The 251,728-nt window shown below is 54.4% G+C and overlaps 13 protein-coding genes and 1 long non-coding RNA gene across 46 annotated transcripts; 8 read left to right on the top strand and 6 right to left on the bottom strand.

Annotated features, from left to right (window-relative positions):
• Positions 1 to 7,999: 7,999 nt before the first annotated feature.
• On the bottom strand, positions 8,000 to 13,336 carry RESP18 (regulated endocrine specific protein 18). Its single transcript, XM_073807220.1, has 6 exons — positions 13,231 to 13,336; positions 11,467 to 11,571; positions 10,217 to 10,349; positions 9,947 to 9,986; positions 9,736 to 9,825; positions 8,000 to 8,173 (listed from the first exon to the last, which is right to left on the bottom strand). Exons 1-6 carry the CDS (start codon positions 13,334 to 13,336, stop codon positions 8,123 to 8,125), a joined length of 525 nt encoding a protein of 174 aa, XP_073663321.1. The 3' UTR covers positions 8,000 to 8,122.
• A 23,924-nt stretch (positions 13,337 to 37,260) lies between these two features.
• Positions 37,261 to 55,482, bottom strand: DNPEP (aspartyl aminopeptidase). 5 transcript variants are annotated; one of them, XM_073807219.1, is made up of 15 exons: positions 55,399 to 55,482; positions 46,237 to 46,330; positions 46,062 to 46,150; positions 45,853 to 45,966; positions 45,543 to 45,668; positions 45,195 to 45,325; positions 44,825 to 44,900; positions 44,606 to 44,713; positions 43,785 to 43,862; positions 42,716 to 42,799; positions 41,531 to 41,691; positions 41,096 to 41,135; positions 40,869 to 40,970; positions 37,771 to 37,938; positions 37,261 to 37,400 (listed from the first exon to the last, which is right to left on the bottom strand). In XM_073807219.1, the coding sequence occupies exons 1-15, from the start codon at positions 55,465 to 55,467 to the stop codon at positions 37,350 to 37,352; spliced, it is 1,491 nt and encodes a 496-aa protein (XP_073663320.1). In that variant the 5' UTR covers positions 55,468 to 55,482; the 3' UTR covers positions 37,261 to 37,349. The 5 variants fall into 5 exon arrangements, with proteins under 5 accessions (XP_073663320.1, XP_073663319.1, XP_033715588.1 ...); XM_073807218.1 differs by lacking the exon at positions 55,399 to 55,482 and adding an exon at positions 47,161 to 47,179; XM_033859697.2 differs by lacking the exon at positions 55,399 to 55,482 and adding an exon at positions 46,932 to 47,004.
• Positions 55,483 to 69,721: 14,239 nt separating this feature from the next.
• On the top strand, positions 69,722 to 77,406 carry DES (desmin). The gene is made up of 9 exons (XM_019938877.3): positions 69,722 to 70,394; positions 71,628 to 71,688; positions 71,810 to 71,905; positions 72,021 to 72,182; positions 72,339 to 72,464; positions 72,870 to 73,090; positions 74,728 to 74,771; positions 76,311 to 76,393; positions 76,607 to 77,406. The coding sequence occupies exons 1-9, from the start codon at positions 69,817 to 69,819 to the stop codon at positions 76,646 to 76,648; spliced, it is 1,413 nt and encodes a 470-aa protein (XP_019794436.1). The 5' UTR covers positions 69,722 to 69,816; the 3' UTR covers positions 76,649 to 77,406.
• An 8,136-nt stretch (positions 77,407 to 85,542) lies between these two features.
• SPEG (striated muscle enriched protein kinase) lies at positions 85,543 to 142,027 on the top strand. Of its 12 annotated transcripts, none has more exons than XM_073807213.1 (43): positions 92,655 to 92,724; positions 93,681 to 93,723; positions 94,650 to 94,679; positions 95,278 to 95,367; positions 95,450 to 95,609; positions 98,889 to 100,189; positions 102,061 to 102,204; positions 102,546 to 102,728; positions 111,681 to 111,856; positions 112,091 to 112,179; positions 113,102 to 113,277; positions 115,743 to 116,003; positions 117,128 to 117,286; positions 117,382 to 117,571; positions 117,678 to 117,901; positions 120,292 to 120,411; positions 120,659 to 120,763; positions 121,293 to 121,499; positions 121,883 to 122,006; positions 122,121 to 122,296; positions 124,830 to 124,942; positions 125,291 to 125,459; positions 125,706 to 125,802; positions 125,905 to 126,105; positions 127,144 to 127,201; positions 127,792 to 127,869; positions 127,977 to 128,155; positions 128,680 to 128,706; positions 129,341 to 129,493; positions 129,679 to 129,721; positions 130,978 to 131,046; positions 131,288 to 133,229; positions 133,530 to 133,664; positions 136,327 to 136,443; positions 136,560 to 136,727; positions 136,821 to 136,943; positions 137,115 to 137,282; positions 137,412 to 138,027; positions 138,519 to 138,758; positions 138,846 to 139,069; positions 139,906 to 139,981; positions 140,226 to 140,375; positions 140,963 to 142,027. In XM_073807213.1, exons 1-43 carry the CDS (start codon positions 92,692 to 92,694, stop codon positions 141,153 to 141,155), a joined length of 9,330 nt encoding a protein of 3,109 aa, XP_073663314.1. In that variant the 5' UTR covers positions 92,655 to 92,691; the 3' UTR covers positions 141,156 to 142,027. The 12 variants fall into 12 exon arrangements, with proteins under 12 accessions (XP_073663317.1, XP_073663316.1, XP_033715586.1 ...); XM_033859689.2 differs by having other exon boundaries at positions 95,450 to 95,786; positions 133,533 to 133,664; XM_033859688.2 differs by having other exon boundaries at positions 95,450 to 95,786.
• A 2,442-nt stretch (positions 142,028 to 144,469) lies between these two features.
• Positions 144,470 to 146,404, top strand: SPEGNB (SPEG neighbor). The gene is made up of 4 exons (XM_033860382.2): positions 144,470 to 144,597; positions 144,943 to 145,250; positions 145,838 to 145,979; positions 146,177 to 146,404. The coding sequence occupies exons 1-4, from the start codon at positions 144,470 to 144,472 to the stop codon at positions 146,313 to 146,315; spliced, it is 717 nt and encodes a 238-aa protein (XP_033716273.1). The 3' UTR covers positions 146,316 to 146,404.
• Positions 146,405 to 146,952: 548 nt separating this feature from the next.
• Positions 146,953 to 154,254, top strand: GMPPA (GDP-mannose pyrophosphorylase A). 7 transcript variants are annotated; one of them, XM_033859680.2, is made up of 13 exons: positions 146,955 to 147,062; positions 147,957 to 148,017; positions 148,123 to 148,220; positions 149,337 to 149,440; positions 149,709 to 149,895; positions 150,248 to 150,307; positions 151,359 to 151,489; positions 152,599 to 152,733; positions 152,847 to 152,944; positions 153,024 to 153,157; positions 153,320 to 153,412; positions 153,514 to 153,682; positions 153,955 to 154,254. In XM_033859680.2, exons 2-13 carry the CDS (start codon positions 147,978 to 147,980, stop codon positions 154,053 to 154,055), a joined length of 1,350 nt encoding a protein of 449 aa, XP_033715571.1. In that variant the 5' UTR covers positions 146,955 to 147,062; positions 147,957 to 147,977; the 3' UTR covers positions 154,056 to 154,254. The 7 variants fall into 7 exon arrangements, 6 of the variants coding, with proteins under 6 accessions (XP_033715576.1, XP_033715571.1, XP_033715578.1 ...); XM_033859683.2 differs by having other exon boundaries at positions 146,961 to 147,062; positions 153,111 to 153,157; XM_033859685.2 differs by lacking the exon at positions 153,514 to 153,682 and having other exon boundaries at positions 146,953 to 147,062.
• On the bottom strand, positions 150,296 to 169,903 carry LOC117312940 (uncharacterized). 2 transcript variants are annotated; one of them, XR_004527364.2, is made up of 4 exons: positions 169,561 to 169,903; positions 167,916 to 168,044; positions 166,067 to 166,290; positions 150,296 to 151,366 (listed from the first exon to the last, which is right to left on the bottom strand). It is a non-coding gene; the product is annotated as an uncharacterized lncRNA (long non-coding RNA). The 2 variants fall into 2 exon arrangements; XR_004527365.2 differs by lacking the exon at positions 169,561 to 169,903 and adding an exon at positions 168,308 to 168,425.
• ASIC4 (acid sensing ion channel subunit family member 4) lies at positions 154,396 to 184,195 on the top strand. The gene is given in 11 exon segments (XM_073807212.1): positions 154,396 to 161,813; positions 161,816 to 162,121; positions 162,124 to 162,747; positions 178,300 to 178,444; positions 178,531 to 178,658; positions 178,849 to 179,011; positions 181,482 to 181,635; positions 182,862 to 182,953; positions 183,030 to 183,109; positions 183,441 to 183,545; positions 183,741 to 184,195. Coding segments are annotated over 11 exon segments (1,950 nt in total). The 5' UTR covers positions 154,396 to 161,762; the 3' UTR covers positions 183,843 to 184,195.
• A 774-nt stretch (positions 184,196 to 184,969) lies between these two features.
• Positions 184,970 to 189,647, bottom strand: CHPF (chondroitin polymerizing factor). Of its 2 annotated transcripts, none has more exons than XM_033859677.2 (4): positions 189,334 to 189,647; positions 187,706 to 188,279; positions 187,010 to 187,189; positions 184,970 to 186,676 (listed from the first exon to the last, which is right to left on the bottom strand). In XM_033859677.2, exons 1-4 carry the CDS (start codon positions 189,645 to 189,647, stop codon positions 185,417 to 185,419), a joined length of 2,328 nt encoding a protein of 775 aa, XP_033715568.1. In that variant the 3' UTR covers positions 184,970 to 185,416. The 2 variants fall into 2 exon arrangements, with proteins under 2 accessions (XP_033715568.1, XP_073663311.1); XM_073807210.1 differs by lacking the exon at positions 189,334 to 189,647 and adding an exon at positions 188,453 to 188,858.
• A 168-nt stretch (positions 189,648 to 189,815) lies between these two features.
• On the bottom strand, positions 189,816 to 215,681 carry OBSL1 (obscurin like cytoskeletal adaptor 1). 5 transcript variants are annotated; one of them, XR_012332970.1, is made up of 22 exons: positions 214,670 to 215,681; positions 212,857 to 213,126; positions 212,521 to 212,772; positions 212,053 to 212,355; positions 211,584 to 211,880; positions 210,044 to 210,316; positions 208,714 to 208,986; positions 207,800 to 208,072; positions 204,719 to 204,991; positions 203,495 to 203,770; positions 203,134 to 203,421; positions 202,670 to 202,945; positions 201,875 to 202,144; positions 201,463 to 201,735; positions 200,180 to 200,446; positions 199,286 to 199,398; positions 198,590 to 198,746; positions 198,251 to 198,412; positions 197,841 to 197,945; positions 197,270 to 197,539; positions 193,870 to 194,642; positions 189,816 to 189,954 (listed from the first exon to the last, which is right to left on the bottom strand). XR_012332970.1 is itself a non-coding variant. In XM_073807208.1 (21 exons), exons 1-21 carry the CDS (start codon positions 215,679 to 215,681, stop codon positions 194,569 to 194,571), a joined length of 5,757 nt encoding a protein of 1,918 aa, XP_073663309.1. In that variant the 3' UTR covers positions 193,806 to 194,568. The 5 variants fall into 5 exon arrangements, 4 of the variants coding, with proteins under 4 accessions (XP_073663309.1, XP_033715567.2, XP_073663310.1 ...); XM_073807208.1 differs by lacking the exon at positions 189,816 to 189,954 and having other exon boundaries at positions 193,806 to 194,642; XM_033859676.2 differs by lacking the exons at positions 189,816 to 189,954; positions 193,870 to 194,642 and adding an exon at positions 196,254 to 196,538.
• Positions 189,942 to 196,120, top strand: TMEM198 (transmembrane protein 198). Of its 2 annotated transcripts, none has more exons than XR_012332971.1 (6): positions 189,942 to 190,474; positions 190,786 to 190,990; positions 193,199 to 193,774; positions 193,977 to 194,073; positions 194,828 to 195,030; positions 195,385 to 195,522. XR_012332971.1 is itself a non-coding variant. In XM_033859678.2 (6 exons), the coding sequence occupies exons 3-6, from the start codon at positions 190,825 to 190,827 to the stop codon at positions 195,520 to 195,522; spliced, it is 1,083 nt and encodes a 360-aa protein (XP_033715569.1). In that variant the 5' UTR covers positions 189,942 to 190,136; positions 190,255 to 190,474; positions 190,786 to 190,824; the 3' UTR covers positions 195,523 to 196,120. The 2 variants fall into 2 exon arrangements, 1 of the variants encoding a protein (XP_033715569.1); XM_033859678.2 differs by lacking the exon at positions 193,977 to 194,073 and having other exon boundaries at positions 189,942 to 190,136; positions 190,255 to 190,474; positions 195,385 to 196,120.
• A 1,028-nt stretch (positions 215,682 to 216,709) lies between the features above and the next one.
• INHA (inhibin subunit alpha) lies at positions 216,710 to 219,402 on the top strand. Its single transcript, XM_004319454.4, has 2 exons — positions 216,710 to 217,007; positions 218,373 to 219,402. The coding sequence occupies exons 1-2, from the start codon at positions 216,746 to 216,748 to the stop codon at positions 219,203 to 219,205; spliced, it is 1,095 nt and encodes a 364-aa protein (XP_004319502.1). The 5' UTR covers positions 216,710 to 216,745; the 3' UTR covers positions 219,206 to 219,402.
• Positions 219,403 to 224,070: 4,668 nt separating this feature from the next.
• Positions 224,071 to 225,638, bottom strand: LOC117312935 (heterogeneous nuclear ribonucleoprotein A3). 2 transcript variants are annotated; one of them, XM_033859673.2, is made up of 2 exons: positions 225,582 to 225,638; positions 224,071 to 225,515 (listed from the first exon to the last, which is right to left on the bottom strand). In XM_033859673.2, exons 1-2 carry the CDS (start codon positions 225,585 to 225,587, stop codon positions 224,451 to 224,453), a joined length of 1,071 nt encoding a protein of 356 aa, XP_033715564.1. In that variant the 5' UTR covers positions 225,588 to 225,638; the 3' UTR covers positions 224,071 to 224,450. The 2 variants fall into 2 exon arrangements, with proteins under 2 accessions (XP_033715564.1, XP_033715563.1); XM_033859672.2 differs by having other exon boundaries at positions 224,071 to 225,635.
• Positions 225,639 to 234,602: 8,964 nt separating this feature from the next.
• STK11IP (serine/threonine kinase 11 interacting protein) lies at positions 234,603 to 248,680 on the top strand. Of its 4 annotated transcripts, none has more exons than XM_033859670.2 (24): positions 234,605 to 234,909; positions 236,992 to 237,197; positions 237,410 to 237,484; positions 237,763 to 237,858; positions 238,257 to 238,364; positions 238,490 to 238,561; positions 239,581 to 239,707; positions 239,938 to 240,041; positions 240,171 to 240,266; positions 240,519 to 240,560; positions 240,757 to 240,903; positions 241,081 to 241,165; positions 241,706 to 242,002; positions 242,175 to 242,380; positions 242,688 to 242,804; positions 242,903 to 243,080; positions 244,439 to 244,663; positions 244,758 to 244,861; positions 245,901 to 245,998; positions 246,091 to 246,269; positions 246,467 to 246,548; positions 246,753 to 246,823; positions 247,300 to 247,547; positions 248,276 to 248,680. In XM_033859670.2, the coding sequence occupies exons 1-24, from the start codon at positions 234,858 to 234,860 to the stop codon at positions 248,423 to 248,425; spliced, it is 3,165 nt and encodes a 1,054-aa protein (XP_033715561.1). In that variant the 5' UTR covers positions 234,605 to 234,857; the 3' UTR covers positions 248,426 to 248,680. The 4 variants fall into 4 exon arrangements, 3 of the variants coding, with proteins under 3 accessions (XP_033715561.1, XP_033715562.1, XP_033715560.1); XM_033859669.2 differs by having other exon boundaries at positions 234,606 to 234,918; XM_033859671.2 differs by lacking the exon at positions 242,688 to 242,804 and having other exon boundaries at positions 234,605 to 234,918.
• The last annotated feature ends 3,048 nt before the right edge of the window (positions 248,681 to 251,728 follow it).

Raw genomic sequence — 251,728 nt, 5'->3', positions numbered from 1 at the left:
GGGGTATAACTTTGGGCAAGTTGCTTGACCTCTCTGTGCCCAAGTTTCCCGATCTGTAAAATGGAGGTGCCAACAGTGCCTCCCTCACAAGGTGGTTGTGAAGATATACAGGAATTAAACTCACGTGGCTCACTTAGAACAACCACTGCACTGGCATATACTAAGCATTGGATATATATTGGCTTTTGTTATTAGCCTTGGCTCGCCTTTCTTTCGCCCTCTTCCACCTCGAGCCTATCAAAATCCTATGGTTTCTGCCTGCAAAATGTCTCCCATCAGCCCACTTCTCTCTATATGATGGAGTCCATATGACTTCTCTCTTTCATGATGACTACTGCAGTAATCATCTAACGAGTCTTTTGCTTCCATTCTTGTCACCCAATAAGCTTGGGAGTGAGCTTTCTAAAGGTCAAAATTGATCACTTTACTCTCTTGCTGTTCATAAAAATTTTCCAAAATACAAAAATTAAAAAAGATGGTGGTGCATGGTACTCATACACTCATCACCTAGGCTGAACAGTTATTGATTATTTTGCCATCTTTGCTTCTTTTTAGCACTTAAAAGTAAACAATAGACATTATAGTTCCCTTCCAAAAGTTTCAATGTGCATTTCCAAGAAATAAGGGTATTTTCCCATATAACCTAAATGCCATTATGACGCCTAATGAAATTTACGATAATTCCCGAATATCATTTAATGCTCAGTTCAAATGTCTCAAATTGTTTCCAAAAAATGCCTTTTTTCAGCTGTTTTGTTCAAAGTAGCAGTCAATCAAAGACCACCATTGCATTTGGTTATGTTTCTTAATTCTCTTTAAATTAACATAAACAGTGCGTCCCCCCCCCCCCCATTTTTTGACATTTTCTTGTGGAAGATACCAGGTCAGGTTTTCTTTACAACTCCCTACCTTCAGGATTTGTGACTGTTTCCTCGTGATATGTTTCCCTGTATTTTCCCTGTATATGTCCTGTATATCCCCTGTATTTCCTGAAAAATAGAACTTAAGTCTTGACTGGATCAGGTAAAAATTTTTTTAAAACAAAAAATTTACAGGTGATGCTGTATGACTCCAATTGCATCATTTCAGGAAGTGTATAATGTCTGGCTGTCCCACTGTTAGTGATGCTATAATTGATCACTGGTTTAAGGTAGAGACAGCGAGATCTCTGTCATGAAGTAGTTCCCCAGCAACTTTTCACCTAGTGGTGTTGCCATTCATTGATGATCTTTGACTAAAATGTGATTTTCTAGTTCTATCGCTCCTTTAACATTTGTTAGCTGATATTATTTCATAAAGAAGAGCATTCTCTCATCAACTGCACTTAGTTATATCCTGAGATACAATTCCAACTGGAAAGGTAGCATACATTCTTAGTTTCTTCTCTTTAACTATTAATTTGCAGAGTAATGAGTTGGTGTAATAGTTACCGCCAAGAGTGGCAAGTAAGTTTTGTGTTTTTTTAAATACATTTACTTATTTATTTATTTTGGCTGCATTGGGTCTTCGTTGCTGTGCGCGGGTTTTCTCTAGTTGCGGCGAGTGGGGGGGCTACTCTTTGTTGTGGTGCGCGGGCTTCTCACTGAGGTGGCTTCTCTTGTTGTGGAGTATGGACTCTAGGCAGCGGGCTTCAGTAGTTGTGGCTTGTGGGCTCTAGAGTGCAGGCTCAGTAGTTGTGGCACACGGGCTTAGTTGCTCCGCGGCATGTGGGATCTTCCCGGACCAGGGCTCGAACCCATGTCCCCTTCACTGGCAGGTGGATTCTTAACAACTGAAATATTTGTTATGACTTTTTATCTTTGAGCATTACTATGGAAGTATGGATTTTTATATATTCGATATGTGTCAGTCAATCACAGTAATATTCAAATTGTCCTAAAGTAAGTAATTAAGTGAATGCTCCTTTAAACTCATTCTTTTTTCCTTTTGAAACGTCCCATTAATCACTGAAAGCTCCCTTGCTTTCTATCATTCCAACATGTACCAGGTTAATTTTTTTTATTCCTTGCCCTAGACATGGAAGCAGTCATTCCTCCAAAGAGACTTGGTAGCTTTTAGTAAGAACTGACTTTAGAGACCACAGTCTGGGCTCTAGGGGTGATAATGGCTACTGAGGTGATTGATGTTGCTTCTAGGTCCTTTCAGTGCACAGAGCTAGGATATTAAGATACCGTCACAAATACACACACACACTGATATTTCCAATTAAAATTTAGCTGTGATTTTTACTGAACTCTTAATTTTATACTTGTATCTCTTTATTACACTGAAAAATTTGGTTTCCTATAACATTAACATAATCATTTATCGGTTTAATCCTACCATAGGCATACAATAATTTACAAATGGTAATATAGATATTACTCTACTAATAAAACAGTGAATACACTTAAGACTTTGGGTAGTTTATTTTGTCCTTATAATCCCTAGGGATATACCATCAAAATATGGTGTTCTAAAGTCATTTGAAATAATTCTTTTGTTTGTGTAGTCATTTTTACTAATCTGATATATAATTTGGTTAGTTTGTTCATTTTCAATATTAGAATTTGCTTTTATTTTTATATACTTTTATTTTAGAATATGTAAAATATTTACGCTGTTTAAAAATCAAACATATAATAAGATATACTCAGGAAAGTCTTCTCCTCACCTCCACAATTGCCCCTGCCATCTTTCTCACTTCACCCCATTTATTTCCTTTTTAAAAAATTTGTAAATTTTGAAATATAAAAAACAGAAAAATGCATAGGAGAAAAATGAACAGCTCAATAAATTATCGCAAAATGAACACCCATGTAACCCAGGTCAAGGAATTGAACATTTCCAGCACCCTAGAAGACTCATTGTGTCCCCCAACCATTTCCTCTGATGTGCTCAAGAAAACATGATTCTATAGTTAAACCAGCTATTTTCTTGTTGTCAGAATGAGAGTGTTTATCTTTTGAGTTTCCTACAACCCAGACAGAAGTGGAACTCCTTCTGTTTGAAGGATAATTTTGCTAGTTATAGAATTCTAGGATGACAGTTATTTTCTTTCAGTACATTTAAGAAGTCATTTCTCTTTCTTCTGGCTTCTATTGTTGCTGTCTTGGACTTAATTATTAGACTAAATGGTGCTCCTTTGAAAATAATCCCTTCCTCCACCACATTCACAGCTGCTTTTAAGAATTTTTCCTTTGTCTTTGTTTTCCTGCAGTTTTGTCATATTTTCTGTCTTAGTTTTAGTTTTTTAATATTTTGCTTAAGATTTGTTGGTAATCTTGAATCAGTGGATCGATATCTTTCAACAGTTTTGGAAAATTTTCAGCCACAATCTTTTAAAATATTGCTTATGTCCTATTCTCTCTCTTCTCTTTCTGGGATTTCAATTAAAATGAATAGTGGACCTCCTCACTGAATCCTCTTGATTTCTTACCCTTTTTTCTGCATTTTCCACCATTTGCCTCTTTGTATTTTTTGGAGGGAAGGGCTAAGTTTCTTGTGACATATCTTCTGGTACACCAGTTCTCTTTCAGCTGGCTCTAATCTGTTATTAAACCTATTCAATTAGTTTAAAATTTTGGTTCTTACATTTTTAAGTTTTAGAATTTCTGTTTGATTCTTTTTCTTTTCAAAGAACCAGTTTTGAGTTTTATTGATTTCTCTGTATTATTTTCCTGTTTTCAATTTTATTGATTTCTCTCTAATTTTAATTATTTGTTTTCTTCTGCTTGGTTCAAACTTAAATTGCTCTTCTTTCTCTAGTTTCCTAAAGTGTGAACTTAGTTTATTGATTTTAGATCATTCTTATTTTCTAATGTATGCATTCATTGTATAAATTTCCTTCTAAGCACTGTTTTCACTTCATGCCACAAATTGTGATAAATTATATTTTATTTTTGTTTATTTCAAAATACGTTAAAATTTCTCTTGAGATTTCTTCTTTGGCCCATGGATTGTTTAGAAAGGTGTTGTTTTCTAGATATGTGGAGATTTTCCAGCTATCTTTTTGTTATTGATTTCTAGTTTAATTCCATTGTGGTCTAAGAATGTATTCTGTATGATTTCTAGTCTTTTAAATTTGTTAAGGTGTGTTTTATGGTGGTCTATCTTGATGAATGTTCCATGTGAGCTTGAGAAGAATGTGCACTGTGCTGTTGTTGGGTGGTATATTCTAAATGTCAATTAGATCAAATAGAATGATTGTTCTGCTCAGGTCATCTGTATCTTTACTGAACTTCTGCTTGCTTGATTTATCAATTTCTGACAGAGGAGTGTTGAAGTCTCCAATTATACAAGTGAATTTTTCTGTTTTTCCTTTCAGTTCTATCATTTTTTGCCTCATGTATTTTGACTTGTGTGATTCTTTTAAAAAATCTTCCATATTACTTTCTGTGGTTTCTAGATCCTTGTCAAAAGTTACACTTTGGCTTTGATATGCTTGAACATAGTAAAGCACAGTTGTTTTGCTTTGCAATCATTGGGTCACTATGGGTCTGTTTCTGTTATCTATTGTGCAGACTATAGTATCTGAAAAATTTTTTGTAGAAATAATTTAAGGTCTTAGAGGATTTTCATTTACTTCTGCAGGTGCCTAAAAGCACTAGCAATCTGATATAACCTTAATACAATTACAAGGACATGCTGCGATCTGAGCAAGGGTAGATTGACTTCCATTTTCCCCTTATTTCTAGAGTTAGCTTCTTGGTCCCAGACCAAAACAGAGAGCAGTTTACTCGAATTCTTCCTTTCACAGGCCTGGACACTGACATCTACTACTCTAGCTGCATAGGCTGTCTAAATCAGCTTTTTGTCTGCTTCTTAAAATGGAGAATTTCCCCAGTCCAAAGCAACTGTGAGCATTGGGTTTACCACCTCTGGATTCTGCTCCTTTCCTGGATCTTGACCTGAGTCAGTTACTCCTCACTCTTTCGCTAGCTCTTTGACGCTTTTTTTTTTTTTTTTTTTTTTTTTTTGCGGTACGCGGGCCTCTCACTGTTGTGGCCTCTCCCGTTGCGGAGCACAGGCTCCGGACGCGCAGGCTCAGCGGCCATGGCTCACGGGCCCAGCTGCTCCGCGGCATGTGGGATCCTCCCGGACCGGGGCACGAACCCGTGTCCACTGCATCGGCAGGCAGACTCTCAACCACTGCGCCACCAGGGAAGCCCTCCTTGACGCTTTTAAGAAGATTTTGGATACTTTTCCATCCAGCTTTTGAGGTATATTAGACACCATTTATTGTCCCATTTTGCATCCTCTTGGGTTACCTTTTAATTCTAGCCATTACTGCAGCCACCAGCTAGATGCAGGTGTAATCTGATACCACCTGCCTTACCTGCACTGCAGACCTTTTGTTTTTGGCCTGGGTCCTCTCTGCTACCACAGCATTAGATATCCTTGGGACTCTGCTCAGACATTCTCATGCATGAAAAACCTGGATATATGAGGAAATTAACATCTTGTAGTGCAACCCTTTATCCAGTGGGGGATGGGCCCATAGGATAAATACTTTCCTTTTCTCTGTCTCAGAGGACAGTTCTGAGGTGCATTGTACATGATGCCTAAGAGAGTCCCCACAAGAACTTACCTCAGTTGCATATAACTCCTTAATGCACCCTTCAATAGCTTTCCAAGCCCTCTGTTTCACCCTTCCCATTCTCTCACTCCTCATCTTGAAATTTAATCCCAATCTACATGACCCCCATGCAAGCCCTTACTTCAGGCTTTGATTTTGGGAGGAATCAGACTAAGACACGCTGTCTTCAGCAGGGAGAGATAGTATGAATTACGTAGTGCACAATTACCAGAAACAGAAGTTGAGAAAAAAAAAATTAGATCTAGGAGATATTGCAGCATACTTAATATATTGATGAAAATAATCAGGCATGCAGGGGAAAAGAAATGATGTAGGAGAGAATTGCTGTTGTGATGTCCTTGAATAGGCTTTTGACTTTAACCTTTAAGAGTACATCCAGGGACTTCCCTGGTGGCACAGTGGTTAAGAATCCACCTGCCAATTCAGGGGACACGGGTTCGATCCATGGTCCGGGAAGATCCCACATGTAGTGGAGCAACTAAGCCCGTGTGCCACAACTACTGAGCCTGTGCTCTAGAGCCCACGAGCCACAACCACTGAGCCCACATGCCACAACTACAGAAGCCTGCATGCCTAGAGCCCATGCTGCACAACAAGAGAAGCCACTGCAATGAGAAGCCTGCACACCACAATGAAGAGTAGCCCCCGGTCACCGCAACTAGAGAAAGCCCGCACACAGCAACGAAGACCCAATGCAGCCAAAAAAAAAAAAAAAAAAAAAGAGTACATCCGTTTTCCTTCCCCAACCAACGCTCCAGATGTCCCTGCTCCATGCGCAGCATCATGATTCACTAAGGCAAAACATCTCTAACAAAAACAAAACTCACCTGTATTTGTTCCCTAGGGCTGCTGTAACAAAGTACCACAAACTGGGGAACTTAAACAATAGAAATGTATTGTCTCACAGTTCTGGAGGCTAGAAGTCTAAAATCAGTGTGTTATAAGGGTTTGTTCCTTCTTGGGCTAGAAGGAGCTGTTCCAGGCCTCTCTCTTTGGCTTGTTGGTGGCCGTCTTCTCCTTGTATCTCTTCACGTCATCTCCCCTCTATGCATGTCTGTCTCCAAATTTCCCCTTTTTATAAGGATACTAGTCATACTGGATTAGGGCCCACCCGAATGACCTCATCTTAAATTGACTAATTATATCTGTTAACACTCCTATTTCCAAATAAGGTCATGTTCTGAGGTCCAGGAGATTAGGACTTCAACTTATGAATTTTGGGGGGGGACAGGATTCAACCCCTAACACTTGCCAAGGCCTATTAATTCATCCTTCAAGATATCCCTCTTATATGTCCTCTTTCACTCAAGTTCAGGTCCTCGTGTGGCACACTGCACTATTTCGACAGTCTTTCTAGAATGTTGCCACTTTTCTCCTACTCCCTAACGCATCCTCTACAGGAATGTGAGATTGTTCTTCCTAAGCTCAGCTTTCATTGTGTCACTCCCTCGCTCAACAGACCTTCAATGGCTTCCCATTTTCTATCAAATAATACGATCCAAATCATATACTCTGCCCCTCTATGATAAGAACTAAACTTACCTTCGTTTTAAAAATGCTCATCTTCTTCTCTCTATTTTCTGTCTTGGAAAGAAAGAGGGAATGAATGAGGGGGAAATGTGGGTGAGTAGCAGGGGTTGCCCAATTTAATGAGAACTAGGTACAAATGAATATGACTGGTCTAGTGTTGGGTTTGGGTCCATTCCTGAACACAACGAATAGAGGGGGAGAGGGCAAAAACAGCAGCATGACCAAGAATCGGGGTCATCAAGAACTAGTCACTTAATTTCTCTGGGTTGCTTAAATGGATGAGATGTGTGGCCAAGTCCCAGTTCTTTAGAGAAACTAAATTTTGATATCTGCCCACGTGCTTACACCTCTGATGTATGAGAGTGTGAGTATGAGAGTACCGTGGGAAGTAGAAAGCTTTGCAAATAGGACATTCTGGTATCTGGCTGAGCTGAGCACGAGTGATCAGATGACTCCCTCCCTTGTAAGGTTTTACGCTACCAGGAGCAAACTGGCAAGAGTCAGCAAAACATTTAATGTGTGTACACTTTGACTACAGCACTTCTATGTTGATTCTTGAGCGCACAAAGAGTGAGAGAGCCCTGGCAGGGGCTGTAATAGTGGAGGTGGGAGACCCTCATACAACAGCAGGGTCCAGGCCTGTCTGACATGGAAGGATGGGCAACTAGACCACACAGCATAGCTGGATGTGTGTAAAGAAGGCTGCCATTCCAGCTGTGGTCCCATCCTCGCTTTCCTCACTTCAGGAATGGTCACTGGAAAGAAAACAAGACAGAAGCAGCCTCCGGCAGCAGTGAGGGGCTGTGCTCTCCTCACTGCAACCCTTGTTCTGGTCCCACCTCTCTCACTTTGAAGGCTGTGGCCAGGTCCAAACCCGATCCATCCTGCCTCAGGGCAAGTCACAGAGAGTTTGCATCAAAGTCACTTTAATGATCCAGATTTCGGTCATCCTGGAACTTCCCCTCCAGAGGGCAATGGGGAGGGCACTGGGGCAAAGCAGCTTTGCACTAGGTCTCAATCAGCGACAAGGTGGTGGCCCACAGTGGGGGGCGACTCAAAGAAGCCCTAAAACCAGAAATAAAGGATTGGAACCGGTATGTGGAGAGGTGGCCCTTCCCTCACCTACTCTCCCGCAAATGCTTCAATAACACCCTGATTTGAGTCAGCTCACAGTGACTCAACCCGTCGACTGAGTGCCTGTCCCCTTTGCTCCCACACAGAATTCATAGAGTTCTCATCCGCTGATTTGCCCTTGGGCTCAGGCTGGAGAAGAACGGCAGCACCTTGTTTGCTTTCATGAAGGCGTGGCAGCAACCGGTCTCTCACAGGTGGGTCTGTCACTTAGCTCTGAGTGTGTGGACCCAGTGACCAATCTAAGCTTAGGAAGCTCAGCTGCCATCTTATGGGAGTAGGAACTGGTTTCCTAGGAGAGTGTGAGAGGCTAGAAGCCCCCAGAGGTGCAGGCTGCCCCTGGATGGAGCACATGGCTAGCTGGAGGTGCCGGCTCCGCTGCCACCACCCCAGTGCAAGCCGCTTCAGTCTCCCCTGGACCAGGATGATCGGCTCTTCACAGGACTGTCTGTTTTCACTCTCGCTTTTCTCACAATCCATCCCTGACACCGTTAGAGTGAGCTTTTAAAATCATATCACGTTATTACATCCCCATCCTTAAAATTTCCTAGTTAACTTGCCACTACCCTTGGAATAAAATCCAAACTTTCACCATGACCTGTGAGCCCCTGTGTGGTCGACCCCGAGCCTACATCTCCAACCTAATCTTCTACCGCTGACTTTCCCTCAGTCTTGCTATGGTATCCTTCTGTCAGGGCATTTGTCATTGCGGTGCTCTCTTCCTGGGAGGCCCTTCCTTCATATCTTCCACTGGCTGCCGCCTTCTTGTAATTTAGGTCTTAGTTCAGAAAAGGACTTTTGTCAATATGGAGGAGTCTGATGTTTGGGGCAGCACAACCCACACCGCAGTCCCTGAGAGGAAGGGCAGGGACTGTGTATGGGGAAAGGGCTGGGAATCAGAAGACCTGGGTCCAGTCTTAGCTCTGCCATGAACTTGCTATGCAGCCTTGAGTAAGTTGCTTGACCAGCCTGGGCCCCAATGTCTCATCTATAGATAGATGGGAGTGCTAAATGGGTGTTTTCCATCTGGATTCCGAAGAGTTCAAGCATCCTAGGTAGATAACTCCGAGCCTTGCCCAGTTGACTTACCCAGGCCCCAGAGTAGAGCAAGGCGGGGAAGAGGTGCATGTGAGGGCCTCTGGGCTACGTCTCCCATTCATCCAAAGGAGCTTTGCTATCACTTGCTATATACAAGGGAGTACATGGAGGAAAGGAGAACTTTTTACTTAACATTGAAAACTCTGCAGTTTTCTACGCCTTTGGAAATTCAGTGCCTGTGAATGATCCTATAGATCATTTCACCCTTAGAGACTCCCAGCACCTGCATCACGCCCCCCAGCCTTTCATATGGATGCCCACAAGTAGTCTGAGAGAGACAGGAAAATGCAGCTTCTGTGTTCACACACCAATACCCATTTCCCTCCTTCACACCTGCCTCCCTCATTTAAACATGTCCTTGGTGATTCCAACTTCCCTAGAAAAAATGAGCCCCTCACCTTGACAGGGTTGGTCACCTCTCGTTTCAGGGCCTTCGAAACCACTTTGGAGGTAAAGCACTGATCCCTGTTCACCTTGACCACTGGGGCCTGTGAGGAGGGAAGCCAGGAGTCAAGAAGGAGGCAGAAAAGGGTGACAGGGCCCCAGAGGGAAAGAGATGGGACCCAAAGTCAGGGCTTTAAAAGTCTTGAGAAGACACATGAGTCTCACCTTGGGGAATAGGAGTCGAAGTTTCTCCCCTTGCTTGCTCCTACAAGAGATGGGGATGAGAAATGGGACCTAGGCTTGCTAGCACCTCCCTCGTCTCCCTTTGCAGGTGTCACTAGTGGTTCATGGAACTGTTTCCTGCAGATCCCAGACAGGACTTCTGAGTCATTCTCAGAGTGCTCCTGGCGGCTCTTACCTGCAGTTTTAATACCCGTTCCCTCCCTGTTCTCTCTGTGCACCAGACATCATGGACTGACCATAGGCTTCACACACCTCACCCCGGTGGTTTTGGTGGGAAAGGCTTCTTGCCCCATCCTCACACATGGATCCTGGGGGTGGAGTTTGCCAATGTGCCCCATCTTCTGTGTCATCACATCCTGGGTCATGTCATCCTTCCAGAACAAACCTGCAGGTTGAAAGGAGGTGGTGAATTAATACCTGGGATGCTCTGACTGGCCCACTCCAGAGACCAGAGTGAGGTCAACACTCCCCTTCTCCCTCAAGTAGCCAAAGGATCACAGTTTGTGGAGAGAATGAAATGAGATGGCATATAAAATTTGCTTAGTACAGTGCCTGGCATATAATAAACATTCAGTTAGGATTAGGACTATACTCTTTTTGCTGACTCATTTGATGCTATTGTGAAAATTAAATGAGATTAGGGATGTACAGAGTGCTGAGAAAACTCTAAGGCAGTGATTCCCAAACTTTAGAGTACATCAGAATCTCCTGCAAGGCTTGCTAAAACACAGATGGCTGTTCCTCCCTCCTAGAGCTTCTGATTCAGGAGGTCTGGGGTGAAGGTCATGAATTAGCATTTCCAGCAAGTCTCCTGGTGATGCTGATGCTACTGGTCTGGGGATACACTTTGAGAACCACTACTCTAAGGCATTTTACACATATTAGACATCAGTAGTGGTAGTAGTAACATGAACTCAAGCCAGATTTCCTATCTGACTCTTCTCCCATTCATGAAACTCTGCTCTAAGGAAGGGTCAGCCATCTGTCTTTAAGGGAGTCCCCACTCCCTTTCCTTCCTCTCTTCTTTTTGTCATACAATTCGCTCTGCTTCCTACTCAGAGGCTTAGGGGTGTGTGTGTGTGTGTGTGTGTGTGTGTGTGTGTGTGTGTGTGTGTCTGTGTGTGTGTGTGTGTGTGTGTGTGTGTGTGTGTGTGTGTGTGTGTGTGTGTGTGTGTATTCTCCTGGCTGAGAACTTAAGGATTCCTGGCCCTGGAAAAACTCAGATCGTGCCTGGAGTTGGGGCTAGTCCCAACGAGTTAGATGCTGACCTCTTCCAGGGGCTTCTTCTAGAAGCCTCTGCTGGGCCCTTCCAGGGTGTTCAAGGGCAAACAGCCTGCCCTTCTACCTCCATCCCCATTTTGGTCTCTCCATGAGGTAAGCATGACAGGAAAGTGTCAAGTACAGACATTTGGGGCTGAAAGCCTGTTCTCAGGTCAAAAAGCCCCTCACTATACCCCTGTATCTGACCAAGCCTCAGCCTCTCTTCTCCAGCTCTTACTCACCTTGGGGCATAATCTGCTGGAGTACAACTTGTAACTGCTGGAAGACTGGGGTGGTAAATCCTTGGAGGGTCCAGAGGTGCCCCACTCCCACTTGGCCCTGACCATCTAAGGGCAAAATAGTGGTGTGAGAAAGGAGCTTGACCAGAAGCCTTCCAAATCCCAGCTGAAGGAAAGCAGCTTCCTTCCACTATCACCCCTGGGTTCAGTGGTCTCTGTCCCCCTCACCAGACCCCCATCTCCTTTCAAGTCCTCCTTTTCATTTTTCCTTCCCCCGTCACCACCTGCCCTGTTCCTCAGCCCCTGCACCTCATTCACCTTTGGTACCAACTTCCAGGTAAGAGCCAAGCTCCACAGGCAGCCTGTGGAGGGTGAGGTAAGAAGAGACTCAGAAAGCTACACACATAGAATGGATAATCAGGTGAACAGGTAGGGCATGGGGAGCAGGTGAACTGCATTCAGGGAAGGCTTTGAAGCCTGGAGGGGATTGGAGAGGACGCCTGGAATCCTTCGAGGAAGAAAATATTGGTATGTATAGGGTTTGAGTGTCTGGATCCTTGTCCTGAAAGCCACAGTTTGCCCGACTGTGCAAAGGGGAAGGACGGGGATGGAGATAATTCCTAATGCTATACACACTTGCCTCATTCCAGGTAAATGGGGTAGGGTTGGAGTCTGGGATGTTTGTTTGTTTGTTTGTTTGTTTGTTTTCCTATAGTGGAACTACCATGAGTCATCATGAAAAGGGAATTCTCTTCCCCAGTCAAATGGATCCTAATATCATTTTCCTGGCTTTAGGAAGGAGCAGAACCTAATATTGAGAAGGAAAATAGCTTCTGGAAGGAGAGAGCTTCTCTGAGGCAGCGCTTCCAGAACTGATAGAAAAGTGGTGACCCAGACACCCTCAGCCAGACCCACAGGGCACCTGGCGCTGTCCGTGGTGCTGAGCGGTGGCCAAAGCCTGGCATGGAGGCGGCTCTGGGCAGTAAAGAGAGCGAGTCGTCCCCACAAGTCTTGCCGGTCCTCTCCCGCCCCACGCGTCCCGCTCCCCGCCCCCAGGTCTCCTCCTACAGTTTTTCGCGAGTCCTCTGCATTGGCCTCTAAACCCAAGAATCGGGCGAGGAGAGTTGGCATCAGGCTAGGAGTCTGCGCCGTCTGCCCCAAGCGCAGGGCGCTGGAATCCTCGAGTCTGCGCAGTCGGTCTCTGGCTGCTCACACGTGTCAGCGATGGTCTACCCGGTTGGCGCAGAGTGAAGGGGAAGGAAGAGGATGGATCCTTTCCCCCTCCATCCTTTTTTACCCCATCCTAGCCTTCCCGTTCTTACCGGAAATTGGATCGCAAACACCAGGCTCTAGGGGCTTATAAAGAAGGCTTGGGTCATCCCTGGCCTAGCCTTCTCTCCGGAGCCCGATACCCGCGGCCCCTGCTCCTACTGTGCAGAGATCCTGGTCCCCTGACTATCCCTCAGCCATGGGCATCTCTTCCCTGGCCCCTCAGCGCGGGCCGCCCAGGCCGGTTCTACTTCCCGCTGGCCCCGTGTGTTTCAGTCCTTCTCCCGAATCCCCAATCTTCCCGAGTCCGCTTCTCTTAAGTCCGCACCCCATACACCGAGCCCCACGCCAGGCCTGCGCCTCTTTCTGCGCATTTTTCTCTTCTCACCCCCCAAACAGATTCCTTTCCTCCTAAGTTCCTAACCTTGAGGCCCCCGGACCCACTTCTCTCAGAATCGCTCTCTGGCCCTGCCCGCACGCCCCAGGTGTCCTCCTGACCGTGATCACTAACGTCGCGGCCGCTCCCTGGGCGGCTCTTCAGCAGCAGGAAGCAGAGGAGCCGCCAGAGCCCCCGGAAGCCCCCAGGCCACAGCGGGCGCCGCATCCTCCCGGGCTTGGTGCGCTGGCTCCCCACCAAATCGCAGATGAGGTAGAGACAGCTGCTGGAGGGACTGAGCGGGGCTGTCCCTTCCCACCCGCTGGCGAGACTGGATCTGCACAAAGCTCCCTTGGCAGCGGGACCAATGGCCGGCGGGCCCTGCCCCCTGCGGACGCCTACCCAACCCTTACTTCCCTACCTCCCCACAGGCCACCCCACCTTACTCCCAGGAGCCCACTCCTTTTTTACATAAACCAGGTCCCGAGGACTACCGCCTCTACTCCCAATCCCAAGGCTGGAAAAACGGATTGCATGTAAAATGTGGGTGCGAATTGTACCTGCCTCATAGGTTTGTTGCGAGGATTAAATATGAACAGCGACTGGATAGTCGGCACTCAATGAATCTAGTCTATTTTTATTATCCTGCTGCTTACTTCACCCTTACCCGCCTTAAAACCTTCAGCAGTCACGGGTTTGACCTGCTGAGTACATGCACATCCATGACTCCTCCACATCCACTGCCATCGCCCAGGTTCAAATCACTGTATTCTTTCTTTCTTTTTTTTTTTTTTTTGCGGTACGCGGGCCTCTCACTGTTGTGGCTTCTCCCTTTGCGGAGCACAGGCTCCAGACGCGCAGGCTCAGCGGCCATGGCTCACGGGTCCAGCCACTCCGCGGCATGTGGGATCTTCCCGGACGGTGTCCTCCCGTGTCCCCTGCATCGGCAGGCGGACTCTCAACCACTGCACCACCAGGGAAGCCCTACCAAGGCCTTTTAATTTTGGGAGTCCTGAACCCCAAACTTGGTGTCCCAAACACTGTGGAAGCTACAAAAAAAATCCCTGTTCAGATATTTGACTTTTCCACTAGGTTCCTTAAAATCTCGCCCTGCACTTGTGCCATTTAGAAGGTATCTAAGGATGTGAGGGGAATTAGCATGTGGATTTTGGGTTCCCTTCTCTGTAGCTCACTCATTTCCCAGAGTTCTTGCTCAATTTCTACCTGCTCTGGCATTCCTGTACTCCAACCACTACTTCCTTGGCCATTCAGACTTCCACTCTCTGCCTTTCATGCCTGTTTCCCCATGTGCTACAGGAAACTGTGAAGTGTCATTAGGGGAAAAGCCTGTTAAATGTGGAACTCATTGGTTGCGGGGGGAGGTTTTCCCTTTTTTCAAGGATTATATTCCCTCTAGTTTTTCTTGCTTGGCTGGTCTCCATATTTTCATACAATCACTTTTATATTTTGTCTAGAGTAGATACGTTCAATGTTAATGGGAGGGTCTGACACAAGCTATTTTATCATGCCAGGAACTGGTTGTCAATGATTTGTGTTGTACATAATATTCAAAAATTGTTTACAGAAATAATTTAGGCCTAGGAGCAAATGAGTGTGAGCCTGCTTTGAGAAGTACAATGCTACAAGAAAAAGGGACGTATTGGTCTTTGGGTGGCTTGAACACAGGTGGGTGTGCTTCTTTCTCCCTTTTAAGATTTCAGACTACCAGAGAAATAGCTATCAAAATGATCAATTATATGTGCATCGATACTGCACCTCTTTTCCCTATTCATTGGAGGGGACCCTAATGTTGAGAGTAATATCCTCAGAAGACCAAGCAGTTTATCAGGCCTATTGGACTTGGAGTTCAAGGGGAGGAATTTCCTTTCCCAAGGGAAAAAAGACCACCATAAAGTGTGGCAGGTGGTGGGGGGAGGGGAAGTGGATGAGGAAAACTGACACTTCAGCTGTGGTCCTACCCTGTCCTGCATTCATGTTATGAATGATGTCTGGAAAGAGAAAGGGATCAGAAACCAGGCTTCCAGCTGCATTACATCCCCACCCCAAATGTCCTCTCTGTTCTGATCCTATATATTTTACTGCAGAGGCTCTGCCTGGAGCCCACCTGTCCTACCACCGGACAAGCCCACAGAAAGGGTTTTGACAAAAACCCGCTTAATAAATTCAGAAGCAGGTTGTCCTAGAACTGCTCTTGTAGATGGCATTGCGGGGGGTGGAGGATAGGAATGTTTCAACCAGCTGCAAATTTTGCTCAGAGAAGAAAACAGTTCAAAGAAGCCCTAAAATGGTAGGAAACAAGGGATTTTGAATTTGTGTATATATGTGCTAGATTATTCCCCCTCTAAAATGTAAACTCCCCCTCCCCCAATAAGTAACAGGCTCTAATAACAGCCTTGATCTGGGCAAGTCCTGAGGCACAGTGACTTAGCAACTCCCCACAGCTGGCCTCACCTTGGCTCCTGTGTTTGATCTTCTCTCCAGCCCCTGATTTTCCCTTAGATTTAGAGCCAGTCAAGGACCTTAACCTGGAGAAGAATGGCAGATTCTTGTCTGCAGACTTTACACCATGGTAACCAGTTCTTATCGTGGGGCTCTGTCACTCAGTGCTGATGTGTCACCCTAGCAACTGATCTGAGCAAAGGAAGCACAGTTGCCATGGTGAGAGGAGTCAGAAGCTGTTCCCTCGGTGAGTATGCAGGTCTGGATTCTCCTTGAACCTCAAGCTCCTCTGGGTAGAGTTCTTGGCCAGCTGGAGGAGCTCAGCCTTCTGCAGTTGCTCAGCCGAAGCCACCACAGTGTCCCTTGAACCAAAACAATACTTCCTAACAGATCTCTCTGTTCCACTCTTGCCCTCTATCAGTACATTCTCTGACAGTGCTAAGGTGGTCTTTGAAATTTTTAAATCATCATTCTATTCATTTCTTTAAAATCCCTGGTGATTTTCTTCTGCCCTTTGTGTAAGAACTAGTACTCTATACTATTACCTGCAAGGTCCCATATGGTCAGTTCTGGGCCTACTTCTCCAACCGCATTTCCTACCACTAGCTGTTCTGTTTATTTTTCTTATATGTGCTATTTAAAACTACAAAATACAATAGCCAAGATAAAAACTCACTGGATAGGCTCACTAACAGAATAAGAATGACAGAGGAAAGTGTTAGTTAAGTTGAAGATGGATCAATATAAATGATCCAATCAGCACAACAGAGAGATAACATTGGGGAAGAAAATTAGCAGAGCCTCAGGGACCTGTGGGACAATACCCAAAGTTCAACATTCATGTCATTGGAGTCCCTGAAGGAGAGGAGAAAAAGGGTAGTACATAAAAAATTATTTGAAGAAATCATGGCTGAAAACTTCCCACATTTGTCAAAAGCCATACACCTACAGATTCAACAAGTTCAGTGAACTCCAAACGGGATAAACCTGAAGAAATCCATGTCCTGATACATCATAATCAAACTTCTAAAAACTAAAAGCAAAGAAAAAAATCTTGAAAACAGTCTGAGAGAAAAACAGCACATCACTTAAAGGAGAACAATAATCCAAATGACTGTGTATATTTCATTATAAATGATGGGAGCCGGAAGTGTAATAACATTTTTTAAGTGGTGAAGAAAGGAACTGTCAACCCAGGATTCTATATCCAGTAAAATGCACTTCAGGAATGAAAGTGAAATAAAGAGGAAGAAAAACTAATTAATTGTCAGCAGACCTGCTCTTCAAGAATTGCTAAAGGAAGTCCTTTGGATAGAAGGGAAATTATATCTGAAGGAAACCTGAAACATAAGGAATAAGGGAGAGCAATAGAAATGGGAAATATCTGGGTAAATATTATAGACTATTCTTTCCCTCTTGAATCATTTAAAATATGTATGATGGGGCTTTCCTGGTGGCGCAGTGGTTGAGAGTCCGCCTGCCGATGCAGGGGACACGGGTTCGTGCCCCGGTCCGGGAAGATCCCACATGCTGCGGAGCGGCTGGGCCCGTGAGCCATGGCCGCTGAGCCTGCATGTCTGGAGCCTGTGCTCTGCAATGGGAGAGGCCACAACAGTGAGAGGCCAGCATACCACAAAATAAATAAATAAAATATGTATGATGGTTGAAAGCAAAAATTATAACATTGTCTGATAGAGGTTTCAATGTATGTAGGTGTAATTGATTCTAATTGACCACTACAACAGAAATGGGGGAGAGTAATGGGACCTGTATGCTGGTGAGATTTCTACATTCCACTTGAGATGGTAAAACAGTGATTATAAGTAGACTGTGAAAAGTTAAGCATGTATACTCTGATCCTTAGAGCAACCACTTAAAAAACCATAGGGGGCTTCCCTGGTGGCGCAGTGGTTGAGAGTCTGCCTGCCGATGCAGGGGACACGGGTTTGTGCCCCAGTCCGGGAAGATCCCACATGCTGTGGAGCGGCTGGGCCAGTGAGCCATGGGCGCTGAGCCTGCGCGTCCAGAGCCTGTGCTCCGCAATGGGAGAGGCCACGACAGTGAGAGGCCGGCGTACCGGAAAAAAAAAAATTATAAAAAAAACCCCATAGGAATATAGTAAAAAACACAATTGATACACTAAACTAGAATACTAAAAACTGTTTCAATAATCCAAAATAAGGAAGAAAAGGGGAAGCACATAATTATGGAGGTTGAGAAGTCCCGTGATCCGCCATCTGCAAGTAGAGAACCAGGCAAGCTGGTGGTATAATTCAGTCTGGGTCCGAAGCCCCAAGAACCAGAAGCACTGATATCCAACCAAACTCAGAAGATGGATATCTCAGCTCAAGCAGAGATAGCAAATTTTTAATGTCTTTTTTTTTTTTTTTGCTGCACAACGTGAGGCATGCGGAACTTCACCAACCAGGGATTGAACCTGCACCCCCTGCAGTGGAAGCACAGAGTCTTAACCAGTGGACCACCAGGGAAGTCCACAGAGACAGCGAATTTGTCCTTCGTCCACCTTTTTATTCTGTTCAGGTCCTCAATGGATTGGATGATGTCTACCTGCATTGGTGATCTTCTTTACTCAATCTACTGATTTCAAAGGCTAACTTTTTCCAGAGACACCTTCACAGGCACACTCAAGAATAACGTTTTCCTAGCTATCTGGGCATCCCTTCGTGCAGTCAAATTAACGCAGAAAATTAACCATCACAGTGAGCAGCTGGGAGTGAATCCTGCTGGGGAGCCCTGAGGGTCTGTGTAGAACTTAGATTGACCCTCACCAAGGGAAGGATATGCTGAAACTTTTACCCACTAAACTAAGTCCTTAATTGGTTGAGGGCAGCCTCTGAGGGTGTTAAATCCCAGATATTTCAAGGCTGTCTTGAGCATAGGTAGGCAAGTTCCCTGGGTCTTGCAGAAAATCCACTGGATGAGAAGAGTCCCATGGCTTGAGGTGGGAAGCTGTCAGCACATGCAGATATTGTCCACCTGCAGCTGCATGTGGGTGCAGAGACAGGCCAGGGGACATGAAGCAGGGCTTCTATGGAGTCAGCTGCGCAGGTGTTCAATAAATATCTATTGCATGAATACATTGTATCTACGACTTACAATACTTCCCTGACTGGTCTTCAATTGCCTTGAGGCAGGAACCATGCATTGCAGTGGCCAGGCACAGTTAATATATGATGGGAAAAAGTAGGGTGGGTGGTAGGGGTCAACCTAGTTAATAAGAGCTAGATATAGACAAACATGCTGAGTGTTATGTTTAGTTATGTCCTTAGATGCAAGGATACAGGGGAGAGGACATGCATTGGCAGCAATGATTAAGCCTGTATTACCAGAGGAGTGTCTCTTAATTTCTCTGGGCCGTATAAGTGGGTGGGGGCTATGGTCTGAATGTTTAGTCCCCCCCAGATACATATGTTGAAATCCTAACCCACAAGGTGACAGTATTTGGAAGTGGGGCCTTTGGGAGGTGATTAGGTCATGAGGGTAAGGACCTCATGAATGGAACTAGTGCCCTTATAAAAGAGATCCTAGAGAGATCGCTTGCCTTTCCACCATGTGAGGTTATAGCAAGATGGAGCCATCTATGAACCGAGAAGCAGGCCCTGACCAGTCACCTAATCTGCCAGTGCCTTGACCTTGGTCTTTGCAGCCTCTAGAACTGTGAGAAATAAATTTCCATTGTTTATAAGCCACCAGTTTATGGTATTTTGTTATAGCAGCCTGAACAGACGAAGACGGTGGGCTTGATACTTTCCCATGTGCTCCCATTTGTGAAGATCAAATGAGCTGGGTGTTAAAGTGCTTTGAGAAATATAGAGCCCGAGGTGTGGGACAGCTGGAGTTTGGTTGAGCAATGGTGGTTAATGTCCCCGCTCCCAGGGGCAAACTGACCGTAAGTACAAACCTGTTAAATGTGCATTATTCTCTGTGTGGTTTCTTGGCGTCTGGTGGGAAGACTTTCCTTCCACAAATGGAAGGAGGAACAAAAAGACACAGCTGAAGGCTAGGGTGGGCAGTGTTCCAGCAGCAATTCCACCTTGCCTTTTACCCGCCTTAAAAATGGTCTGTGGGAGGAGGGAGGGATCTGAAACCAGGCCTTTGGTGCAACCAGGGGGTATGCTCTCCGTACCCCATGCCCCAAGCTTCCCTGTGTTCGGATCCCACTTCACTCACCTCAGAGACTCTGGTCGGGTCTAAATCCCACCCATCCTGCCTCCAGACAAGTCTGTAGAAAGAGTTTGCTTGAAAATCAGCTTTAATAATCCAGATTTGGGTCAGCCTGAAATTGCTTCTTGAAAGCACCAGGGAAGGTGTGGGGATGGGAGTCTTCCCTTGAGGCCTTAATCAGCTGCAAGCTTGTGACTCTGAGTAGGGAACAGCTCAAAGACATCCTAAAATGGGAAGAAAGGAGGAATTTTCAATGAATACCCTGAGGCAGGTGTTGCCACTCCCTCCCTCGCCCACCTCACCCTCCAACTGAATTCAGAACAAGTCTCAACAGCAGCCTTGATCTGAATAAACCCTGAGACTAGCGACTCAGGAACTGTCAGACCACAGGCCGTTCCCTGGTCCCCATCTCTAGTTCCGGGGGTTTTTCCATTAGACACGGGGCTGGCCTGTCCCCTGAGCCTGGAGGAGAATGGCAGCTCCTTGTTTACATACTTGACGGAACCATGGCAAACAGCCCCCATCACAGGGTCAGCCACAGTACCAATGACGAGGTCTAGCAGCCAGTCCAAGCTGAAGAAGCCCCACTGGCATGGTGACAGGGATGGAGACCAGTGTCTTTGAAAAGGGTGAAGGGCTGGAGCACCTCTGAAGTACAGGCTGCCTCCGGATGGAGCGCAGCTAGGAGCTTCCAGGCAATGTTGCCATGATCTTAATCCAAGCTACCAACAGATCTCCCCTGGATAACTCAATAGTCCCAAACAGGTCTACTTGTTTCTACTCTTGTCTGTTTCATAATCTATTTTCTTTTTTTAATATATTTATTTATTTATTTTTGGCTGCGTTGGGTGTTCGTTGCTGCACGTGGTCTTTCTCTAGTTGCGGCGAGCGGAGGCTACTCTTCGTTGCGGTGCGCGGGCTTCTCATTGTAGTGGCTTCTCTTGTTGCGGAGCATGGGTTCTAGAGTGCAGGCTCAGTAGTTGTGGCGCACGGGCTTCGTTGCTCTGCGGCATGTGGGATCTTCCTGGACCAGGGCTCGAACCCGTGTCCCCTGCATTGGCAGGTGGATTCTTAACCACTGTGCCACCAGGGAAGCCCTCATAATCTATTTTCCATCAACATCAGTGTGTCTTAGAAAATGCTTATATTTTCCTATTCCTTTCCTTTAAAAAAAATCCCATGTTGGGGAAATCCCTGGAGGTCCAGTTGTTAAGCTGCTCAGCGTGGCCAAAAAAAAAAAAAAAAAAAAAAAAAAAATCCCATGATGATTTCCCAGCACTTCGAATAAAACCCAAATGCTGTCTGTAGATTATAAGCCTTGAGTAGTCTTGGGCCTTGTCCCAAGCTCATCATGCTGTCTGTTGCCCTAAGAGCCCTGCCATCACACCTAAGGGCGATTGCAGTTGCCATTCTCCCTGCCTGTGGGACTCTTCCTCCAGATCTCCCCCTAGCTGTTTCCTTGTGTGATTTAGGTCAAAGTTCAAATAGTCACCTCCTCAGACTGTCCTTAGTGTGAAGAGGTCTGAGTTGTGAAGCAGCCCAACCTCTACTGGGGTCCTTGCGAGGAAGGGTAGGGGCAGTGGAAGGGACCTGGGCTAGCCCTGCTCCACTCAGTTTCTCAGCTGTAAAGATAGATGGGTACCTACTTCGTGGGAGGTTTCCTATCTGAGCTCCAAAGAACTCAAAGGTCCCAAGGAGATGCCTGAAAACCTTGCTCAGGGGATTTCCTCAACACTACAGAGGAGAGAAAGGGGGAGGCTGAATGCGAGGGGCTCTGGGGACTCTCCCATTTAAGAACTAAGGACAAAAGCATAATGTATGTACACATAATGTATACGGATGGATGGGCGAGGGGAAGATTAGGGTCACGTCATACTCAAGATTTTCTTAGAAAGACAGAGCCTGTATATATATCTAGAGAGAGAGAGAGAGAGAGATACACAGCTATCTATCTATACATATATATATTTTTTTAAGTTAGAAAATCTCTGAAGTAGATTTCTGCAAGCACTTCAAGCTCTGTGCCTATGCTTGATCTTACAGAACCCCATGCCGCTGGAGGCCCGCAGCCCCTGCATCCCACCGTCGCTGAAATCTGTGTTAAGGTGTCTGTGAGAGACAGAGAAGGTGGGGGCGCCCTCTAGTGGGAAAAGGAAGAATCCCCCTTAGAATCCAGCCGCCCCTGGCAGGCATTTTTTCATACCAATACATTGCCTTTAATCCTCACAGCAACCCCGAGGGTTGCCATTACTACCATACCCATTTCACAGCTGTGGAAGAAGGGACTTGAAGACCTTAGATAATGGGTCCAAGGTCACAGCTGGGCAGCTGCAGAACCAGGATTGGGCTGGCTCTGTCTGTACTGAAAGCCCTGTTCTTTCCCATCCTCCAGGCCCTCTCTTCCAGATGCCTCTCCGCCAGGTTCAGTGGAGTCCTACCATTCCTTATCAGCCAACATCTAACCCCTCCTTCACCCTGCCTCCCTCCTTAAACAGGCTCTTGGTGGGCTCAACCATCCCAGACAAGGCCAGGCCCTCACCTGCAGCAAGGCCTTGCAGGGGTTGGTCATCTCTTGGTTTAAGACCTCTGAAACCACTTCAGTGTTGCTCCCAGTTTACCTTGGTCACTGGGCTCAGAGGGGAGGCAGGCAGGAATCAAGGGTGAAGAGACAATGGCGAAAGCACTCAAAGGGAAAGAGAGGAGGCCCAAATGGAGGATTTCAAAATCCCTGAGGGAATCTCACCGTAGGGAACAACGGCAAATAGGAGCTGTGCTTCCCAGTCTCCTGCCTTTGCAGACATCACTAATGGATCCTGGGGTTGCTTCTGGCTGAAATCAGACAGCCCCTCTCTTCATTCTATTCACCGGACTTCTGACAGCTCCTACCTGCAGCCCTAACACTTATTCCCTTCCTAGCTGCTCTGTCTACCAGATATGTGTAGTGCACAGGCCTCACACATCTTAGCCTGGTGGTTTTGGTGAGAAAGGCTGCCTGCCCATCCCTTGAGCAGGTCTCTGGGGCATGGAGGCTGGGCATGTGCTCCATCTTCTGAGTCTTCACATCTTGAATGACATCATGGTGGAAGGATGGAATGAGTTGACACTTGGGACAGTTTGATGGGCCCATCCCAGAAGCCAGAGTGTGATTAGAATTTCCACTTTCCCCAAAGGGCATAGGGACCACAGGGCACTGGAGGGATCCAGAGGACAGGAGTTTGTCTTCTGCCAACCTCAGCATTTGAGTCCTGTTCTTGGAAACTTAATTAAACTTGACAAGCTTCCGTTTTCTCATCCGTGAAATGACTAACCTCATAGGGTTGTTGAGAGAATGACAGGAGATAATGCATGTAGGTTTCTTAGCACAGTGCTTGGCATGTAATAAGTGATCAAATGGGAATTTAATAATGATGCTGTTGTGAGAATCAAATGAGGCTGAGGATGGAAAGAATGCCTTGAAAGCACTAAGGCATTACTTTCACATTAGACACTATGGTTATTAGGAGTAGTAATTCAGACTCAAAGCAGATCTCTCTACTGAACCCTGCAACCCTGAAACTCTCAGGAAGGGTCGGACACTTTTCCTTAAGAAATCATCGCCCACTCTCCACCCACATCTTTCATGTCTTCTATTTGCCATACACTTGGAGCTGCCCAATCCCCCGATTCAGAGTCCAGGATATACGGAGGTGGGTGGAGAGGTTCTGGCTGGGGACCCCATGATTCCTGGTTCAGGAGCACTTGGACAGCACCAGGGGGTTGGGCTTGTCCCAAGGAGATGGATGCTGGCCTCTTCCAGGGACTTCTAGTCACCTCTACTGTGCTCCTCTAAAGAATCCAGGTAAGAGCAGCTCCCCTATGAAGGCTGGGAGGCCACCACCCCTGTCTCGCCCAGGGTCTTGGCAGGTGAGGCTCCAGAGATGGTTATGATGAGAGGTCGGGAGAAGGAGATTTTCATTTCAGTTTGGGAGTCCCTCCCTACCCCTATAGCTGACAGGTCCAGCCTCCCTCCTTCAGCTCTTCCAGTCTCTTCTTGAGGCACCAGCTGCTGGGGCACACCTTGCCAGTATTGGAAGGTCCGGTTGATGATCTCTTGGAGGGGCCTGGTCGGCCACACCTCCAGCTGGCTCTGTCCCACTATGGGCACAAGAACAGCATCAGCATGGATCTTGGCCAAAAGCCTTCCAAAGGTCCCGGTTGCACAGGAGCTGCACCCTCTCCGTCATCACTCCCAGATCATCCCCCCTCCCCATCATCTTTTCTCTCCTAGCCCTTCACGTTCACCCTTTGCCTCTTCATCCTCTGGGTCTCACTCACCCTTGGCACAGACTTTCAGGGAAGAGCAGAGTCTTTGGGCAATAGGCTGCCTGTGGACCTGTGGACAGACAGGTGAGCAGAGCCTCAAAGGACTACAAAAACTGAATGGACAAACAGGTGGACAGACTAGGCATAGGGGAAGAAATTCAGCTGCTTCCTGGGAGGAGAGCTGGAAAGAGTTCTGGAATCCTTGGAAGGATAAAGCATGGAACCTGGTTTCAGGCAGGTAGGATGGGCGAGTCCAGGTTCTTTTCCTGAAAGCCACAGTATATCCAGCTACACAATGTGGGGCATGAGCTTTCGACTACACAGACCCTCTTCAATCCAGGTAGATGGGGTGGGGTGAAGGAGAATCCAATATGTTTTTTATCCTGAATCTCTCTCCTCCTCCAGTTCACAAGCAGATTCTAACATTGATGCAAAAAGTGAAGACCCAATAAAAAGACAAATAACCCAATTTTAAAATGGGGAAATAAAGTATCCATCAACAGATGAATAGATAAAGAAGATGTGGCACATGTATACAATGGAATATTACTCAGCCATAAAAAGAAATGAAATTGAGTTATTTGTAGTGAGGTGGATGGACCTAGAGTCTGTCATACAGAGTGAAGTAAGTCAGAAAGAGAAAAATACCGTATGCTAACACACATATATGGAATCTAAAAAACAAACAAACAAACAAAATGGTCATGAAGAACCTAGGGGCAGGACGGGAATAAAGACGCAGACCTACTAGAGAATGGACTTGAGGACACAGGGAGGGGGAAGGGTAAGCTGGGACGAAGTGAGAGAGTGGCATGGACATATATACACTACCAAATGTAAAATAGATAGCTAGTGGGAAGCAGCCACATGGCACAGGGAGATCAGCTCGGTGCTTTGTGACCACCTAGAGGGGTGGGATAGCGAGGGTGGGAGGGAGGGAGACGCAAGAGGGAGGAGATATGGAGATATATGTATATGCATAGCTGATTCACTTTGTTATAAATCAGAAACTAACACACCATTGTAAAGCAATTATACTCCAATAAAGATGAAAAAAAGGGGAAATAATCTGAATGAACATATCTTCAAAGAAAATATTCAAATGGCTAATATGCACATGAAAAGATGTTAATACCATTAACCATCAGGAAAATGCAAATCAAATCCGTGATGAGATACCACTTCATACCCAGTAGGGTGGCAAGAAGCAAAAAGATAGATAATAACAAGTGCCAGTGAGGAACATTTACACACTGCTGGTGGGAATGTAAAAGGGTGCAGCTGCTGTGGAAAACAGTCTGGTACTTCATCAAAAGGTTAAACACAGAGTTACCATATAACCCAGCAATTCCACTCCTAAGTATACACACAAGAGAAATGAAAACCTATGTCCACACAAAAACCTCTACATGAATGTTGACAGGAGCATTATTCATAATAGCCAAACAGTGGAAACAACCCAAATGTCCATCAACGGATGAATGGGTAAATAAAATGTGGTATAGCCACATGACGGAATATTATTCATTAATAAAAAGAAATGAACTTCTGACACATGCCACAACATGGATGAACCTTGAAAACATGCTGAGTGAAAAAAGCCAATCACAACAGACTGCATATTGTGTGATTCCGTTTATATGAACTATACGGAACAAGCAAATCCAAAGAGATAGAGAGTAAATTGGTAGTTGCCTAGGGGATGGGGTGTTAGAGGAAGGAATGGGTAGTAACCACTAAAGGTTACGGGTTTCTTTGGGAGGTATGATGAAAATGTTACAAAATTGATTGTAGGGATGGTTGCACAAGCCCATGAATATACTAAACACTATTTTAAATGGGTGAATTATATCTCAATAAAGTTGTATTAACAAGTCACCAATAAATCGTTTAACAAAAACATCTTTACCCAAACTTATTTTATTGGCTTACTCTTTTAAGTTGATTCATGTTTTTCACCTAAGTAAAATGATTTTAAAAAGAAACTTTGCCACTGTAAATGGAAAACCAGTATCTCTTGACATAGATTGAAGGTGATTATCAAAAACAAAGACAATTAAAAGAGAGAGAGCGAGCGCGCGCAAGCAGCATTGTAAGGTGGGGCTTGGGGAGAGGAGCTGGGCCTTTGAGGCAGAGGTCCCAGGACTTACAGGTAAAGGAGGCGACCCTGGGCACAGTCCCTGCTTTCACCGGTACTGAAACCCTGGGCCAGGCACGGCAGGGTCTTGGTCTGGAGGTGGCTCCCGAAGGGAAGGCCAGGTGGTGACGTCAGGTCCCTAAAGGACCTGACGCCCCTCGGGCCCATCCAGCACTCTTCGAACCCCCAGGCCGCAGGAAGTCCTCTGCCTTGGTCTCCAAGCTCAAGGACCGGCGGAGGATCGGCGGAGGGGGAGGGGCGCGAGCGCAGGGAAGGCTAGGAGTCTTCCCGCATCCTCTGCAGCGCCCTCCCGCAGCCGCGCCTCGGGGCTCAGGTCGCGTCGCCCCAACCCGCCTCCCGGGGCTGGAGGGGGAGCCCTGGCCCCTGGCTGGGCCCAGTTCTCATCCCGGGATCGGGACTGGATGCCCGTTTCTCCAGTGGCCTGGTGGCCTGGATCTACGTCCCTTGGCCGACTCAGGGGTCCCCTCCATTCCTCCTGTCGAACCCTCAGTCTCCCCTCGAGCTTGCATTTCTTTGATCCCACTCCATCATCCGCTTTTTAACCCTCTTCCCCAAGAGGCCCTCTTCCTCTCCCCACCGCACAATTTCCCGAGCTTCCGATCTTTGGGCACCTCCCCCGCTCCCCGCAACCCCGCCTCCTGGGTCGCCCCCGCCTTTTCCCAGCGTTTTTCCAGGCGTTGGGGACTAATGGCGTCCCAGCCCCGCCGGCGGCTGTCCTCCGCCACCCCCGCGCGCCCGACACACAGTCTCGCCCCACCGCAGTGGCAGGTGGTACCAAGGCCCCAACCCTGGCTCTTCCCTCTGGGCGTTGGAGTCCTGCTTTTAAGTGTGGGCCCATCCTGAATATAGTTGACCCCCTCTCTAGACTCGCCACTGGACAACACCGCCCCCCATCCTCACCTCCCGCACTCCATACCCCTCTTTATCTCCAAGGATTAAAGGGCGGGGTGATATCATCCGTAATTGCACATCGGTAAACAGCACCTGGGAGTAGTTCTTGAGAAGCAAGGTCCGGTACTTGGTTACAGGTTAAGACAATGTGCTGGGCGGGGGGTGTGGGGCTTAGAGTGCGTAAGATTGCCCAGGGTCAAATCCAAGCACTTGCAGGCAGCTCTTTCACTTCTCCGTGCCCCAGTTCCTCAGCTCTAAAATGAGGATGACAATAGGACCTAGCTCCCAGTGATCTTAGAAGGATTAATTAGTTTAAAACCCGTAAAGCATTTAGAAATAGGACCGGTCTGACATTGTAAGCACTCAACTGACACTGGCCACTACTGTTCCTTGACTCGCCTTTCTGTCACTGTCTCCCCCTAGGAATTGATACGGTTTCTCTCTACAATAATGTTCCTCTGTCAGTCATATTTTTTTTCTAGACCCCATGCCACTGCCCTTGTTCAAACCACCATCATCTTTTACCTGGTACTGAGATTGCATCTCATCTGGTTGCTTAGAGTAACTGACAACTTGAGGTGTGTCCCGGGAGTCTAGCATAGTGTCTGGTATACTGTAGGTGCTCAATGAATGCTTGTTGTTCCACTCTTGCCTCCTTTCTTTTTTTTTTTTTTTTTTTTGCGGTACTCGGGCCTCTCACCGCTGCGGCCTCTCCCGCCGCGGAGCACAGGCTCCGGACGCGCCGGCCCAGCGGCCACGACCCACGGGCCCAGCCGCTCCGCGGCACGCGGGATCCTACCGCACCGGGGCACGAACCCGCGTCCCCCGCATCGGCAGGCAGACTCCCAGCCACTGCGCCACCAGGGAAGCCCTTGCCTCCTTTCTTAATAAACTTTCTAAAATACGACTTGAGACACATCACTCCCGTGTTTAATATTCCTCCGCTGCTTTCCTCTACACTTTCCAGTAAACACTAAACCCTGCAAGGCCCAGCAGGATCTAGGCTTACCTTCCTCTCCAGACATTTCCTTTCTCCTCTTCCTCTCTGTGTTCCAGCCACAACAGCCTCCTTTCCATTCTTTGACCACCTGAGCTCTTCTCACAGGTGACCTCTCCATCCTCCATCCTCTTTGTTTCAATATAAAGTCCACCTTCCCAGAGAAGCCTTTGAATTTTTCTTCTCCCTGTGATTCATTTCATGTCCTTTGACACTAATCACTATTTATAATGACTAATTCCTTTGTTTCCTTGTTGTTTTATTTATTTTTTCTTCTGTCTCTCCACTGGAGTGTGAGTCCCAAGAGGACAAAGGACATGTCTGTTTCATTGGCCACCATCAGTGTCTAGGTCTAGACCTGAATGCGCAATAATATTTGTTGAATAAATGAAAGAGACTTTGGGTCCAGAGAGCTGTATGAAACTTCTCTGCCTTGGTGTTCTCATCTGTTCAATGGGTACCTCATGAGGGTGACGGTGACCATGAATTGAAATGACCCTGTGAAAACAGTCTCATTTTATACGAATACATTGTAAGTCGAATTCTGCTTCACTTCAGCTTCAGCCTCCCTGGGATTCTCAGACCTCAGCCCAAGCCCCACGAGTGGGTGGATGGCCTTGAAACCCAGATGGGCAGGCCTGGTTTGGTAGAGAATCAGGAGCAGAACTCATGAGTCCTGCTTCATAGCTCATCAGGGAAAAGGGGTGAGAGACCCCAGCTTTTCCAGGGGAACAGAGGCTGCCTACCCTGGTGGGGAGAGGGGGCACTCTGAGTCAACCACACCAAAGCAGGACCAAAGCGGGCCTCAGCCTTGGAGGCTCCCAGGAGCTTCCTGTCTGTGGGTCAGTTTGACTGGGAGGCAGTGAGAGAGGCCTGGGCCACTGATACTGTGCCTCTTCTTGGATATCCTGGGGGGAGATACTATCATTGTGTTGAGGTCTGCAAGACCCAGACAACAGCCCTTTGTCAGGGAACAGGGTCTTCCCTCGAGGACATGATCACCCCTGGTGGAATCCCCTGGAAAAAGAAGCAGCTCCTCGGAGATGGATCAGAACTACGTGGGTATCTGGATGTTGAAGAAACCAAAGGCACGTTAAGAGGGGCTTCTCAGGGCACGTGTGTGTTTATATGTGTAAATGTGTACCATATGCACGGGTGTTTACATGTTTTTATGTATATAGAGGCTTGTGTGTATGTGGGAGGAGATATTTGTGTATGACTATATGTGTATATGCCTGTATGTGTGTGCATATGTGTATGTGCAGTGTATTTGCATTCATTATTTATTGCTCTATTGATGCATAACAAATGACCTCAAAGTAGCTTGCAACAATAAACATCTATCTCACACAGTTTCTGTGAACTGGGAATCTGAGAAAGGATTCACTGGGTATTTCTGGCTCAGGGTCTCTCATGAAATTACAGTCAGGATGTCAGGGCTGTACTCATCTGAAGACCTGACCAGGGCTGGAAGATCCACTTCCAATGTGACTCACTCACCCTCCTCTTGGCAAGAGGCCTCATTTCCTTGCCAAGACAGCCTCACCATATGGCTGCTTGAGTGTCCTCACAACACAGCAGTTGGCTTCCTCCAGAAGGAGTGACTCAAGAGAGAGGGAACAGGCAGAAGCCACCCTGTTTTTATAACCTAGCCTCAGAAGTCAGATACTATCATTTCTGTCCCATTCTATTGGCCACACAGACCAATCCTGATACGCTGTGGGAGAAGACTACACAATGGCACGAATAACAGGAATGAAGGATCATTGGAAGATGGGTACCGCATGCAGTATATGCATGTGGGATTGTGTGTGGGGTTGTAAGTGTTTGTGCATGTATATATGTGTGTGTTTGTGTGTATATGTGGGTTTGTATGTATGTAAGTTTTGTGTGTATATGGATGGATGACTATGTTTGGATATGTTTCATGGTATGTATATTTATTTGTGTATGTGTGTGCCTATGAGTATACGTTGTGCATGGGTGTGCATGTGGTTGTGTATGTGAAGTTGTGTATGTGTATGTCTGTGTGTATATGTGTGTACCTGTGTACGTGTTATGTTCATGTGTGTGAGGTATGTGTGTGTGTAGGTACATGAATGTGTGCATGTACATTTTTGTGTATGAATGTGTGCTGGTGCCCACATGCAAGAGTAGAAATGTCCCCTCCGTGGAGGAAAGCAGGAGCCAGGAGTAGGGACACTCAGGGGAGGAGTGCCTTTTATTACTGAGACAGTACATGGACCATAGGGATCTAGAGCCCGGAGAACAAGCTTTTGCTCACATCCAGAGTGTGCAGATTCACGGTCCTCTCTGCATTTGGCTCCCCTCTGTCAAGGCTTTCTTTTTGGTTCATTTTTGTTTGAACATTTCAGTCTTGCCTGAGCTGTGCCCTAAGGGAGCAAAGGAAGAGCTGTCTCTATTCCCTGGAAGCTGAGTTCAGTGGAGAGCAGCGCCTTCTGGGGGAAACCAAGGGAGAAGGGCCAGGGCAAGGAGGTTTCCCTGAAGAGACCAATTGACTGTCTCATCTGTTCTATGCCCAGGGCTGATCCTGAGCTTCTGGGGTTGATTAGGCAAGAAGGGGGCATTTCATTACTTCTAATAATGGAATCATATTAGAAGCAACTCCTCTCTTCTTTTAATTTAAAATGTTTCTGGTGCTAACTTTTGTGTTTAGAGGACTTTGTGCTATTTTCTTTTCCCCTCTTTAAAAAAGTATTTTTACCTTATGATTGTGAAAAGTAATACAGATAAAGTGGATAAAGTATAAAGGTGCAGCTCAACAGATTAGAGCGTGAGTGACCATGTCATAACCTCCAGGTAACAGAACACTGTCAATACCCCAGAAACATCTCCTTGTCCCTTCCAGATTATAACCCTCCCTCTTCCGTCCTTACTCCCCAAGTTAATAATTGGTAGGGTTCCAATTTCATTTTTCCATATGGACATCCAATTTTCAAAGCACAATTTATTGAAAAGACCCATCTGAATTGCCACTTTTTATCACAAATCACGTATCAGATATTCAGTTGTCTCTACTGGTTTTATTGGTCAGTCTACTCTTGAACCAACAATATGCTGTCTTAATGACTACAGCTTTGCAAGAAGCTTTGATAACTGGTAAGGCAGCCATCTTCTTCAAAGATGTCTTAGCTATTTCCATATAGTATATTATATATATTGTAGAATCAGCTTGTCAACTCACACAGAAGAAGAAAAGCAAGGAGGAGGAGGAGAACCCATGACATTTTTATTAGGGTTGCAGTGAATCTGTATATCAATTTGGAGGATAACTTATATTTTTACAATATTGAGTTCCACATCCACAAATGGTTTGTACCTTATTTAATTTTCTCTTTAGAGATCCTGCATATTTTTTATATTTATGTGTAGATACTTGATTTGTATGCTCTGTAGAAGTAATCCTTTGAAAATCTCATTTTATAGCCATTTACGGCTGGTATATAGAAATAGAATTGATTTTGTACATTGAGTTTTCAGCCAGCTATCTTGATAAACTCTCTTATTGATTCAAATAATAGATCTTTTGGATTTTTCTATATAACACATCATATCGAAAGGAAGTTTACGCCTCCCTTTCCAGCCCTTCTATCTTTTATTCCTTTTCTCACTTTATTACCTTGTTAAGGACCTACAGTACAGTGTTGAATAGAAATAGAATAGCAGCCATCCTTGCCTTATCTCAAAAGAATTCTAACTTAATTTAGCTTTCCCCAGAAGCAGACCCTAGACGAGAATCTGAGGGCAAGGAGTTTATTTGGGAGGTGAAGGAGAACACTGGTAGGGGTGAAACGAGGAAGAGAGGGTGGCCGATAAATGGGGTGTGTTACCAAGCTTGACACTGGAGCTTAATCTTGTTGGAGAGACTCTGCAAGCCAGTGTAAACTACACACATCAGAGTTATCTCACCCGAGACATGTGAGAGCTGGGGTGTTCACACACAAAATCTTGCCAGTCACCGGTTAGAGCTGCTCTGGGGTAGAGAGCATCAGTTCCCAGCATTTCCAACTGCTGTGTGAGTGGAAAACTAGTCAGGCAGCAAGAGAAAGCCTGTGGGCAAAGAAGTGCTGATATTGGCAGTTGGAAGTGGGACCAAGTACACCGAAGAGGGAAAAGTGAGAGACACAGGTGGGTTACCCGCAGTGTCTTCTATAAAAACCTTCAATATTTTATTTTACTCTGTTGTATTTTATTTTATTTTTTAATGTCCTGTCCTAGGGTTCCAAATGTCCTCTGTTTAATTCAACAGTTTATTATTACAAGTAATAGTTGCAGTCCCCATAGGATATCACCAGCTGCCTAGTTCCAAATCTCTCATGCAGTTCAACAGAAGAAAGAAGGAAATAAAAATACTCATTACTGGGATTTCCCTGGTGGTCCAGTGGGTAAGACTCTGTGCTCCCAATGCAGGGGACCTGGGTTCGATCCCTGGTTGGGGAACTAGATCGCACATGCATGCCACAACTAATAGTATGCGTGCTGCAACTAAAAAAAAAAAAAAAAAAAGGATCCCGTGTGCCACAAGAAGATCCCACATGCCTCCACCAAGACCTGGCACAACCTGAATAAACAAATGTTTTTTAAAAAATCTCATTATTCATGCTTACAGCGTAATTAGGAGACAGAAAATACTACAGACTTTGGTGGTAAAGTGCTACCACCTGGTCTCTGCTGTTCTGAAATCCCATTATATCCACATCAACACTAGGGAGCTCCGTGCCGAAGCAGCCTTCCCTCCCCTCCCGTCAACCCTGCCTGCAAAGGACAGCTCACCACTGCCTTCCTCAGCCGGGGAGAGGCTTGGTAATTATGATACAACAGCATGTGCTCTTTATCACCAACACACTTAGCACTAACAAATATATACAACTGCAGGTACTTCGAAAAAAATCCACCATATCGGCAAACTACTAGTTAACTTAAGAGAAAAAAAGGAGAAAGAACAAACACAAGAAAGAGAAGGAAGGGCTTCCCTGGTGGCGCAGTGGTTGAGAGTCCACCTGCCGATGCAGGGGACACGGGTTCGTGCCCCGGTCCAGGAAGATCCCACATGCCGCGGAGCGGCTGGGCCCGTGAGCCATGGCCGCTGAGCCTGCGCGTCCGGAGCCTGTGCTCCACAACGGGAGAGGAGGCCACAGCAGGGAGAGGCCCGCATACCGTAAAAAAAAAAAAAAAAAAAAAAGAGAAGGAAGAGGAGGAGGAGGAAGAAAAAGAGAAAGAAAAAAGGGAGAAAAAATAGAGAGTGGGGAGAGAGAGAGAAGAGAGAAATTATAGGGAGAAATTATTAACCAGCGGGGGACAATGAATAATAACAGACTGCTTTAGAGAACTGTGCAAATAAATGTGAACACTGAGATAACATGACTAATTTCTAAAAACATAAAATTTACAAAAATTGATGCCATTAGAGGTAGAAAGCTTAAGTACACCAATTCCCACACAACAAAAAGAGAAAGTTATGAAAGAACTTTTCCACAAAGCAGCATCAAGTCCATATGGTTTTGCAGAGGAAATCTACAAATTTTCAAAAGTCAGATAATCCTAATGCAATTTAAATTGTTCAAAGCATACATAAATAAATTAATAAAACCAGGAATACTTACAAATTATTTTTATGAAGCAAGAGTCACATTAATACCTAAACCTGATAACACACCAACAAACCCTGCAAATCAATCTTATTTATGAATATACACGCAAAAATCCCAAATAAAGTGAAATAAAATGTTGTCAAACACAATTAATGACCCATTAAAAAATAATATGAAGTGACCAAATGGGACTCGTTCTGGGAATAGAAGTATGGCTTGATATTACAAAAAATCATCAGCATAATTCTCTATGTTAATAGTTCTAAGAAGAAACAATCAGATGATTATGTACCAGACACAAAAAGCACATGCTGCATGATTCCATTTATATAAAATTCCAAAAAATGCAAACTAATCTATGGTGACAGAAAGCAGATCACTGGTTGCCTGGAGCCCAGGGGTGGAGAGATTGATTGATTGCACAGGGAGTACAAGGAAACTTTTGGGGGGTGATGGAAATGTTCTATACCTTGATTGTAGACATGGTTTCTCAGGTGTACATATCTGTGAAAATTCATAGAATTGTATACTTTTAAATGGGCGCAGTTTCTTGTATGTAAATTATGCCTCAATAAAGTTGAAAAATATTTTAAAAATCAATAGCCTTTACTAGCTACACACTGGGGGACAACATCTGTGACGCACATACCTAACAAAGGACTTGGATTCTGAATATATATGTACAAACATTCAGAATATAAGTTCTGAGTGTGTATATTCAATATATGAATCAGTAAGAATAGGATAAACAATTCAATGTAAATTGGCAAAATATTTGAATAGCAACTTCACAGGAGGACATCCAAATGGCCAATAAGCTCATGAAAAAGTGCTCAATATTACTTATCACAAAAATGCAAATTAAAATCCAATCAATAGTCTCACCTCACACTGGTCAGAATGGCCATCATCAAAAAATCTACAAACAGTAAATGCTGAGAGGGTGTGGAGAAAAGGGAACCCTCTTGCACTGTTGGTGGGAATGTAAATTGATACAGCCACTATGGAGAACAGTATGGAGTTTCCTTAAAAAACTAAAAATATAACTACCATATGACCCAGCAATCCCACTACTGGGTATATATCCTGAGAAAACCATAACTCAAAAAGACACATGTACCACAATGTTCATTGCAGCACTATTTACAATAGCAGGACATGGAAGCAACCTAAGTGTCCATCGACAGATGAATGGATAAAGAAGATGTGGCACATATATACAATGGAATATTACTCGGCCATGAAAAGAAACAAAATTAAGTTATTTGTAGTGAGATGGATGGACCTAGAGTCTGTCATACAGAGTGAAGTAAGTCAGACAGAGAAAAACAAATACTGTATGCTAACACATATATATGGAATATTAAAAAAAAATGGTTCTGAAGAACCTAGGGGCAGGACAGGAATAAAGACGCAGACGTAGAGAATGGACTTGAGGACACGGGGAGGGGGAAGGGTAAGCTGGGAAGGAGTGAAAGAGTAGCACTGACATATATACACTACCAGATGTAAAATAGATAGTGGGAAGCAGCTGCATAGCACAGGGAGATCAGCTCGGTGCTTTGTGACTATCTAGAGGGGTGGGATAGGGAGGGTGGGAGGGAGGTGCAAGAGGGAGGGGACATGGGGATATATGTTTACATATAACTGATTCACTTTGTTATACAGCAGAAACTAACACAAAATTGTAAAGCAATTATACTCCAATAAAGATGTTAAAAAAAAACCCATTGAGTTACCACTACACACCCAACAGAATGGTTAAAATTAAAGAGACCGACAATACCAAGTGTGGGTGAGGGTGTAGAGCAACTGGAACTCTCATACGTTTCTGGTGGGTGTGTAAAATGGCATAGCTACTTTGCAAAATTGTTTGGCAGTTTCTCATAAAAACAAGCATGCGTCTACTCTATAACCCACCAATTCTATTCCTAGGTATATATCCAAGAGTAATGAGTATTTGTCCACAAATATATAAGAATGTGCATAAGAGCTTTCTTCATCATAGCCAAACAGTGGAAGCAACCCAAACACCATCAGTAAGAGAATGGATAAGGAAACCATGGTATATAAAGGAATAATATTCAGCAATGAAATGAAAAAAAAAAAACTATTTCCACATGCAAGCACATAGATAAATCTCAAAAACACTATGTTGATCAAAAGAAGCCAGACAAGTTGGAAAAAAAAAAAAAAGGAATCCGAGAATCTGGACCAAAAAAGAGTATATATGGTTCCATATGTAAAATTTGTGGAATGCAAAAACAGACAAATCTATAGCAATGTTTTGTCAACCTTCTGCATCCTTTTGTTTTAGGTGTGTCTCTTGTAAACAGCTATAGTTTTTTTTATCGAGTCTGACAATCTTTGTATTTTAACTAAAATAGTCCACTTATTTTTTAAGTAACAACTTTGAGATATAATTAGTCCACTTATTAATGTTATAACTAGAGATATTTGGGTTTCAGTCTACCACCTTAAGTGATTTCAATTGCTTCACCTCTTCTTTTTTTTCTCATTTCTCTTTCTTTTAGATTGAATTTTTAAAATTTGTTCCCACATTTTTACTATAAGAATGTTCAAACAGGGCTTCCCTGGTGGCACAGTGGTTGAGAGTCTGCCTGCCGATGCAGGGGACAGGGGTTCGTGACCCGGTCCGGGAGGATCCCACATGCCGCGGAGCGGCTGGGCCCGTGGGCCATGGCCACTGAGCCTGCGCGTCCAGAGCCTGTGCTTCGCAATGGGAGAGGCCACAGCAGTGAGGGGCCCACGTACCGTAAAAAAAAAAAATTGTGCTAACTGGTGTCTTTCCAAATTTTTGGATACCAACATGAAAATTAATTTTTATATAAATATGACCATTTAAGTTTTTAAAAACAATATGATGCATAAAACAATAATATTGCTTGTGGGATTTAAAATATATATGATTAAACTGCATGACCACAATAGCACAAAACTCAGGAGAGATAACCTGGTTAAAGTGTGCTAAGTTTCTTGTAATGTCCAGGAAGAGAGTGAAGGAATCAATTAATACTATCCATTGACTTTTCCTATTTTGATTTTTTTCAGTGATAATTGTTTCTTGGTAATTGTTAACATAAGTAACACCAGTGGCTGCTAAGTGAAGTGGATGATGCAGGGCGATGCTGAAGCCCGGACTGTGTCCTTCTTTGAGCAGCGCCTGGGAAAGATGGGGAGGGACTGGGGGAGGGAAACAGCCTGGGCTGCCCAGGGAGACTCTGGGGGCATCTAATGTTGAGTACCCAGACCTCAGAGGGCTGAGCTGGGCTCCTGAACTACTCTGGGATGGGAAGGACTGGGGATGGCAGAAGTGACCTTCCCATAGTGAACCTACCACCATCTCCACCCGCTCAGGCATGAGCTTAAAAAAGAGAAAAGAGATTTGAAATCAGGCCGCCATCAGCTCCCAGGATTTGCAGGCTCCTCTACCTGTACCCCAGCTGCCCAGTCTGTTCTGGTTCCAGAGGTTTAAGCCGGCTGAACGCCCACGCCTCCAATCTCCAAAGAAGCACAACAGAATGAGTTTGGGTGAAAAATCCACTTTAATAATCCAGCTTCAGCTCAGCTGAGAACTTCCCGTCTCAAGTGCAAGAGAAGTCTTTCCAAGAGGCCTCAATCCACTAGGAGGTTACGGCTCAGAGAAGGGAAAAGCTCAAAGAAGCCCTAAAATAGAAGGTAACATGGAATTTGAGATTAGTGGAGACCAGGTGGGGGTGCCCCACTGCTCACCGTCCACCAACATGGCCCCAGCTAGAGAGGAAGGCATAGCTGCCTCACGCACACTTGACAACTGCCTCAGGCTTCCCATCCCTGATCCCCTCTCTGGCATTTCATTATCCTCTGGGGGCTGATCAGGGCCCCTGTGCCTTGAGAAGAATGGGGACCCTTCTTTTCCTACATGGTAGCACCAAGACAACCAGCCCCATGACGTAGGCCAGCCACTCAGTGACGGTGATGTTGCCCCAGCAACCAATCCAGGCACTAGATGGGGAAGGAGCCCAGTTGCTACGGTGACGGGTGGGGTGGGAGTCACCTTGAAGAGAGTGAGGGTCTGGAGCACTCCTGTGGTACAGGCTGTCTCCCGGATGGAGTGCATGGCCAGTTGGGGGCTGCCTAAATCCAGCACCCGCAGCCCCAGTCGAGAAGCCAAGATAGGTCCAATGGTGGTTCCGCAGGGAGAGTCATTCCGGACCATGAGATCCTGGGGAGGGGAGGAGAGGTTCATAAGCAACATGAAGTGTGTGTTTATTAAGGCCCAGGAGGAAGTCACCTTAGAACTGCAGGGCTGCAAGGGGTCTGGTACATCGTCCACTTCGACCGCCTCGGAGGGTGAATGTGACCAGCACAAAATCACAAAGCCAACACTAAACGGCAGGCCCAAAGGACAGTAGATTCTGAATTGGTCCCATTCTCTGCGTCTGCATTACCACCACCCTAGTCCAGCTACCATCACATTGCCTCCCATGTAATCCATTCCCCACATGGTGGGCAGAGGGATTTGAAAAATATGTGTATCCTGTATGTCACCTTGTTCCTTAACATGCACCCCTCCCTACCCACACACAAAGAAAAATCACTCAACAATCTTAGTGGTTTTAAAAATATGGCTATTGGCATTTTTAAACTATTTTATTTGTATTCTGGTAAAAAAGTAAATAAGAAAATCATAATATGATGTTAGACATCAAGATTTTCCACATAAGGGAAAAGAGAACTACAAAACCAAATAGAGTAATAACTATTCTTTCTTAAAAAATGAGAATCACAGTATTAACTCACCTTTTTAAAAATACATATATTTTTTCCTAGCCATGTCCATAGAAATGGCTCCAAAGCATTTCCCCGCCCCCAATAACAATGAACACTCATGGTGCCAGACTTTGGTCTCTAACATCAGTGTCCATCAAAAGCTACCAAGTCTGGGGAGAGAAATGAACAAGATGAGCCTGCGATTTCTTATTGTGCCAGAAAGCAAGACAACTTTCCAGAGTCATGACAAAGGCCACAGGAGTTATGCTGAAAGGGCTCCCACTGGTCAAAGTCATGATAATTGGAGCATGAAATAACATGATTACAGTGGACCAGGTTCACACTGAACCAACGAAACTGAACCACTGAAAATCTATGATTCTACATAATGATCATCAAAAAAGGAAAAGAAAAGAAAAACTCCTCGTGTTTGCCAGCATTTGAGGCAGGCATTAAAACACCTCACCTTGAAAAGTGGTTATTTAAGGGAAAGAATAACATTTGTCCTGTCTTTCCAGGAGGAACCATACTTTACAATAACCAAATGGCCCTCCTGATGGGGGAAAGTTCTACTTCACAGAAGAATGACAGCTAATAAACGTAAAAGGAGTAAAAGAATGGGGGGGGGGGGAATTTTTCAGTAAACTCTAATGAAATTATGGATTTAGGCAAAGATTATCAATTGGTGTTAAAACCAGACACCTTTCTGGTTGATGGGGAACTCATCACTTGCACAGGTTTACTATCCAATCAAAAGAGGAAAACCTCCAGATGGTGGAGGGATTTGGGGGGCACGCCCCCAAATCCAGTGATCAATCTTATTATCGCTAAGAGTGAATCACCAGATAATATGTGGATGACACAACAGGAAGAACACACCAGTCACGATGTCTTCTGGACAAAAATGTTTAACTTGAATCCACTGACCCTTTAGATATGAATTCTAGATTATAGGAGATACAGGGGCTAGAGGCACAAGCTCAATGATGCCAAGAGGAAGCAAATCCAGGAAGGAAATTATAAGGGAAGACCAGCCTGGTTTCTTCAACAAGTCAATGTTACTTAAAGAAAAAGAGAAAAAGAAAAAGGAGGCGGTGCAGCTGTGCTAGATTAGCAACCAGATATAACTTGTGGTCCTGAACTGGAAACTAAAGTGGGACAAACAACTGTAAAGAAAGTTTTGGGGAAAACTGGGGAGAATTGAAAATGATCTGTACATTAAATGAGATATATATTTACTGAAACAAAAATTCACTGAAATGGAAACGTGGAGAATACTGAGTGAAAAAATAAAGCAAAAGATATATCTAAAATGATTTCATTTTTTTAAAAAACGTGTGTTAAGTATATACATAGAAAAAAATCTGGAAGAATATACACAAATCTCTGGGGATTGTTTTATTTTCTCATTTCCACTTATATTTTCTAAAGTATACATGTCCTGCTTCTGCTGTAAGCCATTAAAGAAAAATCCCCTAACATCTTCCTACTGCCTTAGAAGAAAATCCAAACACCCTTCCACAGCCTAGAAGGCCCTGCATGACTGGCCTGGGCAGGCTTCTCCCCCGTCTCCCTGCTGCTCTCACCCTGGCTCCACCACTCTGGCTCTGGCTCCCCCTCGTAGACCAAGCTCACTCCTGCGCCCCTGGGAGCTTCTGCCCTTGTTCCCTCTGGCAGGGATGCTATTCACTTCTAGCTGCCTTGTTCTCAATACTTAGGTCTCAGCTCAAGTGTCACCTCCTCAGAGAGGCCTTCCTGAGAATGGAACGACTCAGCTCTACAAGGGGGGCGTGGCCCTGTGCAGCAGAGAGAGCCCCAGGCTGGGGATCATTGCAGGGTCCTAGTCCTGATGCACCAGGACCCGCCTGCTATGTTTGTCACTGGAGCACCTGAGCCCCAGTCCCTGATGTATGTATTATCCTAACACGTGTATTATATATTGCTTATCTCCCTATCTCATTCTCTTCGACTAGATGTGCCACTGACGATGAGTTCCAGGTTTCTCGGCCCTGAACTTCTCTAATGGAAGCCGCCAGGGTGTGTAAGAGAGACACAGAGGAACTGGGGGTGCTGGGTAGGGAAGAGGCAGAACTAACCCACTATGTGCCATGAGCACACTGTACCTTGAATTCCATTTTACAGGTGTGAAAACTGGAAATCAAGGCGTATTAGGAGATGAGCCCAAGGCCACAGACCAGCACCATGGTAGAACCAGCACTGATCCCAGCTCTGCCTATATCCAAACCCCAATGCTCCTCACTCTACTGGGACACCCACCCCCCACTAAAGACTATCTACAAGGCTTCCCTCATTGGGGAGCCATCTGCTTGTGCCCCCCCCGACTCCCTCCATCACCCCTTCCCAGGTAGGGCCCACCCTCACCTGCAGGGGCACCCCGACACTGCTGGCCACCTCTCGGATCAGGGCCTCTGAAACCGCATTTGAGGCGTAGCGTTGCTTGCTGTTCACCTTGATCACAGGGCCCTGGGGAGAGCAAAACCAGGAGTCAAGAGTGAGGCAGAGATGGGTGAGAGGCCCAGAGGGAACAAGATTAGGGCCCGGAACCAGCCAGGCCTCCAAGTCCCCAAGGAGAAGCAGGAGCCCCTCACCTTGTGGAATAAGGGCCGGTGGTTCTCCTCATGCTTGTCCCTGTAAGAGACAGAGAAGGGACGGGGATGGCAAACAGGAGCTGGGCCTGTCAACACCCACCACTCTCCCATAGCAGACATCACTAATGGATCACAGCATTCTTTCCCACCCAGCCCGGCAGGACCTGAGAATCACGCTAAACACAGTGCTCCAGGCAGCCTCCAGCTACAGATGGAGATAGATTTGCAGATAGAACCCATTTGGATTGGTTAGGCACCCATGACTTTGACCCAGCTGAGCCTTGGAGCAGTCAAAATGAAGTCCCCTCTGAACGTCCTAGCAGAACGAGGAGGAAGGGGAAGGGGAGAGGCCCAGGCCCAGGGCTGAGCCTGAAGGCAGGTCACGCTCGGGTCTCCGGCTGTGTGAGGACTGCGTGCCTGGCACGGGAGACTCACAGGTAGTTGGGGTGCACAGCGTGGGCCATGTCTGCGCTGATCATGTAGGACTTGGGGATGGCTTCCTCAAAGGCCGTCAGGCGCTGGGGCGAGGCCGAGATCCGCCGCAGCACCAGCTCCGTCAGCAGTGACTGTGCACCCTGTGCGCTCTCCGACCCCACCTGGCGAGAGCAGAGGCCTGGCTCTAGGGGTCCGGGCTCGGGGGCTGGAGCTGGAGGCCAGGCAGAGGGGCCCACTACCCAGACTGGCCCAGGACCCCACTGAGTCAGTGGGTGGGGAATGTGGGCTGTTATCAGCACCTTCCCAACCCTGTGCCACCAAAAAGCTGATGGTGAGCTGGGGCCAAACTGATCCTTGGCCATCTCCGGGGCAGAACCAGCACTTCCAGTCTACTTCCCTTCTTGGTTCCCTTCCTTCTGCCCTGACCCTCACATCTGGGGCTTAGCACAGGTGCCCCACCTAACTGGTCAATCTTCTTTCATGCATGTGACAGAGGCTGCTAACTGTCCACGATCCCTTCTATAACAGAACACCCGAGCTGTAGCTGAGCATTGGACCGCCCAGCTAGAGATGACATTCCCAGCTTCCCTTGCAGCTAAACATGGCTATGCCAAGTTCCAGGGAAAGCAGGCAGTGATGAATGCCACCTGTGGGTCATGCCCTTAAAAGGATGGGTGGACACTGTCCCTTTGCCCTTTCCTTCCTTCCTAACTCAGTACAGACACGGTAGCAGAAGCTGGACAGCCACCCTGGACCCTGAGATGGACACCATGTGTTTGGGGTGGCAGAGACCTGTCCTGAACTGCTAACTCTGACCTGTGTGGTTACCTGGAGAGAACTGTGTGGCTGTGTGGGCTCTTCCATGGCGTCTAAGCCTGCACCCTAACCCAAGCACACAAGGAGAGGACCCAGCCTGGGCTAAGTCCTGGGGCCACCAGGGTGAAAGGGCAGAGTCCCTGTCCTTGAATAGCTCACCACACGGCACACAGAGAGACGTGAGAGGTGTGGTCACGCTAAGAGCAGATACGTGCTGATCCAGAGGGGACACTGAGCGCTGAGGAAGCACAGGCAGCATCCCACCTGTCTTTGCAGCCTCCAGTACAGCCCTGGCTCGCCGCGGCTGCTGGACACGGCTGGCTACAGAAGACTCTCCAGAGGAGACCCTCCCCAGACCCCCTCACGTACCTCTTCATTGTCGTACAGGGCAATCATGCGCACATGAGGATCCGCGGCCAGGGAGGCAGGGGCTGCGCAGGAATCGATCAAGGCCTAGTTTGGGGAGAGAACCAGAGCATCATCCTCCCCGCTCCTCCTTCCATAACTCAGCCCACCAGCACCTCGGGGGTTCACACTCGCCTGCCGGCTTCCCACCGTCATGGCTGGAGTGAAGCGGGCTCAGCCTGTCACTGGCCTGCATCTCGCAGGGCGCTGCGTGGTGAGAAGACATGCAGGGCCCTTTACAATGGGATGGAGAAACCCCTCTCTGAGTGTTCTCCCCCACACAAAGGCAGGAGGATGTGTAAGACGGAGGGGAAGGGCTGAGAATCCTGGCAAGTCAGAAGGACCACACAGATCGCGTAAACTAATCGGCCTCAGTGAAGACACTGAGGTCCAAAGAGGAGACTGTGACTCCGTGAAGGTGACACGACTGGCTGGCTGGCTGCACAAGTGGACATGGGTCCCACGTCTGGCTCTGGTCTCAATTCCAGCCCAAAGTGTGTCTCCAGGAACAGGATGGGGCACAAAGGAGAGTATGAAAAGGACAGAGGGAGGAACAGGGATGAGACGTGAGAAAGAGAGGGCCGTAACCAGGGTAGCAAGATGGTAGGGAATATCAAGGTGACCAGGAGGAAGAGAGACCACACCACTGAGACTGTAAGGCTCAAAGACGGCTGGATGGGCTTAAGCCAGGGCTTGGCGGGGAAGGCGAGCAGGGGGCAGAGACAGAAGGATGACATTGCCATATGGGATTCAAGAGCCTTTCCTATGAAGCAAAGATTAGCTTAAAGGAGAAGCAACAGGAGTAGGGTTAGGACAAGACACTGTGATGCCCTAAACAACCTCTCAGCCTTCCCCCTACCTCAGCCCCTGGCCCCAGGCCAGTGCAAGGATGGGGCCAAGAGGAGCGATGCTGACGCTGCAGCGTTTAGGCCCCTCCCCGTGGTCCACCCTGCACCAGGGGCCTTCCTATGACCCACAGGGCTTGAGGCGGTCCCCCCGCCCCAGTGCTCCTGGGGGTGCCCCGGCTCCTCACCTGCAGGGCACAGAAGCAGCTGTGCAGATTATCCAGCCGAGGGGCAAAGATGAACTCCTCATAGGCACCACCCAGGACCTAGAAAGACAGGACAGCCATCCTGACCTTCATCCCCTCTGCCGGACTCACCCTCTTCTCCCAGCCCCAAAGGGCCTGTGCTCGAGCGAGTCTCCTTGGTTCCTTGTGCAACCCCTCCCAGCCCCTGGCCTAGAGCAAGCATTAGGAGCCCGCTGTGCAGAGCTGAGCAGAGAATAGAGAAGCGCCGGGCTGGAGCTGAGGGATGGGAGGGTGGAGGCCCGCAGTTCGTGACCAGTTCCTGTGGGACAGGAAAAGGGAGGGACTGAACAAGAAAAGAAGAAGGAAAACCAAGGAAATAAACAGAGGAGACCAGCTGAGAAACAGAAGCAGCGCATGTTCAAACAAGGCCGAGCGTCCAAAGACACAGCAATCTCCTACTGTCGGCAACTGGGAGAGACACAAGGACCGGCTCCAGGAAGAGGAGGGCCACATCCAGGCCTCTTGTCCTCAGAGGTCTGGAACCAGCACAGGTCAAAGTGGACAGGGACCCCTGTAGCAGAAACTCCTGGGGAATCTGTGGAAAGCTGATGCCCAAACCTCACTCCACACAGTCAAGTAGGTAAGTCTGAAGTGGGAAACCTGCCCTTTTTGAGACCCACTGCCCTGGAAGCAGAGCGGGGTGGTGTCTACTGGGAAAACAGGGGTGAGAGTAATTGGGGGACTGGCAGAGGTGACAAGCGCTTGAGGGGACATGCTGGGATCCCAGAGGTCCCCACCCACGAGTTCCTGCAGCTGCTCCTCACCGCAGGCTGAGTGTCCGCAAGACACAGCTCCATCTCCAAGATGTCCTCGGGGCTCAGCCCCAGATGGGCACAGAGGAGGGACATGAGCACTGAGTGGTGCCGGTCATCCTGCAGGGCAGAAGGATGCTGGGAGGAGGGTCTGCTCCCCCCTCTCTCCCCTTCTCAGAGGCCAGTCTCTTCCCCCCTGCTCACCCCTTCCCATGGGCAGGAGGCTCTTACTACAGCACTGAGAGGGCCTGGCTCAGGAGTCCCCTTCTCCAGCTCTTCCTGGACGGCTGTAGCGAGAATGGGAACCCTGTGGGGAGACACGGAGGGGGCGTGTGTGGGGAGGACCGGAGGACACAGCAGGGCGGAACACTCCTGGGCTCAGGCATCCCCTGATGGGGAACTGCCCTGGTCCTTCAATTCCCAGCTCGCTCCCCACATGGCAGGGCTGTGAGGGCCCTTGGACATCAGCTGGGTCCCAAGAGTAGAGCCTGACAGTGGCCACCGTTAGGTAATGGTCTCCCAGGTCCCAGCAGGGCCCCTTCCATCACCTGGTGCCACACCCTACCCCTCCCAGTCACCACAGCCTCCACTCCAGTCTCACAAGTGCATCTCCACGTTGGGGCCAAAGTTCTCATTGACATTTCGCTGCAGATGGATGGCCAGGTGCGGGATGCGAAGAATGGGCCGGTCCACGTGCACCAGCCGCTGCTCCAGCCGGCCTGAGGTAGGGCACTGTGGCCAAACAGGCGGGTCAGCCCAGGGTGCCCTCCCCCAACTGCGGCTGGTTAAATCCCCCACTTCACCCAGACTAACCAAGGTGGTCCTCTGACCTGGACTGCCCCTACCCCCCTTTCCCGGGGTACTCTCCACAGGTTCCCTGAAGGAAAGTGACAGTTAATCTTCAGGCAGCTGAAGCTGAGAGCCTCCCAGATCCAACCCCAGTTCCCACCTTGACAATGACACGTCCAGCCAAGGTCAGGTCACGGTCAAACCAGGTGCTCCAGATTCCACCACCATAGGTCTCCACACCAACCTGCTGGAAGCCCGCCTGGCTGCGGCGAGACCGCCGTTTCACCTGGGTGGGACGATGGGGAATAAGAATTCAGCGAAGGCCACCCGACACGATTTGGAGATGAGACAGACAACTGACAAGCTAAGTGACAGAGAAGGGCTCCAAGTGTGGAGGAAGGGGGTGACAAGTCTTCCTCCCTGCTCACCCCCTGATGCCTCCCCTCCCCAGCACAGCCCCAGTTCCTTACCCGGAGGCAGGGGCTGTCCGTGTGGGCCCCAATGAGGCTGAAACCGTTGCCAGGAACATACTGGCCACCCACAGCAAATGCGATGATGGTAGAGGAGTTCCTGGTCAGGAAGTACTGGGGTGGCGGTTTTGAGTTGGATTAGCCAGCCAGCTGGCGCAGGACTTCGAGCCCCAGCCTAGGTTCCTGCTTCTCCCACCCCACCCTGGTACCTTGCTCTCAGGCTTGATATCCCAGCTCTCCGTCTCCTTGAGTTCATGGAAGCCAGCCTGGAGGAGGCGGTTGCGGCACTCGGCCACAGCTGTAGGGAAAGAACCCTCTCACAGCGATGGAAGCCGGTAGGAGGCACACCGGCCCCCACCTGCCTCGGCTGCCCTGGTCACTCACCGTGGAAAGGAGAGGGGCTCCGGTTCACGAACTTGATAAGTTCCCGGGCCGCTGCTTGCACCGCCTCCTTGCGGGCCCTGCCGCTCATGGCCACCTAGCGGAGGGGGCGCTCAGATTCCTACGAGGTCTAGGACCCCTGATCTATCTAAGCTTCGGGAACTCTCCCAGCCAATCCCCACGAAGTGACCGCTCCAAGGCTCAGACCTCTGCTTCCGACCCTTTCCTCACCGAGGGACGCAGATGCCGGGCCTCCAGCCAACCAACCAACCCCCAAAGTACCACAACCCGCGCTGCGCTCCCCGCCCAGCTCGTCCCGGACGGCGCGCCCCCGAATCCGAGCTTCAGCCCAGCCCCCCCAAGTCCCGCCCCAAGTGCCCGACCAGCTGGAAACCCCGGTCAGTTCCCAAACTCCGAGCTCGCAATCGGGCCCCTAACTCTGGGCCGGCCTGTACCAAGCGCGCGATCCCATCCCGGAACCAAAGCCCTGTTCTCTAGGGAACACCCCACCTCGGTGTCTCGCAGGCCACCCTTTAACAACCCCAGGAAGGTAAGGTCACCCGGGGCCGGACTTTCGGTTTCGTTTAGGGTCGGGCGGAACCCCCACGTCAGCAAGCGCGCTTCTGAGCTTGGGCCCGAGCGTGCGCCTGGCCGGGTCTGCGATCGAAGTTCGTGCGGGGCGAGCGGTGGCCACCTACCTGCATGGCCTTACGCGTGGGCCTGAGTCCGCTCGCACGGCCCGCCCCCACTCCCGCCGCCCTCCCCGTCCCGCCCCGCCCCCGCCGCCCGCCCCGCCCGCCCCGCCCTCTCCACGGTGGTAGCGGGCGCCCTCTGCCGACCGGGAGGTGCTAGGACAGCCGGGAACCGCCAGCCCCCGCCCCTCCCCCGGGTCAGGGAGTCCAGGTAAAAACGTCCCTGCTAGCTCACCTGGGCCGAAGGGTGCTGTACAAAGTGCTCTCTCTCTCCACAGGCACCCTGGTGATAATAAAAGCAACGTGGTTAATGTTCATGGAGGGTTCACAATAAGCTTTATGATAAAGCTTAATGTGCTAGCTTAATCTTCACCACTGCCCTATCAACTTTATATCTTTACTGTCCCCATTTTATACGTGACCAAACCGAAATACAGAGACGAGTAACCTGTCCAAGGTGGTAAGTGGCAGAGGTGGGGTTTGGACTCAATTAATTTGATTCCCGGGGCCTGGAATAACCCACTTTCAGACCTTCACTGGGCTTTTTTCTTGGTAAACGTTAAGTTACATGGGAGGTCCCTAAGCAACAGAGAAATTAATGACTTGTCCAAGATCACATAGCTGTTTTGATACATCTGGAATTTGACTCTGACATCTGTACTCTTTGTCCTTCTTAAAACGACAGAAAAAGACAAACTCCATATGTTCTTGGAGGCAATTCCCATATTCCTGTGTCAAGAGTGGTAAGTAGCAATTTTAAAAACCCAGGCAGGGACTTCCCTGGTGGCGCAGTGGTTAAGAATCCACCTGCCAAAAAAAAAAAGAATCCACCTGCCAATACAGGGGACATGGGGTTGAGCCCTGGTCTGGGAAGATCCCACATGCTGCAGAGCAACTAAGCCCCTGTGCCCAACTACTAAGCCCGCATGCTACAACTGCTGAAGCCCACACGCAGCAATGAAGGCCCCACACAGCCAAAAATAAATTAATGAATAAATAAATTTAAAATAAATAAATAAAACCCCAGACACACACCAGTCAGAAAGGCCATCATCAAAAGATCTACAAACAATAAATGCTGGAGAGGGTGTGGAGAAAAGGGAACCCTCTTGCACTGTTGGTGGGAATGTAAACTGGTACAGCCGCTATGGAAAACAGCATGGAGGTTCCTTAAAAAAAACTAAAAATGGAGCTACCATATGATCCAGCAATCCCACTCGTGGGCATATATCCGGAGAAAACCATAATGCAAAAAGATACATGCACCCCATTGTTCATCGCAGCACTATTTACAATAGCCAGGACATGGAAGCAACCTAAATGTCCATCGATGGAGGAATGGATAAAGAAGATGTGGTATGGGCTTCCCTGGTGGTGCAGTGGTTGAGAGTCCGTCTGCCGATGCAGGGGACATGGGTTCGTGCCCTGGTCTGGGAAGATCCCACATGCCACGGAGAGGCTGGGCCCGTGAGCCATGGGCGCTGAGCCTGCGCGTCCGGAGCCTGTGCTCCGCAACGGGAGAGGCCACAACAGTGAGAGGCCCGTGTACCGCAAAAAAAAAAAAAATCTTTAACATTCTGATCACAAAAAAGAGTACATGTTCACAGCATTGCAAATCAACTATATTTCAATTTTAAAAAAGTGAAAATAAAACTTAATTCAAATAAAAGTGCATTGTCTGATAGTTAAAAAAAGAGTATATGTTAATGTGAGCAATTCAGATATCAACAAAATGCAAAACTTAGAAAGTGAAACTAAATGTTTGAAAAATGGAACAGCCAGTCTTAAGAAAAACAAAACCAGGAATTCCCTGACGGTCTAGTGGTTAGGACTCCACGCTTTCACTGCCAAGGGGGCAGGTTCAAGCGTGCCAAAACAAAAACAAAACAAACAAAAAAACCCAAAATCCTCTTAAGAGACCAGAAATCTACAGCAGACATTAGTAGGGAAATATAGAAGTGTCCCTGTTCAAATCAGAAGCAAGGTACTGATGAGCTATTATCACTGGTAGTCAGTGTGGACCTGCAGTCAGAGCCAGTGTCACAAAAGAAACAATTATATATAGAAAAGCACAGTCTGTCACTATTTGTAGATTATTTGATTAGCAAGAAAATAAACAGACAAGCTGTTAGAACTGGAAGAAGGGGTGGCCTGATTGGAAAAATCATCGGCTTTCCTGTACAGTAATCAACCAGAAAATATAATAGTAAAAAGGTCTTATTTACAAGAACAAGAAATACTATTAAATTCCTAGGAATGAGCACATGCATGACCCAATCTCACTGTAACCAGGGAAATGCAAGTGAAAAATGAGATACCATTTTTGATTTGTCAGATTAGCAAAAATGAAAAAGATTGGTAATATCAAATGTCAGAGAAGGCTTGGAGTAATGGAGTACGCTTTTCTACCCAATTTCTGTGGTGTGAACGTTACCCGTGGCTGATTCTAAGCTACCAACGTGAACTGAATGTGGAGTTGGGAAGGAATGTGGAAAAGTACACCATTGTGTAGATTTCCACCAAACAGATGTAATAGACACAAATAACCTTAGGAACATAGACTTATAGTAAAATAATTAGGAAAGTGATGATTTTTGAGTATTTATTATCTCTGTTTGTAATATAATTTATTTAATTGTAAGTTTAAATAATTTCATTTTTATTGATTGCTGTGTTCACACTAGGACTACAAAATTCCTGGAAATTTGACAATCAGTTCTTGTGAGCCGGTCCAAGTCGGTTCTACCACACAACTTCACCCACACTCCACACCTTTGTTCCTCAAGTTGTGATTTGTTGACCTGGGAATTTTTCAGAGATTCAGAATCTGAAGGTTTACCCCAGACCTACCGAATCAGAATCTGCATGTTAACAAGATCCCTAGATGATCTGAATTCACATTAAAGTTTGAGACACAGTGTTTCAGAGTACCGTATGGCAGTAAAAAACAATGTGAGGTCAATCTTTACGTATTATCATAGGAAAAAGGGCCAAATGTATTGAGTGAAAAAGAAAGTAATTTCCAGAATAATATTTATAGGACAAGACTATTTTGGTAAAACTCTCACAGTGAGCTAAATTCCTAGATTTTATATAAATATGTATGTAAATTCATGGAAACGGGTTTGGAAGGAGAGTGGTCATCTCTGGATAAGGAAATGGTATTGGGTATGAAGTGAAGAGTCAAGGGGGGACCTCGGGTATCCAAAAAAAAGTCTCTGAGAATCATTCTTGCCCTCAGCCTCCAGAGAAAACCTTCCCTACCAGCCCTTAGTTGGTGTTTACAATGCTACCATTATTCATTTATCTTCTTGGTTTAACAACTATTAAAGTGCAAATGTCTGTGAGTTAACATAGCAGTAGGTTACACATTTCAGTGTGAGTTGATTTGATATGTGGGTCCTTTCTGATCCATCAGTTTATGAGAGAAGGTTCCTAAGTAGTAATTTGTCACATAATGCATTTGGGATACAGAAGACCAAAGCAAAGCTGTAAGGAAGAGAAGGCATGTGGAGTGTGTGGTGTGTGTGTGTGTGTGTGTGTCCTGCCCTGTCTGCTAAAATGGATGCAGTGAGGACCTGAATCAGATGATCTTGATTTCCTGATGCCAAGATAGCCCTGGGTATCTCATTGCTGGTAGATATCTTGGTTGTTTCAATAAGTAAATAATTTGCTTCTGGGTAGAATGATAGGCTCTTGCATAACACGGTACAATTTGTTCTCTTACGTTGTTGTTGGAAGGGCACTTTAGTTTCCAACACGTGTCTTCTGCTCAAGTCCTATTTTCCAAGTAAGACTCAGCTGAGTGAGAACTGCAAATCCCAGGATGCCTTGAGATAAGTAGCTCAGGCAATATTATAATTTTCAACCAATCGTTTTCTAGGAGGGAGGTTTGAAAAGCATTTTATATAGTTACAAAGAATGAAGTGCCTCTACAGGTACCATTTCCAAGATATATTACTAAGTGAGAAGACAAGGTGGTGCAGAATAGCTGTTATGGCATGCTGTCATTCGTGAGTATAAATACACAGATACACACATATTCTTATGTGTTTAATGTATGTCAGGAGCCACAAAAAAATGGTAACTGACTCTGGAAAGGAGAACTGGGGTAGCTGAGGGCTGGGGAGGTGGGTAGAAGAAACACTTTCTTTATCCTATAAAAAGGGTTCCTAGGAATCCTTTTGCACTTTTTGAATTTTTATCCTATGTGTGTACATAGAAAAACTTTAAAAAACTAAACTAAAAAGTAACAGGTGGAAAGATGATCTTTAAATACTTTCTGTGACCATAATTTTTGTTTTCTTCTGTACCCTGAGTTGGTCAGCATTTGTTGGTTAGCATTTAACCCTAAAGCCTTCAGTTTAAAAATACCTACTCGGAGGTTCCCAGGAACTGAGATCCCACAAGCGTGCGGCATGGCCAAAAATAAAAAATACAAAACCCCACTTAAAGCTGTATTATCATTATCGGGACTTCCCTGGTAGTCCAGTGGTTAAGACTCCGTGCTCCCAATGCAGGGGGCCTGGGTTTGATCCCTGGTCAGGGAACTAGATCCCACATGCCACAACTGAGATCCAGCGCAGACAAATAAAGAAATTTTTTTTAAAAGTTACATTGTTTATTTAAAAAAATCCATATTATCCTCTGATATAGAAATTGTGTCGTTTGTGTTGGATGGAATGTTTCTTTTGATATTGATATTTTAAACAAAAAGTAAACTGCGAACGAGGTAGGGAAACCCTCAGAAAAGGGTACCCAACTCTATTACTTCCTCACCTACACAAGAACTGCAAAGTAGTGATCCTACCTCTTCCCCGTTCCTCACTCTTCTCATCTCCACTCCCCTCCGACCCATCATAACTCACGTGTTCCATCTGTAATCACTCGTTTGCACACACGTCCGTGTTCCTTGCTTGCTCTAGGTCTGCTTACTTGTCTGGCGAAAACCCAAACGCTGACAGCAACCAGTTCCCCATGCCTCATGTCTGCACCTGGCCCATAGTAGATATACAATGAATATTTATTGAATGGATGAAATTTCTTAAAGTGATTGTTATTTGTGAGAAATGGCCCTCGTAGAATACTCCCCAGCAATAAAAAGGAACAAACTATTGATAACCGCAGCAACTTGGATGGATCTCATAGGCATTATGCTAAGTGAAGAAAATGACAAAATTATAGACATGGAGAGAGGAGTGGTTGCCAAAGGCCAGGGAAGGTGGGGGAAGGGATGGGTGTGACTCTAAAAGAGCGGCGCAGGGAACATCTTTATAGTGGTGGAATGGTTCTGTATCTTGATTTTTTTAAAAACTCTTTTTAGATCAGACTATTTTTTACAAATATTTATTTATTTATTTGGTTGCACTGGGTCTCAGTTGAGGCAGGCGGGCTCCTTAGTTGTGGCATGTGAACTCTTAGTTGCGGCATGCACACGGGATCTAGTTCCCTGAGCAGGGATCGAACCCAGGCCCTGTGCTTTGGGAGTGCGGAATCTTAACCACTGCGCCACCGGGGAAGTCCCTGTATCTTGATTATAATAGTGGTTGCGTGACTACACATGTGATAAAGTTAGGGATGCCTGTTAAAATACAGGACACCCAAGTAAGTTTGAATTTCAGATAAACAAAGGATAATTTCTTACTATAAGTGTGTCCCAAATATTGCATGGGATATACTTACACTAAAAATAAAATTTAACTGAGTGTTCTTTATTTTATTTTTATTTATTTATTTTTGCGGTACACGGGCCTCTCACTGTTGTGGCCTCTCCCGTTGCGGAGCACAGGTTCCGGACACGCAGGCTCAGTGGCCATGGCTCATGGGCCTAGCCGCTCCATGGCATGTGGGATCTTCCCAGACCGGGACACAAACCCGCGTCCCCTGCATCAGCAGGCAGACTCTCAACCACTGTGCCACCAGGGAAGCCCTGTCCTTTATTTTTATTTGCTAAGTCTGACAATCCTGGATAACATGGCATAGAACTGTTCACACACATTTCACCAATGTCACTGGCCTGGTTGTGATACTGTACTGTAGTTGTGTAAGATGTAACCATTGGGGGAGACCAGGTGAAGGGTACACAGGACCTCTCTGTACTATTTTTGCAACCTCCTGTGAATGTATAATTATTTCAAGATAAAAAGTTTTTTTTTTTAAAGGCCCTCAAAAGAAAACCAACTGTTCCTGTGATAAAAACAAAGAGATATAGGGAAGTGCTGGTTATTAACCTTGGGAGTTTTATGCAGCATTGTAAAACCAGCATGTCACATAGGTCTTAAGAGGTTTCCCTCTCAAATGTCAATGACCTTGTGTAGTTATTGACAGTATAACAAAGTGGTTAAGCACGCGGGCTCAGGAGCAGACACCCCTGGGTTTAAGTTCTAGCTCCTTCATTGACTGGCCATTTGCAGTGCTGTGATGGAGCCAGCTCACACTCTCACCCCTTCCAACTCCACATTCAGTGACTTCAGGCTGGTGGCTTGAGACCGGCCTGGGAGTATTTACACCACCGCAACTGGCACATCCTACAAATCAGGGCTTTGTTCTTTTCCTCCAGAGAGCTGACTGTTAAACATTTACCGTCATAACACAGATATTGAGCCTCAGTTTCCTCATCTGTAAAATGGGGGAAGATAACAGTAATAACCTTATAATGCTAGGAGAATTAAATGACATAATGCATGTGAAATGCTTATCATTGTTTGTCAAATAATAAATGATCAGTAAATGTTAGCTATGATTACACACTACTATATAGAAAATAGGTAAACAACAAGGACCTAGTGTATAGCACAGGGAACTATATTCAATATTTTGTAATAACCTATAATGGAAAAGAATCTGAGAAAGAATATATATATATATATATCTGAATCCCTTTGCTGTACACCTGAAAATTAACACAACATAGTAAATTAACTATACTTCAATTAAAAAAAAAAAGGTTAAGAAAAAGCTGTTATCATCTCTCAATCTTATCTCTCATACTAAACTGTGAGCAACTTGAGGGCAGGTTTATGCCTTACTTTGATACCTTTAGTGATTGGCGCAGGGCCCGAAACACACTGAGTGCTAAACATATGTTTAGGAAATTAATGAATAAACCACAAATAGTAGTGACTTGAGGGGCTACACCTCCAGAAAAGGCACATTTCATCAGAGGCGTTTTAGGGCACACTCCTTGATCTTTAATCTTGGAGGTTTCAGGCCCTGTAGCAGGCAGCTGGGGAGTTCTGGGGAGCACTCACACCCACAAGGCTAGTGGCTGCCCTTGCAGGCGTGGCCCTGACCCCCTAATGTGCCCCTGCAAAGCCGGATCATGCCCCCAGGTGGCAGGGAAAGACCCTCACCTCAACTTCTAGGAGCCAAGATGGGGCATTTCTGTCTCCAAACCTCCCTGACTAGAGGTCATTTAATCCTCGCTGGATTTGGCCTGTTTATTTTGGTGAACAGGGCTGTTTACTTTCAGTTCGTATTTCTAGGGGTGCCTGCTCATTTTTCTTCCCTATTATGTACTCTTTGCAAGCACTTGGGTTTGAGTAAATATGTCTACAAAGATCCAGGGACTGGCTTATTCTTTGTTTGGTATTTTAATGGCCTTTAAACAGTGTCTGCTCAGGTAAGCATTTTATAGACGAATCGAAAAGTTAGAGAATTCTGTTCTCAGTGGCTACTGACTCCTTCCCAGCTGACAGCTGGCCACCAGCAGCCTCTGAGTCACGGCTTTTCATTAGTAATAAAGTATCAAAAGCCGACACCCATCTCTGGACGGAGAAACCGACCGACCCTGGGCAGCCAGATACGGGACCTGGGGACTGTGGTAGGTATTTCCACTCCAGGGCAGTGTTTAGGAGAAGAAGCCCTAGAGTGCTTTTTACAGTGAAGATTCACAAGCCCCACGCTTGAAAATTCTTCTTCGGAAGATTTGCACGAAGGCCCAGGGGATGCGCATTTTTAACCGGCTGCAAATAATTCTATCTTTAGACCATTCTGAGAAACACTAGTCTAGATTCCCCAAACCACGAGTGCCAATGGGGGGGCTGCCCTTGAGCTCAGTGCCCTGTTGTGGGGTGACACGGAGAGAAGCTAGGGAACTAGATTGGGCTGTTTGGAGCATTTCCCTTTTTTTTTTTTTTTTTGGTCTCGCTGTGTAGCTTTCAGGACCTTAGTTCCCCAACCTCTCAGCAGTGAGAGTGCGGAGTCCTAACCACTGGATAGCCAGGGAATTCCCTGTCTGGAGTATTTCCATCACCGCTTAGCACACTGTTCTGCCAAAGTTAACCAAGAGGATGATGAGTATGTTCTGGTGAGCCCCTTGCTCAGGGTCTAATTTCTCAGCAACTTGAGGACAGGGACGAAGTCTTGTTCACCTTTTTATCCCCCGAGTCCCCGAGACAGTGCATGGCTCACAGCTTGGCGCTCTACACTGTCTGGGACATTCCCACAGGAGAATACGGGCCTAGAATGCAGCCCTGGTTATCTCAGGGTAGCCTGGGAGCCAGTTGTTGGGAACGGACGCGGCGGAGAGGTTGAGCGCCATGGTCACCCGCTGGCCGCCTCCTCCCGAGCTGAGGCCGGGTCTGTCAGAGGCTGAATGGACACCACCATCTCCTCCCCCTGCCTTGGCCCCTTTGCTCTGAACTGCAGGGTCCTGGTCTATCCCACAGGGCCCATTATGATATCATCAATGCAATTTGAAACAGTAAGGTCCTCACAGCACCCAAGGGTCAGTCTAGCCTACTGTGGCCAAGGGTCTAAATGATGACCCTTGACCTGGGGAAGGCTGTCCTGTATTCCAGGAGGCTACAGCGGTCTATTTCCCCGCTCAGACTGTGAGCTCCAGTAGGCACAGCCCTCGTTGGCTTTGTTCATGCTGAGTCCTTCGTGTCCAGCACAGTGCCTGACATGTAGCAAGTGCTCAAAGATTCTTTTGGGTGCACGAGTACATGAATGAGAGGCTTGGCTGGCTCCAGCCATCCATTCATTTATTCATTTGACAAATATGTTTTGTGCACCTGTTGCAGGTCAGGCTCTTGTCGATCTGAATAAAACTCCTTTTCTGTCCCGAGGAGCTCCCAGCCTGGTGGTGGGATGCCAGAGACACATCTTTTGTGTAATGCTCCCTGACAAGGGCTCTATCCGAGGTCTAACGGAGATGGGGTTGCAGGGAGGAGCGCACGGTGGCAACGACAGGCTCTTAAGCCAGAGAAATGGTACGTGGTCTGGCAGGATTTCCCCGGCCTGGGTAGGTGAGCCCCATCGGCCCCAGGGCTCTGCCTGTGCGGACAACCAGGCTGCTTGTTTCTGCTACTACTGCAGCAGGGTGCATCTATAGAAGCAATCTATAGCACACCATTTACAGCCATAACGAAAACACAAAAATCAATCCCCAGCACTCACTCCCATCAACAAACCTGCTTGCAGAGCCTCGTGAGTGTGGCGCACAGCTTTAAGGTGCCACGGGAGATACAGGGATGAAAAAGTGAGGACTCTGACCCAGGGGACTTTGAATCTCCCTGGGGAGACAGGACACATGGAAATGAGACGATCAGTCACAGAGAGCGAAAGAGGGTGTGCCAAGTAGTGAATGCAGGTTCTGGAACTGCACTGCCCAATACGCCAGCCGCCAGCCACCTGAGCAGCTTGAAATGTGGTTAGTCCGAATTGAGAGGTGCTGTACGTATAAAATAATGTATACATCAGATTATGACAAAATATTCATATATCTCAATTTTTGACCATTGCTTACATGTTGAAATAATAATATTTTGGATACATTGGGTTAACTATATTATTGATCTCACCTGTTTCTTTTACCGTTTTAAAAGGTGGCTACTAGAACATTTGAAATGACATATGTGGCTCCCGGTTACATTTCTGTTGGACAGCACTGGTCTAGGAGTTGAGGGGACCCAGCGAGGGCCCAATAGCCTGTGCTACTACAGTTGGGAAGAATTCTGAGGAAATGGAACAATTAGGAGAAAGCAACAGAATACTGAGGAAGGGTGTGGAAAGACATTTGAGAAGTTTGATCATGAAGGGGAGGGGAGATGGCAGCTCAAGGAGGCAACAGAGTCCCAGGAACCATGTACACATCACCGACCCAGCCCTTCCTCCCGTTCCTGACATCTTCCAAAAACATGGTGGTACCTCCAGTCACCCTCCCATGCAATGACTCTGGAGGAAGGCTCCTTCCTCTCAGTCCTGGACAATGGGGAGTTGGCCTGTGAGCTGGGGTTAGATGCTAAGTATTGGCTGATTCGATCCCGGGGAAAGGGAAGTGGTGGGGGAAGGGAAAGGAGCTCAGGGACCCCCATGCTGGTGGAGCTAGGAGTTCGGTCAGTGTTTGAAATGGGGAGGACTTCTCAGAGGAGCAGAGTGGGAGGGGGAAGTCAGCCCTGAAAGCCGGCCAGACAAATCATCCACTGTGGACACGTCTCATCAGGAGACATCAGGCAGCCTGGATCTGACGTTCCTGCCTCTGCCCTCCCACTCAGCCACACGGAGACGCCGTAAACACTCAGATACAAGGATTAACTCTGCATGTGGCGTCTGGGACACTGTGAACAACTCTCGGCAGCTGTGTTTTTGTCTGTGTTAAAATTGATCTTTCTAACCCCCAGCACCTAGGATGTGGGGCCTGGTACACAGTCAGTGTTCAATAAATATCGATGGATGGAGGAAGGAAGGAAGGAAGGAAGAGAGGGAGGGAGGGTGAACAAAATACAAATCTGTCACAGCCCAGAAGTAGATACTTGGAAGGGGCTACACTTGTTCTATGCTAGAGTTTTGGATGTGGGCAGCAAGAGGGGTCTCTCACAGGCCAGATCCCATAGTGTCCAGGTCAGAGGAGAACCGATGCCCAGCACACAGCTTTCCACCACCCAACCTCCCAGCCGCAGGGCCCTGGGCCCACAAGCTTTGAGAGACAGTGTATGTCCAGGCTGTAGCCTTCCTGGGTTAAAGCTCTGCTCCTACTCTCGTATCCTATTAAGTACTTTTTAAAAGCCTCTTACGGCCTCTGTAAAAGGAAAGATAATGTGAAGAATTCCAGGAGGGTTGGGTGAGCCTGTACCGGGCTGGGGATGGCTGAGTTAGTTCCTGGACCAGCAAAGGAAGGACTCCCGGAGCACACCAGAAGCCTGCAGTTTTCCGATATGGCCACTGGAGGGCACTTCAACCATGTAATACCAGCTCTCCTCCACCTCTCTCGTCCTTGGAGAGTCCAGATTTCAACAAAAGTTTAAAAATCATCACAGTAATGATAGCTGTCCTGGTTGAATATCCAATAAGGGGCTAAACGCCTTAAACATATATCATCTCATTTAATATCCACTACAATTGTGAATTATTTTAGCTATTTAGGAAAAACTGAGGCTTAAAGGAGCCGAAGAATTTACTAAAAACCCCCTAGCTAAATACAATTTGGGAGTGAGAACCTGAACCCAAGCCCTTGGGCACCGACCATAAACAATGAATACACAAGAAGCTGAAAAGGAGACTGGATAGAAGCAGAGAGTCTGCTACACAAATATCGTTACTGAACAATTTACACATATATGAAATTGGAAGACCGCTTACAGATAATTTGTACGTTTCATACAGTAAGGCTTCTTTTCCCCCCTGAAATGATGTAATTAAATAAATGAAGTGTTTCACAATTCATGGTGTCTTAACTTGGAGGAAATAAAGTCATTGTAATACAAGGCAGGAAAAGATATTTTCGTTTAACACTTAAATAGCACTTACCATGTACCCAGAACTGTTCTCAGCACTTTATGTAAAGTAACTCAATCCTCGTAGCCACCCTCTGAGGGATGCATTATTATGATCCCCATTTACAGATGAGCAAATGGAGACTTGGAGAGGGAAGCAACCTGCTCAAGGTCACATGGCTGGTGTGAGGCAGACCTGGGATTAGGGGCCCAGGCAATCTGTGGAATTTGGGAAACCGGGCTTAAGCTGGCCCTTGAGAGGGGAGAGGGTAAGAGTTTCATAGGAAGAAGTGCACTGTGGAGATGAGGGTATTCCAGGCAGAGGGAATTAGCATGGGCAAAGGCTCTGAGGAGGTGGGAAAAGACGAGGTGAGGAATCAGGGTCGTGTCAGGCCTGGGCTATGGAATCCACATGGCAGAGACTTGCGCAGCCAGAGCTCCCTGGGGCCTCCTAGGGGTGGGGAAAAGAAGAGGGGAACAGCAGGAGTGCCCGGGATGGGGCTAGGTGGGGCGGTGCTCCAGTGCAGGGAAGAGCTGAGGCCACCCTGCCTCCACCCCGCCCCTCTCCAGGGACCGGCAGTTTGGGAAGTGCAGTGTGTGCTCAGGAAACAGTCAGATTGCATTACAGGGAAGATTAAAGGAGCTAAATTGGGCCTGGGGCTGGGGGAGGTGTGCGAGAAGGGAGCAGCAAAGGGCCAGCAGCCGGACGACCAGGAGAGGCTGCCGGGAGCTAGGGGTGGGGGCGGGGATCCCACATCGGGCAGGAAGCCCTCCTGACCCCAGTAAGGCTGGAATGTGGGGTCACCAAGCAAGGGCATCCTCACTTAGAGGGAGCTGGGGGACGGATGGGGGCAGAGACCCAGCAAACCCGGCTGGGGGTTGGGGGGCAGGGACCCTGGGGGAGGTGGAGACAGACCTGGAGGGGGAGGGGGAGGGGAAGAGGAGTGACCTGGAGAGGAGGGGAAGCTGTGGGCAGAGACTCAGCCGGAGCCCCGTCCGGAGAGGGTGTCTGGCACTCCAGACCCGTCCAGGCTGGGGAGTGGGGACACAGGCTGCCAGTCGGGTGTTGATGGGGAGCCCGTTGCACTACACTGAGAAGCCGCTGGAAGTGGCCTGGGGCCCTGGAGCACCCTCCTGCTGTCCCAGCTCCCCCTTCCCAATCCCCTCCCCCAGCCTGAGTGGCAGCGCCGGCTGTGGCCCCTCCCAGCCCCCAGGGCAGGTGGTCAGTGGTCTATTCTGGTACCCAGGATGGCTGGGGAGCCTGGGGAAAGGCAGAGGGAGAGCCTGGCCCATCTTTTTGAGGCTGGATGGGGAGGGGGCAATGGGGGGGCTCTCTGGGACAGTTGGGGGGTAGAGTTCTGAGCACTGTGGGTGGGGAAACAAAAACTCCAGTGCTCTCCGTTTTCAACAAATTGTATCTCTCAGGACCTTTAATATTGGGAAGAGGAGTGTATCTGGGATGTCTTTAGGCTCTGGGGCCTGGGAGCTGGGCAGTGGGAATCCCCAGCAGCTGACAGTAGACCCCAGAGTTTCTTTAGAACCTTGAGGCCACAGGACCAAGCCCAGCCCCCAGTCCCAGTCTTCCAGGCAGCCTCTCCAGGACAGAATTGTGGGTACTGTTGCCTAAGGCCTCCTCCCAGGCCTGTTGGGGGCAGTCTGGGGCCAGGGTGCCCTGGAGGGAGCGTCTCCAGCCTGAGGGGGAGCCCCAGTGCCTGACTGGCCTGAGGGTGGCACAGGGCAGAGTGGCCCCTATATTCCCCAGACAGGAAATCTTCAGTGCCCCCCAGCTCCTGTGGGATGAAGGCCAGAGTCCTCTGCTGCTGGTCCCTAACTCCCTAAAACCTGCCCTTTCCAAGCCCAGCCCCCTCTCTGGAGGGCAGTGGAGTTGGGGAGAGGAGCTGGGCAGAATGTCAGGAGGGATTTGTCCACTACTGGACAAAGGACTTTTCAGTGGAGATTCCCAGGTAAGGCCAAGTTAAAAGGGGAAGGACCTAGAGCTGAGCCTGCCAAGTCAGTCTATGGCAAGGACTTAGCGACCACACAGAGAAATGAGCTGGGTTTCTAGCAGCCATGGACTAAGGCTCACAACCTGTTTTTACTTGCTGTGCCACCTTAGGGAACTTACCTAACCTCTCTGAGCCTAGTATCCATAACTGTAAAATGAGGTGAATAGTTACTTCCCACTGTTGTGAAGATCAGAGATGCAGTGATTTTATATGGCAGGTGTCCAGAAGACCATGCCTAGTATACGGTAAGTGGTAGCTACGTTATTATCAGAGGCAGCATAGCCTGTGATAGAGAGATTTGGAGTCAGGCAGTCTTGGCTGTGAATCTTGGCCCTCTACCTGCTGTTCTAAAGCAAGGACTCAAGCTAGTTCCTGGACCTCTATGAAACAGTTTCCTTATCAGTCCAAAGGGGATAAAATATTTTAGTAATGGCTGGCACCTACTGAACACTCACTGTGTGCCAGGCACTGTGCTAAGTGCTTTACGGACAATTTCTCATTTAATCTTCCTCAAATCCTATGCTGCTTTATCATTTTACAGATGAGGAAACCGAGGCTCAGAGGGGTGAAGCAACTCACCGAAGAGTGGTAGATCCTTGAACGCGGGCAGCGGCCCAGCAGCTGCTCCCCAAATTCCTCCCCTTGTCCCTACGTCCACAGAGTCAAATGGAACTTAGGCCATTGACTGTCTATCTGGACAGGTGTGAGAGGGTAGATGAGTGGGGCTATAAAAACACTGAGAGACCAAGAATGGGTGTCTTCTGGAACCCAAGACTCAACTTTCATTGTGTATTCGGATGATTCAGAGAATGAGCATTTGAGCCAGCAGTAAGAACAGCTCAGGGTGCTGTAATGGGCTGTGGTCTGGAGTGGCAGAGAAGACCCCGGGGTCTGAGTGGACTCCAAGCTGACTGTGACTCAGTTGGCTGGAGGAAGAGGCGGCTGAGCCTATAAGGCTATAGATAGCAACTGTGCATAGCGGCCCTGTGAGGTCATTGCCAGCCTGCTCAGCCCCTGTTAAAGCACTCTACAGCCTCAGAGGATGTAGAAAACCTGGAAAGCACCCAAGACAGCAGGGATATGACCAAACTGGAGGGGCTGAAACCAAAAAAAGCCTATGAAGAAAGATGAAAGGAATGGGGATAAAGCAGGGAGAAGAGAGGGCTGAGTGATGGCACTAAGAACCTGGCAGAGAATTCCAGGGAAGAAAGGAAGCTGCTTTTCTCTATCTGGGCTAAGGTCTAAGAAAGAAAGAAGGGGCTTACATTTCAGCAGAGGGATTAGAGTTAAGCCTTGAGTGACTCTCTAGGGTGTGAGTCTGTGGGTAGGTAGAGAAGCCCGTGAAATCCCCTTCCACGGAGGATGGAGCAGGGCTCAGTGCCACCCTACACCTTCTCAGCTGCTCTCAGCTCACCCTGACACCTTCCCACTCCAATTCTCACACCCCTGCCCCTCTTCCACCCAGATATACCCTAGTCTGGTCAAAGAGAGTTTTCTCTTGTTCTTCTCGGGGGTTTCAGCTGAGGGGAGGGTGCGTGTTTGTGCTGGGGAGAGAGGGCTCCCCTGCCTCCTTAGGAAATGGCTCAGGACGGGGGGATTTGGAGAAGTTCAAGGGTATCCTCCACAGATAGCTGGGGATCGTGGGGAGGTGGCTGGATGTGGTGGGGGGAGAGATGTGCGGGGACAACTGAGACTCCAAGAGCCCAGGAGGGGGTGGGGGGCTGCATCCATTTTGTTGGGCAGGACCAAACGCTCACACAGTCAGGATGGGAACCAGGGGAGAGGGAGGAGGAGAGGCCGGGCAGTCAGGGGCAACCTGGGGGGAGGGAGAACGTGTGTCCATTTCTGCTGGCAGGTGTAGCCACGTCTCATCAACACATGGTGGGACTGGGTCTGTTCTGGGGATCCGCCAGTGTCTGGGTTTGGCTTGATGATGAGTCTATCTGAGCAAAAAGGCTTCAGAGAAGGCAGCCCAGGGAGGCAACTTTTCAGAAGAAAGGGTCTCTCTCACTCCTCTTTTGGGGGTCAGAATGGTGGGGGGCGATGTCCAGGATATTTCATTTTAAGCAAGGAGAAACTGAAACCCAGAGAGGGGATGCAGCCAGTCCAAGGTCACTCAGCTTATCCAGGGCTGCCCAGGACTCCGGCCTCCTGACTCCCGGCCATCTGCTGCTCCCAATGCACCAGGATGCCTTCCTGGGGACCTTCCCTTCGTGCTAGCAAAGCCCCCTCCTCTGCCGTCTCCATCCTCCCCGCCTCAAACCTCTTACTGATTCAAATAACACCTGAAATTTACAGGATGCTCCGAGTCCAAAGAGCACTTTCATCTCCACCGTCTCATTAGCTCCTCCCCTTGAGGCTCAGCTTCCCCCCACCTCCTTCTCCCCAGTCTGCAAGGCATCCTATTTGGTAGAATTTGGGAGCTGGGAGGAGGTGAGATTAGCCTCAGACTTCTCCTACTTTGGCAGAAAACCTGCAGCGCTCCATGTCTGTAAAAGGAGTGTGGGGCTGGAGAGTGTTGGAACCGGGCTGCAGAGCCTCCCCAGAGAAGGAGCTAGGTCAGGGGGGTGGGGTGCCGTGAAGGAAGGGGCCCAGGAGAGGGTCTGGGGTCAGGAGGTGGAGAAAATTGGGAGAGGGAGGCTAGGAGGCCTTAAGCCAATGAGATGTGGATGGTGGCAGATGAGAGGGGGTGGATTGCTGGCTGAGCGTGCGGCAGGGGGGTCAGTGCAGCGCGGGGGAGATGAGATTCAGGGAGAATCCTGACGCCACCCTTCCAGCTGGGCCCCCCAACTCAACCTCCCCCTGGTGATATCAGGAAGGAACAATTGCCTCTGGACATTCCTTCCCTTTTACAGTCACTCCAGGCTCCTCAGCCGCCTGTGGAGCTGAGAGGAAGATGGGGGTGGGGCGGGCAGCATGGAAGGGGACCGTCAGGGGGAGGGGCTCTGGGAGCACTGAGGCAGGGAGGGTTCAGCCAGGGACCCCTCCATGTCCCACCCCCTGAGCCCAAAGACTCAGGATGTCAGAAGCTGTGAGGGCTCCAGAGATGACCCAGCCTGATCCCTTTCCACATCTAAGCATGACAGGGCCAGAGAGGAAACAGGAATTGCCCAGGTAGTTCAGATGGTTAGTTGGTGAACTTCCAGGAGAAGCACCCACATCTTAGCCTCTGGCTGACCACCCCACCTCCACACCCCCTTGCCTGGGCCTCCTACCTCCCCACAAAGTGCTAAAGTTGAGGCAAGAGCCAGGTCTCAGAGTTCATACTTGCTACACTGTCCCCAAGGCTCTCACGCAATGGCTGTCTCCTGGCCCAGCCCATCTTGGGATGGAAGCATGAGGATGCTGGGAAACAGAAAGAGGAGGAGGATGGGCCCTGGACAAAGGGACAAAGGCAACCCTGGAGGTGGGGGTCGGTCAGTGGAAGGAGGGTGCACCGTGGGGGGGCATCAGCACCCGTCTCACATCTGGGATCCTGGAGTAGACCGGGGTGGATGAGATACTCCCTGACCAGGGCCAGGTGGAAAAGTTACTTCTGGTTCTCTCCTTTTTGACCTCTTTCAGTTTTTTCCTCGATCCAAATGCCCTATGCTGGCCAAGTCAGTGTCCCCATCCCAGCGATCTACCCATAACAGCCACCTGCCCCCTATCCATGCCATCTATGGGGTCTGGGAGGTCCTTTGGGTAGCCAGAGCCCTTGTCTTCTAGGGAGCCCTCTGTGAGGTTCAGAGATCTGCCCAGGCCTCCACAGCCCTCTAGTCACTGAGCTTAGGGGAAGGCAAGGGAGAGCTTGGCAGTGTCACCCGGCAGAAAAGAGGCTGTGTGGCTGAAGTGAGGTGAACCCAAAGGAGAGGTGAGTGAGCTGAGGTTGGCAAGATGGGCAGGGCCAGTTCTGTGGGGCCTTGGAGGCTATGATGAGTTTGGGTTTTGCTGGTTCATTAGTTCAGGGAAGGGAGAGAAATTGGGAATGGTGAAACAGGCAAAGTCTCCAAAAGGCGTGAGCACTGCCCCCAAATATTTGAAGACTGGATCTCTGAAAGCGGTTTCTTCTTGCTCTGTTTGGCTCCCAGGGCAGAATAATAGGCATAGCAGAGACATCTCCTGGGTTCAAATATAAGGAAATGTTTTCTAACAGCCAAGCTGTCCGCTATCCCATAACAGAGGCTTGTTAGGTACCCAATACTCTTTGTGGAATGGAATGGGCTGCCTGGAGTTCCCAGGCAGTAGAGGGGTTCAAACTAGAGCAGTGCTTGCTGGAGTCACAGTAGAAACTAGTTAAGCCTTAACTGAGAAGTGGGGGTGTGGGATTGGTCAACCTCATGACCTATGAAGTTACCTCCAACCTTAAGTTTCCAAGATTCTCCAAGGTCAGAGTAATCTGGGAAGATTTCAAGCAAACAACAAGACTGCCTTCCTTCTATAATTGATTTAACAAAATATATTGGTAACACCCATTGTACAAGGGACCGTACCATGTACACACATTTATAAATTGTCCCCTTTTCCCGGCAAACCCTGAATGAAATGGTTTGTCTTGGTGGACCTTCCCATTCCCAATATTATTTAGCTCAGGTGAGAGGTGTGACCATAAAATAATGTGAGTGCTACTTTTTTTTTTTTTAGACACCTTACCAAAATTTATATGTTCAAAAGTTTGTCCCAAGGATGTTCATATCAGCATTGTTTATAATAACAAAAGACTGGAAAAAATATAAATGTCTCTGAATAAAAAATTGGCCAATTGGCCATATAAATTATGGTAAATCCATTCAGTGAAATACAAATGAGGAGGGACTTCCCTGGCGGTCCAGTGGTTAAGACTTCGCACTTCCACTGCAGGGGCCATGGGTTCCATCCCCGGTCAGGGAACTAAGATCCTGCATGCTATGCGGCATGGCCAAAAAAAAAAAAAAAAAAGGAAAATAAATACAAATGAGGATATTAAGAATGACTCAATACCTCCCAATAAGGATAAAAGTAGGACAAGACAGCTCTCTTGGTGAATTCTACCAAACATTTCAGAATTAACACCAACCCTTCTCAAACTCTTCTAAACATTTGAAAAGGAAGGAATATTTCTTAACTCATTCTATGAGGTCAGCATTAGCCTGATACCAAAGCCAGACAAAGACATACAAGAAAATAAACTACAAATCTATATTCCTTATAAATATTGATGTTAAAATTCTCAACAAAATATTAGCAAACCAAATTCAACAGCATATTAAAAGGATTATACACATGATGACATGGGATTTTTTTCCTGGAATGCAGGGATGGTTCAACATATGGCAACCAATCAGTATAATATACCACATTAATGGAATAAAGGGAAAACCCCTCATGATGAACTTCATTTACAATAGCAACAAAAAGAATAAAATACTTATAAATAAACATAACCAAGGAGACATAAGATTTGTACATTGAAAGCTACAAAATATTACTGAAATAAAGAAGACACAAAAAAATTGAAAGGCATCCAGTATTCACTGATTGGAAGACTTAATATTGTTAAGCTGTTAATAATACGCAAAGTGATCTGCAGATTCAATGCAATCCCTATCAAAACCCCACCAATGTTTTTTGAAGAAATAGAAAAATTCCTTCTATCTAAAACTCATATGGAATCTCAAGGGACCCTACATAGCCAAAACGTCTTGAAAAAGAACAAAGTTGGAGGATTCACACTTCCTGATTCCAAAACTTACTACAAAGCTAGAGTAATCAAAACAGTGTGGTACTGGTGTGAGGACAGATATATAGGTCAATGGAATAGAATAGAGAGCCCAGAAAAAAATCTTCACATATATGGCTAAATTGTTTTCAACAAGGGGAAAAGGACAGCCTTTTCCACAAATGGTGTTGGGAAAACTAGATATTCACATGCAAAAGAATGAAGTTGGACCCTTACCTTATACTATATATGAAAATTAATTCATAATGGATCAAAGACATAAAACTGTAAAGCTCTTAGAAGAAAACACAGGGGATGACATTCTTCACATTGGATTTGGCAGTGATTTCTTGGATATGGCACCAAAAGCACAGGCAATAAAGAACTGGAGTTCATCAAAATTTAAAACTTTTGTGCATCAAAGGATACTATCAAGAGAGTGAAAAGGCAACCCACAGAATAGGACCTCTTGAATTATGTGCCAAGTACATTACCCATCCAGATAAATTATCATTATTTTTAGGAAGTCCAGTTCTAAGCAGTCCTCAGGGGAGTCTAAACTCTTACTCCAGTGGTGCTCCCTGCCTGGTTCAGAACATGGTTTGGAATATGCTCCTCTTTCACCTGCCTTCCAAGCCTCAGAGTGTTGTTTCGCTGCCCTCCATGCTAGCAGATCCTCAGGGGTGGAACCGAATTTTGGAAGCAGCTCCAAGTGGTTCAGAGCCAAGTCTGGTAAATGTTGATTTTGACTAGAGAATAGATGGTGTAATTTATTTATTTGTTTTCTGCCTCATTTCACTAAGGAAGCAAGGCCTTGGGCTGGTCCGAAGGGCAATTTCCTTTTGTGGTCTGGAGACTATTCACAGAGAGGAGTCCCAAATATGTTCTGTCCTCCCTAGTGTTGTGGAAATGGTTGCACGGTCTCCTATAGTCTATTAGCCAGGATTGTTTTGGTTACAAGTGACAGTAGCCAATACCAAGTGTCTCAAGGAAAAATAAAGGAAAAGTTTATTGGCCCCAAAGCCAGGAAGGACACTGGGGAAGCTCACAATATTGAGGGCAGAACTGCAGAACCAGGGCCCCAGGGGATGGAATTTAGGACTTCTAGCCCTGCATTCTCCTCCTCTCTAGGTGTCTCTGTTTCTCCTGGCATGCTGACCTCTCTTTCTTCCTATGTCAGAAGGAACTCCCCGGTGGGCAGGAAACATGGTTACCACAGGTTCCAGTTTAGTAATTCCAGTTCCATCTATAAATTCCAGGGTAGGTCTCTGATTGGCCCCGCTCAGGTCCAGGCCTGCCCCTTGAGCCAATCACTGCAGTCAGAGGGATGCAGTTATAAGACTGACCGGGAGCTGAGTCACCTGTCCACTCATGGGGGGTGTGTGTGTGTGTGTATGTGTGTGTGTGTGTGTGTGTGTGTGTGTGTGTGTGTGTCTGTGTAGCAAAATAAGGGGATGGGAAAGAAAGCTTGCAGTCTACTTTGAACTAAAACAAGGACAGTGCTGCCTGGGATGTGCTAAGGATTCATATGATCTCCAAAATTCTCCAGGAGCCTACAGTCTAGTTTGGGAGACGAGACACAAAAATAACCAGAACACAGCAGCTTGCACCGACTCGAAGGCTGGATAAGAATACCTGGAACTCCCCACCCACCTCATAAGCTCGTCTCTAGGATAAAAATTAGAAACTGAATGTGAAAGGGCTTTGCAAATACAGCAGCAACAAAGCCCTTTGCAGTTCACCTGGCACATCCACACCCACTCTGGGGTCAGACTGCCTCAGCCTCCTGAGCTATAAAACGGGACTGGTACTACTTCCTACCTCATGGGGTTGTCAGAGAATTGGGGATCATGGGTGGGGAGTGCTTAGCAGAGTGGCACACAATGGGTGCTCAGAATACATAAGGTGTTATTATCTGCATATGGTCACCTGAGCCTCTTCAAAGCCCTAGACAGTAGACACAGCCAGGCTGACCATTCCCACTTTATAGTTGAGGACACAGAGAAGTGAAGGACCTGCCTGCTTGTAATTACATCTGCTGGTAATGGCAGAGCTAGGGTAAGACCAGTCCTCTATTTTCAAGCTTTGCCTTCTAAAAGGGTCAGGCCTGAAAGAGGCCTGTAGAGTGCCAGGTGGAGGTACAGAGAGACAGCCAGCATTCATGGAGAAATAGGGATGTCCTTAGGGGTCAGCCAGTGCCTTGTACTAAGGAGGAGGCCTGTGAAGCGATGGACAAGCCCTCTGCAGGGCTCCCTTCCTGCTGGGGGCTTGGAGCGTTATGGGGGCGGGAAGTGATTGGGGCTCATCACCCCAAGCCTTGCTCCGCCATCTGACACCCTTGTCTCCTCAAGTACTTGGCCCTCACCCCGCAGAGCTCGTCTCCTGCGCACTTGTTTCCCGGACTGATATATTCTCCTCTATAAATACCAGCTCTGGTATTTGGGACTGGCAGGCAGCTGTTGCTGCCAGGGAGATGGCTGGGTCGACATGAGGCTCCTGACAAAACACAAACCCCTGGTGTGTGTGGGCGTGGGCGTGGGTGGTGTGAGGAGGGGGATGAATCAGGGAGGGGGTGGGGGAGGGCTCAAGGCGGGCAGAAGGCAGGCGAAGCTGGTGGTGCGGGGTTGAGAGTGTACAGTTATGTTATAATTGTTATAATTGGAAACTGAGAGCCTACCAGGCCCTTTCTGGAAGTCACCCTGTTGTTTATAAACTTGAGGCCCTGCCCTCACCCGGAGTGGGGAGGAAAAGGGCCTTCACTAGTTCAGAGGGAAACTGAGGCTGGGAGCTGGAACCCAGGGGCTAGTGGACACACCTGAGCAGGCGGGCTCTGGCGGGGATGGCTGAGTGCCCCGGGCTGGTCCCCCCCATCCTCCCTGCCTGTCTAGAGACACTCATCCTCTAGGCCTGGCTAGTGGGCTCGGGGTCTTTGCCTGAGCCCTCCTGAATGTTCGCCACTTTCAGAGACTCTTTAGAAAAAAAGGTGATTTGGAGACTTTCTTGGAAATAGGCCTTGTCCCTTCAGGAAATGACCCGAAGTATCTGCTTGCAGCAAAAAGGAGCCCCTCAAACTACATGGAAGCCTCTCCCCTGCTCTCTCCCCTGCCCGCAGGCAGGCGGGCCTACCTGGGGGCTCCAGACATGCTTGAGCCCTGGGTGAGGCGATTGGCAGGCCTGCCCATCTTCTGCCCCCCTAGGTCCACCAGCCTCTCCCACGCCCCTCAGGGGGCCCCCACCCGCCGGCTGAGGGGCGAAGGCTTCTTGCGGGGGAGCTGGCCTCCCTGCCCCCACGCCAGAGGCCGCCCTTTCCTGGCAGGACAGCGGGATCTTGCAGCTGTCAGGGGAGGGGCGGCGGGGGCTGATGTCAGGACGCATACAAATAGTGCCGACGGCCTGGGGCCCTGTCTCCCCTCGCCGCAGCCACTCGCCGGCCGGCCGCCCACCGCTTCCTCCTCCGCGCAGCGCCGCCCAGCCTCGCCCTCGCCGCCACCATGAGCCAGGCCTACTCGTCCAGCCAGCGCGTGTCCTCCTACCGCCGCACCTTCGGCGGGGCCCCGGGCTTCCCGCTCGGCTCCCCGCTGAGCTCGCCGGTGTTCCCGCGTGCGGGCTTCGGCACCAAGGGCTCCTCGAGCTCGGTGACATCCCGCGTGTACCAGGTGTCGCGCACGTCGGGCGGGGCCGGGGGCCTGGGGTCGCTGCGGGCCAGCCGGCTGGGGGCAACCCGCGCACCCTCCTCCTACGGCGCGGGCGAGCTGCTGGACTTCTCGCTGGCCGACGCCGTGAACCAGGAGTTCCTGACCACGCGCACCAACGAGAAGGTGGAGCTTCAGGAGCTCAACGATCGCTTCGCCAACTACATAGAGAAGGTGCGCTTCCTGGAGCAGCAGAACGCGGCGCTCGCTGCCGAGGTGAACCGGCTCAAGGGCCGGGAGCCGACGCGGGTGGCCGAGATCTACGAGGAGGAGCTGCGCGAGCTGCGGCGCCAGGTGGAGGTGCTCACCAACCAGCGCGCCCGCGTCGACGTCGAGCGGGACAACCTGCTGGACGACCTGCAGCGGCTCAAGGCCAAGTGAGGACCCAGCGCTCCCAGAACCCCCCTCTCCATGGGCTGGGCGCGGGAGGCTAGGCCTGGGGCTGGGTCCAGCTGTCAGCACCCTGTCGTATGTACCCAGGGAGAGGGTCGTCTACCTGTGTCTCCCCAGGAGGGGAGAGGGACGCCAGGTCTCTCCCCTGTGCCCGCAGTCTGCAAACGAGGAATTTTCTTGGGGACATCATGGGGTGGAAACGGGAGACCTTGGGAGACCAGGTGCTTCTTAAAAAAGCATCTTAAGTTGCTGGGGGTTGGGCAGGCACATGAATGGAGAAAGGAGGCCCATGTGCAGTCAGAGGGAGAGGGAAGGTTGGTAGGAGACAAGGAAATCTGGGGCCAGCAGTAGCTGTCAGCTCATCTGTGATGAGGCCCTGCGGATGGGGGTAGAGAGGGCATCTTGGCCCCTGGGCCCGGCTGAAGCTTTACAGGGGGGAGCGATAAGCTAGAGGAAAGCGGAGAGTGGGTGGGGGCCGCAGCCCTCAGAAAGCTTGGAGGACCAGATGGTGGGCTCCACCAGGCTCCCAGTATGTACAGGCAGCAAATGTAGTGAGCCGAGTCACTGGCCCACTACCCAGGTCACAAATGTTAAATGAACACCTGCGTGGGCCAGGCTGGGGCTGGGGCCTGGGAACGCAGAGGTGGATAAAATAGACATGGTTCTTGGACCTCCCTGGTGGCGCAGAGGTTGGGAGTCTGCCTGCCAATGCAGGGGACAGGGGTTCGAGCCCTGGTCCGGGAAGATCCCACATGCCGCGGAGCAACTGGGCCTGTGCACCACAACTACTGAGCCTGCGCTCTAGAGCCCGCGAGCCACAACTACTAAAACCCGCAACAAGAGAAGCAGCCACCGCAATGAGAGGCCCGTGCACAACCAAGAGTAGCCCCTGCAACTAGAGAAAGCCCGTGTGCAGCAACAAAGACCCAATGCAGCCAAAAATAAATAAATATTAAAAACAAACAAACAAAAAATAGACATGGTTCTTAACCCCAGGGAGGTCACAATCTGGTGGGGACAGACTTCCAGGGTGTGGCTCCAGGGCAGAGATTGGGCCACTTCCTGTTCCCTCCCTGTGTGGGCGGGGCCTCCTGTCTCTATCCAGCAGCCAGGCCTCCTTTCTCTGTCCTGAGCCCACTCCCTGGACAGCCCCCAGTCAGTCTTCTCCACTGCCAGTTTTATGCCCACCAACTGTCTGTCCTGCCTGTCTCTGCCAGGATGCAAGAGGAAATTCAGCTGAAAGAAGAAGCGGAGAACAATTTGGCTGCCTTCCGAGCGGTGAGCCCTCTTTGGTCCCCCAGCAGCCGTACCCCTTCTGTCCCCTCTGTGTCTCCCTTGGTCTCCCTCTGCCCTGACCGGGTGATCAGTGACCCTCTCCCTCTCACTTGACCTTCACCAGGATGTGGATGCAGCCACTCTAGCTCGAATTGACCTGGAGCGCAGGATTGAATCTCTCAACGAGGAAATTGCGTTCCTTAAGAAAGTGCACGAAGAGGTATGCCCTTGTGAAAGAAGCTGGAAGGGGGGTGGTGGTGCTGGGCTCTGGGAATGGGGGTGTGAGGATACGTGCGGGGCCTGGTCGGGGACTGAAGCCCAGCTGTACCCTGCAGGAGATCCGTGAGCTGCAAGCCCAGCTTCAGGAACAGCAGGTCCAGGTGGAGGTGGACATGTCCAAGCCAGACCTCACGGCTGCCCTCAGGGACATCCGGGCTCAGTATGAGACCATCGCGGCTAAGAACATCTCGGAAGCCGAGGAGTGGTACAAGTCAAAGGTGGGACTCTGGCCCCTCTGGCCCCCTCAATCCCAGTTTGGAGGTACTTCCTATGGCTCCATCTTTGGGGAGGAGGGTGATCCTGGGGTCTCCATGCTCCCTTGCCCACCCCTACCTGTGTCCTGGTCATCTCAGGGACCCTCTCTTTGCCCTTAGGTGTCTGACCTGACCCAGGCAGCCAACAAGAACAATGATGCGCTGCGCCAGGCCAAACAGGAGATGATGGAGTATCGCCACCAGATCCAGTCCTACACTTGCGAGATCGACGCCCTCAAGGGCACTGTGAGTCCCTGCCCACCTTGCCTGGTCTAGCCCTTCCTGTCTGCAGCTCACACTCTGTGACCTCGGGCCCATCATAGAGTCTCTGTCTGCTCAAATCTACCACAGGGATAAAAAAGATAGGATTCCCATTGGGGCTCTCAGGAATCATGGGACTCCTGCATGGAGGCGAGGAGGCCAAACAGTCATGCTCCCTTGTATCAGTTCTGTTCTCTGAGTTTCCACATGAGACTTCATTTGAGTTCATAGTTCCCTGGCTCAGAAGAGTTTGACAAGCCCTAGACTTGGCCATCTGGGGTTGCCTCCCAGCCCTGAGGCTGTGCCTCTCTCCATCCTGGGCCCCGAGTGTGCCCCCGCTACCCCGCCCCACTGCAGCCTGTCCTTGACCCGGGCGCCCCTCCCCTGCAGAACGACTCGCTGATGAGGCAGATGCGGGAGCTGGAGGAACGCTTTGCTAGTGAGGCCGGCGGCTACCAGGACAACATCGCACGCCTGGAGGAGGAGATCCGACACCTCAAGGATGAGATGGCCCGCCACCTGCGCGAGTACCAGGACCTGCTCAATGTCAAGATGGCCTTGGACGTGGAGATTGCCACCTACCGGAAGCTGCTGGAGGGCGAGGAGAGCCGGTGAGGGGCTGGCCGTGGGCTACTGGGGGGTGCTGGGGGCCCATTCCTGCCCTGAAGCGGGGCTCGGGATCACCTTCACAAGATCTGGAAACAATATTATACAAGTCCACCACTCTGCTAATTGCAGAGAATTAACCAAGGCCACCTGGGTAAAAAGTGATTTAATTAATAGCTTTTATAAAAAGAGAAGTATAAGTATTCCCACATCCATCTTCAGAATTAAGAACCAGCAGCATAAAACCATATTCAGCAACTAGTAATAAACCATTACTGCCAATCAAGAGAGAGATGGAAGCACAGCGGGGAATGATGAGGAAGGAAAGGGAGGGGGCAGATAGAGACAAATAGAGACAGAGGGGCTTGGACACGATAGGCTAAGAGAGAAGGTGCGGAGACTCGTGCTCAGAGGGTGCACACACACGCACATGCACGTGTATACGCACACATATGCTCATAGGAAAAGAAACAATGATACGCTCAGAGCAAATCACCTCTAGACACAGAAAACAACATACAACCAGAAAGGGACACGAGGGAACCTTCTTGATTGATGGAAACGTTCTATATCTTGATTTCGACTGGTGGTTACATGTTTGTAGACACTGATCAAAACTCACTGGATTGCACACTAAAGATCTATGCATTTCACTATGTAGACTTTTTTAATATAAATTTATTTTATTTATTTATTTTATTTATTTTTGGCTGCGTTGGTTCTTCATTGCTGCGTGTGGGCTTTCTGTAGTTGTGGCGAGCGGGGGTTACTCTTCATTGTGGTGCGTGGGCTTCTCATTGCGGTGGCTTCTCTTGTTGTGGAACACAGGCTGTAGGCGCAGGGGCTTCAGTAGTTGTGGCATGTGGGCTCAGTAGTTGTGGCACGCAGGCTCAGTAGTTGTGGTGCACGGGCTTAGTTGCTCCATGGTATGTGGGATCTTCCCAGACCAGGGCTCGAACCCACGTCCCTTGCATTGGCAGGCGGATTCTTAACCACTGCACCACCAAGGAAGCCCTTTCACTATGTAAACTTATCATCAATTAATAACAGGTCAATTACTCAACAAAATGATGCCCATTGATACTCACAAAAATGATAAAATCTGAAGTTTAAAAAGATTGGCAGACATATTTAGATACAGATTTATACAAAGAAAGATTTCAGATATTGTAGAATAACATCTGCATATAATGACCCCTTAAGTGGCATTGCATTTTCCCAGCACTAGGCATAAATGGGGGTGGCAGCTCCTGGAACTTGCCCTCAGATGAATGGGCCAGAGGTTCCCAGCCTGCCTGGAGGGTGGGCACACACGGTGGGTGTCACCCACAGCTGCCGTTGATACACCCTGCAGTGCCGAGGGCAAGAAGCAAATCCTGGTGCAGTGGAGGGTGCAGTGGGGTCGGGGGTTCTGGTGTCACACCAGCAGGTCAGAGATGGAATGGGTGATCCTTCCAGAAGGGACAGTTCCTGGGACAGCTGGAGTTGGCCTTTGACCCCATGCCCCAAGCAGTGTTGAAGTCAGTGGGACTGGGACAGCTGAGGATGGTGTTTACAGAGGACCAGGGCAAGCTTTGAGGGGTGGTCACAGAGAGAGATGGAGGGTCCTAACCCTTTGGGGGCTTGGTCTCTCCCCTTTCAGGATCAACCTCCCTATCCAGACCTTCTCTGCCCTCAACTTCCGAGGTGAGTGCATGTTGGCAAGTGGAGGCTGGGGTGGCAGGGGATAGGAGTCCAGCGTGGGCACTGCCCAAGGCCAGCCAGGAGGGGAGGATAGAACCGTAGGGACAGGGCTAGGGTCTGGGGAAGAGAAAGGGGGCTGCTACAGGAGGATGGGGGAGTTTAGGTAGAGGCGCCTTCTAACAGAGGGAGCTTTTAATTTTATTTTATTTCATGGTATTGTATTGCATGACCATGTCCCCTGCACCTTCTGGGAGTATTGAATGGCCACTAGTTTCTGTTTCCTAATATGCCCAAACTCCAAGGTACCAGGGGTGTCCTTGGGGACCAAGCATCAGGAGCATCTAGAACCATATATCCTGGGCTACAAGGCACCCACCACTCACTGTCTGTTTGGCAAGTTGCCAAGCACTCCCCCCACCCCCGCCCCCACCCCCAGCTGCTTGTTGAACACCTCCAGTTTGCTGGAGCAAGACGTTGGGTGCATGCTTTAAAAAATGAAGCCAAACCTTAGCAAAGCCAAACAATTAAAAGAACGAACTCCTAGGGCATTCTGCCATTCTGATGTTAGTAATATGCAGATCGAGTGGTTTCCAAACCCCAGAGAGCAGAAAAACATGCTATAATAATACGTTAGGAAGCAAGCTGGAGTCCTTGGCAGCTTCGCCTTTCCTAGATCAAACCTTTTATGTATTCGATGTTCATTTTCATCAGGAAAAAATACACGCTGTGCTTCACCGAGTCACAATGTTCATCACATGCTGGTTGCCTGCTAAGGAGAGTCACCAACACCAAACTCATAATACCAAGGACCTAGATTTGACCCTTCCCATAAAACTCAGAACATCTCTTTTCAGTTAGTAGTTTATCCAGACACCAAGTGTGAGCCTTGCATTTCAAATCGCTTAATGCTTTTACAAGCCAATAATTCTGGGCCATTATAGGGAAAGTACCATCGTTACCATTTAACAGTGGGGAAACTGAGGCACAGAGGGACAAGTGACTGGCCAAGGGCACCGTGAATCAGTGACTGACTCCTCTCCATCTCTCTTTCATTAAGACATCAAACTGCTCATCTGGAGTCTTAAGGGGGCTGGGTACCATGAGGTCCTCCAAAAGAGTATCTTGGTTCTGGGCTTTGGGGTCCCGTCAGGGTACAAATTCATGCAGGGCTCTCCTGCAGCCAGGGGTGTAGAGGGAGCGAGGAGGTGTGTGTGTTGGGGGGTGGGGGGGTGGGAATGCTGGGCGGCCTGGGCCTCGGGGATCCCCTGCCGCCCTGAACCCACTGCACCCGCAGCATATCTGTTGGCTCCTGACCTTATCCCAGCCCTGGGACAGGTCCCTGGGTCTGCAGAGCCACCTGTTGGGTGCTGGGCTTAAGGACAGGTGAGGATATTTTGCTGAAAAAGTAACAGACCCATCTTGAGGGGTTGGGTGTCTTCCGGGCTCTGCCCGGTGGGACCAGGGAAGGACTCCCAGCCACAGGAAGAGCCCAGGTATGGCCTTCCACTGGTCAGGCTGAGTATGTGGATGGATCTGTTATAGAAACAAGCCCCGAGCAAAGGGGTTCTGAGGTCCATACCAAGAAGACAGTGATGATCAAGACCATTGAGACCCGGGACGGGGAGGTAAGTGGTCTGCCTGGTCCCCTTACCCTTGGAGGGGGGCCTCTGGGGTGTGTCCGGGGGGCTGTCAGCCAGGTGCTTTCCACCAGCTGTGCTGGTTCAGGCTCCTGCCTGGGGGCAGAGGGGATCCTGCTGTGCTGGGGTGGAGGTGGCCCGGGGCCATGGCTCCGTTCTCTGGCCAGCACTGGGTTAGACTGGGTTTCTCTTCCTCTCCAGGTCGTCAGTGAGGCCACACAGCAGCAACACGAGGTGCTCTAAAGCCAGAGACCCCTCTGCCATCAGAGACCGTCCTCACCCCTGTCCTCACTGCCTCCTAAAGCCAACCTCCTTCTATCCCAGGGCACCACACCCAGACACAGTGCTCCCCTCACAGCCTCTGACCCCTGCTCACCGACCAGCCCTCCCCCACAGGGGACGTGGTCGAACCCTCCCAGGCACAGGGAGCCCCCCGCTGTATGAGGTGTGGATGTTGGAAGTGAGTGAGCCTGGCCCTCAGCTGCCCTCGTAGTGTGCTGGGCAGAGCCGGGATGGAGACAAGGCACAGCAGTGACCCTGCCCCTCCCACACCTGTGACCTCAGGCTCTAGCCCCTGGCTTTGGAGAGGACTCCAGCGCAGGGTGTAGGGACCCCGCAGGGTCAGGCTCAAGCCCCATGGACCTCCCCCACGCCCCCTCCCCAGCCTGAGTCAGAAAGGGCCGCATCCTCAGCAAGCCGGGCAGGTGACTAGGGACACAGCCCTCTGCGGAGGCTGTGGGGCTTGAGACTGACCCCGTGGTCCATTACTTTCCCAGGGTGGACTTAGAAAGCAGGGGCTGCAAGAGGGAACCCCCGAAGGTGCCAGATGTGGGAGCAGGAGATTCAGAAGGAGAGAGGGTGGGCGAGATGCTAGAGAGAAGAGAGGAGAGAGGCAGAGAGCGGTCTCAGGCAGGTGGCCGGGGTGCCCACTTCCCTGTGCCTCCCCCTCCCCTGCTGCAGAGGCTCTGGACAGAAACAATAAAAAGAAAAGCACAAGCCTAGCATGGCCTCTGCTGTCTTGGCTGCCAGGTCTCCTCTGGGGAACCCCAGGGCCCCGTCGCACCACCTCATGAGATGGACTGTGTGCTGCCTTCCTGCCCAGCTAGACTGTCCCCCGGGGCCTGTCACCCCTTCTGTCCCCAGAGCCTTCCAGCCTTGCTGTATGTGTGTAGCATATGGGGGAGGGGGCTGGGCAGGGGGCTTTGGTTGGGGAATCACAGATACCTCTCCTTAGGCCCCAGTTCCAGGACTGACCCCACAGACTGGCTCTGAAGTAGGGCTCCCCCGGTCCCTTTCCTAAAGAAACTTACACTTTCTTCCCACTAAACCTGCATCTTTTAAGCTCAAAGCCAGATTCAGGAAAAATAACAATGTTAAGAAAAATAGAAAGCTCTATCTTGTTCTTGGAGAAGAAGACTCGATACTCTAAAGATGTGATGTCAAGTCATCCTATGTTAATTTATAATTTCAATGCAATACAATCTCAATTAAAATACCAAGGGGAAATATGGGGAGAATTTGGGAAGATGGGAGGGGAAGGTAGGACATATTAAAAAAAAAGGAAATCATGGAGTGAAACGTTAACACAGGTACGTTAAAGGTTTCTGTGGGGAAACCTTAATTATTCAATATAGGGCGTGGGGGCATTTGGGTAGCCCTGGGCGAGAGCAGGAGTGAAAGCTGTCTGTCTTTTCACTGCTTCCAAAAAATAACTTCCAGGTGGACAGAGATTTAGGAAGCTTGATGGATCCACGTAGGTCTCAGCCTTGCAGCCACTCCTCAGATTTAAGGGGTTACACTTTAGAGGTGGGAAGAGGGTAGAGATCACAAACGTGATAAATTCGGACAGTCTGTAGGTGAAATAACTCTAATGGGGTTTTCCTCTTAAAGTCCCTGGTGTGCCATTCCTAACTGGCTTTTTCCAGAAGCTTCCAAAGCCTTTCTGGTGGGACTTTCTCCCCCTCCTTGGATGTGGCCTTGGCTCACAAGTTGCCAGGCTCCCCCTCTAGCTTGTGTGGTCCCTCCCTCCAGGAAGGACCCCTTCTTTGACGTATGCTATCCTTCACCTTGCCCTGGGAGCATCTGGGGCTATACCCCATGTCCACACCCTCTGTCACTGGTGATTAAGGTCCCTTTCTTTCCCCCCCAATTCTCCAACGGAGTGAGCCCTGCAGGCCCCAGAATGCCCCCAATCAACTGGTGGTGGAACCCCAAATGAAATTAGAAGTAGCATTTTCTGTGTCTGCACAGTGGGATCAAGGAGGAGGGACCGGTGAGGGGCTTCTTAACCTCGAGCTTGTTGGGGGTGCTGGAATCAGAGCTAGTCTCTCTGTGAGAGAAACACCTGGGTGAGGTGGGCCCGAGTGGGTAAGTGGTGGTGTGTGTGTATCTGTGAGTAATCTCCGGAGCCTCTCACTTCTTTCTTCTTTCCCCTGAATGAGTTCCATGCGCTCACCTACCCCACAAAGGATAAAGGGACACAGAGGCCAGAGAAGGTCTTAGAGTCATCCCTGCCTTCCCATAAAAGGCTTAGGTGCAGGGACTTCGCTGGTGGCGCAGTGGATAAGAATCCGCCTGCCAATGCAGGGGACAACTAAACCCGTGAGCCACAACTACTGAAGCCCGTGTGCCTAGAGCCTGTGCTCTGCAACAAGAGAAGCCACCGCAAGGAGAAGCCTGCGCACCACAAAGAAGAGTAGCCCCGGCTCGCCACATCTAGAGAAAGCCCACGTGCAGCAACAAAGACCCAACGCAGCCAAACATAAATAAAATTAAATCTTAAAAAAAAAAAAAAAAAGCTTATGTGCAGACTGGTCACTAAGAAGGAGAGAGTGTAGGACTTTTAGACTCTCAGATCCAGACCTCAGAGTCCCCCAAGCAATGACCTCTACAATGTGGAAATCCCCTCCCCAGCCTTGTCCCACACCTTGATGAGCAGTCCTCAGGCTCTGCTTGAATGTCTCTGGGTCCGAGAACACAGTGCCTCCTCGGTAGCCCCTTCTAGCTGGGACAGCTCTGAAGGTCAGAAAGTCCTTCCTTCTCGGCACACATCTGCCCCTGTGACGGCTATCCACCTGTCCTCAGAGAAGAGGGGAGGCTCAGGCGAAAGCATTCTCTGAGCAGAGCCTTCCTGGGACTGGAGAGTCTGGAGATTCTAAGCCCTCTGCTTTGTCTTTCTCCTTAGGAGCTGAGCAGTGACCCAGGAATCTAGGGCAGAGGAGACTGATGTGGGGCTCCCAGAGAATGGACAAAAATAAACCAAAAAGGATCTGGGTCTCATGTGGTCATACACATACACCCAGACCTTCAGTGTGCCCTCACCCCGTGCCCACACATGCACTCCATCACGGCCGTGACAAAACCTCTCCCTGCTCCTTGGGACACTGGCATCTCCTCCTTCAAGACTCTGCAACCACCAGGTGTTCATTCACCCTTGGCATTGCTGGGTTTTACTTCCTTCAGCCATGAGTCGTGGGGGAAGGGGAAGGGAGTTAGAAGATCAAAGTAGTGGTGCTCCAGTGGGAGCATATGAGGTGGGGTTGAGCCCTCGGTCCTGTCTTCTGCTCCTCTGTACCCTACCCACAGCACCTCTGGACCTTCTGCCCTCCTGAGCCTAACTAGAAGACAGTGGGGTGTGTGATTAACCAGAAATCATGCAGTTGGAAGTATTTTATTTTCACTTTTTTTTTTTTTTTTTTTGAGGTATGCAGGGTTCTCACTGTTGTGGCCTCTCCCGTCGCGGAGCACAGGCTCCGGACGCACAGGCTCAGCGGCCATGGCTCATGGGCCTAGCTGCTCCGCGGCATGCGGGATCTTCCCGGACCGGGGCACGAACCTGTGTCCCCTGCATCGGCAGGCGGACTCTCAACCACTGCGCCACCAGGGAAGCCCTATTTTTACTTTTGAATACAAGCAACAAAAGGTTTAATGCGGCATGATGTTTGTTTAATTGTAGAGTACAACCGTATAAATAGAGAGTAACAGATGAGGTCTTAATATGTGTTTGATTCAGTACTTTTTGAGCATATAGACTGTTTTCTAAAGTACTGTGGAGGAAAATTAAGCTAAATAAAATACACCCTGCCCTCTAGCAGCTCAGAGTGAAACAGGTAATACAGTTCTTATGGAACAGAACCAGTTGTTACACGTGTTGTTAAAAAAATGTGAAACTCCATGAGAAAAGCAAATAAAAATGCAATACCAGCATGATTATTTTTAAATCTGTAATCAGAATATTGCAAACTCTTCTTAGAAAATCTAGGAAATACAAAATTTATTAAAAGAAAACCAAAATCACTCTACTCAGAGATTAAAAAAAAAAAAAAAAAGACCGAATACTGAGAAATGAGAGGGCTCAGGGAGCGCTAACCAGCTTCGCACTGGACCGGTGGGACCAGTTCCAGACCAGCTCAGGCCCCACTTGAGGAGGTGGAGTGGGAAGGATTGTGGAGGCAAATAGGTCCCTAAGCCAAGAACTGAGGTGTCAGTGGGTACTTCCCTACCCTGTCTGTCCACTCTGGCTACCCTGCCACCCCTCTCCCTGGAGACAAATCATTCCACCCATTCACCGCCTCCCTCATTCCTCCTCTGGCCACAAGCCTGACCAGGGCACACATGCAAATATATCATAGACCTTTAATTCGACACCTAAAATGTCAGCTACCCAAGGGCAAGATTTTCATTCATTTTATTCACTTCTACATTCCTGGTGCCTGGAAAAGGGCTTGGTCCATAGAAGGTGCCCATCAAATATTTAAATACTTGTTGAGTGACTACCCACTGGGCCCTTTTATTTACTTTTCTCTAAATTAAGTATTTATCAGAAAGGCTGATGGTCCCCACTTCATTCACTGATTCAACAAACAGCGTGCTTTTACCATGTGCCAAGCACATGGTGCATCATTGTGACTTGGAGGAAACTCCCCATGGCCCAGAGAGGTGGGGTGAGCTGTCAAGGTCACACAGCGTATCATTGGCAGAGGAGTACTGGGGCCCCTGCTCCTTGGCCTCCAGAGCGCGGATTTCTTTCCATGACACCACAGGCTTGTGATTGCAAGGCAGGGCAGACTGGCAGTACACACCAGCTTGGTGCCAGGCCACAGGGCACTGTGGGGCCATTCTGAGGGACATACGAGCGCCTTGCAGCCAGCTGCTCTGGGTGAGAGCCCTGGTTAGGGCCTGAGGGCTTCCAGTGTCACAGCTAGTGCAGGCTCCTCCAGGAGAGGGCGTCCGCGACTTGCAAGGGCCTGTACCCTCCCTACCCACACACTCCTGCCCACACCTCAGTGAATGCCGCCATTATGGACATTCAAACAGAAGATGCACAAGCCATGTTCCAGGCTCTGTGCCAGGCCCTTTTAAATAGTTAATATTCATTTTAATATTTAATATACTAATTTAAAGCCATCACAACAACCTACGTCAGATCATGTAATTCCTTGGCTCACAAAATCCTCTGAGATGACTTCTGTTTTCACTAGGAATAAAAAAGCCATGGCCAGGCTTCCCTGGTGGCACAGTGGTTAAGACTCCACCTGCCAATGCAGGGGACACGGGTTCGAGCCCTGGTCCGGGAAGATCCCACATGCCGCGGAGCAACTAAGCCCATGAGCCACAACTACTGAGCCTGTGCTCTAGAGCCCGCAAGCCACAACTACTGAGCCTGCGTGCCACAACTACTGAAGCCCGCATGCCAAGAGAAGCCACCTTAATGAGAGGCCTGCGCACCGTAAGGAAGAGTAGCCCCTGCTCGTTGCAACTAAAAAGAAAGCCCGCGTGCAGCAACGAAGACCCAATGCAGACATAAATAAATAAATAAATTTATTTTTTTAAAAAAAGAAAAAGCCATGGCCTACAAGATTCTAGGTTATCTGACCTCTGCTGCTTGTCCGACCTCTTGTCCCTCCAGTCTCCCCGCTCACTCCCTCCAGCCCCGCTGGCCTCCTGGCTCTTCCAGAGCCCACAGGGCCTATCCCACCTCTGTCTGAAGCAGTCTTGCCCAGACTTCTACCCCGTTTGCCTCCCTACCCCTTCAAGATTGGCTCAACTGCTCCTAGCCAGGCCAATTCCCATCATCACCCTGTTTGAAAGTGCAAGTCCCCCACTACACTCCCATCTCCCTTATCCTGCTCCATTTTCCCACAATACTCATATTCTTCTAATGATCTCTATCATTTCTTTATTTCTTTATAGTTGTCTCCTTCCTCGAATATAAGCAACATGGGGGCAGGAACCCTCGTCTGTTTTGTTTGCTGCTATTTCCCTAGTGGCTAGCACAGTGCCAGGCACACAGTAGGAACTCAAAAATGTTTGTTGAATGAATGAGTAAACCCTGAGTTGGGCTACCCCCAATTTATAGATGAGGAAGCTGAGGCTTAGAGATGTTAGGTGACTTGATCAAGACCATACAGTTCATTTATTCAACCAACCAGCCAACCAGCCAACATTTATTTGCAGACCACCTACTGTTTTCCATGCAAATTTTTGAGGCACTGTGGCAGGAAGTTTTGGATTATTGGTTTTTAAAAACAGTCTTGAATCCTTTGGTCTTGGTGTTCCATCTGCTTACAATGTCTTCCCCCACATTTTTACTTTTTAGAATTCAATTTACATTTAAGAATTCAATTCAGCATCAGTGGTTGCCTGGGTTGGCGGAGGGGGCGAGGTTGATTACAAAGGGGATGCTCCAGCCAATCTTTAGGGTGATGAGACTGTCCTGTACGGTCCTGGGGTAGCAGATGCACAGTTGTCTGCACATGTCAGAACCAGGAGACCTGCACATCACAAAGAGTAAAAGCTTTAATGTATGTAAACTAAAACCAAAGATTTTATTCCTCCAGGCTCTTGGTCCCTGTAGGCATAATTCAGTATTTAAATTGTTTCTTCTCTGCCCTCTCCGTGCACACACAGACACAAGCACACTTTGACTTGGGCCTCCCAGAATGACGGGGTGGGGGGCGTGGGGGGTGAATAAGTACCTTTCTCCATCTAATGACTCCCGGCTCCTCCTTTGACTGCCCCCTACCTTTCCCAGGCTTCATCCCTCAGGGCTCAAGGTCAGGCCTGGGTCTCTCACCTAAACATCTTTTTAAACTTTTTATTTTGTGATAATTGTATATTCACATGCAGTTATGTGAACTAGAAACAATACAAAGGGACTTCCCTGGTGGCCCAGTGATTAAGGCTCCGTGCTCCCAATGCAGGGGGCCCAGGTTCGATCCCTGGTCAGGGAACTAGATCCCACATGACGCAACAAAGAGATCGTATGCTACAACTAAAAGATCCCACATGCTGCAACGAAGATCCCGCAAGCTGCAACTAAGGCCCAACGCAGCCAAATAAAAAAATAAATAAATATTTTTTAAAAACCCCAATACAGAGAGATCCTGTATATCATTCACCTGTTTCCCCCAATGGTAACATCTATAGTACAATATCACAGCCAGGAAATTGCCATAGATATAGCCCACCTTCTTCAAGTTTTACCAGTTTGCGCACTCAGTGTGTGTGTGTGTGTGTGTGTGTGTGAACACGTGCATTTAGTTCTGTGCAATTTTATTGCATGTGTAGATTCATATGACTACCACCAGTCAAGATACAGACTGTCTCATCACAAAAGTCTCACTTAGACTTTTAAAAGCAGTAATGTCCTATCTTTTTTTTTTTTTTTTTCGTGGTACGCGGGCCTCTCACTGTTGTGGCCTCTCCCGTTGTGGAGCACAGGCTCCGGACGCGCAGGCTCAGTGGCCATGGCTCATGGGCCCAGCCACTCCGCGGCATGTGGGATCTTCCCAGACCGGGGGCATGAACCCGTGTCCCCTGCATTGGCAGGCAGACTCTCACCCACTGCGCCACCAGGGAAGCCCTTTTTTTTTTTGTAATGTCCTATCTTGATGTTTCTCAAGGTACAACTCTTAGATGCATCAGAGTCACTGGGCTACTGATGTACCAATTCCTGAGCCCTCCCAGCGCCCCATATTGAATCTGCACCTCTGGGAGTGGAGCCTGGAAATCTGTATTTTTAACAGAGGCCATATTTTGAGAACCATGGGTCTAACTGACTTCCACATCTCCCATCTCAAATCCACCCTCCACAACTGTGGCTGCTAGAGGGATCCTTGTAAAACACAGCTCTGACCACATTAGCCTACTGTTTAACGCCCTGCAGTGGCCCCCATCAGCCATCAGGATAGAGACCTTAGCAAGCAAAGGTCCTCTTATCAGGCCCCACCTCTCACCTCCACTCACCTCACCCCACTGCAGTTCAATCCCTCCAAACTCCTCTGATTCTTTTTTTGGCTTCGCCGTGGGGCTTGCGGGATCTTAGTCCCCCAACTAGGGTTCGAACTCCGCGCCCTCGGAAATGAAACCGCCGAGTCCTAACCACTGGACCGCCAGGGAAGTCCCCAAAGTCCTCTGATCCTTGGCACACGTCATCTACTTTCATCATGCTCTGATTTTGGTCACGCGGTTCCCTCTGCCTGGAACATCCTCCCCACTCTTCTCTGCCTGCTGCAACTCTATACAACTACCCATTTTTTACAAATGAGGACTTGGAGCTTGAGAGAGGTTTGATGTCACCCAGTAAGTAAGGGCAGGGAGCCAGTCCACCTGACTCCCTGCTCCAGGTCTTACTGTTCACCACGGCTGTCCTGGAGGCTGGGGGAGGCCACTGGTCCCTCTTCCCCTGGGTCTGCTCACCTTCACTTGGGCCTGCCTGCCCATCTGCCTCTCAGAAGTCTCACCCAGGACCTCCTCTCCCTCTCCCCCAGCCGCGTGGGGCTGGGAATCAGGGGCCTGAGAGGAGGGAGGAAGGGAAATGGGAATGAGCCCAAGGGTAACCCGACTCCATGAGTGGGTGGCTGGAGGGGGTGGGGCACACCACGGGAGGGGGCTTGGAACACGTCCTCGGGCACCCCGTTAAGCCAAGGCGGGCGATGGGGGCTCCTAGAGGGGGAGAAGGAGCAGAGTGGAGTCCAAATCCCCTCCTCTGCTGCCCCCTCCCTCCACAGCTCCCTCGGCAACCCGAGCCGGGGGGCCTAAAAATAGCCCCCGAGGCGCAACCGCGGCCGCCCTGGTGACCTTCTGGGTAGCACAGGCCGAAGGCGGGCGGGCAGCAGGAAGGCAGGGCGCCGGTTCCCCAGGACTCATCTCCCAGGGCAACATCCCCCGGGTGGCCCAGTGGCCGTCCGGTTCCAGCGTCCCCCCAGCCCAACTCGCAGAGACCATGCAGAAAGCCCGGGGCACGCGAGGCGAGGACGCGGGCACGAGGGCACCCCCCAGCCCCGGGGTGCCCCCGAAGAGGGCCAAAGTGGGGGCCGGCGGAGGGGCGGGGGCCGGGGCACCAGTCTTCCTGCGGCCCCTGAAGGACGCGGCGGTGTCTGCGGGCAGCGACGTGCAGCTCCGGGTGGTGGTGAGCGGGACGCCCCAGCCCAGCCTCAGCTGGTTCCGGGATGGGCAGCTCCTGCCCGCGCCGGCCCCCGAGCCCAGCTGCCTGTGGCTGCGGAGCTGCGGGGCGCGGGATGCCGGAGTGTACAGCTGCAGGGCGCAGAACCAGCGGGGCCAGGCCTCCTGCGAGGCTGTTCTCACAGTGCTGCAGGTCGGAGGTAATGGGGAGGTGGGGGCCAAGCCTGGCAGGGAGGGCCGCCCACAGGTAGAGAAGGGGTACCTGGGCCACACCGGGGAGGTACCTGTTCATCCAGCCTTCTTCTCGCATTTCTGGCTTCTCAGCTGTGCTGACCCAGGAGTGCCCATCAAGAGAAACGTGCAGGGAAAGGGGTGTCAAGGTAGAGAGGCTCCCCACAGAAGGTCAGAGGTTAAGGGTCAGCATTTGGTAAGCAAAGCCTGAGCCCTACCCAGGCGTTTCTGGGAATTCCATAGTGGGAACCCTCCTAGTTTCCCTGTAGAGGGAGGCTTCCTGGGAAAATGGTTTTCATCGGCTCTGATAATTTAGACTGGAGACTCCTAATCAGCCTCTTACAGGTGCGCGCATGTCTGAAGGATGAGGCCAGCTCCCCTGGTGTGCTGCGATGTTGAGGGGATGGGTTAGAACCCCTCACAGTCCACTGCTAGGGCAGGCTGGGGTGGTCAGCACCAGGCCGGTTGGAGGAGGCCAGTGGGTGGACAAGTACGAACAGGGTGCAGAGCATCAGGGAGTAGAGCTAGGGCTGGGGGCTCCTAGGCATGTATGGAGGTGAGTGCTTGAAAATCCACACGCAAGCACGCCCGTGTGCATGTGCGTGTGCACGTACGGGCTGTGCGGGGGTCTGGTGGTACCAGCAGTTGAGAGGTTTGTGGAGTTGGTATAGAAAGTGCATGGGCCATGTGTGTCTGAAGTTCAGAGGGCATGGAAGGGGGATGCTTAGGCCAGTGTTGGGGCCCCAGCCTGTGTGTGTGAAGGGGTGGATTATGCCCGCATTCCGGGCCAGAAGGAGAGGGGTACAAGACTTGGCCTGGTGCTCAGGGTCCTGCTGGGACAGATGTGGGTGCAGGCCAGAGCGGAATCTCCTTGGGTCAGTGTTTGGGCTTCCTTTTTGACTTCCTCAGCCCCAAGCCAGTTCTTCTCTAGGCTGAAGACATAGCCTCAGCAGACTGAGTCTTAAGAAATAGAATGCTGGGCTTCCCTGGTGGCGCAGTTGTTGAGAGTCCGCCTGCCGATGCAGGGGACATGGGTTCGTGCCCCGGTCCAGGAAGATCCCACGTACCGCAAAGCGGCTGGGCCCGTGAGCCATGGCCACTGAGCCTGTGCGTCCAGAGCCTGTGCTCCGCAACGGGAGAGGCCACAACAGTGAGAGGCCCATGTGCCGCAAAAAAAAAAGAAAGAAAGAAAGAAACAGAATTCTGAGGAAGTAGGCTGCAGCTGGAGGAGATGGCAAAGAGCTTGGGGTCACTGAGTCTGTCCTGGATATTTTCAAGAGGGAATTCTCATTCCAGCTGGGTAGTGTCATATAGGGTACATCCTTGGGGGCTTAGGGGGAGGCATACCATGCCACCCGGGTTACAGTGGGACTTGGGGGCTCTAGCATCCTGAAGGAACTCAGAAGCTGGAGGGAAAAGAAGGCCGCAGGGTGCAGCTGTGTCAGGAGCTGGAGCAGGGGTTCAGCCTCCCTCTGTCAGCATCTCCACTGTCTCTCTGGCCCCGCCCTGCCCACCTTCCTCTTCAATGACACAGAGGGCCAAAGCTGGTTCCTCTTGGCTGCCTTCGCACCTGGCCAGGTAAAGGCTTTCCTTGCACCCTTCTGGGGTCAGGGGCTGGGGCCCATCCTGGCAGAGCTCTGAGCTGGGGAAGGATTGGACTCCTTAGGGGTCTTTGCTCTGATGCCCTCGGCGGCAAAGGGGACTGAAAATAGAACATAAATAAAGGCACAATAGATAGATTGATGAGAATACAACTTGGAGGAAAGAGATATTGGGCAGAGAGAGGAAGCGCTGAGAAGGAGCTTGGTGTCATAATGTTTGTTTAGAGTCAGAAAGGACCACAGAGAACCGCAGGTGCAAAGGCTGCCTTTTACAGGTGAGGACACTGTGGTCCAGAGCAGAGGGAGAGGCCATCACTAGCTAACTAGCTGAAAGACGAACAGCTAGTTATGTCCATCCCAGAACTCAGAACCCAGTCCTTTTGGCTTGGGCTCTGGGGGCATGTTACCTCTTAAGTTCTGGAGGGAGGAGAGAGAAAAGGGAAGGGGAGCTGTCCATTGTATGGAGGGTAGCCCAGCCCTGGCCTTTCTGAAGATGAGAGGCTCCTAGCCTGTTCTTGTCCCCCAAAGTGGGGAGAGTGACATCATGCTAGATCTCCCCAAACCCTCTGTAATCCGGGTGGCGTGGTCGGCAGAGCTGAGCCCTCGCTGGGCATACCTAGCCAGAGGCCGGGACGACGGTCTCCAGGCTGCTGTGGCAGAACTGCATGTTTGAAAGGCTGGGGTGAGGGAAAGACCCTGGGTGCTGGGGGACTGGATTGGGGGCCTTTTGCCAGTCATGTTAAAGCAAGAAGAGGGTTGGGCTGCAGCAAGTCACATTTGAGAACTTTTTCATGCTGGTAAAATCTTTGCCCCAAGAGCAGGTTTATAATTATGATTAATTGGTAATAATTCTTAGTAGTATTGATAATTTGTAATAATACGAATAGCTACTATGCTGCTGTGTGGTAGGCAATATGCTATTGTATCCTTTGATATATCATTTAAGTCCCACAGCAACCCTAGGGAAACTGAGGCCCAGAGGGATTAAATGAAGCATCTTGGTTGTACTGATAGGAGGTGGCAAGGCAGGGATGGAAGCCTGGGTCTGTCCCACTGCAAAGAACCACATGCTTAACTACTATGCCCCTCCAACATGATTGGCAAGGGAGGGGCTTTGCTTTGGTGATGTTGGGGGACTGACTGGGTGAGTCTGTCTTCCTCTTCTTCCTATTGCCCGCCCTCCACCAGTCCCTGCCTAGTGACAGGTCCTGGTCAAGGTCAGTTGGGCAGGCAGCTCAGCATTGCTCAGACTTACTCATGGAAAACTTTCTTGGTTGGGATCAACAGCAGGAGGACTTCAGGGTTCTCGAGGAAGTCCAGCCAAGACCTGGCTACAGAGGGAAGAAGGCTGTATCCTGGCTGGGATTGCTGTCTGGCTCGGCAAGACAGGGTGAAGCTAAGGTTCCTGGCGCTCCTGAAGCCTGAGATGTTAGCTCAGGGATAGAGGGATGTTGGCACGGCTGGGGGAGGCTGGGGCCTTGAGGAGACAAGAGGGCTGCAGGCAGGAGAGTCTGGAGGATGGGAAACAGGAGGGTGGGATTTGGGGTGCAGAAATGAGGAAAGACCAGAAATAGTGAAGACGGCAGAGATGCAGGATACTTGCAGAATATGTCACATGTGTAAAGCACCCTATCTCATTTTGGTATTTAAACTTCTAAGCTTCAGGTTACTGTTATGACCATTATATGTAGAAGAAAACTGGGGTTCAAAGAGGGAATTTACCCCAGGTCACATGGCTAGTGAGCTGGCAGGACCAGATCTGAAAGCTGGGTCTCTGGGTCTAGGTCCACAGTGCCTGTCCTCAGAAAGAGAAGTGTGGGAAGACTGAGGCAGGGATCTGTCATCCTGACCATCCTTCTGTCAATATCCCCAAAGCCATCTTCTGCCTCAGTCTCCAAGATAGGCAGGCATGCTTCTCTCTCAAAACATCAGGCTCCCACTTGCATGGGCTAAGGAGCCATGTGCCAATCAAGTAACCAGAGCAAGAGCCGCCATTAAAGCTTGGGGCATGTGTGACCGGAGCAGGAGGCCTGCACTGAAGGATGGGGGGTGAGGAGGAGAGAGCACAGCCAAGGGAGGGCCCAAGCTGACGATGCTCACCGTGTTTGGCAGTTGGAAGTCTCATAGCCAGGGCCTGGGAGACCCTGGTGCCAATCAGAAGGGCCAGAGGTCAACAGATGGTAGTGAACCACGCAGGGGACTTGAAGGCATGGAGAGGAGAGATTAGAGAGAAGGAGAGAAGGCCAATTAGCAAAGGAAAGGTGGTGAATACACCAGGAACTGCATGCGGGTAGATTGTGCAGTGTCATCTTTTTCACCTACAGTGTGGAATGTCCGGATGAAAAGCCAGGAGGAAACTAGTATGGAGTTGGGAACGGGTATTTACAGTGGCCCCCTTCATTCATGCCAAGCCCTAATTAGGGAGAGAGGAGGGGCCAGACAGAGAGCCGTGAGGAGTCCTGGGAGGGAAGAAAGGGAAGAACAGAGAGCGCATGAAGTTAGCCAAAGCCCGTGCAGGAGAACTTTCCTGAAGCTAAGGCAGGCCCTCCCAGGAAGATGCCGAGTGGAAAGCAAGATCGTCACTTCTCCAGTTTCTGGAAAAGGGTCTGCGTCAGAACAGAGGAGGAAGGCTGGAGAATGAGCTGCTCCGGGAAGATTTACAGTCCCCATCCCCCCATCCCCATCCTGTCCACCGGCAGCTCTGTCGTCCCTTCCCATGTGTATTGAGTGCCCACCGTGTGCCAGTCACTGTGCTAGGTGCTTGAGATTTATAAGTGGGGGGGCGGGAGGGGGAAGACCAAAATTCTTGTCCTCCTAGAGATGACATTCTAGGGAGGGGACACAGCTTATATGCAATAAACAATAAATATGTGAAAATGATATAGTATGTCAGAAATACAGAGCTGGGTAAGCAGGAGGAAGGAAGGGAGAAGACCGAAGCAAGGCAGGAGAGAGAGGGGAGTGGGGGTCTGGCTCAGAGGAGGGTCTGTGTGAGAGATGAGGCACGGCATGACGACGGGTTTTCTCTGGTTAAGGAGAAATGCTGGCGGGGCAGAAGTTGGAAGTCTGGTTTGGGGAAATGGCGGGGGAGCCCAGCTGCCCAGCCTTGGAGGGAAATGGGACAATTCTGGGGCCAGCTGGGGCCCCGACAGCATGCCCCAGGCTGGCCTATGTCGGTGAGCAGTGCAGGCCCAGAGCAAGAACCCAGAATCTCATGGGCCTCTCCTCGGCCCAGCTGTCCCGTCACTCACGCCTGCTGCCCATTGGTTATTTTTGCTATGGAATGTGCCAGCCCCTCGGATTCTCCTGGGCAACAGGGGCTCAAGTTACTCCCTCTCCTCACTCAGCTCCCCCATCTGTGAGTGGGTGTGTTTGGGGGTGGGCAGGGAAAGCGCCTGTGTGAGTCCAGGGTCCTCTGGTTGCAACTGATGTGGACATGCACATGTACCCTCTCATTGCACGTCCTGTGCGTGTGTCTGTAGGCGCAACCTCTGCTTCTGGGGGTCTGGGAAACAGGACCACCTGTAGGCACTGAGATTGTACAAGACATGACCTAAAACTTTAAAGGGCCACAAACTCAAATAACTTCAGGAGCCAAGTAGAAACTGAAAAGGAGCGAGCTGCAGTTGTCAGCAGCTGAATTTGAGCGTGTTTGCCGTGCAAAATATTGGGCAGGCTGAACAAAACTCATCAGTTGGCTCTGTATTTATTTTGGACCCATGCTTTAAAGAAAAAAATTTAGGCGTCCCACTGACCAATCAGCACATGAGGCTTTATGGGACAGTGGTCAGTAACTCAGTCACAGTGCCTGGGTTAGAATCCTGGTCTCCCAGTTACCGGCTCTGTGACCTTGGGCAAGTAACTTCTCTGTGCCTCCGTGCACAGATTAAATGAGTTTATTTATATCAAGTGCCTAGGACATTGCTCAGTACATACTAAGCATGCTGTCAGCATTAATGATGATGACTTAGTAGTCACATCTCAGAAACCAGATTGGCATTACTTGTGCAGGCTGGGGTGGGAATTTGGATCTGGGGACCCATGGAGGCACAGAACCTGTGTGGCTTTGGCTAAGTGATAGGACTTCTCTGAGCCTTAGTCACTTACCAGTTAAATGGAGTCAGTTACATGTTCATAAGGGTTTCAAGCTCACCGTCTTGTTGTCAATAAGGTAACGTTTATAAAGGCGGGTAGTTTTGTGTAGGCGACATATGCATGGTACCAAATAAGAGGAGGACAAAGAAAATTTGGTGAGTGTGCTCACCTGTGAATGAGAAGGTGGGTTATATGTGTGAATAATAGGAGCATCTCTGGGCACCTTAGCTCGTGTGTGTGTGTGTGTGTGTGTGTGTGTGTGTGCGCGCGCGCGCGCGCCAAGATGCACAAAGTACCTATCATCACGGAACTCGAGGGCCCTCTCTGGCTTTCCTAAGCAGCCTGGGGGGGTTCGCATTCTGGGTACATGTCACTACGAGGATCCTTGCCCTGTGTATGATCTGAGCGCCCCCGCCCGGCGCCACTGCCCTGCGGCGTGTTGGGTACTGCCTAGAAAGGCGGACGCGTGCGCATGTTTGTGGAGTGAGCCAGTGGAGATGCGGCTGACCTTCCGGAGCAGCCCCGCAGGAGGCGGGTGGGGGTGGTGTGGACGCCGCGTTGGACGGCCAATGAGAGAGTGGCCCGAACTCTCCTAGGGGCCACTGCACCCCTTTCTGTGCCTCAGTTTCCCCAAGTGCCGATGCGGGGCGGGGGGGCCGCGAGTCAGGTGATCGTCGCCCCACGGGACGCAGGGGAGCAGGCGAGGGAAGGGGCGTCCGGTGGGGGGGGTGCGGGCTGGCGGGGGAAGGGCCGGCTCCGGCCGCCGCCGCCGCCGCCGCTGCCGCCTTCCCCCCGTCTGGGCTCCCGCGGCCCCGAGGCTCCTTCCGCCACCGGCGCCGGCCCCCGCCCGCTCCCTGCCTGCTCCCCGCCTCGCCCCCGGCCCCGCCTCCGACTCCGCCCCGCCCCCGCCCGTCCCCTCCTCGCCCGGCCGCCGGCCCGGCCCCCTCCCCCGCCATGAAGAAGCTGTGGGTGAAGAAGCGTTTCCAGGTGAGGGCTCTGGGGGCGGGCGGCGCAGGGAGGGGGCAGGAAGGGCTGGGCGCCCCGGAGGGAGGGCGGGTCGCCGCGGCCGGGCCCGGGGAGGGGGCGCCGGAACCGCGCCTGCCCAACCCCGGTCCCCAGGGCCGCGGGCCGGGCGCGCTCCGGGGGGCTCCCCAGCCTGCGTCAGGCCCCTCCCATCGCCCAAGCGCAGACCCCTTCAGCGCCCGCGACCCCCGCGACCACCGGGGAGGCCCCCGCAGCAGCCCTCGGCGTGGAGCGCCCACGGGCTTCTGTGCCGCCTCTCGTCTCTGTCCAACCCCTGGCCCCCGCCTGGCTCTCCCCAGCCCCCAACTCCGGAGCCTTCCATCTTCCGGTGCTCCTGAAAGCACCGCGCAGGGATCTGCGCTGAGCTCAATGCATTCCCCAAACCCTGCCCCGTCCTCCGCGGACCCGGGCCTCCTTTCTGCTTTCGTGAGGCTCCGGCCCTTTGGGAGATCTTGCCCTCTGCCCCTTCATCACCCTCCCTTGCCCTCTTGACACCTATCCCAGATGTCTGTCCTTGCCCCAGCAGGAATCTGTGTCCTGGTCCCTCCATCTCTCAGTCATCCAAGCATGTTCCCCCCACCCACCTCAGTCTCTTCCTTCACATCAGTCAGCCTCTGTCTCTGGGGGGTGTCGCTCAGGTCCCCAGTCCTCTGTCCAGCCTTTGGCCCTTAGTCCTCTCTCCTTCCTCCCCGCTCCTCCCCAGAGGCATGCTGGAGCTCCAGCCGGGAGGGCTGACAGGCAAGGAAGAGTGGAGACATTCCATACGGGGGAAGCTAGCTGCCCGGGGTCTCTTCCACTTCCCCCACCCACATTGGCCCCTGGAATGACTTTCTGTTTGATATAGAGGTTTGGACAAGACGTATAGGGAGGTCAGGAGCAAGCCTTCCCCTCAACAACTCATTCTGGCTTTTCTCTTTCAGAAAACCGGCCACTCCCGCCGGGCCTTTGGCCGACTCACCCATGGTGCGTGGACCATGAGCTGCCTGCTGTAACCCATGAGCACTCCTCCTCTCGGTTCATGTCCCTTCATGAGGCACCCAGGCCTTGAAGATGGCCCATGAGATGCGGGACCCCCCACATGCCCACACTCACCCACTCACCCAAGAAGGCCCCTTGCAGCTGAGAGAGGGCCTAGCAATGGGGGTGAGGGGTTAGCTGGCACACCCCATCATGGGCCTGGGCTTACTGTTCTCCATCTGTGGGCCCTGTGGGGATGAGTTCAGTGCCATGCTCCTCTAACCAGTACACGGCTCCTGCTTGTCGTGGCACCCGGGGAGAAACTGAGGCACAGAACCTGATAGAATTTGGGGAAGTTAAAAAATGTGCCCAGGAAACTTTGCTCCTAGCCTGACTACATTTCTGAGGACCATTCAGCAGTAGAAGAGAGAGATCGGGAAGAGGGTGTCTGTCACATCATGATGCAGAACAGATGGGGAGGTTGGTTTGAAAGGAGAGGTCACATGCAGATGCACAATGCAGATACTGTAATAGAGGGTGGGCCTGACCCTTAATGGGGGGCCTGGGTCTGTGGCTGGGCCGAGCACAAGTAGGTGTGTGTATGTGTGTCCATGTGTGTGTGTGTGGCCAGTGGGAGCACCAGTGAAAGTGCCAAGGATGCCAGGTCGCTTGGGTAGTTAGTCGAAGAATCCGCCGAAGCACATGGGCTCCCCAGTGCGGGGCCCCGTGGAGCCTGCAGGCAGTCAGTGGATGAGAGATGCTTTGCCCATCCCAGGTGTCTCCCTCCCCCCACTTCCATCCCAACAGGGCAGCTCTGGGCACTGGGTAGCCTCATGGCCCCTCTGTCCTGCCTGCCCACCGTGCCCTGCCCCACAAACCCTCTGATAACAGTCTGTCCATGTCTCTCTCCTGCTGCTCCTATGGAAGCGAAGTTTTCCGCTCCTGCAGAAAGCAAAGTTACGGTAGGAAACTGGCTCCTGCCCTAGCCCTCCACTTCCCCACTTCCCTGCGCGACCCCGGCCTCTCCTCACCCTGCCTCAGCTGCACCCTGATGTGTTCCGGCTGGTTTGGGGTGGAGGACAGGCTCGCCCTGCGGTTGGTCGAGTGCCCTGACAGTACGACTCTGAGGTGACTCCCCTTTGTTCCTGGGGTGCCAGGACCCAGAATTTAGAGCCTTGGAACCTAGGACCTTATTATTTGGGGGGCTGCACAGGAACTTAAGTTATCACTGGCAGGGGAGGAGGGAGAGGGGCTGCAGCCCGCAGTCCCCTAAGTGGCCGGGAGGGGGGACTGTAGGTAGCTTTCAGGGCACCACCAGGGAGGCAAGGGTGAGGAGCCAGGGTCCCAGAGATGGAGCCAGGGGACTGGCATGGGAGGGGTCACCCTGCGCCTCTCAGGATGGGCAGCGGGATGTGGGGAGAAAAGGGGGGGAGGAGATAGATGCTGGAAGCCCTGCTGGTGGCGATACGGAGCCTCCTGTGGGGGAGGCAGGAGGTGACAGAGGGAAGAGTTGGAGTCGGAGGGAGGGAGCCCTGCCCACACAGACCCCTTCTGCTCCAGACTCGGAGACGGGCGAGGATGACATCAGCGACGTGCAGGGGACCCAGCGCCTGGAGCTTCGGGATGACGGGGCCTTCAGCACCCCAACGGGTGAGCTCTCTGGGGCGCTCACAGAGCCGGCAGGCGGCCTTCCCACAAGAGGTGCCTCGCTTCACTGTGCTCCTTTCTCTAGGCGGCTCCGACACCCTGGTGGGCACCTCCCTGGACACACCCCCGACCTCCGTGACAGGCACCTCAGAGGAGCAAGTGAGCTGGTGGGGCAGCGGGCAGACGGTCCTGGAACAGGAAGCGGGCAGCAGGGGTGGCACCCGCCGCCACCTGGGCAGCCCAAGGCAAGCACAGGCAACCGGGGCCGGGCCACGGCACCTGGGGGTGGAGCCGCTGGTACGGGCGTCTCGAGCTAATCTGGTGGGCGCAAGCTGGGGGTCAGAGGATAGCCTTTCGGTGGCCAGTGACCTGTACGGCAGCGCATTCAGCCTGTACAGAGGACGGGCGCTCTCGATCCACGTGTAAGTAATGGCCTCACCTGGGCCCGCACTGTCCCACCTTACCATGCCATCCTGCACTGCCCCTCACTGCTCGTCAGCCTCCACCCCCCCATCCCCTGCACCATCCATCCCTCTGTGCACTTCTCCACCCCCCCCCCCGACTGCTTCCACTCCTGGCCCCAGCCACCCACTCTTGTCTTCCCACACGGCTCCATCCTCCTCCTGTGCCGTCACCACCCACACCCTCCTGCTGCCACCTGTCCTGGCTCACTGTGCCATCTCCATGGTCTCGTGGACCCCTCTCTGCCTTCCTCGTCTCCTCCAAAATCTCCACTCTCCCGGGGGCCCTCTCCTGCCTCGCCCATTCAGGCTCCAGTTGTCCCCAGGATCCCCCCCCACCAGGGGCCCCCTCCGTGCCTGCTGTCTCAGCAGCTGCTGCCTTTTCATCTCTCTGCACATTCCTGTTCCCATGTGGGCCTTTTTCTGGGAGGAACTGAACCTTTCCGCACGGCAGCTCCCGGGAGAGCAGGAGGGAGCAAAAGAACACAACCAGGAGACAGAAGCGAGCGAGGCGGTCAGGGGGTAGTTGGGGCCAGGGGCCTGGGAAAGCAGGGGGATGTGAGGTGCGTGGAAGGCAGGGGGCTGGGGCAGGGAGGAATGGCGGCGATGGCGGGGGCCTAGGGTGGAGGCAGAGGGCTGGAGTGATGGAGGTGGTGGCATGTGAGGATCTTGCGGGAGACGCCCAAGGGTGGGGTTGAAGGTTGTCCTGGTAGGCGGGCGGTGAGGAGCAGAGGTGTTGAAGGCATTGCAGCCATTTTTGGAGATTTGAGGCCGGCAGATACAGGAGGGAGTGCTATGGTAGAAGAGGGGAGTGGCTGATGAGAGAGGTATTAGGGGGCATTTGGGGAGCCGATGGGGGGCCTGATTCGTGATGGGTATGGGTGTGGGGGGGAGGTACCATCACGGAGGAGAAAGAAGGGGCCTGGTGGGGGGAGGCGTCTGTGAGAGTGGCTGAGCTTGCTAGTGGTAGGCAGGGGAGAGGTCTCGGGCAGGCGCAGGGGAGGCGCCCTTGCTTTATCTGGTTGGCGTTAGCCAGGCACTCCCGTGCCCTGGACTTGCCTTTTCCTTCCCTGCCTTTCTTTGCCAGGCCCCAGCCTGAGCCTGGAGTTGCTATGGCAACTTCGGAGGAACCCATTTCCTTAGTGATATCTGTGGTACAGAGGCTGGCCTAGAGCTCGAAACTGCCGGCAACAGGCCTCCTCTGCTGTCCCCAATTTCTCTCCATGCCTCACCCAGTTCCCAGAGGCCATTCCTCAGGGACTTTGTTGTCCCTCCCCCAGAGTAGACTCTGCCTCCCTGTAGGTGGCTGGCTGAGGTTCTGCTCCCTAGGGCACTCTGGATTGCATCCCCGCCCCCCATCAGAGGTGAGGTCTGCAGTGTAGGTGGCTGACCCGGGTAGTTTAAAACACTCGGCCATCCCTAGAACTTCTGCTCTTGGCCAGTACCGTACTATTTCTCCTCCCTTCTGTGCTGCCAAAATCCCATTTTGCAGGGAACAAGGGCTCAGAAGCCAGACTACCTGGGTTTCAACCTAGCACCAACCATTTACTAGCTGTGTCACCTAAGTAAGGCACCTCACCTCTTTAAGCCTGTTTCTTCATCTGTAAATGGAGATAATAACAGTCCTGTCGCAAAGGACTGTTGTGAGGATTAAATGACTCAGTGCATTTTAAGCATTCAGTACATGCCTGACACATGATAAGTACTCAGGGAGCCACTTCATAAGTTTTTTTGTTTGTTTGTTTTGTAAATTTATTTATTTATTTTTGGCTGCGTTGGGTCTTCGTTGCTGCACACGGGCTTTCTCTAGTTGGCGGCGAGTGGGGGCTAGTCTTCCTTGCGGTGCGCGGGCTTCTCACTGTGGTGGCTTCTCTTGTTGCGGAGCACGGGCTCTAGGTGCGCGGGCTTCAGTAGTTGCGACTCGCAGGCTCTACAGCACAGGCTCAGTAGTTGTGGCGCACAGGCTTAGTTGCTCTGCGGCATGTGGGATCTTCCTGGACCAGGGCTCGAACCCGTGCCCCCTGCATTGGCCGGTGGATTCTTAACCACTGTGCCACCAGGGAAGTCCCCATAAGTTTTCCTTAAGCTGTCTCTTATGTGTTAGGTATGACGCTAATATCTCAGATTCCTTTTCTTGCTAATTTCTATGCTTGATGTGCCCCTAAGAGTCCAGATGGGGGAAACTGAAGCCCAGCTCTTGGGCATCAAAGCTCTGCAGGTGAGAGGGGCACTCTGGGCTGACCAGCTCCTTCCCTCCTCCTCTTCTCCCACACCCACTGTTCAGGGCCACGCAATAGTTATTCGGGAGCTGAGTTATTCCAGAGCATACCCCTCCGGCGACTTTCTGTTTCTTAGGGGGGTTTCCAAGGGCTCAAGGTAACTTTCCCAGGGACAGGACAGAGTCAAAGCCCTGTACTGGGGGCAGATTTATCAAAGGGAACAGGAACCTGGGTTTCCCACTCCAGGGACCCCAACTGCCTGCCACCTGCTGTTAGCACTGCTGAGGGGCTCAGGTCTGAGGAGGTGCTAGGCAATCTCAGGGATAAGGGCATCGCTCCTGGAAAGCTTATGCCTGTTCTTCCAGGGGCACGGTGAAGGGGGTATGTCCTGCTGAGGATGGGCAGGGCTGTGGGGGCCAGCTGGGGGCAGGAATGAGTGGGAGGCTGCATTCCTGAGGGGGCCCCTCCCCATCCAGCCCTCCTGCCTTCCCTCACCCACTTCATCCTTCGGGTCCTAAGCCTCATTCTTTTCTCTCCCACCACTCAGTTCTGTTTCTGCTGTTTCCCAGCTTCTGGGGCTGGGGGGAGGGGGCTGGCCAGAGCCCCTGGGACTGAGTCTGTACCTGGACCCAGCCACCAGCCCAATCTTCCGGTGCCAGAGCTGCCAGCCTCTCCCCAGCACCTGCTCTGGCTGTGCCTTCTTCTTGGGGGGGGAGGAGGAGGGGCTGGCCCATGTCACCCCCAAGCCTTCCCAGCATGCCCACCACCCGATTCCTGTCACGACCTGAAGGTCTAGGAGGGGAGGCCCCTGAATCTTCTGCCCCTCTTCGTCTTGGTCCTGCAGCAGTCTCCCTCAGAGCGGATTGCACAGGGAGGAGCCTGACCTTCAGCCTCAGCCGGCCAGCGAAGCCCCCAGTCGCCCGGCCCTCCCGCCTCCCTCCAAATCCGCGCTGCTGCGCCCACTGTCCCCTCGGGTGGGTAAGCGGCCCCCACCAGGACCCGGAGCCCAGCCCCCAGCCCCCCCGCAACCACCCCACCGGCGCACCCGGGAGCCGGTGCCGCCCGAGGACGCCACCGCCGAAGAGAAGCGAGGGAAAAAGTCCAAGTCTTCGGGGCCCTCGCTAGCGGGCACAGCGGAGTCCCGGCCCCAGACGCCCCTGAGCGAGGCCTCGGGCCGCCAGTCGGCGCTGGGCCGCTCGCCGAGGCTGGTGCGCGCCGGCTCCCGCATCCTGGACAAGCTGCAGTTCTTCGAGGAGCGCCGGCGCAGCCTGGAGCGCAGCGACTCACCGCCGGCGCCCCTGCGGCCCTGGGTGCCCCTACGCAAGGCCCGCTCGCTAGAGCAGCCCAAGTCCGAGGGCGGCGGGCCGTGGGGCACGCCCGGGGCCTCGCAGGAGGAGCTGCGAGCGCCGGCGGGCAGCGTGGCCGAGCAGCGACGCCTGTTCCGGCAGAAGGCAGCCTCCCTGGACGAGCGCACGCGGCAGCGCAGCCAGGCCTCTGACGTCGAGCTGCGCCTCGCCCAGGAGCTGGGCCGCATCCGCCGCTCCGCGTCGCGGGAGGAGCTGGTGCGCTCGCACAAGTCCCTGCGCGCCACGTTGCAGCGCGCTCCGTCCCCTCGAGAGCCCGGCGAGCCGCCACTCTTCTCCCAGCCCTCCATCCCCAAGACCCCGCGGGCCTTGAGCCCCGCCGCCGCCCAGCCGCCCCCTCCCAGTGTCGCGGGGAAGCCCGGGGATGAGCCAGGGAGGCCCCGGAGCCGCGGGCCAGCGGGCAGGACGGAGCCGGGGGAAGGCCCGCTGCAGGAGGTTAAGCGCCGGGACCAGTTCCCGCTGACCCGGGGCAGAGCCATCCAGGAGTGCCGGAGCCCCGTGCCGTCCCCGGCCGCCGATCTCCCCGAGACCAGGACGAAAGCGCCCCCGGGTCGGAAGCGGGAGCCCCCGCCACAGGCCGTGCGCTTCCTGCCCTGGGCCACGCCGGGCCAGGAGGGCGCTGCTGTGCCCCAGACCTTGGAGAAGAACAGGGCGGGGCCTGAGGCCGAGAAGAGGCTGCGCAGAGGGCCGGAGGAGGACGGCCCTTGGGGGGCCTGGGACCGCCGAGGGGCCCGCAGTCAGGGCAGAGGTCGCCGGGCCCGGCCCACCTCGCCTGAGCTCGGTAAGGCCTCGGGGAGAGTAGAAGAGGTGCTGAGACCTGGGTGGAAGCGTGTCTGGGAAGAGCGAGGCTGCTAGGCAGCTGCAAGGGTGCGGTGTCCCAGGGTAGGCATGGACCCAGGTTCGAGTTTGAATGAAGGATTGTGAAGGCCCCTTGTGTCTAACCTGCCGGCTGGTGAGGCAGTGTGAGAGTGTTTTGTTGGAGGCTGGGCGGAGCCGAGGTGTGAGTAGAGACCTGGTGCCCAGTGTTTGCTATAGGCCCCCTGAGTCCAGTGGCCTGCTGGCCCTAACGGTGGACCTAATGGTGGGGGGAGGTACTGTGGGAACCTAAGGAGCCCCTCCACCCCCCACCCCTCTGTGGGGGAAGAGACAGAAGCCCGTCTCAATAAATAATTGGTCATGTCCCTATTACAGGTGAGCTTTGGGCCAACCAGTTCTCAATATTTACTTTCCCATCCCGGCACCATCTCCTGACCCATCATAGCTGTTGAGATCTGACCCAGCCTGCCTTCTAGCCGCCTCCTCTCTCCCATCTTTGAGTCCCTGCGTGGCTGAGCTGACTGTGTGTTGTCTCTCAGTCTTCCCGTGGGTGGTGGCCAGTAGCCAGAATGCCCCTGCCGCCCCTAACTCTGCCTAACTGAACATCAACTTGGGGCCATTCCTGGAGCGAGACAGAGGAAGCCGTCCTTCGCTCGCTCCCACCTCAGCTGCTTTCTCAGGCCAGATACCTCCACCCCCTGCTCCTAGGACGCCCTGTCAGTGTCTCTTTCAGTGCCTATACCACCCCTGGTTGGTTTTTTTTTTAATCACGTTATTTTTCATTTTAGTATTACTGTCTCAAAATCTTTAGAGATGATTAGGAATCTGTTCATGGTCCTGCTAGCCACCTAGTTGCATATCCACAGCCATGTCCCAGGCATTGTGTTAACTGGGCACTGAGGGGTGTTACTTTATTTTAATCTGTATGTTATGTTAACTGGGCACTGAGGGGTGTTACTTTATTTTAATCTGTATGTTAGCTCTGCAAGATGTTGGGTGTTATTTATCAGCTCTATCTTATAGATGAAACTGAGGCACAGAGCTTATCTAATTTGCCCAAGGTTATGTAGCCAGAAAGCAGCCTAATTGGGATCCTCTCTGTTCTTCTGGCTACATACGCTGTGCTTTAATCTAGCTTATAGAATGTCAGAATTAGAAAATACCCAAAGAAATCCACAACAGTGGAGTTTTATGATCTCTGTGTGTACAAGCTTCCCGTAAGCAGGGACTGTGTCTTATTTCCTGTCGTGTCCGTGGTACCTGTACAGAGTAAGCAGTAAGTGCAGTGTTACTGTTTGATGAATGAACACAATCTAAGCTGATCTTCGTGAGTCCTCTCAGATGGCTACCGGAAGCACCTGCCACTCCCTCTTTTGAATCCAGTGGCATCACTAGTTTGATAGTTCATCACGTGTGGCCCTGTGACACTATCATTGCTCAAGTCTTGGTTTGCTGTTGGTTTGTCTTCTGTCTGTTTGGAAGCTTGTGAAGTCTTGTGCCCCTGAGAGCACCTTACACAGGGCCTGATCTGCCATCCCTGATGACTGATTTGTGTAAAGACATACACAGCACAGTCCCTGTCGTCCTCCGGAAACCAGCACTCTAACTGTGGCTGAAATTGAGCAGCCAAACCACTGTAGAGTCCAGGCCGCCCTGTCCCGTTTAAGAACTCCCTTCTGTCTTCCTTTCTTTCCTGTCTCAGGACATTCAGGAGAGAGACCCTTTGCTCCCTAACCCTTGCCTTCTAGAAGCCCCTCTCTCTGCGTTTGCCCTCTCTCCCCGAGTCATCCCCACAGGGACCGTGTCCCCTTACCCTGTCACCCATGTCTCTGGCAGAGTCTTCGGATGACTCCTACGTGTCTGCTGGAGAGGAGCCCCTGGAGGTTCCAGCCTTTGAGATCCCCCTGCAGAACGCGGTGGTGGCCCCGGGGGCGGATGTGCTGCTCAAATGTATTGTCACCGCCAACCCCCCACCCCAAGGTGAGCTCTAGGCCTGGAGCCAGGCTAAGATTGAGAGAGGGAGGGGAGATCCCCCCTCCCTACCCCCCACCCCAGTCCTCAGAGGGCGGGGTAGGGTGGGTGAAGAGGGGAGATCATCTGCTCCATGGGGCTGGCTGGACTCCTCTGTGTGTGTGTTAGGGGAGCTTCTCCAGAATCCCTTGAGAGAGGGGAGGGCAGGCCTGGGCTTCTGTGACTCAGGGGCATTCCTCGGGTTTCCCTAGGGTGGGAGAGGAGTGCCGTGGGCTCTGTGTGGGGTGGGGCGAGGCCTAGTGGGCCCGTTTGGGCAACGGCAACCTAGTTATCCCGCTGCTTCCGCACAGTGTCCTGGCAGAAGGATGGGTCCTCGCTGCGCAGTGATGGCCGCCTTCTCATTCGGGCCGAAGGCGAGCGGCACACCCTGCTGCTGCGCGAGGCCCGGGCAGCCGACTCAGGGAGCTATACAGCTACTGCCACCAACGAGCTGGGCCAGGCCAGCTGTGCTGCTGTGTTGGCCGTGAGACCTGGTAGGGAGCCTGCGGGCCCTGGGGCCGGGTGGGGCGAGCAGTGACCCTTCCCATTCCTAGCCTGGAGCTTGGGCTCTCAACCAGTGTGCAGTCTCTTCTCGCGTGTTGGCTGCTCTGGTGGAAGCATTTTAAATGGCCCTGGGCTCAGGGCAGGGGCCAAATTCCCGGGCACACACCAGATGGGCCAACTCATGAAGTCATTGAAATTCGTCTTTAGCATCATCTAAATGCCATCCTCCCATGGCATTTTCCTGATCAGGGTCCTGTGGAGAAGGCAAATTATTCTTGAGTCTCAGAGAAAAAGAGTCTCCCAGCTCAAAAGGCTTAAAAGCCATCAGGAGTCTTCTGAGGCCATTTCCCGTCTACAACGGTCACCCTCCCCACCCCCACCCCCACAGTAAAAAGAGATGCTTTTAAGTGCCACAGCCCTCCCCCACTCCCTTGCTCCTTCTGTGGAACCCAGAGCCCTAAAGAAGGTGCGGCTGAGAGCGCCTTTCGGGAGGTGGCAGTGGCTGAGGCTACCTCGTTTTCTATTTTTATGAAAGTCCTTTCTGGGTGTCAGACTACTTCCTTTGGATTTAAGCCCACTTTATTTCAGGTTGAGGAGTGGTGTCAGTGTGCATGGCCAGTTCAAGTCATTCAGGTTGCTGGGCCTGACAAGGTGCTAGCCCTGGGCGGGGAGTGGGGGGGGCAGATAGGTGAGGCTGGGTGGGGGGTGTTCCAGGAGGAAAAGTCGCAGACTCAACCCTTAAGGATATTATCACTGGGTAGTGAACTTAGATCAGAGGACCTGGGTTGGCGGACAGTGCAGGGCAGATGAACTCAGTGCCTAGGACAGCCAAGTGGTCGGTCAGTGTTGTGGGATGCTGGACTGAGAGACATCAGAGCCCTGAAGGGGCCTGGGAATTAGATGGGCAGCGGGTGGGGCCGGGCATGCCTGGAGAGGGAACAGCACGTACTGTTCTGTCCGCTTTCACTCAGTGCTGCAGGAGGCAAGATTACAGAGCCCGATCTGCTGTGGTCCTGGGGCCTCAGCACCTTCACGATTGGGGAGTTCTCGGTGGCATCTGACCTGAGTCCCAGTCCTGCATTAGATCCTTTGGGCCGCACATGTCTGGCTCTGCAGGACTGCAGGTCTCCCTCTTCCTTAGCTTATGTACACCTCCCAGGAGCCCGTGTGTTAGGCTTTCTCCTTCTCCTCACCCCTCCCGCCACGCTGAATCATACCCATCCCTCCACTGCATGCTTCCGTCCTTCCATCACCTCTGGGATCTGCCTTCTGACTCAGCTCCCAGCTCCCCTTAGGTGGCTCGGACCTGGCTCCAGGACTCCGGTCAATACCTGGCTTGGGCTGAGATTTGGCACGGGGTTGTGAGCGGGTTGCCCCAATACTGGCTTGGGGCCATTTGGGAGCCTTTTAAGGTTGGGAAGGAGGCTTGGGCAAGGCAGCTGTCAGCACTTGACTGGGAGTTCTGCGTTCGCCACGCAGAAGCTCCCTGCACTTCAGTTTCCTCATTTGTAAACCAGAGATAATTATACCGTCCTTACGAATGAAAGCAAATGTGTGAACGAGCTTTATGAACTGTAAAACTGTAGATAAATGTTAGTTGTTAGCGTCATTAAGGGGTGGTGTGCACAGGAGCATGGGTTTCCACGAGGCTGCTGGGAAACTGCTTCTTCCTCTTCTGCCCTTTCTTCAGACTGTCTGTGCCTTGGGGACTCCTCCCCTGCCCTTGCCAGGCCTGCAGTCCCTCCATATTTCCCAGTCCCTGGGTCTTCAGCCCATCACAGCATCTCTGTGCCTCCTCCACCCCGGGGAGCCAGAAAGCTTCGTCACGGGAGTCAGCTGTACCAGGCATTGCAGCCAGGGAACAGCTTCTGTAAGTCAGGCTGGCTGGAGGGCCCCAGGGCTTGAGGGGCAGGCATGTGAGTCTAGATTTGGCTGTCGTGGAAAAAGCAGATTTTCTTACCCTACAAGGCACTGTTTGGTCCAAAGCAGCTGGACGGGGGCCAGTAGACCCAGAGAGCAGCAGAAATGGGCGGAACCGGTGGGTGGCACAGACATTAGGCAAGGGAGGGGGTCCCACGCCTGGAGTCTGTCTGTCGGGAGTGAGGGGGCGGAGCAAGGGGAGGGTGTGTGCGCCGTGGCTGGGAGTGGAGCGGGTTGGGGGAGGGAGTGTATAGCGTCTTGTGGGAAGAGGCCTCACGGAACCACCTCCCTTTCTTGCTCCTCACAGCCCCCCCTGCTAACCAGGGCTGGCTTCCCAGTGACCTCTTGGGGTTCCCCCCTCAACAGGACCAGCTTTTGAGATCCCACAGATCTCAGTTCCTGGTTGGGAACTTCGGGAACAGGGAGAACTGAAGAGGTAGTTCCCTGGGTGCTGCGATCTGGGGGGGCAGAGCCTGTCTTCACTGCCTCTGACAGCCCCACCCCAGCCCTGGCTCCCTCCCAGCCTGCTCTACCCCGCTGGTAAACTCTGCGGAGACCATGGTCATGCTCCCAAAGGGGGTGTGTGGATTGGGGCGGGGGCTTGGGGAGTGTGGGAGGTGTACTTAGCCAAAGCTAAGCATTCTCAATGCTGCCCGCACCCATCACACAGGCCTTTAGTGAGCACCAGTCGGGTGCTGAGTGCTACATCTCTCTAAGTAGTTTCTTGTGTTTGGCGAGTGCCAGATACTTTTTTCCAAACCCTTTCACATTTCTTCCCTTACTTGAGCTGCACCGCACCATGTATACCCCTTGAAGAGGGACGTCTCAGGTAGTAATATTACCATTTTACAGATGGGAAGATGAAAGCATAAAGTGACAGAGTTAGCACAAGGCCAGCAGCCTTTACTGAGCATCTATAATCTGCCTGAGAATGTTAGAAGCACCAGGTGATTTAGGGTGATGGAAGCAGATAAACTTAGTATGGATGGCAGAAGAAGATGACACGACTCCTTAGCATCTACTGCATGCTTCGTGCATATCAGGCCCTGTGTTGGCTGGGTTATCACATTTAATCCCCCACTGGGAGGTAGCCTCTATTATCACACCCATGTTACAGATGAGGAAGCTGAGACTTGGAAAGCTTTAGCAAGTTACTCCAGAGCATCACTAATCATAGGACCGATGATAGGAATGTTCTTACGTGCACTAAAAGGGTAGCCACTGGCTACATGCGGCCGGCCGTTGAGTACATGAAGTGCGGCTAGTGTGACTGAAGAGCTGACTTTTCCATTTTATTTTGGTTAAAGTGCACTGAAATAGTCTAAGGAAGCTAGTGGCTACCCTGTTGGTGTGCTCAGCTCTGGGAGCGAAGGCCACTGGGAGGCCGGGTCATGAAATGAAGCCCTGTCCCTGGGTCTCCCAAACCTGTACTCCTAACTACTGTGCTGTACCATCCCTTTTCCCACTACTCTGAAAGGGTTCAGGATTAAGGTAGAATTGTGAGCCTGAGCTCCTGGGGCAGGGGTGGAGAGGCGGAGACTATCGATGCCCTCTGTGGGTGGGTCTGCCTGAGGGGAGGGTTCCTCTCCTTCCTCTCTGAGTCCCCACCTTCCCCGTGGCTCTGGTCCTGCTTTGTTTCCCTGAGTGCCTGGTGTGCCCATCCTCGGCTCACCCCCACCGCAGGCTCTGGTCAGGAGTAGGGGGAATATAGAGGATTCGTGCACCCGGGCCTCCATCCTGCTGCCTTCAGTCCTCCCCTCAGGCACAGGTCTCATATATTTGAGCCCAAGTTTCTAGAATTTTCCAGCTGAGACCTTGGCTTCTATGCTTCCCCTCAGCTGGCCACCGTGTTCTCATCTAACTCATTGTAACTCCTGGGCTACTTCCTTGATAAGATTTGTGACGCTCTGTGGGGCTAATGATTTAGCTAAGGACATTTTGGCCAGAGGATGAGGCTTAACAAAGCTCATTCTGGTCCCACATGTAGGACCAACACCACCATAACAGAAAAGAGGTGGTTTATTGGAGGTCATGAGTATGAAAGGAAAGGAAGAAGAAATCACGGCACCAACATCTGCCCCCCTCTTTTCCTGGCCCTGGTCTTGGCCGGCTGCTGCAGAATTACAGGTTTTCCCTTGGGAAGGCAGTGGCTGCCCATGGAGAGGATCTTGAAATGCCACACGGCCCTTTTGTCCATCCTTGATGGGGGTTTGGACAGCATCTAAGAAACCAGTGTGGTCCCTTGACCCGACTCAGCCCTCCCTCCCCACTCCTGTCTACCAGAAGCAGGTCGGCTCCAATCGGTGCCCTTCCCCAAGGCTGTTACCTCAGAATGGGGGTCCTCACGCACAGCTGTCAGAAGAATGACGGTGGGGAATTCCCTGGCAGTTCAGTGGTTAGAACTCAGCGCTTTCACTGCCGAGGGCCTGGGTTCCATCCCTGGTCGGAGAACTAAGATCCTGCAAGCTGTGTGGTAAGGCCCAAAAAAAAGAAGAAAAAGAAGAATGGGGACCTAATCTATCATGGGTGCCAATTTATCTAAACGTGCAGCAACCCCAAGTAACACACGCAGGGAGTTAACCACTTCCATGGCTGGGTCAGGCTGCCCAGGTGAAATGCTCTCCGCTTCGTTGTCCATTTTAAGCCGAAACGGAAGCATTCTCAGCACAGCCCTTCTCCTTTTCCAAGGGGAGATACTCAACGGCAGCACCTGCGGAAATTCCCAGCTGCAGGCCAGCCCTGTGCATTCTTTTCCCTCACTTCCGTGGTGGGATTGCACAGCAGACATATATAGAAATCCTGAGACGGTGCGTGTGGAGAGCCGGCTGTGAGCCGCCAGACCGTTTATGTACGTGCTGTGAACCTCCAGCACGTTACTCCTTCCTCAGAAACCTCACGGAGCTCCCCTTCGCCTTCAGAGTGAAGGCCACACTCCTGGCCTTGACCACCTGGACCTGAGGATGACCCAAGGGTGGCTGGAGGCACCTGCTCCAACACTCCATGTCCACTTCTTTCTTGTTTACCCGGTTCTGAGCCAGAAGGTTGAGCTACAGTTCTCTGCACACACTTTCTGCCTTTGAGCATTTGCTCAAATGGTTTCCTCTGCTAGGAAACCTGCTTTTTCCTGCTTAAACCAAACTCTTAATTCTAATACCACCCTTCCATCAGTTTTCCCTTCCTCCCTGAGCCAAAAGCAATGTCCTGCTCTCTGTACTTGTCTGGCCCTTATCTGCCCCTCTCTTGCCACCTTATTCGTGCTTGCTGTTATAGTCGTGTGTGTATCTGGTTTGTCATCCCAACCAGCCAGAAGGTTCCCGAGGACATCACTGTGTCTTCACCCCTGCAGCCCTTCCAGCCATACCTGAGGCCCTCCTGGACAGTCAGGGGCTGAGTGGACCACAGGGACTGTGTGTGAGGTGGCAATGGGGGTAGAGACTTTCACAAGGCCCTGGAAAAACCTGGGTCCCATGCAGAGGCTGGGCGGGACTTGCATCTGCAAAGGGTAACGAGGATCTGCCTGAGAGTGGAGGTTGGGATGGCAGAGGAGACCACAGAGTAGTGGTCCTCGAAGTGTGGTCCCCAGACCAGGAGCATCGTCAGCACCTTGGGAATGCGTTAGAGATACGTGATATCAGCCCCAGCTGGACCTACTGGATCAGAAACTCTGGGGCTGGGGCCCAGCGAGCTGTGATTTAAGGAGCACTCCACGCGATTCTGGTGCCAGGTGAACTTTGTGCAGCACTGCCGTGAGGCAGGGACCTTACGCCAGGTGGGAGGCCAGGTGGTCAGTGCGAAGCATGTGGGCTGTGGAGCCAGGCCTCCAAGGTTCGGAGCCTGGCCTTGAAGTTTGTTAGCCGAGTGAGGTGAGACTTAGTGATACTACCTTTTTGGGTTGTCCTCCTCCCATGAGGGTCCCTAAACTTTTGTGTGCATAAGAATCACCCTGGGGGGTGCCTTTTAACAAATTTCCCCTGTTTCTTCAGGTCAGAGTAAGGCCCAGAAATGTATAGTTTAAGCAGGCTCCCAGGTAGTCCTGATGTGGGTGGTTCAGGGACGACTCTGAGAAACCCTGATGTAGAGGGCCCTGTGTGACGCCTTTCATGTAGGTGGCTGTGACTATATCCATCCTGGGGACACCTTAGGGGATGTTGAGATGCACTGGTCTGGAGATGAAGGGCTTCCCAACTTGTGGGCTCCCCAATGCCATTATTTTCATTAAATGAATCTGACCTGGAAGCAGCGTTGAAAGGCGAGACAAGGGCACAGAGTGTGTAGGGGCAGCACATGGCGGGCATATGTGCATCTTAGATTTGGGGGGCACCTGCTGCCGTCTCCTTGGCTGGTGTAACTGTGTTTCCCACAGTGAGAGCCAGGCTTGTGGGTGGAGCGGGGCTGGGATATAGGGACAGAGATGGTTTTGGCAGTGGGGCCAGTGAAAAGTCGGGTGGCGCCAAGGCCTGGTTTGGAGCCCCAGAGGCTCTGCGAGCTGGAGACAAATCCTTGATCAACCTCCTTGTTCTTGCAGTTCTGGGGGTACAGAGGGGTGAGGGGCCACTGCCTTGCTTTGAAGAGGCCTAGTTATGACTCCTGTGGAGCCTGAGCGTCCTGCCTGGGCTGCTCTGACAGTTCCCCTCTCGAAGGGGCTTGAGAACTCTTGAATCACTTGGTCCCCTGATGCCCCTAGGGGTGCTATTCCCCCAGACACCACCAGGGGTCTCTGGCTGCCTGCAAACCCTGCCCATCCAGCTCTAATCTGCGCAGTCCCTCCCTGGGCCCTTGAGCTGCTTCAGTGCCGTGCAACCTGGAAGTGACCCCAGAGGGGGAGGGAGTGCCTTCCTCCAGGGACCGTGCCGGTGATCTCAGCATCAGCTAGTGGCCCAGCCCGGAGCAGAGGCCCATCAAGCGCCATCCTGACTTCCCTTTCCACCCCTATGTCAGGACAGACGACCTGAATGGTGCCCCCGCCCCCGCCCTTCTTCACTGGGAGTGTTGGGAAACACGGGTCACAGCTTGGGAATGTGGCCCTGGGGCATGGGTGATAGGAGGCGGGAGAAGGCCATGTGACCTCTCCTCAGCGGCTCCCCTGCTCTGCTGCTCTTCTCCAAGCCCCATCGCCACCAAGTCCAGATGGGTGGTAGTTGTGAGGGGTCACTGAGGGGAGCAGCCCTCATCCTCCTGACTGTTGGCTCTGGTGGGGCTGACGGGGTGGGGGAGCGTTGCCAACAGGTCCCTGGTAGAGCCTGTAGGAGGGGGGTTGGGTGCAGACCCAGGAACAGGGGGGAGGGGCGGGGGGAGGGTTGATGGGCCAGAGCTGCCATGGCAGGAACGGGGAGGCAGAGGTGGGATTCCGGGCCCCTCAAGTTGAGGGGCCAGCATCTCTGGGAAGGAGGCTGAACAGCTCTCTGATTCTTAGCACCAGAGTAGACCGGGTATGGCCCGGCGCCAGAGTATTTGAGGCTTGTTGGTGTGGATTGCAGCATCAGGGATCTTGGCAGTTTGGTCAGGGAAAGGGGCACCACAGGGGCCATTTGTCGTCAGTACCTCCTCTGGTGGACACATCAAAACAAATGGGTCAGTGCGAGCACGTTGGCCGCTGCAGTGAAGTACCACCGCCATCTTCCCCGGGGACTGAGGCCCCCGTCCTTTGAGTGGAGGTGCCACTGAGGGGGCTTTGTTTGTCAGGGTCCAGGAGCTGTAAGGAGAGAAAAGGCAGATCCCGCTGCCTGGGAGTGAGCAGGGTGGCTAAATACAGCTGGCTGCCCCTCCCCTCCCCTCCCCCCCCCCCCTCCACTCCGGGGCCCAGGCTGCCTGTGGCCTCGCAGGCACCACCTCCCCAGCCAGCTGCCTGCCTGCCGCCCAGCCTGTCCCGGCCTGGCCAGCCCTCACCTCCTCCTTCCCCTCCTCAGGCTCCTTCCCCTCCCCCAGGACCTCGTGCAGAGCCTCAGCAGAGTGAGTGGGGCCAGGCGGGCTGGGCTTCTGCTCCCTGGGGAGCGGCCGGCGGGGGGTGGGCAGTGGGCAGGCAGCCGGAGGGCCCGGTGCCAGGACAGAGCCTTCGGGGCAAGCGCAGGCTGGGGTCCGCGTGCAGAGTCTCGGGGTGAGTTGGGGTGCAGCCCTGCCCCTGGCATAGCCAGAGGGGCTTGAGGTGGGGGGTCAGGAGGAGGGCCGGGGGCTGCGGCAGATTCATGTCTGTATTTGGCAGTCGGATAGGAGCCAGCTCAGTGAGGCTGGGCCCCTGGCCAGTTGCAGGGGAAGGCATCAGGGCTCTGGGGACACCCCTCCCCCAAAGCAACGCTGGTGCCCCCTCCTCTTCCCCAGGCTGAGCCGCCCTTCTCTGTGGATGAGTCAAACTCTGCTTTCCCAGCGCCTGAGAGTTCTGGGGGCTCTGCTGTAGGGATGGGGCCAACAGGTGTCCCTGGGGTATCTGGGGCAGGAAGCTGAGAAGGGAGCGGGGGAAGGGCTGGCTGGACAGTGCCGCCTCATTGGCCCTGGCACTGAGGTCAGGATAGGGCTTGTCTGAGGTGTGTGTTCCTCTGCACCAGGCCCGGCTCACCCGAGAAACAGGTGTCCTGGTTGTGCCACTCTGGGGTCCAGAGACATGAACTGCTTGCATTGGGAGCCTGTAGTTCTGTGCAGGGAATGTGGGTTCCCTCCTCCAGTGGAATTCCAAGTCTCCCAAGGCCCCTCTGGTGCCTGAATCCTTTGCCCCAGGCTGTTCCCTATGGTTCCATCACTCAGGAGGATCAGGGTCAGGGTTCGGAGAGTCTGTGGTAGAGCACGAGTCAGGGACTCAGGGACAGGAAACTCCTGGGCAAGGTTACTCAGCGAGTGAGTAGGAACCCCGGGGAAGTGAAGTCAGGGCAGGGCTGGCCTGTGGGAGCTGCCTGAGCTCCTGGGTTCTGGGATATTGCAGACCTTATCAGGACCTTGACCCCAGGCTGTCCCATCCAGTTCTCTCTGTCTCCCTGCCCCCCTTTCTCCCCTGGCATCTCTACGCCACTACCTCTCCTGTGTCTCTCCTCCAGGCGGGTCCACGTCCCCTTTCAGCAGCCCTATCACCTCTGACGAGGAGTACCTGAGCCCCCCAGAGGAGTTCCCAGAGCCTGGAGAGACCTGGCCCCGAGCCCCCACCATGAAGCTTAGTCCTGGCCAGAACCGCCGTTCCTCCGACACTGGCTCCAAGGCGCCCCCCACCTTCAAGGTCAGATCCCTGAGGCCAGCCCCCAGATCCCTGGGTGCCCCTATTCCTTTGTGTGGCCCCCTGGTGTTGGGGCCACGCCAGGCTCCAGCAAGGCCTGGAGCCTGGTCCCGTTAGCCCTTCTTATCCAGAGCCAGCCTTAGACTGGTGTGGAAGAGGCCTCTGTCCCAGATCCCCCTGCCCCTAGGAGCCAAAGCTGGGCCTTGTCTCACCTGACGCTTTGGGGTTCCCCTTCAGGTTTCACTTATGGACCAGTCAGTGAGAGAAGGCCAAGACGTCACCATGAGCATCCGTGTGCAGGGCGAGCCCAAGCCCGTGGTCTCCTGGTGAGCGGCAGTCACTGAGCACCGTCTGCCAGCTTCCCCCGCCCCAGGCTGGGCCCTGTGAAGCCTGGCTTTGGGTGGAGGGCAGTGGACCCTTTGTGGACTTCCCAGTGATCTGCCCTAGGGGGCCTCATCCCAGGTGCAGTGGTGCCGCTGCCCGCAACATGCTGCTGCCGCCCCTTGCCTGGCGTTCATGCTCATTCAGGGCTTCCCCTCTGGGGAGGGGTTTGGGTAACACGTGGTCTCCTGTCTGTCTGCTTGGCATGACTAGCCAGGAGTCATCTCACTCCTGAAGAAGCCTGTCCCCTGCCATTCCCACCTCAACACCCATCCTTTGACAATAGGGTGATTTTTGAGGCCTGTTCTGCGCCCAGCCCTGTGCTAGGCCCACACACGACAATTTGTGTCTGAGCTGCCAGAGTCCAGAGTTAAACTCGGGCCTCAGCTGCAGCGCTTCATCCCAGGTGCCATTTGATTACTCAGTTCACTTAGCTTTCTGTTGGTTTGGGTTCTGTTTTTTCATTTTTAATTGATTATCTAGTCCCCAGTGTGATCTTTTAACATTCATAGTCCTTTTGGGAAGTGGGAAAGCTATCTGTCCATTAAAATAAATAAAAACAAAACATGAAATCTAAGAGTTGCTAAGATCTGAATAGCTTTGGTGCTGCTCTGAGTGCAGTTAGGTTCCAAGAGGGGAGAGACCCAGGTGGGCAGAGGGGCTGGAAGTTCCTGGAAGGGGTGGGATGGCAGAGTCAGGGTGAAAAGCTAGCCCCGTAACCCAGGGGTGAGGGGTGCCCACAGTCAGCGGGATAGGTCTGAGGAGTGGACAGATGATGTGGAGGGAGGGGAGGCCTGCAGCCCCACTCCCCCACGCCTGCAGGTCAGGACCTTGGGCCCAGGGACTGAGTTCTAGCCCCTCTGACAGGCTGAGAAACCGTCAGCCCGTGCTCCCAGACCAGCGGCGCTTCGCTGAGGAGGCAGAGGGTGGGCTTTGCCAGCTTCGGATCCTGGCCGCTGAGCGGGGCGACGCCGGCTTCTACACCTGCAAGGCGGTTAACGAATATGGCGCTCGGCAATGCGAGGCACGCCTGGAGGTCAGAGGTGAGTACCTCACGCTCTCTACGAACCCCCTGCCCTGGACCCCGCCTCGTCCCTGCCCAGTTGTCAACTTTGACACTAGCTTAGTTATAGCATGCCACAACTGAGAGGGCCTTCGAGGTCCGGAAGTTCAGCTGCTTATGCTGTACTTGAGTAAACTGAGGCCCAGAGAGGGTAGGTGATTTGCCCAAGGCCACACAGCAAATTGTTCAGTGCTCAACTTCCTGCACAGTACTGCCTTCCCTACACTCAATCACGCCTGCCCTGGTGCCAGCCAGAGAGACCCTGCTTCCTGTTGCCGGCCGTCCTCCTCCCACACTCTTCCAAGCCTTTGTCACCTTGCCCTTGCCAGGCCCCTTCCTCATACCCACTCCCCACTCATCTCTCGCCTCCTCTGTCCATCCCACGGCTATGCAGAAGATACTGTGGTTGGGGGTGGCAGTGGGGAGTGTCTGATAGTTGGACCCGTCCGGAGGGGCCCTTGGAGTGACTTGGGCATGGAGCATCGCAGGGCCCCGAGGGGTGTCAGGGTGAACAGAGCTGGGAACTGTGGAGAGGGCTGGGCCCCTGGTCTCGGGGCATAAAGGCGGGCGGCCTTCTGGGCGTCAGGGACGGCAGGCCCTGGCCAGGCTGCCCTTGGGGGTAATGGTTTTCCTCGTGAGGGCAGGCCGTCTGCCTCACATTCTACTCACCCTTACCTGTGGGCAGTTCAGGGCCAGGAACTCCTCGGTAGCTCCACGCTCAGCCACCACCGCTCTCTTCCTGGCAGAGGCCAGCTCTGGGAAGACCCCCAGCCCCCTGTTGGAGCCTGGACGCTGAGAGTCATGTTCAGCTCCCTGGGCCCCCCAGCCTCAGTTCCCCTGCCCTGTGCCTCCGGCTCCTGTGGTTGCCACCTCCTCTGTCTCTGAACTCTTCAGCTCTCAGCCCCCCGAACCCAGCCCCACTCTCTGACCTGCTCCTTCCCCTCCAGGGTCTGGCTCTGCCTTGCTTCTCTGTGTTAACCCACATCTCGGTGCTTCTCTCTCTTTGGAATTCTTCCCACTATCCCCCAGGCTTTGGGGTGCCCCTGACGCCTAGGAATGCCTCTCCCTTGGTTGCCCAGGGCTTCTGCCTGCCCAGGAACCCCGGAGACCTGGGTGACTGCCAGCCCTCACCCCAGGGCTGACCTTGGGGGAGCTGAAAATGGCAGTGCCGCCCTGGCCATTTTAGGGGGGCCCTAGCCAGGTCTGCGTGCGCGTGCGTGCCTGTGCTGCGTGGGTGTGCGTGTGCTGCACTAACCTGCCGCTTGCTGACTGAGGTTTTTGTCTGTACACAGGCGAGTGAGCTCAGGGGCCGCCTGCGCTCCCCCCGCTACCCTCCGAGCCGCGCCCCTGTCTCAGGCACCTCTCGGACCTCGCTGTGTTTCACTGCCTCCTGCCCACAGACCCTGCCGGCCCGGACCCTGTCCCAGCCTCCCCTCCCCTCCCCACCCACGCAGCATTCTGGGATAGCCCATGAGCCCCTGTGGACCCTTCCTCCCCCAGTGGACATATGGCTGGGCAGGCTGGGAGCCCCCCCACGGACTGAGTGCCAGGAGGAGGGCGGCCCTGAGGGGTATCAAGACCACCCCCCAGTCTGTCCCCGAAGGGGAGCACCCAACGAGTGCATGTGCTGCCGCTGCTACAGGCCCTGTCTGTCTTCCCGTTTGTCTGTCTGTGTGTCTGTGACAGTCAGGGAAGGATGCCTCCGAGCTGGTGTGGGGTGAGGCAGAGGGGGAGAGGACAGGGCATGGCATCCATAGGATGGAGGGGGCCAGAGGGGCAGGGGGCTGTGGACAGGGGGATCAGGGGGCACTGACCATTCCAGAAGAGGGGGACATGGGCACTGACCATTCCCGAAATGGGTTTCAGATGGCACAATACTTTTTATTTCACAAGAGACCAAAAGCCAGAGGCCCCTGGGCCTTGTGCTGATGAAGAGGCCTGGCTGAGTTCTGCCCCGGGGCAGGCTTAGGGCCCATTTGGGGCTCCCTTGTTCACGGCGAGGGCCAGGGCTGCTCTGTCTAGGAGTGAGGGAGTTAACCAGGCTCGGCGCAGGAGTAGGGGCCTGCTGTAGTGGGTGTGGACGTGTTCAGAAGTACCTGTTTCTTAGCTCAAATAAAGTCCAGTTTGTACCCAGCTGGTGTGCTGTGTTTTCTTTTTCCGCCGCCGTCTCTGCCCCTCTGTGGCCCTCTCAGTTTTCATGCCTTTGATTCCCTCCCACTTCCCCTGAGTTCACCCTCTCTGTCCCACGTGGGATCGCCATCCTGAAGCCAGGCCTGGGAGCTCCTTGCTGTCTTGGCCTGCTGGGTGGGTGGGCTTGCCCTGTCTCCAAAGGAACAAAATGCATCTCTCTCTCTGTGTCTGTCTGTCTCTCTGTGTGTGCGTGTGTGTCTCCCTTGCCCCGTGTCTCTCTGCTCCACGTGTGCCCCTTGTGGCTGCTTCCCCCAGCACACCCTGAAAGCCGGTCCCTGGCCGTGCTGGCCCCCCTGCAGGACGTGGACGTGGGGGCCGGGGAGATGGCGCTGTTTGAGTGCCTGGTGGCAGGTCCTGCCGACGTGGAGGTAGACTGGCTGTGCCGAGGCCGCCTGCTGCAGCCCGCACTGCTCAAATGCAAGATGCATTTCGATGGCCGGAAATGCAAGCTGCTGCTCACCTCTGTGCACGAGGACGACAGTGGCGTCTACACCTGCAAGCTCAGCACGGCCAAAGGTAACTGCCCGCTTGGGCCAGAGGGCTGCCGCCGGCACCCGAGAGCTGGAGGGAGGGGAGTGGAGGTGAAGGACCGGCGCAGAATAAGACGCCCAGGAAAGGGAGCTCCATCTCCTGGGAGGAGAGCGGTGGGGTGGGAGATGGTGCTGTACACCTGCCTCCATAAATCAGCACTTCATGTCGCACCGGGCACACAGCACGTTCTGTGTCTGCGTTCGCTGTGGTTCCTGTTAGGGAGCCAGCTGCTGAAGTGTGGTGACCACACCTGCGCTTGGGTTCCAGTTCTTGCCCTGCCACGTACCAGCCACGTGACTTCGGACAAGTCACTTCATCTCTCTGAGCTTTAGACTGTTCATCTGTAAAAAGGGATCATAATACCTATCTCATAGGGGGATCGATAGGACTAATGAGATAACGTATGTAAAGGACAAAGCACGGCACCTGACAAGGTGTGGACCTAATAAATGTCAGCCATTATCATTATTAACGACATCTCTGACCTGGTCCTCGTTCTCATTTGAAGAGCTGAGATAACGCCTCATCTGGTTGGGGTGTTGAGCACCTAAGGTGACACTAGAGGGGCTTTGTAAGCAGGAAAGGATCAGGTCAGCATAAGGGGCTCTTATTTCCCCCAGAAGATTCTGTGTGGGGTGGTCGAGTGGGGCACAGGGGCATTTGCTCTGGGTCTGGGGTGCGGGTGAGGGAGTGTGTGGGCATGACCCATGGACAGAGGAGAGTTCCAAGGGTAGGGGAGAGGGGTGTGGGGGAGGGAGTGGGCTCGGCTTCTAGACCCTTCTCCTAGAGCTGTGCTGAGATTCGTCCTGGGTGGGCAGGATGAGGTGAGGGGGGAAGAGCCAGGCCAGGCCCTAGACTCCTGCCGTATCCCCAGCCACCGTGGCAGCCTGCCGCCCACCCTTGCTGACTGCCAGCCTCCTGAGATGGTCCGCTCTTTAGATCTTAACCATCGCCTCACTCGGGTGCCCTGGGACCTCGCTGGGCTCTTCCCAGGCTCCAGGTTCTGGCCCGGCTCCTTTTTCCTGCCCAGCACGAGGTCAGGACCCACGGGTCGGGGTGCCTGGGGCTCTGTGGGCTTCCCTGCCCCAGTGCTGACCCCTCCTCACCAGATGAGCTGACCTGCAGCGCCCGGCTGACAGTGCGGCCCTCGCTGGCGCCCCTGTTCACGTGGCTGCTGGAGGACATAGAGGTGCTGGAGGGACGCGCAGCCCGCTTCGACTGCAAGATCAGCGGCAGCCCGCCCCCCTCTGTTACCTGGACTCAGTTTGGTATGGCCCTCTGCCCTGCGATATTGGGGGACCCCCAGGGCCAGAGGGGAGGGCCCCTGGCTGAGGCTGCTCTCATGCCCGCCCCTCCCTCCCAGGCCGCCCCGTGGAGGAAAGCGAGAACTTGCGACTTCGGCAGGAAGGAGGTCTGCACTCGCTGCACATCGCCCACGTGGGCAGTGAGGACGAGGGGCTCTACGAGGTCAGTGCCACCAACGCCCACGGCCAGGCCCACTGCTCAGCCCAGCTCTACGTGGAGGAGCCTCGGACGGCTGCCACTGGCCCTAGGTACCGCCCGGGGCCCCCGGTGCTGCCAGGGCTGCCTCTGTGGGGCCCTGGCCCTGTGGTGGGAGGTGCAGCTCCGGGCCTCTGGGCAGTTGTGTGGTTCTTACAGCTCGAAGCTGGAGAAGATGCCGTCCATCCCTGAGGAGCCGGAGCAGGGCGAGCTGGAGCGGCTGTCCATGCCCGACTTTCTGCGGCCGCTGCAGGACCTGGACGTGGGACTGGCCAAGGAAGCCATGCTGGAGTGCCAGGTGACCGGCCTGCCCTACCCCACCATCAGCTGGTTCCACAATGGCCACCGCATCCAGAGCAGCGATGACCGGCGCATGACACAGTGTAGGTGTCCGGGAAGGGACCCTGCGGGCGTCCCCTCCAGCACCGTCTTTGCTTGCAGTGCCCGCCCCCTCTCCCCACCCTCGGGCCTTCCTTTCCTCACCTGGTCAGGGATGGGGCGTCTGGGAGAGGGGAGCCCAGAGAGGCTATGGGGTCACTGCCTCCTTCCTTGAGCCCACATGGCGCCCATCTGCTGGGTCACCACTCTGGGCCTCGGTGTTCTGTTAGCACTTACTGGACTGGCAGTCCAGCCTGCTGCTGACCGTGGGCAAGTTACAGAACCCCTTCAGGCCTCGGTTTCCTCATCTGTGGTAGGCTTGTGGGGAGAACTGAAGCAGTTAATACACAGAAGCGCTTAGAGCAGGGCCTGGCAAATAGCGCGGGGCCAGTGAGTGTTAAATCTTAGTGTTACTGCTGTTACTGCTGCTACCGTCGTGATCCGTGTTGATAAAGTGATGCCCCTTGAGAAATTCCAGTGAAAAGCCTGATGTGGGTCGTGTCTGGCATCAAAAGGATGCTTGGTCCAGGGTTGTTCAGTAGTAAATAAAGAAGACAGAGCAGGGAAAAATACTTTCTCACGGTGTATCTCAGTTCCATCCTTGAAGGAGTCTGAGTCTCGTGTGAGAAAGTCTACCTGTGCCTCATCAGACAGTGCCACCCCATGACCCGTGATGGGCTCCTCTTACGGCTGCCACGTGACAAAACTCCCCTCTCTTAAGCGCTTCCTGAGTGCCAGGCCCTGAGCTCTAAAGGCCTGACGTGATGATCTCACCTTCCTCACCACGGGCCTGTAAGGCAGGTACTATGACCCCTGTTTACAGATGGGGAAAGTGAGGCTTACAGAGGGACAGGGGTTTACCCAAAGGCAGACGAATACTGTCTGACTTCCTAACCAGGATGTCCCCTGTCACCCGTGCCCCACTCTCCCCTCCCATCTCCAGTGTCACCACTGCGGCTCTGCCCCTCCCCTTGACCCCCTCTGCCACTGTCTTTGCTCAGCCCACAGGCTTCCTATCTCTCAATCTGCTCTGAGGCCCCTGGTGGGTGTCTTTCTCAGGATCTGAGCCGGCGCCTCTGCTTCTGTCTGTATCTGGGGTCAGTGGCAGCCCTGGGCTTCTCTTCCTTTATAAATAGTGTTAGCAGAGATGAATGAATGGGTGGGTGTTCCATGCAGAGATAACCGCTAAGAGAAGGGAGGGGGTGTTTGGGGATGGCCCTGACGTCAAGGAAAGAGGACAGTGCAGATCTCTTCCCCTTCACCTCCCGCCAAGGATGGCCTCCTGACCATCATTCAGGAAGCACGGTGTAGGGAGAGGGCTTTGGAATCAGAGGGAACCAGGTTCAAGCCATGGCTTCATCATTTATTAGCCGTGTGACCTGGGGACAAGTTCGTTAATGTCTCTGACCTCACTGGTAAAACGAGGATACTCTTGCAGGGTTGCTGAAAGGATTATGGAGAAAAAATGTATGTCAAGTATCTGGCGTGGGCTGGGTACAATGCAAACAACTCTTACCGTAATTTATAATCTAATATATTTGCACTTACTGCATACAACACATCCAGTTCTGGGCCTGGCAGGACATACAAGCTCTGTCATTAAGGAGCTTACAGGAGGCGTGATGTGTGCAAGAAAAGAGGAAGGACCACCCAAAGCACCGTGGGCTGGGCGCTGGAGGTCCCGGGGAGGGAGTCAGAGATGGAGGTGCAGAGGGGACCAGGGGTGTGGGGAGGAGTTCCCAGGGCTGACACTCACTTGAACTGCATCTTGAAGGAGAAAGAGGCCTTAGGTAAGAGGAGAGCTGTCCAGAAGGGAGGAATTTTGTGAGCAAAGGCCTGGAGAAGGAACTCATGTGGCTGTTCAGGGACCTGATGGTGGGTCAGGGTCAGGACGTGTAGGAACAGCAGGAGGAGGCCGGATGGGAGTTTAGGCAGAGGGCTTTGGAGACCACCTGGTTAGCAGTAGATGCCATTAAGGTCCCCAGATCGAGAGATCACGTGCGATGCTGCTGGTGGGGTGTGGACCGCATGCGGGGAGGCTTTCATGGGCTCTGAGCTGGAGATGGGACCGGCAGTGGCTGTGAGGATGGAGAAGAGGGGGCTCTCCAGGGCAGGAACCCGCAGAGAGTGAACTGGCGTGGGAGGAGGATGAGAAGTGGCTGGGCCTGTAGTGCTGGAGGGACAGGCAAGAGGTGCGGGGCTGCAGGTGTGCACTTGGTAGCCTGGGCCTAGAGTGTGCTGCATGATGGACACCCTTCTTGTGTCCGCCCCACCCTTCCCTTCCACCTGTAGCGGGTGGGAGTGAAGGGCCTGGCCTGGCCTGGGGGGCATGGGCCCACCCTCCAAAGTATCCTCCTAGCTCAGACGCGGTATCACTGTCCCACCCCGCCCACAGACCGGGATGTCCATCGCTTGGTGTTCCCCACTGTGGGACCTCAGCATGCTGGCGTCTACAAGAGCGTCATTGCCAACAAACTGGGCAAAGCGGCCTGCTATGCCCACCTCTACGTCACAGGTGAGGCAGGTACCCTCCCGGTCAGCTGTGTGCACAGCCTAGCCTCTGGCCCACCCAGGGGCCTGGGTGAGGGCAGGGCCTCCACACCAGCTCCCTCCCCCTTGGTCCCCCGGGGAAGCCGGCTGGCCTTGCCTCTGCCCCCCGTGGCTGTGCCCCCGGCCCCCAGCCCACTGCCTGGAGGCCTGGTGATCCTGCGGGGCCATTGAGCCCAAAAGGACCCAGCGGACGGCGGACCTGTGGCTTTCAGATGTGGTTCCAGGCCCCCCAGATGGCGCCCCACAGGTAGTGGCTGTGACCGGAAAGATGATCACACTCGCATGGAACGCCCCCAGGAGTCTCGACATGGCCATCGGTGGGTCCCAGCCACACAGGGCTATGGGTGGGGGCGGGGCCACTGAGGGCACCAGGAGAGGAGGGCAAGGCCCAGGGGGGCCTACAGGTGCGGGCCTCTTCCCCACGGTGGACAGAGCCCTGGCTCTGGGTCAGGAGAGGAGAGAAAGGGGGGCTGCCACGTGCCCTTCTCTTCTCAGAGGGACTGGGTGCTTGGGTCGTGGTCCTGGGGAACGCCTCTCCTTCCCTGTGCACGATCTCCTGCTGCTCTGTGCCTCAGTCTCCCTACCTCAGGAAGTAGCAAGGAATCGGGACTAAGTCAAGGTCCCTCCATGCCTGTAACTGGATCCCATGCCCGACACCTCGTGGGCTCTGAGCCTGGACAGGCCTGTGGCTGGGCAGGAGCAGATAGGGGACGGGCAGAAGCGACAGGAGAAACTGAGGCAGGTCCTCAGAGCAGACTGATGATGAATCCCTGAGTCCCGAGCCAGCTGAACGGGGGCGGGGGGCACCCCAGCAAGGCCTGCCTCTAGCAGCTGCCTCCCCACCAGACCCGGACGCCCTGACCTACACTGTGCAGCACCAGGTGCTGGGCTCAGACCACTGGACGGCGCTGGTCACGGGCCTGCGGCAGCCTGGGTGGGCGGCCACCGGGCTGCGTAAGGGGGTCCAGCACGTCTTCCGGGTCCTCAGCACCACCATCAAGAGCAGCAGCAAGCCCTCGCCCCCCTCTGAGCCCGTGCAGCTGCTGGACCGCGGTGAGCCTGGGGTTCTGTGGAGCGGGGGCGAGAGCTGCTGGGCCAGGGAACTGGGCGTCCGTGGAGGAGGCTCCAGGGCCGGTGTGGACGTGATAACTAGGGCGGGACTGGCGTGGCTGGGCGCGACCCCTACCTGTCAGAGCGCTTCCTTCTTACTCCTAAAAGGAGCGCACGCAGTGGGCAAGGCTGAGGCTCTGTGTCCAGTCCCAGCGCTGCCGCTTGCCTCTGGCTGAGCTCCCTAGACAAGTCGCTAAACCTCTCTGGACCTCGGCTTCCTCGTCTGTAAAAATGGAGCTCGCGTGGCAATTGGGAGGGTTCAAGGAGCAGTGGGTGCTGAGAATCTGGTGTCGAGCCCAGCATAGAGCCAGCCCTTCTGCTCCCAGGCCCGCCCCTGGAGGAGGCGCCTGCCGTGCTGGACAAGCCAGACATCGTGTGCGTGGTGGAGGGACAGCCTGCCAGTGTCACCGTCACCTTGAACCACGTGGAGGCCCAGGTCGTCTGGAGGAGGTGGGGCCCACCTGGCATGCCCTACTCCTCACGTGAGGCAGTCCCGCTCCAGCCGGCCAGGCCGACCTCCCTGGGGCTGGATCTTGGGTGACCTCCCTGTGCTGTGTCCCTTAGCTGCCGAGGGGCCCTCCTAGAGGCCCGGGCGGGTGTGTATGAGCTGAGCCAGCCAGACGATGACCAGTACTGTCTTCGGATCTGCCGGGTGGGCCGCCGGGACGTGGGGGCCCTCACTTGCACTGCTCACAACCGCCATGGCACACAGGCCTGCTCGGTCACACTGGAGCTGGCAGGTAGGTGACAGCCGCCTCCTTCCCTCCCCTTCCTCTGAGGCCCACAGCCCTCTCCTCACACCCCCAGGTGAACACACCTACCTGCCAATCCTAGGTCTCCCCTCTCAGGCCTGTCCAGCTAATGGCCATGATAATAGCAGTACTAGTAACAACAGCAGTACTAATAAGATACTTATTGAGCACCTCGTATGTGCCAGGCTCAGTGCTAAGTACCTTACGTGTATCACCTCATTTAATATTTACATCAACCCTGTGAGATGGAGTCAGTTATTATCGCCATTTTACAGATGGGGAAACTGAGACCCAGAGAGTGTGCTAAGTAAGAGGCCCAAGGTCACACAACCTAATAAGTCAGGAGCTGGGATTCAAGCCTGGATGCCCTACTCCAAAGCCAGACAGTGTTCTTAGATCCTGTGTTAAACACAACAGGAAATAGTACTTCAAATGAAACAAACTGGGAGGAGGTGGGAGACCAAGTCAATTTAAAAAAGAGAAAGGCCCAAGTGAGGCATCTTATCCCCAGACTCCCAGCTCTGGGGATCCTGGCTGCTGCCCTTTCACACAAGCCTGTTTGACAAGGCCTTCCAACCTTTGCAGTGAGGACCCTTTTTATAGTTTCTCCTTTCGAGATGTAGTCTCTCAGACTGTAACATGCATGAAGTAGTAATTGTCTTGTTTTCCGGTTTGTTAATTAACTCTAGACATATGTAACTGCCACTCCGAACGTCAGATCAGCGTGAGCTAAACAGTGTTACCTGCTGAGTAGATAAGATTCCAAGCAACTGCAGAGAAAGTGACATTTTAGTTAGCACAGGCCATCTTATCATGGGGTAAATGTACACATCCTAGTGCTTTAAAAAAAATTGTTGAAGTTCACTTGAAGCCTTCTGATCCTTTGACCTTCATAGACTGACCTCTGTCACTGCCCCCATCCCCACTCCCAGCAGACCAGGGACCAGATTCCTAGAGGGCAGAGCAGGCAGCCTTAAAGTAGGAGAGAGGTGGCAGTAGGGTGTGTGAGGAGGAGATACAGGGATGCTACTGGCCCCGCGGTAGATGGGGTACTGGTTTCCCTTTTATGTGTCTTCCCCCTTTGCCCAGCTTCCCCCCACCTCATTCTGGCACTTCCTACTCAACCGCCACTTTGCTCCTTGGTTGTGTGTGTGTGTGTGGTTTTGTCGGCCGCACTACGTGGCTTAAGGGATCTTAGTTCCCCAACCAGGGATTGAACCTGGGCGCCCCGCCCCGCCCCGCCATGCAGTGGAAGCCCGGGGCTAACCACTGGACCACGAGGGAATTCCCAACTGCTTTGCTCCTTGACAGTACCATCTGCAGGACTCATCTTTCTTCCCAGATATAGGAGGAGCCTTGGGGTTTGGGGAGGCTCTGGACACTGAGAGCCCTGCAGCCAGCCTGGCTGGGACAGTGACTGAGGGAGACCGAGTCCCAGCTGGCCAGGGCTAGAGCAGGCCTGGGGCTTGGAACCACACCCCCTCCTGCTGTGCCCCACCCCCTACCCCCCAGGTGGGTGGAATGGCCTCTTTCCCCCGACACCTGCTCCGCTGATGCATCTTCCCCAGGATGACCTCCCCCTTTATCTGTATAAAGGCTGAGCTGTGTGCCTGTGGCCGGGTAGTGCTCCTTGCCCAGCACCCCTGCTTTTCCCTCAGGGCCTCTCTCTCCCACTCCCTTTAAAGCCCAGATCCTCAAACGTTCTCAGAGGAGGGGGAGGGCACCAGGAAGTCATAGGCTTCTTCGAAAAGCACAAGCACATTGGAATATGTATTTAATTCCATCGTGAGAATTAGAAGCTGCTTTACCAGGAAATAACACAACCGCATGATATGTGCAGAGAATAAAGTCAGTCACATGTGGGAGAACTAAACTGAGAATCGGTACCCGTGGATTCATCTTGCCATCTCCCAGATGGTTGAAGGCCCCTTAAATATTTAAATAAGATTCAGAGAGAAAACTTCAAGATAGAGGCAATGCCCTCCATGAACTTGATTCAGGGTCATAGACAGCCGCCTGCAGGGCCCAGGACGGTTAGAGTTCGAGAAGCCCACGGTAGGACTGTGCTGAAGGGCCACCACCCACAGGGGGCAGTGTTGGCCACTCCTTGCCAGCCCATTAATGCAGTGAGGGAAGCAGCTCAGGACAGCCAGTCCTGATTTTCCAAGAGAGGCAGGAAGTCCAGATTTCTTTTGTGTGTGAAAATCTCCTAATTTCAAAGCTGGCAAATGAATACTGAGAGCCAAACAAAGCAAGCCTGCGCCCCCGGCTTGGGTTTTCTGGGATCTGGAGAACATCACGTTTGGATTTGCAGGGACAGCGTTTGGTCCAGGCCAGGAACTCATGTTGCTGGGGGTGGAGTTTGAGAGCCCCAGGGTGGGCTGCTGGGGCTCTGGGGGCGGGCAGGGGGGGTCTGGTGTTTCGCCTGAGCCAGTTTCTGAGGGAGGGCTTAGAGAGGCAGGCCCCGTGACCCCCATATTCTCTCCCCTCCCTCCCCCACCCTCACCCCTGTGTGTTTCAGAGGCCCCTCGGTTTGAGTCCATCATGGAGGACGTTGAAGTGGGAGCTGGAGAAACCGCTCGCTTCGCCGTGGTGGTTGAGGGGAAACCACTGCCGGACATCATGTGGTACAAGGTCAGAGGCTGACGAAGGCGTCCATGGAGTCCGAGCTGGGGCTGGCCAGGAGCCTAGGGGGAAGGGAGGAGTGATTTCCTGGGGGCGTGGGAGGGGTCAGGGGAGCCTGGACAGAGAACAGAGCAGTTGCCAGAGGTGTGATAAGGAGGAGGAAGTGGGACCCAGAGGTGCTGGTGAAGCTGGGAAATAAGGGTGGAGCTGATCCTGGGTCTGAGCAAGGCCCCTAGGGCGGAGATAATGGTGGGCCCTAAGGTAGGGATGAGACTGGGTCTCTGGCGTGGAGGTAAAGCCGGGTCCCAGGTGGAGGGGAAGCCAGGCCTGGACTGGAGGTGACGGCCACCTCTGCAGGACGAGGCGCTGCTGACCGAGAGCAACCACGTGAGCTTCGTGTACGAGGAGAATGAGTGCTCCCTGGTGGTGCTCAGCGCGGGGTCCCAGGACGGAGGCGTCTACACCTGCACGGCCCGCAACCTGGCTGGCGAAGTCTCCTGCAAAGCAGAGTTGGCTGTGCACTCAGGTGGGCTGGAGTTCAAGAGGAGTAAGGCCAAGGGCTCACCCAGGAATCCCATGTGAGCGCCCTCCCACCAGGAATCACTCACCCGGCCCTTCACACCAGACCACCACCTGCTCCAGCCCCAGCAGCGCTGCCTCGGGCGCCAGCATTCTCGCTTCTCTTCCGTGTCTTCCACCTGCCCTCCCTGTCCCAGTCTCTGCCCTCGTTCCTTCTTGCCCTCTCCACCTAACACCAGGCATCTCTCCTCAGCTCAGACAGCTATGGAGGTGGAGGGGGTCAGGGAAGACGAGGAGCGGCGAGGAAGGAGACTCAGCGACTTCTATGACATCCACCAGGAGATCGGCAGGTGTGGGGCTAGGAGGGGGTGTGGTGTCCGGGGCCCAAGGGAGGCTGGGCCTGAGGCTCAGCAACTGCCTGAGCCCTGTCCTCTCCCCATGTCCTCACCCAGGGGTGCCTTCTCCTACCTGCGGCGTGTAGTGGAGCGAAGCTCCGGCCTGGAGTTTGCAGCCAAGTTCATCCCCAGTCAGGCCAAGCCAAAGGCATCAGCGTGGCGAGAGGCCCGGCTGCTGGCCCGGCTCCAGCATGACTGCATCCTCTACTTCCATGAGGCCTTCGAGAGGCGCCGGGGACTGGTCATTGTCACCGAGCTGTATCCTGGGACAGGCTGGGTGGGTGGGGGAAACATGGCCTGAATGACTGGTCCTTGTAACAGCCAATTAGCAACACGTTTCACACTTTACAAAATGGTCCCATTGACAGCTGGGAGTTCTGAAGACATCTTATAAATACTTCACAGAGTGGAGTCTGGAGACTTGTGTGAAAAACAACGTTTTTTAGCTTAAATTTACATAGCGCTTGATGTGTGCCTGGCAGTGTTCTAGGAGTTTTACAGATATTAATCTATTTAATCATCGCGTATGCTTATCTCTTGGAATTTTATTATCCTCATTTTATAGATGATGAAACTAAGGTATAGAGAAGTTAAGTAACTCACCCGAGGTCACACAGGTGGCAAAAGGCGAGTGATTTTTATCATGAAATGCAGTACAGTATATCTGAACATTTGCAGTGACCCCATTAATACTTGGCTTTATTTGAGAGGCTCTTCTCATAAAGAATGGATTTTATCCTTTCATAAGAGCTATGGTTAAACACAGTCACACTGAGGTAAGGATGCTGGATGGTTGGCTTGTCACTGCCACCTGCAGGGTGACGGTGTCCTACATGCTGGCCTCCCAGTCTGTACTGTTCGAACCCAAACCTCAGTAAAATGACAAATTATTATGTGTCGTGGGCCTTCTGGGTCAATCTCAAATAGAGTCAAGGAGTTCCATCCACAGTCAACAAAATGCTGCTCTAACTTGATCCTTATAGATACTTCACAAGGTGGGTGAGAGGAGTCTTATCCCTGTTTGACACCGGAGGGAACCTAGGCTCAGAAAGGTTACGTGACTTGCCTGAGATCCCACAGCAAGTGAGAGTTCAAGCAGGGTTGTCCCATCTAAGCACCCAGATGACAGGGGGAAGAGGGAAGGTGCGGTTGCTCACTGGTAGCAGATGTGCTTTTCGGGGAAGGAGGACCCTGTGCTGGGCTGGGACCCAACTTGAGCTCTGGGGGTGGAGGGCACTGCCTAAGGCAGGCCCAGCAGTTGGCACTGGTCACTGTTCTCCTTGATCCAGGACATAGCTGCACAGAGGAGCTGCTGGAGCGAATGGCCCGGAAACCCACCGTGTGTGAGTCTGAGGTGAGGGCAGTGGGTGGTAGGGGCCAGGTTGGGCACCAGTGTTCACCCACCTGAGCTCTGAGACCCGAGGGGTGCGTCCTGGGCATGCCATCTGTGCCCACGAATAGGCCAGGGGTGGTGTGGAGAGCACTGTTAGGTAGGCAGCAAAGCCCCCTTCCCCCATCAGAGCAGACCCCCACGCTGGGACTTAAATTGTCTTCTGAAAACTTCGGCACCCACCCTGGCCCCCAACTCTGTTGTTTCCCAGTATTCCTCACATAAAGGCTCCTCAAGCCTTACCCCAGAAGGAGCCCCATGTAGCCTCTGTTCAGTCTCAATGCTGTCCTGCCATGTAGGGCAGTACAAGTTGTGCACTGCACAATTCTTTTTATTATCATGCAAATGGTGCCCTCCTATAATGGTGCTGTGCCCAACTTCTGCAGCTGTATATGGAAGCCCTGAATCTCAGTAACCCCAAACCTATGTTTCAGCCCCCTCCACCAGCCACCTGAAGGCCACTTCCCAAGCATGGCCTGGCTTCTTGCTACAAGCCTGGTGGTGATCAAACATAATACACCCCCCCTCGGACTCTGGGCCTCCTGTTTCCACAGATCCGGGCCTACATGCGGCAGGTGCTAGAGGGAATATGCTACTTGCACAAGAACCATGTGCTGCACCTGGATGTCAAGGTGAGATGCAGGTGTGGGGTGGGGAGCAGGCAGCACCTGTGGGAGCCAGGCACTGGGGTGTCCTCCCCGCTGCACTCAGCTCCCATGTCTTGCCTTGTGTCCTGCAGCCTGAGAACCTGCTGGTATGGGATGGTGTGGAGGGTGAAGAGCAGGTGAGGATCTGTGACTTTGGGAACGCTCAGAAGCTGACTCCGGGAGAGCCCCAGTACTGCCAGTATGGCACACCCGAGTTCGTGGCACCCGAGGTTGTCAACCAGACCCCTGTCTCTGGGGTCACTGACATCTGGTAACGTTGGCATACTGGGCTGCTGGGACGGGCCAGGGCAGCTTCCCTCAGTGCCATGCTGAGGGCTCGCTCAGTGGCACAGAGGAGCTTTACTAAGCCCGGATGCCTACTGTGACAGTTGGCTGGTGGCATTGCTCGTGGGGGTCTCCTGCCCACGTCACTACCTCCCCCTCATCCATCAGGGCTGACCCAGTCACTCAGGGCCTCAGCCCTCACAGTCCTGGGTGCTGGGCCTCCACACCTACAGCCACTTTGTCTCCCCCAGTGAGGCAGGCACGGTCTCTTGGTCCCCAGACTCCTCTGGGCTTCCTAGGCCGGCCCTGCCATGACCCTTAAGTCCTCCAGGCATGTCGGGATCTCTGGGTTCAGGGTCCTCCCCCAAGGAGGCAGCCCTGTGCCCATTTGTCCACGGCAGTGTTCACAGGGAGGACCTTTCCTCAGTAGATCAGTGGTAGCAAGAGGACTGCTCACTTCCGGTGGGAGCTGGGCTGTCCTCTTACCCATCCACTCTCCTTTCCCCTCAGGCCTGTGGGTGTCGTCGCCTTCCTCTGGTAAGGACCCCTCTGCACTCAGGACCCCGTCTCCTAACAGTCTCGTAGCAGGCCCACCCCTAACGTGTGCAGAGCCTGGGGCAAGAGAGAAGTTGGGGGCCTGCAGCCTGCCTCTTCTCTTCCGCACCCTGGTTCCTTCCTGCACTGGGAGGGGCCTCCCATGCATGAATGTGGATACCCAGACTGAGTGTCCAAGCTCTGTCCGCCACCACACCCCTCCATAAGGGGTGGGCACACGTGGCGTGCTTGGGAGGCCAGTGCCGGCTCAGTGCTATTTAGGCAGGGAACTAGTCCAGAACATGGGCTACGAAGGGAAGGCCCAGGCTCCGGGGGCATATCCCCTTGGCACAGGCTCCTCACCTCAGGGACAGGCCGCGGCTGGAGGAGGGCTGGAACAGGTCCTCTAGAGCACGGGCCTGGGATAAGGACCTGGTGGCCCAGGTCTCAAGGCAGTACTGCCTCCTTGCCCATTCAGGGGATCGAGTAGGGGCAGGACAGGCAAAACTCTGCAAGATTCTGCCCAGATTCACCCAGCCTCCGCCTGTCCCCGGCCCTGTGCTCCCACTGGCACCCCACTTTGTCTCATCTCAGCCCCGGGGCCCACCTCTCACTCCAGCCATCTCCACCCCTGCAGCCTGACGGGAATCTCTCCGTTTGTCGGGGAGAACGATCGGACAACATTGATGAACATCCGGAACTACAACGTGGCCTTCGAGGAGACCACGTTCCTGAGCCTGAGCAGGGAGGCCCGGGGCTTCCTCATCAAAGTGCTGGTGCAGGACCGGCTGTGAGTACGAGGCCCGAGGAGCCTCCCCCATGCAGAGTCCCCTCACGCCGCCCCTACTCCTGCCCAAGCCTCCGCCCATAGACAGTCAATCCCCCAACTCCTTAGGGGCCCCGCTTTCCCAAACATTTATTGAATGAATGAATGAATGAATGATAAATCCCTTCTTAATTCTCTTTCCTTTGCAGGAGGCCTACCGCAGAGGAGACCCTAGAACATCCTTGGTTTAAAGTGAGTCTTGTCTTGCAAAATGGTGATAGAAGAGGTGGAAGGAGTGAGAACATTATTAACAGCTCCATTTTATTGAGTCCCTAGTGTGTACAGTAACCATGATATACATCTTATTTACATATGATCTGTTAGCCTGACAACAGCTCTACAAAGGAAGGTATTATCACTCCCCTTTTGCTGATAAGGAAACTGAGGCTCAGCTTGGGGTATCATGGACTCCAAGGCACAGGTCTGGACCCCCACCCCTCATCCTAGGATGCACATCAGTGTTCTCCCTGGCTCTCGAGAGTAGCCCCAGTCCTCCTCACTCCTGTGGCTCGCCTCCATCCTGCTCTGGTCCCACACACTGTGCTTCGTGGGTGGCCTGGCTGTCTTGTCCTCTTGGCTTTTTTTTTTTTTTTTTTGTGGTACGCGGGCCTCTCACTGCTGTGGCCTCTCCCATTGCGGAACACAGGCTCCGGACGTGCAGGCTCAGCGGCCATGGCTCATGGGCCCAGCCGCTCCGCGGCATGTGGGATCTTCCCAGACCAGGGCACGAAGCCGTGTCCCCTGCATCGGCAGGCGGACTCTCAACCACTGTGCCACCAGGGAAGCCCGTCCTCTTGGTTTTGAACTCCCTATGGCAGAGTTCTCACTCATCTTCAAATTCCAGCACTGCAGGGCACAGCGCCAGGCAGAGGGAGGGGTTCAGCAAATGACCCAGAAAGAGCGACTGAGCAAACCGTCCAGGGAGCATTGTGCTGGGTCAACAGAAGGCTGAGGTCATTCTGGTATCTGTCCTTGGAGTACAAGCCTGGTCTCTCAGATCAGAAATGAGCTCTGAAAAGGTGGCTGAGGCAAGCATCTGAGGTCTGGCCCCCCAAGGCTCCAGATAGATGTCTGGGGCACTGTCTCTACATGGAGACAGATGGTGAGCTGGGGAGCAGGGTTCAAGCTGGGGGCCTGAACACGGGCCTCCCAGGCAGCCAGTGTACCAGGACAGGGCCTTGAGCCCTGGCGTAAGCTCTGAAGCCTGGGAGCCACTGATTTCCTGCCTCACCGCTTAGGTTCAGGCAATTCGTCCACACGTGGGAACCTTGACTGTGGGAGTTATTGTGACAGATCCCCTGGGAAAGGGAGCCCCGGGAGCCCCAGGGGCCCAGACTCGACGCTGCTCTGTCTGCTGTCCCCTCCTGTGGACGTTGTCTCTCCATTGCTAAACCTGGAAGCTTAGGGTTGACAGAGGACTTTCCCTCAGGCCCTTTCTTGGTTTACAGGCACAGGCAAGGGGCGCAGAGGTGAGCACGGATCACTTAAAGCTATTCCTCTCCCGGCGGAGATGGCAGGTGAGTTTGCCTGGGCCCTGCTCTGTGGCTTCACCTTCTCACTCTACAGCCTCCTCTCTCTAACCCTGCTTTTTCTATCAGGTGCCCTCACTTCTGCTCATCTGTCTTCATCCACCTTTTAATTCTCTCAGCTCCCACTTCTGCCTGCCGTAGGCCTTCTCCCCCGGGGATGAGGTGGGCCTGAGTGGGTCAGTTTGGCCCCATGGGTCCCTCAGGTCTGACTCTAGTACCCTGTCTCCAGCGCTCCCAGATCAGCTACAAGTGCCACCTGGTGCTGCGCCCCATCCCTGAGCTGCTGCGGGCACCCCCGGAGCGGGTGTGGGTGGCCGTACCCAGAAGACCACCCCCTAGTGGAGGGCTGTCGTCCTCCTCCGATTCTGAAGAGGAAGAGCTGGAGGAGCTGCCCTCAGTGCCCCGGCCACTGCAGCCTGAGTTCTCGGGCTCCCGGGTGTCCCTCACTGACATTCCCACTGAGGATGAGGCCCTGGGCGCCCCAGAGGCTGGGGCCGCCACCCCCATGGACTGGCAGGAGCAAGGAAAGGCCCCTTCTCTGGACCAGGAGGCCCCCAGCCCTCAGGTCCTCCCCTCCCCAGGCCAGGAGCCCAGCCCCCGGCGGGGAGAGCTCCGGAGGGGCAGCTCGGCTGAGAGCGCCCTGCCCCGGGCCGGGCCGAGGGAGCCGGGCCGGGGCCTGCACAAGGCAGCGTCTGTAGAGCTGCCGCAGCGCCGAAGCCCCAGCCCGGGGGCCACCCGCCTGACCCGAGGAGGCCTGGGCGAGGGCGAGTATGCCCAGAGGCTGCAGGCCCTGCGCCAGCGGCTGCTGCGGGGCGGCCCTGAGGATGGCAAGGTCAGCGGCCTAAGGGGCCCCCTGCTGGAGAGCCTGGGGGGCCGTGCCCGGGACCCCCGGCTGGCTCGGGCGGCCTCCAGCGAGGCAGCGCCCCACCACCAGCACCCGCCCGAGACCCGGGGCCTGCAGAAGAGCAGCAGCTTCTCGCAGGCTGAGGCGGAGCCCGGGGGCCGGCACCGCCGAGCTGGGGCGCCCCTCGAGATCCCCGTGGCCCGGCTGGGGGCCCGCAGGCTGCAGGAGTCTCCCTCCTTGTCCGCCCTCAGCGAGGCCCAGCTACCTAGCCCGGTGCGGCCCAGTGTCCCTAAGGCTTCAGAACCTCCTGTCGCCACACCCAGTGATGCTGCACAGCCCTCGGCACCCCAGCCTGCCCGAGAGAAGGCCCCAGAGTCCACGCCAGAACCAGCCCCCAAGCCTACACAGCCCCCGCTAGCTCCGCAAACCCTAGCGCCCCCGCTCACACCCTATGCCCAGATCATGCAGTCGCTCCAGCTGTCAGGCCACGCGCAAGGCCCCCCGCAGGGCCCTGTCGCATCACCGTCGCAGCCCAAGCCCCACCCGGCTGTGTTCGCCAGGGTGGCCTCCCCACCTCCGGGAGCCTCCGAGAAGCGCCTGCCTTCAGCCGGGTCTCCGCCAGGGCCAGCCGAGAAAGCCCGGGTCCCTACGGTGCCCCGCAGGCCAGGGAGCAGTCTCAGCAGCAGCATCGAGAACCTGGAGTCGGAGGCCGTGTTCGAAGCCAAGTTCAAGCGCAGCCGTGAGTCGCCCCTGTCGCGGGGGCTGCGGCTGCTGAGCCGCTCGCGCTCCGAGGAGCGCGGCCTCTTCCGCGGCGCGGAGGAGGAGGACGGCATGTACCGGCCCAGCCCAGCGGGAACGCCGCTGGAGCTGGTGCGACGGCCTGAGCGCTCCCGCTCCGTGCAGGACCTCAGGGCGGTCGGGGAGCCGGGCCTCGTCCGCCGCCTCTCGCTGTCGCTGTCCCAGCGCCTGCGGCGGACCCCACCCGCGCAGCGCCACCCGGCCTGGGAGGCCCGCGGTGGGGATGGGGAGAGCTCAGAGGGCGGCAGCTCGGCACGGGGCTCCCCGGTACCGGCGGTGCGCAGGAGGCTCAGCTCCACGCTGGAGCGGCTGTCGAGCCGCTTGCAGCGCAGCGGCAGCAGCGAGGACTCCGGGGGCTCGTCGGTCCGTAGCACGCCGCTGTTCAGCCGGCTGCGCAGGGCCACGTCCGAGGGCGAGAGTCTGCGGCGCCTGGGCCTCGCGCACAACCAGCTGGCCGCCCAGGCCGGCGCCACCACGCCTTCCGCGGAGTCCCTGGGCTCCGAGGCCAGCGCCACGTCGGGCTCCTCAGGTGAGGAGGGGCCCAGCGGGAGAGTGGAGGGCGAATGTGTGAACGAGTGTGTTTGGAGTGCGGGTGTGGGGCTGGGATGACAGGTGCGCTGGAGGGACGCTCTGGGAGAAGGAGAGGGCCGGGGACACCCACCGCAAAGAGGCTCAGGTGTTTCTTGAGGCCCTGAGGACGGAACTGGCAGGGCTGGGCTGACGCAAGGCCGAGGGGCAGAGGCTGGTGTGGGAACAGGCTAGGGTCGGGGCCAGAAGTTCTCTGTCCTCTCGTACCGGCTGGGCAGGTGCTCATGGGCCTGGTTCTTAGCAGCTCCTGCAGAAAGCCGAAGACGCCTGCGCTGGGGCCTCTCTCGGCTGCGGAGGGACAAGGGGTTGTCACAGCCAAACCTCTCTGGCAGTGTCCAGGAGAATTTGGGTCACCAGTATGTGCGCAGTGAGTCAGGTAATAGAGGCCTGCTCGGTGAGTAGTCCCCTTTGAGCCGCCCGGAAGGTGGGGAGATGGCCCACGTTGGGGGAGCCCTGGCAGCGGTGGAGGGAGCCTGGAGTCAGGAAACGACAACAACAACAGTAATAGCAGCAGCTACTGTTAATTAGCAATGCCAAGCGTCCTATTAAGCACTTTACAAGCATTGCCTCACTCAACCCTCCCACATTGCTTAGGAACTATTCTTGTCATCTCCCTGTCTTACAGGTGAGGGAACAGAGGCTTAGCCATGCTAAGTAGCTTGTCCAAGTCACAGAGCTGGTAGGGCTGGACTGTATGACCCTCTGCAGTCAGAACCCACAAGTCGCTTCGCGACATCGTACCAATGCCTTTCTTGGGCCAGCCTCCTCCCCAGAAGGTCTCTGTCACTGGGGTGTGGTACTGACAGAGCTTGGGATAGGGCTCCCTGCCTCTCAGCCCCCCTGCAGATGTGTGTATGCGTGAACACGCTCCCAAAGACACCCTTTCTCTCCCAGCCTAGAGGCCCGCAGTCTGGACGGTGCCTCCAAGCTTCCATTTCTCTGTAGCCCCAAACACCCGATCGCCCCTCCCTGTCCCCTCTGCCCCTACACAGATAAGCAGCCTCCAGGGCTCTTTGCTGGGGGGAGGGACACCTGAGATATGCCCTGGTCCGTTCCTCTTGCCACTTGTCCTGGGGCTGCAGGGAGGGAGGTATTCTCCACCTGGGTCACCACAGTCCTCTACCTGAAAGGGGGGTGTTACTCAAGGACGACAAGCAAAGGTTCAGGAGGCCAGGGTTTCCGGACCAGCCTGCAGAAAGCAGCAGGCCCACCAAACCTGCTGCGAGCAGGACCTTTATCAGTCACCATCTGTCCTCCTCCAGTTTCCGACAAAACTCCTCAGAACTGTCCCAGACGCGCCTCAGCCAGGCTTGCTACTGGACACGTAACCGTGTCTCGCCTTGGTCAGGGGAGCCAGGACATCTCACTCGAGGCAGTAGACGGTGGGGCTCTAGTGAGGGAACAGGAGGGAGGGAGACCAGCTGGTGGGGGCAGTGGTGGAGAAGGAGCGGGGAGAGAGAGGGAAGCCAGCACTGCGGCCTGGGGACAGCTGATCCCTTCCCACCTGGGGCCTCCCTCCCACCTCCGTTTTGCTTGTGCTGCTGATTTCTTGCCGAGGCGAGGCCGTGTCCCATTACTTCATCCTCTCCCTGCTCCCCGCAGGAAGAAGGCCCCATGTCCACTTTACCAACTAGGACTGGCCCCTGGGGAGATGGGGGTGGGACTGGCAGAGCTGGGCCAGGGTCACCTTTCACCTCTCCTCCTCGGCTTCCTCTCTCTCCCCCCTACCCAGTACCCTCACTTGGTCTGAAAGCAGCCCACTGACGAAACTGTATTCACTTTATGTTATTGGAGCCTCGGTGTGGGACCCCTCCTTGGGGAATACTGGGGTACAGTGGGAGAGGGGGCACGCTGCTGTCCTGATCACCCACTTCTGCAGATCCTCTTCGGCCCAGTTCAGCCGTACCCTACTCCCTCCTGATTCCGCAGACAGGCAGCAGCTGGGGCTCCCAGGGGTATCTACCGCAGCTCTTTCTGCCCACGTGAAAGAAATCCACCCCCACCCCCACCCCACCCCGCCATCCCTGGACCAGAATGGGATTTTTCTAAAAAGACATTCCCAGGGAGCAGGAGTGCAAATCCTCATGGCACTAAGAAGCCACAGGCCAGCAAAGACATTGGCCATCGCAGCCCTGCCGTGGGCCCATTCACCAGCCAGCTGTGAAGCCAGCTTTGCTGAAACAGCCTCTTCCCACGGGGGTCTGTGCCTGGCTTCTCTACTGGGCATAGTAACAAGATAATAATCAACAACAACAATAGGAGCTAACACCTTCGAGCATTTATTATATGTTAGACATCTGCTAAGCGCTTTACGTGCCTCTTTGAATTCTCATAACAACCCTCTGAGCTGGGTGTTATTATTTTCCTCAATTTACAGACAGGGTCCAAGGCCATGCAGATATTGTCTCTTTCCCCTTCAAAAGCTCTCACCACTTAGCTGACCTGAGGGAGTGCGTAGAAGGTCTGGGACGGGCTCCCCAGACCCCAGGGGGCGTGAGGGATGGGGGAGACGGACACACGTTCGGGGTCTGCCCCGGGTTTGCCTTGGCTTCAGGTCTTTTGAGATGGCACGTTTTGACTGAACATTTGTTCACTCCTGGGAGTCTCAGCTCAGGTCACCAGCTCCTGTCTCTTGCCCTACGGTGCCCCAGAAGTAATAGGTATTGCAGGAGCTTAACCACTGTAGTTTTTCAATATTTGGTTTTGTTTTATCTAATAAGTGCTTACAGAGCACTTACTTAGTGCCAGGCCCTGCTCAAAGTGACTTACAAACATATGAGGTAGCAACTACCAAGCATCTTCAATAGTCAGTAGAAGATAATTCTGCACACAGTGAGTGCCTGGCAAACTGATGCTTGCCCCAAAGGCGATTCTCAAAGGCAAGGCCTTCCACTTCCCCCTCTGACTGGGAAGAGACGGCCTTTCAGTCTGCTCCCCAAAGGCAGCGCCAGCTCTCACATGCATCCATCCTCCCATCAGTCAGCAGCGAGTGAGCCAGGGGCCCCGCAGACCCAGGGCTATCTTTGCTCTCCCTCCAGACTTCCCCCCGGTCTTCCACATCAAACTCAAGGACCAGGTGCTGCTGGAGGGAGAGGCAGCCACCCTGCTCTGCCTGCCGGCGGCCTGCCCTGCACCCCACATCTCCTGGATGAAAGGTGAGGCGATCACTTCTCCCCCAAGGCCAGGGGATGTTCAGTGGGAAGTGGCAGCTGGGGGTGCCCAGAGGGGGGCTTCGCTCAGCAGCCTCTTCCTGCTCCTCCTTTGCCCCCAGACAAGCAGTCCCTGCGGTCCGAGCCCTCGGTGATCATCGTGTCCTGCAAAGACGGCCGGCAGCTGCTGAGCATCCCCCGGGCAGGCAGGCGGCACGCTGGCCTCTACGAGTGCTCAGCCACCAACGTCCTGGGCAGCACCACCAGCTCCTGCACCGTGGCTGTGGCCCGTGAGCCTGGGGCAGGGACCAAGGGGGCTGTGATGGGAGATGGGCCCTAAGCTAAGGCACAGGGGCTCACTGTGGCTCCCTTTCTCTTGCCAGGCATCCCAGGGAAGCTAGCTCCTCCCGAGGTGCCCCAGACCTACCAGGACACGGCGCTGGTGCTCTGGAAGCCAGGAGACAGCAGGGCACCTTGCACGTACACGCTGGAGCAGCGGGTAGATGGTGAGGGACCGGCAGGCTGGTGGGGGCGGGGAGGGAGGGCGGGTGGAAGGCAGAGAAGCTGGGGAGACGAGTGCCTTCCCCGGGCACAGGTCCCCAGGCTCCTCACAGATGGCACTGGGAGCTTGGGCCACCCCTTCTGTGGCCTCAGCCCCTCCCCCATGCTGCCTGTAGGCGAGTCTTCCTGGCATCCCGTGAGCTCGGGCATCCCTGACTGTTACTACAATGTGACCCACCTACCAGTTGGCATGACTGTGAGGTTCCGTGTGGCCTGTGCCAACCGCGCTGGGCAAGGGCCTTTCAGCAGCCCTTCTGACAAGGTCCTCGTCAGGGGCATGCGAGGTCAGTGGGACAGGGTGGGGCATGTCCAGAGAGGGCAGGGGACCCTGAGTCCAGGGTCCACCCCCTCCTTGGAACACCCGGTTTTGCCCTTGGGGCACCACGGTGATGATTTTCTCTGTCTCCACTTAGACGCCTCAGCTCTGCCATCTGCTGCTCACAGAGACGCCCCTGTTACCTCAGGGCCAGCCAGGGCCCCGCCTCCTGACTCTCCTACCTCACTGGCCCCTTCACTGAGCCCCTCCCCAGCTCCTGCCCCCCCAGGCCCCCAGTCAGCCCTTCTCAGCCCCTCATCTTCCCCAGCACCCCCCAGCCAGGCCTTGTCCTCACTCAAGGCTGTGGGTCCACCACCCCAAACCCCCCCACGAAAGCACAGGGGCCTGCAGGCTGCCCAGCAAGTAGAAGCTACCCCACCCAGTGCCCAGGTCTCCCCGAGTGAGCCCAAGTCTTCCGTCCCCGACACTGGGACCCCGACCACAGCTTCCACCTCTCAAGGGGTGAAAACAGCATCTTCCTCAACTCCCCTGTATATGGTGACCTCCTTTGTGTCTGCACCACCAGCCCCCGAGCCCCCAGCCCCCGAGCCCCCTCCTGAGCCCACCAAGGTGACTGGGCAGAGCCTCAGCCTGGCCAAGGACGTGGTCAGCTCCCCTGGGGGTGGTCCCCCCAGTGCTCCCAGGCCAGAGAGCACCACTCTTCGAAAGGGCCCCCCTCAGAAACCCTACACCTTCCTGGAGGAGAAGGCCAGGCAAGCAGGGCCGGGGCTGGGGAGGGGAAGGAGGACAGAGGCGGGGAGCGTGTGGAACTTTGGCAGCACAGGGATTTGGAGAGGAGACCAGCCTGCTGGGGCCTGGGGAGGGGGCAGGGAGCCGGGACATGGGACGGGATCTGGGTCCTTAGCATGATTAAGGTCAGATTTTCTCTGTGCCAGGCCCCGCGCTAAGCGCTTTGGCCATATGATCTCATTTAATATTGACAATGAGAGGGAGACACTGCATTATTCCATTCCACAGATGGGAACACTGAGGTTGGAGAGGTTATGGGATTTGCCTGAGGTACTGAGCCAGTTAGTGGCAGAGCTGGGGCTGAAACCCAGGTTCCTGGGATTGAACTCCAGAGCCCACCCTGGGAACCACAGCATTCTTGCCCCCAGCAGTCGCTGCTACTCCCTGCTTAGCCCACAGAATGCAAGTGTTCCCCTCTCTCCTCTGAGCCTATGATATGCCCCCCAACACACAGGGGCCGCTTTGGTGTAGTGCGCGCCTGCCGGGAGAATGCCACGGGGCGAACGTTCGTGGCCAAGATCGTGCCCTATGTGGCCGAGGGCAAGCGGCGGGTCCTGCAGGAGTACGAAGTGCTGCGGACGCTGCATCACGAGCGGCTCATGTCCCTGCACGAGGCCTACATCACCCCACGTTACCTCGTGCTCATCGCTGAGAGCTGTGGCAACCGGGAACTCCTCTGTGGGCTGAGCGACAGGTAGCTGGGCATTCTGGGGGAGCAGGAATCGAGGATGGGGGGAGCTGAGCTGGGATATCACCTGACCCACCCCCGCCACCCCTCTAGGTTCCGGTATTCAGAGGACGACGTGGCCACCTACGTGGTGCAGCTGCTACAAGGCCTGGACTATCTCCATGGCCGCCACGTGCTGCATCTGGACATCAAACCAGACAACCTGCTCCTGGCCCCTGACAACGCCCTTAAGATCGTGGACTTTGGCAGCGCCCAGCCCTACAACCCCCAGGCTCTGCGGCCCCTTGGCCACCGCACGGGCACGCTGGAGTTCATGGGTGAGGGCACCATGCCAGCCGGGGGGGAGGTGGGGTACTGCCAAAGGGGCAGCAGCCAGGGCTAACCCCACTTCACTCACCTGTGTGCCATTTATTGAGTGCTTACTGTATGCAAACAATGAATTAAGTCCTTTCCATGGACATTTTTCAGTTTCTCTTTATAACAGCCCTGGCGATTGGCATAATATTACCCCTATTTTACAGATGAGGAAACAGAGGCGCCGTGAGGTATTTGTTCAATATCAGACAGTTATAAATGGTAGTGCCAGGACTCGATAAAGCTAGAAAGACAGGAGAATCAATGATTAATTTACGTAAAAAAGGGAAACCAGCTACCATTTAGCTACCTGCTAGATACTTTCTGTTTGTCATCTCCATTCGAGTAATTCTGCAAGCCACGCTTTACAGATGAGAAGATGGAGAGCCAGACAGGTTTCGTACATTGCCCAGGGTCCTGTTGCTAGAAGGGGCAGGCTGGGATTAGAGCCAGCCAGGCTGATTTCAAAGGTGCTTAATCTCGGTGTGGGCCACACCTTTTGTGAATGGGCGCCCACCTTCGGAGCTGATCCAGGAGAACTTGTGACCCTGGTTCTTAGCTCCTCTGCAGTTCTGGGGACCGCCCACCATTCAGTGCCTGGGCTGATTCCTCAGGTGCCCCACATCTCCCCTGGGGGCCGCTCTGCCCGCTGAAATCCAGGGCCTGCTGCTCTAATGTACCCATGGTCTGGTGACCTGGGCACTGTCCTGCTCCTCAAGCCCCCAGGGGCCTCCTCTGCCTCTCCCTGGTCCCTTACCACCAGGAAGCTCGTTCAACTTGGCCTCTTGTCTTCTGTCAGCTCCTGAGATGGTAAAGGGAGACCCCATCGGCTCTGCCACGGACATCTGGGGAGTGGGTGTGCTCACTTACATCATGTGAGTGCCCCCAGGACCCACCCTCTGCCTGTACCCTCCCCCCCCACCTCCCCAGCCACACATGCATGTGCACACTCGTGCACGCACACACACACACACACACGCACATACACACACGAGTACCCAGGTGCGGGTAGCCTTGTGTCCGAGCGCTGTGCCCCTAAGAACCTCCACACTAACGTCCCCCTGGACCTGTGAGTTGACCCTCAGTCTGCATCTGTCAACTGAACTGTCTCCTCCACAGGCTCAGTGGACGCTCCCCGTTCTATGAGCCAGACCCCCAGGAAACGGAGTCTCGCATTGTGGGGGGCCGCTTTGATGCCTTCCAGCTGTACCCCAACACGTCCCAGAGCGCCACCCTTTTCTTGCGAAAGGTCCTCTCAGTACATCCCTGGTGAGTGGGTCCCACACCTGCCAACCTCCCAGCATTACGTGCCTCTGGCCTCAGACTGCCCTGGCCCCGCCCATGCCTAAGCCCCCACCTCCTCCCCTGCCCCAGTAATACACTGCTGCTGCTGCTGCTACTACTTTTCCTACTCCTACTCCTCCTAAGTGGCTGCACTACCACCATTTAAAGCCCATAACAGGGGCTTCCCTGGTGGCGCAGTGGTTGAGAGTCTGCCTGCCGATGCAGGGGACACGGGTTCGTGCCCCGGTCTGGGAAGATCCCATATGCCACGGAGCGGCTGGGCCCGTGAGCCATGGCCACTGAGCCTGCGCGTCCAGAGCCTGTGCTCCGCAATGGGAGAGGCCACAACAGTGAGAGGCCCGCGTACCGCAAAAAAAAAAAAAAAAACAGAAAACCCCTAACAGCCCTATGATGTAGGCAGAATCACTGTCCCCATTTCAGAGACTGGGAAACTGAGTCCCAGAGTTGTCTAAGCTCACTCACTAGGGGCAAAGCCCTCTGGGAGGGTGGGGCCCCCTCCCTGCTCTGGGAGCCATGCCTGCAGGCTCACTGTCCCTGGCTTCCCCTGGCAGGAGCCGGCCCTCCCTGCAGGACTGCCTAGCCCACCCATGGCTGCAGGACGCCTACCTGATGAAGCTGCGCCGCCAGACGCTCACCTTCACCACCAGCCGGCTCAAGGAGTTCCTGGGCGAGCAGCTGCGCCGCCGGGCCGAGGCTGCCACCCGTCACAAGGTGCTGCTCCGCTCCTACCCAGGCAGCCCCTAGTGGCTCGGACCACAGCCCGGCCTCGGGCTTCGACTCGGGGTTCCTGCTGACGCCCCCTGGACATTCCAGGGCCCACACTGAGCCGGGTGGGCCCGGGGCTTTGGACACCAGCAGCAGCAACATCCGGCCGGGCTATTACCTCATGGACCTGCGGGGACAGAGACCCCGGGCTTTGGCCAATGCCACCCGGCCAGAGCCAGAGTGGGAGACCCGTTGTCCAGGCCTGGTGGGGTCAGGAACAGGAAGAGGGGCAAGAAGGGAATGGGCAAGTGACGAGGAAAAGAAGATGAGGAATAGGGAAGGGGAGACTTTCGGAAGGTTCTGGGGGAGGGAGACAGTGCATCTGCGGGAGAACCAACCCAGGAGGGTAGGAGTGGCTGAAGAGGAGGAAAAGCGGGGAGACCAGGCTGTCTACAGGCCATGGGCTGGGAGTGTCAGTGAAGCAGGAACAGGACATGTAGACGGTGCCAGGAAGCCAGAGCCAGTATGTGAGAGAGGGCAGTGAGGTGGGGGAGGGAGAGGAGAGCCGACTCGGGTGGGGCTGGGGTGGCCAGCTGCCAGCACCCCCAGAAGGAGAAGCATGGAGGGCTGGAGGCTGGAAGTAGTGGTCTCCTGAGCCAGCGCTCTCCTCCTGTCCCAGTGGATGCAGCTCTGGGCACTGTGCTGGCCCGAGGATGTTCTCATCACCTCTCCGTGGCCTTCGCCCCTCTGCCCATTAATATTTATTTATTTATTGACTTTTATGAAGTCTCTCTGCCATCCAATCCCTACCACCTATGTTGTCCTGACCATCCCCGAAGCCATTCAGCTGTCTGTGCAGCTGTCTGTCTGTCTGTCTGTCACAAGGAAAATAAAAACGGCAAGCAGCAGGACCTATGTGTGTGGTCTATGGGGAGGGATGGCTAGGGGTACGGGGGGTGCACGATGCTGGGGGTACTGGGACAGGGGCATTCCAGCCTTCTCCGGGCCAGTGAGAGCCAAGGTATACTAGCTATAGCACCTTGGGACCTTCCTGCCCCACCCCTTGACCCTCCTGGCCCCTCACGTCTCCCTTATTCCTAGAGGGAGGAAAGATGTAGGTCTGTATCTCCATCTAAAGTTTCTGGAATCCTGGCAGGACCACTGAATCCCCACCACCGCCCTCTAACCAGACTGGCGGCCCCCACCTCTTCTCACATGTTCCATCATCACAACTGGGAGGACGCTGGGCTCTGGAATAGACCAGCCCACACCCCAATCCAGGCTCAACCTTCTGCACTCTGCCCAGGAGACAGGGCAGCTCTGGTCCTGACCCCTGGGGCAGAGGGGGTTTCATCATGATGATTGGTCAGAGCAGGATGTGTAAAGAGCTCTAGAGGAAGCCAGGACAGGCCCACGTGCCCACGCTGTCAGTGCTGGAGCACCGATCTGGACACATGGGGTACCAGCAGCACAGGGCAGCTGTGAGCGCTCTGGTTGGCGTGTCTGCTGTGATGGGGCTGTAGACGAGCATTTTCCTAGGGCCCAGGGACACTCAGTCTGGACCTTCTTAGTCCCATGGCAAGCCAGGGTTCTGCTGGGGGCTAAGGGGCCTTGACTCTAAGTGCCCCCTGCGGTGCCACGGAAGGGTCACTGGGTCCTATAACTGAGCTGCCCTGCCCTGAGGTGGGGGGAGGGGGAGCCAGTTCTTGTGTCCAGAGGGACTTTTCCCCACACCCCTCCTCCCATTGCAACTCTGCTCTTGGCAATGTAAAAGGAATAAAGGCTTTCACCATGAGCAGAGGGACCTGGTGCTGGTGTGTTGCTGATTGAGGTTGAGGGCCTCTTGGATGTAGCCCAAGCAACCCTTTGCCCAGCCCACCCCAGTCTCTCTGGCTTCCCAGGACCCCAGGGAAGAGGCAAGCCCCACCATCATAAAGCCAGCTGGAGAGGCCAGAGGGACACCTTTCCCACCTGCCATTTTAGCGATGAAGATATGCAGTTTGCCTGTGAGAAGCTCTAATCCCCTACACACTGCAAATGTTTTCATATAAAAATCAGGTGCCTGAACTCATATCTTGATAAATGGTAAAATTCTTCTCCCCCGTCTGATCTTGAGCTTCCTTCTCATCTCCATTGGAAATGGCATGTGAACTGCTTGTTCCAAACCCGGAGGAGCAAAGGTAATTTATGTCAGCAGAGCCATGTCAAAATTGCTCTGATCAAAAGGTGACAGCGCTCCAGACCTGGGCAGGCAGTTACAAGGAATAGAAGCAAGGCTTACCTGGTGCCCTGGTCTGGGCAGACTGGACTCCAGGCAAGTCTCAGAGGGATTAACCCCTTCATCCCAGGTGCTCTGATGCCCCTATGCACCAGCTGATGCCCAGAGAGGGAGCTTGGCTTGGGCAGACCTAGAGTTTTAGAGTCAGTATTAGTGCCAATCTCCAGGGACAGTGTAGCCCAGCCTGACCGACCATGTCACATGGAGGGGAGTGAGTGGGAATGGGGTGGCAGGAGAGGATGCTGTTCCCCAAAGTCTTTAAGGTCCCCTCTAGGTTTATCTCAGTTTACCACCAGGAGGCACAGTGTGGAAATGACAACCCTAGACTCCTGGGGTGGGGGGAGTAAGGCGCTTCCAGATTGGTTCTGACTGCCACGTGACCCTCTCATAATTGGCTAGATGGACAGTGAAGTCCATCGCTATTCTGGCTTCAGTCAAGGGCACCTCCACAAACACTCGCACCCCTTCACTGACTGTGTCCAGGAAGGACACGTTGTCCCACTGTCCAGGGACTGACCTGAGTATAAACTACCCCAGCAAGGAGCTGAGTTTCTTGTCGACCTGAGGCCTTGTCTGTTCCTCCTGGGAGTGGGATGGCTACCTCCTGCTCTGGGAGGGCATGGGGCCACATCCAGCTGCGCAGCTGTCAGGGCGCTGACGTGTGAGGCACCCCAGAGCCGCTCAGGTTTCCCCCCGGGGCTGCCCCTGTGGCTGAGTTAGCATCCCAGGCATTCTCAGGCTAAATAAGGAGCCTGTCTGGGTCAGGGGGCGGGGGCTGGGGTCCCCAGGGGCTTGGGGCAACCACGCCAAACAAGGCAAGGAGAGGAGAGATGTATAAAACCTGGGCCTGGGGCTGAGCACCTGCCCGCGCCCTTGCTGTGCCATCTGGAAGGGCTCCGAGCCTCCTGCTACACAGCCAGTGGACCCGAGTCCCGAAGTCAACCCCTCACGGTGAGTTCAGATCCTCAAGTCGGCCCTAGACACTCCCACGTCAGGAGATGTTCTGAATCTGCTGGGAAAGGGCTGAAGTTTGGAGTCTCTGTCAGCCTAGACCCCTTTGTTTTCTGTTCTCCAGATGTCCAAAGCAGCTCCTGCCAAAAAACGAGTGGCTGCAGCCCCGCCTCCAGGATGTACCCTGGATATCAAGGACCCCCAGGTCCAGAGAGCGGCCATTCGCATCCAGGCCTCTTACCGGGGCCACAGGTGAGGGGGAGCCCTGGAGAACCTCTGGAGGAAGGGAGCTGGAGCTGCAGAATGCTCATGACTGCATTTGGGGGATGGATGGGGGCTGAGCACAGTGTCATGGACCACTAGGGTCACTGGACTTAGGGGAGAGCAGTTACTGAGGTGTGGAAGGGTGGCTGACACAGAGTAGACAATTTTATTAGGGTAACAATTCAGTAGCCATCACCTTCCCTACCCACCCCCATGTTTAAGGGTCTAGTGGGCTGAGGGGGTGGGCAGGGGACGGTGTACGGATGGACAGGGCTGCAGGCCGGCCAGGGCCGTGTCATGGGAGCTCTGGGCCCTGACCTGGGCTGCGGGTAGGTCCCGGAAGGAGCTGCGCGAGAAGGGGCCACCACGAGTGCTGGAGCCGCTGAAGGATGTGGTGCTGATTGAGGGCAGCGCGGCTAAGCTGACTTGCCGCATTTCGGCTTTCCCGGACCCATTCATCCGCTGGAGCAAGGACGGCAAGGAGCTGCGCGACGGGCCCAAGTATCGCTACGTCTTCGAGGACCCTGACGTAGTCGCACTGGTGGTGCGCGACGGCGAGCTGGCAGATCTAGGCCAGTACAGCATCAACGTAACCAACCCCTTCGGCCAGTGCTCGGACTCCGCACGCATCCTCGTGGAAGGTACGCGCGCCCTGGGTGCAGGGCCACCGTGCAGAGCAGCACCACACAGCGGGCGGCAGCAGCCGGCTCCAGCCGCGTTTACCTCTGAGCCTTGCCGAGTCCGGATGCGGATGTGACCCAGCCCCGGCACAGCCTAAGGCACGGAAAGGGCGCAGCGCCGGCCGCGCGCAGCCCTTTCCTACCCCAGAATTGTGTCCCATACAGTCTAAGAAGTCCGCTATGGGCTTCAGTCACTCGATTCCAGGGCCTCAAGGTCACAGCGAGCCAGAAGCAGAGCCAGGGTTAGAGCCCTGGTCTTCTGGCTCTCAGCCCAGGGCAATTTCCAAGGCGCCGGGAGATGTGTGAACATTCCCGGACTTTCACCCCTAGAATCTCTTTTGATCCTCCCTTCACCTCTGCGAAGGGCAGGGTTAGTCCCGTTTGACAGTTGACGAGATGATGCCCCAGAGAGGCTAAAGACTTGCTCAACGTCACACAGAGAGCTTAAATCCATCTCCTATTTAGAGCCGGGTATTAGCTGGGGAGGTGATGCCCCCGCCCGCCTCACCTCTAGGTTCCTCACTGGGTGGCCCTTTCCCTTCCTCTAGTACCGGCGAAGATTCAGAAGGGACCGAGTAACACTAAGGCGCGCAAAGGCACCACGGTAACGCTGACTGCCGAGATCATGGGCGAGCCTGCGCCCGACGTGGGCTGGACCAAGGACGGGGAAGACATCGATGAGGACGACAGGTGTGGGGGGGGGCGGGGCTTGTAGCAAGGACAGCGCCTGGAGCAGGAGCTTGGGCGGGCAGGGTCCAGAAACTGGAGGGAGTGGGATGGGGGCGGGGAATTTGGGAGGCGAAGAACAGAGCTGGATAGTTAGCTCGACCCGACCAGGGCGCGCGTAAACTGACCGCAGGCCCTGTCCTCCCCTTCTTCCCACCTAGAGTGTTTTTCGAGATCGGCAGTACCACCACGACGCTGACTATCCGCCGGGCCACGCCTGAGGACAGCGGCAAGTACGAGGTGTACGTGGAGAACAGCCTGGGCATGGACCAGAGCTTCGCTCGCGTGGACGTGGCCTGAAAGGGACACTCAGACACTTCACCCTGGCTGGAGCCCCGGGTGGGTGGGACAGACAACCCTCCTTCATCCTGCTTAATAAAGCTGCTCTCGCTGACCCTCCGCGTCTATTCGGTTCTTTTGAGACGCCATTTCCCCTGCATTTGCACCCACGCTTTATTCCCAGACCTACACCCCGAGGTCACAGAATGTTGAGGTCAGAATGTTTGGGGAGTGCCTAGTCCAGTGCTTCATTCTGCAGACAGTAAATCTGAGCTAGAACTTCCCTCACGGTCAGAAGTTCCTTCACTTCCCAGACAGACTGGCAGAGGAGTCTACGACTCCGCCTTCTCTTCTTTTGTATGCCTCAAGCCCCACCCTCTCCTGGGGGTTTGCACTCTGGGCCCTCCCATTTCAAGGCTGGCCACACACCCCTCAGGACTCTAGCCTCGCTCTTCCCTGTGACCCGGCTCTAGGCTTTGGCTGGTACCCCTGGGCCCTTTCCTAGACAATTTAGGTCCTAATCTTAAATTCCAACCTCTGCTTCTCAGGCGCCACCCCTCTTATTTATAGCCGCCCCTAGATTCCTTGGCCACGCCCCCGTGGACTTTCCCATAAATCCACCTCCTCCCTCGGTTAGAAAGCAAGGAGATAGTAAGAACTACAATTCCCGGCAGACTCCGCGAAGGAGTTCTCGCGACTTGCGCGAAGACACGTGCGCGGAAGGAGCAAGCAGTAGTGGGCGACAGATCTGGCAAAAGGGAACTAATGGTAAAGGGAGCCAGTGGTAAAGGGACCAGGTGGAGGGGCGGTGTAAGGGGTAGGGGGCAGAGGACGGACGGTAGACCGAGAGAGGCTCGGAGGCCTCGGCTGGCTCTCCGCACTTCCGCTCTTGTGTTGGTTCCACAACCCCTGGCTACGTGAGGCGTAGTAGTTGTGGGGTTCAGAGGGTCAGCAATCAGTTCTCCGAATCCAGAGATTCAGTACTTGTCGTCAGTATCGGTACTCAGGGCTTGGTAGGTTCGGTGTTTGGGATGCTAAAGGAATCTGTCTTTTGAGTCAGGGTCCATCACCTAGAGATTGGTTTTAGGATTCAGGTTCAGCCTATGTAGTTTTTTTTTTGCTAGGATTTGGGATGCATCAGATGCGGATCAGTATTAGTTCAGTACTTGGGATTCATTCTTAGGATTGTAGTTAAATATTTGGGGCTCACTCAGGGTCTGGGGTTCAGTATTCAGGCTTCACTATTGGAGTTCAGGGCTTAACATCTAGAGTGAGGATGCAACAATTGGGAATCGGTGGGTTTGGGGTTTCGGTTTTTTGAGGTTTGGGGTCTGAGAAGGACTTCTCTTGTTGAGTTTCTGAGTTTGCTGAATTTGTGGCCAGAGGGAGGTCTGTTAGGGGTCAAATTGTGGGGTGTGAATTTCAGAATTTGGGTGAAATCCCTGTGGGATTTGAAGACTGCCTGGAGGCTGGGCTAGGATTTGAGTTGTGTGGGATTTGTGAGGTGTTGTGCCCGGGGCAGGTCTATATTGAACTTCGGATTTACATCCTCCGAGGGGACTAAGTGTTGCTATTTGGGTTTTGGGGGCTTGGTTGGGGTATGAGTCAGGTTCCTGGGTTGGGGTGTGAGATCTAAGCCTGACTTCTCTGTTGGGATTTGAGGTTTAGGTAGCAGTCGCCATCATGCTCAAAGCTGTGATCCTGATTGGAGGCCCTCAAAAGGGTGAGGAGCCAGGGGAATTGGGGGAGGAGGTTGGGCTGGAGTGGTCGGTGGGGTGGGGACAGAGGGAGGCAGGAAGCTGAAATGTGCTTCTTTCTCCTCTCCCAGGGACTCGCTTCAGGCCTTTGTCCTTTGAGGTGCCCAAACCACTCTTTCCTGTGGCGGGGGTCCCTATGATCCAGCACCACATTGAGGCTTGTGCCCAGGTAACCCCATAGGCTCCCCTCTCCCACCTCACTTCCTGCTCATCTCCTTCTTGCTGTATTTCCCCCTTTTCCAACCATGACCTTCCCACAGGGACCACCATTTACAAGTGCAAATGTGAATGTCGCCCCCTGGAGTTGTGCGGTACAACTGCTCTGCTGTCTTCCTCTAACCTAGTGTCTCCTCTGGCCTCCTGCTCAGATTGCACTCCTATTTATTTTTAAAGCATGGAATGTGAGATCAGGCAAGACTCTTAGAGACAATTTAACACTGCAGCAGGGGGAACCTTAATGATAGCAAAGCACAGGACTCATACCTTTGCTCACTGTGGAGCTAATTTCTTTATTGCTTTCGATATGGAGGCAGGCATGGTTTTATTTGAATCCAGTCTCTGCCTCCTATAAGGACTTGAGAGCACATTTCCCATCCTTTCTGAGCCTTAGTTTCCTTATTTGTAAAATGGAGGTGATTAGACCTGTTTTGCGGGGTGGCGAAGCTTGCAATGATGTTTGTAAAGTGCCTTGTACAATGTAGGCGCCTGATAAATGATATCCTCATCTCAAGCTCAGATTGACACATAATAAATATGGGGGGAAAATTATGGGTTATTCTTTTTTTTTTTTTTTTTTTGCGGTACGCGGGCCTCTCACTGTTGTGGCCTCTCCCGTTGTGGAGCACAGGCTCCGGACGCACAGGCTCAGCGGCCATAGGCTCACGGGCCCAGCCGCTCCACGGCATGTGGGATCTTCCCGGACCGGGGCACGAACCCGTGTCCCCTGCATCGGCAGGCGGACTCTCAACCACTGCGCCACCAGGGAAGCCCTATGGGTTATTCTTTAACGCAGCTTGGTAGGCAAAATCTTCCCTAGGGTGAGCCCCAATTCAGATGTGAGGGGGCAGGGGATAATAGAATAATAAAAGGTTAAAAGGTCAGGGACTGAGACTTCCTCCAACTTCCTCATTGTCCAGAGGAGAAAACGGGCCAGAGTGGGAAAGTGAGTGCCCAGGGGCCCCATAGCTGAGAATGAAACTGGTCTCTCCAGACTTATGGGCCAGTCCCAGGGATTTCTCCCTCCTATCAGATATTTTTTTCTTCCAACCTCTTCCCTTGTCCCCAGGTCGCTGGGATGCAGGAGATTCTGCTCATTGGCTTCTACCAACCTGATGAGCCCCTTACCCGGTTCCTAGAAGCTGCCCAGCAGGAGTTTAATCTTCCGATCAGGTGTTTGTGCACACATGCTGTATGGGGCTGGGGAGTCAGGGCCTTAAGCCTCTGGTTCTGGGGAGTGGGGTGAGTCAGCATTCGCCAGACTTCACCCTCACACGCTAGGAGGGTTCCTATTTGGGCATCTTTGAATCCCTGAGTATATTGCCTTCTCTGTGGGCCTCGGGCAGGTATAACCCTGGGAACAGGAGTCGTCAGGTGCCCAGGCTCCTGGTGTCTGTCTCCTCTGATCTCACTGAGCTGGTCCTGGGGTCCCTGGGGACAGGTACCTGCAAGAATTTGCCCCCCTGGGCACAGGGGGTGGTCTCTACCATTTCCGGGACCAAATTCTGGCTGGAGGCCCCGAAGCCTTCTTCGTGCTCAACGCTGACGTCTGCTCCGACTTCCCCTTGAGCACTATGTTGGACGTCCACAGACACCAGCCGCACCCTTTCTTGCTCCTTGGCACCACGGTGAGGGGGCCAGGGGGGCTGGAGGGTGCAGAGGGGGTGATCCAGAAAGGTTTCTGGGATGCAGGATGTCAGGGAGGCAGGGGCAGCCCAGGTGGTGGGATCAGGCATCAGATGTGCCTGAAACCCCAGCAGCGGTGGAGGTGGTGGCGGAGACCCCAAGCCCTTTGGCTGCTCAGCAGTACGGAGCGGGCGAGGAGTGGCGGCAGCTGTCAGTTCTCACCCTTGCTGAAGCCCTGTCCACAGCAGCAGAGATGCGTGCCAGGTGTTATAGGAGAGGGAAAGAAAGAAAGAGAAAACAGACCTTGCTGCCGTGGAGCTGGCAGGTCACTGTCTCGGTGTGTCTGTCTTTCAGGCTAACAGGACACAATCCCTCAACTATGGCTGCATCGTAGAGAATCCACAGACGCATGAGGTGAGAGCAGGGAGGGGGCTGGCTGGGCGCTTGCTCTGTGTATCATCATTCCCACTCCGCCTCTGGAGAATGCTGGAATGCTTTGGGATGGGCCCCAGTCTTCTCAGGCAGGTGGGGCATACCCTTAGTTCATCCTATATCCCTTCTAGAGAGATCGTTGAGAGTGAAGGGGTAACAGTGGATGAATGATCAGGGTGCTATGAGAGCACAAAAGGAGGCCCAACCCAGCCTTGTCTGGGTGGAGGGGGGGAGGGCTCCCTAGAGAAGGCAAGGTCTGAGCTGAGTTTTCGATTTGTTTAGATGACGGAGACAGGAAGGTATTGCAGGTAGAGGGACCAGCATGTGCAAAGGCCAGGAGGCAGGAAACAGCAGGCCCCCAGAATTATGGAGGGAGGCGCATAATCAGCAAGGCAGAGCGTCTCTGTCCTTGTTTGTGAAGCTCCCTGTCCCTGAGTCTGACTGACTTTCGTGCACCCCTTTTATTTGTTCAAGCTTTAGTATTAAAAATACATATAAACACACACACACACACGAATTTTTTTTTTTTAAGTTTTGTGCTAGGCACTAGCTAGGTGTGAGGGAAACACAGCCGAACGACAATCCCTGCTTCTCAGGAACCCTTGGACTAGTGGGAGAGACAGTCAAAAACCAACCATCGCAAATGATACAAGTGCTACCGGTGAGGTGTGGCCAGAGGCCAGGGGTGCCCGGACCTGAGAACCCAACTCTGGGGCAGAGTGGACTCATAGAGGAAGTGACAATGCCAGCTGGGTTTTGAAAGCCGAGTTTTCCAGATGAAGAGATGGGAAGGGACATTTTCGGCGCAGGCGTGCAATAGCATGGAGCCGTGTTCTGGAAGCTCTGGGAGGTGGGGAGGAGAAAGGCCTGTAGTTCAGATTTATCTTGAAGGTGAAGGCCAGCCGCAAGATGCGATGCAGTCTGCATTTTAGGAAGACCACTTCGGCAGCAGGGAGGACCTGGAGGTCAGAGGGTCTTAGGGGGTGACGGCAGTGGCCTCTCCTCCACTGATCCCAGCCCACTGTGTCCTCAGGTCCTGCACTATGTGGAGAAACCCAGCACTTTTGTCAGTGACATCATCAACTGTGGCATCTACCTCTTTTCCCCGGAAGCCCTGAAGCCCCTTCGGGATGTCTTCCAGCGTAATCAGCAGGATGGGCAACTGTGAGGCAGGCCCCGTGGCCCTGAGACCCCAAGTGCCCCCGGTCGCAGACCGCCCCCCCAGTCTCTGCAGGCTCCTTCTCCTGAGCCCCCGCTCACCTTCCTTCCCCTTCTCATCTCTATTTGTCCTCTCCAGCTGAGCCTCCAAGTCCCTCCCTTCCTAACCTCATTCTGTCCCTCTTCTTATCCATCCCAGTTCCTCTTCTGTCACCGCCTGCCCACTCCCCTTCTGGTCCATTTCTCTCAAGCCCTGAGTGTCCCAGAGATGCCTTTTAGAACAGACGGCAACACACACAGTTGGGTGCACACAGGCTTGAGTGAGACACACACACACACACACACACAGACACACACACGCGCACACACACACACACACTCTCTCTCTCTCTCTCTCTCTCTCTCTCTCTCTCTCTCTCTCTCCCCCCCCCCTCCCTCCCTCTCAGGCTGAGTGCCCCAGAGCCCTGCTGGCCACAAGCCAAAGTCCAGGGTCATCCTCCTAGGCCTGCAACCTGTTCCTTTCTGTGGATCCCTGCCTTTGCTCCCTCCTCCCCCACCCGTCTCCCCATCTCAAGCCTCATTCATTCATCACCATCTTCTCACTCCCACCCATCTCTCTGCTTCTCTCTCCATTCTCTCCCGGCCTCTCTGTCTGTTTCTGCTGAGCTGGCATCTCCACCATCTCTCTCTTCTCTCTCTTTCTGTGACTGTCTCTGCCCCCACCAGCTGCCTTCCTCTGGGGTGAGTCTGTCTGTGTTTCATTCCATCCAGTGAATGAGAGGGAGGGTGACCAGAGGCGGGGTTCAGAAGAGTGGATGGGGTGGGGGAGAATGGGAAAAGGGGGAGAAGCCAGGTCTGGTCGAACTCCATGTGGATGTGGGGCAGGATGAGCAGCAGGTCTGTGCATGGGGACACAGACAGCTCAGGGAGGAGAGGAGGTGATGTGTATGCGGGTGATGGGAGAGCTTCCTGGGATGTGAGCATCCTTGTGGAACAGATCTGAGCAGACCTGGAGAGGTGGTGGGATTCACTCTCATTCCTATCCCCAGGAGACTGCTGGCCCCTGCTTGGGCTCAGCTGGGGAACTGACGTCAGCATCCCTTCCTCTGTGCCAGGGAGGACTCGTCAGGCTTGTGGCCTGGGGCAGGTACCATCCGCCTGGAGCAGGATGTGTTCTCCGCCCTGGCCGGGCAGGGCCAGATCTATGTGCACCTCACTGACGGCATCTGGAGTCAGATCAAGTCTGCAGGGTATGGGAGGGGCCTCTGATGGGGTGGTTGGGTCACCTGGGGGTTGAGACTTTGGGGTGGTGGGCACAGGCCCTGCTGGCCCCTGAGCCCCTGCACCACTTTCTGGCCCCCAGCTCAGCCCTCTATGCTTCCCGCCTCTATCTGAGCCAGTACCAGCTCACTCACCCAGAACGCCTGGCCAAGCACACCCCAGGGGGTCCACGGATTCGAGGTACCCATCCGGCCCCAATTCCTAACCTTTGCCCCCAGCCCAGCCCCCCTCCCCTCTGAGCTGTGACTCCTGACCTTAGATCCAGAGGTGAAGTCTCAGTCCCTGCCCTCCCTGAACCAGATGTGGTTTGGGGTATTTGCCCCCAGGTCCTCTCTTCTGCTTCTAGGAAACGTTTACATCCACCCAACAGCTAAGGTGGCCCCGTCTGCTGTGGTAAGTGATGGCCCAGCCCAGGGGAAGCATGGGTGGGGCAGTGCTCGGAGTAGCGGTCTCTCCACTTTGTCACAGCCTGTCCTATGGCCTCACGCCTTATCTGTTTTATGAGGGGATTGGATTGGGGGCCCTCCAAGGCTATGGTTGTGCTCTTCTCCACAGCTGGGCCCCAACGTCTCCATCGGGGAGGGGGTGACCATGGGCGAGGGTGTGCGGCTCCGAGAGAGCATTGTCCTCCATGGAGCCACACTGCAGGTAGGCACCCAGGCACACACGGCAGCCGTGGCACCCCGAGAGGCTGAGGGGAGGGGTGAGCCCCTTCTCACCCCCTCACCTCACATCGTCCTGTTTGGCAGGAGCACACGTGTGTTCTGCACAGCATCGTGGGCTGGGGGAGCACCATAGGGCGCTGGGCCCGCGTGGAGGGTACCCCCAATGACCCCAATCCCAACGACCCCCGAGCCCACATGGACAGTGAGAGCCTGTTCAAGGATGGGAAGCTGCTCCCTGCTATTACCATCCTAGGTATGCTTCCCAGGGCCCTAGGCTGTGAGAAACCTCCACAGGTGATGGCCATGCCCTGTGGGAGCATTTGTGTGTGTGTGTGTGTTTATTCCTTTAGCAAACATTTACCCAGTGTCTGCTCTATGCCAGGTCCTGTGTGAGTCACAGGGGGCATGAGGCCAGGGCACAGATGGGCAGGGAGGGATCCCTCCCGGATGGCGGTGGCCCCCAGCTCTTTGCCCCTCGCCTCCCCTCCCCACGGCCTCCCCCTGGTGCCCTTGTCCACACTGCAGGCTGCCGCGTCCGGATCCCTGCCGAGGTGCTCATACTGAACTCGATTGTTCTGCCACACAAGGAGCTGAGCCGCAGCTTCACCAACCAGATCATCCTCTGAGGGGGGCTGCCTGAAGTTCCCCCCAGCTCTGATCCGCTCCCCTTGAGGCTCCTGCCTGCATGGCCAGCCTCTGTCCAGAAGGGAGCGGAGGAAGCCAGCCAGGCTCTTCCTGTGCACGCGCACGCGGGGAGCAACGTGGGTGGCCGGGGGACTGGTGGCCTCCCTCTCCACTCCCTAATAAACCCGGGTGAACCTTGGAGCCGGTAAGGACTCCGCTCGTGCCTGGGCTGGGGGGTGAGAGTGGAAGGGGGCCAGCTGACTCAGTCCCCCCCAACATTAGCATTTAAATTGGAGTCGTTGCTTCGGGCTCATGAATAATGAATCTGGAGCCCTGGTAAATCTCCCCCTCCCACTGCCTCAGCCTCTCGCGCTGCTCTGGAGGAAGGCCCTCAAGGCTCCAGCCGGCTGGCCCCCGCCTTCACCCCTACCCTGACGCCGCCTCCCTGTTCCTCTTCGCTGGGCCTCGCTCAGGCTCCGGAGTGGAAGGATTCCGAAGGGAAGCGGGGAGGATTTCACTTGGGCAGTGGGGTGCGGGCTGGGAGCGCTGGGCCTGAGGTTGGATCCCCCGGAGCCGCCCTCCCCGGGTGCTGCCGAGCCCCGGCCCGGCCTGCTTTCTGCTCTGCCAGCTCCATCTGCTCCCAGCCTGGCTTTTGGCGGGGTCGGGGGTTTCTCTCCCGCCCGAGGCCCCGTATCTGCCTCCTAGTCCCTGGCAGGCAGGTTGGGCCTGAGCTGGTGCCTTTCTCTCCAGAAGCACAGTGGGAGCTACTCCATTCTGGGAGGGGAGGGGCCCTGGCCACCTCCCACCACCCTGGCTCTGCTCTTTGGGGGGGTCTCAGTCTTCCTTTCATATTCCTGAAGCCCCAGAGATACCCAGCCACCTCTCGTGTTTGCCCACGACCCCCGTGTGCCCCTCCCGGTGCCCCCTTTCCCCAGCTGTGGGTGCAGAGCTTAGTTGCCAGATGAGCGGGTAATGATGGTAATCTGCTAATTGAGAGGAATCTAATTACCCGAAGAGAATGGGGGGGGGCAGGGCATGGGTGGGAGGCAGGAGGGGGTCCTGGCAGCAGGCAGGGTGGCAGGCAGCAGGGTGCTGGGGCCTGGTTATCAGCACCAGGGTCTGGGACAGAGCCCAGGATTTCAGAGCTTCAGGGCTGGGCTGTTAGGAAGATGCACTTTCTCAGGAGCTGGGCTGACGGTGGCCTGGGGTTTGGGCTAGGTGTGACCACCCAGCCCCTGGAGGCTCTGCAGGCTGTGTCAGAGCGCGTGTGCATGTGAAACAACCGGGGGTTTTAGCGGTCCTGACCTACAACCTGCCTGGACGCAGCCCTTCTGGTTCCCGTTCCTGGTCCCTCCAGTCTCTGCCTCCAGCCCACACCTTCCGTCACCTCTGTATGGGGTCCGGAGGGGTCTGCAGATGCCTCCTCTGGGCTGGGGTCAACCCCCTGAGGTCAGGGCTGGGAGAGGGGTGGGCTGCAGGGCCAGGGGCTGGGTCCCTTCCTCTCCTCTCCCCAGTCCTGACCCTTCTGTTCCGAGTGGTTGGCAGAAGCCATGGCAGCTTCATCATAAATATGATAATTTAATTATTTTCTCAGCAAAACACCGTGAAATCCAATAAGTCTGTGTCAGGCCCTGGCCCCCGGGACCCCCCCTCCTGGGCCCAGTGGGGGTGGGGACAGGCACTGGACAGGGACGGGGTCAGTGTTTAAAGTGAAGGGGGGCTGGTGAAGCTGAGGTCTCTGTGGAGCCCCCCACCCACCCCACCCCATCCCCGCCACGCGGAGGGCGTTACTGATGTACGCGTGCTCAGGTGGAGCGGGGTCTAAGGAGAGAAGTTCCGATGCCCCCCACTCCTCTCCAGCCTCGTCTGCCCTGGGAGGGCCTAGCATCCCTCCACCTCTGAGGCCACAGCCCAGAGCCCAGGATGTGGGAGTACCCTGTCTCTGGAGGGGAGAGGGCAGGGAGCCCCCTTCACCACCTCTGGGACCTCACTGGCCCTGTAAGGGTAGGAGGGTGCTGGCCCTTCGAGAACAGAGGGAACTGGGGTGGGAAGTAGGGGATGAGGGGGGAGGGATGCGGGGGAGGGGTGCGCTCCTGCCATTAGTGCTTTTTTCGGTTTCCATAAAAAGATTATTCTGTAAAATCAGCGAGGGGGAGCGAGCTGGGGGCCGGGGAGTGGGGGCGGGTCCCTGGCACTGAGCTGGATGGGGTGACAGAGGAGGAGAGCTGGGGACCGACCGGGACTGAGCGTGGAGAGAAATTTGGATGGGCTTCGGGAGCCAGCTAGGGGGAAGAGGCCGAGCCAAGAACGCAGACTGGGGGCAGGCTGGCCAGGATGGGGCGGGGGGAGTGCCAGGGCCCTCATCTCCCTCCTGCCTGGGCCTCCTTCCCACCCCCATCCCCATCCCCTCCCCCTGGCACTTAGCAGCCATCATAGGGGAGCAGATTGCAGCCCCCTCCCCCTCTCCGGGAAGCAGGCACAGCTGGGGCCCTGCCACATCTGCCGCATCAGCACGGAGCACAGCTGGGTGTGCCCAGAGCCGCGCTCCCCAAAACACAAAGTTGGGGCGGGGGCCAAGGAGAGCCCAGACCCCTGAGACAGACGCACTGACACTTCTGCCAACAGACACAGACTCCTCGAGGCGAAGCTACACTCACCACCACACACGCTCCCTCGTGTGCAGAGACAGGAGAACTGACAAACATGCAATTACTCTGCCCCGCCTGCCGCCCCCACCCCTTCCTCCTCCTTCCCTTCCTTCCCTCCAGGCTCCCCTCCACCGCCTTGGCCACCTCTGAACCGCTCTCGCCCTCGTCTGGAGGGAACAGGGGCTTCACCCTTCCCAGGCACACGCTTCTGGGAGGCTTGGAGAACAGGAGAGCAGCGGGTGGTAAGGGGCATCTGAGTCCGAAGCTTGAGCCTGGGGAAGCCAGTCCCCCGCTCCATGCCCATGCCCCTTCCCACAAAGAAACCCCCTCTGAAGCACTGGTCCTTGCCACCCTGGACGTGATGGGGTCTCCATCCCAGGGCGGACTGGCTGGGCACCCTGGAGTGTGGTCAAGGTCCCCGTGACACTCTGTGTTCCACTGGCCGCCTCAAGGAGGTGCTGTACGTCCAAGTTCTAGCCAGAGGTCGGCTCCCAGGGCCGGGCCCTGGCACTCCCGTCCCCAACAACCTGCAGCACCGTCCACTCAGCAACGCACCCCTCTGCTTAGCTTTGCTACCCCAAAAGGCGCAGGGTATGGGGCCTCCGTCGGTGGCGGAAAAGTCCCCCCTCCTCAGCAGGGGTGATCAGGAGTCCCTTCTCCCCGCCTCCACCATCCCGCTTCCCAGGCGATGACCACCTCTGGCCTCTGATTAAATCCTGCCCCTTGGCAGCCCTCGTTTCTCCACGCTCATCTCCTTGGCCCCAGTGTCTTGCCCTCAACCCTCTCCTCCTGCCTGCCCCCACCCCCGTGTCCCACGCCTCGTCCCCGCCCCTGCCCCTCAGAGCTTTAATCCCTGCTGCTGCCGTGCCGCCTTATCTGCTCTCAGCAGCTTTCCCTGCTGCAAAGCCCTCTCCCCCTCCTTCTCGGGATCTTCTTCCCCCCTCCTTCCCCGGTTCTCTCTTCTCTCTGACCAGCACCCCCTGGCCTGTCTCTGCCTCTCAGGCCCCCCATGATGACTCCTGGCTGATGCCAGATCTGCACCCCAGTGCCCTTTGCTCTCTCTCCAGCCTCAGCCCCGAGGTTGCAGCTGCCCACCCAGTCCCACACTGATCTCCTTCCGCCTCAACCCTCCCCCGCAGGCCCCACAGACTTGGTCAGTTTCTGACCAGCCAAGATTTTCCATCTTTCTTCCTTCCCTGCCCTCCATCTCCTGGCCCCCTCCCCCAGTTCTTCCAGCAGCCCCTCAATCTTGGACACGGTCCCCTTCAATCCCAGTAACCCACGGCCTCGGCTTGGGTTGTTGGTGCCTGCCACAGGAGAGGGCTCAGGGCTGGGCAGGGCTGGGCTGGTCCTTGGACAGGGTAGGGTGTGCAGAGTGCTGGTGGGCAGTGGGGGCAGGGCCTGGTGGCGGGACGCTAACCCTCTTCAGTTGCCTCAGATCACGTCCGGGCCTCCCCACCCCCTTCGCTGGAACTCTCATTAACCGCTTCTCCTGCCTCGTCCGCAGCATAAATAACCCAGATAAATCAGCCGCCGTCCGCCCCCCGCCCCTCGGCCCCCGCACAGCCCGTTTGTCACCGCTGCTCGCTCACCAGCCAGGCCTGGCCCAGTCCCGGCCTCCGCACCCCCCCATCCGTGTCCCTTCCCGCCCACGTCTGTCCCACGCTGGCTCATGCCTTGGTCCGCAGCAGAGCCAGGCCTGGGACAGGTGTCTGATCTGGGCAGGGTGGCAAGGGGTGTACTCTGCGAGCAGGGGGAGACTGGGCCCTCCCCCTAGAATGCTATCTAGGAGTTTGGGGGTCATGTCATTTAGGAGTGGGGCCACCCAGGCTGGGAGTCTAAGGCCCACAAATGGGGGAAAGGGGCAAATGCAGCTCAGCTTGCGGGTCCCTGCTGGGAAGAGGGAACCCCAGAGCTCGGGGTGCGGGATGCGCCTTGGAGCCCCGCAAGCAGGATCCTGGGACGTCTCCAGGTCTACCTTTTGGAGCATTTTGCCCAAAGAAAAACCTCCGTGCCCCCTACCAGGTGCTCTGAGTCAGAACCCTCCTGCCCTCCCTACCTCTCTGCCCCCCATTCCCGTGCCCTGCCTGGGCAGGCTGTACAGATGGTACTCTAATCTCTGCCTCTCAGTCCATCCACCGTTCTCTCTGTTAGGAAGCCTAGTTCAGCCCCTGGGGGGGTGGGTGGAGAACTGGACTGCGAACAAATCTGGGGAATGGGGACAACTGGTGGGCAGAGGATGTCTGGCTGAGGCTTCACATCCTGACCCTGCACTCCACACTCCCCCCCGCCCCCCCCAACCTGCACCCACATTCCCACCCCCAGAGTCCTTGGCAGCCCCTCCCCCTTTGCTCACACCCAGCTTGGGTCCTGGCTAGCCACACTTGGCCCTGATGCTCACTGCAGGGGGCAGCTGGTCCCCTGGGAGTGGGTGGGGGAAGCAGGGAAGGGATGGGGGAGCTTGGGCGCAGGGCTGGGCGTGGGGGTGGGGAAGAAACTGGGCTGGGCCCCAGGGACCAGCTGGGCAATGAGCCGGGGAAGCAGCCGGGAGGCTAAATGAGGGAGATTATCACCCAACTGCAGCCGGGCAGAGAGGGAGGCAGGCAGGGAAGGGGGGGGGAGGGAGGGGAGAAAGGACGGGGGCCAGAGGGGAAAGGGGTGTAAGGGGACAGGGTGGGTGATAGAAGAGGCTGGAGGAGTAGGGGGAAAAGGCCAAGGGATGGGCTGAAAGGACATGGTGGGGGCTCCCACTGAGCACAACCATATTCCTGGGGCCTGGGAGACTGGAGGATGAGGGCTTGGGGACAATTGAAGACAGCTCGCTGTAGGGCAGCGGGGGGGTGGGGGGCGGAAATGCAGCTAACTGCTGCTCCACTTCCCGCTGGCCTAGAACTCCCCTCACCATCCTGCCCCTGCCCCGCCCCCCAGCACCGGCTTACCACCCAACTTCATTCCTTCTAGAGGTTGAAGGCTCCCCGACATGCCCTCAGGAGAAAAGAGGGCGTGCTTCGGGCTCGTGACGGAGGCCAGTATGTTGGGGAGAAAGACCCTGTGATCTCATTGGATGGCAGGACAATTTAGTGACACACACTGAGTCCTGGGCGGCAACCAGTGCTGGGGAGAGCTTGGGGGGCAGTTCCCCGCTTTCCTGGCAGAGCCCCAGACTGAAGTAACCTTAAAAAAGCAATTAAATCACCTTTAAAAAAAAAAAAAACCCAGTAAAGAAAAATCAATACCAGGAGAAAGGGGAAGAGAGAGGCTGGGGACGATAAGGAGGTGGGGGAGGAGGTGCTGCAAGGGTCTGGTAGTCTAGCAGGGAGGGGTGAGCGTGGGAGGGGGCTGCCCCTGGGCAGCGGGCAGAGATGGGGACAGTCTGTCATCGCTTGGGGGCTCCGGGTGCCAACCCCTTTCCCCTCTGGGATGCTGCCAGATGCAGCCCCTGAGACCCCAGGGGTCTCAGCTCCCCAGCTTGGGGGGGACGGCTGGTGGGGAGGCCCAGCCAAGGGGCCGCTGGAGACAAACCCCAACAGGGTGCCCCAAAGGGCCAGGGTTGGTGGGCGGCTGTGTGTGGGTGGGCTCCGTGCTGGGGTGACCTGTGATGGACGGGGCCTGACCCGGCCTTGCAACCAAGGGTGAGCAGAGTGGTTCCCTGCTCCCCAGGGGAGCCATCCCTGGGCCCCTTTCCCAGGCTAGGCGCAGGGGCTGCGACCGGCAGGGCAGGCCCGCCGCAGGGGAGAGGTGGCCACTGGGCAGCGGGGGGACCTCGGACTCTAATCCCCAGCAGCTGCTGTTTCCCTCAGATCGATTCCCTTCTCACTTTTTTTTTTCAGCTGCCGGTTCCGCGGCTCGGATCGATGGAGCTGCCTCCCCCACCCCTCTGAGCTTCCTCTCCCTGCTGCTCATTAGTGCCCCGATTAATCAGCCCCCCACCTTTCTTCTAGGGGATGAGTACTTCCTGTCCCATGAGGGCTCTCGCTCTCACACGGGCACCCACCCCCAGAGCACAAGCTGCTCACGGTGACCACCCCCACCCTGGGGGCACCCAGGCATCACCTCCTCTCCGCCGGCCACCAGGGGCCCCATCCCCGCCTGTGATAGCAGCCCGCATGCCTGCTTCCCCTCCGCCAGGCGGCAGCCACCCCAGGGCTCCCCTGCCCCTCTGCCAGGCGCCCCCGTATCCGTTTCCCTAGGACTGCGTTCCTTCCCATTCAAGCGCAGCACCTCTCTGCTCCCTCCAGCACCCCCATGTGGGCTCTTCCTGACCTCCGTTCCACACCCTCTCACCACATCACACCTCCTCTGCTCCCTGGCCTGTCCACCCAACACGCGCCCCCAACCCCTGGCCTGGCAAGGGATTTGGGAAACATTTGGCGAAGCAAAGCGGCCACAGATGTGCAAGTCAGCCAGGGTGCCCTCTGTCCCAGACACATGAGACACTGAGTTTCGGGGGTGGAGGTGAAGTCGGGGAGAGGGCGGCCAGCATCCCAGAGGGGGCGGCCAGCATCCCAGAGGGGGCAGGGGTATGGTGGGTGTTAAGTCGGGAGCAAAGCTGCAGGGAAGCCACGAATCTTGGTGGAACCACCATTGTCCCCTTGTCTGTCTCGCCTGCCCTTCTCTGCTCTGCCCTCCCCTCCCCTCCCTCATTCAAACAAGTGGCTCTCCCAAGGAGTTTCTGGAAGCCGCCGTGAGTGGGGTAGTGGGGTCAGGTGGTGGCTGGGTGGCTGCAGTCAGGAGTCAGGGAGGCCAGGAGGTCGGGGATGGAGTCGGCTGGCCCTTCCTGGGGTGCGGTCCAGAAAAGTGGCAGAATGAGCGAAGGACTCCGGGTGCAGCCCTCCTCCCCGGGTGGCCTGGGAGTGGGGCCATGCGGGGACCCCACGAATGGCTAGGGTGTAGCAAGAGTTTGGGGCTATCCCGACGAGGTCTCAGGCAGCAGGGACGGGCGATCCCTGTCCCGGGCTGGGGGCTGCCCCCTCCCCTGGCCTGGCTCCTGCCGCCCGTGCCGCCGGTGAAACGCTGTTGACATGTCCTGAATTATTAAGCACGGGGTGGGCTCCGGAGCACATGCTGAGCGGAGCGGCTGGGGCTGCGCGGCGTGGCGGAGCAGCGCTCGCTCCCTCGCTCCCTCGCTCGCTCGCTCGCTCGCAGGGACACACGCAGGGGCTGACAGCTGTGCCGGTGCTGATAAGGGAAGCCACAAGGAGACGATCGAGGAGAGAGACAAGCGGCGGCAGAGGCGTCAGCGGCAGCGGCAGCGGCAGCGGCAGCGCCAGGGCTGCGGAGTCGCCGGGAGTGGGAGTGACTCCCCCACCTCAGGCCCCCACCCTGTCCCCGTCCTCTTCCCGTTTGCCCTGAGTTTAGAAGAGCAGCCGCTGCCCCCGCAGCCACTCCGGAGGGCACCGGGGGCTGCTGGCCAGGGAGGGACAGGGGCAGGTAGGCTCCAACCAGTCCCAGCAGCTGGGCACAGATGCCGATCGAGATTGTGTGCAAAATCAAATTTGCAGAGGAGGATGCGAAACCCAAGGAGAAGGAGGCAGGGGATGAGCAGAGCCTCCTGGGGGCCGCGCGGGGGGCATCAGCCCCCCGGGACCTGGCCACCTTTGCCAGCACCAGCACTCTGCACGGGCTGGGCCGGGCCTGTGGCCCAGGCCCCCATGGACTGCGCAGAACCCTGTGGGCACTGGCCCTACTCACCTCGCTGGCTGCCTTCCTGTACCAGGCGGCCGGCCTCGCCCGGGGCTACCTGACCCGGCCTCACCTGGTGGTAATGGACCCGGCTGCCCCAGCCCCAGTGGCGGGCTTCCCGGCCGTCACCCTCTGCAACATCAACCGTTTCCGGCATTCAGCACTCAGCGACGCCGACATCTTCCACCTGGCCAACCTGACCGGGCTGCCCCCCAAAGACCGGGACGGGCACCGTGCCGCTGGTCTGCGCTACCCGGAGCCCGACATGGTAGACATCCTCAACCGCACTGGCCACCAGCTCGCGGATATGCTCAAGAGCTGCAACTTCAGCGGGCACCACTGCTCCGCCAGCAACTTCTCCGTGGTGAGTCCTGCCAGCCGGCCCGCCCAGCCTGGGGTGGCCAGAGGCTGGCGGTGGGGGAGGGAGTGGTGCGCAGGGCATCCTCATCAGGGCTTCCCCTCCTGCCGCCGCCAGAGGCTGGCCTCGTGTCGCCCCCATGCCCGGTGTTGCCCTCGGGCTCCCCAGCATGGAGCAGTGGACGCTCGTGGGGGCTTACCGTGCCGCCGCTGCAGAGCCTAGGTCTGGGGGCCAAGGGTCCTGGAGTGGGCCCGGGGGCCCAGAAGCTGGTCAGCTTGCAGGGGAGGGATGCACCATGCTACAGCCGGACCAAGTGACCCCCGCTTTTCTCTTGCTCTCCTTTTCTCCTGTGGCCACTGGATTCTTCTCCCCACCCAAAAGGGCGATGGGGAGAGGGTGTTCTGGGGGCTCCAGCAAAGGGGGGACTCAGGGCTGCCTCTGGGGGAGCTGGCCCGGCAGGCAGGCTGGACAGAGCCGATCTTCGCGTACACTGGGTGCCAGTGTCTCTCACACACACCCCCTTTCACTGACTCGCTCACACATCCCTCTTTCACGCTGCCCCTCCAGCTTCTCCCGCTTTGCAGGCCCTCCCTCTGTTTCCTGGTTCTTGCCCGGCTCTGGCTCTTACACTGAGGGTCACTCATTCACTCTTAAGTGCATGGCTCACCCTCACTGCTGCCCGGCGCGCACACACACACACACACACACACACACACACACACCCCTACTGCATGGGGACATAGTTTCCTGCACACTCTCTCACACAGTGTCCCTGTCACTACACTCACGTGCACACCTGCACACCCACGCACCCAGAGAGCTGCTCATCCCCGTGCCCACATCCCAGCTCTTACTAAGCTGCTGAGGACAGGGTCACACCGTGGATGCTGTCCCCTCTTGTGACACCCCCACCTGCCTCAGCCCCTGCTCCCCGTCTCTCACATATGTGCAAACACACACACACACTCTCACGAGGAGTGGAGTGGAGTGTTGGCTTGGGCTACCCTCCCATGCACACCTCCCACAATCGGGTGTGTGAGGTGTGTGTGAAGTGTGTCTTGTATGCTGTCTGTCTGTCTGTCGGTGCTCCGTTCACCCATAGTCACAGGCTGTCTATTATTCCTGGTGCTTGAGTTGCTGTCCCCAGTCCACAGTTTACCCCCGGCATTGTGTACGTGTGGTGTGTGTGGGGTGTGTTTTCATTCTTGTGACCACCGCCCAGCGCGTGTGCAAATACATGGCATCGACGTGGTGCCCATCCAGCCCAGCCTCCAGCTCCAGCCCCAGATGGGGACCTTTTCCTTCTCATGGCCCGGTGCCCGCACGCGGGCTCTCATTCACTCACTGCCTCAGTAGCACCAGGAAACATGCTCCACCCGTGTTCCTGCCCCCACCATGCCTGCAGCCTCGGGGTCCTCCTGCCATTGGATGGCGGGAGTTGCGTAGAAATGGAGGAAGGGATGAGAAGGAGGATGTGCTGGGAGAGGAACCGGGGCGGGGAGGGGATGGCGGGGGCCTGTTGTCCAGCTGCACGCCCCTTCTTCCAGGAAAAATTCAACGCTCTCAAAGCGATTGTCCCTAAGGAGCAGTGTGTGAATGTGGCCTTTCGGGTCCGTGGGGCTCCTCTGTGAGACATCGTCACTCCTGAGTTTTGGGGGTGGGGACAGAGCCCGTGTCAGCAGGTGCTGTTGGGGCAGAAATCAATGGGGCCTTTGTGTCCCTGAGTGGGAGTTTGTGTCCCAGGCCCCGGTGAGGGGTGGAAGGGCAAGAGGAAGAGTAATGAAGCCTCAGGGGGAGGGGAGGGAAGGAAGAGATAGAGGGGCAAGGAAGCAAGGTGAGGGAGGCGGGGGGTAGCTGCCTGGCCTCCAGGAAAGGAGGAGGTGCCTGGAGGATATGGGAACAGGGAGCCCCCGGATTAAAGCTGGCGAGTCCCTGTGGATCTGGGGATGGCCAGGCAGAGGTGAGGGTGGACATCCCACAGGCCCTTTCGTACCCTGAGGATGGAGAGAAAAGGACAGAAGTTTGTGGGTCTCTGCTCTGGGGCTGCAGCAGGACAATGAGGGGCAGAGGAGCAAAGCAAGCACGGGGGGCCAGGGATTCCCCTTGGATCCACCTGTCCCCCCACTCAGCCTAGTCCCCATGCCCTTCTGCCCAAACCCCACCCCCCATGTGCTGAGTGTAACTCTCCCTTGGACCTGGCATTCCAAGGCTGAGTCTGCTGCCAGTTTACAAGGGTCTGGGATTATGGTTGGGATGGGATGATCCACGGTAACGGGGAAGATGGGGGTGTATTGTGTGGGCAAGACTGGAGAAGGGGTATGGAGACAAAGACATCAGGGGTCTCTGATGAGGACATGAGGTCCACAGTAGACTCCGTGGTGAGAATATGGAGCCCGTGATGGGGATGTGGGATCGATGGAGGGGTGATGGGTGCAGGAATCAGTGGTGGGAACCTGCCAGGGCACGTGTGCTGAGATGGTCAGAGACAACGACGCGCTTTGGGGAAGGTATGTGTTTTCTGTTGCTTTCCCCATTTCCTCCTTCCCACTCCCCACTCTGCTGTGACCTTTCTTCCGGAATCCAAGTTAATAAATGTCACATTTTCCAGCCTATTTTTACTCCGGGTAAAATGCCCTCCCCCAGTCCCCTCAGCTGCCGCTCTTGCTTCTGTTACCACTGCAGTCGCTCTCACCCCCACGCTCCCTAATATCCCCTCACTGATTCCCAATCAGTCCCTCAATCAACACGGAGTTCTGAGCACCTACTGTGTGCCAGGCTCGCTACCAGGTGCTGTGGTGGAGAACAAAGAAGGGGAGCCCTGGTCCCCAGTCCCTGTCCTCAAGCAGCCTCCAGTCTTGTGGTGGAGCTGGGATGGGGACATTTAAAAAGCTTTACCAATGGAGGAGTTAACCAGCCATGCAAGCAGTGTCAGGAGGTGCCGGGATTAATTGCCAAACGAGGTTACATGGATAGTAAGAGCCTGGGTTCAGAGAGAGGGGCCATTCTGGGCTGAAGAGGGCTGGGAAGGCTTAACGGATGAAGCAGCCTGGGCGAGGTTTGGAGAGGAGGGGAGGGGAGAGAGGCGAGAGAGAGGAGCGATGCTTCCACCTCTCCACCCATATGCCCCTCCACCCAGCTCACCCCATCTCTTCTCTTTGCCGCCCCCCTCCTCACCCAGTCTCATACCAACCCACTCCCACCTCCACCACCACTTATATGTTCTCTCTTCCTCCTCAATTCCTACCGCCCTCCGCTCCCCCAGCCCAGCGCGCCAAGCCCCATCTATACTTTCCCCCCTGCGGCTGCTCTCAGCCTGCCCACTTACTAGAAGGCAGAAATCACTCTTTCTTCCTAGGCTTCGTCTCTTCAGCTGTAAAATGTGGCTCTAAATTCCAGCGTCTCCTCTCAGCTGGGGACTGTACGGTGGAGTGGTCAAGTGTGTGGGTTTGGGAGCCAGACGGTCTGGACTCAAACCTTGGCTGGGTGGCCTTGGAGAAGTTAGCTTCTGTGAGCCTCAGTTTCTGTATTCGTGATATAGAATATTAGAACCTAAAAAAATTCGGGTGGTTGTGAGGATTAAAAGAGGTGGCTGTAAAGGGCATAGCACACTGCCTGGCACACACACCACGTGCACTCAGAGTGTCAGCTGTTAGAAATGCCACCACCCCAACTCCTGGCTCTCTTTAACCTGTTCCCAGCACCACCTGCTGTTTTCCAACCTACGTGCTGGCATCTTCGCTAGTCTCCATCACCTAGCCTTCCTCCTCTCTTGACCCTCAAGCCTCCGCCCCCCACCCTATTATAGCATCCCCATGCTTCCCAACCCTCCCCAGGTCTCAGGCACGCGTGTGCATGTGTAGTAGTGCATACACCTGAGATCCGTGCTGTCCCACAGAACACTCTGTGATGACGGAAATGTCCTGCATCTGCGCTGTCCAGCGTGGTCATCACTAGCCACACAGGCCAGTGAGCATCTGCAGTGTGATTAGTGTGACAGAGAGAATGAAGGTTCTATTCAAACAGCGGGGTGTGGCCAGTGGCTGCCATATCAGACAGTGCTGCTCTAGGTGGTCCTGGGGACGTGGTTCAGGCTGCCAGGTTGGTCAGGGCTAGGCTTTCCAACGGGCATCAAAGGATATAAAGTGATGGTGGTGGGCTGTGATCAGAAGTCCGGCCATCTCCTCTCCGGGCTGAGGTCCCCGGTTGAGCTGAGGATGGGGCCTGTGTCTGGGGACATCGAGGTGTCTGGAAACACCACCGAACAGATACACCTTTCTTCCCAGGTGCAGGACATGACCTTGGTCTTTTCCATTCTATTGTCTGGAAAATCGAGGCATGGGGAAGGCAGAGAATCCACGAGGAGGCAGGGGGAGGGCCAGCCCCTCTCTGTGGGGTCCTCCGGGGTCCAGGCAGCCCCCGGAGGTGCAGGTGACCAGAGACCTGTGGGCACTTCCCTGTTTCTATCCCCTCTCGGGCTGTCAGCCTTCCCTCCCCGCCTCCCAACCCTCCTTCCCCACACGCTGGTGACTGCCGTGACTATTAATCACTCGCCCTGCTCTCTTCCTCTCTGCTAATCAGGCACAATTAGACAAGGCCTCTTCCAGCTGGGCAGTCCTCCTCCCTGCCCCCTTCCCTCCTCTCCCAGCCCCACCCCAGCTCAGTCGGGACGGCTCTGAGGCAGAGGGAGCTGCGTGCCAGCCCTCCCTCACTCTCTGGCTCCCCCAGCCCACAATTCCAGGCTCCTCCGCCATCCCCGGCCTTCTATCCAAGCTTCCTCCTGAGCCCGCCCCTTCCCTGGTGTGGTCAGGCCGGTACTGACAGTCTCTGCACCCACTCCTTGATTGTGGGAGGGGCTACTCCACAGACGTCCCAACTCCAGGCCTCCGCCACTGGCGCCGAGGGCCTGAGGGCTGCCCCTTGCCCCCGCGACTCCGGAAGGGAGAGGATTCCCACTGCGGCCTCTCATCTACCGGATGAGCTTACCTCGGACCCTCACTCCCAGCCCAGCCCTCCGTGCCCTCCGGCCCCACCTTCTCCTGAGGCGTGAACCTGGAGAACGTTTAGTTCAACATCTAGTTCAGGGGTGGTCCTGCCTTCGGGAGCCAGGCAGATCAGGTCTGAGAAGGCACACAGTAGGGAAGGGTGGGGTATGAGGGGAAGTGAAGGTCACTTACCCTTGAAGGGAGCAGCTGTTTCTCAGCCCCAGCTAACTGTTGCCCTGTGGTCAGGGATGCCCGGTGTTAGGGGGTCTTCCAATTTGTCCAGAGAAGCCCCGAGTCTTGATTATTTTAATTAAAAATTTCCTGAGTAAAAAAAACATTCAGAGGTCTAGCTACAACTCCGACTGCAGGACCCAGCGTGCCTGCCCTCCCCACCGCCTGCCCCACTGCTGGCTGCTGCCCCTCAGGCCCTCCTTGAGGGGGCGCTCTCAGCCTGGCCGCCTCCCATTGGCCGGTGGAGTTGCTGGAGGGGGATTTGAGCCCAGCAACCAGCGGCAGGGACTGTGACTGTTACCCGGGGCTGGCCTGCAAGGGCAACGGGGAATGCCAGGAGGGACGTGCCCCACCTGGCCCTGCTCTGCAGCCCCGTGGCCTCTTCATTAATCAGGCATCAGCCCCGAGCTGGGTTCATTATCAGCTCAGCTTCTCGTGGCACTGCCGGAAGATGCTGATTAGCCTTTGAAGAAATGGCCCCCGCGTTTCCCTCTTGTCCTCCCTCTTTCTGCCCGTGCTCCTTCCTGGACACCCACCCCGGCCCTTCTGCTTCTCGGGAGGAATCTGCTCCCTCTCGCGGCTGGTGGCAGGCCTGTCTCTGCCAAGCCCAGGCCAGGGACAGAAAGGACCAGGACCAGGGGGCAGGGAGGCAGGAGCGCCCCAAGGAGTACTCGGAGTGCAGAGTTTCGGGACTACTCAGGCTGAGGTCACTGGGCGGAGGAGGGGGAGTGAATGCGGGGTGGAGACTCAGGGTGGCGGGAAGAGATGGACAGCCTCCCTGGAGGAGGGAATGAGAGGGCAGCCTCAGGCTGTTATCAGTGTTTCCCTGTCCTTCTCCTGGCAATGCCACCTCCTTGGAGCAGCTGGGCAGAGGGGGTGGGGACAGCCAGAACCGTGGACAGGAGGCCTGAGGGTTTGGGGTTTTTGTTTTTTTTGTAAATCCTGGTGGAGGCTTAGGGTCTTGGAGCCATCCCACATGAATGGCGGGTGGGAAGGCCCGAGGAGGACAGAGACCCCGTGGGTGGAGATAAGAGGCTTCAGAGTGCTGTGTGTTTTCCAGAAGAGGGAGGGGGTATCTGCAATTCTTCCCCGGCGCTCAGGCCCCGAGGAGGCCGGGGTTGGCAGCGCTGAAAATCCAACCTCCCCCCCCCCCCCGCAAATGTTCACCATGCCCTTGGGACACCCATTTTCAGTCAGAGGGGGAACAGTTCCAGAAAGACAGGCACAGGCAGCAGCAAGAGAGTTCAGAGAGGAGCCACGGGATGATTAAGGGGAAATGGAGGATTGATTTAGGAGGAAAGATTAAAGGAGCTAAATCCGTGGCGCTTGGCTCAGCGGTGACTAAGCGTGGACAGGATAATAGCTTTACAAATGTGTGAAAGGTGTAAATACCAAAGGGGGTGAGGGGAGGCGGCTCGGCGGGCCAGGAGAGCGGGGCTGGGGGCTGAGGAGGCCCCCGGAAGGGCTGGGGGCCCTTGGGCGACTGCCCGGTAGGGCTGGCTCCTCTCCAGTAGGGGTGCAGGGGGAGCAAACGGGGTGTCGGGGAGCCCCGGGTTCCAAGCTGGGGTTCCATTTCGGGGCCGCAGCTTCGCCGGCCTGTGCTGACCTCCACGTCCCACTCCCGCCCCGCTGAGGATCTGAGGCCGCGGGTTCAAATCCCATCCGAGTCCCTCTGCGTCCTTCGGCACCGGGCCTTTCCCTCTGCATCCATCCGCTGGGGCCCGGGCCGCCGCCCCGCCGTGCCGGCTCGCGCCCCTCGCTCCTCCCCGGCCGCGGAGCGCGGCGGGAGGCGGTGTCTCCCTCCGCGGTGGAAGCCTTTGGCGCGGCTGTGTGCGGAGGTCACTTTGCCGAGGAGCCGGGAGCCGGAGGAATGCAAATGAGGCAAACCCCGGGAGGAGAATGGAGGAGCCCGGAGGAGACCGGAGGGAGGGCGCCCGGGCGCCGCGATGGATGCCTGCCCCGCGGGAGGGAGGAGGGGGGCGGCGAGGAGCACGAGGCGGTGGGTGCGGCCTTCTGGGTGCGGCTGGGCCCAGCCTGGAGGCTCGGGCGCACTCACCCACCTCCTCCATCTCCTCCACCTCCTGGGTCTCGGTTCCTGAACTCCCTCCTGGACACGGATGCGATCCACTGTGTAGGCAAGCTCTTAACGAATAACTTTGCATCGAGGGCTGGAACGTCAGGGAAGGACTTCGTTACAAATTAAAAATATTCCCGTCTGCAAAACTGACTTTCTAGGGTTTAAGGCCTATGCGGTCGCTACCTGGGAACAGGTTTGGCTGTTTACCTGCGTCCTGGAGACCCCGCTCTCTCCTCTCCAGTGGAGACGCGGCGCTCCCTGAGATCACCGTGTTCTTCCACGGCCCCAAGGGCTCCGGGCTCCCAGCTCCAGCTCGGCCTCAGCCTGGCCTCAGCCTGGAGTCGTACGGCCTTGACTGTCTCCTACTTCTCCACTACTGCCCACGCGTTTACATTTGCTCAAACGTCGTGCCCATTTCCTCCTAGACTCACAAGCACTTCTACCTTGGAGAAGAAGTCGCCTTGAAGAGCACCTGGGTGGCTGGGGGCTGGGGGGATGCTGCGTTGACCCTGAGGGGGAGGGCAGGCGCACTAGGGCCGGGGTGGGGTGGGGTGGGGGGTATTCTCCCTGTGTCTGACTGTGGTGTGATCGGATGCCCTTCCTGGGTGGATGAGTGCGCTTGCTCTGGGAAGCTTTATACTCTCCAACCCAAGCCGAATTCCCGTTCCACTCTCAGGGGACTTGGATTGGTCTCCCTATCATACCACCTATCCCAGCAGTAGTGATTTGCCTGTCCCTGGGATTGTTGGTTTTGTGTGCTTTGTTCACCACCGCTGTATACCTGGCTCCCAGCCTAGGTGCTCAATAAACACTTTTGGAATGAATGAATGCCTTTGGGGCCAGATAGCCAGCTCCCTCAGGGCAGAGACCAGTGATTTTGTTCTCCGAGTCATCCTCAGTAGCAGGCATAGTACCTGGCGTATTGTACAGGCTCAAGGAACGGTGTTGGACAAGTAAGTGTGATGTGAACACCCACCATTTCTTTTTTTCTTTTTTAAATAAATTTATTCATTTATTTATTTATTTGTGGCTGCATCGGGTCTTCGTTGCTGCACGTGGGCTTTCTCTAGTTGCGGCAAGCGGGGGCTACTCTTTGTTGCAGTGTGCGGGCCTCTCAATGCAGTGGCTTCTCTTGTTGTGGAGCATGGGCTCTAGGCGCGCGGGCTCAGTAGTTGTGGCATGCAGGCTCAGTAGTTGTGGTGCACGGGCTTAGTTGCTCCACGGCATGTGGGATCTTCCTGGACCAGAGCTCAAACCCGTGTCCCCCGCACTGGCAGGTGGATTCCCAACCACTGCGCCACCAGGGAAGTCCCCACCCACCATTTCTTAAGCACCTCCTATTCACTGGGGCTGTGCCAGGTATGTTTCAGCACGCAGTGGCTGTTAGCGCAGAGTCCAGTGCCAGATCACCTGGTTCCCTCCTCTGCCACGTCATGTGACTCTGGCCAGCTCCTTACCCTCTCTGGACTTCCACTGTCTTGTCTGTAAAATGGAGATGTTTAGAAACCTCCAATAGAGGGTTTTTGTGAGAATCAAGGAGTTAATTGATATAAAAGGCTTAGGACTATGCTTGACACAGAGTAAGCACTGAATAAATGTTAACTGTGGCTATTATCTGTGTACATTATCTCTTTCCTCATAACACCTCTGACATGCCTATTATTATTCCTGTTGTACAGATGAAAAGTGGCGGGTCAGAGAGGTTAAATGACTGAACCCGAATCCCACAGACAGTAAGGGCAGGGCTGCAGGCCTGTGCCCTCCTCTGATAGGACAGCCAGATCTCAGACCCTGGGGGGTTTGCTCTGACAGAATTCCATCCTCTCCCACAATTGCTGAGAGGGCCTTTACCAAGGTGCATGATGCCGTGTGAGAATGGGCCCAGTGGGGAGCCGAGATCAAATGGCCGCACCGTCTCGGCAAGAAGATTCCCTGAAGGGGCTCCCTGCTTTCCTGAGCACCTTGCACACATCCCTCTGGACTTATCTCTGATCTTCACTACTAACCTTAGGAGGAGGAATTACCATTCCCCCTTTTACTGATAAGTAAACTGAGGCTCAGAGAGGTTAAATCGCCACCCACGGTTGTTTGTCCAAGGCTGGGGGCAGAGCCAGGACTTGAACCCTATTCTGTCAGCTCCAAAATGTGCACCCATTTTTCCATGTTATGAAGCTTAGGTGGATCCTTTTCCAGCACCAGATTCAATGGTCGATCTCTGCCCCAGTTTGGGCCTTACTGGTCTCCACAACACTCTTATTACTAATATTGAGGCCTCATGTATATGATGTTACCTTGCAAATGCCTTTCACCTACTTCATTTCTTTTGAGACTTATAACAAACCTGTGAAATAAGTCGAGCAGGAATTTCTATCCCCACTTGACGGATGAGGAAACTGAGGACCAAAGAAGTAAAAAAATCACTTTACTAACCAAGGTTACACAGCTGTCACTGGTGGAGCCAGAGCTGGGATCAGGGTCTACTGACCCCCAGGGGGGTGATGGAGGTTAGTGGAGAATGCTGGGGCCCAGTGGGGGGTGGGGGACTGGGCTCAGGTTCTGAACGTGCCCTCTTTTTTCTGTATGTCTTTGGATATGTCCCTTGCCATCTCTAGGCTTCCAATTTGGCCTTTGTACAGTGAGGGTTTGGACTGAGTTACCTCCCGGTTCTGACCAGCGCAGACACCTTAGGCATTCTGAGTTGGTACTATCTTCCCTGGCGAGGACAGAGGAGGAGAAGGCTTGGAACCTGGGTGCTTGGGCCACCCCTGAGTGAAGCTGGGGCCCCAGGACCATCTGAATTGGGATGCCGGCCACAGTCCAGGGCAGATGAAGAGGTACCCACTTCCACTGGCCCACTCTGGACCCCAGGGCACTGCAGGATTAAGGGGAGTTCGCTCCAGGGGCCTAAGTGAGAGGCATGGGGCCGGACCACATCAGGAGAGGGCTGATGGAATTTGGAGGGATAAAGCAGCCATGGAAAAGAGGGCTGGGGGGAGGTGCCAAGGCCTCGGCAGAGGCAGGGTGCCCAGAAGGCGCTGGAGATAAAGCCCAGGCTGCAGATTAGCGCTGGGATTAGCCCAGCCTGGCTGTTCCTGGCTGCTTCTTATCTCCTGGCGGCCCGGCGGAGGAGCCCCTCTCCCCCACCGCTCTGAGCCCTGGCCCTGCTAATTGCCTGTTAACCCTGTGGGCTCCTTGACTGCAGGGAGGATGAGGGGTTGGGGAGGGGTGGGTAAGAATGCGAGGAAACGGGAGCTGTGGACAGATGGAACTCAAGGGACTGAGAGAGAAGCCACTGCTCAGAGGAGCAAGCTCTGGACTGATCTCTCCGACCCTGATCATCGTCTAGGGCAGACCTGGAGGGGAGGGAAGGGCGCCTGGGGAGGGGTTCCTGGCTTGGGGAGGTGGCTTCAGGCCCAGGGAAAAGTCAAGAGGAGGAATACAAGAGTCAGTGACTGGACACCTAGACTGGAGAATAGAGAGAAAAGGAAACAGTATAGAGATGCAGCGGGCAAAAGAACAGAGAGGCTGGGGGGCAGCCAGGCCAATGGGAGAAAGACGAGGCCAGGGGGACGGACAGGCTGACAGAGGGCAAGGGACAGAGACACAGACCAGATGGATAACTGATCAGATGCTGAGGACAGACAGGCCAGGAGGATGGAGAAAGACCTGAGAGAGAGACAGATCAGGCGACCGAGGCTAGGGAGATGGACAGACCCAGGGCAGGGTCCAGGCCAACACTAAAGGGGAGGTGGTCTGAGAGGGACAGGCAGAGGGCTGGCAGGAAGGAAGCTGGTCCACGGGTCTGCCTGCAGCATGGACACAGACCTATCTAGAACCCGTCCAGCCTAGGTCTGGAGGGCTTCAGCCCAGGGCCAGGGGGATGGACCTAGGAGTGAAGGCAGAGAGCAAGGGAGGGCCGAGAAGAGGGAGAGCCAGACGGAAGAAGAAGGTGGGCTCTGAGATGGGGACAGGGCCCAGAGGCTGAGGCTGGTGGTGGTGGGGGATCTGGAAATAGCCCCTTGGCCCATCAGGGCACATCCTAGCCCAGGAGCTGCCCCTTTCCGTGGCTGGACTCTGGACCCTCAACTCCTGTCCACACACCCTCCTCTGGGGCCATTCAGGAGAGAGCAGTGGACAGCCAGTGGGACCCTGTGGCAGAGCGGCCGTGCCGTCTCCATGGAAGAAGATGTGGGCTGTGCTGCTACCAGAGTTCTGCCACTTAGGAGCTGGTGGTTCCACCCGCTGCTGCCTGCCTGGCCCAGGGACCGTCTCCAGGGCAATGCTCTGCTCTGCTCTGCCCCACAGTCGGGCCTGACCCGGGCTGTGCAGGTGTCCTGGCCCTGCCAGTCTGGCCTGTCTACTGCCTGCAGACCATTGTCCATCAGCAGACCCAGAGTCCTTCCACCCATCTCCCTTTGTCACCCCCACTCTACACAGTCGCCTCAAGGGCAGGCGTACCAGGTAGCCACCACCATCTGAAGCCATTGGAGCCAAAGCCTTCCCAGTTGGCTCTGCCCTGTACAGGGAGAGTTTCAGTGTCAGGTAGGCCGTGTCTGTGTCTATGTGGTGGAGGTATCGGGCAGGGAGGCTGCCCCAGCCCCACCCAGGTTCAGGAGGCTACCAGACTCATTCATTCACTGAACACCTACCAGGTGTTTTATAAGCACTAACTCTGCTTTGGCATCAGGCTCAGTTCTGCTCGAATCTCTGCTGTCATTTACTTGCTGTGTGCCCTTAGCCAAGTCATTTTCCCTCTCTGAGCTTCCTCAACATGAAATGGGGGCTACAATGCTTACCTCATGTGGTTTTCTTGGAGGCTCAAAGGAGAAACTAGATCAAAAGTACAGGACCCAGTACAAAGTGGGAATGTTTGATAATGTCCACTTTGCATTCCTTCCCTCGACCTCACTCCTCCTTCTGCAAATTGCACTGGGCTCTGGGGATACCAAGATGATGAAACGGGGCTCCCAGCCTCAGGGAGTCCATGGTCCCATGGGAGAGACCATGACAGTGCCCAGCGGTCAGGGTCAGCCACTGCACACCGGGGGGCGCGAGTGAGCAGCTCACTACTGGGATTCCCCCATGCAGCCCATGCCTTGTTTAGCCTCCCAACTGGAGCACACACTGAAAAACGGCTGCAGCAGCAAGAGCTGATTCCAGCATCTTCTTGGCCCAAAATAGGAAGGGGATGAGTGCTTTGAGATTTGGGACAAATACTTACATATTCCCCCCATCTGCCTTTCCCCCACCACTGAGGACACAGGGATCTTGCCCTCAGCCCTCTTCAGGGCTCTCCTCCCTCCAGTGGCATGTAAAGCACAGGTCTAGAGTCAGCCTGTCTCGCTGGACTCTTGCCCCTTCGACTAGGGCCTTTCTACTCACGGTGCGGTCTGCAGACCAGCAGGTTGTTAGAAATGCAGAATCTCAGTCTTGCTGCCCAACACACGTTTACTGAATCAGAATCTGCATTTTAGCAAGATCCCCAGGTGCTTTGGGTGCACATTAAAGTTTGAGAAGCACTGATCTTGGAGACCTTGGCAAATCAGCCAACCTCTCGGAGCCTCAGTTTCCTCATCTGTAGGATGTAGGATCATTGTGAGATTCGATCGGAAAGAACATATTAAGCATTTAGTGCAGTGCCTGGGGCAGAGCAGATGCTCTGGGACTGTCAGTGATGCCTACTCCTGCCCCCAGATGGACACACAACAGGGAGCTGCGGCAGGGGTGATACAGACAACGTCAAGGAGTGGAACCCAGAAGGTGGCGAGGGTGCAGAAGGAGGGGGGAGGGACAGGTGAGGAATTGAATTGAGAGGAAGCAGATATGGAGAAGAGAGTAAGGAAGGTATAGAGGAGTGGAGTGCAAGGGAAGGAGGGATGGAGGAAAAGGGGTCGAGCGTTGAGACTCCAGTCTTATTTCAGCTGGATGGGGTTGAAGCAGGAGCCGGGGCTTGGGGTGCTGTAAGCTTGGGTTGGGGGAGTTGCCAGCAATGGATTGTGGGAACACCTTGGGTCTTGCATCTCAATGAGTTCCACCTCTCCCCCTAAGCTGTGTGACCTTGGGCAAGTCACATCACCTCTCTGAGCTCTGGTTTCCTCATCTGTATTAATCAGGCTAATTAAACCTACCTGATACCAGAGTGGCTGAGGAGATGAAATGGGGTGGCAGATGCTGCCATGTTTTGTAAACTGTGCAGTTCTTGTTATTTGCACGCTTTTGTTTTGGGAATCTGAGGCAGGGTGTTTGGGTGATAGAAGAACTGTCTTGAGAGGGGAGAATCAGCAGGGCAATTAAACTAGGGGGATGGGGATGGGAGACAACCCCGCCTCACAACGAGGGCACCCCCAGGCCCCCAGTTCTTAGAACTCCTCGCTCCTACTGCCCTCCACCCAGCCCTCTCCCTTCCACAGCCTCCCTCTGGAGCCAGGCATTTAGGAGTCTTTTCCCTTACACTGCCTCATGCCTTTTCTCCCAGCTTTCACCAGAGTGAAAATGTTCCCAGGGACAGAGGCCGGGGAGAGAGAGAGTGATTGAGTGCGCTGACCTCCTTACCCCCAGGGAAGGTACCGCCTGTGATGGGTTTGACCCGGGGGCTGGTCTCTGTGGGGTGAGCCTGGCAGGGGGAACTCCCATCTGCCTCTCCCTCAACTTCCTCCCGACCCCAGCTGCTCGCAACTCCCATCGGTAGCTCTGTCCCCGCCAGAGCCTCGGCTTCCATCTCCGGGGCTGCAGCGCCATCTGGTGTTCACATGGGAGGACTCTCTGCAGAGGAAAAGCGAGATTGGCTGCTTCTGCGCCGGCGGAACCGCGTATTAAAGTATTCCTTGTGCCCCGCCCTGGAACAGGTGCTGGACTCATGGCCCCTGTGCAGCATGCATTCTAGTGGGGGGAAGATGAGCAATGAACACGGAGGCAAACAGATAAGCAAGATCATCTCAGGTCTTGATGAGGACTTTGAGCAAACCAACAAATGCTTTTGATGAGGGGAGGCTGACACTGGGAACGTGTGTGTGGTATAGGAGTGTGCATCTGAAGAAGGGACACTTAACCTCAGGCTTAGAAGATGAGCAGCTAGCCATGCCAACTGGGGGCAGGGGAGCATTCCAGGAGAGGGAACTGCGTGAACAAAGGCCTGGGCAGGGAACTCGCTCCGAAACTTTGAATTTGTCTCAGAGATCTGGGAGTGGAAAGGCAGGAGACAGAGGCAAAGGTTACCTCATGTGGAGACTTTCAGGCAAGGGAAGGAATTTGGCTTTATGCTCTGGGATATGGGAAGCCATTGGTGGACTTCAAGTTGGCAAGTGGCTTGATTGGATCTCCTCAGTTTAGAATGAACACTCTGGCTACTGTGTAGTGAATGGCTTTGGAGAGAGAGGCAAAGACCGATGAAGGGCACCAGTTAGGAGCCTGCCGCCGTGGCCGGGGGGGAGATGATGGTGAAAGGGGAACATGAGATGGAAGGAGAGTAGATGGATTCTAAATAGATATTGCCTGGGACAGCAGCTGCATTGTATGCCTGGTCACCCCTGTCCCATATCCCAGCAACCAACCTACAGGGAGAGGGAGAGTTCAGGGATTCTGACTTGAGAAACTAGGTAGGTAGTGGGGCCCTTTACTCATAAGAGGAGAATGGGTCGGGGACAGGATTTGGGAAGACATCAAGAGTTCTGCTAATTTTAAAATTTTTATTTATTTATTTATTTTGGCTGCGTTGGGTCTTCGTTGCTGCACGCGGGCTTTCTCTAATGGCGGTGAGCGGGGGCTACTGTTCGTTGCGGTGCGCGGGCTTCTTATTGCGGTGGCTTCTCTTGTTGCGGAGCACGGTCTCTAGGCACGCGGGCTTCAGTAGTTGTGGCACGCAGGCTCAGCAGTTGTGGCTCGCGGGCTCTAGAGCACAGGCTCAGTAGCCGTGGTCCATGGGCTTAGTTGCTCCGCAGCATGTGGGATCTTCCCGAACCAGGGCTCGAATCTGTGTCCACTGCATTGGCAGGCGGATTCGTAACCACTGCGCCACCAGGGAAGTCCAAGAGTTCTACTATTGATATGTTAAGCTGGAGGTGCCTTTTAATCATCTAAGAGAGGATGTCAGTAGAAATGATGGAGCTCAAGGGAGGCTGGGCTGTCGGTTGGTTGCTGGGATATGGGACAGGGGTGACCAGGCAGGTCTGGTGGCCGTCACAGGGGACAGGGAACCCTAAGCCTAAGGCATTGTCTTTCATCTCCCCCTTCCACACCCCCGCCCCTCCCGCTCCTGTCTCTTATTCCCAGGTCTATACTCGCTATGGGAAGTGTTATACCTTCAACGCGGATCCACAGAGCTCACTGGCCAGCCGGGTGGGGGGCATGGGCAGTGGCCTGGAGATCATGCTGGACATCCAGCAGGAGGAGTACCTGCCCATCTGGAGAGAGACAAGTACGCAGGCGGGAAAGGGACAGGGGCTCCGGCCTGGGTCCTCTGCCTAGGGTGGGTTTCCAAAGGTGCCCATCTCTACTGTGCAGACGAGACGTCGTTTGAGGCAGGCATCCGAGTGCAAATCCACAGCCAGGAGGAGCCACCCTACATCCACCAGCTGGGCTTCGGCGTGTCCCCAGGTTTCCAGACCTTTGTGTCCTGCCAGGAACAGCGGGTGAGCACCTCCAGCTGGGTCCTGGGTCAGGCACAGGGCCGGGCCTTTGGGCTCAGAGGGGATGCTGACCAGATCTGCCCCCCAGAAGCTCACATCCCACCAGCCCTCACATGGACTTTACTGGGGCTGTGGGCGCCGGAGGGCCGGGTGGGACGTCTGTGCGTGACCCCGTCATGCCCCACCTCTGCAGCTGACCTATCTGCCCCAGCCCTGGGGCAACTGCCGAGCGGAGAGTGCGCTCAGGGAGCCTGAGCTTCAAGGCTACTCAGCCTACAGTGTGTCTGCCTGCCGGCTGCGCTGTGAAAAGGAGGCCGTGCTTCAGCGCTGCCACTGCCGGATGGTGCACATGCCAGGTGGGCACCCCACCCCCTGCCAGCTCTCTGTGTCACCCTGCCAGGTTCCAGAACCTCCAAGGGCAGAACACTGCTCATGTGCAGGGGGGCAGGTGCACGTGTATGACAACATGTGTGCATGTCTCTGCCCACGTGAGTGTACATGGTATGTGTTCGGGATTTTATGCATGTTTTCACGTATGCATATGGGATGCACACGTGCATGTCTGTGTGCCTGTTAATATGTATTTATGCGTACATGTACTTGTGCATATCTGTACTTTTGTACTTGAGGTTGTGTGCATGTGCTTGAACACGTGCATGCAAATCCATGTGCATATGTGTGTGTGTGCAAGCACGCATGGATTTACGTGCATATGTGCATGCGTACATCTCCATGCTTCTATGCACAGGCATGTATAAATTCATGTGCACACATTTATGTGTGTGCATGCATGTATGTGCCCACATTTGGGAATATGGGGGGGGAGAGTGGATGGAACTATAGACTCCAGGAATAATCTTCTCTCCTTTCAGGCAATGAGACCATCTGCCCGCCAAATATCTACATCGAGTGTGCTGACCACACACTGGGTCCGTGCTGCCTTCTCCCCTCCCCACCTCTCCGGCCCCCTCCTCCTCTTCGTCTCTCTGTGCACCCTGGTCCTCACTGCCTTGCCTCCCCTCCTCCCAGTCTCTTCCGGGGTGTTTTTTTTCCTGGGGGTTGAGCCTTATCCCGTACCTCCAGGGGTCTGAGGACCTTTGCGGTTGTGGTAGAGAGAGCAGGGTGGGGGGTTGCAGAGAACCGGAACTGAGAGTGAAGGGCGGGGCTTCTCATCTTGCTTCAGCCAATGAGCTTGCCTCTCTGGGAAAGTGAAATGTCTTCTCCCTTGGTATGAGAAAAGATGTATTGCTGGCTACCGGTGTGGGTAAGGCAACCCCATCTGTCCATAGGTCTCGCCTGATCCACACTTCATTCATTCATTCATTTATTCATTCTACAGGTGTTTGCAGCCTGCACTGGGGCCAGAGGTAAAAGTGGGAACAAGAGCTCTGCTCTTGTAGCGCTTACCGCCTGGCGGGGCTGTGGACGGGCATCACAGCACCGCGTGTCAGTCCTTGTGTAGGGGAACCTCAGCGATCCTACAGGGCCCCAGCAAGGGCATGCAGCCTCACCTGGGCAGGCAGGGAGGATTCCCAGAGGGAGTGACATATGAGCTGAGACTGGAAGGATGTGGAAGAGTCAGCCAGGTGAAAAGGGGGGACGTGTTCTAGGCAGTGGGAACAGCTCGTGCTAAAGACCTGTGGCCAGAGAGAGCGTGTGTGTCTGGAGCCCAGAAAGGTCAGTGTGGCTGGAGGTCAGAGAACAAAGGAGGGCTTGGAAAGAGCGGGGGAGGCTCTGGGAAGCCAACAATGGCTTAAGGCAAGGCAAGAATGTCTTCTGATTTTAGGAAGGGGACCCTGATTAGATAGATGTGAGGATGGATAAGCGGGGAGGAAGACTAGGAACAGGGTGACCGGTCAGGAGAGCTCGGCGGTAATCCAGACGCTGGGGCCACGGGGGCGGCTTTGAGGTGCTGCGGCAGTAGAATCACACCTTCTCTGTCCCACACACCAACTGCATCTGCCAAAGGGGTGATTGAAGCGTGTTTAATGAAGGAACAGATGTAAGTGGGGATAAGGGAACCACAAGGGGTGGTGAGACTCCACAGAACTAAGGAGCCTTTCTTGCCCCCGCGCCTTAAGGGGCAAAGGAAGGGGTTGCTACTGGCACCCAGAGAGGGACCTGTGGCTGTCTGAGATGGACAGGAGCCGGGAGCCGGGACCACAAGTGAGGAAGCCTGGCATCTCTCCCCTCCTTGCCCTGTGATCCTGACGGGGCCTCCCATTGGCCAAACCCAACCCAAAGCCATAGGACAGGGAGTCTAGGTGATGCATTTGGCAGAGATTGGCATCCTGGGACAGAGCAAGGTGGGGAGAGTGGAGAGTGGATCTGTGGGGGCGAACATACTGAGCATAATAACCCTGCCCATTTGTCCTTCTGTCCGTCCATCCATCCATCCATGTATCCACTCATCCATCCACCCATCCGTAGGCATACGTGAACACATGCATACATCCCATTCATCCCAGCATCCTCTCCAAGCCCCTCATGTGTCTGAGGCCTCATGTGGTTAATTAGCTCTGGTGGGTGGCCCGTGCCCTCCCTCTGAGCCAGGAGGACCTCTCTGTCCCAGGGGGCTGGGCAGCAGAGGGATGAGCCTATAGGAGTGTGCTGGGGGTTCTGCCTCCGCCCACTTTCTTGGATGGTCTGAAGCTGGTCCAGGAAGGGACTCCCAGCCAGTCTCCCCCAGGCAGTGCCAGTGCTGGCCAGACCGGGCCCTCAGTTTGGGTGTGCCTGCCTCAGGACAGCCCCTAAGCTCCCTCCCTGCAGCTGGTGTGCCTCTGGGCCATCCCACCCCGCACAGCAGCTGGCGCCTCTGTGTTGCAGATTCCTTGGGTGGGGGCTCCGAAGGCCCATGTTTCTGCCCTATCCCCTGCAACCTGACCCGCTACGGGAAAGAAATCTCCATGGTCAAGATCCCCAACAGGGGCTCAGCCCGGTACCTGGCAAGAAAATACAAGCGCAATGAGACCTACATACGGTATGTATGTGTGTGTGTGCGTGCGTGTGTGCGTTTGTGAGTGTGTGTCTGTGTGTGGTGGAGGCCACCCTCAACAGGCCTGGTGCATGGTGGAGGCTGGGAGTGGGCTGCATCTTTGTTAATAATGAGTCTCCTGCCAGGAATGCCTTTCACGATCTTTTTCTTCTAGCTAACCCCTACCCATCCTCCAAGTCACATCCTGTGTCTCCACCTCCAGGGGAGCCCTTCTTAGGGCTCCTAAGAGCCCTTAGGGCCCAAACACCTTTCATCTGAACCCCCACAGCACCCTGTACATACTTCTGTCGTTGCATTTACCCACTGTTTTGTGTTTGCATGTCTTTTGCACGTCTGTTTGTGCGTCTTTCTCCCCCAGCAACCTGGAGCCGCTAAATGCATGTCCAGTGAATGCTGTGCAGAGGGAGAGGAACTGGAAGGGATGGGGGAGGAGCCAGGTGGCCCACAGGAGGGGTCCCACTGAGCCTTGGGCCTGGTACCCTGCAGCCAATCTACCAATGCTGAGCATCCTCTGAGTGCCAAGCCCAGCGCTGGCTCCTATGGGGACAGAGATGATTATAACACAGAACTCATGCCACAGTTTGCGGATGGGGCCGTGTTTGAAGGTGTGGGACTGATTCTTAGGCCCCAGGAGAGATGAATGTGCATAGGGGAAGTAGAGGAGGCATGAGCTGGGCCTCTGAGCACGCCGGCTTTGGGTCCGTGAGAAGAGGAGAGAGGGGAGGCATCCCAGTTAGAGATCTATGGGCTGATGTCAAGACCAGCCTGAGCAGCAGGGAGGCTGTGTGGAAAGAAGCAGATAAAAAAGCGGTTTGGATAAGAAGGTACAGTGCAGCTGATCATGGGCAGTCTTGAAGGTCTGGAAGAGGAATTCTGGAGTAGACTGTCAAGCAATAGGGAGGCACTGAAGGTTCTAGAGAGGTATGGGGATGGGTCAAAGTGAAAACTATTTGCTGCTTTAGAGAAGGCGGGGTTGGGGCGGGGAGTGGGAATCTTGCCGGCCCAGGAGTTTTGTTTTATTCTCCCAGGCCCTTTGCTAGCCCTCAAAAGATGAAGCTGACAGGCATCTGGGCCTGTCTCACCTCACAGCTTTTGGGAGCTTCTTGGCACAGGGGGGCCTCAGATCCGGATCTGCTGGGCCTGGGATGTCCCGCCAGCCGTCTCCTCAGGAAGACGGCCCCTTAAGGATACCCTGCTTCCTGTCTCTACAGGGAGAACTTCCTGGTCCTAGATGTCTTTTTTGAAGCCCTGACATCCGAGGCCATGGAGCAGCGAGCAGCCTACGGCCTGTCAGCCCTGCTGGGTGAGCCCCAGCCCCGATTCCACGGGGGTGGACCGGACCCGCCTGCCCCCTCTGACCCTGCTCTCATGCTCCCCAGGGGACCTCGGGGGACAGATGGGCTTATTCATCGGAGCCAGTGTGCTCACGCTGCTGGAGATCCTAGACTACATCTATGAGGCAAGGGATGGGGCCCTGGTGGGGGCCACCCAGATGGGGAGGGGCAGGTAGGAGGAAGGGCTGGGGGGAAAGCAGAGGGGCAGTGCAGGCTTCCTGGTGGAGCTGGACTGCCGGAGGTCAAGCTCAGGGTCATTTACCAGCGTCCCCTGACTGGTGGGAAGGCCCGAGCGCGCTGAGGAGTCAGGAGAGGGGGATGGGTGAGGAGGACTGGGGTGTCCTAGGGGGGGTTTGCTGGGCCAGCAAGTCCTATGAGGTGGGCCTGGTGGGGCCCATCCTTCTCCTCTAGCGAGTTTCCTGAGCCCACTGCTATCCTCCCACCCCGAACCCCCAGGTGTCCTGGGACCGACTGAGGCGGGCGTGGCGTCGTCCCAAGACCCCCCTCCGGACCGCCACTGGGGGCATCTCCACTTTGGGGCTTCAGGAGCTGAAGGAGCAGGTGAGGGTGAGCGCTGTATACAGCCAGCGTCCTCTCCCAGGACTGAATCCCCCCATAACTTCTGAACTAGCCTGCGGGAGGGGGTTCCTGGGCTCCCCTGAGGCCTCTGCCCCAGGGGACAGGGTAAGGCTGGCTGTGTGAGGCCTGGGGGTACCACGTGAGCTCTCCCCGTCCCACCCGCTCTTCGCCTCGCAGAGTACCTGCCCAAGCCAGGGCCGCGCTGAAGGCGGAGGCACCAGCGGCCTGCTCCCAAACCACCACCCCCCGGGAGGCCTCTTTGAAGACTTCGCTTGCTAGGATGGTGCTGCGTCCAAAAGGACCCAGGAGTCTGGGACTCCAGCCCAGATCCCCACCGTAGCCTCCCGCTCTTAGGACCGAAGTCTCGGGGGCAGCCCAAAGCTGAGGGGAAGAGGGCGGTGCTCACTGGGAGGGTGGGGACTCGGTCCCTGCTCTCACCCACCCTAGTGCCAGCTGCTTTGCACAAGGGTCCCTCTTGTCCACACCCTCCACCCCCAGGCTGGTGCCCAGGGAGGGCTGGGGACCAGGCCATGGGCCCCAGTGGAGGGGAGGAGAAAGGGAGGTGGAAAAAGGGGCCCACCCCAGAGGGGGTGGGACCCTCTGTACATTTGTATATATTTAGGGAGGACAGGGTGGGGGTGGGGACACAGATGTAGCAGGTGGGTGGGGCTATGAGGGTCGGTAATTTAGAGACAGCCGGGGTCCCAGCCCTAGAGTGTCAGCAGGAGAGGGCAGGCCCCCAGGACTCAGGACTGCTGGGCTGGTCCTGCTTCCTGCCCCTCTCCAGGCCCAGCATCCCTTTTGGCAGGGGGAGTGTGTGCTCCAGCAGGCCTGGTCCAGCTCCCAATTCCCTCTGCCCCAACCGCACTCCCAGAGTCCCCTCCACAGGGAGAGGCAGATCCTTCAGAACTTGGCTGAGCTTGGGGGTGGGGAAGGGGGCCTTCTCAGGCCTCTCTGCCTCCAGTCTGGTTTTATAAAGTGCTGACAAAGTTGGGAATAAAGAGGCATAAAGAATTCTCTGTGTGTATATGTGACTAAGCTGGGAGCTGGGGCGGGGCTGGGCATATGCATGACTTGGTCCCTGGGAAAAGGAAATGCAGGCCCCAGCCCGGACAAGGAGCCTCCGTCCTCAAAGCCCTCCCTGTCCCCATGCCTGCCTTACAAAAACTCAGGAATCACTAGCCGGGACTTCCTGGTGGTCCAGTGGTTAACATTCTGTGCTCCCAACGCAGGGGGCCTGGGTTCGATGCCTGTTCAGGGAACCAGATCCCACATGCCACAACTAAAAGAGCCCGCACGCTACGACTAAATTCCCGCATGCCACAATGAAGATACCATGTGCTGCAACTAAGGCCCAGTGCAGCCAAATAAATAAATATTAAAAAAAAAAAAAAAAGAACCATTAGTCCACACTCAGCCAGTTTATTAAAGGCAGGGAGCTTCATCAGGACTGCAGAGGAGAGAAGTTGGGAGACACCGCCCCTTCTCTCTCAGCTCCCCCGCTTCTCCAACAACTCATCTACAGCCCAGCCCCCCAGGGGACCCTAGGAGGTGGGGCTGGCGTCAGGCAGATTGCACTGCATAAATACTCGGAGGCCACAGCCTGAATCAGCAGCGTCAAGAGGGCAGGGAGACCGGCTTTGGGGCAGAAAGGGGTGGCTCCAAGGGTACCTCTTCCAGGGCTTGCTCTAAGCCCAAGGGTCCCCCAAGCCAGGGAGAGGGGGCCAGCGGGCTGCCCTGGGGTCTGAGGCTGCGGCCAGCCCTGTCCTGCGAGGCTGGCAGGTGGCTCCGGGTGGCTGGGGAAGAGCGGGGCGGGGCACCGCCTTGCCAGGGTTCAGGGGCGCAGGGCGGGGTCAGGTGCTGTTGCCCTGCTCCTGCTCGAACAGCAGCATGGCCAGCTGGGTGCGGGAGCCGAGGCCCTCGAGCGCACTCTGGCGGCAGCGGTGGTACAGGTCCTCGCTAAGCCGCGCGCTGCACGTCTGGGCCCGATAGCGCTGCAGCAGCGCGGGCTCCACCGCCCGCAGCACGTGCAGGCTGGAGAAGCGCAGGAACAGCTCATACACATCCAGGCTCTCCAGCAGCTCCTCCTCCTGTTCCGAGGCCGCCGCCAGCCGCGCTCGGGCCGCCACGTAGTCGGAGTTGTAGAAGCAGGCCTCATTGGCCGCCTGGCGATCAAAGCGGCCTGTGTCTCGGCCTAATTCAGGGGGTCCCGGGCCCTGGGGTGGGGCCACGGCCGGGTGGAAGGCCTGGAAGTGCATGGGAAAGAAGGCTTGCCAGCCAGAGATGGCATGCATGCGGCAGCGGTTCAGGAAGTCGGGGGTGAGCACCGTGTCTGGCCCGGCCAGCAGGAACAGCGTGTCCAGTGGGTGCTTCTTGGAGAGCAGATCCATGAGGCGCAGCGGTGAGGGTGTGGCTGTCTGCACGCTGAGCCAGGGCACCCGGGCACCGGGGAAACGCCGCTCCAGCTCTGCCACACGGGCCTTGACAGGTGCAAAGACATCGGCGTGGGCCGCCCGCTGTGCCTGTCGTGGCTCATACAGTAGCAGCAGGGTCAGGGTTGCTGCAGAATCGCCAGGCTCCAGTGCGGCCACGGCGAAGGCCTCCAGGAAGCCAGGGGCCAGGTCACACTCGGCTGCAGCCAGTGGCAGTAACACGGTGAGACGCGAGGCCTCGGTGACATAGGGCACGGGCAAGATCTCCACGCGACTCAGTGGCCGTAGCAGCTGCACTCGGCGGGTGAGGGGCCGGCGGCCACCCTGCGGGGTCAATGCCTCCAGCTGCAAGTCCAGCGTGTACTCCATACCCCGGGCAGGATCGAAGCGTCGGTAGCCATTAACCAGCTGCTGCTTCTGGAGCCGCAGGGCCGGGTGGTACCGGCGGTTGAGCTCCTCCAGGGCTGCCCCCAGAACGTTGGCCACATCAGCCTGGTCAGCCCCACGCAGTGGGCAGCGGGGCGAGCCATCAGCGCAGGAGAAAGCATGCTGTTCTGTGAAATAGTCCCAGCGCAGCACCTCAAAGCGGGAGGCCGGGCGGGACGGTGCTGGAATGCCCACGGGCCAGGTGGCTGCCCACTCCCCATCCGCTGCCAGACGGCTGGTGTTCTGGATCTCCCACTGGGTTGGAGGAACAGGCCATGAGCGAGGCATAGACCACAGGGGCCAGCACGCAGCTGGGGGGCTGGGCAGGCAGAAGGTGCCACTCAGGACAGGTTCCCAGTCCCTTGCCAACCTCTGCCCACCCAGGGCCCCCCCTTATTCTTTCCCCAGATGGAGGCAGCCTAAGAGTTAAATGGGGGTCTCTGGAGAGGCTCCAGAGAAAAGGTAGAAGCAGACAGGGACTGGGAAGCAGGTTTGTTCTGTGATTCTTGTGCTAATTTTGTATTTCCCTGGGATCTCTGAGACCTCTCGGGATGCCCTCACCCCCCCCACCTCCAGCCTAGACCATACCTGTAACTCCTGGATCTCCTGGTATGTGCGTTCCAGTTCAGCTCGGGCAAAAGCCTTGTGCAGCTGGTACATGTGTACAGGGTCACGGACAGGGTGAGCTGTCAGGGCACTGCGGAAACGAGGGTCCCCCTCCTGCACGGGCTCCCCAGGGCTCAGCTCCAGGTAGCTATAATGGACTCCCTGGGGAGAGGAAGGGAAGTGGGAAACATGAGGGGACAGTCGCCCCCCCCGACCCCACCCCACCCCATAGTTTGTGTCTCATCCCTCTATCCTATGACCTGTTGTGGACTTGGGGTCAGAATTCTGTGGGCTTCAGTCTACCGTGACCAGTTGTGAGCTTGTGTGACCTTGAGCAAGCCTCTGCTAGCTCATCTGTGAAACGGGCATGCATCCTATCTCAGAGCTGTCCAGGGGCTCAAATAAAATAATAACGGCCAACACCGAACACCTACTGTGTGCAAGCCTCCCTTATTTTTTCTAATCCTTATAACAACCCTGAGAAAAAATTATTTCCATTGGTACGGATGAGGAAACCGAGGTTCAGGAGATTCAGTAATTTACCCAAGGTCACAGGGATAGAAGATGACAGAACTGCATGGAAACCCAGGCCCATATCTCCAACCACCCCCTCTGCCTCTCAGGGAGAAGTGCACACGCCCAGACAAGAGGCACCAGTGGGGTGGCTTATCTTCCTACCTCGTGGCCGCCAGTGCAGCCCACCCCGGTGGCATCGAGGATGCAGCGGCCCAGCCACTCATCCGGGTGCGCACTGACGATGTCGTTGCGGCAGGCTTCCAGGTGGGGGCGCAGCTGCTGCAGCAGCGTGCGTGACAGCAGCACCCCAAAGCCACCGTGGCAGTAGCGGCCTGGGGCGGGCTCTCCACTGATGAAGTCCTGGGGCCGGCCCAGATAGAGGTGGGCAGCGGCTGCCAGGCTGAGGTGGCCAGCCAGGCGAGCCAGTCCGTGCGCCTCCGTGTAGGTGGCATCGGGCACTAGGAAGAACCAGTCAAAGTCGTTGCCGTGCTGCTCCAGAAGGTGGCGCAGTGCCAGGTGCAGGTGCCCGATGGGCCGCTCCTCGCCTAGCGTCACCACGGCCATCCCCGATGGTGCCCGGCGGCCCCGCGAGCCTGTCAGGAACACCACACGCTCTAGCCGGTGCCCCAGCGTGCGGTTCACAGCCACGCCCAGTGTGGGCAACGTGGCCTGTGAGGTCAGCACCGCCACGAGCAGCCTCTGCCTGATGCCCAGCTCTGTGCTGATGTAGCGGGTCCTGGGGGTGGGGGAAGAAGATGGCACAAGGTTACTAAAAAGACAACAGGGCAGGTAGAGGGCAGCACACACAGGTTCCGGCAGGTCATGTCCTCTTTGGGCCTGTTTCATTTATGATAGAATAACAACCCTCCCCCAGGGATCACGAGTATTTAAATGAAATACTGGCCTTACCATAGTGCTTTTGGGAGATGGCATTATCCATGCAGATATGAGAGATATATTTGGGGTCTGATTCCCTGTTTCATTACTTAGTGGTTGAGTCCTTGAGCAAGTTATTAAACCCATCCGAGTCTTGGGTAGCCTCATCTGTAAAATGGGGCTGATTGTATCTCTTTAAAGCACTTAGCCAAATGCTTGGCATATAGGTGCTCTACACATCATGTATACACTAATTTCTAAATAATATGCCATTATACCACAAATACATCACATAAATGATGTAACAGAATAAACGGCATAGAGATGTAGTGAATGTGTTTGGGGGGGTCAGGGGTTCCAGTAACTTACCTTCCGTAACACAGAAGGTAAGTTGCAGAACTGGAATTTGAACTTGGTGTTACTTCGGAGAAATTATTTCAACTCATAGGCACAGAGGCATTAATGGAATGGGTACATCACCCTTTTCCCACAAACCTCCGCCCCCCCCCCCCCCCGCCAGGTGCCCACCCAGGAACAAGAGATACAGGTAATCCTACTTCTCTCTTTTCTCTTTCCCTCTCTCTATGCACCCACTCTATATACTAGTCATTTCTCTAAACCTAATACTGAGCCAGGGAGCTATGAGGACCTTTGTGGGGGGGCGGTCCATGGGGTCAAGCAGGTTTAGGGCAGAGGCGGGCAAGTTCTGCCCGGGCCTGGATGGGGCCCAGAGAGGCCTCAGATGGGCTCCAAACCTCCCTGGGAAGCAGGGCCGTCGGAAATTATCGGGGCCCAACGACTTCCTGGCCGGTCAGACCCTTCCTTCCGGGGCCTGACCCAGCCCCTGGCGGCCTCCACTGTGCGTCCGTCCCAGCCGGTTCCCAGCGGGTGGGGCTGGCGAGTCTGATCCCTACCTGACGGCCTTTTTGGCGGCCTGGCCAGGCTGTGCGGGGTGGTAGGGCAAGACACGCGGTTCCCAGTTCTCCCCGGCGCCTGCACCGGCCCCGGGCCTCTCGCGCTCCGCTCCGGGCTGCACCGAGTTGGGCCGGCGCGCCGCGTTGGTGTTGCCGCGCGGCGGCAGCTCAGAATCTCCGGGTTGGGGCGGCCCTGGGCCACAAGGCTCCTCCACCCAGGTGACGCTGAGCAGGCTCAGAGTGAAGCCCAGGGAGATGCCCACGGCCACGGGCCCTGCGGGCCGCAGCACCGACAACAGCAGCGATGCCCGCATGGCGCCCGGACCGCGGGCCCCCGGCCCTGGAGCAGCCCCAGAGCAGCAAGAGGAGGCTTCGAGGGGGCGGGACCGGGGAGGGGGCGGATCCGGAGGGCCCGAGCCAAGCGGGCGGGCCCCCTCCCTCCCCGCCGAGCAGAGCCCGCGGCCCGAGCCGAATCTCCTGCGCCTCGTTCCGATCGCCCTCCAGCCGCCGCTCGGTACCGCGCGGGTCCCGGCGCTGGGCGCGGGAGCCTCAGCCGAGGCCGCCGCTGTCCGACGTGTCACTGGGAGGGCCCCGCCCCCGGGGTGGGGTCTCGGGCTCCGGCTACCGGAGAGGGAGGAGAAGGGGGAGGTTAAAGGGGAAGGACCCCCGGAAGTGCCCCCTCCTCAGTGCGGGAGAGGCAGACGTCGGGGGCGGAGTCTCCTACCTCCCCCCGGCGTGGTTGGTGCGTCCTGTGTGACGTCAGAAGCAGCCCGCCCCTGCCTGGATGGTGCGCCCTGAGTGACGTAAGGAGCAGAGGCCGGAGCTGTCCATCAGCACCAAAGGCCGCGGGCGGGCTCAGGGCATGGGGCCGCGGCTCTGGGGCAGCCCGAGCCCCTGCTCCTGCTCCTTTCCCTTCCCCAGGCCCAGCCTAAGTGCCCGGACGTCGCGGGACTGGAGTGCCAGCCGGTGTCGGAGGCGGAGCGGCGTCGCCGCCGCGCAGGGACCGGTCCGTCCGGCTCAGCAGCCCCCTTCTCCTCACCGCGGACTTTTACCGGACACCAGTCAGCTGGAGCCTCTGGCGCCCGGCAACCCCGGCCGGAGAGCCTCCTTCGCTCAGAAGCTCAGGTCGCCTCCAGCCCAGGTAGATCTTGGACAATCCCAGATTTAGCCGCCCACAGACCAGTCTCCTGGCTGCCTCCTCACCGGCAGCACACTGCCCTCATCTCCCCCCAACCCCGTCCCCCTTTTAACTTCTTCATCCCAGCTCCCTCTAGCCAGGCACTTTCCCCCCTTTGTCTTTTGTCCCTTACTTCAGGGATGCTTCCAGAGCTGTGTGATGTGTGCACCACTCCTTTGTCCACTGTGTCCTTCCCTAGTTCTCCACTCCTACTCTCACCCTCATCCTGGTGGAGACCCAGGACTCCTCCTTGACCCCAACTTCCTCTCTGTCAGGCTGACGTGGGAGGGTGACTCCCTACTGTTCCCAGCACTATGCCGGGCACTGCGGCGACACTTCGGTTCCAGCTGCTGCCCCCCGAGCCAGATGATGCCTTCTGGGGTGCACCCTGCGAACAGCCCCTGGAGCGCAGGTACCAGGCACTGCCAGCCCTCGTCTGCATCATGTGCTGTCTGTTTGGAGTCGTCTACTGCTTCTTCGGTGAGACCCCATCTCATTCCTCACTCGGGCCCCCCACCGTTTCCTCAAGTTATTTTCCTGAGGCACCCCAAACCTTCTTTAGAACTTTAGCACTACCATGAACTATGTTTCGTTTCTCTTTTTTTCATCCCACACGTTTGTAGATAATTTAGACTGTAGATCCTAGAGAACACAGGGTTTTGAATTAGGCATGCTTGAATTTGAACCGGGTTCTGCACTTTACTAATTATGATGCCTTGGGCACATTGAACTTTCTAAGCCTCAGTTTTCTCATCTGAACAGTGGGAACAAAGATATTTGTCTCACACGGGGGGCGGGGGCGCTGTGAGAATTAGTAAGCACTCAATAAATAATAGCTATTGTGGTGAAGATGTGTTTAGGTCACTGTGCTAGGTAGGCATTGAAAACGTTTAGGAGGGTGAGTTAACATGGTCCCTTACCACAGGGCATATTGTCTGATGAAGAAGAGACTTCTGGAACATTCACATCTGTGATACATATTAGAGGAAGCTAAATGATACATATCAGAGTCACACACATGGAGATGTGTGTACGAGTCAGCCTCCAGTAATTGGGGCTGCTGTGTGTCCAGGACGCACAAGGGAGTTCACTTGGAAAGGCAACTGGGGGCTGAAATCCAGCCCATGCTCTACTTGCCAAACTCTAGACCTCGGCACAAGGCTGTTTTGCCTAGAGGAAGGCACAACTCTTTTATAATTTGCACCAAGGTGCCAGATGGTCTAGTGGAGTAAGTGCCCAGTGACTCTACAGCAAGAGGTACAGAACTTCAGGTAAAAGAGAGCTTTATGGGCTGGGCATCCAAGGAACGCCTCCAGGCAGGGCATTATAGGTGACTGGATGAAGTGAAAAGGAGGCTTGGAGGTCTGCGTTCCAGGTTGAGCAGAAGTGGGGCAGGACTTGTGCTCGGCAGCCTTTACATCTCCCCCTAGAATGGCTGGATAGTAGGCAGGGATGGGAGCCAGATGGTCCCTCCACTTCCACCCCCAGACTCTGGACCAAACAACTGCAGAGTGGGCAGGGGGAAGAGCCCCTCTAAGGGTTCAGGACACATTCTGGGTCTCCAAGGAGTCTGTGTCACCTCGCCCCCTCCACTATTCCTACCCACTCCCTCCACAGTTGCTCAGTGCAGCCTGCCATTCCCTCTCCTGGGCTTCCCTGACAACCTACCCTTCTTGGAGGCTCCCATTCTCGGGCTCTTGGACTCTTTGAGCCCTTGTGCATGCCCTACTCCTCTTTCCAACCCCAGAACCTCCTGGACTCCAATGCTTCCCCTCATTCTTAGAACGGACTCTTCTCATTATGACCTTTCTCTTTGGCTCTCCCTGACCCTTTGACCCCCATCTCTGACTTCCATCTTCTCAGCTTTCCAGGATCTACAAGTCCCTCACACTTCCAGGTACCCTTAATGGGCCTAATGGCCCTATAACCTCCATTTTTCTGAAACACCACAACCACTATTTCCCCCGATAATCCTCTCTGACCCCCTATGACTCCTTGTAAGGCCCAGTGACCCCTAATTACCCCCCAGCTATCTCATTACCTTCCATCCCTCTGACTCCCTCTATTACTCCTAACATAGGGGAATCCCTATGACCCCATTGTCTGTTTGCCCCCACCACGATTTCAGTGATTCCATTTCTCTGGCTTCAATATTACCCTCGCTCAGAAACCGTTTCATACTCTCAGTGATTCCACATCTGTCAATTCCCCTGACCTGAAAAGACCCCATCTTTCTGAACCCGTGTGACCTCACCTCTCAAGTTCTTTCTGACTTCCAAATACCTCATGGCTCTGAACAATCTCTCTCTAAGGAGCCCAGTGACTCTACTGCTGATCCACTGTGACCCCAGTGGCCTCTCTCTCTGACCTCTATGATCCCAAAGACCCCAATGACCCTATTACTGAGTCACTCTTGACTCCAGTGATCTATTTCTATCTCAAAAATCCAACACTCATCTCAATGACTGTCTGTTTTCCCAGTGACTCCCGATGACCTGTTTCTCTGATCTTCCTTGACCCCAGTGGTCCCTTCACTGCCGCCCTCAGGACCCCAATGACCCCCAGTTCTCTGATCTTACTGTCCTGCCTCTGGTTCCCCTGGGATTCCTTGTCCTTGACCCCTCTGACCTCCTACCTCCAACCCAGTGACCTCATTTTGGTCTCTCACTAGCCGCTGTTCGCTTCCAGGTTACCGCTGCTTCAAGGCAGTACTCTTCCTCACTGGGTTGCTGTTTGGCTCGGTGGTCATCTTCCTGCTGTGCTACCGAGAGCGGGTGCTGGAGACGCAGCTGAGTGCCGGGGCGAGTGCAGGCATCGCGCTGGGCATCGGGCTGCTCTGCGGGCTGGTGGCCATGCTGGTGCGCAGCGTGGGCCTCTTCCTGGTAGGGCTGCTGCTCGGCCTACTGCTCGCCGCCGCCGCCCTACTGGGCTCCGCGCCCTACTACCAGCCAGGCTCTGTTTGGGGCCCCCTGGGGCTGCTGCTGGGGGGCGGCCTGCTCTGCGCCCTGCTCACGCTGCGCTGGCCCCGCCCGCTCACCACCCTGGCCACCGCCGTGACGGGTGCCGCGCTCATCGCCACGGCTGCCGACTACTTTGCCGAGCTGCTGCTGCTGGGGCGCTACGCAGTGGAGCGTCTGCGGGCCGCCCCCGTGCCCCCCCTCTGCTGGCGGAGCTGGGCCCTGCTGGCACTTTGGCCCCTGCTCAGCCTGATGGGCGTTCTGGTGCAGTGGCGGGTGACCGCCGAGCGGGACTCCCACACGGAAGGTGAGGAGGCACAGGCCAGGGTGGGTGTGAGAGAAATGGGTGCTTGAGGGGGGTGGGTCTGAGCGACGGTGCATGGGGGAAGGAGCTGTACACACCAGCAGCGGAAGGCCTCAGCTGAGTTAGAGAGCTGACCGGCTCTGGCTCTGGGAGCTTCAGTGCCGGGACGGGAGCTTCAGTGCCACCATTCCTGCCACAACAACAGATGGAGCAGCGGCTCTGCGCCAAGCCCATTCCAGGCACTGGGGATGCAACGGAGACAAAACAGAAGAGGCCCCTGCCCTGATGGGGTTGCATTCAGGGTGGGGGAGACAGACACTAGACACGCAAGTTAACAAGATAATTCCCATTGTGTGGAGTGCTATGAAAGAGACGTGCAGAGTAATGTGAAATACAGACAGGGTGGCCAAGGAAGGTCACTTGGAAGAGGTGACATTTAAGCAGAGACCTGAAGGATAAGGGGCCAGCCATGCAAAGAGCTCGAGAAGAGGGAATAGCAAGGGCGAGGGGAATGAGCTTGGCCTGTTGAGGAAGTCAGGCGGGAGTGGTGGGTGAGGGATGCCGATTGTGTGGGTGCCGTGGGCCGTGATGAGGACTCTGGATTTCATTAGATGGGTGGTGAGATGCCACTGGAGGTTTAAAGGAGGGAGGATATAATCTAATTTAGCATTTGGGATGCTCATTCTGGCTGCTGAGTGTAGAAAGCATCAGGGAAGGCAAGCACAGAAGGGGAACCATGGAGGAGGCAGCTTAGTTGTCCAGTCGAGAGATGATGATGGCTGGTCTAGGTGAGTCACCTATGGCTCCAGACTGGGAGAGGGGTAGCAGCTGGGAAGCAGGCACCTAGAGTCTAGGAATCTTCCATGAAGACCTTTGGAAGAAAAGAACTGTGGGAAGTCCCATCTGGGAGGTGGGACACCAGGAAAGTAAAGGAGGGGAGGTTTCGGATGAGGGGAATCTGGGAGCCTGGAGCCCTCAGGTTAGAAGGGACAGGGAGGCTTGGGCGAGATGAGGCACGTGGGCCTCTGAGACCCTGCTCCGCCCACCCCTTCACAGTGGTCATCAGCCGGCAGCGCCGTCGTGTGCAGCTGATGAGGATTCGGCAGCAGGAAGAGCGCAAGGAGAAGCGGCGCAAGAAGAGACCCCCAAGGCCTCCCGCTAGAGGCCCCCGGGCTCCTCCAAGGCCTGGGCCCCCTGACCCTGCTTATCGGCGCAGGCCAGTGCCCATCAAACGCTTCAACGGAGACATCCTCTCCCCGGTGAGCACCCCGAGTGGGGAGAAGGGAGTGTTGTAGACTCTGTCCAAGCAGGACTGGGCCTTCCCCAGGGGATGGTCACTGTCTAGAAGGCCTAGCACTTGTCCACCCATCGGAACCCCTGTACTGGGAGCCTGATGGGTTGGGGAGAGGTGTCCTGAGCGTGAGTTTTAATGAGGTATAGTAGGGGGCAGCATCTCAGTGCTGTGGACTCTGGGTGTGGTGAGGTCCTAGGCCGACAGCAGACCATGACACGTCTCAGGCTCGTGACAGTGCAGGCTGAGCATGTCTGCCTGGGTGGCTTTCAGGGCAGGGGTCTGCAGCGGCACTCTCACACCTGTGTTTACTCTCCCACAGAGCTACATCCAGAGCTTCCGGGACCGGCAGACAGGGAGCTCGCTGAGCTCCTTCATGGCCTCGCCCACAGATGCGGACTATGAGTACGGGTCCCGGGGACCGCTGACGGCCTGCTCTGGGCCCCCCATGCGGGTATAGCAGTCTCTCTGCTCCTGCCCGCCTACACTCATCGGTCACCAGCTCTGCCAGCTTGGGGAGGCCCGCTGGGCCATGACTCAGCCCACCTGGCCCTGTGGCCTTTGGCTGTCTCCTTCCCCACCCCGGAGAGGGATGGCCTGGCTGCCAGAAGGGAGGACCTATCTCAGGCTGCCTGGCCTGAGGGGAGAGCCTCCTCCCAAGCTCCCGAGGGGCTCCTGAGGGACGCGAGTGTGAGCCCCGCTGGGGTGTGCTCAGGGTTGTGAGTGTGTCGCCTGTGTGTGCGTGCGTGGAGGGGTGGGCTTGGAGAGGACACTGGGACCCCTGCCTTAGATTTCTGACTGGTAGGGCTTCTCCGAGGGTGGCCCTGCCTCCTCTCCCACTCCTGGGGTCCCATGGGCTACTCTCCTGCATGTCTAAGTGGAGGAGGTCTACCTTCCTCCCCCATCGCCTCCACCTCTCAGCCAGACTCATCTAAGACTTCTTGTCTTTGTCCATGGGGCAAACTGCAGCAGCCCTCACCCTGGTCCCCTGTCCTCTGCAAGCCACCAGCCTGAGGGCAGTGGCAGGGAATGGGGGTGGGCGGGTGCTGCTCTGGGCTGGGTCAGGGCAGGGGGCTGGGGGAGGGGCTTCAATGCACGGTGCATGTCTGGTGTCGGTCATGCCACCCTGGACACCTCATGCTTCTGTCTCCCCCCCACCCCACCCTGTTTGACATCTTTTATAAACGTGCCAAACTGTGAGGCTTCTGCCAGGAGTGGTGGTCTTTGGTGGCTGGTACTTCCATGGGCCAAGATGGAAGCACTGCAGCCCTTGGTCCCCTGTGTCACTCACTACACAGGGGCTCCAGGCAAGTTCTGCCCTCCCACGTCACACAGAGAGCCAGGAAAGGGGCTGCACCACTTTTATTGTCTCCCAACACCTCTGGTTCCCCTCCCTCCCCACCCCTTCCCAGGGTAAGGGCATGCGCCTTCCAAGCTGTCCGAGGGCACCCGCCTGGCCTGGTTCGGTCCTCCTAGCTACCTGCGGAGGAATGACTGCGAGTGGGGCTGGGGAGACAGTGGGCACCACAATCCTCTCCCCTGGCAGAGCCTGGGCACCCACACAGCAAGAGCTGGGCCCTCACCCTCTGAACCACCCTTTCTAGGCCTCTGTCAGGGCTGTCTGTGGGGGCAGGAAAGTGAGGGTGGCCAGTCAGAGGTGGGGAAAGTAGGCACCTGAAGGGAACACAGGAGTTCAGGTGGAGAGGGGGGCACCTCCTAAGTGGAAGAGGAAAGAAATGGGACTAGCAGAAGCCCTCTGCCCAGGCGGAGCGCAGCTTGCTGAGATGGGCAGGAGCCAGCTGGGCAGAGAGCAGGAGAGGGTGAGGGACAGGCGGGGGGGCACAGACCAGGGGCTGGTAGGTGGGAAGGAGAGGAACTTGGGTACAAATGGGGCATTCAGGAGAGACGAACATGGTCCAGAGGCAGGAGGGAGTAAGGAGAAGCTCGGACAGGAAGGGGTGTAGAAAGGTGGAAACAGCTGCCCTGAACCAAGTGGTTCCTGTTGAGAACACGGGACTCCCTCCTCTCCTCAGCCCTGGCTGTGAACTCCCGCCTCCCCATTCCACACCTCCAACACATCTCAGAACCAGCTTGCCGTCCCAAGTCTTGGAAAATCTGCAGGAGGTGTGTCTCAGCCCACCAGCTCCTAGGAGACCCCTGGCCAGCCGACCTGCCTTTCTGACCTCTGCCCCGTCGGCTTTACTCACCCTCTACCAGCAGCCGTGTGTGGGCGCTGTCCTGGCCGGCCTGGCAGCAGTAGGTGCCCTGGTCCTCAGGTCGCACGTCATGGATGACCAGGCTGTGGGTGTGGCCATGACTGCGCAGCTCGTACTTGTCTCCCGGGCACAGCGCGACCCCCTCCCGCAACCAGCACACTTGGCCCCCCGAGCGGGACACAGTCACCTCCAGCACCGCCCGGCGGCCGACCAGAACTGTCTTCTGGCGAGGGGGGCGGCGGCATATCTGGAGAGGCAATGCTGGGGGTGGAGGATGAGGGCTTAATAGGGACACGCTGGGTCCCAGGAGGAGAGACGTATCTTCCCTCCCGCTGTGGCCTCCACTCCTGGTCTTAGACCTCTATGCCACCACCCCGTTTCTCTCTACCCTCAACCCAAAGTCTCCTGCTCCCCAGGAAATACACTGCTCTCTGTGATCCGCCCCCGGAGAGCCCCGGGAGGAAGGGGTGGGGAAGGTAGGGTTCCTCGGACCAGCCGCCAGCTTGCCAGTTCCAGGGGTAGACAGTGTTCACTCCAGGTCGTCCATGCCCCAGTTGCTTACCCTCCACCTCCAGCTGAGCCACGGACTGGGCGGGTCCCGCCTGGAAGCGGACCTCACCAGTGTCCTCCGCGCGCAGCACGCTCAGCACCAGAATGTGTTTCTTCCCTGGGGGTGAAGGGGGCGCTAGTGAGGCCGGAGCCGCCTCTGGGGAGGGTTCGGGGATGAGGGTGGGGCCAGAGTAGGTCCCCGGGTCGGTTCGGAAGCGGTAAATGTGCGCTGGGCGGGGCGGAATTGAGATGCCGAGGGGTAAGAGGGCAGGTCCAGGACCGAGGGCTCAGAGCTGGGGGCCAGGGAGAGATCGAGAGACTGCTCCTTGGGCCGTGGGGCGGGGCCCATTTGGCCTGGAGGTGGGACTTATCCTGGTAGGGCGGGGCAGCAAGGGGCCAGAGCGGGTAGAAAGTCGGTCAGACCTTCCTGTCGGATGCGGACGCGGCCTCCGGGTCTCAGCGGGCGGCCTCCGAGCTCCCAGCTCCCGGTTGGCTCGACCTCCGACACGGTGCACTCGAACGTGGCTCCGTCGCCTTCGCGGGCGCGCACCGACAGAAGCTCGGAGAGGACAGACACCTTGCGCTCTGGGGCGGAGCCGGGGCCGTGAGGTGGGCGGGGCGGAGCGGAGGGGGCGGTACCCTGCCCCGCCCTCGCCCCCCGCTCCCCTCCTTAGACGCCCCAGAGCAGGACCCCGGGGCAAGTCCGGTCCGCAGACCCCGCACCCACAGCAGTGCCCCGCCCGGGCAGCGCCCGGTACCCACCGCGAACCACCAGGTGGACGGGCCCGGCTCGGGCCATCCCCACCACGCAGCTGTAGGTCCCGGCGTCCAAGGGACCGCAGCGCCGCAGCTGGAGAAGGCGGCGGGTGCCGAGGGCCTGGAGTCTGAGCCGAGGGCTGGGGGTGAGCGGTTGCCCGTCCTGGGGGCGGGAGTTGCAAAGGGTCGCGGTGAAAGCTCGTCTGGGCACAAACGGCCCCTGCCCTCCTCGTAGGCGGCCGCTCCCTCTGTTTGTGCCAAGCGGTTTCGAGGCACGTTTATGCTGTGGAGCAGGGCCGTCCTGCGCCTTCCGGGACCTCGCCAGGAGTCTCATTGGGAAGGTGTCACCCTTTGGGGACGTTAGGGCTGAGAACGGAGCCACGGGCGCGGGAAGCCTAGAGTCATGTACTGCTCATACCAGCCATGCGTGTGGATTCTGGACCAGGAAACCTGGATTCAAATATGGGCTCTACGTCTGCCCCTGGGCAATACTTCACCCCACGGCGCATCAGTCTCCTTATAGATAACATGGAGATAATAAGACCTGCCTCATAGGGCTGCTGTAAGGTTTAGAGGATCAAATGTAGAGTAAATCTTAGCACAGTGCCAGGCGCATGGCTCAGTGAGTATTAGTTATTTCTGTTGGGGGTTGTTACTGATGTTATGATGCCGAGGTGGGCTGGGCTGGGGCTGGGCTCTGACCTTCTCCCAGGTGACATCAGCCAAGGCCTGGGAAAGTTCACACTCGAAAGTAGCTGTGTCACCCTCGGTCACTTCTAGGTCCTGTGGCCCCCGCACAATGGTCACTGGGGCCTCTGGGAGTGGGAGAAGGCAGACACATTGGGCACAAGGGGTCACTGGTGGGCACATTTAGACAAGGTGATCAACAGAGGCCACCAGTGAGTGAAGCGCATGCTGGGACAAAGTGGTCCAAAGGGGATGCTGGTCAGTGGGGGGGACATGCTGGGGCTAGAGGGGCATAGTGGAAACTGAAGCAGAGATGCCAGTGGAGCTACCCATAGGCAAACGTGGTCAGTGGGGGCCACACTGGCTGGAATGGACAGGAGACACTGGCCAGTGGGGGACACCATGGGCTCACAGGAGCAATGGGGGAACCCTAGAGCAGATGTGGTCGGTGGGGAACAGACCAGGGCTGCAAACAAAAATGGGAGATACTGAAACAGAGTTGCCAACGGAGTCACCCTTTGGCATAGTCAGTGGATTGTTGGGACTTGGGTGGTGAGAGGGGCACACTCAGACAGGCAGAGGGGGCTGCAGCAGGCAGGCGTGGTCAGTGGGCTCACACTCGGAGTGGCCAGCAGGGCCATGGTCAGGCAGACAGACACCACACCGGCACAAGCACCTCACAGCAGCACAGTCAGTGGTCCATTGGGACGGGGGGGTTGGTGGAGACACACTCAGGCAGGGCACTCACTGGGGCCACACATGGCCAAAGGGTCAGGGGAGTCAAACTCTGGCAGGGAGGTCAGTGAGGGCCACACTGGGACAGGGTCAGTGGGGGCCACACGGGTAGTGGGATCGGTAGAATCACACCCAGAGCTGTCAGCAGGCAGGCAGCGGTTCCAGAGGCCGCACCTCTCACAGTGAGTCTGGCTGCACAGCGCAGGGCATCCGCAGTGAAGGAGATGCAGCCCGAGTCGGCCAGGCCCAGGCCACTGAGTACCAGGCAGTGAGCGTGGCCCTCTGCGTAAATTTGGCATGTGGTCCCCGGCTGCAGCCGGACTCCACCCCGGGCCCACTCCCCGGTCACATCCTTCTGGGACAGCTCCAGCTGGAAGGTGGCGCTGCCCCCCTCGATGACGGTCACATCCTCCAGAGGCCGCAGCACCCTTAGCTGCCTTGCTAGTGGGAGGAGATGGGGGAAGAAGGAGGATGAGGGCTCCAAATCTGGGCGGGGCTTTCGGGCCCCCCTCCCCCCCTCCCCCCTCCCCCGGCCTGCCACATACACCTTGGCTCTGCCGGCACCACCCCTAATACCCAACCTTGTAAGGCCTTATAGAACTAAGTTCAGAACCAGGGTGCAGGAAGAAGGGAGCAGAGCCATTCAGACTTGGGTGGAGAGAGGGGCTTACTAGGGTTAGGAGAGGAGATACATGAAGGGGGTGATGTGTGGTTAGGGGGGTGAGGAGTTTGGGTGAGGGGTGCTGTGACACTGGAAGAAGCACAGAATTTGAAGTCAGACACACCAGGACTGGACCCTGCCACACAGTTTGTGTGCTGTGTAACCTTTGGCAAATTGCTTGACCTCTCTGGGCCTCAGTTTCTCCAGCTATACAAGGTTAATAGCATTGAGACATGGGTTTATTGTGATTAAATGAATGAAATAAATTAGAAGAGTATACACACCACCAACAACCATTTACCAAGCTCTCTGTGGGTATTTCTCATATTATCCCAATCAATGTTCCCAAAGACACTTTTTAAAGAAAACTTGGCTCAGAGAGGTAAGTAATTTGCATGAGGTCACACAGTTAATACCACACCATCTTGGGGGTGTGGGTGCTATTTGCCACCCATCCCTACTTCTCAGCTGAGCCCATGTATCCTGGGGCAGGTGACTGAAGGATAAACACGGCAAGTCTTTCTGGAGTATAATATTTACGTTTATAGCAAAGCCAACTTGGACATACGAAATGGAATGCAAAATCCACATGGACTTCTAAGGTAAATAGAAAACATTAGAAAAAGAAGAGTTTTGCTTTGGGCAGGCTGCTTCAGGTCACACTCCTGGGGGTCAGCCAGGGCTGACTTGCCTTGTGGCGAGGGGCACTTTGGTGGGGGTCTGAGGGGCCCTGGGCCAGCCAGGAGAGACTGTGCCACGGGGCGGGCGATGTGTTAGGAGAGGACGGGGCACTCACGCTTCACGCTGAGCCTGGCCAGGGTGCGATCGTGGTGGCTCTCGCAGCCGTAGGTGCCCTGGTCGGCCAGTACGACACCGTGGATGAAGAGGCGGTAGATGTGGCCATCCTGGGCCGTGGACAGGCGGGAGTCGGGTGGTAGGGGTGCCCCACCTCGCACCCAGCGCACGGCCCCTGCCGCACCCACTCGGCCTGTCTCTACTTCGAGGCACACGTCCTGGCCTTCCTCTGCCCGCACGTCCTGCAGCCGCCGCAGGAACAGCAGCTCCGTCTCTGGGGAGAAAGAGAGAGGGGGCTGTGGAGCCTGGTGGGCTGACCCCCTGCTCCCTCTCAGGGATCTGTCCCCTGTCATGGCCGGGGCTGGGAGAATAGGTTCAGGAACAAGACTATTGTGTCTCCATCAGGACCAAACCTCGAACGTGGAGCCGGGCACTTGTGGATGTGCCCCCTGCTTGGGCAGTCACGGTCCCCGCGTCCTCGAGCTGGCAGCCTCGCACGGTCAATATGCGGCTTGAGCCATTCTGGGCCACCTCTAGCTGGGGCCCTGGGGTGACAATGGCCCCATTGTGCAGCCAAGTGACGTCGGCGTCCGGTGGGGAGACTTCACACCGGAACGTGGCATCATCACCCTCGTGGACAGTGAGTGGTGTCAGCTCTGAGACCAGCTTCACCGGCGGTGGTTCTGGGGGTGGGGTCAGGCAGTGAGGTGGGCTGGGTCTTTCCGCCTCCCTCCTCCTCATCCCCTTTGCATCCCCTCACCTCCAGTAACAGGCCCTCATCCTCCAGTTATTGAACAGAACCTTCCTGAGGACCTACTGTGTGTCAGCCATGAGGTGTTTCAAAGGACAAGACGTCAACGCCCTGCTACTCCTAGCCACTTCCACCCAATGCTGGCCTGGCACCCATCTCTCTGACTCCCTAGTAATAGTACGTCATTTACTATGGACCCAATTTATCTCATTTAACTGTCAGAATCCAGATTGGAAACTGGTGTGGGTGGCGCTGACTCCAGAGCCCTGCTTTTAACCACTGGTCCGTGCCCCTCCTATTATTTGAGGGTTCCTGGAAAAGGGAGCCCTGAGCCCTCATCCCAGGAATAGTCACGCATGCATGGGTTGGAGCCAGAGGCAGAGAGGTGGGGTCGGGGCGCGGGGGCCCAGAGTGGTTCAGGCGTGTGGCCCTTGGGGTGTGAGTGGTGCACTGTTACCTTCCACGCTGACGAGGAAGATGCGGCTGTCCTGGGGCGTGTCGCACAGGTACTCCCCGGCGTCCCTGCTCCGGGCCCTCTGCACCCGCAGCACCTGCCTTGCCCCGTCCTGCTCCAGCTGCACCCGCCCCTGGCTTGCCAGGCGCTCCCCGTCCTTGTACCAGCGCACAGGGCCTCCCGGCCCGGAGAGGTGCACCACCAGCTCCAGGTCCCCGCCTGGTGTGCTGCGAACCCTCGTCTGGGCTGCCTCGGGGTCCACCACCCGCACGGGGGGCTCTGTGGGCTCAGAGCCGGAGGTCACCAGGAGGGAGTGGCTCGTGGGCTGGGAGGAGGGCAGTGGGAGGCAAGACAGGGAAAGGGACCGAAAGCAGTGGGGCAGTGGGTGGGCCAGGTGTGCTAGAGAAGGGGGAGACTCATGGGTTTCGGGGTGCGACTCTCAGGCTTCCTGCCCGGGCTATACTCACCAGCCACTTGGACGGTGAAGCTGAGGCTGGGCGCCCCCGGGGCTGCCCCTGCCTGGCAGGTGTAGAGGCCGGCGTGGACCGGGTCTGCAGCCCGGATGCAGAGGATACGGCGGGGGCCCTCGGCTTGGAGCTCCAGGCCCTCACCCTCCTGCACTGGCCTCCCGTTGTGGCTCCAGAAGACGAGGGCGCCAGCCCGGGACAGTTCACAGCTCAGCACTAGCGGCTCCCCGGGGGCCACGCAGAGCGGGCTGGGGGCCGCCTCTGGGGCAAGGAACTGGACTGGGGGCTCTGGACAGAGAGGAGAGGTATCAGCTCGGTGATGCTCCCACCTCCCGCACCTTGGCTGGCCGGGAGCACCCACCAGCCAGGCTGACGTTGAAGGTGACGGCTTCATCACGAGTCTCGCACACATACTCCCCGGCGTCCTCAGGCTGGGCGTGGGGCAGGGTCAGGGTGCGAGCGGGCCCCTTGGCACCCAGCTGCAGGGCATCTGATGCGTCCACCTCCAGCCCATCCTTGTACCAGCGCACCTGGGACCCAGCCGGGGCCACCTCGCAGCGCAGCTCCACGCGCCCTGGAACCCCGAACTGCAGGTCCAGGGAGCGGGCCGCCGGGTGCACAATCCTCTCTGGAGTGGCTGGTGGGTGGATAGAGAGAGGGGAGAGTGGGCTCGGCCAGCAGGCCTCTACCTGCCTCCCCACTGGATTCTCAGCCCTTTGCAGGGCAGCTCTCGGGAACGGTGCCACCTACAATCCGTGGGCACTCACCGTGTGCCAGGTGTTGTGCTAAGCGCACTGCAGCTCTTTGCTCAGCTACTCCTGACATTCCCTATTGTTGGCTTCACTTTACAGATGAGGACCTGAAGCCTCTTTATAGAGAACTGACTTGCTCTAGGTCACACGGGAAAAAAAGAGGTAGACCCACACTCACAGCCACATCTGTCTGACCCCGATGCACATCCCTCCCTACCCCACCCGCACTTCCTATCCCCTTTGCCTGCTCTGCCTCCGATCACCACCTGAAAACCCCTCTATTTTCCTTATTTGCTGCCTGTCCACTCTCACGAGAAGGCAAAGCTCCATAAAGACAGGTTTTCTCTCCCTGGTTCACTGCTGTAACCCTCAGCATTCAGAACAGTGCCGAGCACATCAGCATTTGCTGAATAAGTGAATGAATAACTCTCCTTGGTTCACTGCTGTATCCCTCAGCATTCAGAACAGTGCCGAGCACATCAGCATTGGTTGAATAAGTGAATGAATAACTCTCCCTGGTTCACTGCTGTATCCCTCAGCATTCAGAACAGTGCCAAGCGCATCAGCATTTGTTGAATAAGTGAATGAATACGTGCTCCTGGTTGCTGGGCTCTCTCCATCAGGTCTCTGGTCATTGTCCTGGTATGATTTGGGCAAGTCAGGGCTCTCTAATGGCTGAGAATGAGGAGGCTGGGGGAGGGGGGAGGCTGGACAAGGGGAGAGCCGTGTGCAGCAGTCAGGGACCCTGAAGGTGCAAGAACTGGCAGGGTTGGGTGTCTGTCCCTCAGCCTCCTGCCTCTTTTCCTCCCCAGGGTGTCCCAGAGACCGCCCACCTGTGACAGTGACAGTGAAGAAGGCTGAGTCGTCTCCAGCGTCACACACGAACTCGCCCCCGTCCTCGGGCTGGGCAGCAGGCAGCACCAGGCGGCGGCGGGGCCCATCACTCTCCAGCACCAGGGCCTCACTCTCCTCCACCTCCAGCCCATCCTTGTACCAGCGCACGGGGGCGTCCTCCCGCGACAGCTCACACATCAGCACCACACACTCCAAGCTCACGGCGACCAAGGTCACCTCGTCCCGGGGGTGTATGATGCGCACCGGGGGCTCTGTAGAGTGGGGACAACCACAGCCTGTCACAAACTCACCGTCAGTCTCCCTGGAGCCATCTGGCAGCATGAAGTCCCGGTCACCCACAATCATAAGAGTAATAAGGATAATAATAGGCCCGAAATCTGTTCTCTGAAATCCCTGGGGCCAGAAGTGCTACAGAATCCACAATGCTTCCGATTCCAGAAATGGTGCGTTCATCATACATCACCTACCGCCCTCAGCCCCCACTGTGGTCCCCCCATAATCAATCACATTAACATTTCTGCAGTGTAACATACAGATTCACCCTAAGCAGGCTACTTAAAAAGTACAAATAGCTTCACAGAGTTAAGTTCAGATTTTACTGAAATGGCTTTTAATACCAAACTTACAAAAAGCCTTTTGATTTTGAGCAGTTTTTTTTTTAAATTTCAGAATTGTGGATAAGGGATGGTGGATTTGTAATAGCAAGTACTTATATACAGCTTGCTAGAGTTCCAGGAACAGTCATAAGCACTTTACACCCTCGTAGCAATCCTAAGGAGTAGGTATTATTTTATACCCATTTCCCAGATGAGGCAACTGAGGCATGGTGTGATTAAGCAACTTCCTTCTGGTCATAGCTGGCTATACCTACTCGAGGGCAGGAGGAAGAACTACCATCTGATAAAGGGAGGGTCAGACTCTGCAAGCAGTGGTAAGGACTCCAAGCCAAGGCTTGCAGGAAACAGTAATGAATTTTGCATCTGTGCATGAGTTGTCAACACCTAAGATTTCCCCAGGGATATTAAATGCTGTTTCTAGGAGTTCATCTCCAGCTGCTCTGGAGTGGTCAGTCTTTCACAGAAAGGAGCCATGGCAATATTGGTGGTGACCAGTGCACTGAGCCCGGGCCTGCCCATGCTTTCACGTACCTTGGAGGTCTCCCAGAATCAAGTCTCCAGGACACACACTTTTGTGTTCCTTTAGCATTTGGCCCCCTTGTGGCTGGGCTGGGGAACTGCTAGCTTCCTGGTCTAGGTCTTTGCAGAGGCGTGTAAGGGCAGATGTGCCCACCAGTGCACACTGAGCCCTTGCCTCCGCCTCCTCCCTAACTGGGCTTATTCTAAGAGTCTACAGGATGCAGGCTGGTTTTCTGAGGCCCAGCACCACCAGTAGATTGCAGAGTGTGGCTGCCTGAGTGGTGGGGGAGGTGATGGAGGCAGTGGAGTGAGAATGGGGTGCAGCCATGGGGCTGGGGTGCCTGCACAGCTGTGGCCCACAGCTTGGCATCAGACTTGATTCTCCTGGTCCACACAAGGTGTGTTGTGTGAGCCTCTCACGAAGAATCTGGTGTTTTGCGGGGAGGCCAGTTATGAGCTGGAATGTGTGTGTCTGCGGCCATTATGTCTGGCCAGGGGTTGGGGCGGGAGAGGTTGAAGGGATTCACTACGGGACAGAATGTGTGCAGAAAGGCCTCTTCGGCTTTGTGACTTGTGTGCTTCTGGGGTGCAGGGAGTCGGGGGGCCCTAAGTAGCTCAAGCCTAGGCTGAAGCATTGTTCCTAGGGCAGGGCAGGGACAGGGCAGGGTAACCAGATGATGCCAGCATCAGGATGGTCGCTCCAGTGCAGCCAGTGGGTTCTTCTGTGCCGCCCAGAGCTGCCTAGGTCCCACCCTCCCCATCCCCCTCACACACGCTGGGATTGGCGCTGTGGGCTGCAGTCCCAAAGTTTCTGGCACTGAACCGTCACTTCCAGAGTCCTCCTGTGCTTTCCCGATTGGAACATTCTCCCCCCACCTTCAGCCCAAACCCTGACCCCCACTTAGCTAACTCAGCCGCTGCTCCAGATGGCCACTTCGAAGGCACTTCCTGCCTGCCAACCAGGTCAGCAGCCCCCAGCTTTGGGTACCCACTGCACCCTATCACGACACCCGGCAACCCTCACTCTGAGACCCTCTAATGTGCCCGGCTCTCCTGCCAGTCTGTGCACTCCCGGAGGGACGTGCGCGCGTGCGTCTGTGAGCTGCTGAGTGGCCGTCCGGAGCCCGCCCCGGGTGGCACTGCGACCGACTTTCCCCGAGGCCCTCCCTGACCTCCTGCTCTCTTGAGACCTCACCCCTCACAGCACTTGTCACGAGGTGTCGCTGTACATTTATTTGCGTGTTTATTGGTTAAACACAGGGGTCGCAAACTCAAATGCCCACGGGGGCCAGGTAAGGTAAGGTCAGTGGCTGAAGTGGTCTGGGGGGAGCAAAAAGGAACAGCGGGCAGGGTGGGACAGAGGAATGTGGGCCCCGTGTTACAGGGGCAGCTGCTACTCAGCGCCAGCTGTTCGTCGCCAAGGGGGGAAGCGGGACCAGAGGCGCCGGGTCTTCGGCTTTTTCAAGAGGACGCATAACTCCGGGTTGTTATTTGAACTGTCCTGACTTTGGTAAGACTCTGCAGGCCAAACAAAACATATCTGTGGGCTGTATGGGGCCCTAGGGACTGCCCGTTTGCGACCCCTGGTTAACGGCTGACTCCCCAGCTCTCTGGCAGCTGGGAGCAGGGACCACGTCTGCAATACGCACCAGTGACCTGCAGCACCTGGCCCAGTACCTGACACGTAGAAAGTGCTCAGTGAATGAGCCGGTGGAGGATAGCTATTCCTGGCCTCGGGCGCCGGGGAGGAGCCTGCTTATTCGAACACAGACCCTGGGGTCTTCCGGACAGGGCCCCCCGGTCCATGCACCTGCAGCCCCCCTCCCCCCTCCCCCACATGCTAGCTAGGGGCTATGTGGCCAGCTCCCGCAAGGGCTCAGGACTGTCCTCTGGTGACCGCGGGCAGCTGGGGTGGGCCCACACCTGTGACAGTGACGGTGAAAGAGGCAGACTCGTCATCGATTTCACACAAGTACTCGCCCGAGTCCTCCAGCTGGACGGCGGGCAGCACCAGGCGGCGGACGGTGTCCTCCTTCTGCAGGAGCAGCGCGGGACTCTCCACCACCTCTTCGCCATCCTTGGTCCAGCGCACCTCGGCCCAGGGCCGGCAGAGCTCGCAGGTCAGCACCACACGCTCCAGGCGCACGGCTGCCACATACACCTTGCCGCTGGGATACACGATCCACGAGGAGACATCTGGAGGACAGGGACAGCTGTGGCCGGGCGTCAGGGGCTGGGGCCGGGGTGCCTGGCTGCCCCACCTGGTCCACGCCTGTTCCCTACTCCGGGAAGGTGGGCTGTGTGTTGAAGAAGAGGGTCTTCCCTCGGACCATGGCTCACAGCTGCTCGGACAGTCAGTCACAGTTGGGGCACGGTGGCACAGTGGGGACTGTGGTGTCAGCCTCGGCTGTAGAAACTCTTTATATTCTCTGGGTTGGGACAGGGACAATACGAAGGGTAGGACTGGGGAGAGGAGGGTTGGGTGCCCAGATGGAGCTGGGGTCTCCTGCAGGCCTCAGACCTTCTGACCCCTCTAGCGCCTGGGCGCACCCACCCTAGACCCTGCCCTGTGGTAGTACTGCCACCCCTAAAGCTCCCCTTGGAAGATCTTCAGAACAGAGAAGGCAGGCTTTCCTTTGACTGATGTAGCTGTGACTGGTGTGTTTATGACAATGCATTTTCTGCGGGTGACTGAACCTCAGGGTGCAGAGCCTGGTTTGGGGAGAAAGCTAGGGGAAGGGAAGCAGGGGCTGGGAACAGTGGCCCAGGAGTGTACCAGCTGCCCAGGCAGGGGCAGGGCACACCGTCCCCCTCCTGTGGACTGCCTGGAGCCCCACCTGTGATGGTCACGGTGAAGTAGGCGCGCTCATCCCCAGCGACGCACTGGAACTCGCCCCCATCTGGAGGCTGGGCGGCGGGCAGCACCAGGCGGTGATGGGGCCCCTCGTTCTCCAGCACCACGAAGTCGCTCTCTTCTACCTCCTGCCCGTCCTTGTACCAGTGCACGGGGGCGTCCTCCCGGTCCACCTCACAGGTCAGCATGACGCACTCGGAGGTTATGGCGTGCACGAACACGTGCTCCCGGGGATCCAGGATGTGCACGGGGGGGTCTGGGGGGAGCAGAGATGGGGTCACACAGACACCCCAAAACAGGAGACATGAGTGCACACTGGCTGCTTGGCTGGGGTGGGGTGCTCTGGGGCAATGACACGGACGACTGAGGGCGTGGCAGGTGAGGTGTGACAGATCACATGGCACTGGAGGGCTCTGTGAGTTCCCAGGGGATCAGAGGGGGGTGGCTGGGGACACAGAGGGCTTTGTCTAGGCTGAGAGGAGGTCACATCAGGGCCGTACTTGCTGTTTTTTCAAGGAAGCCCCCGGAGGGCTGATCGCAGGACGGGGAAGAGGTGGGAACAATTTAGTGGTGATACCGTGGGGCAGCGCTCCCTATCACTGGTACATTCAGGCAGGGGCCAGAGGACCTTCTGGCAATGGGGCCACTCAAAGTGAGAAGATGGAGCTGGATCAGTGGTTCCTGAGTTGTTCTCCCAGAGTGGATCTCCAGGCTCTGTCCTGGATGTTCTGGCTCTGGAGGCCTGGGGGAGCCTATGCACTTACGGCTTCCAGGGTGGTTCCGAAGCAGCCAGACATGTACTGGCTTCTGAGAGCCTCCGGACCACTGCACCTAAAACTTCCTTTTGACCCTGGCCACCTGGGGCAGTGGGATAGGCAGTCCTGGGTGTGAACCCAGCTAGGGTATTTGCTGCCGTGTGATCGTGAGCAAGTTGCATTACCTCTCTAAACCTCAGCTGCTTCATCTGTGAATGGAGATGTACTGCCCCTCACATAGTTGTGAACACTGAATGCAAGTGTACATTTGAAGTATACAGCATAGGAACTGGCTAGTAGGTGCCTAACAAATGTTAGCTCCCACCTCCCTTCCCTTAATTGAACTGAGGCCCCCCCACTTTCCCACCCGCAAAGGCTACATGGGGGCCAAGTGTGCTGGAGGGTGGTGCATGGGCAGTGTGATCTGCAAACATGTCCCCTTGCCCCCTAGGGCCCTTCGGAAGGGACCCCCGAGCAGGCAGACCAGGGGGGCAGGGTTCACACAGCCCCCAGGGTCAGCCTCAGCTGGGGGGAGCCCAGGCCGCCACGGTCCCTGACCTTGGACGGAGACGCTGAAGAAGGCTGAGACCCCTTCCGTTCTGCACTCAAACTCGCCACTGTCCTGGACCTGGGCCTCAGGCATGATCAGGCGGTGTTTGCGCCCATCCATCTTCACCACCAGCGACTCGCTCTCCTCCACCTTCTGCCCGTCCTTGTACCAGCTCGCTGGGAAGTCCACCCGGGAGAGCTCACAGGTCAGTACCACCCGCTCCGAGGTTGTGAAGGTCAACGACACCTTGTCCTGGGGGCTCAGGATGTGCACCGGGCTCTCTGCTTGGGGAGAGGTGTGGTCATGTGCGGCACCCTAGTTGTGCTCTGCTACCCCAATAAACACCCCACTCCAGGGTATGTGCTCAGGGTAGGGGGGTGGGCACATCAGGCTGGATGATTGCCATCGATGCATTTGCTGGTTTTAAAAATTAGTTTTGGGCTGGGACTTCCCTGGTGGTCCAGTGGTTAAGACTCCACGCTCCCAATGCAGGGGTCACGGGTTCAGTCCCTGGTCGGGGAACTAAAATCCCGCATGCCGCATGGCGCAGACAAAAAAAAAAAAAAAAAAAAGTTTTAGGCTTAAGACCAACTCTTAAGAGCAGTGGTTTTAGTGTGCATAAGAATTCCCAGGGAGCCTGCTGAAAATGCAGATTCTTAGGCTCCTCCCCCCAAGCGTGCAGGGGCCCGGGAATCTGCATTATAGACCAGCCTCCACATGACTCTGATGTTAGTGAACCTGGGTTGCACTTTAGAAACGTTGCTCTGGTTGCTGGTTATTTCTCACTTTGTCCTCCTCTTGGGATGCTGGCAGCTAACCACCTCAAGGCCCTGCACTTGGGCACTGAGGAATTCCTTGACTGGCCGTACAAACTCCAGCAATGGTGCAATGGCAAATGCCAGCATGTTCCCTGCACTTTCAGACCCCCACCAAGATCTGTCGTCCTCGGGGAGGCCTCATTCCCTCTCCTGCCCTCTTTCCCCAGGTGGCAGAGTGTGATTCTGAAGCCAGACCGCCTGGGTTCATAATCCAGCACCAGCACTCGTTAGCTCTGTGACTTTGGGCAAATCACTGAACTTCTCTGTGCCTCAGTTTCCCCACTTGTAAAACGGGATGACAAAAGAACCCATCCTGTAGGGCTGTTGAGAGGATTGTGCTAATTAACATATACAAAGCGATGTAGGATTGTGCCTGGCACACAGAGAGTTGCTCCGATAGCGTCAGCCGTTACGCGATAGGGCAGGAAGCAGTCAGGGACCTGGAGCCGAGGTCTGTGTCTCTGAGATGACACACATGACAGAACCCTGCACAAAGTGCCCCAGAGAATTTCGCTATGATGCTGGATAACCAGGGGTCCCCCATATGTTGCGCACGAGTTGAAACTGAACCTCGGGATCACTGAGCCCTCTACCTGAGCTAGCTCACCATGGATGCCCCTTACTCTCCTGGCCCAGGTGTGAGAAGCAGCAATAGCATCTGTCTCATTGTGCTAACGGGACTTCTGTGTCTTGACCCTCTCTGCCCACCCTGGTCCCCACCTGCACGAACCTTGGATGGTGAGGGCAGCCGAGTCCTGCACACCTGGGCAGCTGAAGCCAACCAGGGCCCCGCTGTCCTGGTGCCTGACAGCTTGCAGGATGAGTCTGTGCTGCAGGCCCTTGTGCTCCATCCGGTACCGCAGGGCCCCAGGCTCTACCTGGCCCTCTGGCTCATTACTCTTGAGCTCTTCCCCATTAAGGAACCAGGTGCCCTGGATGATGGTGGAGAGATCGAGGGAGAAGACGGCATCTTCCCCGTCATATACCTGCACGTCGTCCAGACCGGCCACCAGGCGAGCTGTGGGCACTGAGATGGGACAGAGTTCGGCCATCAGAACCAGGGGGCAGAGGGCAGAGACTGGCAGGTAGAAGGCATATAACAGGACAGGGACTGAGGGCCAGGGAAGGGAGGAAGGTGATGGGGAGGGTGTGACTTGGGGTGCAGCGGTTGTCAGCCTGGGCTGGCGGGACCGACTCACCGAGGTGAGCAGACCCATGGAACACGACATGGGAGCTGCGGCCGTGTTCGCTGACGGTGCAGACGCGGAAGCGGTAGTCGCCCTCGGAGGGCACACAGTCTCCCGGCACCTCCACGGCCCCAGCTTCCTCAATGCTGAAGCACTGGATCCAGTCTTCTGAGCCCACCTCCTGCCGTTCCAGCCGGTAGATGAAGGGGGTCTCGGGAGCTGGCTCGGGAGGCTTCCAGGTCAGCAGGACCGTGTTCTTGTGGCCCTTGAACATTTCTGCCAACACTGGGGGTCCCGGGGGATTGTGCTTGACGCCTGAGACAAAGGCAGGGTTTGCGTCCGAGCCCTGCGCCAGCCTCCCACAGCCCTCTGACCTTAAGTCCACTTTGCCAACCCAGACTGTGGCATCTGATCACCTTCCAGCCCTGACCCTCCTGTCCAGCCCTTGAGGAGGCTGCCTAGGGATTTTCAGGCCCTCACATTTGACTCTGAGCAGAGTGGTGGTACGGGAGTTGCCCAGGCTGAAGGTGACCTCGCCAGCATCTTCTCGGGTGACCCCTGGCAGGACCAGGGCATGCATGTGGCCGGAGCTGCTCTGGCAGGTGGCCGGCAGGTCCTCCCCATCTCGACTCCAGCGCCCTTCCACCCCAGCCTCGCGGGTCTCCACCAGCAGCACCGCGTTCTCTCCCTCAAAAACATCGAGCTTCCGGGGCAGCCGCTTCAGGATGGGCCCTGAGACACGGATGGGAGTCCGTCAGCCCGGGGTCTGGGCATCTGCCTGCCTCGGTCTCGGCCTCCTCCCACTGGCCAGCCGACCTTTGACTGTCACATTGGCCACGGTGCGCACCCGGCCGCGCATCTCGCACAGGTAAACTCCATCGTCATCTGCCTTCAGCCTGTGGATGATGAGGCGCCGGACCGTGCCCTCCTCGATCTGCTCGTACTTGCGGCAGGGCAGCAGCCGCTGGTCCTCGCGGAACCAGGCCGTGGGAATGCGGGAGTTGGGGACTTTACACTCCAGCACCACAATCCCATGCTCCCGGCCCTCCACGTCCTGCAGGGGCCTCGTGAAGCGGAGGCGAGGCTCTGTGAAGAAGGGAGAGACCAGAGAAGGCTCTGGAGAGGGCCCGACCAGGAGAAAGACTCTCCTCCCATCACCTACTGCCTAAACCCACATTAGCTCCGGCCATTTGCTCTTCTCCCAGAGCCAGCAGTCATTGTGAAATCAGAGAAACCCCCAGAAGGGAAGTCAGGGGACCCATATTCTCATCTGACCCTGACACTCGCTAGCCACATCACCTTGACCAAGGCCATTTTCATGATCCTGGGTCTCAGTTTCTTTACTCGTAAAGTGGGGAAAGGGATGGAAGGGCTTGGACCACATCAGTGATTTTCAGATTGTTCCCTGGGGCCCTTCACAGGCACCACACACAATTCTGCAAAGGTCTGAGTTGAATTTCGTTTTGAAAGTACTTTAACCACGTTCAAAACTGCATTTAACAAAAAGAAAGCAGGATGATGGAAGCGGCCAGTGGGCTCACTTGGGCTGCTGGGGAAGCACGTCTGTCTTGTCATGCGGCTCTGGGAAGCTGTGTCATCACGTGGGGCTTTTCTCTCCTCGGGGGGTTAGAGTTCAGCCCTGCCTGGCCAGTTTGTGCGCCTCAAACTGTACCCAAGAGGCCACCACTGTGGCACAGGTGCCACACGCTTCACTGCGTGCCAGGCAGGGGTCAGGAGATTTGCCAACTCTTTTTCCTCTGAGGGAACAAGTTGGGTAATAACTAGTGAGGGTATAATGTCATGAGTTGTGATGAACTCCTATTACGGAGAGCTTTAACTTCCAGTGTGAGTTTGGGGTGTTTTCCCTCCCTGAATTTTCTATTTATGAGCAATGTAAGCAGTTATTAAATACTGTTGGGGACCCAACTTTGATATATAAATTTCCTCTCCTTCACCTTCTTCTTCTTGCAAACCTGAGAGCAGTTTAATGAGTGAATAGTCAAAAATTGCGGGGCATTTTTTTTTTCTCCCTTTGGTGCGAATCAGGAATTTCTCAATGTGACACCTGCAACCAGGCCTTCCCCATAGGGCTCACAGACTAGACCCAGTTATGTGTTGTTCAAATGTGTATATTCAATAAAATAGACCCCTTGTTCTCACTGACTGACTTTATAAGTACATGTTATAAATTTGGATTTAGAAGTTTACACCCACAAAATGATCTTTTTATCTGTCTTATTTATTGGGGCCCCAGATGGGATTTCCATCCGGGGACAGGTTGGTGAAATAACAAAGAGGTTGAAAAACAGTGAACTACAGGAGTTGTAGGTCCCTCTGGGTCTGTACATGAATCATTCCTTAAAGCCCTTTATCTAAGAGTGGTTTTCCACCATCTGCCTCAGAATCATTTGGGGAGCTTGCTAAGAAGTTCCTGGAGTAGGTACCCTGCAGACCTACTAAATCCGAATCCCTGGGGGTTGCGAGGTGGGCGGGAAATGGCATTTTAATACTTAGCCTCCCTTACTCCCCACCGTCTTCTGGACACTGAGTGGGGCTGGAGTTAGGAGGGTCTGGGAGGGCGCTGGAGGCCCCTCCCCAGGGCCCCGGCCGCCCGGGGGCGCCGCGGTACCTTTAACATGCAGCTGCACGGCACTGAGCGTCTGGCCCGCCGAGTTGCGCGCGGCACACACGTAGAGCCCGCGATCCTTGGCCTGGCAGTAGAGCACCTTGAGCACGAAGCCGCCATCGCGGTCGCGGTACATGAGGCGGCGGCGGTCAGGGAGCAGCGGGTGGCCCTCCCAGTGCCATTCGATCTCGGGCTCGGGCTTGCCCATCACGTAGCAGCGGAACTTGGCGTGCTTGCCCTCGTTCACCCAGAAGGTCTTGGGCGCGCACTTGAGCGGCTCCACCACGGGGTTGGGGGCCTCGTCCGGGTCCTCCGGCGGGCTCTCGGGGGGCTGCTGCACTTGCAGCAGCGCGCCGGCCCGCGCGTGCCCGTGCGCGTTGCGGGCGTGGCACACGTAGACGCCGGAGTCGGGCAGCCGCGCCGCCAGGATGCGCAGCGCCAGGCTCGCGCCCGGGCGGCCCTCGGCGCGGCCAGGTTCGAGGGAGAAGTGGCTACTGTCCCACACTTCGTCCAGCGCCATCCCGTCCTTCTCCCAGTACAGCGTTGGCACGGGGAGGCCCCCCACCTGGCACTCCAGCACCACCTCCGCCCCCCGCAGCACCCACTGGGACCGGGGCCCCGTCAGGAACACCGGGGCGCCCTCCCCGGCCCCGGGCGGCGGCCGCGGGCGTTCGGCAGGCTGGGGCTCGCGCTCGGGGGCCGGCGGCTCCAGCACGGTGACGGCGGCCGCCGCGTAGGCCTCTCCGGCCGCATTGCGGGCGCGGCACACATAGACCCCCGCGTCGGTGGGCAGCGCGCCGCTCAGCAGCAGGCCGTGCTCGGCGCCGTCCGCCGGGAAGCTCAGGCGCTCCGAGGCCGCCAGCTGCTGCCCGCCCTTCTCCCATACGACAATGGGCGGCGGCTCCCCCAGCACCACGCACTTGAGCTCGGCCTCGGCGCCACTTACCACCCGCACGGGCCGCGGGAAGCGCAGGAAGCACGGGGGGCTCCCCTGGTCCCCCGAGCCCGCCTTCATCGCGGCGGCGCGGGGGAAGGCCGGGAGCGGCGGCGGGGCCCGGGAGGCGGGGCGCGTTTGGGGACCGGGCGCCGGGACTCGCGGAGCTTTCCCCTGGCCGCCCGCTCCCGGTTCCCCTCCTTACCCTCGGCCCGGAGCTGCGGCTCTGGCGGCGGCGATTCCCGGGCCGGGGCCCAGGGCTCAGGGGGCAGTCCTTCCTGTTTGCCTCCCCAGCGAGGGGCCCCTCAGACTCCCCTGCCTGCGGCCTGGCTTCCTGCTCCGGAGAGCCAAGTCTTCCCAGCCCCCTCCCACAGCCAGGGCCTCTTTCCCCTCCTCCCTCCCACCTCCAGCCGCCAGGTCCCCAGCCGCCCGCCAGGCTTGGGCCTGAGTGGCAGAGGCGCCTGCAGCTGCCAATCCCCAAAATATTCTCTGATGACACAGCTGGAGGACGAGAGCCCAGACTGGCTCCTCCAGGCCAAGTTTAGAGCAGGCGGGACCACCTGGCCCCCGCCCTAGCCCCAGTTCCAGCCCCCGCCCCAGCCCTTCCCCCCAGGACTGGCCCAGCAGCTACGTGGTTGAAAGGGGCCCCAGAAGCTCTGAGGGGCTGGCGCGCTCTGTCTCCCTGACAAGGAACGCTTTTAGGAGCTGGCAGACCCCCAGCTTCCAGGCTCCTGTCCCACCTGGTGTCACCTCTGCGCTGGGTGCTGGGTTGTGACTCACTCTGTGTGTGTGTGTGTGTGTGTGTGTGTGTGTGTGTGTGTGTGTGTAGCGGGGAGGGGTTGTACGTGTGGGTCAGGTCACTTGGGGTGAAAGCCCTCGCCAGCCCCTCCCCCACATTCCTGGCGGGAGTGGGAGATAAGGCTCAGGGCCACAGACATCTACGTCAGAGATAGGAGGTCTCAATGCCATGGGCAGGGGCAACTGGACTGCGGGGCGTGGGAAGGGCTGGGGAAGACTGGGGTGAGAAGGGTAGAAGAGGGCGGGTGGTGGGATGGGGAGGGCAGAGTGGGGAGGCCCTGGGCAGACCCTGGCAGAAGGGGTACGGGGCAGGGTGCGGGTTCACCGTTGGCAGGGCCAGGTGAGCTATGTGGCCTCAGCTGCTTCTCTTGCTGCTGGCCCCACGGGGTGGGCATGGCTGCCATGGGCCGGAGCTGGACCGGGAACTTGTCCTGGCCAAGGTGAGGGCCCTGTTCCTGGATGCGTTGGGAGCCCCAGCAGTGACTGGGGAAGATGGGAATCCTGGAGTCAGGCGTCTGCCCCGAAGACATGCTGTGAGGGGCTTCATGCGCAGGGGCTCTGAGCCCGAGGAAGAGGATGTCTCCCAGGCCATCCTTTTCCCGGCTACAGGTAACGAGGGTGGGGAGCTGGTAGCTTGACTTTGGTAAACAGTGTGGTACTGCAGGGGCTTGGGAGCCAGGCAGGTCTGCGTTTGAATCCCAGACCTGCGACTCAACTGGCCTTGCAGTAATGGACCAGTTACTGAACCTTCCTGAGCCTCTGTCTCCTCATCTGCAAAAAGGGCAATAATGCCTGCCTCTCAGGATTAAGTGAGATGGTGTATCTCGCGTGCATGGTTCACAGGAGGCATTTGGGAGATAGTCGTCTGGGAGGCCAAGGGTCTCTAGGGACAGAGATATCTGGGCATGGGCCCCTTCCTGCCATCTTTCCTTCTATCTTTGCTTTTGTTCCCTGCTCCAAACACTGTTTCTTTAGCCCCAAGTAGCTGAGACTTGAGAAGATATCAGGGATGCAGGAGAAAGATTAGCTGGGAAACTAGTCTACCTTCTCTTGAGTTCTCTCCTCATCTCCCCATGTTGCACTGACTCAATGAGTAAAGCCCTCCTGTGGCTAAACTTTCTTGTAATCTGGCCCGCTTTGCTCTCAGAGAGGAACCCTTGCCTCCCTGCACTTCGGGCCCCATGCAGCACAGTGAGTGTGGCTTTGGGATCAGGCAGAATCCCAGCCTGGCTACTTAGCAGTTAAATGACAGTTCATCTTTCTAACTCTCAGTTTTCTTATCTGCAAAATGGATCAATTGTGAGGTTTATATTGAGATAACCCACATAACCCTACAGCCCAAGCTGCCAGTTCTTCAGCTCATGCTGGTTCATGATCGTTTGGTGCCATCTATATACCTGTCAGGGTAAGGATGCCAACTGCATTTTCTTAGAAAGCACTGTCCTCGTTCTGAGTTACATCCTTTCTCCTCCCCGCTCCTCCTTCTCCTCCTTCTTCTTGGTGTTAACCTGCCTTTTTAAGGTGGAATTATTTTAAAGACTTTCTCATGCAATATTTCTGACACATAAAAAGACATAAAGAGTAATATAACGAGTGCTTGTGTACACAGCATTCAAGGTACCATTTCATAGTATCACATGAACAAAAATTTAAATATAACTATCAATTCTAGGCCTTGGTGAGGGGAGAAAGTGCAGGCCATCTTACACGTCGCTGATGGGAATATTAATTGGTAAAACCACTTCAGAGAGAAGTTGGCAACGTCTGGTATTTTTGTAGTCCTTTAATGATGAAATAACAAACGGGGAGCCCCTGTCAGTTCCCCCTGAGACTGAGGAGAGTCCCGCTCTGGCAAAGCACTCAGTAGGGCGCTTGGCAAGCTTATGCGTGGCAGCCACATCCCTCCTGCTGAGGAGGAGGGTCCCGGGTTCTGCCAGTCAGGGCTGCTCTCTCCCTTCCCTCTGCCTCCTACAGGTGCCCGCCTCGGGGACAAGCCAGCTGCCGGAGAGCTGGCCCAGGAGGCCAAGGAGGGCCTCTTTACATATGTGTTCCGGCCATCCCAGCACACACGCAGCCGCCAGGTGACGTCGGCCCAGCTGTGGTTCCACACGGGACTGGACAGGCAGGAGACAGCAGCCGCCAATAGCTCTGGGCCCCTGCTCGGCCTCCTGGCACTGTCGTCCGGGGGTCCCACAGCTGTGCCCATATCACTGGGCCAGGCACCCCCTCGCTGGGCTGTGCTGCACCTGGCCGCCTCTGCCTTCCCTCTGCTGACCCATCCCGTCCTGGTGCTCCTCCTGCACTGTCCTCTCTGTTCCTGCTCAGCGCGGCCCGAGGCCACCCCCTTCCTGGTGGCCCACACTCGGGCCAGGCCTCCCAGCGGAGGGGAGAGAGCCCGCCGCTCCACGCCCCCGCTGCCCTGGCCTTGGTCTCCTGCCGCGCTGCGCCTGCTGCAGAGGCCTCCGGAGGACCCAGCCGCGCATGCCGACTGCCACAGAGCGGCCCTCAACATCTCCTTCCAGGAGCTGGGCTGGGAACGGTGGATCGTGCACCCTCCCAGTTTCACCTTCCACTATTGTCATGGGGGCTGTGGGCTGTCCACCCCGCCGGACCTGTCCCTGCCAGTCCCCGGGGCACCCCCTACCCCTGTCCAGCCCCTCTCTCTGGTGCCAGGGGCCCAGCCTTGCTGCGCTGCTCTCCCAGGGACCATGAGGCCCTTACGTGTCCGCACCACCTCGGATGGAGGTTACTCTTTTAAGTATGAGATGGTGCCCAACCTGCTCACGCAGCACTGTGCTTGCATCTAAGGGGGTCCATCTAAGGGGGTCCTGCTGGTGGCCGAGTCGCCACCATTACCAGCCTGGAGGAAGGGCAGGGTTCCCACCTCCCCGCTCCTTCCACCTCTCTGCCTGGAGGCTCCCCTCCCTATCCCGTCCCTGTCCCACGGGTAACGTGACAATAAACAGCATAGTGCATATGACTCGGTGTGTATTCTTAGGCTTCTCTGACACGTTGTGTGTGTCGGGGTGAGGTCTGGGCCCCGGGAGCATGGGATTGTGGGATCTCAGGTCACTCAGCCTCACTTGACCTCAGAGATGTGGGGTTTACCAGCTGTAATTGGATGTGTATCTGGTAGGAAGCTACAATGCTTGGGGATGACAAAAAGGTGCTTCCCAGCTCAGGACAGCCACTCTGGAGCCAGAACTGGCCGTCATACAAGCTGGACCTGATGTGTCGGTTGGGTGGCCTGCTGTGCACACCTCATAGTGCCTACGCCCAAGTGGCCTAATCGCCCCCTCCTTGCCACACTCTGCCCTAGCTGATGGATGCCTAGCTCAAGGTCAGGCGATTTATAGATGTGCCCTGTGTATCTTTACATAATCCCTTAACTCAGCCCTTAATGTCAGACGGTGGAAAGGCAGAGAAACCATTTGCTCTTGTGTGAACTTGTGCCCACACTGAGAGCCCAGAGTGCACAGAGTCCTTTTCTTTTCTTTTCACGTTGCATCTCCTATCAGTCCATTCTGCCCCACCTTGACCGGGCCCCACTTCCCTGGCCTTCCTGCTTTCTTTTTCACTCCCCTCCTTCTCCCCTTGGTCTTAGTATCCTCCTGCTCTGCCCTAGGTCCTGGCTCTCAGCCAGTAGGTTCCATCCAGTCTCCCTTTAAGGGGTGTGTGTGTGTGTGTGTGTGTGTGTGTGTGTGTGTGTGTAGGGGGAGGGTTGGGGATGTTCAGGTCCCTCAGATCGAAACTCTAGAGCACTTTCTGATGTTGACTGCACAACTGCAATGTGTAGTTGTGCTAACACAAGACTCCCTCCTACTAATCCAGATCCACGGGGTGTGGAATGGGCCGGTAAGTTCCTGTCCCAGGAAGGGGTGTGGAGGGGGGAGAATCCCAACCTGTCACCTTAGGCTAATGCCTTCTCGATACTTGAGCTGAGCTGGGTGAGCTATTGTTCCTCACAGCACCAGAGCCCCCAGGGCAGCCCACTCCGACTGCATGAGGCCCGGTCTCAGTTGATGCTGCTGCTAGGGAGTTGGGAACTCGCCTGCTCACAGGCCTGGGTCTCTCCAAGCACCTTCATCGACACCCAGCATTGCAACTGGTATGCTCAGGGCCCCTGGGCTCCCCACTCAGGCGGGGGACTGGGGAGAGGGCTGGTTGGGCTGGGCCAGTGGTGGGAATGGGAGATTTTCCTCAAGGCCGTCTAAGCACCGCTCTCTCCCTGTCTGGCTTCCCTTGCCTGGTCACCCCTGCCCTGAGCGGGGCTTGTCCCTGAGACCTTCAATCCTCTTACTAGGCTTAGGATGCTCCCTCGTCCTGCTGGGGCCATCTAGGACCCTGTGATGTCCAGACTTTCCCTGTGCCAGGGATGTGGATGTCATCTGAGGGCTGGGGACACTCTACCTAGGGCCACAGGGTTCTCTACTAGGCCAGTTAGCAGATGGGTGTTGCTAGGGAAGTGTTTTCACATATCTGATACAGAGTGAGAGAAATGAGTGCCACATAGTAACTTTCACAAAGCCAAAGGTATTCTTTCTACAGGGCTGCCCTGTATTCTAAAATTATCCTTCCTGTGTATGTGTGTCAATATGTTATTTCTTTTATGATATCATAGTGATGGTAGACGGTAGGGGTTTGGTTTGTTTGTTTGTTTTTAAGTTTTTACTTAACAAAATTAAAACTTGGCAATTCTAATTTGGATCCTAAGATTTTTCTTTGTAATTTCGCTGCTGAAATCTGTGAAATCCTAAAGTCTGGGAGTCACTGGGATGGGCCACCCTTCCAGGGTCTCTAAGGCCTTTGATTCCACTAACTTAGCAAGTCAGGAAGAAATGTTCACCCCTCCCTAAGAGGGGCCAACAGTGGCTAAGAAAATCTGTCTTCACTCCTGGCCATGAGACTAAAAGCAGTAGACTTCAGAGATTTTCCCTGTTCCCTGTGGTAATCATTAGAGACATTTTGAATAATCTTCACTCAGAGACAAATTGAACAGAAAATTCAACTCAAACTGGCTTAGACCAAAGAAAAATAGAATTAAAAAAATCACTGGCTTATGACAAGTCCACAGGCATAGCTGGCTAAGGTATGGCTTGATTCTGGGGTCAAAAGACACTACTGTACCAGGATCCAGCTATAGGCTCTACGTCCCCTGATTGGGCTCCATCCCAGGTCCAAGGCAGCCTGGGCAGTTCCAGCCTCTCATCATCACACCACTTGGTCTAGTAGGAGGGAGTTTGCTTATAGAAGTCCCAGATTGGGTCTTGGTGGCCTGACTGTCCTGATTAGGGTCATGTGCTCCTCCAGGAAAGGTGGCTGAGGGAACAGAGTGAGTTAATGACTTAGATCATGTGTCCTAACCCTGGAGTCCAGAGCCTAAAGCACAAGGTGAAGTTATTACCTGCTTCCCCAAAGTAGAGTGCAGTTACCACACAAAGGTGGGATAGATGCTGAAAGAAAAGTACCGCTGGTTCCTCCTCCTAATTATGTCTCAAATCAAGCCCTTTCTCTCTCTCTCTACATAGACACTATTTTGCCATTTAAAGGGAACTTCTTTTTTATTTAATTGAAGTATAATTGATTTATAAAAATTGTGTTAGCTCCAGGTATACAGCAAAGTGATTCAGTTATATACATATTTTTTCAGATTATTTTCCATTATAGGTTATTACAAGGTATTGAATATAGTTCCCTGTGTTATGCAGTAAATCCCTGTAGCCTATATAATTTATGTATAGCAATTTGTATCTGTTAATCCCATACTCCTAATTTATCCCTCTCCCCCACCCCCTTTCCCCTTTGGTAACCATAAGTTTGTTTTCTATATCTATGAGTCTGTTTCTGCTTTGTGTATAGATTAATTTGTATTACTTTTTAGATTCTACATATAAGTGATATCATATAATATTTGCCTTTCTCTGACTTACTTCACTTAGTATGATATTCTCTAGGTCCATCCATGTTGCTGCAAATGGCAATATTTCATCCTTTTTTATGACTAATATTCCGTTATATATATAATATTCATATATATATATACACACATATATATGTGTATATATATACAACACTACATCTTAAACCAATCACCTGTTGATGGGCATTTGGGTTGTTCCCATGTCTTGGCTACTGTAAATAGTGCTGCTATGAACACTGGGTACATGCATCTTTTTGAATTAGAGTTTTTGTCTTTTCTGGATATATGCCCAGGAGTGGGATTGCTGGATCATACGGTAGCTCTATTTTTAGTTTTTTAAGGAACCTCCATAGTGTTTTCCATAGTGGCTGCACCAATGTACATTCTAAAGGGCGATTCTTGATTGAGCAATTCAGCAGCCTCCTTAACCAGTCTCTAAGCAGTCACTCCCTACCTCTCCAGTCTATGTCACACCTGGTGCGGAGAGGATAACTTCTTTGGTGATTTTGTCCCTTAGGTGATGAAAAACTTGTCTACCCAAAGTTCAACTTGCTTTGTGTGGTGTAACAGCCCTTTACAATAGACCCTACACCTATCCTTGCAGACTTGGAGTGATACAGTCATGAGCTAAGGGATGCCAGCAGCCTCTACAGGTTGGAAGAAGCAAGGAACAGATTCTCTCCTGCAGTCTCCAGAAGGAGCCTGTGATTTGTTACTTTACATGGCAAAGGGGACTTTGCAGATGTGATTAAGGTTACTACAGACCTTAAGGTGGGGGGAGATAATTGTGGATTATCCAGTGAGCCCAATCTAATCCCATGAGCCCTTAAAGACAGAGAATATTTCCTGGCTGCTGTCAGAGAGTTGTGATGATAGGGAAGAGTCAGAGAGATGCAATGTTGCTAGCTTTGAAGATGGAGGAAGGGGGCCAAAAGCCAAGGAATACAAGCAGCCTCTAGAAGCTGGAAAGGCAAGGAAATGATTCTCCCTCAGAGCCTCTTGAAAGGAATGCAGTCCTGCCGTCACCTTGATTTTAGCCCAGCGAGACCCATACCAGACTTCTACATAATCGTAAGATCATTAATCTGTGTTCTTTTAAGCCACTAAATTTGTAGTGATCTGTTACGGCAGTAACAGAAAACTAACCAGAAACAGTGACCAAAGATGAGGTGGTGTCTAGGAAGAAGAAAACCCTTTTCTATCATTCCTGATGTAGTCTGCCTCATCCAGGAAATACTTGGCTTCAGTACAATTCAGAATATTTATGCTGGTCATTCTTTGGATCAAGTATGTTTGACAAAAAATACATTCCTGAATTTCTACACTAGTTTTGTCTTGGAGTAGAATATATTCTGGGTTGAGCAGTTAGAATAGTGTTAACATAGGGTGTCCCCTAGAAAAATGTGTTGAATGAAAAAATGAATGTGATCAAGACAGGCTCTGAAAGGGATTGTAATCATTTGAATTTTTTTTTTTTTTTGCAGTACGCTGGCCTCTCACTGTTGTGGCCTCTCCCATTAAGGAGCACAGGCTCCGGATGCGCAGGCTCAGCGGCCATGGCCCACGGGCCCAGCCGCTCTGCGGCACGTGGGATCCTCCCGGACCGGGGCATGAACCCGTGTCCCCCGCATCGGCAGGCGGACTCTCAACCACTGCGCCACCAGGGAAGCCCCTCATTTGATTTTAAAGTGCTGTTTAACACATATTCCCAAGGATTGCTGACCTTAATGTCTTTTTTTTTTTTTTGAAAAGTTAAAAATTCCTTAATTTTTTATTCCTGGTACCACTACCACAATTTACAGGGCAATATACCTGATGTAATGAAAAGAAAAAGAAAAAGACAAAGCTACAACAGATAAAAGACCTCAGGAATGTACATCTAATTGACACTACATTGCATTAATCAATAGCTGCACTTTTTGCAAACTGTGGCTATGACAGTCCTGAACAAGAAGGGTTTCCTGTTTAAGCTGCAGTAACTTTTCTGACTATGGATCATCGTTCCTTCTGTGGCAGATTTTTACAGTTCCTCTAATGCATTTGGGACGACTGTCTCAAAGTAACCTGCAGCTTTCCTGACAACTCCTCGCTCTCTCTCCTGCTAAGAACTGTAGCCCTTTTCTTCTGAGTTTTTAGAACCTTCTGCTACCATATCCACCACTTCCACCACCAGATCCATAACCACCACCATAGGGACTTCCCGAGCTTCTTCCACCAAAACTGCCCCCCTTCATGGGTCCATAATTTGATTGCTGTTGTCCACTGTAATTTCCAAAATCATTATAACTCCCACCACCACCATAGTTACCTCCAAAATTTCCTCCTTCATTGTAACCATCATATCCTCCACCACCGCCACCATATCCACCACCTTGGTTTCCATATCCTGGTCCACCACCACCATAGCCTCCTCTACTACTGTAACCAGGACCACCGCCATAGTTACCACCGTCGCCTCCAAATCCATTATATCCACCATCACCTCCTCCATAACTACCTCTGCTGCCACCACCTCCACCACCATACCCTCCTCTTCCACCAAAGTTTCCACCACGGCCAAAGTTACCTCCACCACCTCCAAAGTTTCCTCCACGACCCATAAAGTTGCCAGATCCACCTCCACGACCTCTCTGTGATCCAGCAGATTGCATTTCTTGTTTAGAAAGGGCCTTTTTCACTTCACAATTATGACCATTAATAGTGTGGTATTTCTGAACAACAATTTTATCAACTGTATCATGATCATCAAAAGTTACAAAAGCAAATCCTCTCTTTTTTCCACTCTGCCTGTCTTCCATAACTTCTATGGTTTCAATCTTGCCATACTTTTCAAAGTAGTCTCTCAAATTATATTCTTCTGTATCTTCTTTAATACCACCAACAAAAATTTTCTTCACTGTTAGATGGGCACCAGGCTTTACAGAATCCTCTCTAGAAACAGCTCTCTTTGGTTCCACTACACGCCCATCAACCTTGTGTGGTCGAGCACACATTGCTGCATCCACCTCTTCAACACAAGAGTAAGTAACAAAACCAAAGCCCCTGGAACGTTTTGTTTGGGGGTCTCTCATCACCACACAATCTGTAAGTGTGCCCCATTTCTCAAAATGTTCTCTTAAGCTATCATCTGTAGTTTCAAAGCTCAGACCACCAATAAACAGTTTTCTCAACTGTTCTGGTTCCTTTGGATCATGACCCTCCTCCCCCCGGCGGCGACGGCGACGGCCGGAGTCGGGCTGGGGGCGGCCGGGCGGCGGTTTTACCTCCATTTTGAGACCGGACTCGCCTCTTCCAACTCGAGTTCAATATCCTTAATGTCTTTTTGTTTCTAGTTTATGATGGTCATAGCTCTATAGGTAACAATGCCAAGCTGTATTTTTTTTTTTTTTTTTTGCGGTACGCGGGCCTCTCACTGTTGTGGCCTCTCCCTTTGCGAAGCACAGGCTCCGGACGTGCAGGCTCAGCGGCCATGGCTCACGGGCCCAGCCGCTCCGCAGCATGTGGGATCCTCCAAGACCGGGGCACGAACCCGTGTCCCCTGCATCGGCAGGCGGACTCTCAACCACTGCGCCACCAGGGAAGCCCCAAGCTGTATTTTTTTGATACTAGTGATATAGCTAAATCAATAAGTCAAAAAATGCATAAAATCTTAATAGGAGAAATAATTATTGAATGATCAAGCTAGTTCAAAATAAGAATACAAATACTTTTCAGTATATATCAAAAAAACCTTATTTGACAAAAAAAAATGTTTCTTAATGGCTGTTGGTCAAGGCAGCATCGAGAAACTTGAATGCAAATTCTACCAAATGATTTATCAAAAAGGGGTTTTGTTCATTTTTTTTTTTCCTGCAAACAAATGTGGTTACATTAACACTGAGCACATAACAAACTGGTTTGCCTGGATGTTTAAACGTTATCAACATAAAACTAAAACATATTTATCTCAAGATCTATTACTAGTCCAAATGTATCTATACTAAGGCTGGAAGACAGAATAAGAATAAAACCAAAATGTATCTGTAAAGTAATAAAAATAATTTGATTGTTTTTATGCTGGAAGTATGTTTCTTGTTAATACAGCACATCATCTTTCTGATCTGCTACTGCTTGGATATTCTTAAGAATATCTGTTTCAGGCTCTCATCAGTGAGCTCTATGGAAATGAAGTCCAAGAATAAAGTCAAGAGTTGCAAGTTCAGGATGGGACTGTACAATAAAGTCCGGAACATCCGGGATCCTGTGTGTAATGTATTGAATGACTCTCATTGGCTAACCTGATTGGAATTTTTGTCATTGGCATGGAATCGTCAACAGGAACAACTGCATTAAGTACTGACTTCTCTTCTGGAGAGGAAGGTGTATTGACTATTTCAGGTGTAAGGCTTCCAAGTTTTTGCTTTCTCTACTAAACCTTATTTGAACCTTATTCTAGGTTGTATGTATTCTTGATCTTGATGATCCTCCATATCCAAATTCACTTGGCCATTCTGAACCAGTTGCAGAAGCGCCAGAGGAATTTCTTTTGCCATCTTCTGACAGCAATAATGCCACTTTAAAGGATTTCTAATATTAGTTGCTGAATTTCAGGTATACATGCAAAGAGAGTCACCGTTCCCTTAACAGACTCAAGAAACTGAGCATTTGTTGGGTTCGTTGTAAGGTCTCAATTCTCCATCATCTAAATGGAAACTGTTGCTTCACAGTTTAAGCAGAATCTGATATCTTGAAGCTGATTTTCTCCACTGATGCATTCAGATCGCTTACGAAAGGAATGACCCGATCTGTATCCTCCACCTGTAGATGATTTAGATTTGTGATCACCCGAAGCTCTTGAGGCTTAATTCAGAGGGACAGTCCCATGTTCCCTTGCCTCTTTGAAAAGTTCATTCACAATTTTCCCAGTAGAAGGTCAAATTATATGTAATCCACTGTACCCATGTTCACCTGAATAGAACCTTACTATGGAATGATGTGGTGGTCAGCACCTTAAACAAGTGAACATCTCCCCAATAGTGGGAAAACATTTGGGGTGGCATTTGTGGGCTTTTAAAGACTGTAATTTTAGGTCTATCAGATTAGGAAGATTTGCATTTCACTTCATACAATTCTGCTAAGGCCAATTTATTTCTTGATACATCATCGCTTTGATTGTTTTCAGTTTTTTTTTTTTTGCAAGCTCTTCATATTCTTATTAAATTCTGCAAATCCTGTGCTTTTGGGGGCCACAGCCCTGAAGACCTCCTCTCCCTACTCTGTGGGCTAGGTGCTGCCTTGGCCATTTTCCACCAGCTCCCTGGCTTCTTACCCTTTTAATGTTTCTCTCCATCCCCTCTCCCCCATTTTGTCCTACTCTTTAGTGTGAACAAATTTACTAAAGTCTTTGCTCACCATTGCTTTTAGCCTCTCACTTCTTTTTTTTTTTTTGCGGTACGCAGGCCTCTCACTGTTGTGGCCTCTCCCTTTGCGGAGCACAGGCTCCGGACACGCAGGCTCAGCGGCCATGGCTCACGGGCCCAGCCGCTCCGTGGCATGTGCGATATTCCCGGACCAGGGCACGAACCCGTGTCCCCTGCATCGGCAGGCGGACTTTCAACCACTGCACCACCAGGGAAGCCCTCACTTCTTTTTCTTCGGCTCCTTTTTCTTGGTACTGATCTATCCTCTTTTATTATTTATTTCAGAGCAAGTCTGTAGGTGATAAACTTTCTGAGTCCCCCACTACAGAAAAAGTCCTTTTATTTTTGCACTTGAATGATGGGCTGTGTATGTAATTCTAGAGTCAAAGTAATTTTTCCTCTGAATTTTGAAAAATTCTCTCCCTTTGCTTCTTGTATCCTGTTTTTCAATGAGACTACATGATTCTCATACCTTTGTAGTTCATTTTTTTTTCCCTCATTGGAAGTTTTCAAGATTTCCTCCTTACCATGGCATCTGAAATTGCATCACACTAGATCTCATGTTAGTTTGAAAAAGGGATCCTAACTGGCATTTGGTGGGCCCTTTCAAACTGAAGATTCATGTTTTTCTTCAATTCTAGGATATTTTGTTCTTTATTTGACTCTAACTTCCTCTCATATTCTTTCTATTTTCTTCTTCAGAACTTTATTATTAGCTGATACTGAAAGTGTTAGATCGATCCTCTGTGTATCTTAGCCTTTAAAAAAATAAAATACTTTGCATATTTGGTGTTGTGCTATGTGATAGAAAAACATATTTACTCAGTCCTCCGGGTCACACACGTACCCTTTAGCTGTGCTTATTCTGATCATTCTTTTGAGGATTTTGTTGCTTCAGAATCATGTTCAGTTTTTCAGTTGATTTAAAACAATCAGTGTGATATCCTTTTCCACTCAAGAATGCTACAATTATTCTAAAGTCTTGGTCTTGCTCTGTGATCTATTTCACTGCATGAAAGTTCCTCTATGCACTGATATCTCTTTTAAGATGTTGACTTTCTCCCAATGTTTGGTAATTATTGGTTGGAAGCTCATCCTTTACCACAGATTCCAGTCTGATTGTTTGTACCCTCCTTGGCAAAGGGGGTATGAGATAATGTCATGGTGTACATCAAAACCTTGTCAGTTACCGTTGGCAGCGGCATATGCTGTGAGGTAGGGTGTCCTGGCAGCTCATCTTCTGCAAATGGGTGCTCCCTTTACCTCCTACGTGCCACCAGTCACCAGGAACACTGTCCTTTCTCTCCATCTAATGATCTTATATCCACTGCTCCTACCTGAAGGCAGATAATCCTGCTGGAATTTCGTGGCCCCAGGAGACAAGAAGGGGGAGTGTGTGTGGAATGGCTGACGTGCTGTGGCATGCTGAAAAATCAGTGCGCTGTGGATGGCCCTTGAGCCCAGGACCTCTCAGGATCCGCCCTCTCTGGGCACAGAGCGCTCTTGCGGCTCCTATGGTACTCTGCTGCTATGCACATTCTGAGCTGTGGTTTTCTCCTCTGACCAACTTGCACCTGCCATCCTTCTTTCAGGGATTCCTCATGATTTCTGGCCCACCACGGGCTCTCCTTTTTGTCCAGGATGATTATGAATTTATTTACTTATTTTTATATGTTTTCTGTTATTTCTAACCATTTGGGATGGGAGGTAGAGGCTGCAGCATGTATTCAGTTGGCAGTTTTGGACAGGAACCATCTCCCATAGCACTGTCTCTACCATAACATGCATCATGTTTGTGATAGACAGCATAATGGCCCCTTCCCCCAATAATGTCTATGTCCTAATCCCCAGAATCTGGGCAAATGTTATACCTACACTCTAAATTTACACAATGTTATATGTCAAATTTATTTAGTTAAAAATGTTATGTTATATGGCAAAGGAGAATTGAGATTGTGGATGGAATTAAAGTTGTTAATCCACTGACCTGAGAATAGGATGATTACCTCGGATTATCCAGGTGGGCCCAGTGTAATCACAAGGGTCCTTAAATGGGGAAGATGGTGGCAGAGTCAGTGTCAGAGTGATGTGATGTCAGAAAGACTCAGTCAGTCACCACCGGCTGTGAAGATGGAAGGGGGCCATGAACCAGGGAAGCAGGCAGCCTCTTGAAGCTGGAAAAGACAAGAGAACAGATTCTCCCCTGGAGCCTCCTGAAAGTAACAAAGCCCCGCCGACACCTTAATTTTTAGCCCAGTGAGATCTAGTTTGGACTTCTGATCTTCAGAACTATAAGATAATAAATACGTGTTGTTTCAAGCAACTGTTTGGTGGAATTTGTTACAGCGGCAATAGGAAGCGAATACAATGCTGAGATGTGATTACAGGAGTCTCTCTTCCACCACACTGCCAGCCCTTGAGAACAAGAGCCATACTGTCGTCGCCAGTGTTTACCCGGAATCCAGCACAGGATCTCACACATAGTCAGTGCTCAGTAAATGTTGGTTGAACGAATGAAAGAATGAAAGACTGCTCTGAATTTGAGGTTCTACAGAGGCTCTGAGATTCCCAAGCAGGCTCTGCCTTTCCCCTTCCCCTGGTCCTGGAGACCCTAATCCCTCTGATCTCGCTTGTCTGCAGGTTTTATTGCTATTCCATTTGCAGCTTCTTCCCTTGCTGTGGACCATTTCTCTTGTCTCTTCAGCCCTGCGTGTAGGCAGAATTGAGATGGAAGACACTTGGCACATAAGTACCTGACTTTACCACAGGCCTTCCCTGGGTTATGCCTGAAACAGTGACTTTTTCTTCCTCTCCGAGACTCTGCCTGCTTTCTTCTCTTCTCCATAGCTGCCTCCATTCACATTTCCAATCAGGCTTTTGCTGGAATTCCCCAGCTGGAATGGGGAATGTAGTTTTCATCTCATCTTTTCCTTTCTGTGTTCTGAATTAAGCACAAGGCCGATCTTTCTTATAGCCCTTCTTAACCCCCTTCTCAGATGATTCCATGGGTTTCCAGGCTAGGTAATGAAAAGAATTAAAGGCACCCTCAGGTGACCTCAGGTTTTCTATAAAGCCACTCAGGGAATCCCTCAATATATTTTGTGCAGAACTGCAAATTCCTCTTGGGCTGAGTGACCATGGCTGCTGTTGGGTCACTGAAATATTGTTATTTTGTGGCTTTTCAGCCAGCCATTCTCAGGCTCTGGCTTCTCTGATTTCGCATTGAGCTTGGCTTCTGCCTCTCCAGCTTTCCCTCTGTGCGCCTCACATTCAGTCTCTCCTGGAACCAGGCAGGATGCTTGGTCACGGTCCAAAGCAGAGTTCTCATGCCAGATCTCCTCCAGTACTGCTTATTTGTCCCATATGTTTGATTTTGGTGACTCGATCAATGCCTGCACCAGTCTTTTGTGGCTCAGTCTGGCAGCAGAGCCAAGAAACATGGTATGTGGTTACTAACATAGAAAGAACTGCCTCCGACCACTCAGTCCTGGGGCTGAGGGGGCCAGGCGCACAGACAAACTAGTGCAAGCTCTTTTACTAAAATCTATTTTTGGAGGTGATATGCACCTCTTCATTCCTTTCCATTGTGCCCCCCTCCCCTGCTGCCTTCCTGATCCATGAAGATACCTAGTTGAGGAAACAAAGAAATCATGCAATTTCACCCTCCCTACCCACAATGCAATTTCAAGTGTGAAATTTTCATTATGGAGGAATCCTTAGGTTTCGGTTATCCGATCTGCTGCAGGAGTCTGTAGCACCAGAGTGGTGAGGTCCAGATCAGAGACAGTGGCTCATGTCCTAAAGGTAAACTTCTGTTCCCCCGTGGGCAACAGTCCAGGGAATTGCCTGCTCCAAGGCAGCAGAAACAAGCAAGCTTTGGACCGGGATGCTGAAGTTTGTATCCTCCGGTAGCTGACTTTGTCATTCTTGTATGAAGATACCCTCTCTTTCCTTCTCTCCATTCCTGCTGCCTAAGTTATAACCAGCACACCTTCCCTTACCCCTTTGGTAACAAGCATTTTGCAGATGCCACCCCAGGGAACTTAGGGGTGGCAGGGAAGCTACCAGTGGCAGCCGCTTACAACTCACTTTCCTCCTCACACAATAACATGGGGCTGAAACCTGATGCACATTTCTGATTTTAGGTGGAGTGTTATTCCTGTGGAATAAAACTCAGAAGAGTGTTTGTCAATTAAGAGCATGATGTCATGACATTTCTTTGAGGAACATAATTTCATTCATGGTAACATGAAATTATGCAGTAGCAAGCCCTGTATATTACTTTCTAAGGATAATTTTTTTTGAAATGGCATTGCATGTCTTTTTAATAAAGATAATAATTCTTTAAGAGGTGACTTTGAAATTTGAACTTTAAAGAGTCCTTAGATTTAATTGTTAAAATAATGTTTAGCTCTTTAATCCTCCTGGAATTTCATGGGTGTGGTGTAAGGGAAGGAACTTAGTGTTTTTCAGATGGGACAGCTAGCTGTCCCAAAACTATTGAACAACTCACTTTTTTTTATACCATTAAAATCAATTTTATCATGGATAGTAAAAAAAAAATCCCCATGTAATCTTGGTTGTTTCTGTCAATATTTGTCCATCTTTTTGTCAGTATCATGCTGCTTTGGTTACCGTGGCTTTATAGGACATTTTGTTATCTGGTAGGGCAAGTCCCCTCTAAGTGCCTCTTATTCTTTTTTTCCCTCGAAGTTTCTTGGCAGTGCTCATATGTATAGTCTTCCAGAGGAATTTAAGAATCAACTTGTCAAGTTCCAAAATCTTCCCACTGAAATTCTGATGGAAATTGCATTAAATTGACATCATTATAATACTGAGTCTTCTCATCAGGAACATGTTATCTTTCAATTACTTAGGTCATTTCTAATGTCCTTAAAGTTCTCCAGTTTTCTTCATATATATATGGCATATTTCTCAAAATGTTCTAGGTCCTCTCTTTTTCTGTTATGGTGAATGGATAATTTTTTCCCCTTTCAGACTTTAAGTTTTTGCAAAGGTTTTGTTTTAGTCCAGGTCCTTATGGTAGCACTTTACAGAAATACACTCAAACTAACTTAGGGAAAAAAAAAGGGGTGGGGTGGGGAGAATTCTTTGGAAGGTGGCCAAGGCCTGCCCTGCAGGCCAAGGGCAGAAAGGGGAGTGGGCCTCACACAGGGCTGGAGAAAAGAACTGCTTGGTCTCTTCTTGTTGCTTCTCTCAGGAGATGGTTTCCTCTCCCTCTGTAGTTCAGCTTTCTTTGCTGCTTTTTGTCCCCCTTTTACATTCAAGGGGATGCAGAACAAATATGGCTATAGGAGCTACCCACGTGAATGGTGAAAAACGATGTGGGCTGGAGAGGCACCTCTGAAATTGATTTCAAAGCACTACAATGTCACAAACATCAAAAGAATCTGTCTCTTCTTGTCTAAAAAGGATAGAATTAGCAGTAACAGTATGGGAGAACCCGCCCTCCCGGGTTCCAGGCAATTGCTAAAAAGGGACTGACAATCATCACCCTTATGGGATTAATAATTCAACAAAAATATATTGAAACCTACTGTAGAACACAGGGAACTCAATGCTCTGTGGTGACCTAAATGAGAAGGAAATCTAAAAAAGAGGGGATATATGTACAGGTATAGCTGACTCACTTTGCTGTTCAGGGTAAACTAACACAATATTGTAAAGCAACTATACTCCAATAAAAAAAACAAATATATATATATATCGAGGTCCTACTTTTACTTCATATTTTTATACTGCTTCGCTGATCATGACGTGCTTCCTCGTAGTCCCTTTCACTGCCTTTTAGGGTTTGGGCTCAGACCACACAAAGTATGCCATAGTCGCCAAACTGTGTGCTTTAGTGGCATAACTTGCCATTTCAAATAATTTGCCTTCAGAAAAGAAGATCCTTCAAATTTTGCAACTTGGGATAAAGATGCCTATGACCTTATTCCTTATTCCTACTCTCAACTGGCTTACGATTCATTTTGAAAATAAATCAGAAAATTGGGCACTACATTAAAAAAACCCAACCAACCAACCAAACAAAGCCTCCTTGAAAACAAGAAATTCTGTTAAGAGACATTATTCTTAATCTAATTCTGTAGTCGATGTCTGTTATTTGACCGGGAGCCAGGTGAAAGCTACAACGGGAACTTGGCAGTCTCAGCAATATCGGTTACTAATTGAACGACCTTCCCAAGTAACCTAAGCTTTGTGAATCCGTTTTCTCGTTTTCAATCCCGAAACAATAACAACTTTTAAATTCAGGTGTTAGAAAACAAAGTAAAAACAACAACAACAACAAACAAAGGACGAGGTGCACGTGGAGGGCTAACAATCGCTAATGAGAAAGCCCGATATTGATGAAGGAAAAAAGAAAAGCGAGTCTGGAGCGAGATTAAGTAAAACTGTCAAAGAAACCCCAGAGATGGCACCTCCGCCAGCTCCAGCTCTTTCACACATATGTCAAAAAAAGTCCCTCCATGGCGGACATGCTCTCCTTTAATTGAAAAAGGAGTGTTCACGTTGGACGAGTCTTTTTCTTACTAACAGAAAATTCCTTTTCTCTAAACTCTGCTTCCCCACCCAGTCTGCAAACAAGGAGTCAGATTTTCCTCACTGGCTCGGAGGAGCACCGCCGAGCCCAGCGGGCGTCTCAGGACGTGCGGAGCCCACAGCTGGGTGCGGTCGACGGAGGCCCAACTTGCAGCAGTGGTCTGGGCTCAAGCAGCTGCCGCCGCAGAAGCCCCGCCCTCGACAGAACCAGCGGGCACCGCCCCCCATCCGACACGTTCGCACGACTTAGGGCGTGGTTTCCGGCAGCGGAGGCCTGCTTTACGGCCGTCCCTCCCGCGCGCCTTTCTTCCGGGGCGGGACTTCCTGCCCATTATTGATAGGCGCCGGGCTGCAGAGCTGGTGGCAGGATTATACAGAAAGCTCAGTCTGGCTGGCCAGACCTTATGCTCCTTGAAAGGGCACCAAGGAGGAGCTCTTACTCGCCCTCTTTTTTGTTTGTTTTTCTCTCGGCGAGGCCTCGGTTTGCGCGGACGTCTTGGCCTTTTGGCACTACCACCCACCTGAAGCTCTTCCGCTTCCTCTTTGTTCAGGCTCCGCCCCCAGCGTCCTGTGGCCATGACTACCGCCCCGCGGGACTCCTTGGTGTGGAAGCTCGCTGGGCTGCTGCGTGAGTCCGGTGGGTAGACTTCTGGTTGGGCTGGGGCGAGATGGGGTACTTCCTACCTTCCAGAGACACGCCCCGTAAGAGTCGTGGGGTTACAGCTGTTTAGGGTTCCGAGGGTTTGGGTGTCGAAGAATTCATTTCTTTACTTCTCTGGGGTTTGTTCGTTCTGTTGTTCTTTGTCTTTGACAGTCTAGACCTTAGCCATCCTTCGAGGCCAAACTCCAGTGCCACTTCCTTCATGCGTTCTCTGATACTCTCAGAGGGAAGTGATGGTTACTTGGCCGTAAGCCCCTCGAGACCAAGGACTGGTCATAATCCTCGTTCTGTGGCAAAGCACTAAGTTTAGCATAATTAAAAGCACGAGATTTGAAGTCAGACCCACCTGGGTTGGAATCCCAAGTCTTTCAAACTTGACCAAATTGTTTAAGTTTTCTGAGCCTTACTTTTCCTCACCAGCAGAACGACATAATGATTGTACTTATCTTAAAGGTTGCTATGGGGATTAATTTTAATTCACATAAAGCATTTAGAACAACGATTGCATATATAGTAAGTGCTCAAAATTGGTAGTAATTATTATAATTTCTTTCCTCGGAGCCTGGGCACAGTGGAGCCATAGTCGTTGTTCAGTAATGGATGGCATTAGTTGTGGTAGAACAAGTCCTGGCTTTGAAATCAGATGGACAACTTCCTACCAGCTGTATGATCTCAATCGAGATTCTTCTTTTAAGTCCAATTTCCTTATTTGTAAGAGAGTGTTAGCAGTGCTTCTTAGGAGATTCTGATGACATTTAAATGAAGTAACATATGTCTGGCACATATTACTCAACGTTAGCTGCCTTCCATCACTCTGCACTCCTATTGATGGTATCTGTGGAATCTCTATAGCATTTTTACTTTCTGGCTTGTAGTATTAACTGTGCACATGTCTTATCTCTGCTTGTAGACTGGGAGGCTCTTTGAGGGTGGGGAGAATCCTTGAACCTTGTCTGTATCTCCTCAGTGTTTAGTACATAGAAAATCCTTCATACAAGGTTGTAGGATTTGATAATTCAGCAGAAATCTGACTTGGTTCCAGGGGTTAGGGCTGATGGTGTGTGTGTGTGCGCGTGCACGCGTGCATGTGCAGGGACACAAGTGACTAAAGAGGTAGCAGGAGGGAGAGTGTGGCAGTGATGGAATAGATTTGTATCTTGATTGTAGTGGTGGTTACGGGAATCTACATGTAGCAAAATAGCATAGATCTATATATACACATTGTACCAATGCCAATTTCCTGGTTTTGATATTGTACTCCATATAAAATATAACCATTGGGGATTAAATTTTAAAGGTATGAGGGACTTGTCTGTACTATTTCTGCAAAATCCTTCTAGTCAATCCTTATTTTTTCAAAAAACTTTAAAAAAATTCCCTTCGCCTACCTTGTAGTTGTACTTTTTTAGTTGCAGTAATGAATACCAAAGATGCCCTCAAGGATGAGAGTCTCATTGGAGAAAGCAGTTTTAACATGGAGAGCAATAGCAATACCTTAGTGCTGTAGAGTGGTTATTTCCATGACATGCATTTTAGTGTTGTTTGAAAGTTTCTGTAAGTGTGCATGTTACTTTTGCAATCAGAAAAAAAATACAGATAAAGCAATCAACTTTAATGTAAAATGAGTGATTATGGGAAAAAGTTCAGCAGTGTTGTGTGTTGAGAAAGCTTCCGGGAGAGAAGGTACGTCTCAAGCTGGGCAGAGTGGAAGGGGGTGTGTCAGAAAATGAGGAAGCCGGGAACCAAGTCGACTGTATTTCCAGCACTGTGAGTAGGCCCGGCTCTTTTGAGCAGAAGGTGAAGGAATATTTAGAAAAGTTGGAGTCTTGTAGCGAAGCAGTCTGCTATATCAGGCTGAAAAGTTAGGAGTTTCTGAAGGTAGAGGGGAGCCGTTGAAGACTTTTGAGCAAGGAAGAGGTAAAAATTTGATCCTGTAGTGGAGGATCGACAGTACGGGTTGGAGTGGGTGTATGCTGGGGTCACAAGTCTTAGAATAAAAGGAAAGAGCCTTTTCTTATGTGCTCCTCCTGTCTGCCCCTCTCCCTGCAGGGGATGCAGTCCTGTCTGGCCGTAGCACCCTGAGCCTGCTCACTGCCGCACTGCAGCAGCTGAACCACGTATTTGAGCTGCACCTGGGGCCATGGGGCCCTGGCCAGACAGGCTTTGTGGCTCTGCCTTCCCACCCTGCCGACTCTCCCGTCATCCTCCAGCTTCAGTTCCTCTTCGACGTGCTGCAGAAAACACTTTCACTCAAGGTTCTGGGGTGGGAATGGGGTAGGATATACAAAAAGCCCAAAAGAGCAGTGGAGGCGGGGCTGGGGGTACGGCCTAAGCGCACGAAGTCTGCAGGGCCCGGATTCAGATGAGGTGAGAGCTGTGCTTGGCCGTGCTAGGGAAGAGAGGCCAAGGAAACGGACATGTGCTGGACCTCAGTGACCTGAGTGTTTTCTTTTTGTTTTTTTTTAAGCTGGTCCATGTCCCAGGTCTTGGCCTCCCAGGGCCCATCAAAATCTTTCCATTCAAGTCCCTTCGGCAGCTGGAGGTATGGGGTGTTGGGGGATGTCGGTGCACAAAACCCAGCATGAGCAGCCATTTGGGGCAGAGAAAGAGATGTGGCCTCTTTTGGTGGGGTGTCGGGGGCAGACCTGAGTGTGCTGGTTGCTCTGCAGTGCTGTGCCACCCACTCTCATCCACTTAATGCTGCCCTGAACCATAGGTGGCTTCGTCATCTTTTCCTGCCTCCCTGTTGGGAGGCGGGGATGAGACCTCTGTCTTCTGTGAAGTTCAGTCTTCCTCCCTCCCTCCCTTCCCTTGCCCCAGCTCCGAGGTGTCCCCCTCCACTGCCTCCATGGCCTCCGTGCCATCTATTCCCAGCTGGAGACCCTGATTTGCAGCAGGAGCCTCCAGGCATTAGAGGTGAGGAGGGTGAGGGGTGAACGTGGATGCCTTGTCCTGAGAGATGTGGAGGACCAAGCTCTGGGGTTCCCCCTTCTCTGCAGCCTTCCCTGCCTCCTGCCTCCCACCTCCCTCTGGACCCAGTGTCCTTGCTTCTTCTGCTGTGTTCCTGCAGCACTCTGTGCCTGTCCGTATGTTTACAGTCACACCTAGCATATTGTATGCAATATCCTCATGTCTGCCTCCCCGCTCTGCCCACGGTGAACTCCTTGGGGACAGGGCCCTGGGCTTTCTTTAAGTCTTCATCTCCAGACTGAGTTCAGTGTATAAAGAGTGAATGAACGGCCGGCTGATAGAGCGTGGTCTTGGCATGGTAGGGAGGGGAGAGTGGAGGTAACAGCGCCTGCCTGCCTGCGCAGGAGCTCCTTTCAGCCTGCGGTGGGGACCTCTGCTCCGCCCTGCCCTGGCTGGCTCTGCTCTCTGCTGACTTCAGCTACAACACTCTGACTGCCTTGGACAGCTCCCTGGTGAGTGAGCCTCAGAAGGGGCTTTGGGGAGCTGGGGAACGACAGGGATGGGTCCTTAGGGAGGGGGGCCAGTTGGCTGCCTGGGGGCGTCCCATTTTCCACTTCCTTTCCCCATCCTCCCTCAGCGTCTCTTGTCAGCTCTGCGCTTCTTGAACCTGAGCCACAATCAGGTCCAGGACTGTGAGGGTTTCCTGATGGTGAGTAGGAACAGCCTGGCTGGCCCCAGCCACTGGGGCCTCTGATTGTTCCGCTCTGACCCTCTCTCCTGGACTCCTTTTGCTCCCACCTTGCCCTTGCCCTCGCCCCCAGGCCCCTAACCCCCTTGGAGCCACATTCTGGGAGGTGATACTGTTTGGAGGCACAGATTCCAGCATAAGACAAAGCAGTGTTCAAATCTCAACTCCTATCCCTGTGTGATTTGGGACAAATTAGTTAGTCTCTCAATTTTTTTATCTGTAAAGTGCACATCCTAGGAGTATCTACTTTTATTGTATTAAAATGATTGTGAACGGTATCTGATATTACTTAGCCCAGTGCCTAGCTCAGAAAAGGGTAGCTTTCGTGGTGAGGATGAAGGACACTTCTCCCATGTCTCCCTGTTAGATAAAGCTGGATACTAGTTAAAATGGTAATAAACTATTTGTGATATTTGATTAGTAGTAAAACTATTTTAATCAGTAATAAACTATTCAGCGTGAACTGAACTCAAGTTTGATTTGTGCATCGGGGGGCGTTCTCAGCGGAGAGTGAGCTAGTGGAAAGGGGGACGATGGGGGCCTTGAGCAGATTCTCTCCTTGACCAAACTCTAGACGAGTTCCTCTGAAGTCAGGGAAGTGGAAATTTACAAAAAGCAGGAAACGGGCATTGGTCTGTGTGAAACCTGTCTGGTCTGCTAACTGGCACTTTTCGAAGTCCCATGGAGGCTGGGAGACCTGGGCCCTATCTTCAGGCGTTGGCTGGAGCAAACTAAGTCCTTCTGGCAGCCTTGAGTTTTTCTGGGCAGCAGTGTAAGGGGACTGGAGTTGTCATTCTGGAGCTATCGGAAACTGGTAGATTTGTGCAAGCCTTAATGTGGAGGGAGGTGGGGGGGATGAAATCATTTGTGCTGACAGTCTTTATAGGCCAAGGTTGAGGCCTAGTTGAGAAGAGGGTTCAGAGGAGCCTGACTAGAGTTTGGTCAAGGAGAGAATCTTCCTCACCCCCACCCGCTCCCAGGACTTGTCTGAGCTCTGCCATCTGGACATCTCCTATAACCATCTGCGTCTGGTGCCGAGAATGGGACCCTCGGGGGCTGCTCTGGGGACCCTGATACTACGAGGCAATGAGCTCCAGAGCCTGCACGGTGAGTGGGGGAGATGGGGTGGCCAGGCTGTAGGGGAGGACAGGGCAGACGTGGAGGGGAACGGCGGCAGTGTGAGACTCAGGGCGGCCTGGGACCCGTGTGCCCCCAGAGCCTCTCATGCGGCCTTCGGGCAGGTCTGAGGTGCCCAGGCTGGCCTTTCTGCTGTGCCCCCCACCCCCTCCACTCTTGCTCACCCGCATGCCCCTCCTCCCCTCTCACCCCTGCCCCAGGCCTGGAGCAGCTGCGGAACCTGCGGCACCTGGATGTGGCCTACAACCTGCTGGAAAGACACAGGGAGCTGTCGCCACTGTGGCTGCTGGCTGAGCTCCGCAAGGTGAGGACCCAGGAGCTAGCTTTGCGCCCCTCCTTCCTTCCCTCCCTCGCCCCCATGCTGAGCCGCTCAGCATCCCTCCTCACACGGGGGTGCCCGAGGCCTGCCTCAGCCTCCTCTTCCTGTCCCCAGCTCTGCCTGGAGGGGAACCCTTTGTGGTTCCACCCTGAGCACCGAGCGGCCACCGCCCGGTGCTTGTCGCCCCGTGCCAGGGACGCTGCTGCTGGGGTGAGTGGTCTTCCCACGTCTGCTCTGCCTTCCCTTTCCTGCCCAGGCCTCCCCAGCCCCTGCACCCTCTTGCCTCTCCACCCCCATCCCTAGGCTAGGGACCAAGGCCTCGGACCCCCTGCCTATCATGCTGTTCCCCCTCGCCGACCCTGCTGGTGCTTACAGGGCTAGGAGGACCCCCAGCCCTGGCTTGGGGCTCCCCAGGGCGTGTGCTCCCCACCGACACTACCCTCCCCTTTTATCTTCACTCAGTTCCTTCTTGATGGGAAGGCCTTGTCACTGACTGATTTTCAGGTTCGTGTGGTGGGAATGATGGCGGGATCGACTTGGGAGGATGTGAAGGGAGGGCACTGGCTGAGGAAAATAGAGGGCTGTGCAGGAGGGGGCTGCCTGCTCAGCTGCAAGCGGGTCCCGTCTCTCAGCGAGCTCGGGCGGGACAGAGGTGCTCCCTGGCTCCGACCTCTTTCTCCTTCCTGTTGCCCCACGCCAGACCTCCCCATCCTCAGGCCTTGGCCCCATGGCCCCACCTCTGCCCCGGCCGGTGGGGAGTACCACAGAAACCTCCGGCGGCGCTGACTTGAGTGACAGCCCCTCGTCGGGGGGCGTTGTGGTCCAGCCCCCGGTTCGTAAGGTTAAGGTAAACGGTGTCCTAGGCTGCCTCGTGCCCGGGGTTGGGTGCCTCAATGGCGGCTCTGGTTAGCCAATGCACTGGGAGTAAGTAAGGGCTTATCCTTGCCTGTGGGTGTGTATCTTGGGCAGGTTGGGTGTCAGGCCCCTGGCTTTCATAGAATGTGGTCCCTCTACCCAACCTCAGAGCCGAGTCCGTGTGCGGCGGGCGAGTATCTCGGAACCCAGTGATACGGACCCGGAGCCCCGGACTCTGGACCCCTCCCCGGCTGGTGAGTTAGCCCCTCGCCAGCCCCCCCCCGTCCAGCGCGCTCCAGTCTCTGGCTGGGAGGACTTTTAGTTTTGGTGGAGTGGAGCATCGTGAGGGGCCTCGTCGTCCTTCCTCTTTCCTTTTAGTCTGGGGAAGAGAGAAGAGACTGCTCCTGGGCAGCACTTATCAAAGGGTTTTTCAAAGAACACTGTTTTTGTTGGATGTCAGAGGTCAGGTGATGAAAGGATTCCGTGGCCCGATCAGTCTGGGAAAAGCTGTGTTAAACGAGACTTAAGTAGTTTCTTCAGGATGCCTTAGGACCTTAAATGTGCTGCTCGGTCTGTCCAGTCTCCCAAAGCAGCAGGTGCTGCGTGCTTCTGAGTCGCACGTGACCACGGTGTCCCACAGAAGGCGCTTTGGGCCGTGCTCCTTCTGACCTGGCTCTCCCCCTGCCGTCGCAGCCCCTTTTCCTTCACCCTGAGGGGCACGCTCAGAAGAGGCCGGGGCCGCCGGGGACTGTGGCGGTCCGGGCTCGCTAAGCTGCTCTCCCCCACCTGCCCAGGGTGGTTTGTGCAGCAGCATCGGGAACTGGAGCTCATGAACAGCTTCCGGGACCGCTTTGGCCGTGACTGGCTGCAGTACAGGAATCACCTGCAGGCCTCCAGGACCCCTGCCCTAGGCACCCTGCATCCGGGCACCCCGAGCCCAGAGACTGTATGCAGCCCTCCGCCCCCTGAGACGGAGTCTGCACAGGAAGAGGCAGAGGAGGTCGGGGTAGAGCCGGAGCCGCAGGAGGAAGAGGAGGGAGGGGAAGAGGAAGAGGAGGAGGAGGAGGGGCAGGAGCCACGCGGAGTGGAGGGTGAGTGCGCGGTGGGCGTGGAGGCTGGGGCCAGTGGTGGGGCGCGTCTGGGAGTTAGGAGACCCCAGGTGCGGGGTGGCTGACCCCTTGGGAATGGACGGCCACCCCACGGGGGGCAGAGTCTTGGCTGCCTGTCTCTCCTTACAGGGTCCCTCTCTTGGTCTCTCCTCAGTGGAGCTCTGCCACCCCATGTTGGTGTGTCCCCTGGAGGGGCCCGAGGGCTTGCGGGGCAGGGAATGCTTTCTCTGGGTCACTGCTGGCCACCTGTTTGAGGTGGAGCTCCAAGCAGCTCGAACCCTGGAACGGCTTGAGCTCCAGAGTCTGGAGGCAGCTGAGATAGAGGCTGAGACCCAGACCCAGAGCGAGCCGGTGCCCGAGGTGAGCGACGGGAGCCGGGCTTCTGGAAGCGGTGCTGGGCTTCTATGGGAGCCGGCTCTGACAGCATGGTGTCGGGCGCCAGGCACTGGGCGGCGTGCTTCCCACACTCTCTCTGAGCTTAGAGCCTCGGAGGGGCGCTGAGCGGGGCAAGGTGGGCCCCAGGCGGCCTGGGAGGCTGGGCTGAGGAGCAGAGCTTCTGGGCTGGAGCATGGCGGTCAGCAAAAGCATTTTGACGGAGTCCAGAGCTTTGTTTTCCTCCACGCTCTCAGTATAACCCTCATCCCTCCGACCCCCTCTTCCTGCGCAGGGCTCAGATCCACGCCCTGGGGGCCCCGTCCTTGTTCTCCGCTTCTCCTACATCTGCCCCGAGCGGCAGTTGCGTCGCTATGTGGTGCTGGAGCCAGATGCCCAGGCCGCTGTCCAGGTGACGGGGCCTGGCGTGGGGCCCAGGAGGCTGCGGGAAGTTGGAAGCCCGAGGGCTGGGGTCCTGCTCACGGCGCTGTTTGGCCTGCCCTGTTTCAGGAGCTGCTGGCTGTGTTGACCCCAGCAGCCACCTTGGGGAAGCATCAGCTTGGGGAGGTGAGGGACCCTCCCGGCGGCAGACTCCAGTGTCTGCGCTGTGGCCACGAGTTCAAGCCAGAGGAGCCCAGATCGGGACTGGACGGTGAGGAAGGCTGGAGGCCTCTGTTCCGGAAGACAGGTACCAGCCCTGCCCTTGACCTCCCTACCCACGCGCCTCCTGCTGCTTCAGGGAAAATGGTTTTGAGGTGGGAGTGGGCAGGGGGAGCCCTAGGGCAGAAAGGAGCGGGGACCAACTTTTCTGCCTGGAGGAAAAATTAAAACCAAAAAAAGAAAGAAAAGAAATTACATCCTTTTTCCCCCTTTAAAGTCAGGAAATACTGTCTCTGTAACTGCTTAAACATACCCATTAATTTTTCATAACTTGGAGCCTTTCCCTCCTTCTTTTGACTAATATGTCAGAAACTACATAAAACCTCCTGAGCCCCCACTGCAGTGCTGGGTTGTCTTGCCGCTGGGTAGGATGCTGTGGGAGTTGGCTTAGACTGTCCTTCCCTGACTGACCTTGTGAGCTACTTGATACCCAGTAGTGCCTCGTGGCATCTCTTCACATCCTGTTCTCTAAGACGAGAGGTTTTTCCATTATAGACCAGTCAAAAGCCATGTCTTTGAAGACACTGAAGAAGAAAGAAATATGTTTGGTAACACCTGCGTTGAAATGTATGATTTTTTTTTTTTTTTTTTTTTTTTGCGGTACGCGGGCCTCTCACTGCCGTGGCCTCTCCCGCTGCGGAGCACAGGCTCAGCGGCCATGGCTCACAGGCGCAGTCTGCTCCGCGGCATGCGGGATCCTCCCGGACTGGGGCACGAACCCGTGTTCCCTGCATCGGCAGGCGGACTGTCAACACTGCGCCACCAGGGAAGCCCTCAGGAGAGTTTTGATACAACGTCAAAGGGTCTAGCACGTTCCCAGTGCGTTGTAGCTGCTCAAAGAATGTTTCCTTTCTCATCGCTGATCTGTGTCCTGGAATCTTTACCCGATTCCATTCCCTCGTCCTGACCACCTTCTAAGATAGATACCATCATCATCCCTGTCTCACAGATGAGGCACCAGGCACAGAGCGCTTAGGTGGCTTGTCAGAGTTGCTTAGATGACAGCCTTCAAGTAATGGAGCCTGGAATCGGACCCTTATCTGTTGATTTGGGGCTTTCAGACATCAAGTGTATGCCCAGCCCAAGGCTGTGAGAGGGACCCAGAGCAAGGCCTGGCTGAGTTTGGCCCTCTCTGAGACAACCTGAGATGAGAAGGCGGGGTGTGTTGAGGTTGTGGGCCGAGGCCCCGGGCTTGCTCATCCCTCACTGGGGCGGGGAGCGATTGGTCAGCAGCCGCTCCTGCAGAGGGCATCAGGTGGGTTGGGAGTGCCTGGAGCTAGCATGTGAAGCTGGAGATGGGGGAGTGGGGAGGGAGTGCTGTGAGCACAGCAAGGGGGTGTGGTGCTGTGTGTGTGATTCACGGGACTGTGCCCATCCTCCCTCCAGAATCGCCTGCTGTGTGTCCAAACTGTGGCAGTGATCACGTGGTTCTCCTGTCCCCTGGAACCCCCAGTGGGAAACAGAGGCAGGGAGAGCAATCGCCGGCCCCCTCGCAGTCTCCGAGCCCCGTCCATGGCCCTCCTGGCCACAATGCGTACGGCACCAGGGCCGGCAGTGCCCCATCTCAGGCACCGGCCTCCCGTGACCGCCACAGTTGGAGCCTCAGCCCCCGTGAGTCTAGGCGAACAGAGACGGGGATGTTCGGGGGAGGGGCACTGGAGCCAGGGTGGCCGGTGCAGGCTGACGGCCCACTGCTTGCCGCCAGCCCCTGAGCGCCGTGGCCTCCGCTCTGTGGACCACCGACTCCGGCTCTTCCTGGACGTTGAGGTGTTCACCGATGCCCAAGAGGAGTTCCAGTGCTGCCTCAAGGTCTGTGTCAGCCTGGCTCTGCCCTGTGGCCCCAACTGACCAGGGTTTCCGCCTGTTTCCACCACAGCAAAGTGTGTCCAGGCGGTTGTGCTGGAGCCTCCAGGTCTGGCTTCTGGTTTAAACTCCGGCAGCTGCTCTCAGTGTGGCTGTGAATATGTTTCTTGGTATTTGAGTCTCCGTTGTCTCCCCTCTACCACGGGGAGGATACTGCCTACCTCACGGGGTGTGGAGCACACGTGAGAGCCGATGTCTGCAGGCTGCCTGGTGCAGCCCCTGGCGCTTAGTAAATGGGGTCTCCAGCCATTATTGTATATCCCCCATGCCATCAGACCCTCTCTGTGGAGCTCTGAGCCCTGCAGGACACTAAGGATCTAGAGTACATGGGTCTCGCCCTCCATCTTCTCCTCTGGTGTGAGGAGCAGTCAGTCATGACGCGGTGTGAAGGTGCTGGAATCAGACTCAGGCCGTAGAGGGGCATCTGACCCAGCCTGTGTGGGCCAGGGAAGCGTCCCCTTCCTGTGGTGGTGGCTAAACTAAGTCTTGAAGGATGAGTTACAGAGGAGGGAGGAAAAGAATGTTCTAGGACAAGGAAGCAGCAAATGCATGGAGGCCTGAGAGAGTAGCTAGTGGGGAGAACTGGCTGTGATTGGGACAGCCACAGGGTGGGGGTCCTGAGAGGAGTCTGAACAGGCAGGCAGGGGTCATGCAGGAGCATTGTCTTGTGTCGGCCACGGAGTTTGGACTTGACCCTGAGTCTTGCGGGAGCCACTGCAGGCCTTGGAAGCAGGGGAGCGGCAATTGATTTTTTGTTTGAGCACAGTTGTTCTGTCAGAGGGTGGATTGGAGGGGGCGAGATGACAGGCAGGGAGACCTGCTGAGAGCCTGCCGTGGGTCTGAGTGCAGGCGGGGCTGTGGGATAGAGAGCAAGGCTGATGGAGAGCCTGGGATGGACGCGCAGGGTCACCGGTAGCTCGGCCCTCAGCCTGGCAGCCGCCTCTCTAGTTCTCTCTGTTTCACATCAACTTCCTCTTCCCCTTAGGTGCCAGTGGTGTTGGCAGGGCACCCTGGGGAGTTTCTGTGTCTCGCGGTTGTGTCTGATCATAGGCTCTACGTGTTGAAGGTGACAGGGGAGATCCGGTGAGTGAGCGGGGCCATGGCCAGGGAGGGGTCCGTCCGGGGCCCCCATGCTCTCACTCATTCCTGCCGCTCTGCCCTCACTGTCTCCACAGCGGGCCTCCGGCTGGCTGGCTGCAGCCGACCCTGGCCATTCCCCTGCAGGATCTGAGTAGCATAGAGCTGGGCCTGGCAGGACAGAGCCTGCGGCTGGAGTGGGCGGCCGGGGCAGGTGGCTGTGTCCTGCTGCCCCGAGATGCCAGGCACTGCCAGGCCTTCCTGGAGGAGCTTACGGGTGAGAGAGGGAAGGGGGAGGAGGGAGGGTGGGGTGGGGGCCGAGGGCCACAGCGCCAGCTCTGGTGCCCGCAGCGGAGACAGCCAGGTAACGGGACCCATCCCTCTTGGAAGTTCCGCAGTGCAGAGGATGGGAAGGTGTTGAGAGGTTGGGATGGAGTCTTTGAGGGATCCCTGTCCCTGGCTGGCTCTGTCCAGATGTCTTGCAGTCTCTGCCCCCCACCCGGAGGAGCAGCGTCAGCGCCACGGAGGAGGAGGTGACCCCGAAGCATCGGCTCTGGTGAGTCGATAAGGAGGCTGAGGCCAGGCTGAGGCCCAGACGCTGCTCGTGGAGCACAGGCCCTCTCTCCACAAGCCCCTGGTCGGGCCCTGAGCGCCCATGCCTCCTGACCCGGGCCTGGCCTTCTCCCCACTCTACCCCGTCGTGGTACTTCCCATCCCCTGGCTGACTACTCCTTCCTGGGCCTACTCACCTTCTCCCCAGGCCGTTGCTAGAGACAGACCCTTCCTTGGAGCCTCTCCGGTTCTTCTATCTTCGGGCATTCCTGGTTGAAGGTGAGGCCACTGCCCCGGCCCCCCAGCCCCCCAGCGCCTCTCCGTGCCTTTGTAGCAATTCTCAGTGCTGAGATGTGGACTTCCCACCCAAATAACAGCCTTGGTGTTCCCTGCCCCTCTGGGAGGGGCCAGGAGGTGCCCTGGGGCGTCCGTGGCTCAGAGACCTTTGCTTCTGGGCCCAGATCGTCTGGGTCTGCTCCACTTCTTCCTTGTGGTGAAGACGAGAGCTGGTCCTTTCCGACGGGGAGGTGGGGTGGTCAGGCAGGTCCCCTTCGTCTTGGGCCTCGGCGGTCTTGGAGGCTGGAGAGCCCTGGCGTTTGGGAAAGGGGGGGCCTTGGCCCCCAGAGGCACAGGCCGCGTTGTGGCTGCCTCAGTGTGGTCACTCCTCTTCTGAGCAGCGCTGGGACGCTGCCCGGGGGGTCTGGGCTCTTCCATGGCCTTTTCCTCCAGGCCTCACCCTGCCTCTTTCCCTCCAGGGCCTTCTACCTGCCCTGTGTCCCTGTTGCTGACTCTGTCCACCCTGTACCTGTTAGAGGAGGACCCTATAGGGTCCCAGGCAGAGCCCCCTCTTCCAGCGGCATCGGGCGAAGCCTCTGAGAAGGCCCCACCCCCCGGGCCAGGTCCTTCAGTGCGTGTCAGGGAGCAGCAGGCACTCAGCAGCCTGAGCTCCGTGCTGCTGTATCGCGTGGCCCCAGAGCACCTGCGGCTGGTCTTCTACGACGAGGTGTGGGAGCGTGTGAGAGGGACAGGGGCAGTGTGTGTGCGTGTGTGTGTGTGTGTGTGTGTGTGTGTGTGTGTGTGTGTGTGTCGGGCTGTATGGAACTTACCACGGGCAGTCAAGGTAGGGGGGAACACAGAGGATTAGGGTGCAGGGAACCGGGAGGCTGTCACGGGGGGGTTGGACAGTAGGGAGGGAGGCAGTTGTAGGCAGCAGAAACACCCTGGACTTGAAGCCCAGCCTTGTGTCAGCTGGGAGGCCCTCCGGAAGCACCCGGCTACTTGGAGTTCGTGTCTGCTGGGGCCCGTGTGCTAGCCGTGTAATCTTTCAGCCTCCACGCGAGGAGGTACTACGATTATTAGTCCAGTGACAGTTGAGGACACTGAGGCTTGGGGATGTTAACCAACCTGCCCAGGTCACAAGTGGCAGAGCCAGGACTGAAGCCCAGGCAGTTCCTTGGAATTGACTCCAGAACTGATGATATTCTGGAAACAGGGAGGAGTAAAGAAACCAGGTGGTAGATGCGAAAGCCCTTTTGGGGCCTTCAGTCAAGGCTGGTTGGGTTCTGTTTAAAAAACTCAGAGTCAGGATCTTTTATGGGGAGTGACACAGGCTTGGGGATGAGAAGAGGCCATGAACCAGGGAGGGGCAGTGGGTCCTCCTGAGGCCTTCCCTGCCTCCCCTGCTCTGGTGTGGCCCTTGTGAGTCTCACCTCACTACCGGTTGTCTGCCAGGTGTCCCGGCTGGAGAGCTTTTGGGCACTCCATGTTGTGTGTCCGGAGCAGCTGACGGCCCTGCTGGCCTGGATCCGGGAGCCCTGGGAGGAGTTGTTTTCCATCGGACTTCGAACTGTGACCCAAGAGGCTCTAGACCTTGGCCAGTGAGGCTGCCATGCTGGTCCCGCCCCCGGCCTCAGGAGCCACGGCTACAGATGTTCTCTCTCCAGACTCTGGCTGCGGACTTCTCTGGCCTTTGGGCACTGGTCAGCAAGGCCCCAAATGACCCAAAACTCAGGGGCAGGGTGAGAGGACTGGTCCAGCCTCCAGATGACCTGGCCCGAGGGAACGGGCTGAGTGGTCAGAAGGAGTGTTTCTCCTGCACTTTTTCTCAGGTATCAATAAAGTTGTTTCCATTCCGGATGCCATGGGTGCAGTTGGATGTGTCACTCGTGAGGCCTGCTGTTCCCCTACTACTTCTAACAGAAACTGCCCCGCCCATGGCTCTTCCCCAATGGACAGGCCAAGCAGCCTGTTTGAACTGTGAGACCCCATCTTCCAACCCTGCTTTTTGCCCCCTCTGATGGGATCCAGTAGGACTCCTACCTATGGGCACCAGTCCTCAGCCAGCAGCACCTGTCATGAGGCCTGGTGTGGAAATCACTGCCTAACAAAGAGCTGGGACACTCACATTGTCACTCTCCTGAGTTTCAGCTGGGAACTAACGAGACTCTCAGGCCATTGGCAGTGGGAGCTGAATACGAGTGCGACTGGGGAGCGGGTTCGTGGAGCCGGGCTGTGGAGGGAGGGCAGCCACCTGGTGGTTTCCGTTCCTGCCTTCTTGTCAGTACTGCCTCACTCAGCCCAGGGGCCTGGTTGGGTTGACCCCACTCCTCTCCCTGTGTCTCTGTGGCTGTGGTGATCGGTTCAGGAATTCCCCTGTGGCCCAGCTTGGCCTCTACCAAGGCCCAGTCCTGGCCTTTTGCTGGGACAGCCGAGAAAGACGCAAGTTTCCCCCAGGAGGGCTGAGAGGACGAGCCTGCAGCTGCTGGCCCTGAGGGGAGGTGGAACCATGCCGAGACAGGGAGGCAGAGCTGAGAGGTGGGGCAAGCAAGGCCAAGTCTGGGTGGTGTCCGTGGAGTCCTTGGGTCCAGAGTGACCGCAGGCAGATAGCCCTGGAATTTTAGGTTATGTGAGCCAAAGGGGAGCCCCTCCTTTTTTCTGTTCGGCTTAAGCTAATTTGAGCCGAATATGAGCCGCTGAAGGGTCCGAACTACATACACCCCTATTCTGACTTGACCCAGCCTGAGTAGGGATCTGTTTCCTGCACCCAAGAATGAACACAAGGGGAGTAGTGGCTCCCACACGTTCGTGTAGAGAGGTCCTGGTAAAAGGGCTTGGGAAGGGAGCGTGGGGATTCCTGCTGAGCCCCAGAGCCTGGCTCTGGTTGAGTGTGTGTGTGGTTTTGAGAACTAATGGGTGGGCCTTATTTTGGGAGCAGGTACGTGCCAGGCACTGAGTTCAGTGTTGACAGTCTGCTCCACGCAGGGGTCCTGGGAGGTGGTGGCATCTTGTTACAGGTGAGGAAACTGAGGCCTAGAGGAGGTGGATGATTTGCCCAAGATCTCGTCAGTAAGGAGACCTGATGAGTCCAGGCTAATATAACTTCAAACCTGCGCTGTCAGCAAACCACTGGGCGCACTGCCTGCCCCTTCACTGCAGTGCGTGGGCCTCTGTGCCAGCCCCGCTTAGAGCGGGATCACTGCGCACTTTATCCTGTGCTGGGGCTCTCTGAATAACCGTACACTTGTCTAGGACGGGGAGGCCCAGATGCACCATATTTGAAGTTTTTCTTTCCTCCAGAGTGTGGTGAGATGTTAGGAGAAGTATTAATTCATGGGTGGTTTTCACCCCTCCCAGCTGACTGGAGAGAACAAGATGCTGGGTCTTGCAGTTTTAAGTGAAAGGGCTAAGCTGTAAGAAGAGATGTGAAAGGGACCTTAACTAGATAAGAGGTCTGGAGCAGGAGAGGGGAGGGTTTTTAGAGAAGAGCATTAGAGGCAGTGTCGGTGCAGCTCCCCTGACGTTGGGGGGCTCTCAGGGCGGTGGGCCCTGTGCCTTGCTCCCTGTTTGGAATTAGGAAGGACAGTGACCTGTCAGATGCTCCCCAGGCCACTGGGGCAGATGGAGATATGGCAGTTGGGAAGGACCTGGAAGAATAGGGCTGGTGAATAAAAGCAAAAATAAATAAATGAGACCTAATTAAACTTAAAAGCTTTTGCACAGCAAAGGGAACCATAAACAAAATGAAAAGACAACTCTCAGAATGGGAGAAAATACTTGCAAACGAAGCAACCAACAAGGGATTAATCTCCAAAATATACAAACGGCTCATGCAGCTCAATATCAAAAAACAAACAACCCAATCCAAAAATGGGCAGAAAATCTAAATAGACATTTCTCCAAAGACATACAGTTGGCCAAAAAGCACATGAAAAGATGCTCAACATCACTAGTTATTAGAGAAATGCAAATCAGAACTACAACGAGGGGCTTCCCTGGTGGCGCAGTGGTTGAGAGTCCGCCTGCCGATACAGGGGACACGGGTTCGTGCCCCAGTCCGGGAAGATCCCACATGCCGCGGAGCGGCTGGGCCTGTGAGCCGTGGCCGCTGAGCCTGCGCGCCCAGAGCCTGTGCTCCGCAACGGGAGAGGCCACAGCGAGAGGCCCGCGTACAGCAAAAAAAAAAAAAAAAAACTACAATGAGGTATCACCTCACACTAGTCAGAATGGCCATCATCAAAAAAATCTACAAACAACAAATGCTGGAGAGGGTGTGGAGAAAAGGGAACCCTCCTACACTGTTGGTGGGATGTAAATTGGTACAGCCACTATGGAGAACAGTATAGAGGGTCCTTAAAAAACTAAAAGTAGTGCTAACATATGATCCAGTAATCCCTCTCCTGGGCATATATCCAGAGAAGACCATGATTCGAAAAGATACAGGCACCCCAATGTTCACTGCAGCTCTATTTACAATAGCCAGGACATGGAAGCAACCTAAATGTCCATCAACAGATGAATGGATAAAGAAGATGTGGAACATATATACAGTGGAATATTACTCAGCCATAAAAAAGAACGAAATAATGCTATTTGCAGCAACATGGATGGACCTAGAGATTGTCATACTGAGTGAAGTAAGTCAGAGGAAGACAAATATCCTACCACTTTAATGTGGAATCTAAAAAAATGGTACAAATGAACTTATTTACAAAACAAATAAAGTCACAGGTGTAGAAAACAAACTTATGATTACCGGGGGGAAAGGGGTGGGGGGGGATAAATTGGGCGATTGGGATTGACATATACACACTACTATATGTAAAATAGATAACTAATAAGGACCTGCTGTATAACACAGGGAACTCTACTCAATACTCTGTAATGGCCTATATGGGAAAAGGATCT

Source organism: Tursiops truncatus, chromosome 7, assembly GCF_011762595.2.
Source record: "Tursiops truncatus isolate mTurTru1 chromosome 7, mTurTru1.mat.Y, whole genome shotgun sequence".
In the NCBI taxonomy this organism is placed as follows: Eukaryota; Metazoa; Chordata; class Mammalia; order Artiodactyla; family Delphinidae; genus Tursiops; species Tursiops truncatus.
The sequence above is the reverse complement of the archived record's forward strand: the minus strand, read 5'-3'. Positions and strand labels throughout refer to the sequence as shown.

Coding starts and splice junctions, on each gene's coding strand:
- RESP18 (XM_073807220.1), bottom strand. CDS start 13,336: ATGCGGCGCCCGCTGTGGCCTGGGGGCTTCCGGGGGCTCTGGCGGCTC. Junction 10,350..11,466: donor CCAGCAGATTATGCCCCAAG/GTGAGTAAGAGC, acceptor TTCAACCTGCAG/GTTTGTTCTGGAAGGATGAC. Junction 9,987..10,216: donor ACCAAAACCACCGGGGTGAG/GTGTGTGAAGCC, acceptor CATCTCTTGTAG/GAGCAAGCAAGGGGAGAAAC.
- DNPEP (XM_073807219.1), bottom strand. CDS start 55,467: ATGGCGCTCAACCTCTCCGCCGCGTCCGTTCCCAACAACTGGCTCCCA. Junction 44,714..44,824: donor CAGGCCCTCTCAGTGCTGTA/GTAAGAGCCTCC, acceptor TCTGCCCTGCAG/GATGACCGGCACCACTCAGT. Junction 40,971..41,095: donor ACCGGCCCTTATTCCACAAG/GTGAGGGGCTCC, acceptor TGCTCTCCCCAG/GGCCCTGTGATCAAGGTGAA.
- DES (XM_019938877.3), top strand. CDS start 69,817: ATGAGCCAGGCCTACTCGTCCAGCCAGCGCGTGTCCTCCTACCGCCGC. Junction 72,183..72,338: donor AGGAGTGGTACAAGTCAAAG/GTGGGACTCTGG, acceptor CTTTGCCCTTAG/GTGTCTGACCTGACCCAGGC. Junction 74,772..76,310: donor CTCTGCCCTCAACTTCCGAG/GTGAGTGCATGT, acceptor GATCTGTTATAG/AAACAAGCCCCGAGCAAAGG.
- SPEG (XM_073807216.1), top strand. CDS start 85,632: ATGCAGAAAGCCCGGGGCACGCGAGGCGAGGACGCGGGCACGAGGGCA. Junction 102,729..111,680: donor TGTGTTGGCCGTGAGACCTG/GTAGGGAGCCTG, acceptor TCTCTCCTCCAG/GCGGGTCCACGTCCCCTTTC. Junction 117,902..120,291: donor TGACCGGCGCATGACACAGT/GTAGGTGTCCGG, acceptor CCCCGCCCACAG/ACCGGGATGTCCATCGCTTG.
- SPEGNB (XM_033860382.2), top strand. CDS start 144,470: ATGTCCAAAGCAGCTCCTGCCAAAAAACGAGTGGCTGCAGCCCCGCCT. Junction 144,598..144,942: donor GCCTCTTACCGGGGCCACAG/GTGAGGGGGAGC, acceptor GGCTGCGGGTAG/GTCCCGGAAGGAGCTGCGCG. Junction 145,251..145,837: donor CGCACGCATCCTCGTGGAAG/GTACGCGCGCCC, acceptor CCCTTCCTCTAG/TACCGGCGAAGATTCAGAAG.
- GMPPA (XM_033859680.2), top strand. CDS start 147,978: ATGCTCAAAGCTGTGATCCTGATTGGAGGCCCTCAAAAGG. Junction 149,441..149,708: donor GAGTTTAATCTTCCGATCAG/GTGTTTGTGCAC, acceptor CCCTGGGGACAG/GTACCTGCAAGAATTTGCCC. Junction 152,945..153,023: donor AGGGGGTCCACGGATTCGAG/GTACCCATCCGG, acceptor TCCTGACCTTAG/ATCCAGAGGTGAAGTCTCAG.
- CHPF (XM_033859677.2), bottom strand. CDS start 189,647: ATGCGGGCATCGCTGCTGTTGTCGGTGCTGCGGCCCGCAGGGCCCGTG. Junction 188,280..189,333: donor GCCGCCAAAAAGGCCGTCAG/GTAGGGATCAGA, acceptor CCCCACCCCCAG/GACCCGCTACATCAGCACAG. Junction 187,190..187,705: donor GCTGCACTGGCGGCCACGAG/GTAGGAAGATAA, acceptor TCCTCTCCCCAG/GGAGTCCATTATAGCTACCT.
- TMEM198 (XM_033859678.2), top strand. CDS start 190,825: ATGCCGGGCACTGCGGCGACACTTCGGTTCCAGCTGCTGCCCCCCGAG. Junction 190,991..193,198: donor AGTCGTCTACTGCTTCTTCG/GTGAGACCCCAT, acceptor GTTCGCTTCCAG/GTTACCGCTGCTTCAAGGCA. Junction 195,031..195,384: donor ACGGAGACATCCTCTCCCCG/GTGAGCACCCCG, acceptor ACTCTCCCACAG/AGCTACATCCAGAGCTTCCG.
- OBSL1 (XM_033859676.2), bottom strand. CDS start 215,681: ATGAAGGCGGGCTCGGGGGACCAGGGGAGCCCCCCGTGCTTCCTGCGC. Junction 213,127..214,669: donor CGTGCAGCTGCATGTTAAAG/GTACCGCGGCGC, acceptor CCTTCTTCACAG/AGCCTCGCCTCCGCTTCACG. Junction 211,881..212,052: donor CCATGGGTCTGCTCACCTCG/GTGAGTCGGTCC, acceptor GTCCCATCTCAG/TGCCCACAGCTCGCCTGGTG.
- INHA (XM_004319454.4), top strand. CDS start 216,746: ATGTGGCCTCAGCTGCTTCTCTTGCTGCTGGCCCCACGGGGTGGGCAT. Junction 217,008..218,372: donor CATCCTTTTCCCGGCTACAG/GTAACGAGGGTG, acceptor TGCCTCCTACAG/GTGCCCGCCTCGGGGACAAG.
- LOC117312935 (XM_033859672.2), bottom strand. CDS start 225,587: ATGGAGGTAAAACCGCCGCCCGGCCGCCCCCAGCCCGACTCCGGCCGT.
- STK11IP (XM_033859669.2), top strand. CDS start 234,858: ATGACTACCGCCCCGCGGGACTCCTTGGTGTGGAAGCTCGCTGGGCTG. Junction 242,003..242,174: donor GGAGCCACGCGGAGTGGAGG/GTGAGTGCGCGG, acceptor GTCTCTCCTCAG/TGGAGCTCTGCCACCCCATG. Junction 244,862..245,900: donor AGTTCCAGTGCTGCCTCAAG/GTCTGTGTCAGC, acceptor TCTTCCCCTTAG/GTGCCAGTGGTGTTGGCAGG.